Source organism: Chiloscyllium punctatum, chromosome 5 (assembly GCF_047496795.1).
Source record: "Chiloscyllium punctatum isolate Juve2018m chromosome 5, sChiPun1.3, whole genome shotgun sequence".
NCBI lineage: Eukaryota > Metazoa > Chordata > Chondrichthyes > Orectolobiformes > Hemiscylliidae > Chiloscyllium > Chiloscyllium punctatum.
In genome coordinates, this window is record NC_092743.1 from 83,554,146 (window position 1) to 83,842,503 (window position 288,358).

A 288,358-nucleotide genomic window follows, 5' to 3' on the forward strand; every position below is an offset into this window, starting at 1 on the left:
AGGTATTATCATTATTGAATCCCTTGTTTTCATTCTTTGGTTAAAATATCCTCCAGAATGTCTGAACCTAACCTTTCGCAAACCAGGCACAAACGGTATTCCAGGGTGTTAATTCCAGCTCTTTAAAACATGAATGGCTCCACAAAAAGGCAAGTCATTGTATTAAATTATTTACTCTGTGGAACACCTTCACTCATTCCTTCCTCTCTCATTCAACAATTTCCTCACACTAATTGGTGAGGCTACACTTGGAGTATTGTGTGCAGACTCCTTATCTGAGGAAGGATGTTCTACTTATGGAGGGAGTGCAACAAAGCTTTAGCAGACTGATTTCTGTAATGATAGAACTGGCAAAAAGAGAGAGACTGAATCAGTTAACAGTATATTTACTGTAGTTTAGAAGATTAAGGTTATCTCATAGAAACCTGGACAATTCTAACAGGACTAAACAGGCCAAACAAAGGATCAGGGAATCAAGAACCAAGAAATAATGTTTAAAGAAATAAGGTAGGCAATTTAAGACTGTGGAAAGGAGAAACTTCTTCACCCAGAAAATGGTGATCCTATAGGATTCTCTGCCACAGAACGTGGTTGAGGCTAAAATATTGAATGCTTTCAAGGAGTTAGATGTTCGTAGGACTACAGGCATCAAAAGGTATGGGGAGAAACTGAAAACAGAAACTGAAAATTGGATGATCAGGCATGATCATGTTGAATGGTGGAGCAGGGCAAAGGGCTGAATGGCTTATTCCTACTTCTAGTTTCAAGGTTGCTATGTTTCTAAGCTTCTAATGCTCTCTCATTGACTTCCGAAGGGCTTGACTTCTTAGTGTGTATAAGTTTACCTCAATCAGATGTCCTTCTGTATTTTGTCAAACAATGATGAAAGCAAAACTCTAGCAAGCTTCAAGTAAAAAGCTTTTCATGACCAGTGGATGGCTCAAAGCACTTTACAGCCAATAGAGTTTTTTAAAAGTTTTCTCATGGTTGTAATGTAGAAACCACATCTGCTAAATTGCAGTTGGCAAACTCTCAAAAACAGCAATGTGATAATGTCTAGTTAGTCTCTTATTTATGTTCTTGATTAAGAATTATAACATCTCCACTTTGCATTTTAGTTCTCTGATAAGTTTTTTTTAAAGTACATGAATTTCCAACTAACTTCTCCTAATCACATCCATAATACTATTCAAACACCTGTGGAAACCCCTAAAAAATGCTGTCAACGCAATCTCCCAGTGGTTTTGATGAATGGTTTCAAAGGTAAAGCAATTTGGGTTTATATAGCAATTCTAATATAGAAGACAAATACATAAGCAGTTATGGAATGATCAGATAAACACTGAGCCAGTGCAGAGATATGAAATTGCTGACAAAAGGCAAGTTAAAGAGGTCTGGTTTAAGAAAATTTGAGGGAAGGCAAAATGAAGGTTAAAGAGTTTCAGGAAATATATTGCAGAGCATAGGCCCAATCCGATAACAATAATAACATATCCTCATAACAACCTTGACATAGTAAGGTATGTAAAGTTGCTTTATGAGGCCCACGTGACACTAAGACTAATAAGGAGCTATCCGGCAGGTCATAGAATCATAGAGATGTACAGCACGGAAACAGACCCTTCAGTTCAACTCGCCCATGCTGACTAGATATCCTAATCTAATCTAGTCTCAAAGTTAAAAATCACACAACACCAGGTTATAGTTCAACAGGTTTAATTGGAAGCACACTAGCTTTCAGAGTGCTGCTCCCTCTTCAGGTGATTGTGACCAGGTGACCCCAGTCCAATACCGGCATCTCCAAATCATAATCTAGTCTCATTTGCCAGCACTTGGCCCACACCCCTCTTAAACCCTTCCTATTCTTATACCCATCCTGATGCTTTTTAAATTCTGTAATTATACCAGCCTCCACTGCTGCCTCTACCAGCTCATTCCATACATGTGCCACGCTCTGTGTGAAAAAGTTGCCCCTTAGCTCCCCAGGAAAACGACATATCCATGTCCCTCTTGCCTTTATAAACCAAACTGTGCAGATTCACTGTTTGGTCAGTTAGCAGTGTAGGTTTCTTTCTCTCTCTCCCTCCTGACCATGTGCTCGATGCCTCTGTCTATCTTCCTCCCTTTTAAAAGTGCAGTTGTTTTGATTATTTTTCCCTACAGTTCCAAAACAATGCAACAGTATATAAAACAGTAATTGCTGCTCCTAGAATTTGAGGAAGTCACTGCCATCCATCTAAAGTATCTCAAAAAAGGAGCAGTTCTTACAGCCACAATTTTTCCCCATCCTCTATCTTGATGATCAAGAACTTGGGTAACAAGATTCAAACCTTCAGATATTAAAATTTTTGAATATGATAGCAACTGGAAGAATAAGCAAGATCATGGCTATAGCATTAGGCAAAGTAGATCTTATGCTTCTGTCTGCATATTTTTAATATGTTTGTGAGATGTAGACTTACACATGGTACTGTGAGGAAAGAAGTTCCAGAAATTTGATCCAGTGATAATAAAGGAGCACCAATATAGTTCTAACTTAGGATGGTATGTGGCTTAGTGAGGACTTGAAGATAGTAGTGTTTTCTTGCATCAGTGGTCATTGTCATTTTAGATAATAGAGTTCATGGGTTGGAAAATATCTAAATTCCACATTGCCTATGTACTTAGCAGGCAGGAGGAGAAGAGGAGCTGAAAATGTGTTGCTGGGAAAGCGCAGCATGTCAGGCAGCATCCAAGGAACCGGAGAATCGACATGTCGGGCAAGAGCCCTTCTTCAGGAAGGAGGAGAAGAGGAGCAAAAGACACAATGTTTTCACCTTTTTTAGACTGTTGTAGAGATGTTGAATCATAAGATGTCGGAGACAGGCCATTTGGCCCATCAAGTCTGCTCTGCAATTTGATGAGATCACGGCTTGTCTGACAATCCTCAATTCAACTTTCTTGATTGTCCTTACTGATTAGAAATCTGCCTATCTCAGCCTGAATGTACTTAATGACCTTGCCTTTACAGACCACTCAAGAATTCCAGAGATTAGCTGCTCTTTAAGAGAAAAAAATCCTTCTTGTCTCTGACATAAGTACCCTTCTAACATGAACCCTGAGCTCCCCGAGGAACCGACGTATTCAAGTAAAATCTCCTTTCATTCTTCTAAACTCCAATAAGTATAAGCCCATTCTTACTAAACCTCTGCACATAAGGAAGTCCCTCCATACCCTGGATTAACCTATTGAACCTTCTCTCAACTGTTTTCCCTGCCAGTATATCTTTCTTTAGATATGGCAATAAAAAATGTCCACAGTATTCCAGCTATGTTCTGTGTAACGGCTGAATATTGTTTTAGCACAACTTCTCTATTTCAGAACTTCATTTCTTTTGAATTTTGGTCTATTATCTACTGAACTCAGATGCCACCTTCTTTGTGATTCATGGACAAGGACTTCCAAATCCCTCTCTGCTGCAACTTTCTGCAATCTTTCCCAATTTAAGTAGTTTTCAGTTCCCCTGTCCATCTTGCCAACATAAACAATCTCACATCTTCCAATATCACGTTCTATCTGCCAAAGCTTTGCCCACTCACTTAACGTATGTCTATATCTATGGAGATTCTTTGGACTGAACCTTATTTGAAGCCATACGTTATGCTTCTGCGCCTTAATGCTGCACTGTGGGATGCGCTGGCAATTATCATTGTAATGCTGCAGGCCGGATACTCTGCAGTCAGAGGCACACACCCAATACATAGACTGGACCCAGTTGTTTGATGCTGTTGCTCTCACTGTCTCTGAACCTACCTGGATACCCACAGTATCCTGCCTCACCTTGCTTTGCCTTGCCTTGCCTTTCTGTATTGCTGTGTCCTCTTCAGCCAGTCTGTTCTTCAGCCCTATCTCGGTCGCCCTCTAAATTCTTCACTTTCAGATATACAGCCAGCTGTCTTTTGAAACGTCCCTTGGAATCCACCTCTACCATTCACCCAGGCAGCACATTGCAAATCCTAACAACACTCTTGGTAAAGAAGTCACCCCCAGTCCTGAAGAAGGGTTCTTCTTGAAAGGTTGACTTCTCCACCTCCAGGCACTGCTGTCTGGCTTGCTGTACTCTTCCAGCCTCCTGTTTGTCTACTTCAGATTCAGCATCTTCAGTTTTTTTTGTCCCTTATCTCACTCCTAGCTCTCTTGTCAACAATCTTGAAATTTTAACTCCTATTTACTGACATATCAACTCATGAAAAAAGAAAATCCTTCTTTACTCGATCAAAATTGTTCATAATTTTGAGCACCTCAATAAGGTCACCTCTTAGTTTTCTAAGAGAATAAACCATTCCTCTCATTTTCCCTTGTATCTAAAATCCCTCATTCTTGGTATCATTCTAGTAAATCTCCTTACCACCCTCTCCAGGACTTCAACATCCCTTCTTAACATCCAGAACGGAACACAATAATCCAACTGTGGTCTAAGCAATGGATTGGTAGAGGTGTAGCAACAGTTCCTTATTTTTATGTTGTATGCCTCTATTTATAAGCCCAATGATCTTATAAGCCTACTGTTTCAACTTGATGAGGAACTCAATTGTGAAAAATCCTGATGGGTCAGCACACCATGCATTGGATGCATTGACTCATGTGCTAGTGCAGCACTGTCTGCTTTTCCAGTATTTGTCTTCCTTTATACTCCAACCGCTGCCCCCATCAACCCCAATCATCTTCAACCTTTATGTAGACCATATCACCAATTCCTTTGACCTTCCCTGTCTTCAGGATGCCACAAATCTCTGGTAAATCCATGATTTCACCAAAAAACCTCCAAACATCATCAGGGACATTTCCAGACACTTTGCAAAAGAGAAAATAGGCAAAAGAACATCTGAGCTGCAAGTTGCAAGCCTGGTCACCTCTTATAACCCTCTTGCAATGTCATATTTGCTACTTCCAGAACGCAGCTGCTGCCCTGCACATTATTGAACAATCTGCAAACTGGATGTCATATCAGTCGATTGGTCTACATGTTAGTGCGAGCTATTGTTCAAAGTCTTCCAGCCCTCTTCTATGTTTTCTTGTACAGCAGTGTGGCATATATTGTGCAGAGAGAGAACAAAAGCCTTCATAGCAGAGCAACAAACAATTTTAATGGAAACCATTTGTTGCCACAATATGTCCATTTTGGAATTAGAGTTGGAAGCAAGTAATAATTTTCCGAAGGTTGAAACCAAAATAACTTACAAAAAAAATACATTTGCAACTGCATTGTCTTAGGGAAAGATCATTAAAACAAAGGTCAGTCATATTTGGAGATTAATGTACTGGATGTACTCATTATTTCCACTTTTTTTCATTCTTTACATGTTGGGGAACTGCTGCCAATATTTTTTGTCCTTGTTGGCAATTTAAGCTTTGTCCTACCAATATGGCTATGCCTACATCAAGCCTGGCCACCAGACATAACCCCTCGTCAACATCTTCAGTTTGGAGACCCCTGGATGGACCTGCTGGTGGAGTTCAGCCAGAATTTGACGACAACTTTTGCTCGGGACAATAACTCTTGCTCCCCAGAACAATATGCTGTTCTCTACCGTAAGCTGGTCACTCTGGGTCCAAAAAGGTTTCAATTCTAATTATGATGGCCTTTTGGCTTCCCCCATCACCACCAGTTATATCAGTTTTGAAAGGGTTGGGTCATTCTGTGTCCAAAGTCTGATATTGTCAGCTGCAAATGGCGTGAGTCAAGAAAACTTTATATCATTACATCCTCTTCCATTGGGGGCACCAGTGGTACATATGCTAAAGGGAGGCAGCAGGTTCAACACTCACTACCTGGCCACCTAGATAGTGCACTAACGTATCAGTGTAAGTACTTTGCATTAGAGGCCATTTGGACCATGTGGTCCAAAGCTATGGGCAGCACTGACTTGTGCTTTTTAAGTGGATCAAGTAGGTGTTTATTGTCCATAATTATTAGAAATTTCCTTCCATAATGGTATTGATGGAACTTCTTGACTCCATCTTTTTTTACCTGGACAGACGTAGGAGCCTAGTCAGCAATCCCGATATGGATTTCCCTCCTTCTCTAATTGCGAAGTAAAATAATAGTGTCTCAGAATGAGAGGCTTGGAATCTTAATATTCTTTAACTATGTCCATCAATTCTTGAAAGGTTTTTCCCTGGTGCCTCAGGGAAAGTTAGGCTTCTGGTAACAGAAAAAGCTGCAGATCCACGAGCTGTCAGGAGAATTACTCATTGATTCTCATCTGCTGCAACATTGTTTGCTGGAAACGAATGATACATTTTTTTCCACATGTTGGGCCAAGTCCTTGATAGCTAGATCAAAAGAGTCAAGCTTCCCAAACAAATGCTTGTTCCAACTCAAAGGCAACTGTTGCAAGCAGGTTTCTTCAGGATCATGCATAACTTCTGTTGCCCTGAAATAATTCCACAGAGGCTGGTATTCATCACCAAGTCACCCTTTATTTATACATGAACCATCCTTGACTATAGTACTGCCTCATACAGTGTCAGGTACCAGAGTGTCAATATCCCTGAAACTCATCCTTTTATAGGTGAAAGTGAGGACTGCAGGTACTGGGGATTAGAGTCGAGAGTGTGGTGCTGGAAAAGCACAGCAGGTCAGGCAGTATCCGAGGAGCAGGAGACTCGCCGTTTCAGGAAAAAGCCCTTCATCAGAAATGTGGCTGTGAGTTGAAGGCGTGATGAAATAAATGGGAGGGGAGGTGGGTCTGTGGGGAATGTAGCTGAGAGTGCAATTGGTAGATGGAGGTGGGGAAAATGGTGATAGATCAGAGAGCAGGTTGGAAGCAAGATGGACAGGTCAGGAGGGCATTACCAGGTTGGGAGGTTGGAACTGGGATAAGGTAGGGTAGGGCAAATGAAGAAACTGGTGAAATCTGCATTGATGCCATGGAGTTTGAGGGTCCCAAGGTGAAAGATGAGGCATTCTTCCTCCAGGCATTGGGTGGGTTGGGAGTTGGGATGGTGGAGGCTAAGGACCTGCATCTCATTGGTAGAGTGGGAGGGGGAGTTGAAGTGTTTAGCCACAGGGCGGTGTGGTTGGTGGGTGTGGGTGTCTCAGAGATGCTCTCTGAAGCGTTATGCAAATAGGCATCCTCTTGACTTATCCTTTTATATGTCAGCCAGGGCTCCCTGATTAGACCAGGTTAACAGCCCAATTAGGGAACTCCTATTCTATGAGGTCCAGCTGGCTGACCTCATTACAATCACTACAATATGGACCTCCAAACTCTGTGTACAGCAGTGAATTCAGAATCACAAGTCAATACTGTGAACGATATCAACTGCACAGCTTAAAGTGAATGTTGGTCAAACTGGATCTCCATTTCGATGTATACAAAATGAGTTAGACCAGGATGAATCTTTTTCAAGTTTTAGTGGTTTCTCTTTCTGAGTTCTTAAAGGACCACTTGTTTTGGTATTCAGTATTTGAAAATTTTGGATCAACATTTCCCTCAGAAGTTCACTTATTCTCTGGTATCTTAGATTTAAACTCTTCTAAATGAAGAGAACCAGCCAGATAGCGAACCTTATATAATCTGTCTCTTCTTGTCATTCACTGTATGTCTTTAGAATAAGCAGTTGGAGCTACTTGCTTTGTGTAATTGCCAAGAATTCTGGATATTCACATAGAATACTAGAACCAGCCACCCCCATGTCCTGTTTGCATACCTCAACCCACTCCTCAGCAAAGAAAAGAGGTTGAATGAAATAAAATACTTTCAAATAAATCTGATAGTATTTTATCTATTAAAACAAAAATAAAGGCATGAACTTCTGAATTACACGTGAGGTTATTACCAGCTTCAATCACAAGAACACACAAGTGCCTGGGCCACAGCTGAGAGAATAATTCTATTCCTGACCCTCAGAACTTTCCCCCAGAGATGTATAGCACTTTCCTCCATTCCATGAATCCCTTCATTTAGAGTCATAGAGATGTGCAGCACGGAAACAGACCCTTCAGTCCAACTCATCCATGCTAACCAGATATCCCAACCCAATCTAGTCCCACTTGCCAGTACCTGGCCCATATCCCTCCAAACCCTTCCTATTCATATACCCATCCTTTTAAATGTTGCAATTGTACCAGCCTTCAGCCCCTTCTCTGGCAGCTCAGTCCATACACATACCATCCTCTGCATGAAAAACTTGCCCCTTAGGTCTCTTTTAAATCTTTCCCATCTTGAAACTTATGCCCTCTAGTTCTGGACTCCCCACCCCAGGGAAAACACCTTGTCTATTTATACTATCCGTGCCCCTCATGATTTTATATACCTCAATAAGGTCACCCCTCAGCCTCCGATATTCCAGGGAAAACAGCCCCAGTCTATTCAACCTTTCCCTGTAGCTCAAATCCTCCAACCCTGGCAACATCCTTATAAATCCTTTCTGAACCATTTTAAGTTTCACAACATCCTTCCGATAGGAAAGATTTCTGGCTCCATTCCTTCGTAAACCTGCAATCTGATGTTCCCCTCGTCTTTTTTACCTAAATCTTGCTTCTTGTTATAGGTCATCAAGCATGAGTCTATCTTTGCTTGACTGCTTCACTCCTTGATGTACATAGAACAAGGAGTTAGTTGCTGTTCATATCGAGAGTCCATTGTCAGTGGTGCTAAATGACATGGAACTGGCAGATGAGGATAAAATCTATAAATGGAACCTAGTCGATAATGTCTTGTAAATAATATTAATATTAATAAACTTTTATTAGTAAGCACTCATAACAAGTCCAGCCCTGCATGCTAAAATCATTCAGAGTCCAGGTATGTTGTTTATGCAGTTATTGGGATAATCCATGATTGATTGATTTGCCCCTTTTTCTCTGTGAATCATTCAAATTGCGCTGGTTCTGCTGTAGTCCATGTTTCAGATTATTTACAAGTCATGTCCCAGGAGATCTACAAATAATACTAATGCATATGAAAAATATGACTAAGCTGAGACCAACCAGAGAAGATTTTGTCAGGTCAATAGATTACTTTATTGTATTATTATTTTTAAATGGTCATTGTTTTGTTTAGATATATACTTTAAATTGAAATCATAAGAAATGAATATTCTGACTCACCAGATGAATAAACAAACCCATGAATATTGGAAATCTAGACTAAATCTGGAGAACTCTAGGAGTCTCAGAGAAGTAGGTAGTTGCTTGAAGGAACAAGTTGCAACTTTTGAGTGTGACTAAACAAAAATATCTCTCCATATCCCTCAAACTATTAAACTTTCTGTGTCTTTTACAATACCAGTGTGAAGTCCCTATCAAGCCAATCCAGGTGTGATTCCTTTTGGGAAATTGCGATTGTAAAATATGTGGAGTGCAGCCTACTAACTGAGAACTTTGAAGACCAGAGTCTGTGATCTGACCAGTGCTCATTGCAGACATTACCTCTCATAGTGAGTCACCAACTGCAGAGGCACTTTGAGCTGTGTTTTTGCATGTATTAAGCGAATGCCTGTTAGTAACCTTCGCAGCCTATTATCATTTGAGCTATCTGTAAACTGACTGTAATAGACACCACTCAGTATCTTCTTTATGAAATCTGCTGGTAAATTTTCCACAGTGCTGCATTTTTATACCCACGTAGTCATCAATCATACTGAAAGCTGGATGATATTCTAGTCACTTCGCATTAAGTGAATTATTCTTTCAGAAAACTAACTTTGAGTTCACAGTGTGATAAAAGTAATGCAATTTTGCAACTCCTATTCAAATAAGTGGTGAATATATAATACTAATTACTACCTCTGATTATGCTACAAATGCTGCTTGCTGCATCTTTATTTATGAAATCTTACCAGATATCCCATTGAGGATTTTTAAGCATCCATAAATCGGCATATTTGTGCCTTGCTTACTTTATTTTAATCAGTACCTGTATGCATCATAAGAATCTCAAATAAGCTAACTGCATTGTTTTGCTCCTGAACCTCATTATTCTGAGACTTTATTGCTTCCTATTTTTACTTCGACACTGGCTTGGGTTGAAATCAGATTCTCATAAATGAGATCATTGTCTGTAGTCTATCTGTTCACATGGAATTTAAAAATGAGTCATAATGAATCCATCTTCCTCTTTACCTCTCTCTAACTGCTTATCATATAAACAAGTAGTTCTTATTGCTTGCAGGAGACCTTTGCAAGACAAATTATCATGCATTTTTGAAAACTAATTCTGCCATGACTAACACATTAACATGGTTTTGAATGGGCACTTTACACTGTAACATTATAAAACTTGTTGTCCACAGATGGAATGCCTATTCCTACAGGATACTTCATTGTGAGCTGAAGCAAAATGCTATAAAAGGACTTACCTGATAAACAAGTGACTGACGCTATCTGTGAGTCTCTAAAAATCAGTCACAGAGAGTTTCAGTATGATTCAGTTTATTTTTTGCTCTTTAGGCTAAGGTTGCTATTATTCAGTAAGTGGACATACAATGGAAAACAACAGCTATTCAACTATGAAATCCATTTTTTTTTTAACTCAGTCAATTAATCGAATTGCCTACTGATTAGATTAGATTACTTACAGTGTGGAAACAGGCCCTTCGGCCCAACAAGTCCACACCGCCCCGCCGAAGCGTAACCCACCCATATCCCTACATCTACATCTACCCCTTACCTAACACTACGGGCAATTTAGCATGGCCAATTCACCTGACCTGCACATCTTTGGACTGTGGGAGGAAACCGGAGCACCCGGAGGAAACCCACGCAGACACGGGGAGAACGTGCAAACTCCACACAGTCAGTCGCCTGAGGCGGGAAATGAACCCGGGTCTCTGACGCTGTGAGGCAGCAGTGCTAACCACTGTGCCACCGTGCCGCCCATAATACCTCCATGTTTTCCAAATACCTCCATATATCCACTGGTATTAGGTCATCAAATATATGAGCAGAATTAGGCTATTTGGCCCATCAAGGTTGCTCTACCATTCGATCTTAACTGGTATGTTTCTCAACCTCATTCTCCTGCCTTCTTCCTGTAACCCTTGATCCCCTTACTAATGAGACCCTCTCTGTCTCTGTCTTAAATACACTCAATGACTTGGTCTCCACAGCTCTGTCCAACAATCAATTTCACAGAGTCATCACCCTCTGCTTAAAGAAATTCTTCCAATCTAAAGGGTGGTCACTTTGAGGCTTGCTCTTGGGTCTGAATCTCTCCATGTCCACTATCACCATAACACCCCCCCTTCACAATAAGGGGTTCAGTAATTGATCCAACCAGTTCCACTAATGCTATTGTCAGTACTCATCACTCAATGAAGGGAAGCACAAGGGGAAATGATGGTCTAGTGGTATTGTCGCTAGATAATGTTCTGGGGAGCTAGTTTGAATACTGCTGTGACAGAAGCTGGAATTTCAATTTTCTTAAAAATCTTAAATTAAGAATCTTACGATAATCATGAAATGTTTGTTGGAAAAACATATTTGGCTCACTAATGTCCTTTAAGGAAAGAAATTACCATCCTTACCTGGTCTGGACTGCCTCAGACTCCAGAACTGCAGTAACATGGTTGACTTTTAACTGCCTACTGGGAAAGGCAATTACCTCCACCTGTGAATTTATATAAAATAAAGCCTCTACTTAACCCCAAAAAAGAAGCATGCACCAGGCATCATAAAATAAAAAGAAAAAGAATTTTTTGCAGAGATTCACTTTTAAAAAGCATGGTTGTCCAACAAGTCTTAGATCTTGAAGGCATACTAATTGACAGAATAAGGTTTGACAGGTTCAGATGGCTGTTGACCTGACACTTGTAAGCATAAAGGTGGGTTTTTGCTGAACATGTGACCGTCACCAGTGACAGCTACATATGCGCAGTTGTTCAAGAAATGTAAAGTCTTCTCGTGTGAAAATAGCTAGTCGAAAGATCCACGTAATACAAAAGTCTAAGAGAAGCAGGAGACCTGAGTTGGGAAGCTCGTTTCTTTCAGCAGTCTTCTCACCACCAAAAAATCCAAACAATCTAAGCCTGCAGAACATTATTCAAACAGAGATCCGCTGTAAAATATTGTCATTAGTACATACCAAAATTCATTACTCTTACAGGATAATCTGAAATTATAAAGGTACCTCCTGGCATTTTTGTTCTACTGAAAGCATTTCCTTACAGCAGTAGAAATAAGTAGGCCATTTTCAAAGTGGAAGGCAGTAGGAAAAGGGGTAATACAGGGATTGGTACTTGAGACCCAGCCATTCACAGCAAGAGAATCCCTACATTGCGGAATGAGGCCATTCACCTATCGAATCTGCACCTACCTTCCAAAGAGCATCCCCAGCACCCTCTGCTATGTTGTTTCCTTTTCTAACCTATGATGCAAATTATCTGTAATATTCCTCTGGCTTTAGCATCAAATTCTTATCAGTCTTTATGTTTTTGTGTCCCATCTCTCTCTCTCTTGCCTTCTTTGAGCTACTTTGTCCATGAGACGATTATTTTCAGAAATGTTGGTTAGCTCACAAGTATCATACTTGCAAAGAAAATTACATTTCTTTTTAAACTTTTGCTTTATCGCCTTTTCAGATAAGCCTCACACACATTACAAAGGAGCGGAAATTCATTTGAGGCTGGTGTCCCACCAGATCTGTGCAGGAAACGAGTAGAAATCATCCCTCTGCATCCCTCCCCTACAGTGAATTCTGGATCTAGATGCACCTATTTTGAGATCCTTTACCCACTCTTTACAAGGCAAATGTCTTCAGGTTGGGCAGACCTGGGGATTTCCAAAACTTACTGTTTGCCATTGGCTCAGTTGGAATCTGGCATGTCCTTGACAGCCAATACTGTGAGTGAGTTGAAATATATTGACCTTAAGATGGACAGATGGAGGAATAGCTGAAGAGATCAAGATTAGAAAAATGACCTGCAGCTCGGAAGGGAAAGGGAAAGCCAGGAAAGGAGATGGTGGCAATCTGGCAATTACCCTGTGCTAGTAATCCAGAGGGCTAGACTAGTGGATTAAGGGCATGGGTTCAAATCCTACTTTGGCAAGTGATTTAATTTAACTTCAATGAATTCAGTGAAACAAAATCCTGGAATTTAAAGGTAGTCTTAGCAACAGTGGCCATGACAGTTATCATTGGTTAATGAAAAAACCTACCTAGTTCTGTAATGTCCCCTGGGAAGGAGATCTGCTGCCCTTATCTAGTCATCCCAGCATGTGACTTCAGACCCACAGCAATGTAGTTAAATTCTAACTCCCCTTCGAAATAGTCAAACAAGTCATTCACTTCAAGGGCAATTTGAGATTTATCGACCATTCCAGTGACACACAAACACAGGAATTTTTTTTTTTGCTTATGAGGAATATGAGGAGAATAGCATCAGTTTGGGGTTGAAACCTGAGCAACCCCATCCTGAGAGCGAGTTGGTACTGGACTTCAGAGGTGTGTGGGGCCACCTTCTGTTCCCTCCAACAGGTATCCACTAAAATGCTGATCACCCAGCTTCCCTTCCTGAAATTCTATCATAGTGGAGTTTGCTAATAGTTCTACTTTCTCAGATATTTTCTTTCTCTGGTTCAGATCTGTCATCATTGTCCCCTTCTCAGAAGAATTCATTCTCGACTCTCCTGTCATTGTAAGTTATCAGTCTATCTGCAACTTCCCTTTCATTTCTTTGAATGTATTGTTACTGTAAACATCTTTGACATCTTTCCTGGAAATTTGTATCTGAACCATTCCACTTATTTTCTGTACCTGCCATGAGAACAATGCAGCTCTTATTAATGTAAATACTGCCTGCGACAAAGATCAAGTACCTGCCCTCATCCATTTTGACCTATCCACAGTCTCTGACACATGTGAACTATGTGCTGCATTATCTCACCACAGGGCTCCATTTGGATGGAACTGCACTTGCCTATCACCATAATCCCTCTATTTGTAGTCAGAGAATCATTTTCAATATAGCTTCTCATCCTGCTTCATCTGAAAATAAAATATGGCAGTTTTGGCACTCATGGCCAGTTTGATAGACAAAAGCAGCAGATCCATGTCTGCTGGACACTAGGACATTGAAGGGCAAATACATGTACAGCTATTTGCAAACTGAAGCTCCATTCAATTTACAACCATTTTATCATGTATTTGCAATGCATGCTGAGTGAGCGTGCTCAGCTTTCAAATGCTGGTTAAACGTGAGTTTAGTATGCCTTGCAAATTAAGCATTGACATCTCAATAATGCAGAAGTTAGTCATCATTATTTAAAAAGAGGTGAATTCTAGCTGCAATTAACTTGTGAAACTTGCAAGGTTGCTGTGGGAGACAGAGACAACTGCTTCATCATCTATCCTGTAAGTGTTACAATGGTCTGCACTAAATACAATGATAAGTTTCATTGCTAATGCAGCTTTGGAATGAGAAGGAGGTCACAGCACAGCAGCCACTTCCTTTTTAAAGCAACGTGTTAGTCACTAAGTTGGCACAGCTCCTTCAATAAGTTGGTGCCCATACTGAGGCTGAAACTGAATGAATGATGTAGACATGCTCCTCATTATCAGAGTGCAGCCAGTCTCCCTGTTTGGAGTGTTATGTGCAGGACGCATCTGCAGGGTATGCCACCACTAACTATTCTCAGACCTGTTTTGGTCCTTATATTCTCAGATAACAAGGAAAGGTTTAAGATGACCTGGAAAGCATATGCAGGTGTCCCAAATGTGCAGGATGATAGGGATTTTGAAGGCTGTAATGATGGCCCACTGAAGTCTGCTTTTGTGGCTGGACGTAAACCTGAGCTCATCAAACTAGAGGGGGCCCAGAGGGGGACTAATTATTATGAACTGGTGGACTGGGCCCAGCAGTTCGACAGAGATAAGGGTGTTAAATGGGGCAGACCCCAGTAAACCTAGAAAGACTCAAGTCAACCGCCCAGGGAAGTGCCACGTCTATGGGAAGGAAGACCACTGGGCCAGGGAGTGCTGGCAAAGGGGATAAAGGCGAAGTCACCCAATACGCAATAAGGAAAAGGAGACCCTGAAAACTGGGAGTAATACTAATCCCCTCAAACAGTTTAGAGAGCTCACTACCCAACAGCATCAGGAACTGCTGAAGATGACAAAAACCTGAGAGAGGTGCCCCTCAATGCTCCTAATGGCTTTATTCCAGCAGAGGGGAGACAGACTGTATGTGACCATGAGAGTGGACGACCTGAACATTGAGTGCCTTTTGGACACAGAGCAGAGCTGATGTGCCTACCTCAGAGGTATGGGACCAAACTCCCACTTGGATGGGACAGTGAGAACAGTTTATGGAGCAAGAGCTGACAGGATTAAAATTAAAAGGACCAAACCATACAAATTGCATTTGGCCATTGTGAGTTAGCAACCTTTATATAGGTAGGACCTGTAACCCAGTTGCTTCTCGAAATGGAGATCCTCACCCAACTAAATTCATTTTTACATTTCAATGATAGACAGATAACGTGGTCCATCAGAAGCCTACAAAGGAAAGAATTAAAAGATCAACCCATTTGGGCCAAAGACAAGGACAACTGTGGGTTACTCCAAATGGAACCTGCGAGTTTTACAGGAACACATCCACCTTGTTCCATACAGTACCTCATCAACCTGAAGTCTATTGCAGGGATCCTCCTGATAATTCAGAGGTTAAGGGAAAAGGGATTCTGATAAAAACTCACAGATATCTAATTCCCCAGTGTGGCCTGCTCAAAAGGCACTTGGGGAATTGAGATTAACTATCAATTACAGGAAAGCTAACCCATCTATTGATCAAATGGTCCTACTAATAGTTGACCCCTCTACTACATTAAGTGCTTTAACACCAGACCACAAGAGGTTCTCAGTCATAGATATTGCTAATGGCTTCTGGTCTGTACCCCTAACATCTGAATTACAGTAGTGGTTTGCCTCTAGTGTACAGCACCAACAGTACACATAGACCCAACTCCCAGTGCAGGTGCTGTCTCAGAGCAGTGCAAGCAACTTACATGACAGTGGAAGTTACTGTGAGTCTGGTGTTGGATCAGAGATTAATAGTTAAATGCCCACATGTTGTACACACACTTTGCTCTATATGGACAGAGAATCCCAGGTAAATGTTGCTCGGTGGACCTGATGGATAGCAGTCCTAGAAGCTCCTAATCTGCAAATAGTTCATATGAGCCTGGTCAATCCAGCCACTCTATTACCAGTGCTTGCAGAAGAGGAACAAGATGACCAGGATTGTATTGGAAACCTACAGGAATTGGAGGTCAATAACCAAACAATGAATGAGGTTTTGCAAAACCCAGTTCTCATCCTTTACACTGAAGGGTCCCCCTTCATGGAAAATAGTATAAGAAAAACTAGATTGGCCATTACAACTTGTCATGTTATCTGGAAACCTATCCCTGGAGCATCAAAACAGCCAGCAGAATTATAGGCTCTGACTGAAGCCTGCAGAATAGCAGAGGATCAGTCTGCTAATATTTACATGGAGTCCCCCAATGCTTTTGAATTTGCCTGACCACATGGTCTACGGTCATTTTCAATTATGGTTATTGTAACATTGTCATTTTAGCCGTGTATGTTGTCTTCTTTTTTATGAAATGCAGTTGCCAACAAACTATTAAAAATATGAACCATTCCCAACTGTGAGCCATGTTTCTGCAAGCCCCTTCAACGTCTGAAAGACCCAAGTGGGAGATTTCAGTTTTGATTAGAATTGAGGGATTCTCTTTCAAGGGTCTCATAGAATCAAAAGTGGGGACTGTGAGATATTATATGATAATTCTCTTTACTAACTCACTCACAAGCGTTCTAAGTTTACTATACTGCGTTTCCAATCACTCATTCATAACACCATGTTTTTGTAGTACATTTTAGTCTTCCAAGATAAACTAAATTAAACAACCCTTCCAACCCATTACTGTTTCTTTCCACCTTTCAATTCTTACTGGCCCCATGCTGTGATTTAGATTTGTTTCCGTATCGAAGGCAACCCTGAATAAGTTTTAATACGACTCAGAACAAGGCCAGCCCACCATCGTATCTCCATGACTCACTTGTAACTATGAAAAGATTGAAAAATATTAATTAGCCCTTAACGACCGTCTCTCAGGACCTGAATAGGTTGTAGGACATCAAACTGTTGCCTCTACTAGCATGTCCCTACAGTCTGCTGCTCTTTATCTCTTTGAAATTTCCTTGTACACTACCTATTTCTACAACACTGTACTTACTACCTGTTGCTAACTTGTATTTCGGACTACCATCTTGGTACTGACACATTAAGTAAGGCCACTACCTCATTTAAGAAACTTACTATCAAACTGAGCTTCTGCGAAACTGCATGAATGAATGTGTAAGAACTGTCAAACCGGTAATAGCAAGTGAAATGTCATTATCCACCTGCGGGAGATCAGTTTAATATCCTCTATACTTTTATTCAGTACATGTATAATTTCTCACTTATTTGGATCATACAGGTCTAGTATTTTTACTAATATTACTCATTTTAAGGACAAAAGGACTAACACCTCTTAATTATGCTAACTCAGACGCGACAGACATTCCAATCCCATCAGGAGTAACAGCCAGTATTTCGAAAATGTTTAAACCATCTCTTGCTTCCCCAGGATATATGAGCTGAAAATGTGTTGCTGGAAAAGCGCAGCAGGTCAGGCAGCATCCAAGGAGCAGGAGAATCGACGTTTCGGGCATCAGAAGAAGATTGTCCTGCTCCTTGGATGCTGCCTGACCTGCTGCGCTTTTCCAGCAACACATTTTCAGCTCTGATACTCCAGCATCTGCAGTCCTCACTTTCTTCAAACCAGGATATATGTCACGCAAACGTGTATTCATTAGAACACTATGTGTCACCATAGTGTTAAAATTTTAATGTATGTAAAAACTGTGTATAAAGAGGCCACTGGATTCCATCGCCACCTCGAATTGTGCTATTCAATGATGTGCTATTCAAATGTTCAATAAAGAGGCGACTTTCGCCACTCAACCGATCTCCATCGTTAGTGAACACAATCCAATAGGCTGCTACCAAATGCAATGGAAAAATGCATTGAGGAAGTTTATAAACAGGTGGCATTGTCTTGAAACCCTTTAGGACTGATATGAGGATGAAGTTCTTCACTCAGAGGGTGGTAAATCTTTGGAATTCTCTGCCCCACACAGTTTTGAAGGTTTGGGGATTGAGTATATTGAAGATAGAGATCAATAACTTTCTACATATTAAAAACATCGAGGAATATGGAGCAGGTACAGGAAAATGGTATTGACGCAAATCAGCCATGATCGCATTAAATGTTGGAACCAACTCGAGGGGTTGAATGACTTGTTCTTTTATCCCGTGTTTTTACATGATTTCCGAATGCAACACAGACCAGCAGTAATGCAATAACCAAATAATTTGTTCTTTGCCATTAATCATTTGTCATTAATCAGCAGATCAGTTGATCTACGGATGCAAATTGAGTGCAACAATGTAAGCCGAGGAAAATTGCTCTCATATTGATTGTTTCTGTATACAGTGTTTGCCTGTTAGGTGTTTTTGCGAGGCTGAATACAACCTGGCTGGGTGAAATTCTACTCAGAATGCCCAATTATAATAATACAAAATAGTGCCTGCAGGGTTGTAACTTTGCACAGAGGTATGTGTTATGCTTGTTGGTACTAAATAAGGGTTGCGACAGTTAATCCCTCAAACGCCACCTGATTTCCTGGTGTATCCAGCTCACTTAACCCTTGATGCTCCTCTGTCAATCTTACACGTATCCTAGGCCATGTCTTTCGATGACATCATAACAGTAAGCCACTCAACGCAGTGTCTAATTAGCATGTGAACGAAATACCATCTCAATGTCGCCCGAGGCGGTTGTCTCCTGAGCAGGGCTGTCGGACAGCTCTCGACTGCATTGAAGGTTGTCATAAGCTTATTAACTGACTTTATGCAAATAAAATGATCACCTATCCTCAAATCATTTTGGGGTGTTTCGAAAACAAAGGACAGATTGAAGAATTCATATTTGATACCCGATTTCAAAAAGGATAACCTGATCAATTTGGATTTTGAACTTCAAGTGGTTAACAGGAGCTGTGACTCACAAAGACGTGAGTATGAGCCATGTGCCAAGATGTGGAATGACATCTTCGAAGTTTCAGTGTGTGATTCTGAGTAATTCTTATAAACATTGAGAGAAGACTGACGCACCTGACGGCACATTTTCAAATTACTGAATTATTAAATTTGTTCCAGTAAAGCAGTTGAAAAATTCTTGCTGATCATTAACAAGAAAACACCGATATGCTGATAGCAAAGAGCAGGTTCCTGTCGTTTTCATTAGATTCACATTGTGAGTGTTATAGTGAAAAATCATATGTAATGGAGGGCTCATTTCATATTTTCTCTATCTGAAAATTCAAGGCACCCTGCCCTTTATTTGTCGTTAAATTGCCAGAACGTAATAGTGAAGGATCAGTAAAATGTGCATTGAATCCCTAATTCTGCCAATCTAACCCTATGCAATCTCTTTAAGGTAAAACATGACATTTTGGACTAGCGAGTGTCATTTGTCAGTGGATTTGCAGAAATGCTTAAAATGAAACAGGAAACAAAGATCAATTGATTTCAAACGTAGTTCACTTATTTATTGGTAAGTTTTAAACTGTGAAGGCAAGAATTCAGGCTTTTAGTTAAAAAAAAATCGCAAAAAAATTTGTATGTTACCCAAAATTCCACCTCATGTCTTGCCTTGCTGCTACTTCCTCTTTCATTCTGAGCAAAGAGCAAGCAGTGGGCTGGCAGCTAGAATAATGCAACCTTAGGATATCTCTGCATCTGTAATTAGTATGACTCTTCAGTTTCCTTTGTTACTTGCTGATGTATTTAATTAGTCCAGTCTCCCCACCCTAATAATGCACCATCAACCACCAATAGAACCACCATCTTCATCAACACCATTGATGTAATGTTAGGGATATCTACGATCTAGGAGTCAGTTCTTTATATACAGACATCACTGTGAGTAATTTGATCTGCCCTCACAATCTGCTTTTACCTTCAGCTGGGTATTCGTAATGAGGTGATACTTATTTTAGTCCTGTCACATAGGGATAAGGTTTTGAAAGATGTGTATTATAGTTCCTGGCATCTAAAAGTAAAGGTAAAAATTGCCATCCTCAACACACCTCAGGTGAGGGGAGAGGTTGAGAAGGAGACTCCTTCATGGGAACCTTAGCTGGTGCAGGAATTGCTATCGACATCACCCTACATTGCAAACCCGGCAGATATTATATTATAATTATAGACACATGCCATGTCTTGTCTAATCAATAACACACTCCCCTCAATGTATCATGCTGCAAGTGACAAAAGTAAAATGGAGGCTGCAATCTTTATATTATCAGATCACATGACATAATACACTGATGATATCATGAACATGTCTCCAAAAGGATCATTGCACACTAGGTAATGGGCTAATGGTCGGATACTTGGTAGTGTGGAAGAGCAGAGGGATCTTGGTATCCATGTACACAGATCTCTGAAAGTTGCCACCCAGGTAAATAGTGCAGTGAAGAAGGCATATGGCGTACTGGCTTTTATTGGTAGAGGAATTGAGTTCCGGAGTCCTGAGGTCATGCTGCAGTTGTATAAGACTCTGGTGCGGCTGCATCTGGAATATTGTGTGCAGTTTTGGTCGCCATACTATAGGAAGGATGTGGAGGCACTGGAACGGGTGCAGAGGAAGTTTACCAGGATGTTGCCTGGTATGGTAGGAAGATCCTATGAGGAAAGGCTGAGGCACTTGGGGTTGTTTTCATTGGAGAAAAGAAGGTTTAGGGGTGACTTGTTAGAGGTGTACAAGATGATTAGGGGGTTAGATAGGGTTGACAGTGAGAACCTTTTCCCACGTATGGAGTCAGCTATTACAAGGGGGCATAGCTTTAAATTAAGGGGGGGTAGATATAGGACTGATGTTAGGGGTAGGTTCTTCACTCAGCGAGTCGTAAGTTCATGGAATGCCCTGCCAGTAGCAGTAGTGGAGTCTCCCTCTTTATGGGTATTTAAGCGGGCATTGGATAGGTATATGGAGGATAGTGGGTTAGTGTAGGTTGGGTGGGCTTTGATCGGCGCAACATCGAGGGCCGAAGGACCTGTACTGCGCTGTAATGTTCTATGTTCTATGTTCTATGTTCTATAATACAACAACTGTTACTACTATCTCTATCACCACTAAGAAACTTATGACACAAAAAAGCAGCATTCAAGAAACACCTGGATGAATACATGAATGGGATAGGGACAGAGGGATATAGATTCTGTAAGTGAAGACAACTTTGGTGTGGAAGGGCAAAATGTGTCAATGCTGGCTTGGACGGCCAAAGGGCCTGTTCCTGCGCTGTATTGTTCTTTGTTCTTCTTTGTAAAACAATTTCAAACCTGACTCAGCTATCCTTAGTGTCCAGCAATATTGTCATTGCACTGGCTTAAGATTGATCAAGATAAATGTTGTAAATTAAAACCAGGGAATATTCCACATACAGTGATGGTATTCCAGCTGGAATGGCATATATAGCTTTACATAAACAAATAATTATGAAACACGTCAATGCTGGCGTTACATGGTGAATTCTCCAACTGAAAATGCAGCCTCTTGCACAATGGTCAGTGGGCTTGTTTAACTTTCCCCCACCTCCCAGCACTGAGAAAGTCTAATACATTCACCAACATTCCATTCCACATTTATTAAGCAGTCCCTTGGGGTCAAGGCTGACTTACTTCCACTCCAGTTTAATTAATTCTGGGATGACTGGGTCCAATGCACAATTTTCATCAAACTTAGTCTTATGCAGGTGGTTGAGGGTCAGTTTGATAAATGTTTGGAAATTTTGTATTCTCTTTGATGCCTTCCTTTTGCCTCTGTCTGTTGCCAACAACGTCTCTTGATGCTTAGTGCCTGCTTGAATGATCCCGCTCCATTTTGGTTGGTGATAGGCTAATGATTCCCATGAGGTATTGGTGATGTTTGTACTCTTTTGAGATGCTTTGAGGACATCTCTAAAGGGTTCCTTAACTGTCCTCCTGAGGGTCTCTCACTGCAATTGAAATCTAAGCAAAGGTGTATGCTTGGTTTTAGAGAAAACAAATTGTACGCCTACTTCATCAACAGCAGACTCCCAAAGATATAAGAAGTAGTCCACATTTTCTATGATCTCACCATTATTGTTTTAATTGACAGAGGAAGCAGGATGCTGTGGGTTGGAAGAAGACTTCAGTTTTCCAGACTTTTAGTGAAAGGTCTGTTTTGTCATATGCCTCAGATTTGAGAGAGAGCACATACATTAGGATTATCTATAAATTACACCACAATGAGATGAGATGAGATGAGATTAGATTAGATTCCATACAGTGCGGAAACAGGTCCTTCGGCCTAACCAGTCCACACCGACCCTCCGAAGAGGAACCCACCCAGACCCATTTCCCTCTGACTAATGCACCTAACACTATGGGCAATTTTTAGCATGGCCAGTTCACCTAACCTGCACATCTTTGGACTGTGGTAGGAAACTGGGGCACCCGAAGGAAACCCACGCAGACACGGGGAGAGTGTGCAAACTCCACACAGTCATAGAGTCATAGAGATATACAGCATGGAAACAGACCCTTCAGTCCAACCCTCCACGCCAATCAGATATCCCAACCCAATCTAGTCCCACCTGCCAGCACCCAACCCATATCCCTCCAAACCCTTCCTATTTATATATCCATCCAAATGCTTCTTAAATGTTGCAATTGTACCAGCCTCCACCACTTCCTCTGGCAGCTCATTCCATATACATACCACCCTTTGTGTGAAACAATTGCCCCTTAGGTCTCTTTTATATCTTTCCCTCTCACGCTAAACCAATGCCCTCTAATTCTGAACTCCCTGACCCCAGGGAAAAGACTTTGCCTATTTATCCTATCCATGCCCCTCATAATTTTGTAAACCTCTATAAGGTCACCCCTCAGCCTCCGACGCTCCAGGGAAAACAGCCCCAGTCTGTTCAGTCTCTCCCTGTAGCTCAAATCCTCCAACCCTGGCAACATCCTTGCAAATCTTTTCTGAACCGTTTCAAGTTTCACAACATCTTTCCGATAGGAAGGAGACCAGAATTGCATGCAATATTCCAACAGTGGCCTAACCAATGTCCTGTACAGCTGCAATATTACCTCCCAACTCATGTACTCAATACTCTGACTGATAAAGGAAAGCATACCAAACGCCTTCTTCACTATCCTCTCTACCTGCGACTCTACTTTCAGGGAGCTATGAACCTGCACTCCAAGGTCTCTTTGTTCAGCAACACTCCCTAGGACCTTACCATTAACTGTATAAGTCCTGCTAAGATTTGCTTTCCCAAAATGCAGCAACTCGCATTTATCTGAATTAAACTCCATCTGCCACCTCTCTGCCCATTGCCCCATCTGGTCAAAATCCTGTTGTAATCTGAGGTAACCCTCTTTGCTGTCCACTACACCTCCAATTTTGGTGTCATCTGCAAACTTATTAACTGTACCTCTTATGCTCGCATCCAAATCATTTATGTAAATGACAAAAAGTAGAGGACCTAGCGCTGATTCTTGTGGCACTCCACTGGTCACAGCCTCTAGTCTGAAAAACAACCCTCCATCACTACCCTCTGTCTTCTACCTTTGAGCCAGTTCTGTATCCAAATGGCTAGTTCTCCCTGTATTCCGTGAGATCTAACCTTGCTAATCTGTTTCCCATGGGGAACCTTGTCGAACGCCTTACTGCTCTGCCCTCATCAATCCTCTTTGTTACATCCTCAAGTTTGTGAGATATGATTTCCCATGCACAAAGCTATGTTGAATATCCTTAATCAGTCCTTGCCTTTCCAAATACATGTACATCCTGTCCCTCAGGATTCCCTCCAACAACTTGCCCACCACCGACATCAGGCTCACTGGTCTATAGTTTGCTGTCTTGTCCTTACCACCCTTCTTAAACAGTGGCACCATGTTAGCTAACCTCCAGTCTTCCAGCACCTTACCTGTGACTATCGATGATACAAGTATCTCAGCAAGAGGCCCAGCAGTCACTTCTCTAGTTTCCCACAGAGTTCTAGGGTATACCTGATCTGGTCCTGCGGATCTATCCACCTTTCTGCATTTCAAGACATCCAGCACTTCATCCTCTGTAATCTAGACATTTTGCAAGGTGTCACCATCTATTTCCCTACAGTCTATATCTTCCATATCCTTTTCCACAGTAAATACTGATGCAAAATACTTGTTTAGTATCTCCCATATTTTCTGCAGCTCCATACAAAGGCCGCCTTGCTGCTCATTGAGGGGCCCTATTTTCTCCCTAGTTACCCTTTTGTCCTTAATGCATTTGTAAAACCCTTTGGATTCTCCTTAATTCTATTTGCCAAAGCTATCTCATGTCCCCTTTTTGCCCTCCTGATTTCCCTCTTACGTACACTCCTACTGCCTTTATACTCTTCTAAGAATTCACTCGATCTATCCTGTCTATACCTGACATATGATTCCTTTTTTTTCTTAAACAAACGCTCAATTTCTTCAGTCATTCAGCGTTCCCTATGCCTAGCAGCCTTTCCTTTCACCCTAACAGAAATATACTTTCTCTGGATTCTCGTTATCTCATTTCTGAAGGCTTCCCAATTTCCAGCCATCCCTTTACCTGCAAACATCTTCCCCCAATCAGCTTTCAAACGTTCTTGCCTTATACCGTTAAAATTGGCCTTTCTCCAAGTTAGAACTTCAATTTTTAAACCTGGTTTATCCTTTTCCATCACTATTTTAAATCTAATCGAATTATGGTCGCTGGCTTCAAAGTGCTCCCCCACTGACACCTCAGTCACCTGCCCTGCCTTATTTCCCAAGAGTAAGTCAAGTTTTGCACCTTCTCTAGTGGGTACATCCACACACTGAATCAGAAAATTTTCTTGTACATGCTTAACAAATTCCTCTCCATCTAAACTCTTAACACTATGGCAGTCCCAGTCTATGTTTGGAGAGTTAAAATCCCCTACCATAACCACCCTATTATTCTTACAGGTAGCTGAGATCTCCTTACAAGTTTGTTTCTCAATTTCCCTCTGACTATTAGGGGTCTGTAATACAATTCCAATAAGGTGATCATCCCTTTCTTGTTTCTCAGTTCCACCTAAATAACTTCCCTGGATGTGTTTCCAGGAATATCCTCCCTCAGCACAGCTGTAATGCTATCCCTTATCATAAACACCACTCCCCCTCCTCTCTTGCCTCCCTTTCTGTTCTTCCTGTAGCATTTGTATCCTGGACCATTAAGCTGCCAGTCCTGTCCATCCCTGAGCCATGTTTCTGTAATTGCTATGATATCCCAGTCCCATGTTCCTTACCATGCCCTGAGTTCACCTACCATCTCTGTTTGGCCCCTTGCATTGAACTAAATGCAGTTTAATTTATTAGTCCTATCTTGTCCCTGTCTGCCCTGACTGCTTGAATGGAACCTGGGACCCTGGTGCTGTAAGGCAGCAGTGCTAACTACTGAGCCATCGTGCCTCCCAAATTAGTTTGGAGTTATTTTATTTTCAGATGAAAACTGTTGAAATTGAGCATTTTCCCATTCAGTTTGGGAAATTATTCCCACACCTGTGCATAGTTTACTGGAGGCAATTTGAAATATTGCAGCAAAGAATATGGAGAAAGGGTGAGAACAATGATACAACCTAGCTTAACCCAGTCCTCACTGAGACACGATGGGTGGTATTTCTCTTGCTGAAGAATACTGTTTCATCATGGAGAAGGCAGTGGTTAGTGACTAATTACTGAGGACAGACAGATTCGAGAAGGATACACCATGAATTTTCATGGTTGACTGAAGCAAAGACTTTCATGAGTTTGAAATTGTCCATGTACAGCAGTCAGTGCTATTCTTTGTATTTTTCTTCCATTTGCCGTGCAGTGAAAATTATTTCTGTCATGCCTCAAAATGAGAGAAAAACTGCATTTTAACTCTGGAATCAACTCTTCAAGGTAGAGAGTGTGTTGCTGGGAAAGCACAGCAGGTCAGGCAGCATCTGAGGAGCAGGAGAATCGGCATTGCGGGCACATACCCTTCATCAGGAATGAGGCTTGTGGGCCAGGGGCTGAGATATAAAAGAAAGGAGGGTGGGGCTGGGGGGAAGGTAGCTGAGAAAATGGTAGGTGTATGAAAGTGAGGAAGAAGGTGATAGGTCAGAGGGGGGAGTGAGGAACAGGTCAGGAGGGTGGTGCCGAGTTGGGACTGGGATGATGTGGGGGGTGGGGAAATGAGGAAGTTGTTGAAATCCACATTTATCCCGTGTGGTTGCAGGGTCCCAAAGTGGAATATGAGGCGTTCCTTGTCCAGGCGTCATGTGGTAATGGTTTGGCGGTGAAGGAGGTCCAGGATCTGCACATTCTTGATGAAGTGGGAGGGGGAGTTGAAGTCAGTGGTGAGGTTCGTGGGTATGGGTGTCCCAGATATATTCTCTGAAATGATCTGCAAGAAGCCGTCCTGTTTCCCTGATGTAGAGGAGACCACATTGAGTGCAACTGATGCAGTCGATGACGTTGGTAAAGGTACAGGTAAATTTCTGTTGGGTGTGGAAGGATCCCTTGGGGTCTTGGAAGGAGGTGAGGGGAGTGGTGTGGGCACAGGTTTTGCACTTCCTTTGGTGGCAGGGAAAGGTACCAGGAGTGGGGTGTGAGCTGGTGGGGGTGGGTGGGGGGAGGGGTGGCATGGACCTGATGAGGGAGTGGCGGAAGGAATGGTCTCTCCGTAATGCTGATAGGGGTGGGGAGGGAAATATATCTTTGGTGGTGGGGTTCACTTGGATGTAGCAGAAGTGGCGGAGGATGATGCATTGTATGCAAAGTTTGGTGGAGTAGAAGTGAAGACCGGGGGGTTCTGTCCTTGTTGCATTGGGAGGGGTGGGGTTCAAGGGTGGTGGTATGTGAAGTGGAGGAGATACGCTAAAGGGCATCGTCAACCACATGGGAAGGGAAGTAGCGATCTTGGAAGAAGGAGGCCATCTGGGAATTTCTGAGGTGGAATTGATCATCCTGGGAACAGACGTGGTTGAGGCAGAGGATTTGGGAATAAGGGTTGGCATTTTTACAGGAGGTAGGGTGGGAGGAGATGTAGGTAAAAACAATGACTGCAGATGCTGGAAACCAGATTCTGGATTAGTGGTGCTGGAAGAGCACAGCAGATCAGGCAGCATCCGAGGAGCAGTAAAATCAACGTTTCGGGCAAAAGCCCTTCAGGAGGAGATGTAGTCTAAATAGCTGTGGGAGTCGATGGGCTTGTAATAGATGTCAGTGGTTAGTTGGTCACCGGAGACAGCGTTGGAGAGGTCCAAGAAGGGGAAAGAGGTGTCCAGGATAGTCCAGGTGAGTTTGAGGTTGGGGTGGAAGGTGTTGGTAAAGTTGTTCAACTCCTCGTGGGAGCACGAGGTGTCGCTGATACAGTCATCGATATAGTGGAGGAACAGGTGGAGGGATGGTGCTGGTGTAACTGTGGAAGGTGGACTGTTCCACGTATCTGACAAACAGGCAGGCATAGCTGGGTCTCATGCAAGTGCTCATGGCTACCCCTTTTGTTTGGATGAAGTGGGAGGATTGGAAGCAGAAGTTGTTGAGGGTGATGCTAGGAGTCAGTTGAGTAAAATCCCTGAAATGATCTTCTTCTGCAAACATGTAAAGAAATCTTTCTGTAGCTACCATAATCAGAAGTAACTCTGCACTTGAATATAGTCATTGCATAGCATCCCTGAAGCATGCACCCCCCCCCCCCCCCTTAACATGATTTTGGTTCCCAAAATATTAGGAAAATTTCAGCCATTAATCTACTGAAGCAAGATTGTGGCCTTTGTCATGTCCACCAGGTCATGGGCAGTGTTGGTCCTCAACCTCTCTCTCCATTAAGCAAGTTTTCAGCTCGCAAACTCTCAACAAGATAACAACCTGATGTCCCTGTGCCACGTGCAACAAGGTGCTGACCACCACCATGCCCCCAATACAGTCAAGTGGATGCGACTCCACCATGCCTTCTGTAAAACTTCACCTTTCCATCTTTTTGCTGACTGCGTTTGTGTCCCAAATTATCTGCTAACTAATCATCCCACAATTGACAAATTGATGAGAAAATCCTGTAGGCCTTTAGTTTATTCCTATTTTGTTCCAATTTCCCATTTTTAGCAATTTACCACCCTACACTTCCCCCCCCCCCCCCCCCCCCCCCCCCCGGTACTGATTGCATATCTCATCTGTAAGGCTTTACTACATCTACTTGCTCTTACCACCTGCACACAGACACTTCTCCTCCCTCGATGGCTTAATGTTCCATGACTTAATCCCCTTCCAGAAATAAATTTTATTTTCTCAACTGTTTTCCATTTCTCTCCCCACCCTACTTCCTCCCTCTTTTGCATCCACTTCCTCTCCTCTTTAGTACTACAGCCCTCCACCTTCCCACCCAGCCTGTGCTAATGAACCTGCAACCACTTGAATGTGCACTAGAATGGGAGGATGGCCAGGAATATATTCATTTTTATGTATCAGTGCTCAAGCTGTACACTTGAGTTTGTTTAAAAATTCAGCTCACACTATGATGTTCCAAGCATCTGTTTTTCATTCTGGGATAGACTGATATCTAAACAGAGTCTGACCCAAGGGATCACACTACAATACCGGTTAGCATAGTCTCAATGGAAAATCTAAGTACTGTGTGGCAAAAAAATATTCATCAAAATATTATCACTCAGTCCCTATGATGTGCAAAAAACAACCTTTGAGACCAATTAACGTTTTCTACAGACTCAATGCTTGTAGGGCAGAGTTTGCTCTGCTAGGCCAGCAATTGTCTGGAACTACACTTGAGATTTGTGCACTTTTCATTGCAGCATAGCTTTGTACTCAATATTTGCATAAATGGATAATTTTCAACACCTAACAAAACCACTTCGGGACAATGTCTATAACTTAACAACATTTTTAAAAAGTAGAATGAGATCTGCTGGATCTGAAGCATAAATGTTTTTCCTTTTATTTGGGAGACGTGGATTGGTCGAAGGCACAGCAAAAATACAAATCATGCTACAGAATCTGTTGCCTAAGGAATGCTGTTTGGATTGAATTATTATTAAAATTAAGACCATTGACCAATTTTTCATTCACCTTTTGCCTTCAATCTTTCCATTATTGTTGTAGATTTTCCTTCATTATCTTTATTCTATTGATGCCTCTACAGCACTTGATTCTCTGAAACTTCCACTGGAACATAAGAACTAGGAGCAGGAATAAGCAATTCAGTTCCTCAAACTTGCTTCATCATTCAATACGATCATGGCTCGTCTCATCTCGGCCTCCACTTTCCTGCCCGTTCTCCATACCCCTTTAACCCATCACTAATTACAAATTTACCTTTCTCCTTAAACTCACTCAATGTCCCAGCTTCCAACATTCTTTGGGATAGTGAATTCCACAGATTCATGATCTTTGTGAGATGTAATTTCTCCTTAACTGTGCTTTATATCAGCAACCCCTTATCCTAATGCCATGCTCTCTCATCCGAGAAACTTGGTTTTTTTTTCTTGAATTTTGAATGTGCAGCTGTTCTATTTATCTTTCCACCTTTATCTTCATTTCATCAACTCCAGGTTAGTTGCACCATCCAGTGCTTATTGCTTCCTGGATTCTCAGAAATAGCATGGGAATATGGCATTGGATACTTATGATTTAGAATGCTGGAGTAGGCTCACCTGGCTAAATGGACTGTTCCAGCCTTGGAATCCCTTGATCCGTGTATTTGTGAGTCTCCTTATTTTCCATGGATCTACATTTTCCTCTAATATTCAAATGATATTAGTGATGGGAAATTCCAGTTGGCTTGGTGGCAGGTTGTATCTGTTTAATAGATGCAGCAGCCCATTCCAGATACATAGCTTAAATCTTCCACCAATGTAGGCTAAAGATTAATGTAAATTGAATGTGTTGAGCATTCCTGCACAGTGACAGTGTCATTACAAAATTCAGGCTTTTCAAAGCTGCACTTGATGTCACCTAGCCATTACCTCTTGATGGATCCAACCTTCTCCCTTTGATACTTCCAGTAAGCCCTTTTCTTTGACTTCCTTCATTGAAAACTATTGATCATATGTAATATACTATGAACACAATTTATAGTCAGTGGCCATCAGGCCATCTTGCAATTTCTTTTGGCACCCTATTCAGCATCCCGTCATACAGAAGTCTGGTCTGTTCATATGTACTCACATGTATTCTAGGAGAAAATGAGTTGATCATTATTGAATATTTTTTTTAAAAATGCCACTCAGATCTGAAGAACATTCCTTCAGAAACAATTGATGTCTGCAGGTGTGATGTGTTCTTTGGCTTTTTCTTTCATACTTACTCTGGTAACATATATTCCGAGTCTGGGTTCTCACTGAGCAGATTTCTTTATTGAGCAGCTAAGTACACTACAACTCTATGTATGAAGACATTGTAATGTCTGGTCTCAAATTGGTTGACTATCTGACTTTCCTGATGAATTTAAAAAAAATCACATGCCATGATGTGATACTGATGCAGTCGCTTAATTCTCTTAAAGTTACAGATTAGAGGAGAAAGTGATGACTGCAGATGCTGGAGACCAGAGTCGAGAGTGTGGTGCTGGAAAAGCACAGCAAGTCAGGCAGCATCCGAGGAGCAGGAGAATCAAAGTTTCGGGCATAAGCCCTTCATCATTGATTCTCCTGCTCCTCAGATGCTGCCTGGCCTGCTGTGTTTTTCCAGCACCACACTCTACAGAGTGGTATTACAACAAGTGAGGAAAGCTATATAGCATTCATCTGGCTCACACAGCAGAGCTAGTAGATTCTTCTCATTTCCACTTCTAGTAATGAACAGTGGAATGCCTTCCAGAATTATAATACTGGCATCTATAGTTGGGGTCGGATATTACATAAGCCTTTCAGGTGTGTCATTAAATTGGGTCGGTTACTCAAATTACCACTCCAAGTTCACCTTGATAATATGGAAGATGGTGACCTGGGAATCTGCTTATCATATGGAAATAAATAACTAAGAGTTAAATGAAATTCAAGAGCTCAATTGACCCAATATTAATCTACACAGGCCACCATATGATTGGCATAGGCAGTTCGTCGGGAGTGCACAGCATGTTTAGTTTTAGAAGTTTTTAAAATGGCAGGAAGGGAAGGTTAAACTATCTTTGAGAGGTTCCCTCGTGTATCAGGGGCATTTCCACCCCACCCCCCCCCCCCCCCACAGAAAGAAACCCTTCCTTCTTTCCTCTCCAATCTCCCTCCACCCCCATTTCCTGAGCTAGCCAAACATTCCTCACCCAACAGCCCCAACTTGCCTTGTTTGATGTTCCATGGCTGAGTTCCTTATAGGTCCTGCCTATGGTGCCAGCACAGTGCTTTACCAAGCTCTAACACTTCTGGAGGAGTTGCTAAGATCGTCTTCAGGAATGAATTCTTCACCAACGGAGCTCATCCCAGTCAGATCTACTGAGAAGAGAAGGGAAGGTTTGATCTGCCACGTGGTGAAGACATGTTGAAGAACATGAGTCACCAAAACAGTAGTAGGCTTGCCTGTACCAATACACAACGAGTCTGCAGGAGACAGCAAATCTGACTCTTCACAGACACCTTCTCATTCTCCATTTTACTGTTGACATCACCAGACTTGCAATCTGCTCGGTAAATTATCACTGTAAATTGAGCTGTGAGGCATAATGTAATTGTACTCTGCAGAAGAGGTAAAGAATCACAATAGTCGGAGGCATTTGGTGCACAATCAACTGTTGAGACCTCATCGTTCAGGTCAGGAAGTGAATCAGTGGGTATAACCTTTAACATTGATACTTTTTCTTGATCTGTCAACATCCAATTAAAGCAATAATACGGATTTTGTGGCAGTGCAGAAGGTTGTGGCAGGACCAGTACAACTATATCTTAGAGTGAGACACCACCTAGCTGCACTACAGCATAAGTTACCTGTATGTTTAACATAAAGAAACACATGTTGCAAATGCAGTTTAAGCAGTCGCTCAACTAAAGAATCAGGGCAAAGCCTCATCCCATTCAGACAAGAGTAATGGAGGAAAATCAAAGTAATTAAAGAGAGAGAGTGGGTTCTTAGTTGTTGCTTTACTGTATCCTGGTGGAGCTCTGTATGCATGAAATGTGACTGAAGTATTCAACCAAATTTCCTGTCTGTTCCAATAGCGCTGCTGCACTGACAATTTACACTATTTCAAATTTGCATTAAGCGGTAGATTTTATTCACTCCTAATCCCATTTGGAAAGAAACAGATGGATTAATAGTATGATGTGGGATTAGAAAATATTCTTGATGCATTCCCATCCATCTAATCACACAGTCATAGAGTCATAGAGATGTACAGCATGGAAACACACCCTTCGGTCCAACCCGTCCATGCCAACCAGATATCTCAACACAATCTAGTCCCTCCTGCCAGCACCTGGCCCATATCCCTCCAATCCCTTCTTATTCATATACCCATCCAAATACCTCTTAAGTATTGCAATTGTACTAGCCTCCACCACATCCTCTGGCAGCTCATTTCATACCCATACCACCCTCTGTGTGAAAAAGTTGCCCCATAGGTCTCTTTTATATTTTTCCCCTCTCACCCTAAACCTATGCCCTCTAGTTCTGGTCTCCCCGACCCCAGGGAAAAGACTTTGCCTATTTACCCTATCCATGCCCCTCATAATTTTATAAACCTCTATAAGGTCATCCCTCAGCCCCCGATGTTCCAGGGAAAACAGCCCCAGCTTGCTTAGCCTCTCCCTTTAGCTCAAATCCTCCAACCCTGGCAACATTCTTGTAGATATTTTCTGAACCCTTTCAAGTTTCACAACATCTTTCCAATAGGAAGGAGACCAGAATTGTATGCAATATTCCAACAGTGGCTTAACCAATGTCCTGTACAGCCTCAACATGACTTCCCAACTCCTGTACACAATACTCTGACCGATAAAGGAAAGCATACCAAACGCCTTCTTCACTATCCTATCTACCTGCGACTCCACTTTCAGGGAGCTATGAATCTGCACTCCAAGGTCTCTTTGTTCAGCAACACTCCCTAGGACCTTACCATTAAGTGTATACATCCTGCGATGATTTGCTTTCCCAAAATGCAGCGCCTCACATTTATCTGAATTAAACTCCATCTGCCACTTCTCAGCCCATTGGCCCATCTGGTCCAGATCCTGTTGTAATCTGACGTAACCCTCTTCACTGTCCACTACACCTCCAATTTTGGTGTCATCTGCAAACTTACTAACTGTACCTCTAATGCTCGCATCCAAATCATTTATATAAATGACAAAAAGTAGAGGACGCAGCACCGATCCTTGTGGCACTCCACTGGTCACAGGCCTCCAGTCTGAAAAACAACCCTCCACCACCACCCTCTCTCTTCTACCTTTGAGCCACTTCTCTATCCAAATGGCTAGTTCTCCCTGTATTCCATGAGATCTAACCTTGCTAATCAGTCTCCCATGGGGAACCTTGTTGAACGTCTTACTGAAGTCCATATAGATAACATCTACTGCTCTGCCCTCATCAATCCTCTTTGTTACATCCTCAAAATACTCAATCAAGTTTGTGAGACATGATTTCCCATGCACAAAGCCATGTTGACTATCCTTAATCAGTCCTTGCCTTTCCAAATACTTGTACATCCTGACCCTTAGGATTCCCTCCAACAACTTGCCCACCACCAACGTCAGGCTCACTGGTCTATAGTTTGCTGGCTTGTCCTTACCACCCTTCTTAAACAGTGGCACCATGTTAGCCAACCTCCAGTCTTCCGGCACCTTACCTGTGACTATCGATGATACAAATATCTCAGCAAGATGTAAGTAGGCTATATCTTAACCATCCCTGCTATGTGGGAGCCTACTTTGCATTGAAAAGTCCACAGCCATCTGACATCTTTGGCACTGCAGTGTCATTTTACCTTCCTGATTCAGAGGGCCTGCAAGGAGCTTACTATGTCAACTTATCTGTGACGGTATTCCGCAGAATAGCTAAGTTAAAACAACGTTCCTGCTTCATCACTAAACTTATGCCGGAGATTCTCTTCCCCTTTATAACACTGGTATTCTCAGATCCCAACTCAAGTTTTGTTCCTGCCTGCTATCCCTCTTCTGTGTTTCACAGTAGACAATACTGGAATTAAGTTGGCATATTTACCACCTGCGCTTTTCTGCACTAAATACAATTACAATTAAATTGTATCTTTGTGGTGGCACTCTGCCTTAATTCATCTGCTGAAACCATCAGCTATAGGGTGTAGGTTTGCTCGCTGAGCTGTAGGTTTGATATCCAGACGTTTCATTACCTGGCTACGTAACATCATCAGTGGTGACCTCCAAGTGAAGCGAAGCTGTTGTCTCCTGCTTTCTATTTATATCTTTCTCCTGGATGGGGTTCCTGGGGTTTGTGATGATATCACTTCCTGTTTGTTTTCTGAGGGGTTGATAGATGGCATCTAGATCTATGCGCTTGTTTATGGTGTTGTGGCTGGAGTGCCAGGCCTCTAGGAATTCTCTGGCATGTCTTTGCTTAGCCTGTCCCAGGATAGATGTGTTGTCCCAGTCGAAATGGTGGGTTTTTTCATGCCTGTGTAGGGCTATGCGGGAGAGAGGGTCGTGTCTTTTTGTGGCTAGCTGGTGTTCGTGTACCCTGGTGGCTAACTTTCTTCCTATTTGTCCTACGTAGTGTTTGTGGCAGTCCTTGCATGGAAATTTGTAGATGACGTTGGTTTTGTCCAAGGGTTGTACTGGGTCTTTTAAGTTTGTTAGTTTTTGTTTGAGAGTGTTGGTGAGTTTGTGTGCAACTAGGCTTCCGAGGGGTCTTAGTAGTCTGGCTGTCATTTCTGAAACCATCTAAATGCAACTATTCACTCCGAGCTGGTCCCCCACATTCATGCCTTTACAAACTTGAGGCAATCCAAAATTCTGCTGTTAATACCCTAACTCACACCAAGTCTTGCTCACCTATCAGCCAGGGCTTTACTGAACTAAACTGGCAATATCTTGATTTTAATTTGCTCATACTTGTTTAAAATCCTTCCATTGTCCCATCATTCCTTATCTCTGTAATTTGTGCCAGTCCAAAATCCTTCAAAGCCTTCATTGTCTAACATCCTCAAATTTAATTGACCTCCTCTTGGTTGCCAAGGCCCAAAGATATGGAATTTCAGCCCAACGTCTTTCTCCCTCATTTTCCTAATTTAATATGTTTTTTATAACAATACACTGTCTTCCTCCCTTTAGCCACTTCGTGTGACTGTGGAAAGTCTCTGCTCCACCCTTTTGATGCCTTGACTGTACCTGAAGAGTTTATAACACATGCAGAGTTTACAGCACAACTCAGTACAAGTATCATTGCTCCAAGAGTAACAGACCAGAAACTTTACACAGTTTCTGTCAGATCTGCTGAATAATTCCTGCATTTTCTGTTTAGATTTTAGTCCTACTTCTTTGATCAAACATTTGAACATCTCTTCTGATATCTCCTTATATGCCTTGGTGCCATATCTTGTATGATGTTCCAGTAATGTACTTTGGGAAGTGTTACTATATTAACGACATAATGTAAACATAAGTTTTCATTAGTGATAAAGATAAATTCAACAGAGCTAGCTACTGCATTAACCATGCGATTCAGTGCAGTTAATTTCTCTTGGCCAGTTTGAATTGGTGCTTTGTAATATTTGAAAACATTGGATGAATTTTTCTCAAGAGTGTACTTCCCAAAGTCGTAATCAGAACAATGTAACTCCTTTCACTTTCCCTCTTTTCCCACACAATTATACTTTAAATTCTCAGTGCCAACTGTGTGCAGTGCTCTCTCCCCTATTATTAAAAAAAAAGAAACAGTTTGAGCAGGCAGGAAATCACTGGAGGGGGTAAGGGTGATGAAAGACAGAGACAGGAGGCAAGGAATGCCTCCATAGGGCAATATTCTGTCACATATATATCCGGAGGGATGGAGCTGGGGACACGTTATCCAAGCTACAGGTGCATTATCAGCTCAGTTCCACCTCCCCTCCACTCCAACACTACCAACTACCACCACTCTGCATCACTGGGTACTACTTCCAGGTGTTAAACTGGCCCCCTTGAAAATCCCAGTTGGCATCATGGAAACTGCAAACTGAAAAGTTCCTGGTCACCACTCTCAAGACAAAGGTTCTTGTGACGTAAGTGTTGGTGGGTTCCACCAACAACCTAGTCTAACTGGCAGAACTTTTCCCTCTGCCACAGACCTCCAGCTAGACTTTAGCTATGTAATCAAGATTGAAGTTTGAGTGCATTATTGATGTTTCGAGCATTCCAAGCAGAGATTAAACTGAGAATCTTTTTATATTGTCCATTAATGCTGCCTCAGTATATTTCGAAGAGCAGTACATTTGTCCTTGATCACCTGGTTACTATGTATCTATCAACCAATATACCTAAAACAGATTACCTGGTAATTATCTTGTGGCTTTTACTGAGTCCTTGCTATATTCAAACTTGCTCCTGTGTTTCCATCATTTGCAACATTTCAGGAATATTTAATTGGCTGCAAACACCTTGGGACATCCTATGGTGATAAAGGCTGCAATAGAAAGGCATTTCCTCTTCTTTACGATCCCTGTGTGATTTCAGGTCAATGCCAGAGGAATGTTATAAAGAAACCATTAAAAATTCCTTCATTAATATCACAAACAGTAATAGTATGCCTGCGTCAAAGCTGTAAAGTGCCTGTATTTTTCTTCACAATGCATAAAGTTATGTTTGCTCTACATTTTAATGAGAAAAAAGTGAGGACTGCAGATGCTGGAGATCAGAGTCAAGAGCATAGTGCTGGAAAAGCACAGCAGGTCAGGCAGCATCCAAGGAGCAGGAGAATCGATGTTTCAGAAAAAAGCCCTTCATCAGGAAGTCATGGCGAAGGGCATTTGCCCAAAATATTGACTCTCCTGCTCCTCGGATGCTGCCTGACCTTCTGTGCTTTTCCAGCGTTACACTTTTGACTACATTTTAATGACTTTGCCAATTTGAGGTTTGCTAAAATTTGCACAACACCAGATTATAGTCCAACAGGTTTATTTGAAAGTACAAGCTTTTGGAATGCTTCTCCTTCGAGTGGGGCAAGATCATAGGACATGGAATTTGTAACAAAAGATCAGAAGTCATACAACTGATGCAATGTATTGAACATACCTAGAGTGCTATTAAGTTTTTAATCAGGGTTGCAGGTTTCAATTAATTAATATATAAACACCAGAATTTCTGTCAAGTCACATTCCCAAGATAACTTAAGGTTTTAAAATAAAGTTGACATTTCAGCTCAGACAATGTATTAAATGGGTAAGGTTAGAATCTGCCTGCATTCCAACCTTGAGTCAGACCGCTTCCATTTCCAAAGTAGGAATTTATAAAATGTCATGTGGACTGACTGCCTCCAGATTGTGTGCTTTTTGAACAAAACAGAATGCATCTACAAATGCAAATTCACACCATCGACTTATATATATGTGTGTGTGTGTGTGTGTGTGTGTGTGTGATCGAGAGTGTGTGTTTGTGTGTGAGAGAGATTGTGTGTGTGTATAGTGTAATGGGTTCATGTCACATGATCACCTGTTGTGTGACATGAACCCAAGATCCCGGTTGAGGCCATCCTCATGGGTACCGAACGTCGCTATCTACATCTGCCCGGCAACACTGTGTTGTTGCGTATCCCAAAGTCCACCTTGGAGGACAGTCACCCAAAGGTCTGAGGCTGAATGTACTTGACCACAGAAGTGTCATGCACACGTCGAGCATGGAAACAGACCCGTCCATGCCGACCAGATATCCCAACCCAATCTAGTCCCAACTGCCAGCACCTGGCCCATATCCCTCCAAACCCTTCCTATTTATATACCCATCCAAATGCCTCTTAAATGTTGCAGTTGTAACAGCCTCCACCACTTCCTCTGACAGCTCATTCCATACATGTACCACCCTCTGTGTGAAAAAGTTGTCTCTTAGGTCTCTTTTATATGTTTCCCCTCTCACCCTATACCTATGCCCTCCAGTTCTGGACTCCCCAACCCCAGGGAAAAGACCTTGTCTATTTATCCTATCCATGCCACTCATGAATTTGTAAACCTCTATATAGTCACCCCTCAACCTCCGACGCTCCAGGGAAAAAAGCCTCAGCCTGTTCAGCCTCTCTCTATAGCTCAAATCCTCCAACCCTAGCAACATCCTTGTAAATCTTTTCTGAGCCATTTCAAGTTTCACAGCATCTTTCTGATAGTAAGGAGACCAGAATTGCACACAATATTCCAACAGTGGCCTAACCAATTTCCTGTACAGTTGCAACATGACCTCCCAACTCCTGTACGCAATACTCTGAACAATAAAAAAACATACCGAATTCCTTCTTCACTTGAATAATTCCTTGAATTATAAATCTTTAATAAAAAGTACTCTTTCCTCAACCATGCATGACATTCATTAGCTTAATAAGCAGTTTAACTGAGGCAAAAGCCTGGGGGAGCGTAAATTGGTCATGTCACTGACCAATATCATGTCATCGTGGTGCTACCTCTACATGATGCAAGTATCGTAATTTTGTCAGGCTTTGTCTGCTAAAAAAAAAGCAGAATAGATTTACAATTTATTGTACACTGAATTCTGTGCCTCTGGTTCTTCTTTCTCTGTAATATCTGTCTGTATTATTAAAAAGATTGCACCCACATAATATTCACAGTGTGGATTCTTCGGCTGTGGGACAGTGTGCAAAGTGATCATAGGAAAATAGAAATTAGAGTCACAGAATTTTTAACTGGACTGAAAACGACCCTTTCATCCAACATCTCTGTGCCAGTCCATCTATTACAATCCTACTTTCCAGAGCTTGGCCTGTAGCCTTGTATGCATTGGCATTCCAAGTGTTCATCGAAATAATTCTGAAATGAATTGATGGTTCCTGCTCCCACCATCATTTTAAGGTAGTGAGTTTCACATACCCCTGATCCCCTGGGTGAAAGGTTTTTCTCAAATCTCCTCTAAACCTCCTACACCTTACCTTAAAATTGTACCTCTGGTTCTTTGCACCTGTAACAAAGGGAACAGTTTATCTGTATCTACCCGATCTATGCCCCTCAGAATTTGTGCACCTCAATTAGATTCCTCTTCAGCCTTTACTGGTCTAATGAAAACAATCCCAACCTATCTAGTCTGTCTTCATAGCTGAATCCCTCCACCTCAGGCAATATCCTGGTGAAACTTTTCTGTACCATCTATACTTCAATCGCAGTCTTCCTATAGTGTGTCAAACAGAACTGCTGTGGCCTAACTAACGTGATATGTAACTTCATCATAATCTTCCGAGTCTTGTATTCAATATCTTGACTAACAAAGTTAAAAATCACACAATACCAAATTATAGTCCAACAGGTTTAATTGGAAGCACTAGTTTTCTGAGTGCTGCTACAACCATCTGATGAAGGAGTAGCACTTCGAAAGCTAGTGCTTCCAATTAAACCTGTTGGACTATAAACTGATGTTATGTGATTTCTAACTTTGTACAACACCAGTCCAACACCGGCATCTCCAAATCTTGACTAACAAAAGCAAGTATCCCATATGCCATCTTAATGACATTAAATACCTGTCCTGCCGAATTCAAGGATTAATAGACATGCACATGAAAGTCCCTCTGATTCCTGGGATTCAACCATTCAACATGTACTCCCTTACTTACTAACTCACTCTTTTGAGGATTAAATTCCATTTATCATAGTCATAGAGTGATAACAATGTATAGCATGGAAACAGACCCTTCAGTCCAACTCGTCCATGCCGACCGGATATTCTAAACTAATCAAGTCTCATTTGCTCACACTTGGCCCATATCTAACTAAACCCTTTCAATACATGTACCCTTTCAGAAGCCTTTTAAATGTAATAATTGTACCAGCCTCCATCAATTCCTCTGGCAGCTCATTCCTTAAACACACCACCATTTGTGTGAAAAAATTGTCCCTTAGGTCCATTTAAATTCTTCCCTCTCATCTTAAACTTTTGCCTTCTCGTTCTGGACTCCCCCAGCCCAAGGAAAAGACATTGTCTATTTACCCTATCCATGTCCCTCATAATTTTATAAATCGCTTTAAGCCTCTGATCTTCCAGGGAAAACAACTCCAGCCTGTTCAGCCTCTCTCAATAGCTCAAACTCTCCAACCTTGACAACATCCTTGTAAATCTTTTCTGAACCCTTTTAAGTTTCACAACATCCTTCCTACGGGAGAGAGACCAGAATCGCACACAATTTTCCAAAAGTAGCCTAACCAATGTCCTGTATGGCTGCAAAATGACCTCCCAACTTGTATACTCAATAACTAACCAATAAAGGGAAAGCAATATCAAACACCTTCTTCACTATCCTACCTACCTGCTACTCCACTTTCAAGGAACTATGAACCTGCACTTAAAGGTCCCTTTGTTCAGCAATACTCTCCAGCATCTTACTATTACGTGTATAAGTCATGTCCTGATTTGCCTTTCCGAAACGCAGCACCTCATATTCATCTAAATTAAACTTGCATCTGCCATTCCTCAGCCCATTAGCCCATCTGATCAAGATTCTGTTTTACTCTGAGGTAACCTTGTTCACTGTCCACTGTACCTCCAATTTTGGTGTCATCTGCAAACTTACTAACTATATCTCCGCCATTCACATCCAAATCATTTATATAAATGACAAAAAGCAGTGGACCCAGCACCGATTCTTGTGGCACTTTATTGGTCACAGACCACCAGTCTGAAAAACAACCCTCTACCAGCACCCTCTGACTTCTACCTTTGAGCCAGTTCTGTATCCAAATGGCTAATTTTCCCCGTATTCCATGCAGTGCTTCCAATTAGACCTGTTGGACTATAACCTGGTGCTGTGTGATTTTTAACTTTGTACACCCCAGTCCAACACCGGCATCTCCAAATCAGGATTCCCTAGGTACAGCTGTAATCTTTTGTCAAAACTCCATACCCTCCTCCTCGCTTGCCTGCCTTTCTATCCTTCCTATAGCATTTGTATCCTGGAACATTAAGTTGCCAGTCCTGTCCATCCCTGAGCCAGATTTCTGTAATTGCTATGATATCCCAGCCCCATGTTCCTAACCATGCCCTGAGTTCATCTGCCTTCCCTGTTAGGCCTCCTGCATTGAAATAAATGCAGTTTATCAGTCCTGCCTCATTCTTTGCTTTGTCCCTGCCAGTCCTGAATGTTGACTTGCTTCTATTTTCAACTGTGCCAATCTCAGATTGATTTCTTTCCTCACTACCTCCCTGGGTCCCACCCCCCTCAACTTATTAGTCTGAATCCTCCCGAGCATCTCCAACATATTTCCCTGCCCGTATATTAGCCCCCTTCCAATTTGGGTGCAACCTGTCTTTCTTATACAGGTCAATTCTACCCCAGAAGAGCTTCCACTGATCTGAAAATGTGAATCTTCTTCCCTGCACCAGCTCCTCAGCCATGCATTCATCTGCTCTATCCTCCTATTCTTGCCCTCACTAGTTCATAGCATCTGAAGTACTCCAGATATTACTACTCAGGATCTCCTTTTTAAATTCTTGCCTAACTTTCTATATTCTTCCTTTAGAATCTCATCCTTTTCCCTTCCTATATTATTAGTTCCAATGTGTACAATGATCTCCTGTTGGTCCCTCTCCCCTTTGAGAATATTCTGCATTCTCTCTGAGATATCCTTGATTCTGGCACAAGGGAAGCAACACACCATTCTGATTTTTCGCTGTTGGCTGCAGAAACATTTGTCTGTGCCTCTGACTAGAGAGTCCCCTTTCACAATTGATCGCTTGGAACCTGATATACCCCTCATTACATTAGAGCCTGTGTTGGTACCAGAAACTTGGCTGTTCATTCTACATTCCCCTGAGAGTCCATCATCCCCTACATTTTCCAAAGCAGCATATTTGTTTGAGATGGAGATAACCTCAGGGAGACTCCTACACTACCTTTCCTGGAGGTAACCCATCTGCCTGACTGTATCTGTGGTTTATCTCCCTACCTATAGCTTCCATCCATCGCATCCCCTAGTTCCTTTAAATTCCTCATTGCATTTAACTGCCGTTCCAACTGACCTATGCAGTCTGTTAGGATTTGCAACCGAACACACTGCCTGCAAAATAATCATCAGTAACACGGAAACTCTCTCAAATCTCCTACATCCAACAGAATGAACGCATCATTCTATTAAAGGCCATCTTTGCACTTTAACAATTTACAAACTGTTTACATACAATTTACAATTGGCAAAGCACAGCTTGTCAGGCAGCATCTGAGGAGCAGTAGAATTGTTGTTTCAAGCACAAGCTCTTCATCAGTGGCATTCCTGATGAAGAACTTATGTTCAAAACATCGACTATCCTACTCCTCAGATGCTGCCTGACCAGCTGTGTTTTTCCAGCACCACACTTTTTGACTCTGATCTCAAGCATCTGCAGTCCTCACTTTCTCCTAGCTAATTTTAACCTTACTGCGAAGCCTTTTGCAAAGATGCTCACCTTGTGGAAGTCCTCCTCCCTCGACAAGGATCTCAGTGAGTCGCTCTCTCTCACTCACCCCCCACCGCCCGCAGGTTGTGTTTTCTCATACCTGCTTCACTCTCCTAATTTCTGCAAATTATGCACTTCCTATACTTTTTATACTTCACTACATTTCTTGGGCATTTTTGGTATAAACCTTACTATGAGCTTTCTATTTTTCCATATACAATCCTATACATTCAATGATATCCACAGTTCTCTGCACTTGTTGGTTCCACCTTCACCTTTATGTAAATATGTCACTCTACACTCCCAGAATATTAAGCTTTTGAATGTTTTCAACCTTGCTAATGAAGTGCTTTCTGCAAATAGCTGCTCCCAATCTACTTTTTCCAGATCCTGTCTTAACTTATTAAATTTGGGTTTCCATCAATTTTGGGCCTTAATCTTGGTCCAGCTTTATTGTTTTTAACTGAAACCTTGCTGAATTATTTCACTATCATCAAATTGCTCTCCTAATACCCAATTTTGTTCCCAAACATTAGATAAACACCATCCCCGCCTCTTGTAGAACTTCTGTGTTCTGACTTAAAAATGTATCCTGGACATATTTTAAGAATTCTATTCCCTCTAAGTTTTTCACAAGTTCTGATTCCTAGTTAATATTGGGGAAGTTTAGATAAGATTACTTACAGTGTGCAAACAGGCTCTTCAGCCCAACTAGTCCATACCGAACCACTGAATCGCAACCTACCCAGGTCATTCCCCTACCTTTACCCCTGCCCCTAACACTACGGGAAATTTAGCATGGCCAATTCACCTAACCTGCACATTTTTCGACAGTGGGGGGAAACTGGAGCACACGGAGGAAACCCACACAGACACTGGGAGAATGTGCAAACTTCACACAGTCAGTCACCTGAAGCGGGAATTGAAGCCGGGTCTCCGACGCTGTGAGGCAGCAGTGCTAACCACTGTGCCGCCCTCGAAGTTGAATTGCCCCACACTATTACTCTATCATTTTTCTACTTCTCTGAGACTTGTTCACAAGTCTGTCTTTGTCTTTCTCTCTGACTATTTGGGGGTCTATATTACATCTTCAGCAAAATGATTATTCACTTTTTACTTTAAGTTATAACAATATGACCTCATTTTGGAGGTGAACCCTATAAGATACTAACCCTCTCTACTGTTGTAGTTGATTCTTTGATCAACAGTGCAATACTACAATCCTCTTTTACATAACCTCTTTCTTACTTGAAGGTTTTGTGTCCTGGAATACTGAGTTGCCAGTCCTGTTCATCTCATCACCATGAAAGGCTTTTGCCTGAAATATCGATTTTCCTGCTCCTTGGATGCTGCCTGACCTGCTGTGCTTTTCCAGCACTACTCTAATCTTGATTCCCATCACCACACATTAATCCACACCCTCAATTCATCTGTCTTGGAACACTAAGTGCTGTCAGTTAGGAACAAGGTTTCATCCCTCGTGCCTGCAGCCATTCAGTACAATCATGGCTGAAATATTTGTAATCTCAACTCCACTTCCTTTAGACATAACAATAGGAACAGGAGGGGCTGTTCAGCCCCTTGAACCTACTCTGTCACTCAATAGTATTATGGATGATCTGACATCTCAACATCCACTTTCCACCTTTTCCCTATAATTCTTGATTCCTTACAGCTATCTCAGTCTTAAGTATACACAAAGATTCTGTGCCTACCCATCACCAGCCCCCCCTGGCCAAAAGAGTCAAGATGGGTGGTAAGCTGCCTGACATTACATAGAGAGAATCCTGACCTTGGTCACCTCATGAGGCTGACTGATTTGTCCAAGCTCCTGGAGTGGTATTGAGGCTGCCTTTGACTTACTATGCCAAGATCTCCTGAACAAACTTGATCCCCCTTGACCTGACTGAGGACTGCTGATAACTATAACAAGCTTTATTTTTGCTCTTAACTGTGATGGCAATACAGCAGTGCTGTGCACTTGGTGCTTGTGTCTTGGGGGGCAAAGGTAAAAAGGCAAAGCAGAACAATGCAATTCAGAGACACTGTGAGTACCCTCATAGCCTCAGAATGAGTGACTGCCATGAGAACAAACAAAAAGGCAAGAGATGCAGCCTGGTCCAATTCGTGAGCTGGATGTGTGTACATGGATCACAGATGTGCCATGAGGGTTATTAGATGCTGGCACGTATTGGATGCCTAACTCTGTGGACATGGGGTACACTAGACTGGTGCAGGTGGAATATGCCCAGAGATGTTAGTTCATCATGGAGGCCCTTTGGAGCGGTTGGTGAGTGAAATTGGTCTGATTTCCATGTTGAGATCTCTTGATATCTAGCTTGTTTGACAGGTTTAGTAAGATAGAAGGCCGAATATTGGAGAGGCAGGGTGGGCCATCAACAAGGTATTTAACAAGCAATACTCCTTTGAGTTGGCCACTTATTGTTGCCAAGTGAGTAACTCACGTTGCCACTTTATGAAAGTATAAAAGAGGAAGCGAGATGCTATCAGTGTGTGGTGGGCCTAGCTGAACTTCTTGTGCAATTCTACCACAAGTCATTCTCACCATAACCCACATGGAGTTATAGAGTCATAAAGATGTACAGCATGGAAACACTCCCTTCAGTCCAACTCATCCATGTCAACCAGATATCCTAATCTAGTCCCATTTGCCAGCACTTGGCCCATATCCCTCTAAATATTTCCTATTCATATACCCATCTAGGTGTCTTTTAAATGTTGTACCAGCTTCCACCACTTCCTTTGGGAGTTCATTCAATACACACGCCACCCTCTGCAATGGGCCAATGGGCTACAGAGTGGCAGATGGAGTTTAACTTAGATAAATGTGAGATGCTGCATTTTGGAAAAGCAAATCAGAGCAGGACTTATACACTTAATGGTAAGGTCCTGGGGAGTGTTGCTGAATAAAGAGACCTTGGAGTGCTTAGACTTACCCAACCTACCTATCTCTATTTTAAGGTGGACATAATTGATCTTATAGGAGAAAGTGAGGACTGCAGATGCTGGAGATCAGAGCTGAAAATGTGTTGCTAGAAAAACGCAGCAGGTCAGGCAGCATCCAAGGAACAGGAGAATCGACGTTTCGGGCATAAGCCCTTCTTCAGGAATGAGGAAAGTGTGTCCAGGAGGGGAGGGGAAATGAGGAATATTCCCAATTCCTTTGTCTCCGCTGCTCCCAGGAGGACCAGTTCCAAAACCGTACAACCCAGATGGCCTCCTTCTTCAAAGACTGCAATTTCCCCCCAGACGTGGTCGACGATGCCCTCCACCGCATCTCTTCCACTTCCCGCTCCTCCGCCCTTGAGCCCCGCCCCTCCAACTGCCACCAGGACAGAACCCCACTGGTCCTCACCTACCACCCCACCAACCTCCATGTACAGCGTATCATCCGCCGTCACTTCCGCCACCTCCAAACGGACCCCACCACCAGGGATATATTTCCCTCCCCTCCTCTATCAGTGTTCTGAAAAGACCACTCCCTCTGTGACTCCCTCGTCAGGTCCATACCCCCCACCAACCCAATTCCACTCCTGGCACCTTCCCCTGCAACCGCAAGAAATGCAAAACTTGCACCCACACCTCCCCCCTTACTTCCCTCCAAAGGCCCCAAGGGATACTTCCATATCTGCCACAAATTCACCTGCACCTCCACACACATCATCTATTGCATCCGCTGCACCCGCTGTGGCCTCCTCTATATTGGGGAGACAGGCTGCCTACTTGCGGAACGTTTCAGAGAACACCTCTGGGACACCCGGACCAACCAACCCAACCACCCCGTGGCTCAACACTTCAACTTCCCCTCCCACTCCACCAAGGACATGCAGGTCCTTGGATTCCTCCATCACCAGACCATATCCACACGACGGTTGGAGGAAGAGCGCCTCATCTTCCGCCCAGGAACCCTCCAACCACAAGGGATGAACTCAGATTTCTCCAGTTTCCTCATTTCCCCTCCCCCCACCTTGTCTCAGTCAAATCCCTCAAACTCAGCACCACCTTCCTAACTGCAATCTTCTTTCTGACCTCTTCGCCCCCACCCCACTCCGGCCTATCACCCTCACCTCGACCTCCTTCCACCTATCACATTTCCAACGCCCCTCCCCCAAGTCCCTCCTCCCTACCTTTTACCTTAGCCTGCTGGACACACTTTCCTCATTCCTGAAGAAGGGCTGATGCCCGAAACGTCGATTCTCCTGTTCCTTGGATGCTGCCTGACCTGCTGCGCTTTTCCAGCAACACATTTTCAGCCATAATTGATCTTATAGCACTTTTCAAAGTGTCCCCCTTTCTGGTCGATATTTACCACCAGCTACAGGACTGGAAGAGACAATTCTGATTTGTTGCTGTTTGTGCAGCTTTACTGCCTGCAAATTTTCTTTCTGATTTATTTTATCACAACAATGACTGCAGTTAAAAGCATTTCATTGGCTACAACATCTGTGAAATGCCTTAAGATTGTGAAACGCAATATATAATTACAGGTTTTTTTTGGTAATTAATATAGACTTTGAAAATCCTAAAATAGGGTAGTGAGATGCACCCGGAAATCTAAAGTTGGCTGGAAATATTTTTCACCTGTAATTGGATGCTGCTCTGTTATTTACCTGTGTGTAGTGTAGGTTTGAGTGTGGGCCTACCCTGTTGTCTCAGCAGGTGGGTGAGCAATCTCTGTAGGTAGCATGTGGTATTGTCAACCTGTTCATATTTAAGGCAGCTTGTCCCTCTTAAACAGAAAATGTATTGAATCAAGAGGCTGCTGCTGAATGCAATGGCTAGACTTTTAAAAATGGAAGTTAGAATATTAATTGGAGACTTTTGTGGAGCTGTATAATCGGGTAAATAAAGGAGAAGCGGTAGATGGAATGTACCTGGATTTCCAAAAGGCATTCCATAAGGCATCACACAAAGAGTAAAATGGCAGAATAACAGCTCAAAAAGTTAGAATAATTTATCAGCTTTGACAGATGATTGCTTAACATGCAGGGAATAAAGAGGTATTTTCAAGCTGGTGTTTTGTGATTTGTTAGCGTCCTTATAAAAGGACTCCCTGCATGTAACTGGGAGTCTAGTCTGGAATTCACATCTGCATGCAATAAGCTACTCAGCACATGTAGTCTGTAGCCAGGCCAGATGGAAAGGATAGTTTGTGTGCCTGCTCCCTGGATACTGAGATTAGAGGCAGGTTCTGCTGTAGGGGAAGTGGGATGACAACTTAGATGTGGTAACATGCAGGATAACGCTGATGAGAATACACATAAAGATACTGTGCATTGATTTTTCTGCTATACAGCCTAACATCACTGTCAAGGGATATAGAATAGGCTGGTCTGAACGTGATATTGACTATCACTCAGAGCTTCCCTTTCTGCAGCCTTTGTTCCATTTCTCTGGAAAGTTGCCGTTCAAAGTCAATATAGCTCAGTCTCGAAATCTGCTCAAGGCTCTATGCGGACAGATCAACAAAGCGTTGGTTTTGGTGCCACTGGTGAAGATGTAATAAATCTAACCTGTCAAACTCATGAACTCACCACAAAATACAAAGAAAACAAAAACATCACAGTACATCCAGCAACTTCGTATTAACGAAAGTGAGTGTAAATCAACTTTATCGATGTCAAGTGCCTGGTCATTCACTTAACATGTGGTTAGTCCCTTTTTTATGTTATTATTTTTGAGCATTATGTTATGTGATGAAGTAGAGGACAAGAAGGGTATTTAATTAGACAAGAGGGTGGTGTGTTGATTTTCTGCCACTTGCTTGTTTCCAGGAAAATTAAATTCTGAATGGGAAGGCTCATTTCCACTGACCTTCCTATCCTAGCAACATTGTTGTAAATTCACCCATCACTAAATGAAATGTGCTACTAATTAAATAGTTAATAAGCACAGCTGTAAGGTGTAACCATAGCAAGACAGAATGTAGGTTGAGAGGGAAATGATTAATTACTTTTTGTTCATTTGTGGGATGTGGGTGTCACTGGCTAGCCAGTGTTTATTGCCCATCCCTAGTTGCCCTTGAGCAGGTTGTGGTGTGCTGCCTTCTTGAACCGCTAAATTTCTGCAGTGAATCTTGTAGATAGTACACATTGCTGTTACTAACCATCAATGGAGGAGGGAGTGGATGCTTGTGGATGTAGTACCAATCAAACAGGCTACTTCATTCTGGATGGTGTTGAGCTTCTTGAATGTTTTTAGAGCTGCACTCATCCCTGCAAGTGGACATTAACCATTACACTCCTGCTTAGTGCCTTGTAGATGGTGGATAAGCTTTGGGGAATCAGGAGGTAAGTTACTAGCCACTGTATTACATAGCCTCTGACCTACTATTGTAGTCTCTGTATTTATGTGGTGAGTCCAGTTGAGTTTCTGGTCAATGATAACCCCACAGGATGTTGATCATGGGGGATTTAGTGATGGTAACACCATTGAGGCATTGTTAGATTGACTGCTAATTGGTGATGGTCAGAGCTTGGCTTTGTGAGGCACTAATGTTACTATCCATTTATCAGCCCAAGCCTAGATATTGTCCAGATCTTGTTACATTCAGATATGGACTGCTTCAGTGTTTGAAGAGTAGCGAATGGTGCTGAATGTTATGCAATCATTAGCGAACGTCCCTAATTCTGATCTTATGATGGAAGGAAGGTCATTGATGAAGCAGCTGATGATGTTTGGACCTATGATACTGTACTGAGGAATTCCTTAGAGATGTCCTGGAGCTAAAATGACTCATCTCCAACAACCACAACCATCTTCCCATCTGTCAGGTATGATTCCAACCACTGGAGAGTTTGCCCCCAATACCCATTGATACCAGTTTTGCTGAGGTTACTTGATGTCACATCAGTCAAATGCAGCCTTCATGTCAAGTGCTGTCACTCTCACCTACCCTCTGGAATTCAACTTTTTGTCCATGTTTAAACCAAGGCTGTATTGAGGCCCTGGCAGAATCCAAACCAGGCATCACTGAACAAGTGCTGCTTAATAGCACTGTTGGTGACACCTTCCATGATGTTATTGATAACCACAAGTAGACTGATAGGCAGTAATTGGCCGGGTTGGATTTGTCCTGCTTTTTCATATTGTCAGGTGGATGCCAGTGTTATAACTGTACTGGAAGAGCTTGGTTATGGGAGAGGCAAGTTCTGGAGCAGAAACCATCATCATTATTGCTGGAATGTTGTCAAGGCCCATAGCCTTTGCAGTATCCATTCTCTCCAACTGTTTCTTGATATCACGTTGAGTGAATCAAATTGGCTGATAACTGGTATCTGTAATGTTGAGGACCACTGAAGGAGGCCGAGATGCATAATTCATTCAACACTTTCAGCTGAAGGTTGCTGTGAAAGCTTCAGCACTATCTTTTGCACTGATATGCTGGGCTCTTCCATCATTGAGATTGTGGAGTTGGAGGGGAAATAAAACACTGCAACCCATGTGGCACCCACCTCTTTCTATAAACAAAGAGACTCATTGCATGCTCCCCCTCAAGGACACCTGGGCATGAACGTAGCCGCCGAAGAAGGACAGGCAGTTGAAATGATAACCTCTCCACGGCCTGTTGGTTGGACTGTTGATTTCCACTTTGGCCAAGCTGAGGAGCAGGCACATGAAGAGGTCCTCTTACCTGTCCAACGTCTCGTATAACTGAAGCTTAACTTTCCTACTCTTGCATTCAATTGCGTCACAATAAAACATAACATTCCAAAACTTTCTTGATTACTTGCTCTGTCTGCATATTAACTTTCTGCAATTTATGCACGAGGACACCCAGTCCTCTCTTTATCTCAGTGCCCTGTGATGTCTCACCATTTAGATAATATACTTCTTTTGTATTCTGTTTCCCAAGATTTCTCTCATATTTTTATGTACATCAATTATCTTAATGATTGAAGTGTGATGATTTTGACATGAAGTTCGGGAAAGGCAGAATTACAATCAGCTGCTGTGTCCTAAAATGAGTAGCAAAACATTCAAGTGCTGATTTTAGAGAATCTCTGGTTTCATATGGGACCCATTATCTAAGATTTTTTGAAGTAGTCAGCTAGTTTAAAGAAATGCACCACCTTTTTGGTACTCTTAAATTTCACTTACAATTTCTGTTGTTAAATCTTTTATCGAACACCATGTCTTTATTTATAAGTGAGGTTGGTCCCCACTTGATGAATTGTAAAGATTCTGAGGCATGGGTGTTCACTGAGCATTATATGTTGATATTAATACACTTCACTTTTTGAGGCATTACATTTTAGAGAACTAAATAGCTATTTCAGTTCGAATATCAACCTCTTTCTTTTAAAGTTTCTATTTACACAAATAGAATCAATACTTTATGATTTAAAAAATATTCCTGAAATAAATTGTCAGTAAATGCACTCCTGTTAATCTTCAAGAAACAAATCTTGCAGGGGGTTTAATTTCAACCTTGCATAACAGCGTAAAGTATGTAATAATGAGCTGACAACTCATTTTACATCCTCCTAAATTTTCTCCAAATAATAATATAGATGAATGTAAATTTAGGATCACCTGCTTCACACAATTATGCACAAAGATCTGAGATCCACTGACAATGTCTAACTCAAAGTTACCAATTGAACCACTTGTGTAACACATTTTACCAACGTTGGATATTCAACTTATAACTTATTAAATATCTTGCTAGATCGTGAAGCAGAATCGATGAATTGCAGTTCTTACTGGTTAATGCAAAAATCCCATGATGTTTCTTACAGATAATCAAGAGTGTAGAGTTGATTATTTATATTACTGACTGAGATTGAAGATAAATGGGATTGGTGTATCTCACAGGGAAACTGTGAAGGGCACTATTTAACACTTCTTCTTTATTGCCCTCCTATGATTTCAGCCCATTCCCTTCACTTCAATCTCAGTCAGTCACTTCTTGGTACCATTTAAATTGGTTTCTTTCACTGGAAATCTGACCTCCTCCTCAATCTCTTGTGTTAGACTACATTTGGCAATCTTTGAACAATGCTGAAGTTTTCTGTTTGCAAATACATCGATGTATTACTGATGATTTACCATGACATATCTATGACAATTACTCATATAATTACTTTTTCAAGAAGAACAATGTTTGCATTTATAGTAGATAAGTGCCTGGAAACTTCTTTATCCATCTGAAGGCTGAAGGAGGATCAATACCAATCCAAACTAAGCTACATCTGCTCAGAAAATAATTGGATTTCCTGCTTTGGGTCACATCATAACAAGCCTGATGCAGTCCCATCTCCTCACAGAGATTCACATCAGTGGTAGGGGCTATAATACTCAGGCTTCCAGCTGCCTCTGCAGGCTCAGAGATCAGAGCTTTTTGGCTGTCAATGGGGAGAGCTAGCAAGACAATCTTGAATCTACCTTAATTCTTGGAGGGAAGGAAACATTTGATGTTGCATTAAACTGTATTTTGTTTTGCTCAGCTCCCAGTTCCACCTCAGCCCCTTTAAAGGAATTCTAGCCTCAATGTCCATCATCTTTTTTCACAAAAATGTGAGATAGGAAGTTTGGTGCATGTAATCCTATTATTTGATTTGCATGGCCAGCTCTCCCCTAGATAAAGTGAGAGGAATTCCAATTATGTGCTAATGAGATGGAGGGTTAAGCATCTGACTCTTGACCTCTTTTTCTAGTCCTTCCATTTAGAAAATGCTGTCCTTGCATGCAAGAGTTGTGAAAATTGATTTTTAGAGGGCAAAGGTTTAGGGCGAGAGAGGAAAGATATAAAAGGGACCTAAGGGGCAATGTTTTCATGCAGAGGGTGGTACGTGTATGGAATGAGCTGCCAGAAGAAGTGGTGGAGGCTGGTACAATTACATTTAAAAGACGTTGAGATGGGCATATGAATAGGAAAGGTTTGGAGGGATATGCTGGCAAGTGGGACTAGATTCGGTTGGGATATCTTGGCATGGATGAATTGGACCGAAGGGTCTGTTTCTGTGCTGGACATCTCTATGACTCTATATTAGTTTCCAGCATTATATCCCACCATAATCTCAACTTCAATTTTTTTTATTTTATAAAACTGACCACAAAAATAGCTTCTGAAGGATCATGTGACAATTTTTGTGGATTTGAATCATTCCTCATCTCAAGAGAAAACAAAAAGGAACCTTCACGTGTGATGTTGACTCGATATTCCTTTTCTGAAATTGGCTCAAAATAACATTATCAATTGAATGGGTCTTTCAAATACAAAAGTACTAGCTGTTTCAAACTTCTCAAGATGTGAAATTTGCAACTCTCAATGAAAAATTGATGTAATCAGACCCCTTGTTTGGAAAAGGATTTTGAATTTTGGGAACACACATGATTAGAAAGCCATTTTGCTGACTGCTTATTGCAAAACGCTAATCCACAGCATGGATTCCATCAAACACACTGCAAGTCATCTAAATATTTCCAGTAAGACACCTTGAAATACTTTGAAATTGAGAGAATGATTTTCTCCTACCTATTCCAATGCCAAGTTCAGATGAGAACCAACCTTCTTAAACTAAAGAGGCATCACAGTTTATTGGAAATCCTCTGCTTTGCAAGGCCCTCACTTCAACAGGAGAATCAGTACATCTAAAAAGGTACAGGCCTAAATGCGGCTTAGATAATCATGTGGTAATTGTACTGATTTGTCTAGATATCTATCTTCTCTCTGGGCAGGATTCTTACCAGGTTATAGGTGATATGCACTATGGCAGGATGATTGGTAGAATCAGATGAGATTTTCACTGAGGCCTATCTCAACCCTGAGATCATCTCAGCATATTTTGCTTACTTTATTCCAGCAACGAGGCAGCAGTGAATTCTGAATTGATGCTCACTATTGCTTTTTAAATATTTTGTAAACAGCCCAGTTCACCATGGTGTTGCAATCTGACCAAACTCACCATACTGACTCGCTGGCAAAAAAACTCAGCATGGAAACCAGAGTGCGTTATTGGCAAGTTCAACTCACCGTTTACTTGAGGAGATCTATGCTGGCAATGGACATACTGCAATGCAAGGCATGATTCACCACCACAAGGCCCACACACCCTTCCACCACAAATACTGGCACTTCACTTTCGAGGAGGGAATCACCATCGTCCAGTAACTCTAGCAGGATGACCTGCAAGAGCTGACTTGTCTAGAGGGACACATTGACAGTCAATAGTGTATGGCTGCATCAGGTACAGGTACTGCACAGGAAAATAAACTCATTACTCAGTCTGGACCAGGCTGTATAACAGGCCTACACTCTTACTTTCTCAGCATGCATTTATTTGGTACTTACTGCCATGCCCTCAGTATGCCTAACCCTGCCTTGTCATGCTTTGACTTAGCAATTGACACAGTCAAATAAACAGGCGGGTGGCTGTGCTGTCAGTCTCTAGTCAAGGGCATGTACATCTTGTTCTATGTCAGTGTGAGACACATCAATCTAGAACCTGCACTATGTGGCCTCGATATTCCCACCAACAAATAAGCAGTGGAACATGTCTGGAAGTCTTGGGTTGGCACTCTGCAGTCTGCAATCTGCAGTGAACTCCACGAGAGCACTCATCAGTTGTGGGGGTGGTGGGGGCAGCACAGAAGATCAAAGGCGGTCTCCCATTCTAATCCTGGGCTTCAGCCACAGTCAGAGGTCCGCTCATGGTGATGTTACACAGAGGGGGACTTGCTGTGGTGCTCCAGGAGTGACACATGGTCAATCCTTTGTCTCAGTTGGAGTCAGGCTGGGGTGAGGGCAGGAGTTTGGGGGCACTGACACAGTCAGGGACATCTGAGGGAATCTGATTGAGACGTATAAGATTATTAAAGGATTGGACCCTCTGGAGGCAGGAAACAAGTTTCCGCTGATGGGTGAGTCCTGAACCAGAGGACACAGTTTAAAAATAAGGGGTAGGCCACTTAGAACAGAATTGAGGAGAAACTTCTTCACCCGAGAGTGGGTGGGTGTATGGAATACTCTGCCCCAGAAGGCTGTGGAGGCCAAGTCTCTGGATAATTTCAAGAAAGAGTTGGATAGAGCTCTTAAGGATAGTGGAATCAAGGGTTAGGGGGATAAGGCAGGAACAGGATACTGATTCAGCCATGATCATAATGAATGGTGGTGCTGGCTTAAGGGCAGAATGGCCTACTCCTGCACCTATTATCTATTATCTATTATCTGCCATCCAGGAGTTTGGCTGGATGAGAGCTAGAGCTGACAGGTCAGGTCATTCGAGAGGGTGGGCCATTGCCTCTATTCAAAGACATTAATGGGACTAAAGGAGACAGGGCAAGTGAGATGTGTGGAGAGGAAGGGGAGGACAGGTAGACAGTTTTACTCAGATGTACATGACTTAGTTATGACCTGGGATGTGTGAAACCTCGCAGATCTAGTCACCTAGTAAAGAGAGGGTGATTTTGGGGCTTTCAATGGCATGATAACACTGAGGTTGAAATCCATTAACAGAAGATCACTCGCTGTCATCTCAGAAATGAAACATGTGAATGATGCAAAATATTCAGGAGAATGACTGTGAAGGGACTCACATTGGATGGGCTAAGTGAGCCAATGTGTGAGGAAAGGTCTGCATTTGAGTCTTCAAAGGGGACCAGCATATGCTCCTTCCCATGACACATTGTTCACAGGCATGTGAGGTGTCTACTCCTTGGCCAACTGTGTGTTAAACTTTTCCATCACCATCACTGTTGGGGAACTCACAGCAGCCCAACAGGAGGCAATGATGGAGGGTGGAGGTGGGAGGAAGGAAACAAGGTGTGAGAGTGAGCTGATCCCATGAGCATGCATTATGACCCTGGTCCCACAGGATGGAGTTGGTGCTCATTGCATACTCACAACCTCTGACCCTCATTAATAACCAACGTGAGCTGCTGGTGAATGCATTTCCAGCTGTGACAGAGACTGGAACAGTGACATAAACAGTGAAACACTATGGTTTATGAAATGTTGTAACTATTTACATTCCATTGATTGTGAAAGAAACCTTAAAATGAAATGGCTTTCTAGATTAACTATGGACAGAACAGAGTACAGTAAACAAACTATTTATTTCAAATTTAACAATCCAAACTGTGCAGATGGCTTCTAGCCATCATCCCTAAGTAACGTTAGTACCTTTTACTTTTTCACTCCTTTCCACTATAACAATTGATCCTTCCTGCTCCGCACATGGAATTGAAGGAGCCTGCTCCATCGTGGAGCCTTTTGGCTTTACAACTTTGGCTGGATGATCTTGGGAGTGTTTGGATCTGGTTAATGATCTTTTCTTATCAGAGGCAAGTTGATTATCCTTGGTCATAGGGCAATTGGCAGGGTGGAGGTGGAGGGCTCAGCCACCTTTGCAGTCTCCTGCCTCTGTGGAGCTCCACCATCAACTGCATGCCTCCTGACACTGTCCTGTCTCCATGTGAGAATGAGGTACCTGGACTAAGCCTAAGGCTCCCCATCCCACCCATTCTCTGCCTTTGGTCCTGAGGACTAAGGCATGGGGCAATGGAATGCAAGTGAGTGTGCCTTTCCAGCAGACCCTGAGGCATGGCAGCTGCCAACCTGTCTATGGAGGCAGACAGACAGTCACAAGACTGGCTGCACTGCTTCAGCACCTGGACAATAACGGTAGTGACTCAATGAACTGGTTGCATCATTTCAGCTTCTATGGTCTGAGGTAACTGGATGCCTATCTACTCTGCTCTGTGCATCTCCACGTAGTTCTTCATCACCAAGATCACAGCATCATCTTTTGCCAGGGACTCAGAAGGTGTCTAGTCTCTGACAGTGCTGTGACTGCTGTTGGCCCAGGGTGTTTCTCCCTCACCCATGTGTGGGGCTGTTGATGTGTGAAACTCAATTGGTGACCTCACAGTGCCCAGCAATATGTCTTTGTCTATGTTGCTAAGGGTTCAGAAGGCAGTGCAGATGATGATCCCTCCAATTCTTCCCCACAATGATCCACAGATTTCGAGGAACAGTCCTCTGTGGGAGATAGACTGGTCATTGGGAAGATGGGTCCATCTTGAACACAGAGCATTGCAGCGTTTTTTTTCATTCATTTTAATCGGATGTGGGAGATGCTGGCTGGCCAGCATTTATTTCCCAAGCCTAGTTGCCCTTGAGAAGGTGGAGGTGGACTGAAGCGGTTCACAAAGCAGCTCACCACAACCTTCTCAAAGGCAAGAGGGACAGGCAATAAATGCTGACCAGCCAGTGATGTCTACATCCCACTAAAATGAATAAAAAGGAAGCAACTGGTTTCTAGTGCGTAGCATTTGTGACTGTTGCATTGGGATGACAAGTGTTACTTAATGAGGTGTCAGGGCATAGATGTCTCTGAATCCTACAGCAGCAGTCCCTGTTTTCTCCTGCCACGGTTAGAGCCCCTTCCTTGAAGGAGGTGAGGACACAGCTGACTGGTACCACCCCCACACCACTTCACCTGTGTGCAGTCACTCAGCCATGTTATAGGATGTATTCTCCTGTAATAACATAAAGAGGATGAATGATTAAGGCACAAGTGAATGATATAGCTGTTTGTTATGGAAATGTGTTGAGATGTTCTGTCAGAGGGAAGTGACACTGCAGAGGTCATGTGGAGTTAATGTTATGGGAAGATGGGGAGGTTTAAGACGGCAAGTGGGGGAAGGTGTTGCATGCAGCAGAGGTGGTATGATGGCATAATTGTGAAGTGAGATGGGTGCAGTAGCACAAGTACGTGTGTGGCAGCAGAGAATAGAGTATTGAACTTAGACTGGCAATGCGGAGAATATTGACCTTTTTCTTGCACTGCTGCCCAGTTCTATTCAACCTGGAGACAGCACTGTCTAGGATAGTCATCTTCAACCAGTATGTGATGCAACGATCTCCTCTGCTGATCAGGGAGGTTGACAACCTCTTCACCACCTCATCCATAAGGACATCCACATCCCTCTCAGAGAAGCTTCCTCTTTTCTGCCATCTCCCCTGACACCTAACACAGACAATCAGAGCAAGTTTGAGGTGGCAGCATTCCTGCAGGTGCCCACCAGGTTTTGAAATTTGGCCTGGCCCCAAGGGATGCTGGTTTTACGGAGGACCTTAACCAAGTTTCTCCATGAACAGCGCGTGGTAAGGTCGAGGAAGTGATTCTCACTACAAGGTCTCAAACAGCAACTAATGTGGTGAGATTGGTTGGATACCAATCTTGGGTTCAAAATCACTCCATCAAACTCAACACGACTTGCACTTTACCAAAAAATGGCAAGCGTCAGCCATCTGTGAGGGATTGTGGAACGAGTAAGTGAGATGTATTTTAATCATTCAGGGTGCGTGATAATAAATAATCTTCTTTACTTTAAAGCTCACAAAAACAAAACTTTCTGATGGGATTCTTTAATTGTGGCAATCATGCTGAATAAGATACACTCCTTACCTTAAAGTATGTTCATGCTGGACAGTGAATGGAAATGTACACATTTCTGTCTTTGACACTGTAGGCAACTATTAAGGCTGTTTATTTCTTATTTACCTGAAACATAAGCAAACCTCTCATTAGAAAAGAAGATACTTAATATGTTCTGAATTTGTGACATGGTGATTGAAGTGTTAAAATTTACTAAAGGGGGCTGAACAGAGAATCAAAACAGCTGCGCAAGAAATTATTACTACCCAAGAAACTGAGATTTGTAACTTGAAAGCCAGCAGAAGAATGGAAAGAAATATGACTAAAAGTGGGTGTTATTTTTTAAGTGGGTGCTATTCTTTGAGTTAGTGGGTGCAGTGAAAGAAAGAGACCCTAAAACTGATTCCATAATGAGTTATGAGGTTCTTGATCTGTGTCATATGTTTACTTGGGAGAAAGAAGTGTAAAGATGTTTTGAGAGTATTGCAAGCCAAAGAAAAATATGATACATGAGAGTTATGTGTTCAATTCAATAATTGAAGAAGATGTGGAATGAATGAATCGACTTAATGCCATTGATTTGTGGTTGCCATGGACCAGACATGTCACTGACATAACGAAATTGTGGTTGGATTGAGAAGCACCATGTGATGGACAGATGTTAACAATGCCAGGACTCAACCTTGGAAATATTTGTATGGATTAACTGCCTCAAATTAATAAGCTCAGCAATGATGTCTACAATAATTAGTTGGTATGTAGAGAACAGAAGCAGGGGATAAATTAGGGAAAATTACTTCCAGGGTAGATACTAGACTATCAGGCAATTTTAGGGCCTTAGAAATTAGAAATGTAAAGGGTCAACTGGCAGTGGTGCTCAAATTGTACTTCAGTTTTAATTGCTGCCTCTTACTGTTTTAATTTCAAACAACATAATGCCTCAGTTAACTAGAACATAGACACAATGAACCGGGCTGAAACTTTGTGGAGACTCCTAACTCGCTTTGCATTCCCCATACACATTGGAATTACTACAGACTTCAGGTCTTCATGCCACAGGAATTAATGCAATTAGTCCACATAATTGAATCAATGATGAATATAAAGAACAGTCCCAAATTGTATTTGTAATGAAAAGGTTTAATGCCAATTCAAATGCTAAATTTCAACAAGATGATAATGCTATATTTAATTTACATCATCCAGAGGGAGGGAGTGCAGCAAAGGTGAACAAACTGATTCCTGGGATGGCAGGATTGACGCTTGAAGAGAAACTGGATCCATTAGCACAATAATCACTGTCATTTGGAAGAAAAAGGATGATCTTATTGAAACCTATAAAATTCTAACAGAACTAGACAGGGTACACAGGAACCTGGGGTTACAGTCTAAGGATACATGATAGGCCATTCAGGACTGAGATTAGGAGACATTTCCTTACCCAGAGAGTAATTAACCTGTAGAATTTTCTGCCACAGAAAGCAGCTGAGGTCAAGGCATTGAATGTTTTTAAGAAAGAATTAGATATAGCTGTCAGGGCTAAAAGGTATGGAGAGGAAGCATGAACAGGTTACTGAGTTCAATGATCAGACATGGCAATATTAAATGGTGCAGCAGGTTGAAAGGGCCAAATGGCTCCTGTTTTCTATATTTGTATGAGTTTATATGCAGCCTGACATTGTTTGCCTTTCTTGCACTATTTGTGATATTGCATTGGCCTCTGCATCTCAAAAAACTCCCACAGTTTATTCATTGCTATCCCTTCAGAATGTCAGCAGTTCTGTGCAGGAAATGACTTGTGGCCCTATAATCAGTTGCACCTTCAAAATTAGCAGTTCACGGCTTCCCTTGTTTAGTAGTGCTAAGCCAATTAGCAGCAACTTTTCCACTGCCATCTAATTTGATTACATACTAATCCAGAGTTCACTCACAGTGTTCAATAAACTGTAACATTCATTGCACTTTTACATTTCACAAACTTGCAGTTAGCTTTTGCATGAGACCTTTAGGTTGAGCCAAAGTTGTGTCCCCAGTGCTGCAGCATCTGACGGAGACTTGAATCCAGCATGAGCAGGTTAAACACTGTGAAACACCTTAAACTGACAGAATGAATAATTATTAATGTAGTCTGTAAATATCAACAAAGGAAATGTAAATTATGTCAGTTTATTAAATACCAAAGCATTGTATTCAAAGCAAAGTCAAGGGTAGGATAGAATGATGGAAATAGGCAAAGAGCGGTTTGAAAAGTATGCAAAAGCAAAGAGGGAAAAATACATTTTTAAAATCTCCAACACTAACTAAATCCTGAAGGAATATGACTCTGCACTTACATGAAGAAAAAAAATCTGTGCTAGAAAATCTCTAAGGCAGCAATAGACACATATCAGCCCATTGAAAGTTGGCTTACAATGGAATAGGCGAACACTAACTTTTTATGTAAAACTAAGAAACCCATTCTGAAGCAGAGTCACTGGACCTGAAACGTTAATTATGTGTCCTCTCCACAGATACTGTCAGACGTGCTGAGTTTTTCCAACAACTTCTACTTGTGTACTAACTTTTAATGGTGATTTTTAACTTCAGAGCATTCATATATTTCAGTGGTGAGTTTCTTGGTGAAACATGTTTGAATGTTACTGCCAGAGGGTCAGGGCAAAACAGACTGCAACTTTCTGAAAAGGAAGCAGAAATGGTTGGAGCGACTCAGTGGGTAGAGAAAAAGCCGAGTTAATGTTTTGAATCCGATAGCCCTTCTTCAGAATTGATAGTAGCTAGGAAATGGTCATATGTAAGCTTAAAACAGGAATGGGAAGTGGTGGAAAAGGAATGAGTGAAAGGGCAGAGATAAACCAAGAGAGAGAATGACAATTGGGAGACAAAGGGAGGGATGATAGTAAGCCAGGTAGGAAGAAAGTTGATAATGGGGTCCATTAGAAAGTAAAAATGGGCTAACTGTGCTGAAGGCAACTTTCTGACATTTGTGTATGATTGACCATGTGAAATGGCTTTCTGATTCAATTTTTAACAAGCAAGTGCCAATGATCTAATTTATAATCTTATTGCAAAATCTGAGCCAACTGGACCTTTCTTAGTAATTGTCTGGTGGTTACTGTCAGGATTACATGGGTGGGAGAGATTATATCCCTTGCCTAAACTAGCAAAGTAAACTCCAGTCCAAAGTATTTAATTTAATGCAATAATATCAATTGTTTAAAGTAACCTGCAACACTGCCAGTTTATTTATTTACTCTGCAATGAATAATAAAGAGAATGTTGTGACAAAACTCAATTATCCAGATTCACAGGAACAGATCCCTCTATAGCTTGGTGTGGAAAGGGAGATAAAAGTCTACATGTGATGGTGCAAGCAAAAGCCCTCCATCTGTGCCTGCATATGTTGTGCACTGTGTGGAGATACATTGCCTTCAACATTGAAACTGAGCCGAACTCAATCACATTTTCTATTTTCCCGAGAAAATGTTGGCACTTTTAATTGCCAAATTACCTAGATAGTAATTGCAAACATTTTTATTTGATATTCGTATTTGATTATTCTGTGCTACTGCAACATTGTATAGAATCCACGGCTGAGAAACAGCTGATGAGTTCCCTTGAGTAGGCCTCCAGTGCAGCCATATGCTGTTATGTTTCTGGAGACCCTTAGAATATGTAAAAGATTGATAAGGTTGCTAATTTGTTGTTTGCTGTCCAGAGATATGCCTCATCCTTCATGGTGATGCACATTATATTATGATAAATTATAAATCTATTTTACAGGAGATTAGTTAACTTGAATCATTAACCTATCACCTAGAGAAAAAGCAAAAATAGTCAATGTGGAAAAGCAAGGCATTATAATGCAATTTATGATATTTATAAATTTCCATTTTTCATGTCGAATGTTGTAAAATTTGAAACCTGGTCGAATTATTCAAATACTGCAGAGTTGGAGGAGGAGTTTTGAGGTGTAAATCCAAGTTTAAGTAGAGAGATTCAGATTTAAATAGCTGTTCACAAGTGAAATGAATTTAGCTGGAGGATCCATTAAGTTATATCTAATGCCTCGAGTACAAATGTGTGTCCAAGAATTAAATACAATACTTCTATATTCTAAAACCTGGAGTTAGTACAAAAGAGAATGGGTCAGATTTTCCAGGGAGTGGCAATCCCATGCATAGTGTCACTCTAACCTCTCCTGGGACTAGGTTATCTCTGCATTTCCAAGAGGAGTTTCCGCTCAGGTCTCATTTCAGAAACACAAAGGTGTACATCTGTTCTGACAATTCTTTCAGAATTCAGAACTGCCAGAGAAAGGTAAATCATTCCCTTTTTATGCAGGCAGTCCTTTGACAGCTGCTGTCAGAAGTTAAGTACATAAGGCAAGTGTGATTTTAGGGAACTGGGAGGGTCGGATGCCAAATGGATTGAGGGAAGGGTGCCAAATAATTAGGTTGCCAGTTGTGGAGATAGGATGATAGATGTTAGGAAGTTAGGTGGCAATGTAAAGATAGGATGACAGATGTTAGAAAGCCAGGTGGCAGGTAAAGTAGGGTGCCGGTTAAGTAATCTGCTAGCTGGGGTGGAGTTAGTGTGACAGCTGGGTAGGATAGGAACATAGAAACAGGGATAAGCCATTCTGCCCCCTAAGCCTGTTCCACCAATCAATGAGATTAATTCAGATTGGTGGCCGAACTCCATATATCTGCCTTTGGTCCATATCTCTTAATAGCTTTGTTTAACAAAGATTTGTTTATCTCAGATTTAAAATTAACAACTGATCCTGCATCCACTGCCATTTGTGAAAGAGCGTTCCAAACACTTTGTATGTAGCAATGTTTTCCAACATCTCTCTTGAACGCCTCATCTTCTGCCTCAGGACCCTTCAACCCCATGGCATCAATGTGGACTTCACTAGTTTCCTCATATCCCCTCCTCCCCACCTTACCCCAGTTCCAACCTTCCAGCTCAGTACTGTCCTCATGACCTGTCCCACCTGTAAATCTTCCTTCCCACCTATCTGCTCCACCTTCCTCTCCAACCTATCATCTTCACCTCACCTCCATCCACCTACTGCACTCTCAGCTACCTTCTCCCCAGCTCCACCCCCGTCCCATTTATCTCTCCACCCCTGAGGCTCCCAGCCTCATTCCTGATGAAGGGCTTTTGCCCGAACCATCGATTTTTCTGCTTTTTGGATGTTGCTTGATCTGATGTGCTTTTCCAGCACCACTCTAATTTTGACTCATATCTCTTGAGCGATCTGGCTCTAATTCTCAGACTATGTCCCCTAGTTATAGAATTCTCAACCAGTGGAAATAATTTATCTTTATCCACCCTACCATTCTTTTTAATACTTTGAAGACTTCAATCAGGTCAACCTTTAACCTTCTAAATTTTAGAGAAAACAACATTCATCTGTATAATTCTCCTCATTGCATAACCGCTGAAGTCCAAGTATCATTCTTGTAAATCTACATCGCTCCAAGGCTATTCTTCCGAAGATGTGGTCCACACATCTGACAGTGGGGTCTGATCAATGTGCTGGACATCTGCAGCATAATGTCTGCATCTCTGTACTGCAGTCAGGACATCAGCTGGTGTGGCAGTAGAGTGCCTGTTGATTAAAGTGCCAGGGAAAGGTGTAGGCTGCAACTGGGTGGTATTCCTAATGAGGTGGTAGCTAAGGTACAATGTGGCAAGAATGACCGGTAAATGTCTTGGGTAGGTTGGGGTGGGCTGAAGAAATTGCAGCTGGTTGGAGGGTGAGGAAGGCAGGTGTCTTGACTGGGACATTCAGGTCTAGCTAGGACAGGGCCAGTGGGCAGAGGGGAATTGATGTTAGAGTCTGGCTGCTAGTCCCTCAACTGATACAGGAAAAACAACTGATAGTAGCTCTCCATTGCAACTGCAATGGTTGGTGCCTGCCAGGCACTAGTAGAAGATCAGGAAGAGCATGAAGATAAAGTCACAATGTGATGCAGATGTTCACTCCCAGCCAGATATAAGCATTTAGTATGGATGATGGCACAGTGGTGGAATCTGAAGCACAGGGGAAAATACTCTGTCACCACGAAGTGCCAAGGTTGGCGGGGGTGGGGGAGGTGGGGGGGGTTGCCCACCTGCCAAATCTTGAGATCATAATGCCAGTTTTAAAACAATCACAGTAAACTGAAAGTCTACATTATAGACATGGAAAACACATGGCTATATTTATTCAGAAGCATGCATGTAAAGGGAATACCTTCCCAGAGGTTACAGTGCTTTAGATAATACAGTGCTGGCATATGGACAATTCCTTAGGTTGAATTTTCATTTGTGAGCCCTGATCCTGAAATCTTGAGGAAACGTGTATCAGGAATTCACACATATTGCACTGGAGTACTTTTCTAAAGTTCATAAAAATTTGAAATGATATTCTTCTGATAATAAACAGATTAAAAATTGCATTGTAGTATTTTGACATTTGCCATCTAGAGCTGGAAATATTTCATTCCTGTCTGAAGTAATATTAAAGAGAACTGGAACAAACATGTTTGCAAACATCACCCAAGTCTTTCTTGTCTGTGGTCTGAGTTTCTAGGCTTAATTATCTTCTGTTGCTTTATCAATGACCTTTTCTCCATCTAAAGGTCAGAAGCGGGATGTTCTTTGATGACTAAACAATGTTCAGTTCCATTTTCAACTTGTCAGATACTGAAGCAATCCATATCTAAATGCAGCAAGACCTGGCCACTATCCAGGTCTGGGCTGATAAGTGGTAAGTAACATCTATGTCCCATAAATACAACACAATTGCCATGAAAGACAAGGAAGAATTCATCAATGTCCCTTGATATTCAATGCCAATACCATGGTTGAATCCCTACCATTGACCAAAACCTTAATAGGACAATTATCTAAGTGTTGTGGCTACAGGAGCAGATTAGAAGCTCGGAATTCTGCCACAAATAAGTCATCTTCTGACTCCCCAGGCCATTTAGAAGGCACAAATCAGGAAAGTGATTCAAAACTCTCCACTTGCCTGGATTTGTTAGATTCCAACAACACTCAATAAACTTGACGCCATTTAGATCAAATAATCTCACATGTTAGCACCACATTGACAAAGATTTATTCACTTCACCCCCACATTTCAGTAACAGCAGTGCATACCATCAACAAAGTACATTGTCACAATTGACAGCTCTTTCTGAATGTGTAATCTCTCTAGCCAGAGGGATAAGAGCAGCAGATACATGGGAGTACCATGACTGGCCAGTTCCCTTCCAATTCAAATGTCTTCCTGACTTGGAATTGTACTGCTGTTCCTTCAGTGTTGCGGAACCAATAGTAGTCATAGAGTCATACAGCATCAAAACAGACCCATTGGTCCAAATCTTCCATGCTAATCAAGTTTCCCCAAATGAAACCAGTTTCACTTGCCTGCATTTAGCCCATATCACTCTAAACTTTTCCTATTGATGTTACCTATCCAAATATCTTTTAAGTGTTGTAACTGTACCTGCATCTATAATTTCCTCTGGTAGTACATTCGACTTATGAACCACTCTGTGTGAAAAAGTTGCCCCTTAGATCCCTTTAAATCTTTCTCCTCTCACCTTAAAAGTATGCTTCCTAGTTTTGAACTCACCCACTCTAGGGCAAAGACTTTTGCTATTCACCTTATCTATGCCCTTATGATTTAATAAACCTCTATAAAGTCACCCCTTAACATCCTATGCTCTGGTGAAAAAAGTCCCAGCCTATCCTCACAATTCAAACTATCCAGTCCCAGCAACATCTTAGTAAATCTTTTCTGAATCCTCTCCAATTTAATAATATCCTTCCTATATCAGGGCGACCAGAATGGTACACACAACTCCAAAAGTAATCTCATCATTGTCCTGTACTACTACAACATGACGTTCCAAGTCTTATACTCAATAGTCAAGAGTGTGGTGCTTGAAAAGTACAGATTCCTGATGAAGGGCTTATGCCTGAAATGTTGATTTTCCTGTTTCTTGGATGCTGCCTGACCTGCTGTGCTTTTCCAGCATGACACTCTTGACACTGATCTCCAGCATCTGCAGTCCTCATTTTCTCCTCCTACACTGAATAGTCTGAGCAATGAAGGCAAGTGAACTAAAAGCCTTCTGAACCACCCTATCTACCTGTGATTCAACTTTCAAAGAACTACATACCTGAACCTTTCTGTCTCTCTGTTCTACAATACTACTAAGGGCCCTACCATTGACTGTATAAGTCCCGCCTTTTTTTTTGTTTCACCAAAATGCAATACTTCACCTAAAATCCATCTGCCAGCCTCAGTCCATTGGCCCAACTGATCAAGATCCCTTTGTAATCTTAAATAACCTTCTTCACTATCAAATATATGACCAATTTTGGTGTCATCCGCAAAAATACTAAACATGCCTCTTAAATTCTTATTCAAATTGTTTATATAAATGACAAACAAAAGGGGACCCAGATCTCTGCAGAACATCACTGGTCACAGACCTGTAGTCTCCTACCATTAAGCCAAATAGTGCACAAGGTGACTAACAGCTATCTTCTTAAGGGGAAGTAGAGTTGAGAAATTAATGCTGGCCTACCTAGTGATGCCCACACCCCATCAAAGAATAAATAAAAATTCCCACCTGATGTCCTGCAGATGCGATGACATTATGACTTTAAGAGGTCTATTTTGTCCTTTTTTTAATGAAGAGAGTTTGAGACAGAGGTTTTGAGCAGTATGTTCAAAGCCAATAAAGGAAACTGCTTGGAGACCTTGGTTCATTTTTAAAGTTGCAGCAATACAAGCAGTGTGAAGAGGTGGGGTCAAGCTCTCACTGAACCAGATGTTGGTAGCTACTGGGGTATTGAAGCTGGATGTGGAAGCTGTTGTTCCTCTCGTTCTAATCAACTAAAATCTGGAGCTGTCTCTGTTGCAAGAATTGCATGTGAGACAATTTAATTTACTGAATTTGCCTTTGTCAAGGGTGTGTCGATGAAATGTTACTACATTCCAATAGTTGCTGTTTAGTAGTTAAATAATCTACTACTCTGTTTTTTTTTCCCAATAGAGCTTGAGTTATTCCAATTATTCTTTCTTTTGCTTATATTTCAGCTATAATGTAAGAATAAAGAGTGTGTTGCTTCAAGGCCGGGCATTTGATCAATCAAATTGCATCCAGAACACCTTATGCTTGCCTTTAAATAATAAGAAAAAGTTCAGGTCTGGGCCATCTTCTTAATATATTTTGATGGTGTTTGGTCTGATCTATAACACAGGCAATGATTCATGTGAAGCAGTGGATACTTTCCAAATGCAGATGGACATTCATCAGATTGGAGATGGGGTCAAGTAATGTACACAATTGTGAATGGTATTACAGCCATCTATATGACATCCATTTGGAAATGGCATGGTCCAAAAGGGATAGGAATTTCAAGATTGCTTCCATTCTCTGCTCACAAATTCATAAAATGGTGAAGGCAAGCACCCAAGCTAGGCAATTTTTACTTGTCACGCACCCAGTGTCGCATGTTAATTTCTTCAGGCTACCTTAAATTATCTGTCTTCTACAATACCTGATAAGCAGCTGAAACAATGGGTGGCTGTAGCAGTACACCATTTCAGAGGGCATAAAGAGTCAACTACATTGTGATGGGTCTGGAATCACACATAGGCCAGTGCAGTTAAAGATGGCACATTTCCTTTCATAAAGACTATGACTGAAATTAGCTTTCAATTCCAGAGTTATTAACTGAAGTCAAATTCAGATTTGAATGTCCCCCACAGCATTTGGCTGATCCTCTGGCTTCTTGGTCAAATGATAACACAGTTTACACAGCAACTTGCTTAAATATTGATGACATTGTGGCTGCAGCTGAACTGGACCTAAAGGTTGTATACAAATGGACCTTTGGTTGGTACAAGTAGCTAATTGGTCTGCGGACTGGTGACCAGTTATTAATGACAAAGGCTTTATACTTATCAACAACTATGTGATTGGGTCTCAGGGAGCTGAACAACGTCTGGCTGTGAACATGATACAGAGAAGTGTTCAGACTAGCATTATCTCAGGACCTCTCCTGGCTTTCTGCAGAAAAGTGAGTTTAAGCCTGAAGAGAATGAGTTTATTTGCCTTCAGCCATTACTGTAAGCTGCTACTTTCAACTCATAAGTCAGAAAACCTTTGTCAATGAGCCAGCCAGCCTATGCCTCTTGCAAACCAATGGAAATGTCCTGAGAAGGATGACTGAAAAATCACATTCTGACTTGTAAAAGCATCATAAGAATCATCTCAGGAACCAATGAACTGTCTTCCCAATCTTTCCCTCCAACCATGGCACTCATACTTTGTTTTTTGATGTCTGTGTCTATGTGGGTGCAAGGGGAAGATAAGAATGGGATTAGAGTTTTAATTCTTAGAGCATCATATCAATGATTCATAACTATTTATAACTAGACTTTAATTACTTTCACTATATTAACTTACTTGTAACAAATACTTGCATAAAAACAGTCATTTTCTTAAGTACAGAAATATATATAGATATTTGGACCATTGTTGAAATTTGTCTTAGCACATGCTTTGCCCACTTTGGATATTAGGTCAATTAGGGAAATGTAAGGTAAATAGTAGGGCGACATAGTTAACACTCATTTGACAAAGGGACTCTGGGAAACCATAGTGATGAGTGCCAGGCTCTCATTGGTATGAAGTGTATACGTTGTCATTGATATGATTGATGTGGCAGGCATGTGGGCCTGAGGAGGAATGAGGAGTGAAAGCTAGGATGTCACCGTTTATGAAAAGAACTGTAAAGCACAGATTAGAACAGTGTAATTCAGGAGAGGGGTTTGGGTATGGTCAGGAGCACCCTGGGTTTAATGGAGGAGGGGGACCTTGGGGGGAACAAGGTACAATTGGTATTTTCACATTAGATGCCAGGGAATGGGGTGGGAAGGTGAACAGGTGCAGACTCAGAAAGACAGATTGGTTGCGTCATGAGGAGACGCAAAAGCTAAAGGAATCATGGGAGTGTCTATCAGGAGGCTGATTTGGATATTTGGGGTCTCACTGACATGTAAAGGCAGATGCTGGAAACCTCTGCCAAAATGAGCTTACTGTTACCTTCCATCATGCTGGAAATCAAAAGCATGTAATAGGAAAGAAAATAGCTGTCACCCCACTTTATTGGGGTAAATATCTCGACTTATAAGGGTAGAGGCTGCAGAACCTCAGGTTCATTATACAAGTTATCCAATGGATTGATTACACTTATCCTCATATGTTTTCTCTATCTCGGTAAAAACAAATTCTTAAATAATTCATAACCAATTTCAAGACATATTCCATAAAATGGTGGACGTACTTTTTTCTTAAATTAAAGATGACATTTCTTTGAAAAAAGGTTCTGCATTGCATGTCCGTTTCAGGATTATTTTTGAAAGTAAAATTGAGTATGTTACATAAAAATATCTACTTTTAGACAATAATGCACTAAAAGTACTGTATCATTTACTTCAAAAGTGACTATTTGTAACTTCTAGATTGATAAAACAGGGTTGCATGATTTAGCTGGAATTTTAATGTTATATGCTCAATATCAGCATTTGAGTGAAAATTAAATCATGATGAGCATACAGTGAATTTTCTGCCAGTCTCATCATTCCACAATGGAAAGGTTTTAAAGTTGCATTATTTGTTTCAAACAAAGCAATTTAGGTATCCGGCTATTTTGTTAAAATTAACCATCCAGCTAATAATTTTTACTGGACAGTATAATCTGCAAAACGTAGTTCTAATAATCAATCTGAAGATGTCCTTTTACATGTTGATTGCCATTGTGAGATAAACCTTTATGAAATAACATGCTATGTTAACGAAATAGCCATTGCTCTAGCCTATTAATGCTATACATGTGCTATTATTAGTAAGCATGTACCATTTTACTTTTGCAAAGCAATTTCTCCATCTTAGTGCCTTAAAAAAAGCCATAGAACAGAGGAAAAGAAAATGAGTATTGCTTGCAGGAAGTTAAATGACCTTATTTACTATGTTCCAGTATATTCCCAGAATTAGCCAGGTTACTGATGGTTATTGGAAAATATTTTGAAAGCAAAAGAAAATATATGTAGTGGCAATTCTGAGCATAGGCTCCAGAACTGGGTCACCTGTTTATTACTGTGAAAAACCTCCTCCTGATTTGTGATAACTGGTGCTAGACAGCTAAACTTTTAAAGATTTCTTTTATGCAGCAGTACTGGCAGCAAATAATCAGTGTTGCAGAATTGGTTAGAAATACAATGGGACTGTTCTCTTTTTTTACATTTGACAGTATATAGATTGAATTTTTTTCCATTTTTAAATCATATTGCTGCAAATATAGTCTGGATATGGACACTGCTGCCAATCATGCTCAGTGGCATCAGGCTACATTAATAACATCATTTTTCCTAAACTCATTTTCAGCTACTTCATCAATAACCAAGTTTCCAAAGTCAGGCGTAGGGATGTTCACTAATGATTGCATAATGTTCAGTACCATTTATGACTCCTCTGATACTGAAGCAACCCCTGTTCAAATACAACAAGATCTGGACAGTATCCAGACTTGGGCTGACAAGTGACAATTAACATTTGCACTACACAAATGCCAGACAATGAGCATCTCCAGTCAGAAACAACCTAATCTCTTCTCTTTGACATTCAATGGTGTTACCATCACTGAATATCCCAATATCAACATCCTGGGGATTACCACTGAGCAGAAACTCAACTGGACTCACCATACAAATGCATTGGCTATAAGAGCAAGTCAGGAGTTGTGAATTTTGCAGCAGGTAACTCACCATCTGACTCTTCAAAGCCTGTCCACCATTGATTGGGCAAAACTCAGGAGTGTATTGGGATATTTCTTACTTGTCTGAATGAGCACAGCTCCAATAACGTTCAAGAAGCTTGACACCATCCAAGGCAAAGCAGCTTACTTGAATGGCACCACAAGCATCCACTCCTTCCACCACCGATGCTCAATTGCACTAGTGTGAATGACTAGAAGGGAAGGGGCAGCAGGTATATGGGAACACCAACCCCAACATTCTCTTTCAAGTCACTCACTATTCTGACTTGAAAATATATCACTGCTCCTTCACTGTCACTAGGTCAAAATCTTGGAATTCCCTCCCAAACAGCAAAATGGATCAACCTACAGCACGTGTACTACAGCTCACTGCCACCTTCTCAAGGGCAACTACAGGCAATAATTGCTGGCCAACTGGCAAAGCCCATGTCCCATAAGTGAATTTTAAAAATACCACACAAAGTCTGTAGCACCAGATTAGCTCAGTCTTGTTAAACAGAACATATATTTCATACTACTTAATAACTAGTTACATTACATCTGAAATAAATTAAAGTCCTTTTCATTTTGCATTTAAGAAGTTACAGACATCGCAGGCCAGTCTGGCATGTATTGCCCATCCCAAATTGTGTCTGAGGCTGAGAAAATTGTGGTGAGCCGTTTTCTTCAACTATAAGACATAGGAGTGGAAGTAAGGCCATTCGGCCCATCGAGTCGACTCCGTCATTCAATCATGGCTGATGGGCACTTCAACTCCACTTACCCGCATTCTCCCCTGTTGCAGTCCATGTGCTACAGGTAGACCATTAATGCTTTTAGGGTAGGAATTCTAGGATTTTGACTCAACGACACTGAAGGAATAACAATATATTTCCAAGTCAGGTTGATGAGTGGCTTAGAGGGGAACTTGCAGGTGGTGGTCTTCCTAAGCATCTGCTGCATTTGCAAGCTAAAATCAACAGAAGATGCCTACATATTATCAATACCCTGAAAACATATGTTCATGTCATCACCACTGCATCATAACATGTGATCTGAGGATATAAAGATCTTATTCTCCATGCTAACTCAGATCATGTGAAATAGAACTTGCTGCTCTGTGTAATTTAATAGCTTAATATCAGAGCTGAAGATGTGTTGCTGGAAAAGCGCAGCAGGTCAGGCAGCATCCAAGGAGCAGGAGAATCGACGTTTCGGGCTCATGAGCCCGAAACGTCGATTCTCCTGCTCCTTGGATACTGCCTGACCTGCTGCGCTTTTCCAGCAACACATTTTCAGCTCTGATCTCCAGCATCTGCAGTCCTCACTTTCTCCGAGCTTAATATCAGCTCAGACTGAATGTAATATAAATGTAATGTTTGATATAATATTTAGTTGTAGTAAATAACTTTGAATTCTTTAATACTACAATAATCTGTGTCCAGTTTCTTATTTTACAGAGGATAATATAAGTTCTGCCACCTCAGATATAATACCCTGTTGGAGGCAAAGTCATGACAACACTGTGCAGAGGCTCTGTTCTTGCTGGCAGAAACCCTGGTTGCCAGAACGGCAGTTTATGAAGCTGCCAGAAGTTCTGAGTAGAAAAGCTCATGATTAACATTACTGCAAGGGCCTCAGCCTCACAACCTCTGAGATTACCCCAGCTCTAAATTGGCCTGTTGCCATGTGGCAACAACTCTAGCTGCATGACCAGCTTGCCACCTCTGACAGGACACAGTGTCTGATTGAAGGACCGGACATTGAGATGTGGGGACTGCTGAGAACCATGCTCCCCTCCACCCTTGCTACCAACCCCCTGAACTATTCTTTTTACAAATCTCATTGCATGATACCCCACCCCAACCTATTGTAGCAAGTACCTGCAGCCTTGCTTCTGGGTTGCTCAATGTTCCTTAGCCTCCAAGAATTGTATCACCTGCAGCAGCTACCATCTCATCTGTGGCACTATTGAACATTAGAGCTGCTGGCTTCTGATTAGCCAGCACCTTTCTGTGACTTTGAGCGCCACAAGTAGGAGTGATTCCAGTGAAAGGCACAAACAGTGGCCTCACCACTTCTCAGTTTCCTGCACAACAATATCTTTGCGAGAGAACCAGATATTTTAATTAAACCTCATCAGTTCACCATCAAAAATTAATGAACATTGTCATATTTCCAGTAGGAGATAAACTGTTCGATCGGTGGGTGGTTTGGGGTGTCACCTATTCCAGATGGGAGCTCAATATTTCTGTAACAGTTTTGGCTTTAAATACAAAGTAAAACAATCACTCAATATTTCTGTAACAGTTTTGGCTTTAAATACAAAGTAAAACAATCTCCAACAAACAAGAATTGAACCATGTCCCCTTGATACTAAATGGCAAATTATTACTGAACCCCAAGTATCAACATGATAGGGAGTAGTATTGAGTAGAAACTTAAACGGACCAGCCAGGTAAATACTTTAGTTAGAAGAGCAGGTCAAGGCCTGGGAATTCAATTCATGACTCGCCAAAAAACTATCCACCATCTACAAGGCATAAGTCAGGAGAGAGCAGAAATAGTTTATGTATGTCTGGCTGAGTGCAGCTCAAACAACGCTAAGTTCACCACTATCCAGAACAAAGCAGCCAGCTCGACTGGTGCTGCATTTGCTGACTTACTCAAGTAATCAGTGATGCACAGTAGCAGTAGCATCAAGCACAACATACACAGTGCAATTGACCGAAACTTCAACAGCACTTTCCAAAGTAGCAACATCTATTGGGCAGAAGGACGAGGACAGTAAGTGCCTGGGAGCATGTAAACCGCAGCCCCCATCACCTGCACAAACACACACACACATATCCACCATCCTAATTGTAGTTCCTCTACTGTTGCTGGGTAAAATTCCTCACATCTCCAACCCTCACATCACTGTGGGTGTACCTAAATTGGCCCTTTGGCCCAACAATCCACACCGACCCTCTGAAGAGTAACCCAATCAGACCCGTTCCCCTACATTTAACCCCTGACTAATGCACCCAACCTATGCATCCCTGAACACTATGGACAATTTAGCACAACCAATTCACCCAGCCTGCATGTCTTTGAATTGTGGCAGAACCAGAGCACCCAGAAGAAACGCCCACAGACACAGGAAGAATATGCAAACTCCACACAGACAGTCACCCGAGGCTAGAATCAAACCTGGGTCCCAAGCGCTGTGAGGCTGTAGTGCTAAACACTGAGCCACCATGCTGCCTTCTTGAGAAGGGAAATTAGGAGTGGACCACAAAGCAGTGGGCTTTTGACTTTGAGTGTCTTTGCTTTTGATCATGACGACATCGTAGTCTAACATCTGTATTCTGTGATTGATTTTACACATGAAACAACAATGTGATAAACAAATAATCTGTTTTTTATCATAATGATTGAGGAACATTGTTCCAGAATGGGGCACCTCCTTTTCTCTCTTTTGAATTGGTGTCATGAAATCTTTTATATCCAACTGTGCAAGTAGATGGGATCTCAATTTAACTTGTCCGAAAGACAGAAATTCCCTGTACTTCACTGAAGTGCCAACCTTAATTTCTGTACTCAAGACCTGGAGTAGAACTTGAACCCACACCCACATTCCATGAAAGAATTTAGAAAAGGTACATTCAGGAAGACATAATTTGTTGTCCATTGGCATCTTCTCTCAGAAACAAGAGTTCAAATGCATTCTTTAGTTTGAAGAATGAAGACTTTCTCTCTCTCTGTTGGTCACACGTGAACCTAATTTTAGCAGTCTCATTTCAGTTCCTGTCAGTTAAAGGGCTACAATGCAAAAAAGGTCTCACATTGTGATATTCCAATATCACTCACTGCAGATCTAAGAATTGTTGCTATGGTAAAAGGGAAAATATGCCTCTGACTGCATATGATTGAGAGCAAGGTAATGAGACATATTATCCTTCATCCAGCAAGATGACATGATCCGGGGTGCTTGTCGCACCTTGCTCACTCATGCATAGAAGGTATGTTTGAGTGCATCAAGTCCAAGAGGAGGAAGTTGTCTGATCTCCCAGTATGCCTAATCTCGCCATCATAAGAGGTTTGTGAAGACTCCAAATTTGTCTTTGGAGGTCGCAGACATCTTCCAGACCTGGACTTCTAAAGTGGACCCCTGTCCCCCATTGGTTGATCTGTTACTCCTAATCTCACTTGGAGCATTAAATCACTGATTCCATTTCATCTAACTAGAGCTGTGGGACTATTACACTAAAAATACGACACTCATATAAGGGAAGTAAACTTTAAATCATTGAATGAATTGAACAAGACTACATAGGAATGATAGGCTCCATTGTTGCAGCAGAAGCAGGAGCGGTGAGAGGGAGGACCAGTTGCTGGGAAGGGAAAGTTACTCTTTTTTTCAATTGTCTGTTTGGGAATTCAGAACAGTGGGAATGAATGTTAGGGCACTTGCATGCTCCTCCTGTAGGATGTGGGAGGTAAAAGTCACCGCTACTGTCCCCACTGACTTCATCTGGAGGAAGTGCACCCAACTCTAGCTCCCTGGAAACCACATTAAGGACCTGGAGCTGGATGAATGTTAAATAATCCAGGAGGTGTTGGAGGTAATAGAAAGGAGTTACAGGGAGGGAGTCTCACTTCAGGTACTGGAAAAAGGTAGATGGGTTACAGTCAGTGGATGGAAAGGGAACGGCCAGACAGTATAGGGATTCCCGTCAATAGTAAGTATACTGTTTTGGATAGATTGGAGGGGGGGGGGGGGGGGGTGTGGTGGTTGACCTGCCAGGGAAAGCCATAGTGGCCACATCTTTTTTTTTTAGATTACCTACAGTGCGGAAACAGACCCTTCGGCCCAACAAGTCCACACCAACCGGCCGAAGCGCAACCCACCCATACCCCTACACCTAACACTATGGGCAATTTAGCATGGCCAATTCACCTGACCTGCACATCTTTGGACTGTGGGAGGAAACCGGAGCACCCAGAGGAAACCCATGCAGACACGGGGAGAATGTGCAAACTCCACACAGTCAGTCACCTGAGGCTGGAATTGAACCCGGGTCCCTGGCGCTGTGAGGCAGCAGTGCTAACCACTGTGCCACCGTGCCACCCAGTGGCACAGTGGTTCTAGAACTAGATCTCTGGCATTGAGCCTGGCCCTGTGAATGAGAAGGGAAGGACGGAAAAATAGAAAAGCACTATGGTAGGAGACTCAATAGAAGAATGGACAGGAGGTTCTGTGGTGGCAAACAGGACTCCTGGGAGGTATGTTGTCTCCGAGGTGCCAAGGTCTGGGATGTCTCTGATCGAGTCTACAAGATTCTGAAGGGGGAGGGTGAGCAACCAAAAGTTGTGATGCACATTGGCTCCAATGACAAAGCCAGGAAAAGGGATGAAGATCTAAAAAGTGATTTCAGGGAGTTAGGTTGGAAACTAAAAATCAGGACGAGCAGAGTATTAATTTCAAAATTACTACCGTGCTCATGCTAGTGAGGCGAGGCATAGGGAGTGAATGCTGTTAAACATGTGGCTACGGGGCTGGTGCAGGAGGGAGGGCTTCAGATACATAGATCATTGGGGTATCTTCTGGGGAAGGTGGGATCTGTACATGAAGGATGGTTTGCACGTAAATTGGAGGGGCACCAATATCCTGCCGTGAGATTTGTTAAAGCACTTTGGGAAGGCTTAAACTAATTTGGCAGGGGGGTGGGAACTAGAACTACAGATCAGAGGAGAGGGTAGTTGTTGAACAGGCAGAAATTGAATGCAGAGAGTCTGTCAGGAAGGATACACAGTAGAAATGGCAAAGGAATGGGTTCAAGTGTATCTGTTTCAATGCAAGGAGTGTCAGGAATAAGAGTGATGAACTTGGAATATGGATCAGTACTTGGAACTATGACATTGTGACCATATTGAAGACATGGATGTCACAAGGGTAGGAATAGTTGCTGGTTGATCCAAGTATAAAGAAGAGGGTGGGGAATAAAATAGGAAGGAGAGTAGAATGTTTATTAGAGAGTGCACCACAGCTGCAGAAAAGAAGTTGTAGAGGGTTTGTACAACCAGTCAGTATGAGTGGAAGTCTATAACGGGAAAGGAGCAGTCACTTTACTGTTTTTGAAAAAGACGTCCCCACCAACCCCACCACCCCCCCAATAGCAGTAGGGGGATGGAAGAACAGATTGGACAGCAGATCTTGGAAAGGTGCAGATATAACAGAGTTATGGGCGATTTCAACTTTCCCAATATTGATTGGAACCTCCGTAGTGCAGATGGTCTGTATGGAGCTGTTTTAGTCAGGTATGTTCAGGAGTGTTTCATGACTCAATATATAGATAGGTCAACTAGGGGGAAGGCCAAATTGGATTTGGTGCTAGGCAACGAGCGGTGTGGGAACATTTTGGTGACAGTGACCACAACTGCCTCACCTTTACTATAGCCATGGAGAGGGATAGGAGCACACAGTATAGAGAGGTATTTAATTGGGGGAGGGGAAATTATACTGTGATTAGACAGGAACTGTGGAGTATAAATTGTGAACAATTGTTCTCCGGGAAATACAACAGAAATGTGGAGGCCCACTTGATGCGCGTGTTGGATAACTTTGTCCCACTGAGACAGGCAAGGAATGGAAAGGTGAAGTTGCCTTGGATGACAAGAGAAGAGGAGCTTCTCATCAAGAAGAAGAAGGAATCTTACTTAAGGTTGAGGAACCAAGGATCTGGCACAGCTTTAGAGAACTACAGGGTAGCTAGGAAAGAACTCAAAAATGGACTGAGGAGAGCTAGGAAGGGGCATAAAAATGCCTTGGTGGGAAGGATTAGGAAAAACCCAAAAGCGTTCTACAATTATATGAGGAATAAACCCACCCAGTTCACTAATTTCTTTTTAGTAAAGGACATAAGCCATCCCACTTGGCCTGGTCGACAAGTGACTCCAGACCCACAGCAATGTGGTTGACTTTTAATTACCCCTGAAATAGTCCAACAATCTCAAAAAGGAATGAAACCACTTGCATCAACTAAGCCAGTAAATAACAACAACAAACTTACTACAATTGGGAGAAAGAGCTGATCAGGGATAGTGGAGGAAATTTGTGTCTGGAGTCTGAAGGGGTAGGGGAGATCCTAAATGAGGCTTTTGCTTCAGTAGTCACTGGAGAGGGGGATCTTGTTGATAATGAGAGTACAATGGCCCAGGCAAAATAGGCTTGAACAGATTGATATTAAGGAAGTGGATGTGCCGGAAATTCTGGGAAGCATCAAGATAGAGAAGTCCCCAGGGCCAGGCCAGATAAACCCAAGGTTACTATGAGAAGCAAGGAATGTGATTGCTGCACTTCTGGCGATGATCGTTGCATCCTCACTCTCCACAGGAGTAGTACCAGATGACTGGAGGGAGATGAATGTTTTTACTCTGTGCAAGAAAGGGCATAGGGCAATTCCTGGGAATTACAGACCAGTCAGTCTGTGGTAAGCAAGGTACTGGAAAGGATTCTGAGAGATAGGATTGATGACTATTTGGAAAAAATATAGTTTAATTAAAGATAGTCAGCATGGCTTTGTGAGGGGTAGGTTATGCCTCACAAGCCTTATTGAGTTCTTTGAGGATATAATGAGAAACGTTGACAAAGGTAAAGCAGTGGATGTGGTGTAAATGGATTTTAGTAAGGCACTTGATACGGCCACGAAAATTAGAAGGTATGGGATACAAGAAAACTTGACTGTCTGGATACAAAATTGGCTGTCCGAAAGAAAACAGTGAGAGGTAGTGGATGGAAAGTATTCTGCCTGGAGGTCAGTGATCAGTGGGTGTCCCACAGGTATCTGTTCTTGGGCCTCTGTTCTTTGTAGTTTTAAAAAAGACTTGGATGAAGAAATGAAGGGTGGGTTAGTAAGTTTGCTGAAACCATAAAGGTCGGTGGTGTTGTAGATAGTTCGAGGGCTGTTGCGGGCTGAGAAGAGGCAGATGGAATTCAACTTTGATACATGCGAAGTGATTAACTTTAGAAGGTTGAATTTGAATGCTGAATAAGGAACAATGGGATACTGGGGTCCACATACCTAGACCCCTCAAAGTTGCCACCCAAGTTGATGGGGCTGTCAAGAATGTATATGGTGTTTTGGCTTTCATGAACAGGGGGATTGAGTTTAAGAGCCATGAGATTTTGCTGCAGCTCTATAAAAGCCTGGTTAGACCACACTTGGAATATTGTGTCCAGTTCTGGTTGCCTAATTATAGGAAGGATGTAGATGCTTTAGAGAGGGTGCAGAGGAGATTTTTTTTAGATTAGATTAGATTAGATTAGATTAGATTACTTACAGTGTGGAAACAGGCCCTTCGGCCCAACAAGTCCACACCGCCCCGCCGAAGCGCAACCCACCCATACCCCTACATCTACCCCTTACCTAACACTACAGGCAACTTAGCATGGCCAATTCACCTGACCTGCACATCTTTTGGACTGTGGGAGGAAACCGGAGCACCCGGAGGAAACCCACGCAGACATGGGGAGAGTGTTCAAACTCCACACAGAGAGTTGCCTGAGGCGGGAATTGAACCCGGGTCTCTGGCGCTGTGAGGCAGCAGTGCTAACCACTGTGCCACCGTGCCACCCTAAGATGTTAAGATGTAGCCTGGATTAGAGGGCGTGCCTTATGAAGAGATGTTGAGTGAGCTAGGGCTTTTCACACTGAAGAGAAGAAAGAAGAGAGGTGACTTGACAGAGGTGAATAAAGTAATGAGAGGCATAGATAGAGTAGATAGTCAGGCTTTTCACCAGGGCAGATATGGCTGTCACATGAGGTAATAATTTTAAGGTGATTGGATGAAGGTATAGGGGAGATGTCAGAATAAGGTTCTTTACGCAGAGAGTGGTGGGCGCGTGGAATGCACTGCCAGCAGTGATAGAAAGGTCAGAGAATTTAGGGACATTTAAACAACTGCTGGACAATCACATGGACGGCAGTAAATTGAGGGCTGTGTAGGTTAGGTTGATCTTAGATTAAGATAAATACTCGGCACAACATTGTGGGCCAAAGGGCTTGTACTGTGCTGTAATGTTCTATGTTCTATGTTCTATGTTCTATATTCTACATTCATAAAGTACTCCTCAACTGAAACATCTGGTAGTTTGTGAAGTTCCGGGACAACCATATCTAAGCTCATTGTCTGTGTGCAAAGGAACATTAGCTCAGAGTCACTGAGCTGGTGTCTGAAGTACATATGTTTTGGAGCATCAGTGGAGGGGGAGAATTACTTGGACATTTCACCCATGTAGGTACTCATGTCACTTGGGTTATGTAATGTGTTTCAGGTCTGGTCAGCGATCAAGGTCAGAAATCTGTAACTGCAAGGCAATAAAGTTTGGGATGCAGTGGCCTAGTGGTATTGTCACTGGAATAATAATCCACAGACTGGAAGCCTGGGTTTAAATCACACTAAGATAAATAATGAAACTTGAATTCAATAAAAATCTGGAATTGAAAGTCTAATGCAACTGTTGCCATGAAAACCCACTCAGTTCACTAATTTCTTTTTAGTAAAGGACATAAGCCATCCCACTCGGCCTGGTCAACAAGTGACTCCAGACCCACAGCAATGCGGTTGACTTTTAATTACCCCTGAAATAGTCCAACAATCTCAAAAAGGAATGAAACCACTTGCATCAACTAAGCCAGTAAATAACAACAACAAACTTACTACAATTGGGAGAATTGTCTCACAGCGAAGTAGTCAAGGAACAGCCTGACAAAGTCATGCTCATGAAATCATATCTTACGATATCTAAGAAACCACCATCATTATCCCTCTTTATGTCCTGTCCAAAGATGGTGACACAGTGTTAGACAGTTGCCCTGGGAATTCTCAACATTGATTTCAAATTCTATGAAGTCTCATGGTATCAGGTCAAATATGGCAAGGAAACCTTCTGCTGATTACTCTGCCCCTATCCAAAACTCTCAGCTAATGAAACAGAACTCATTAATGCTGAACATCATTTGGAAGAAACACTGATGGCGACAAAAGTGCAAAGCATACCCTGGGTGAGAGATATCGATGTCCATCACCAAAAATGGCTTGGCATCACCATTACTGGTTGAGTCCTAAAAGGCATAGATACCAGACTGAGTCTGTGATATGTGGTGAGGGAACCATCAAATGTAAACTTGACCTTATCTTCACTAATCTGACTGCTGCAGATGTTTCTGTTCATGACTAGCAGTAAGTGTGACCATCGCATAGTCCTTATGGAGACAAAGTCCTAGCTTTACAATGAGGAAACTTTCCATTATGTTATGTAGCTTTTTCACAGTTAAATGGGACAGATTTCAAACATTTCTAGCAACTCAAGGCTAGACACCCATAAGGTATTGTAAGGCAACAACAGCATTGTAATTCAATCCAAAGCTTCATGGCTGAGCTTATTGCCCATTACCATTACCATTACCATTAAGGTCAGGGTCAACATTTGTTCAATGAAGAGTGCAAGAGGGCATGATCGGAGCAGCACCAGTCATATCTAAATATTAGGTTTCAAGCTGATGTAGCGATATAACAAGACTGCTTATATGTAGAACTGCATTGCCAGTAAATGATACAGAGCTAAGTGATTCTACAATGAGCAAATCAGATCGAAGATCTGCTATCACATCTGATTGTGAAAGGTGATGAACAATTAAACAACTCAATGGAGAAGGGAAGCCTACAAATATCCTAACCCTCAATGATAGAATTGATATTCAACTCCATTTCAAACATCAAAAACCGTTTAATACAACAAACTTTTATCCACCCACCTCCATAACCAGCGCTCCTCAAACATTCCAGAAGCTTCCCCTGGCCTCGGAAACGCCATTAGCCATGCGGCTGATGCAGCTACCACCTCCACGCTGAGTGATGATGTCACTTCCGCCCCCATCATGGCCACTCCTACAGCCACTTCCGGCCCTCACATCATCACTGATGCCACACGCTCAGTGACTTCCGCCACCCCTACTGCCATGATCACCAGCACTTCCGCCCCCACCAGTGCCACTCACCTGCATTCTGCTGACATGCCCCCCACAGACCCCACTGTCACTATCCCCACCCCCCAGAACCCCAAGGGGAACATTACCCCTGCTCATGCCTCCAACCCCATTCCCCCCACCATCACACCCACTCCAGGTACTGTCTCCGACCTCACTCCCAGCTCCACACCCACACCAGATCCCAGCTCCCGGCCCTGCCACGTTTTCACCATCCCCCCAGACCTCCCACTCACTGAGGACGAACGATCAGTCCTCAGCAAAGGATTCACCTTCATTCCCCCTCCGTCCACGCATCAATGAATTTAATACACACCGTGACATCGAACAATTCTTCCGTCGCCTCCACCTCCGAGCTTACTTTCACAATCAGGACTCCCGCCCACCTTCCGAGGACCCCTTCGCCCACCTCCAACACACTGCATCCACCTGGACACCCCGCGCTGGCCAATTACCTGCCCTCGACCTCTTCATTTCCAACTGCCGCCGTGACATTAACCGCCTCAACCTGTCGACCCCCCTCCCCCACTCCAAACTCTTACCCTCACAACGCGCAGCCCTCCAATCCCTCTGCTCCAATCCCAACCTCACCATTAAGCCAGCGGATAAAGGGGGCGCAGTGGTAGTCTGGCGCACTGACCTCTACACCGCTGAAGCCAAACGCCAACTCGAGGACACCTCTTCCTACTGCCCCCTCGACCATGACCCCACCCCCCCATCACCAAACCATCATCTCCCAGACCATACAGAACCTCATCACCTCAGGAGATCTGCCACCCACAGCTTCCAACCTCATAGTCCGGGAACCCCACACTGCCCGGTTCTACCTCCTTCCCAAGATCCACAAGCCTGACCACCCTGGCCGACCCATTGTCTCAGCATGCTCCTGCCCCACCGAACTCATCTCTACCTACCTCGACACTGTCCTATCCCCCCCTAGTCCAGAAACTCCCCACATACGTTCGAGACACCACCCATGCCCTCCACCTCCTCCAAGACTTCTGTTTCCCCGGCCCCCAATGCCTCATCTTCACCATGGATATCCAATCCCTCTACACCTCCATCCGCCATGACCAGGGCCTCCAAGCCCTCTGTTTTTTCCCTCTCTAGACGTCCCCAACAGTACCCTTCCACTGACACTCTCATTCGTTTGGCCGAACTGGTCCTCACCATTAACAATTTCACCTTTGAATCCTCCCACTTCCCCCAGACCAAAGGCGTAGCCATGGGCACACATATGGGCCCCAGCTATGCCTGTCTCTTTGTTGGCTATGCAGAACAGTTGATCTTCCGTAATTACACCGGCACCACTCCCCACCTCTTCCTCCGCTACATTGATGACTGCATTGGCGCCATCTCGTGCTCCCGCAAGGAGGTTGAGCAATTCATCAACTTCACCAACACATTCCACCCTGACCTTAAATTTACCTGGACCATCTCTGACACCTCGCTCCCCTTCCTGGACCTCTCCATCTCCATTAGTGATGACCGACTTGACACTGACATTTTTTACAAACCCACCGACTCCCACAGCTACCTGGATTACACCTCTTCCCACCCGATCACTTGCAAAAATGCCATCCCGTATTCCCAATTTCTCCGCTTCCGCCGTATCTGCTCCCAGGAGGACCAGTTCCACCACAGGACACACCAGATGGCCTCCTTCTTTAGAGACCGCAATTTCCCTTCCCACGTGGTTAAAGATGCCCTCCAATGCATCTCGTCCACATCCCGCACCTCTGCCCTCAAACCCCACCCCTCCAACCGTAACAAGGACAGAACGCTCACCTTCCACCCTACAAACCTTCGCATAAACCAAATCATCCGCCGACATTTCCACCACCTCCAAAAAGACCCCACCACCAGAGACATATTTCCCTCCCCACCCTTTTCCGCCTTCCGCAAAGACCGTTCCCTCCGCGACTATCTGGTCAGATCTGCACCTCCCTACGACCCACCCTCCCATTCTGGCACTTTCCCCTGCCACCGCAGGAACTGTAAAACCTGTGCCCACACCTCCTCCCCCACCTCTATCCAAGGCCCAAAAGGAGCCTTCCACATCCATCAAAGTTTTACCTGCACATCCACTAATATCATTTATTGTATTCGTTGCTCTCGATGTGGTCTCCTCTACATTGGGGAGACTGGGCGCCTCCTAGCAGAGCGCTTTAGGGAACATCTCCGAGACACCCGCCCCAATCAACCAAACCGCCCTGTGGCCCAACATTTCAACTCCCCCTCCCACTCTGCCGAGGACATGGAGGTCCTGGGCCTCCTTCACCGCTGCTCCCTCACCACCAGACGCCTGGAGGAAGAACGCCTCATCTTCCGTCTCGGAACACTTCAACTCCAGGGCATCAATGTGGACTTCAACAGCTTCCTCATTTCCCCTTCCCCCACCTCATCCTAGTTTCAAACTTCCAGCTCAGCACTGTCTCCTTGACTTGTCCGGACTTGTCCGACCTGCTTATCTCCTTTTCCACCTATCCACTCCACCCTCTCTTCCTTGACCTATCACCTTCATCTCCTCCCCCACTCACCCATTGTATTCTATGCTACTCTCTCCCCACCCCCACCCTCCTCTAGCTTATCTCTCCATGCTTCAGGCTCACTGCCTTTATTCCTGATGAAGGGCTTTTGCCCAAAACGTCAATTTCGCTGTTCGTTGGATGCTGCCTGAACTGCTATGCTCTTCCAGCACCACTAATCCAGTATTTGCTTTCCAGCATCTGCAGTCATTGTTTTTACTTGATAGAATTGCCCAGCACATCAATGCAAAAGAAAAGACTGAAACATTTATCTCAATCTACAACCTTATGTGGTGAATGAATGATCCATCGCAACCTCCTCCAGGTGTTTCCAGGATCACAGATGCCAACTCACAATATCAGGATTTTGATGGAGGAATTAAATACTACTAAAACCATGTGTTCCTGAATATGCCATGTCTTTAGCCAATACTGTCACATCACTGGCATCTACCTGGCAATGTGGAAAACTGCCCAGCTATACCCTATACACAATGTCCTGTACACAAAAACCAACAAACCCAGCCCAGCTAATTAAAACTCATCAGTCTACTCTAAATCATTAGAGTAAATTGACAGAAGGTGTCATCAACAGTCCTACTAAGCACCATCTCCTCAGCGATAACCTGCTCACTGATGCTTAGGTCCAGGATCACTCAGCTCCTGACCACATTACAGCCTTAGTTCAAATGTAGGCAAAAGAGTTGGATTCCAGATGATAGGTGAGCACACAATTGACATCAAGGCCAAATTTGACAAAACGAGAAATGAAGATGCTCTGGAAAAACTCAAATCAATGGGGAAAACTCTCTGCAGTCATATTTAGGATAAACAAAGATGGTTTGTTACCTCTGCTCCAGTTCAAACCTGTTCCTTTAGGTAGTGTTGTATGACCTACAATTTTCAGATGGCTTGCCAATACAATTCCCTCATTTTTAAGGTCAGAATTGGGAATGTTGGCTGATTATTATATGATGTGCAAATCCATTCACAACTCATCAAATAAAGAAACAGCCCAGACCTTAACACAACAAGACTTGGAAAATATTCAGGTTTGGACTATCAAGTGACAAGTAACAATTGTCCCACATAAGTCCCAGTCAATGACTATCTCTGAAAATGGCCAACCTAACTCTCAACCCTTGACATTAAATTGCATTTTCATAATTAAACCATACACTATCAACATTTGGGGGTGGGGGTGCACGTGCATTGACCAGAAACAACATAGAACTAGGTGTATAAATTCTGTGTCTACAAGAACAAATCAAAAAGCTAGGAATTCTGCAGTGAGTAACCCACTTCTTAACTCCCCAAAGCGCATTCGCTATCTACAAGGCACAATCAGGATATGATGAAACATTGTCCACTTGTCTGGATGAGGGGAATTTTAACAAAACTCAAGAAGCTTAACATCATCCGGGACAAAGCAACTGCTTGAATGACACTACATCCACAAAGATCCAGTCCCTTCAGCACTGATGCTCAGTAACAGCAGTGTATGAGATCTACAAGATGCACTACAGAAATTCACCAATGATCCTCCTCCAAGTACAGTCACTTCAATTTAGAAGGACAAAGACTGCAGGTACTTTGGAAAACCACCACTTACAAGTTTCCCTCTAAATCAATCACCAGCCTGACTTGAAAATATGTCACCATTCCTTCAGCATTGCTGTGTCAAAATTGTGAAACTCCCTCTGTAATGGTGTTGTGTGTGATCCTACAGTAAATGGACTGCAGTGGTTCAAGAAGAAAACTCACCAACAGTCTCTTTACGGCAACTAGAAGGGCAAAACTGCTGGGTAACAGTGATGCCCATAATTCATGAATAGATCAAAGAATTAAATAGATTCTTGAAAATGTTGTAAGTCTCAACCTGTGCACCTATCCAACAGGTACCCTGTTCCTGCTGCTTATGTTGGTGACAACAAAGTTGGATGAGCAAACTGATGATCACATGATACAGTATGTCATTCACATGTAAGGGAGAGAAAAAGAATGTGGTAGTTTTAAAGGACAACAGAATCAGGAATTCGATATTGCTCTCTGCAGTCAACACAAAGAGTTTGTGTTGCCTGTTTGGTGTGAAGGTTCAGGACATCTCTCTGGAATGAGAGAAGAACTTGAGTTAGCAGAAAATAAACAACATATTAGAACTCGGAATGAGGGTCTGTCGAGAGGATTTGAGGAGTTAGGATCAAATCTGAAAATCAAAACTTCACAGGTAATAACTTTGAATTTTTATCTGACCCATTCATAATTGCAATAGGGATAAACTGTTTAGAAAATTAAATGTGTGATTGAGCATTAATATGGGAGACACATGTTTCATTTCATGGAGCACTCCAGAATAGTTAATTGCGCCATTAGGATGAGTTGCAGGCTAGGACTAATGAGTTGGTGAATTAAGTAGCTTGAAGGGGAAGATAGGGATAAATTAATGAAAATGATATATGAAGACTCAGGAAAGGGCAATTCTAAAGCCCTAAGTGAAATGTCAATAAGTGCATCTGCAAAGGAGACTGAACTCAATTAGTTTCATTTGAGACCAACGTAATATCAGGGAAAAAATATAAAAAACTAGCTGAAATGAAAAAGACCAAATCTGGTTGTGCACAGCATTTCTAACATAGATTAATAAACAGAACACATGGAAATAAATGGATCTAATGTTGTAACCATTTTAGAGGCACTTGCTAAGTGACCAAGGTTGAGAATGAAATATTCCATCAAATTTGACCTTTAGAAGTGCAAATCAAGAAGCAAAAGAAGCAGTGTGGCTCTGATGATATTCTGTTGGCGATAAAAAAGGAAATAGAATCTTAACTCAGAAAATTAAAATCAAAGATCATTTAGGTTGAGATAAGGAATAAAAAGGAACAAAAATTTGGTCTGTTTTCTTTCTTGGGCATGGTACCCCTCCCTCATTGTGAGGGAACTCAGTGAGGTATAAAGCCCGTTTTGGAGTGCAGTGAAGAGTCAACCACAATGTTGCAGGTCTAGAGTCGCAAATAGGCCCAACCAGGTAAGAATGACAGATTTCCTTCCAGAAAAGGCAGTAGTAAACAAGATGGTATTTTCAGGATCACTGTCACTGGGGCTAACTTTATTTTCCAGGTTTTCTAATTACATATAAGTCTATCACCTGCCATTGAGAACTTGAACCTGTTTCCCCAGACCATTAATCTGGATATCTGGTTTACAATTCCAGTGACTATGCTACTACTTCCTCTCCATGGAATCCGAGTGGTTTAGAATCACCTTACAGGAACTATAATGTAGAGCAGAAATTCATTCAGGATCCTTCAATCGCGTCTTCCAAACTTATGACCACTACCATCTAGAAAGACAAGAGCAGGAGATGCAAGGGAACATAACATACTGCAAGTTCCCCTCCAAACCATTCATCAATATGACTTGGAAAGTATCATTATTATTTCATTGTGACTAAATGACAAAATTCTGGAACTCCCTTCCGAACAGCATTGTGGCTCTACCTGCACCAAGTGGACTGTGGCATCTCGCTCCTCAAGGGCTGTAGGAATGGGCAACAAATGCTGACTAAACCAATGCATCGGTCTCCTGTGAATGAATTAACAAATATATAAATCAGGAAATTAGAGGTATAGGTACCAAGAGAAACACAATAATCAAGAATGTCTTTAATCTCCACATATATTGGACAAACAAAATGGTGAATAATAGTGTGGAGGATAGGTTTAAAGGATGCATTCAAAGTTGTTTTCCAGATCAATGAGCCAATGAACCAACCAGGAAACAAATATTTTACATCTAGAATCATGTAATGAAAATGTTTACTTCATTAACTTGTGGTGAATATATCTCTTGGGAAGAGCAATCATAACATTATAGAATTTTGTATTGAGTTTTATGACTCAAGTGGAAAACAAGATCTTAGAAATGAACAGAACAAATTTAACAGGTATGAGGGTTGAATTGACTGATGCAGATTGTGGAATGGCAGCAATGCCATGGTAAACATTTAAGTGATTCATTCAGAATTCACATATACATTCCCTGAATGAATTAATTCCAAACATGAAAAATGGCTTGACTGAGGCTATCAAGAGAATTTAAAGATAATGTCAATTTAAATAGAGTGATGTTACCAAAAATGTGATGTCTTGTAAGTCTAAGAATTAGGATGATTTTGAATTCTGCAAAGGATGGACAAGAAATTGACAAAGGAGAATAATTGAATATATGAACAAATTATATAAGGACATAAAAATATAATATGAACGTTTTTATAACTATGCAAATAGCAAGAGATCAGAGAAAGTAAACTTGGCCCCTCAGCTGGATAGACAGGAGAAATTATGATGACGAATACAGAAATGTCAGAGATAATTAAAGAAATACTTTTTATCTGTAGAAGGCACAAAAAAATTTCAGTCATAATAGGAAATTGAAGCCCATTGAGAATAAGGAAATAAAGAAATAGCTATTCATAAACACGTACTGGAAAAATTACTCAGACTAAAACTTGTCAAAATTTTCCTGACCTTCATGATCTCCATTCTGAGGTTTAAGAACTAAATATTGGGAATTATAATTATACTGGTTTTCATTTCCCAGAATTCTCTAGATTTGGTCTGAGAAGGTTCAAAGCTAGTAATTAAGTATCTGCTATTCAGGAAAAGGAGAGTTGAAGTATATGGAACATAGGGAACTAAAAGCCAATGAATCTGATATCAGTTGGAGGAAAAAATACAGGAATCTCTCATAAGGGATATAATAGCAAAAAAAATCATTATTGTATTTGGTGAGTTAACATAATTTGCAAAAGGAAATCAAATTTGACAAGTCTCTTAGTGACTTTGAGGTTGTAACTCTCAGGATCCTCTGGCCAGGATCGAGAATCCTGAAGGCTGTTTTGCCTCCCTAGTGCCTGGATTCAGGACGTCACATCTGGGCTGCAGAAGAACGTGGAGTGGCAGAGAAATAGCTCCAAGTAGGTACCAATAAAATAGCTAGAAAATATGAGGGAATATGAGCAGATAGAGCCTAAATTAGAAAGCAGAATGAAAAAGGTAATAATCGCTATATTATTACCTAAGCCATGAGCTAATTGGCACAGGGTCAACAAGATGATGGATCGCTTGGTAGTTCAGGTTTGGCACTGAGACCTCACAGGGCCAGGGACATGGATTCAATTCCAGCCTTGCATGATAGTCTGTGTGGAGTTTGCACATTTTCCCTGTGTTTATGTATGCTTCCTTATTGTGCTCTGGCTTCCTCCCGCAACCCAAAGATGTGTAGATGAGGTGAATTGGTTTTGGTAAATTGCCCATGGTGTCCAGGATGTCCAGGCTAGGTGGGTTAGCTATGGTAAATCCAGGGTTAAGGGGAGGGTCTGGGTAGAATGCTTTTCAGAGGGTTGATGCAGATCTGATGGGCTGAACAGCCTCTTTCTGCACTGTAGAGATTTTATGATTCCATCAAAGAGATAAATGTGTAGCTCAAAGATTAGTGTGGGAGAGTTGGGTTGGAATGCATTAGATGTTAGCATCAATGATGGGGAAGGAGGGAGCTGTTCCAATACAATAGGCTCTACCTGAGTCATGCTGCAACACGATCCTGGTGAATCACATAACTAAGGGTGTGGATTGGGCATTAAACTAAATGGGGGGACATGGGGAGAGTTCAGTGCATAGAAATTATGTAATCAAAGGTAGGATTTCTGGTTAGTGATGGAGTTGGTTATTACCAGAAAATAAAAGGAAAGGACAGAATGGCATATTAGATTACTTACAGTATAGAAACAGGCCCTTCGGCCCAACAAGTTCACACTGGCCCTCCGAAAAGCAACCCACCAGACCCATTCCCCTACACCTAACACTATGGGCAGTTCACCTAACCTGCACATTTTTGGACTGTGGGAGGAAACCCACACAGACACAGGGGGAATGTACAAACTCCACACAGACAGTTGCCTAAGGTAGGAATTGAACTCAGGTCTCTGGCACTGTGAGGCAGCAGCGCTAACCACTGTGCCACCGTGCTGCTTGTACCAAAGAATCAGAAAAGTGTGGGAAATCTGATAATTTGAACAAATTACAGAATTAGGTAGATGAACTGAATTGAGCTACATCAAGGTTGCAAGGACTTTATCCTAGTTAAAGTTGGGGGAGGATTTGGAGAAATTATTAAAGTTTCAAAAACAAGTGATAAAACAGTGAATGTGGAAATTAACTGCAGGCGCTGCAGATAAAGGGACAGTTCTGAAAGTGTTGGTGGTCAATGCAGGACTGAAAAAGTTATGCTTTACTGCATGCAGTGTACAAAATAAAGTAAATGATCTTGTAGCACAGATTGAGATTGGCAGGTACAATGTTGTGGGTATCACAGAAATATGGTTGCAAGAGGATCAAGGCTAAACATCCAAAGATATATGTCTAATTGAAAGGATGGGCAGGTAAACAAAGGGGGTGGAGTTGCCTTGTTCCTAAGAAATAAAATTAAATCGATTGCAAGAAGCGATATGGAGTCAGAAGGCAGAGACTCTGTGTGGCTAGAGTTGAGTAAAAAAAGAAAGATCTTAATGGGAGTCATGTACAGGTCTTTTAGAAGTAGATTAGATTACTGACAGTGTGGAAACACCCCTTCGGCCCAACAATTCCACACTGACCTGCCAAAGCGCAACCCACCCAGACACATTCCCTTACATTTACCCCTTCACCTAACACTACGGGCACTTTAGCATGGCCAATTCACCTAACCTGCACATTTTTGGATTGAGGAGGAAACCCACGCAAACACGGGGAGAATGTGCAAACTCCACACAGTCAGTCGCCTGAGGTGGGAATTGAACGCGGGTCTCTGGTGCTGTGAGGCAGCAGTGCTAACCACTGTGCCGCCGTGCCACCCGTAGCCAGGATGTAGGGAAGAAAATAAGTCAGGAGATAGAAAGGGGCTTTATTATAATCATGGGGACTTCAATATGCAGGTGGGCTGGGAAAATTAGGTTGGTAGTGAATACCAAGATAAGGAATTCATGGACTGTCTACAAAATGTTTTTCTTGGAGTAGCTGCTTTTCTTGATAGAACCCACAAGGGAACAGACAATTCTGGATTTGGTGACGTGCAATAAAGTAGACTTGATTAGGGAGCTTAAGGTGAAGGAATTCCTTTGGGCAGTGAGAATAATATTATAGAATTCACCCTGCAGTTTGAGATGGAGAAGCTCAAATCAGATGTAGTGGTATTACAACTGGTAACTGTAAAGACACGTGAGAGGAGCTGGTCAGAGTTGATTGAAAAGAGAACCTAGCAGGGAAGATGGTGGAGCAACAAAGGCAGGAGTTTCTGGGGGTAATTTGGGAGGCACAGCATGAATTCATCCCAAGGAAGAAGAAACACACTAAAGGGAGGACAAAAAGTAATCATGTCTGACAAGGGAATACATGGATAGCATAAAAGCAGAAGAAAAAACATGTAATGTGGTGAAGATTATTATATAATGTGGGGAAGGCAGAGAGTGGGGAGAAAGGGGTCTTTGTTTAGAATGGCAGTTGGTAACTAGTGGAGTTCTGCAAAGATCAGTGTTGAGCTAACTACTCATGTTATACATTAATGATCTGGATGAAGAACTGAGGGCATTGTTGCAAAGTTTACAAATGGGACAATGATAGTTGGAGGGGCAGGTAGCGTTGAGGAGACAGGAAGCTTGCAGAAGCACTTGGATAGGCTAAGGGAGTGAAAAAAGAAGTGACAGATGGAATACAATGTGAGAAAGTTTGGAGTTATGCACTTTGGGGAAAGCTGAAAGATTGATTGAAAGATTTGGAAATCTGAAACAAAGGACTTCAGAGTCCTAGTTCAGGATTTTGTTAAGGTTAACCTGCAGATTCAGTCAGCTGTTAGGAAGGCAAATGCAATTTTAAAAATCACTTCAGGAGGAATAAAATATATGAGTAGGGATATACTGCTGAGGCTGTATCAGACACTGGTCAGATAAGATTCAGAATATTGTGAGCAGTTTTGAGCCTATATCTAAGGAAGCATGTGTTGTCCTTGGAGGGAGTCTGCAGCAGATTAGCAAGAATGATCCCTGGGGATGAAGGGCTTGTCATTTGAGAAGCAGTTGAGGACTCTGTGTTTGTATTCAGTAGAGCTTACAAGAATGAACGGAGATCTCTTTGAAACTTACAGCATACTGAGAGACCTAGATAGAGTGAACATGAAGAAGACATTTCCATTGGTTGAAGAAATTAGGATGCAAGGGCACAGCCTCAGAGTGAAGGGATGACTGTGTATAACTGAGTTGAGGAGGTATTTCTTTAGCCAGAAGGTGGTGAATGTGTGGAACCCATTGCCACTGGAGGCTGTGGAGACCAAGTCAATGAGTGTCCTTAAGACAGAGATAGATAGGTTCTTGATCAGCAGGGAGATCAAAGGTTACAGGGAAGAGGCAGGTAATAAAGTTGAGAAACATATTAGTCATGATCGAATGGTGGATCAGACTCGATATACTGAATGGCTTAATTCCACCCTAATTCTATGGTCTTGTAAAGAGGGACTAGTGGGATGTAGGGTATTTGGATACTTAAAATACACAATAAGCTAGTTATATAAAAGCAGAGCTCATAGAATAGTGGATGCAATATACTAGAATAAAGTAATTATTTGACTATGCCTTCCAGCCCCATAACCTGTAGGAGGACAAGGACAACAGGCGCATTGAAATACAACCACTTGCAAGCTCCTCAAAGAGCTGTGCATTATCTTGACTTGGAGCTACTGCACTATTCTTCCATTGCCGCTAGATCAAAATCCTAAAATGCCCTGTTGAACAGCACTGTGTGAGTATCTACACCACACCGACTGCAATGGTCTAAGAAGGTGGTTCACCAGAATCTTCTCAAGGACAATTATAAGTGAACAATAAATTCAGACGCTGCCAAAGATAACCACATCCCATCAACAGAACATTTTAAAATCGAGCTGGTTACTGTGTATAAACCGAGAGAAGGAATAAACAGGTAATCATTGAATTGGCAAGCTGTAGCAGGGGAGCACAAGTGTCAGTGGTTGGGCCTGGGCAATTTAAAATATGTATCCATTATTTAGATGAGAGGGCAAGTGTTCTATATTCAGGTTTGCTGATGATTCAGAAGGTGGAAAATTAAACTGTGCAAAGGATTCATAGAGACTGTGAAGTGTCTTTCAAATGTCACGAAATAAGATTGAGACTCTATCTTAAAAGTGATTACGTAGAAACATTGAAAGTAGGAGCAGGGGACTAAACCATTCATCTCTTCGAACCTGCTGTGTCTTTCTTTATGATTATTGACAATCATCCAAATCAGTAGATTGTTCTTGCTTTTCCAACCTTTCTTGTCAAAATAACAATAATCTGCCTTTCTGTTTTAGTTACCAAAGTGGATACTTTCACATTTATCTGCATTATACTTCATCTGCCATGCATTTGCTGACTCACTCAATTTGTCCAAATCACACTAGAACATTGTTGTATCCTTCTCACAGCTCACCCTCCCAGCTGTATTTAGTCAGCTGTTTTATGCCTGTCCCTTCCATTTGTTGTAATATCTTGTAATTATTATGTCTCTATTGCTCCTGTGCTTTCGGATTGGTGAGCAAAACCCATATTTGACAATATGACAAATGAAAGAGGACCCAGAACTCATCTCTGTGGAACACCTGGAATATTGTGTTCAGTTCTGGTTGCCTCATTATGGGAAGGATGTGGAAGCTTTAGAGAGAGTGCAGAGAAGATATACCAGAATGCTGCTTGGACTGGAGGGCATGTCTTATGAAGTAAGGTTCGGGGAGGTAGGGCTTGTCTCATTGAAAAGAAGAAGATGAGAGGTGACTTGATAGAGGTGTGCAATATGATGATAGGCATAGCTCGAGTAAATAGCCAGAGACTTTTTCTCATGATGAAATGGCTATCATGAGTGAGCAAAATGTAATGGTGATTGTGGCGGGTTTAGGGGAGATATCAGCGGAAGGTTCTTTACATAGAGGGTGGTTGGTATGTGGCCCCATTTGGAGTACTGTGTCCAGTTTTGGTCTCCACACCTCAGGAAGGACATACTGGCACTGGAACGTGTCCAGCGGAGATTCACACGGATGATCCCTGGAATGATAGGTCTAACATATGAGGAACGGCTGAGGATCCTGGGATTGTATTCATTGGAGTTTAGAAGATTAAGGGGAGACTTAATAGAGACGTACAAGATAATACATGGCTTGGAAAGGGTGGATGCTAGGAAATTGTTTCCGTTAGGTGAGGAGACTAGGACCCGTGGACACAGCCTTAGAATTAGAGGAGGTAAATTCAGAACAGAAATGTGGAGACATTAGATTAGATTACTTACAGTGTGGAAACAGGCCCTTCGGCCCAACAAGTCCACACTGCCCCGCCGAAGCGCAACCCACCCATACCCCTACATTTACCCCCTACCTAACACTACGGCAATTTAGCATGGCCAATTCACCTGACCTGCACATCTTTGGACTGTGGGAGGAAACCGAGCACCCGGAGGAAACCCACGCAGACACGGGGAGGACGTGCAAACTCCACACAGTCAGTCACCTGAGGCGGGAATTGAACCCGGGTCTCTGGCGCTGTGAGGCAGCAGTGCTAACCACTGTGCCACCGTGCCACATTTCTTCAGCCAGAGAGTGGTGGGCCTGTGGAATTCATTGCCGCAGAGTGCAGTGGAGGCCGGGACGCTAAATGTCTTCAAGGCAGAGATTGATAGATTCTTGTCTCGGGGAATTAAGGGCTACGGGGAGAATGCGGGTAAGTAGAGTTGAAGTGCCCAGCAGCCATGATTGAATGGCGGAGTGGACTCGATGGGCTGAATGGCCTTACTTCCACTCCTATGTCTTATGGTCTTATGGAATGCACTACCAGCAGTGGTAGTAGAGTCAGATACATTAGGGACATTTAAGCAACACTTGGATAGGCAGATGGAAGTTAGTAGAATGAAGGGTATGTAGGTTAGTCTGACCTTAAAGTACGATAGAAGGCCAGTACAACATTGAGGGCCAAAGGGCCTGTAGTGTGCTGTACTGCTTTATGTTGATTTATATTTATGCAAAGAAGCACAGATGATCAAAGGACAAGATCATGGCAGATCGATTGTTATATGGAGAGTGTAATTCACATTAGTAGGAAAAATAGAACAGCAGACTGAGACTGATGGTCAGCAAGAACAGGGTGCTCTTTTAGACATGTCATGGAAAGTTAATACTAGGAGGCAAATACTATGGCAATCCTTATCACAATGAAGTTGGAGTATAAGAATAAAGAAGTGAAACACTGTAGATAATTTGGTCTCCTTCTCAAGTGGAGTCTATACTAGCCTTGGAGTTAATAAGTTTAGAAGAATGAGAGGCAACTTAATTGAAATATTAAGAAAAATCTGAGCTCAAGTGTCAAGGTTGACCCTGGAGGATGTTTCCTTGGTGAGGGACTGAGAACTGGGAGCTCAAAGCCTCACAATTATGGGTTGACCATTTGGGATTGAAATGAAGAAAAATCTCTTCAGTTAAGACCACTGGGAAACCTTGGCATTTTCTGCTTGGAAAATTGCAGTTGTTCAGTGACCGAATATATTCAAGATAGCACTTGATAGTTTGGAAACTAATGAAAAGAAGGGACAATGGATAGTCCAAGAAGGTCAAATTAAACTTGGAGATCAGAGATCACTTTTTGGAATTATGGAGGAGGCTCAAAGGGCAGAATGTCCTATTCCTGTGCTGGTTTCATAACATTCTCAAAATGATCAGCTTAAATCTAGTCAGTAGGGCCCAGAGTATTCCACTATTTTACAAAATATAATAATTAAACAACTTACATAAAGTAGTCTTGACTTTCAGAATGAAATGCTGCAAATTTCACCATCATATTCAACTGTCGTTAAGCAAATCAAAATATTATGTTAGTATCCCAGTAATGTTCTCCATTATAGAATACAAATGCACTCCCCAATATCTACCTATCTGCAATTTAACTTAAAATGTTTTAAATACAGATTAAAAGTTTGTTTGGGTAACAACATGTCAATGTTTCATTATTGAATGCATTTTGGCAAAAATAACAAATGATTAAAGAAAAGCCAACAAAATAAGTGATCAAAATATAGATGATCCGATCTGACAACCTGAATTAATCATATGATTTATCCTCATAATCAGCAGAGTGTAGCATCAACATACATCTCAAAGTGATTTATTTTTCTTGTTATTAGTAAGTTTGGAAAAGTTATAATGAGTAAAATGGATATACCTCTCTGTGGCCAGATACAAACCACATTTAGAAGGAACTCTTCATGTATTTAGGATACTGAAAGGATTGTCATTTCTTTAAAATAACATAGTGTGTATGTTTTATTTGATGTGGAGATGCCAGTGTTGAACTGGGGTAGATAAAGCCAGAAGTCACACAACATCAGGTTATAGTCCAACAGTTTCATTTGAAATCACAAGCTTTCTTTATTAGCTTGTGATTTCAAATAAACATATCGGACTGTAACCTGGTGTTGTGTGCCTTCTGACTATGTTATATTTGATGCTAAAGACCTGGATCAATTACATGTTACGTTTGTAATGATAATAGAAGAAGCAGTTTCTTTAAGCATTTTTCCAGAACAGAACCTGATGCCAAGAGGACAGGGTGATAATACATTACACAGCTTTATTCATACTTACAGATGCTAATGTACTGTCTTAGGTGGAGAAATCAAATGACACACTATACATGTGGTTTTAAATCAGATAAAATATTTGGTTGTTTAGTCTGAAAATTGACCAGGTAAGTATGATAAATTTTAGAAATTAAACATTCTATTCATAAAACACTGCATTTTTATAAATTGATTGTTTACATCATATATTGTAAGCACACAGACTAAAATACCACACAGTGAAGAAAAGAATACATGAAACCCATGTGGACTGCATAATTTTCCAAATAAGAGCTGTGCCAATATTGTTTGCTGGAAACCAACTGCTAATTACATAAAAAGAAATTGCAGCCGAGGTGATGAGTAAGAGTGCTATTACAGTACTGACATTTTACTTCAACTCACATCAGTTGACATTCTGCCTTTGTTCACCACACAATAACCCACTGATCCAAATTGTTTTCTTTGCCTTTGCAATTTGCACCTTACTATCTGAGCTTCAACATAGCTGAATAATTTGATGAGTCAACAAGCAGTCTTTGCCAACAAAATAACATATTTTTCCATAGAATCCCTGCAGTGTGGAAACAGGCCCTTTGGCTCAACACGTCCACACCAATCCTCTGAAGAGTAACCCACCAAAACCATGCCCCTTCTGCACCTAACCTGTACATCCCACCTATACATCCACAACCACCTGATGAAGAAGGGCGCTCTGAAAGCTAGTGTGCTTCCAATTAAATCTGTTGGACTATAACCTGGTGTTGTGTGATTTTTAACTTTGTACACACCAGTCCAACACCGGCATCTCCAAATCATGTATACATCCCTGAACACTGTTGGCAATTTTAGCATGACTATTTCACTTAACCTGCACATCTTTGGATTGTGGGAGGAAACCAGAGCAAGCCACACAGACACAGGGAAAATGAGCAAACTTCACACAGACAGACACCTAAGGACAGAATCGAACCTAGATCCCTGGCACTGTAAGGCAGCAGTACTAACCACTGTGCCACCTAACTGACAACAGATGAAATTATGAAGACTGATGTGCACACTATAGTTTATGGAAGCTAGTGTAAGTAGCCCTCATTAATGACTCTTTTAAATGTGATTCGAGGTCGGAGATGATTTCAGTTTTCTTTTGTGTCAGTTTGGTTGGAAAACGTTTGTTTCAGTTATTGATGCAATTAGTAGTGCATATAGATACATAATGAAAATGTTTACTTCATTACATTTCTCTTTACAAAAAAAATGCTTAGGAATCTTCATTAAAAGCCAAACTTTTCTTTACTTAAGTGAACGATAACATATATTGATTAATGAAAAATCAATATGACAACTTATTCTCAGCACATAATATGTGTGAATATGTTGCCCATGCCAAGATTTACACACACACGTACATTATATTTATATAAAACATGACTCACCCCAATTTTGGTGGATCAATAATAACAACACGCTGTTTTGTTATCCAAGCTTGCATGATGAGAATGATTGCCCTCAACTTCAAGCCATTTTCAAATAAAACCATAAAATGTAGGAGCAAAAGTTAGATAACATTATTGGTTTTCCTTGGTCTAACCTGCTCATTACTTCCTCAAAGAAACCTAACAGGCTATTCAGGCATGAGCTCCCTTGATGAGACCATGCTGACTTTGCCCTGTTTCACTACGCACTTCCAAGTATTCAGAAATGTCATCCTTCACATTGGCCTGTAACTTCTTGTCTTTTGCCTTAATCCCTTCTTAAATGGAAGGGGTACATTAGTAATTTTCTAGCCTTCTGGGATCCTCCCTGGCTCTGGTGTTTCCTGAAAGATCACCATGAACACTTGCACTCTCTTCAACTATCTCCCTTAGAACTCTGGGTTGTAGTCCGTCTGGTCCAGGTGGTTTATCCACTTTCAGGCCATTCAGTTTTTCTAGCAACTTCTCCTTGGTGATAACCATCATACTTATCTCTGCCCACCCAACCATCTTCTACTTTTAGGATGTTACTCGTGTCTCTAACCATGTAGACTGACGCAAAGTACTCTTCACCAGTGTCATTTTCTAGTGGTCCAATGTCCATTTTTGCCTCTCTTTTGCCCTTTACATGTCAAAAGAAATTCTTGCAATTTTCTTTTATATTATTGGCATATCACCCTCATATTTAATCTTCTCCCTCCTATGTGATTGTGTTCAAATAATGACTGAAATCAGTGACTGGAAAAAGTAGCCTCCTTCATTTAGCAACCAGAAGTGGCACAAGTTCAAGGCAGTAATAGAATCCTGAGATTCAGTTCTTACAAGAGTCCCTTTACACACCATTCTTATCTATGGCTGCTATACCTGATAGGAGTAAGAGTGTCTGTCCTTTTTGCTTGCATAATGAAGAAGTGTTAGTTCTTTTGTCTTTAAAGTTAGTAAATACTAGTTAAAAAAATGCTTGGCCTATATTCTCTAAATAAGTTAGAAACTGTACCTGTACTTAGTAAAAGAATAAAGGATTACTGATTACTACAGCTGGGTGGTGAGATTTGTTACTGTTTGCCGGTGTGAGTTTAATTCATTCATGCAATTTCATTTTAGCACTGTTTTGACAGTTAGTTCTTTAAAGGGATAACGGCCTAGTAAAAAAGGTATTGAAAAAGTGCAAACTAATTGGGGAAAACACTTGGTATTCTGTAATCTATTTACATCTGAGGGATGGTTGGCAAAGGCTGATTAATATTATAATGTTTCGTGGAGACTTGATGGGGTTCACGATATTGACACCTATTCAGAGTTAGCTTTTGAGGTGGAAACAGGTCTGATAATGGTTTAAGGTGAAAGGAATGTTTTAATTTTAGTCTATACTGTAATAATAACATATACTGCAAAACATGATTTTGCAAGTGAATGAATGAAACCGTGTTATAGTAAACAGCGGATCAGTAAAAGGTTATGAATGAATGAATGGGAACCAGGTATTAATGAATATAGCAAACTGGTGAGTGTGTTGGTAAAAATAATCTAAAACACAATATCTCACATTCCTTATTTCTTTCTTAGTTGTCCTTTGTTGGTCTTTGTAGGCTTCCCAATCCTCTGGCTTCCCACTGCCCTTTGCCACATTATATGCTTTTGCTTTTATGCTGTCCCTGACTTTCCTTATCAGCCATGGTTGCTATTCCTCCCTGTGTCATACTTCTTTTTCCAGTGATGAATTTTTGCTGTATCTTCCAAATTACTCCCAGAAACTCCTGCCATTGTTTCACTGCCTTTACCGTGAGACACCTCTCGTGGCCATTTCCGGTCAGCTCCTCCTTCATGCCTCTGTAGCTTACCAATCTCAAATTGCAGAGTAAGTTCAATCATGTTAAGATCACTGCCTCCGAGGGGTTCCTTCACCTTAAGCTCCCTTATCAAGTCTGATTCATTGCACACTAAATCCAGTATTGCCTGTTCCCTTGTTGGCTCCGTCACAAGCTCCTCCAAAAAGCATCTCGTTGACATTCCATAAATTCCTTTTCTGGCAATCCATTTCCGACCTGATTTTTCCAGTCAACCTGCATATTGAAATCCTCCATGATCTCTGTAACTTTGCCTTTCCTATACATCTTTTTTATCTCCTGATGTGTCTTGAGCCCCACTCTTGATTACTGTTTGGAGACCAATATGTAACTCCAACTTTTTTTTTACTTTTGCTGTTCTTCAATTCTACCCACACAGATTCTACACCATCTGACCCTACTTTAGTTCCTGCTACTGATTTAATTTCATTTCTTACTAATATTGTAACCCCGCCCCTCTACCCACCTGCTTGTCTTTTTAATAGGATGCATTTAGAGTCATAGAGATGTACAGCATGGAAACAGACCCTTTGGTCCAACCTGTCCATGTCAACCAGATATCCCAACCCAAACTAGTCCCACCTATCAGCACCTGGGCCATATCCCTCCAAACCCTTCCTATTCATATACCCATCCAAATGCCTCTTAAATGTTGTAATTGTGCCAGCCTCCACATCCTCTGGCAGCTCACTCCATATACATACCAGCCTCTGCATGAAAAAGTGGCCTCTTAGGTCTCTTTTATATCTTTCCCCTCTCACCTTAAACCTATGCCCTCTCGTTCTGGACTCCCCGACCCCAGGGAAAAGACTTTGTCTATTTATCCTATCCATGCACCTCATAATTTTGTAAACCTCTATAAGTTCACCCCTCAGCCCCCGACGCTCCAGGGAAAACAGCTCCAGCCTGTTCAGCCTCTCCCTATAGCTCAAATCCTCCAACCTTGTAAATCTGTTCTGAACACTTTCAAGTTTCACAACATCTTTCTGATAGGAAGGAGACCAGAATTGCATGCAATATTCCAACAGTGGCTTAACCAATGTCCTGTAAAGCTGCAACATGACCTCCCAACTCCTGTACTCAATACTCTGACCAATAAAGGAAAGCATATCAAACGCCTTCTTCACTATCCTATCTACCTGCGACTCCACTTTTAAGGAGCTATGAACCTGCACTCCAAGGTCTCTTTGTTCAGTGCTCTTGTGGCACTCCACTGGTCACAGGCCTCCAGTCTGAAAAACAACCCTCCACCACCACCCTCTGTCTTCTACCTTATCTTTGGATATTTAGCTTCCCTTGCAGCCACATGATGCCTACCATATTTTACGTGTCAATTTCGACCTGTGCCATATGCTAATTTATATTATATCGTGTACTGCATGCATTCAGATACAGCAATGTGCAAAGCAACACCAATAAATAAGTAAATAACAAATAGATCAAAAAAAAGAAAGAAAAGCAAAAAAAAAGCAAAAAAAAACCCACAGAATACAGAACAGCTATGCTCGGCACAAAGCTCCCAAACAAAACAATGGGAGCATTGTATATATACCTGTATTAACTCAGGAGACCCCGTCTAGGGACCGGGGCTTGTCAAACCTAACCATCCTGGTTAAACAAATACCCTAGTTAAGGTAACTGTCAAATCCATATCCAAATATCCCTATCTGTCTTGCCACGGCACTCCAATAAGCACGGAGCCTGTGGCATGTCCAGAAGCAATGGGAAAGAGTACCTACACTTATTTTACATTTGGAGCACACTGAAGATGACCCTTTTTAAAACTTCGCCAGATGGTCTGGTGCCAGATGAACCCTGTGCAGAACTTTTAAACTGCATAGCACATGTCCAATTACAAATTGAGATCTTTCAAGCAGTCTCCCATATGTTCTCCCATGTTTCAGAAGAGATCTCTACTCCTAGCTCTTGCTCCCAGACCTCACATAACTGGTTAACATCCTGCCAGGCCCTGCTACCCAGCAGGTGATAGAGGGCACTAACCGAAAGGGTGCTTATGGAACATAGCAACAACCTCTCTGTATTTGACTGATAGGGCTTAGTGAGAAGCATAGTCTTCTTCTGGGTGAAATCCCTAACCTGAAAAAAATAGAAAAGATCTCTGCTGAGCAACCCATATTTGTGGCTCAGTTGCTCAAAAGACATCATAGCCTCCCCCTCAAACTAGAAAATTCTCCTGCCCATAGTTTGAACCCTGAGTCCAACACCTCTGGTCGGAACCCTGGCATGCCAACTGTAGGCATAAATGGCAAAGTCTTGGATACGCATTGCCCTCCATACCTTGACTGTACTAATGACAATGGGGTTCCAGCAGTGGTCCATAACTGTCCTAATCTTATCCATGCACAACAGGTTAATAAGACAACATTTTGCCTTGGAGGCTTCAATATCCAGCCATATTGAGTTCAGATCATTACCTACCCAATTGCAGACAAAGGACAGCAGGGATCTCAGTTGATACCTCCTGATGGCTGGGAAATCAACTCCTCCCACTCCTTGAGGCAACAGCAATTTAGTAAGTTTGATCGGGGCCATCCACAATGCCAGACAAAGGAACCAAACCATCCCATAAGCTTCTGCAGCTTTGGCCTGGGAAACATTATAGGGAGCATATGCATGGGATACAGCAAATGAGGAAGAACATTCATCTTAATGACAGATATTCGGCCCAGCCATGAAATTGGAAGAGCGTCCATCTCTGGAGGTCTCACCTAATATTGTCGAGCAAATGAGCAAAGTTAGTCTGAAATAACAGATCAAACTTGGGGGCAATAAAAGTGCCTAGGTATTGGAACTCTGCCTATAACCACTTAAAAGGGAACTCAGGGCCACCTTCAACTTCTGGCACATCCTTAAGGTCCCTCAAAGGCATAGCCTCCGATTTTGTAAAGTTAATCTTATATCCTGAAATAGTCCCAAATGAATTGATACATTGTATCAAATGGGGTACGGAGGTCATCGGGTTTGATAAAAACAGAAGGACAGTGGGCGGCACGGTGGCACAATGGTTAGCACTGCTGCCTCACAGCGCCAGAGACCCGGGTTCAATTCCCGCCTCAGGCGACTGACTGTGTGGAGTTTGCACATTCTCCCCGTGTCTGCGTGGGTTTCCTCCGGGTGCTCCGGTTTCCTCCTACAGTCCAAAGATGTGCAGGTCAGGTGAATTGGCCATGCTAAATTGCCCAATGGGTGGGTATGGGTGGGTTGCGCTTCGGCGGGGCGATGTGGACTTGTTGGGCCGAAGGGCCTGTTTCCACACTGTAAGTAATCTAATCATCTGCATACAGTGTAATCTTGTGTGCCCTCAATCTCATGTCAAGGGCAGTTATGTGAACATTCTGATGAATGGCCTCTGCCAGCGGCTATATCACCAACGTAAACAACAACAGTGAGAGGGGGCAGCCTTGCTGATTACCCCTACCAATCCTAAAATTCCCAGACTTCACCCCGTTGGTGATGACCACGGCCAGAGGGTGGCGATATAAAACCTCCACCACCAAGGAAAGACCCCACCCAACCCAAACTTTTCTAAGACATGAAAATGATATGGCCATTCCACCTGGTCAAATGCTTTCTCTGCATCTAAGGAAATCACCAACCCCTGAATTGATCATTGCTGACAAACTTGGACCATATTCAGCAACCTTCTAATATTATTAGAGGACCTACAGGCCCTTGTAAAGCCTGTCTGGTCCTCTTTAACAATATGGGGCAACATCTTTTCCAATCTCAGCCCCAGGATCTTGGACAGAATCTTGAAAACTGAATTTAACAGAGAGATGGGCCTGTATGAGGCATAATCCTCCATTCCCTTCCCCTTCTTAAGAATTAAGGAAATATTAGCTTCTGTCAAAGATGTGTTTCCTGAACTGTCAAGGGGGCATTAAGGCCTCCATTTTAGCCTTTCTGTCCTCGCAACCTTCAGACCGATACAATTCAGAGTAAAACCTCCAAAAAGCCTCATTAATTTTTTTAGCATCTTATGTAAGGACCGCAGAGCTGTGTCTGATTGCAGTAATGGATTGGGGAGCACGCTTTTTCCTAGCCAGGTACACTAAATACTTCTATGGCCTATCCCCATATTTAAACAACCTTTGACTTGCAAAAGCAAGTTCTTTCTTTGCATTTTGTGTCAGTATTGAATTCAAGACAGCCCAGAGGGCCATGATCCGCTGTAGCTTAGTCACCAAAGGCCGTGCAAAATGTGCCGCCTCAGCAGCTTTCAACCACATCACAAGTAGACATTGCTGTTCCTCCTTCTGTCATTTCTGGCTAGCCGAATAGGAAGTAGCTAATCCCCTAGCAAAGGCCTTAGCGGTCTCCCATAGCATAGACGGACTACTAGCTGTGCCTGAGTTGATAGTCAGGAATTCCTGAAACTCCTTCAAAACGTATTCCACAAATTTGGAATCCTTAAGGAGAAAAGGGTCCAAATGCCAGTGCCGCAAACCTAGCCCCTCAATTTTGGCCTTAGCCTCCAAATATACCGCCGCATGATCAGAGATAGCTATATTCCCAATTTTACAACTCATAATCGAATCTAGAAGGGCCAAGGGAGCCATAAAAAGATCAATCCTCATGTGACAGTTATGTGGGTTTGAAAAAAGATGAAGTCCCTGCCGGTAGGGTGAAGACATCTCCAAATATCCACCAGCCCCAACTACTTGGATAAATCAACCACCTGCATGGCCTTCAATGGAATAGTTGGTAGCCCACAAGGCATCCTGTCCACTGTAGGATCCAAAAGACATTTAAAATCCCCCCCCTATAATAATGTGCCGTGTTCCAAAAGCACTCAGTTTAGGGAAAGCACTAATCAAAACTTTGAGGAGATGTGCCGGAGGACAGCAGACATTTAAAATGCCATATTTCGCCCTATGTATCAGGGCTTTAAGTATCACAAACCGTCCCTGTTCATCTTTCACCTGCTCTAATAATGTGAACGGAAGATTTTTCTGGATAAGTACTACCACTCCCCTACATTTAGTAGTAAAGGATGAAAAGAATACCCAGTCATAAACCCCCTGTTGTAATTTCAGGTGGTTCCCAACATCAAGATGGGTTACCTGCAACAAAGCAATATCAACCCTTTCCCTCTTAAGGCTTAAAAGTACTTTTTTTCCTTTTAACAGACAAATTACTTCCCTTGATGCTCCAGGTGCATCATTTAAAAAGACACTTAGCCATATCCCCTTTCAGACACCCTTGAACTCCTGGATGGGAGAGCCATGCTTACAAAGTGCAGAGCACAAGTAAATAAAGACTCACAGAGTCGAAGAATTATGTATACAAAAACTACTCTATCATAAATATAAACAACCATTTCTACCAAAAAACTACAAGGACAACCAACTATAAAACCTTGAATGGAAGAATCTGCCACTTGCCCCTAGGGGGCACTCACCCTACCCATCCCCTCCTTCACAGCTCCTTCAAACCCAGACTATGCCTCAGCCTTAGGACAGAAAAAAAACAGGGAGATGATCCTTAAATCAACAGAAAGAAGACAGAGTCAGGATGAGCACTCCACCCATCCCTGACTTCATGTCACCCCTACTTGTGACTAAAAGAGAAACAGAACAAACGAAAAAGAGGGGAGACAACAAAGAACATCCACAACATTTCCCATCAGAAAATCCAGTTATTAAAAAAAGGAACAACTTATTCCAAGGTTTTTTTTCTCTCCCTTTCCAAAAAATGAAATTATTAGGGAGAAAGAAAGGAATAAAAAAAGGAAGGGAAAACATGGGGAAAGAAGGAAAAGAGAACAAACATTAACTGTATTTTTCAGGCCAATCTGTCTATTTTAAAGTGTCTACAAAGTATTTAGCTTTATCCGCTGAGTCAATTGTATAAACTGAGTCCTCGTGGCTGAAACTCATGGGGTATCTCATGGAGTACTGGATGCCCAGGTTCCTCAGCCTCTTTTTAACTTCATCGAAGGACTTCCTCTTTTGAATTAATGCTGCCGAGAAATCCCGGAAAAACATGATTTTTGACCCCTTGTACAGCATCATTTCCCAGTAATCTAGAGGCTTCTAAGACTTTTTGCTTGTCTTTGTATATGTTGAAGTGCACTAGGATCAGGTGTGGGTGCTGCACCGGCCCTGACCTGTGCATTGTAACCCGATAAGCCCTTTCAACTCGCTGAACTCGATGTGAAGGCCCAAAAACTTCGGCAGCCAGCTTTCGAAGAAGCTGACTGGCTGCTCATCTTCCTCACCTTCAGGGAGCCTGACAATTCGGAGATTTATCCTTCGACCTCGACTTTTGAGGTCGTCGATATGGTCTTGCAAGGCCTGCACCTCTCGCTCCAGCACCTGGATCCAACTGGATGAGGACTCCATTGCAGCTTCCGAGACCTTAGTTCAACCTTCCACCTCCTCCAGCTGCTCCCCTAGGCCCTTGTTCTCCTGCTCATGCTTCTGCAGCATGGACGCGATAGGTTAGACCTGGGCACGAATCTCCCCATGGATCTCCTCAATCGCAGCCCCAACTTTCAAGGTAAGTCTCTCCATCGCCGCAGCTAATTCCTGTGAGGGGGGGGGGGGGGGGGGTGTTTCAGGAAAAGCTGCTGTTGCTGTTGTCTCTGTTATGCCTGGTGCTGCAGGGGAGTGTCTTCCCTGCTACTGTTTGCTTGTTCCTTTTCCCTTTGGCATCCTTCCCACTTCCAAATATTAACAAATATGTGTTCTGGAAGGTTTAAAACTAATAATTCCACCACATAAGTTGGCCAGGATGGCAAAAAAACACCAGTATGCCTTGGTGGTTAGGAAGAGCTGTCCACAACAGTTCTACAGAATTGCCGCCATCTTGCTGAGACTCAACTGCCAAACCTTAAATAGACCATTGTTCACAGCAAACTGCCCAGCCTTCAGGACAACATCAATCACCATACCATACAACCCTGTCATTGTCAACTACTGCAAGACATGTCAGAGTGTCGACATGGATACCACCATTACACATGGGGACAGCACTCACCATGTACACAGCAGATACTCCCGTGAGTTGGCCGACATTGTCTATCTGATACACTGTGGGCAAGGATGCCCCGAGGCATGATACATTGGTGAGATCAAGCAGATGCTACTACAATGGATGAATGGACACTGTACAACAATCAGCAGACAGGAATGTTCCCTCACAGTACGGGAATACTTCAGCAGTCAGGGACATTCAGCCTCGGATCTTCGGGTGACCATCCTCCAAGGTGGACTTCAGGATACAAAACAAGGCAAAGTGGCCGAGCAGAGGCTGTTAGACAAGTTCGGTGCCCATGAGGATTGCCTCAACTGGGACCTTGGGTTCATGTGAAAGTACAGGTGAGCCCACTACACTATACATTCTCTCACACATACACTCATGCACAAGTACACATACACTCAAACTCTTACACACTCTCACACACACACACACACACACCCTTTCTCATGCATACACTGTCTCTCAGGCACTCACTCACACACACACGGAGACACAAATGCAGACACACACACACACTCATGCTCTCTCTTTTTCTCTCTCACTCACGTGCACATACACACACATACAAGTCTATGGGGTGAATTTGTATTTGCAGATACATTCTATTTTGTTCAAAAAGCACACAATCTGTAGGCAGATAATATTTTTTATAATCCATTTGACATTTTCTAAATTTCTACTTTGGAAATAGAACCAATCTGACTCAAGATTGGAATGCATACAGACTCTAACCTTACACCTTTAATGTATTGTCTGAGCTGAGATGTCACCGTGTTTTCTAAAACCTTAAGTTATCTAGGGAATGTGACTTAGAATCTTAGAATCCCTACAGTGTGGAAACTGGCCATTTGGCCCAACAAGTCCACACCAATCCTCCAAAGAGTAACCCACCCTGACCCATTCTCCTACCCTATTATCCTATATTCACCTCTGACTAATGCACCTAACCTTCACATCCCTGAACACTATGGGGCAATTTAGCATGACCAATCCACCACTAACCGAAATATCCCTGAACACTTGAAAGAAGTTCTGGGATTTACATATTAATGAATCGAAACCTGCAGCCTACTCTACAAGATGAAAGACCTAACAGTAATCTAGGTTTGTTCAATATATTGCATCAGTATATGCCACATTGATCTTTTGCTACAAATTCTGTGTCCTATAATCCCACTCCAAAAGCTACCTAACAAAGGAACAGCGCTCCGAAAGCTTGTACTTCCAAATAAACCATTGAACTATAACCTGGTGTTGTGTGATTTTAACTTAAATCAAGGAAAAAAGGTCTCTGCTGGTTGGAGTCTTTTCTGGCACATGGTTGTGATTGTTAGAGGTCAGTTATCTCAACTTCAGGCTGTCTTTGCAGGAGGTCCTCATGGTAGTCCCTAGGTCCAACATCTTCAGCTACATCTCTCCATCACAAGTTCAGAAGTGGGGATACTTGCTGATGACTGCACAATGTTCAGTGCTATTCACAACATCTCAAATGCTGAAGCAGTACATGTCCAAATGCAGCAAGACCTGGACAAAAACCAGACTTGAACTGACAAGTGTCAAGTAACATTCATGCCATGCATGTGCTAGGCAATAACCATGTCCAACAAGAGAAATCTAACCAGCGGGCTATAACATTCACAATCACTATTACCATCACTAATTCCCCCACTAAAAAGCTTCTTGGGGGTTACATTGAAGAGAAACAGAACTAGACTCTCCATATAAGTACTGTTGCTATAAAAATTGGTCAGAGGCTAGGAATCTTGCAGAAAATAGCTAATTTCCTGACTCCCCAAAGCCACTCCACCATCTACAATGTACAAGTCAGGAATGTGATGGAACACTGTCCACTTGCCTGGATGATGGGAGCTCCAACAATATTCAATAAGCTTCAAAAGACATGGGAGAAAGCAGTCTGCTTGATTGGCACCACATCCATAAACATTTACTTCTTCCACCATCAGTGTTCAGTAGCAGCATTGAGTATCATCTACAAGATGCAGTGCAGAAATTTAAAGTTCCTTACACAGCATCTTCCAAACCAGCAACCACTTCCATCTAAAAGGAGCAGAGCAGCAAATACACAGGAACACCACTATCTGCAAGATCCCCCTCCAAGCTACTACCATCCTGATTTGGAAATATATTGCAATTCCTTCAGTGTTACTGAGTCAAAATCATAGATCTGCCTCTCTCATAGCATTATAGGTCTACCTTCAACAAATGAAATAAAGCACCTCAAGGAGGCAGCTGAACGTCACCTTCTAAAGGGCAACTAAGGATGCCTAATAAATCTTGGCCACACCAGTGACACCCACATCCCACAAACGAATTTTAAAAAATGGGTCCAGAGGCATCGACATAAGTGGGCAACACTGCAATTGCACCAAATAGAAATGAATCAGAAAAGCACAAAATGAATCTGCAAAAGGCAGAATAGTTTTATTAGCATTTACATCTGTTCAATATAATAGTAAGGAAAACAGTGAGGATTGCTTTATTGTTGGTATGTAGAGGACGGGAAGGATCAATGGTGTGAATCAATTTTTTTTCTCTCTACAAATTCTCTGAACAGCAAGTAGTCAGTGTAGATCCTGCTCTTTCTAATATTCATGCTACTCCTATTTCGTCTCCTGCATTTTTACCCTCTGGTAGTTAAAGATTCATCCTGCATTAAGGTAGAGTTGAGCATGATGCAATGGATAACTACAGTCAAAGCTGAACTGCAGACTACCTCTTGAACAATCCAGGTAGCAAAAACATTTTCTCAGTGTGCCAAGCTACTGCTCCATCCCAGTGGGCGGCACAATGGCACAGTGGTTAGCACTGCTGCCTCACAGCGCCAGAGACCCGGGTTCAATTCCCGCCTCAGGCAACTGACTGTGTGGAGTTTGCACGTTCTCCCTGTCTCTGCGTGGGTTTCCTCCCACAGTCCAAAGATGTGCAGGTCAGGTGAATTGGCCATGCTAAATTGCCTGTAGTGTTAGGTAAGGGGTAGATGTAGATGTAGCTGTAGGGGTATGGATGGGTTACGCTTCGGCGAGGAGGTGTGGACTTGTTGGGCCGAAGGGCCTGTTTCCACACTGTAAGTAATCTAATCTAATCTAAAAAAATTTCAATGGTGGAATATCTCTTGTTCCTGACAAGAGCCATGTATCAAATTTGAAGTGGAGTGAACTTGTCTTCAAGGAGTCAATTTTGTGATTTGAGAGACGAGTTAGAATAAGGATAGTCTAGAAGAATGATGCAGAATGAATGAACTAAAGCTACTACAAAATCACCCTGGCACAAGAGCCCAGCTTGTTGCAAACAATTTGGATGTTCAATGAACATATTTGTCATGTTATTGTCACTAGGCAATTCAGAGGTGCACACAAAAGCTCCACACACATGGGTTCAAATCCCACCATAGTAGCAGATGGAATTTTAATTTAATGAAAACATCTGGAATTGAACAATAAATGCACAAATTGTGGCTGTGAAACTATCAATCATTGCATGAGATTCATTCATCTCATTAGTTATTATACTTCAGGAATAGAAATCTGCCATCTTACTTTACTTACATGTGAGTCCAGACCCACACACTGGTTGCCTGTTAACTGCCCTCTGAACTGGTCTAACAAGTTAATCAATTCCAGCGCAGTTGGGAATCGACAACAATTGCTGCCCTATTTAGCAATGTACATTAGCTAACTCATCAAAGCACCTGAAAAAAGTTTTTTTTTAAATTACTAACTTTTACTCAAATCAATGCCTTTACCTTAACAATGGGAAATGAAAAGGCTATTTTGCTGTCTATTACACCTTCAACAGAATCTCCCATCCATACCTACAACATTTATTTACTAGCATGAACAGAGCAGCAGAGGCAATGGGAACACCATCACCTCCAAGTTCCCCTCCACACTACACACCATTCTGATTTGGAACAATGTCATCTTCATTGTTGCTGATTGAAAAATTTTGAATTATTTTCTTAACAGCATCACGGACTATGTGAACTGCTATAGTTCATTGTCGAAAAGTGTGGCACTGAAAATCACAGCCGGTCAGGCAGCATCCGAGGAGCAGGAGAGTCGACAATTCGAGCATAAGCTCTTCAACAGGAATGAGGGGGTGATCCAAGGGGGCTGAGAGATAAATGGGAGTGGGTGGGGCAAGGGGGAAGGTAGCAGGGATGAAGGTAGGGTAGGGTGATAGGTCGAAGAGGAAGGTGGCGACTTGGGTCACTCCAACACATGGGATCAATGTGGATTTCACCAATTTCTTCATTTCCCTTCCCCCCACCTTATGCCAGATCCAACCTTGCAACTTGGCACTGCCCTCTTGAACTGTCCTAGTTGTCCATCTTCCTTCCCAGCTATCCAGTATACTCTTCTCTCCAATCAATCACCATTACCCCTACTTTGATTTACCTATCACATTCCCACCTACCTCCCCCTCAGCCCCACCCATCCTCCCATTTATCTCTCAGCATCTTTGGACACCCCCTCATTCCTGACGAAGAGCTTATGATCGAAACATCAACTCTTCTCCTGAGATGCTGCCTGACCAGGTGTACTTTACCACCACCTCACTTTTCGACTCTGATCTCCAGCATCTGCAGGCCCCACTTTCTCTTGCTATAGTTCATTGGAGAGGATTTTGAGAAACAGGATTTATGATTATTTGGAAAAGCATAGTTTAATTAGTGATAATCACCAGGTTTTGTGAGGGGCAGGTCATGTCTTACAAGTCTTATTGTATTCTTTGAGGATGTCACAAAATACATTGATGGAGGTAGAGCAGTGGATGTGGCGTATATGAATTTTAGCAAGGCGTTTGATCAGTTTCCCCATGATAGGTTCAAAGTAAGGAGGCATGGGATACAGGAAGACTTGTCTGTCTGGATGTAGAATTGGCTGGCCCATAGAAGACAGGGGTGGTAAGAAATGGAAAATATTCAGCCTGTGGCTCAGTAACCAATGGTGTTCTGCAGCAATCTGTTCTGGGACCTCTGCTCTTTGTGATTTTTATAAATGATTTGGATGAGGAAGTGTAAGGATGGCTTAGTAAGTTTGCCAATGATACAAAGGTTTGGTGGAGTTGTGGATAGTGTGGAGGGCTGTTGTAGGTTGCAAAGGACATTGACAGGATGCAGAGCTGTGTTGAGAAGTGGCAGATCGAGTTCAACCTGGAAAAGTGTGAAGTGGTTCATTTCAGAAGGTTGAATTTGAATGCAGATTACAGGCAGCATTCTTGGCAGTGTGGAGGAAGAGAGGGATCATGGAGTCAATGTCCATAGATCCCTCAAGGTTACCAGCCAATTTGATCGGGTTGTTAAGAATGTGTAGGGTGTGTTGGTTTTTATTAGTGGGGGATTGAGTTTAAGAGCTGTGTGGTTATGCTGCAGTTCTACAAAGGCCTGGTTAGACACACTTGGAATATTGTGTTCAGTTCTGGTTGCCTCATTATAGGAAGGATGTGATCGTATTACAGAGGGTGCAGAGAGGATTTACCAAGATGCTGCCTGGACTGGAGGGCATGTCTTGTGAAGAAAGCTTGAGAGGGCTAGGGCTTTTCTCATTAGAGCAAAGGAGGATGAGAGGTGACTTGATAGAGGTGTACAAGATGATGAGAGGCAGAGTGGATAGCCAGAGACTTTTTCCCAGGTGGAAGTGGCTATCATGAGCAGACATAATTTTAAGGTGATTGCAGGAAGGTTTAGGGGAGATGTCAGAGGTCGGTTCTTTACACAGGAGAGTGGTGGATGTGTGGAATGTACTGCCAGTGGTGGTGGTAGAGTCAGATACATTATAGTCAGTTAAGCGACTCTTGGATAGGCACATGGATGATAGTAAAATGAAGGGTATGTAGGTTAGTTTGATCTTAAAGTCGGATAAAAGGGCCTGTGCTGTGCTGTACTGATCTATGTTTTATGTTCTATATTCTATGTTCAAGCAAGGAACTCACACCACTTTCTCCAGGGCAGTTAGGGATAGGAAATAAATGCTGGCCATTAATCCACACACTAAACAATTTTGAAAAAAACCTTGCACAACATTGCAAACCTGCTTGTGGGTAAAGCCCATTGCTTTTTCATCCATCAAGCATATGACAAGGCTTAAAGATTCTCAAGCCTGAGACTGAAAGCATTTCGTGAACAATGGAACAAATTTGAACATTTCACTCTTGAATTACCAACACAATTATCAGAGCAAAAATGTATATCCCACCTGTAGTGAAGCCAAGCTTGATTCATGCATGAATATTAACAGGGATAAATAAACATTGTACAGAATACCAGAGAAAGTAAGAGAGAGCTTTTCTGAGACACTATGCTCTCAGGTCCAGGTTCCATCTTGTTCTGATATAACCCATTCAGTATCATAACATGTACTAACCCCATCATATTGTTTGTGGATTTTTATTCTTACCTGAAAATGTGTTGCTGGAAAAACGCAGCAGGTCAGGCAGCATCCAAGGAGCAGGAGAATCGACGTTTCGGGCATGAGCCCTTCTTCAGGAATGAGGAAAGTGTGCCAAGCAGGCTAAAATAAAAGGTAGGGAGGAGGGACTTGGGGGAGGGGCGTTGGAAATGCGATAGGTGGAAGGAGGTTAAGGTGAGAGTGATAGGCCAGAGTGGAAGTGGGGGCGGAGAGATCAGGAAGAAGATTGCAGGTTAGGAAGGTGGTGCTGAGTTCGAGGGTTGGGACTGAGACAAGGTGGGGGGAGGGGAAATGAGGAAAGTGGAGAAATCCGAGTTCATCCTTTGTGGTTGGAGGGTTCCTAGGCGGAAGATGAGGTGCTCTTCCTTCAGCTGTCATGTTGCCAAGGTCTGGCGATGGAGGAATCCAAGGACCTGCATGTCCTTGGTGGAGTGGGAGGGGGAGTTGAAGTGTTGAGCCACGGGGTGGTTGGGTTGGTTGGTCCGGGTGTCCTAAAGGTGTTCTCTGAAACGTTCCGCAAGTAGGCGGCCTGTCTCCCCAATATAGAGGAGGCCACATTGGGTGCAGTAAATGACGTGTGTGGAGGTGCAGGTGAATTTGTGGTGGATATGGAAGGATCCCTTGGGGCCTAGGAGGGAAGTAAGGGGGGAGGTGTGGGTGCAAGTTTTGCATTTCTTGCGGTTGCAGGGGAAGGTGCCTGGACTGGAGGTTGGGTTGATGGGGGTGTGTGGACTTGATGAGAGAGTCACAGAGGGAGTGGTCTTTTTGGAACGCTGATAGGGGAGGGGAGGGAAATATATCCCTGGTGGTGGGGTCTGTTTGGAGGTGGCGGAAAAGACTACGGACGATATGATGTATATGGAGGTTGGTGGGGTGGTAGATGACAACCAGTGGGGCTCTGTCCTGGTGGTGATTGGAGGGGCGGGGCTCAAGGGCGGAGGAGCGGGAAGTGGAGGAGATGCGGTGGAGAGCATCGTCGATCACGTCTGGGAGGAAATTGCGGTCTTCGAAGAAGGAGGCCATCTGGGTTGTTCGGTATTGGAACTGGTCCTCCTGGGAGCAGATGCGGCGGAGATGAAGGAATTGGGAATATGGGATGGCATTTTTACAGGGGGCAGGGTGGGAGGAGGTGTAGTCTAGGTAGCTGTGGGAGTCGGTCATTTATAGTAAATATTCGTGTTGATTCGGTCGCCCAAGATAGAAATGGAGAGGTCTAGGAAGGGGAAGGAGGAGTCTGAGATGGTCCAGGTAAATTTGACGTCAGGGTGGAAGGTGTTGGTAAAGTGAATGACCTCCTCGCGGGAGCACAAGGCAGCGCCGATACAGTCATCGATGTAGCGGAGGAAAAGGTGGGGGGTGGTGCCAGTGTAGCTGCGGAAGATGGACTGTTCCACATATCCTACGAAGAGGCAGGCATAGCTGGGGCCCATGCGGGTGCCCATGGCTACTCCTTTGGTTTGGAGGAAGTGGGAGGATTGGAAAGAGAAGTTGTTCAGAGTGAGGACCAGTTCAGTCAAAGGAGGGTGTCAGTGGAAGGGTACTGGTTGGTACAGTGGGAAAGGAAGAAGCGAAGTCCTTCGTGATGGGGGATGGAGGTGTACAGGGACTGGATGTCCATGGTGAAGATCAGGCGTTGGGGACCGTGGAAGCAAAAATCATGGAGGAGGTGGAGGGCGTGGGTGGTGTCCCGAACGTAGGTTAATCCGAGAGCGTCGGGGAATGAAGATGAGTCCTCTGCTGAGGCCCCTTGACCATGACCCCACCTCCCACCACCAAACCGTCATCGCCCAGACCATCCATAACCTCATCACCTCAGAGGATCCCCCATCCACCGCCTCCAACCTCATCGTCCCACAACCCCGCACCGCCCGTTTCTACCTCCTGCCCAAAATCCACAAACCTGACTGCCCCGGCCGACCCATTGTCTCAGCCTGCTACTGCCCCACCGAACTCATCTCTGCATACCTCAACACGGTTCTGTCCCCCTTCCAAACCAACCCCCACCCCCACCAACCCACCCCCCGCCATAGTGCTATCCCTGTAATCCTGCATTTCCTCCAGCTAATTGACCTAGCTTGCACAGCATTGACTACTATGGGTAATTTAGCATAGTCAATCTACCTAACTTGCACATTTTTGGACTGTAGGAGGAAACTGTAACATCCAGAGGAAACCCATACAGACGTAGGGAGAATGTGCAAACTCTGCGGTCGAGGCTAGAATAGAATCTGCATCCTTGGTATTGTGAGCCAGCAGTGTTAACCACTGATCCACTGTGTTGTCCATGTAAATACCCTGTGTAATTAAACATTGACACTATTCAGTCTTCAGCAATTGATCATTTTGATCACTGGAATGTATCACAACTGTGTCATACATCAGGGTCAGTTTGACTTTTCACCTATTAGGATATCTGCTTGTTTTCTGTGAAAGGAGGATTTATCTCTCGATGTTAATGAACCTTAATCTCAGGTCAACATGCTCACAGCTGCTCATAGAGGCTATATTGTTGCAGCTTTTGTGCTATCCAGTCGACTGTATGATAAATGTGGCCAATCACATTTTGTTTTACTGTTGAATGCCACATCACACATCTAGAGCACTGCGGCAGTATTCAATCAGAATTTAAGATAGATAATTGTCTCATCAGTTCAGTTCATCACTTACTGAATTGCATGTATGCCAAATTGTGTGGGGGACTTATGGCTTCCATACAAAATCAAATCTTTAATTTTCATTTTAATGCTTAAAAACAGGGAGTTGACCTCTTTGACATAACTTCACTTCCAGTCCCCAGCATCTGTATTATAATGAATTTCCACTGTACACCTGAGGGAGGCTAGTATTCAGCACACTTAATCCTTGGCTTTGAAAGGAATCAGGAGGGAGACAATTTGAAAAATCTTGAAGAATGACATCATTATTTTAAATGAGATTGTTTGGAGGTATACATGGAAGATGTATAATGTGAGTAACTGGCCCATTAGGAATGAAATGTTACTCATGGAGTAGCAGCTCTCTCATCACCAAGAGCCCTTTTCAAATGTAAGTGACATTTAATGAACTCCCATGGTCAGCCATGGTAAGAACAATGGCTGTAAGCTATTGTTTATGTGATCATTGCATTTTGCACCAGTAAACCCACATTTAGCTTGAAAATGCATCCACAAATCTACAGTTAGCAGTCTGTGTACTGGGTAATCTGTACTGACATGAAAACATTAAAGACTTCAATTTAACTGAATGGAACATCTTTCTGCCAACCATAAATGCTCATTTGATACCCCATTACCTCAGTGGGAGTTCCATCAGAGGAATGAATTCTCAAATACTTGTCAAAATCAGCCAACTGAGTCTGAGGATAACAAACTTTCTTTTGTCATGCAGAAAAGGATTCCTCACAAACAAACACACAACACTGGAGAAACTCAGCAGGTCTGGCAGCATCTGTGAAGAAAGAAACAGGGTTAACATTTCAAGTCAGGTATGACCTTTCTTCAGAACGAGGTAGGAGGTGCTGAAATCTTTTGTCTAAATCCAACATGCTGTCCATTAATATCTTAGTCCCCCTACATGATCTCTACGTGGTGTCCAAACCTAAACAACATCTTCTCTTCAGGATTCCCACATGACAACCATCTCTGCTCCCCCACAACCACCCACCGTCAACATGTCAATTGCCACTGGATCTGGCCTGTGGGCAGTTGATAACTCACAGTTAAGACACCCCCAACAGTTGCAACCCACCTCTTTCCAGCCAACCTACCCCTTTCAACTGGGGCCTCTCATAAAAACCATCTCTTTCCTCCACTGGACATCCCTGCTCTACCCATGGCCTTGTGCTCCAGACTTTTTCACCTAATACACCTCTAGCCTACATCTCGCTATTTATAGGCAGATAAGACCATCATAACTCATCTGTTTATGAAAAAACTCCAGCTCATGAGGGCTTTTCACAAGAGGAAATTTTCACAGCTCAATATCACAAGGGAGCTTCTTGAGATTTTGTTTTAAATACCTCACTTTTAAAAAACAACTCACTTTGGGGCTTTATTATTTACATCTTTTTAAACTAATCATTACTTTTATGTTTGAAAAGGTGGTCAAACTGGGATAGATAAAATGATTCATTTCATATTACCCTAGTTTCACAAAGAATCATGAAACTATTTTATACTCATATTCACTGCTAACTAAATAAGTATTAATCACATACCACATTACTTGTTACAAAATCCCTGTGCAGTTCAGTTTCATTCTACAGAATCTATGGAACTGGTACTTACGTTGGTCTGGAGTTGGGTCTTGAGTGGTGTTTGCAAATATGATAATTCATGTCATTGCTAATTATGTCCTTTAAGCAAGCAACAATTTCTAAAGAGCAATAAGTAGATCTGCTACCGCACAGATCTACACTAATAGTAACATAGCACATCATTTGGTTATATTTTTAGCAGCTTACAGATGGCTTTGCATACATTTTGAGTTTGGTGTTATCCAAGATAAACCTTCTTATCCCAGCAATATGCACAAAATTATGGTAAATGAATGAGAAAAATTAATATTTAGATGCACTAGGGTCAATTCACGATTGGATGATATTGTAAAACAGTGATGTTAAATTAGACATCATTGTACTTTTCTCTCAGTTTCCATTTCTATTGGCTTTGGGTTGCTGAACCCCTACTGTATAGTTCAGATGTTTAATCAATCTCAAAATGACACCATTCTATTCTATTGAGGTGCTGGTAAATTAGGATTGTGAGGTAGATTTTGTGCATTAACCTGAGAATTTAGTCAGGGATGTGGACACAAGACTTCCCTCTTCCATATTGATAGCAAGTGTTTCCAATTATACAGGGTCATTTACAATTTCAGCCATCCAAATGTGCTCCTCAGCTGACAAAGTTGTTTTGAAGGTTAGTTATTGTTATAATACATGTAAGACCACAGTAAATCAGTACATAGCAAAATTCCACAAGCTGCACTTAGATGTATGAGCAGATGATTTGTTTTATTGGTAAGCACTGAGTGTTTATTACATTATAACAATTCTTACAACTTCACTGGCTGTGAAGCAATTTAGGAAGGTCCTAAGATTGTGAAGGGCATTATATAAATGCATTCTTTTTTTCTTTTCTATAAATGTGTAGTCAGGACACCCCCACTTTGAAGTGTACTATAGCATCTTTTCAGGGCCAGTGGAATGAATCACAGGCCATAGTGTTTCTCCTGTTTCTGGATCCTTTACCTTCACCCACCTTCCCACTCCTACAGTGTCCAGAATGGGAAATTGGTGCCTTGTTTGTGGGCAGGATCCTGGAGCCTTTGCTGAATGGGGTGGTATCGACTCAACAGCTCCTCTGCTCATACAACCAGAAGTGGAGGCAAAGACACCGGACCATGCCAGTCTGGTCCCAGGTGACTATTCAGGTTGGAGCAATCTTTGTTATCTGGAAGATTGCCTAGCACTGTAGGAAGAGGCCAATGATGTTATTCAATCCCCTTATGCAAGAGCAACCACTTCCTCTCTAATATGTCACATTGATTTTATTTCTGCTAATGTATCCACCTCCAACCAAGGTTCATGCTCTACCACTCTCACTACTGCCTGCAACGTCTCCCTCACTCACTGTCACCCACCACAACTCCCAACACCATTAACCCTGCAGGCCTTCTGCATTGCCTACTCACTCACTCGGGACACATCGCCACCTGCACCAACATTAACAGCTGTGCCATCCATTAACTGTCTTTTTCTCATTTCAGGAGGAAAACGACCTACAAAAGGGCAGAAAGAAACAAGATGGGTGCTACCCTTTATTGGGCTACTCACCCCTGATGAGGAAAGGCTCCTGACTCTGACTGCCCTGAGCAGAGCCTACACCTCTAATAAGGGCTGTCCTCCACTTACTGTACCAGAATTCCCTGAGTGAAAGCTATTCCCCATGATTCGACTGAGGCCTGCTGACAGCCATAACTTTGTGTCTGCACTAAAAAGCATGGAAGACTGCAGAAACATGAGCATGCCGTGTGGGGCAAAGCAAATAAAGGCAAGGTAAGGTATTGCAAGGCAGAGATGCTGTCAGCATCCAGGAAAGCTCAGAGTGAGCGAGCGTGATGTCAATGAGTAAAGATCCGAGAGATGCAGGCTGGGACTTTATTCCCTGGAGCATCGGAGGCTGAGGAGTGACCTTATAGAGGTTTATAAAATCATGGAGAGGGGCATAGATAGGGTAAATAGACAATTTTCTTTTCCTTAGGTGGGAATTCCAAAACTAGAGGGCATAGGTTTAAGGTGAGATGGGGAAAGATGTAAAAGGGACCTGATAGGCAACATTTTCACGCAGAGGGTGGTGTGCGTATGGAATAAACTGCCAGAGGAATCGTTGGAGTCTGGTACAATTGCAGCAGTACATCTAGATAGGTACATGAATAGGAAGGGTTTAAAAAGATATGAGTCAATTGCTGGCAAATGGGACTAGATCAGTTGAGGATATCTGGTTGGTATGGACAAGTTGACCAAAGGCTCTCTTTCTGTGCTGAATAATTCTATGGTTCAGTCCATGAGCTGGGAGTGTGTCCCTGAGCAAACAATGTCCTTGTTGCAGCATTACAATGATAGTTGCTGGTACAGCCCAAGCTACAAGCATTGAAGTATACAAGCATCTTGTAAGTGGATCGGAGAGGTAACAAGAGAGTTCTTAGAGGCTGGCACAAGTCAGAGGGCAGTGTCCATGCATGTGGGCTGCATGTGGCCAATGCCCATGAAGTGTGCCCTGAGATATTACTCTCCAATGTCCAACACGGAGCTCGTTTGGAGCAAGTGGTGAGCTCAACCCCCTAAGAACTCACTTTGATTTCCATGTCAGATTTTCTTGACAGGTAGACTGTTGGCTGAGTTTGGTAAGATCACAACTAGGATATTAATGAGGCAAGTTGGGATGTCAATAAGAACCTGAAAAATTGTAAACTTCCATCAATTGGCAAGTCACGATATCCATCAAGAATCCAGTCATAATGCTTGTGAAGAGCACAAAAGATGGACCGAGATGATTTTGAAGTTGAGATTGGCCTTATTGGAATTCTCAGCTGATTCTATCACACATCTCGGCGTGGCCCATGTCACTATAGGATTCTCCCTTGGTAACAGAAAAACTGCACTTTGCATTGAGTGAGAAATGTTTTCTTTATTTTAAATTGAAACTAACCACTTTTGCAAATGACTAGCTTGGAGAAAATAATTGGAGTGAAGTGCTGCAACTATTGTAAATATGAAACATATATAGAGAATGCTGAAACTATTCAGCAGACTAAACATAATCTGTCGAGAGAGAGTCAATGCTTCAGCACCACAATCTGTACTAGTTCTAATGATTGACATCTGCCTCTCTTTGTGCAGATGTGCCAGGTTTTGCTGAACATTTCAAAGCATTCTCTTTCTATTAGAACAAAAGTGACCCTTTTTTTGCCAGCTCTCCAAACAGCAATCATATTTTTCGTGAGCCCCTCACTCCCCTTCAGCAAGAAAACCAGCAGCAATTAACTAAAATGTAGCTTGGCACAATGTAATTTTTTTTAAGAAGTCTGAGGTACAACCAAGTATATAAATAACTTTGCAAGCAAAACACCAACCTTAATATCAAAACATACATTGATAATTTCCAAACAAAAACCACACTTGAAAAAAAATAACCATTACAAAGTGCCAACCATTAGAAATAACTTGTTTCGCCATTATTATTTCGAAGTGTAGCCGGAGAGTCAATCGAGGTTCAAAATCCTGGTTGGCAAGGAAGGAGTGGATCAAGGTGAAATAATTGAATTGGGTTTAATTTGTCTTCATCTCTGGTGGTGCACACTACAAGCTGGCCTCAGAAACTCTGAGCCTAGATTAGAGTGGTGCTGGAAAAGCACAGCCGGTCAGGCAGCATCCGGGGAGCAGGAAAATTGACGTTTCGGGCAAAAGCCCTTCATCCGGAATTAAGGCAGGGAGCCTCCGGGATGGAGAGATTAAATGGGAGTGGGTGGGGCTGGGAGAAGGTAGCAAAGAGTACAATAGGTCTATGGGCGTGGGGATGAAGATGATAAGGTCAGAGAGGAGGGTGGAGTGGATAGGTGGGAAGGAATATTGGCAGGGAGGACAGGTCATGAGGATGGTGCTGAGCTGGAAGGTTGGAACTGGGGTAAGGTAGGGGGAGGATAAATGAGGAAACTGGTGAAGTCCACATTAATGCCCTGGAGTTGAAGTGCTCCAAGGTGAAAGATGAGGCGTTCTTCCTCCAGGCGTCGGGTGGTGAGGGAGTGGCGGTGGAGAAGGCCCAGGACCTACATATCCTCTGCAGAGTGGGAGGGCGAGTTGAAATATTGGACCACAGAGGGGTGGGGTTGATGGGTGGGGGTGTCCTGGAGATGATCCCTAAAGTGCTCTGCAAGAAGGCGTCCAGTCTCCCTAGGGTAGAGGACACTGCATCGGGAGCAACAGATACAATAAATTACATTGGTAGATGTCAGGTGAAACATTGATGGATGTTGAAGGCACCTTTAGGGCTTTGGATGGAGGTGATGGAGGAGGTGTGGGCACAGGTTTTGCAATTCCTGCAGTGGCAGGGGAAGGTGCAGGAGGGTAGGGTGGGTTGTTAGGGGTGTGGACCTGACCAGGTAGTCAGGGAGGGAACGTTCTTTGCAGAAAGTGGAAATGGGTGAGGATGGAAATATATCCCTGGTGATGGGGTCTGTTTGGAGGTGGCGGAAATGTCGGCAGATGATGCGGTTTCTGCGAAGGTTGGTAGGGTGGAAGGTGAGGATGGGGGTTTCTGTCCTTGTTACAATTGGAGGGGTGGGGTTTGAGGGCGGAGGTACGGGATGTGGATGAGATGCGTTGGAGGGCGTCTTCAACCACATAGTGTCATAGAGACATAGAGATGTACAGCATGGAAACAGACCCTTCGGTCCAGCTTGTCCATGCCAACCAGATATCCCAATCCAATCTAGTCCCACCTGCCAGCACCCGGCCCATATCCCTCCAAACCCCTCACATTCATATACCCATCCAAATGCCTCGTAAATGTTGCAATTGTACCAGCCTCCACCACTTCCACTGGCACCTCATTCCATACACGTACCACCCTCTGTTTGAAACAGTTGCCCCGTGGGTCTCTTTTATGTCTTTCCCTTCTCACTCTAAACCTATGCCCTCTAGTTCTGGACTCCCTGACACCAGAGAAAAGACTTTGCCTATTTACCCTATCCATGCCCCTCATAATTTTGTAAACCTCTATAAGGTCACCCCTCAGCCTCCGAAGCTCCAGGAAAAACAGCCCCAGCCTGTTCAGCCTCTCCCTATAGCTCAAATCCTCCAACCCTGGCAACATCCTTGTAAATCTTTTCTGAATACTTTCAAGTTTCACAACATCTTTCCGATAGGAAGGAGATCAGAATTGCATGCAATATTCAACAGTGGCCTAACCAATGTCCTGCACAGCTGCAACATGACCACCCAACTCCTATACTCAATACTCTGACCAATAAAGGAAAGCATATCAAACGCCTTTTTCACTATCCTATCTACCTGTGACTCCACTTTCGAGGAGCTATGAACCTGCACTCCAAGGTCTCTTTGTTCAGCAACACTCCCTAGGACTTTACCATTAAGTGTGTAAGTCCTGCGAAGATTTGCTTTCCCAAAATGCAGCACTTCACATTTATCTGATTTAAACTCCATCTGCCACTTCTCAGCCCATTGGCCCATCTGGTCAAGTCCTGTTGTAATCTGAGGTAATTCTCTTTGCTGTTCACTGCACCTCCAATTTTGGTGTCATCTGCAAACTTACTAACTGTACTGCTTATGCTTGCATCCAAATCATTTATGTAAATGACAAAAAGTAGAGGGCCCAGCACCGATCCTTGTGGCACTCCACTGGTCACAGGCTTTCAGTCTGAAAACAACCCTCCACCACCACCCTCTGTCTTCTACCTTATCTTTGAGCCAGTTCTGTATCCAAATGGCTAATTCTCCCTGTATTCCATGAGATCTAACCTTAATACTCAGTGTCCCATGGGGAACTTTGTTGAATGCCTTACCAAAGTCCATATAGACCAGCGAGGAGAGAAGGAGGAGTGAAGCAAGGGCTGCCAGCAAGATAAGTTTTCCAGCATAAAAAGGGACTTGACTCGGGAGGCGGGCCTCCATTTTGCCAGAGTGGTGAAGAGAGAAGGAGGAGTGAAGAAAGGGCTGCCGGGAAGGTAAGGGCTTAATTTATATTTGGGCAGCGGCTAAACCCGAGATACTACACGTGTAGTATTTCCCCCCCCCACCACCCCCAACCCTTCTAACCGGAGGAAAAAGATCCTGTAAGGTAAGGCTTTTATTTTTTATCTTTCGTTTTCATTTATTTAAGTGCATTGTTTGGTTTTAGTTAGTTCATATAAAGCTAAGCTTACAATGGCAGGGGCCCTCAGACCCGTAGCATGTGCCTCCTGCTTGATGTGGGAGCTTAGGAACACGTCTGACATTCCTGACTCTTACACTTGCAAGAAGTGTGTCCAGCTGCAGCTGTTGTTTGACCGCATGACGGCTCTGGAGCTGCGGACGGACTCACTGTGGAGCATCCGCAATGCTGAGGAGATTGTGGATAGCATGTTCACTGGTCACACCGCAGGTTAGAATTGCTGAGGGAGACAGTGAATGGGTGACTAAAAGACAGAAAAAGAGTAGGAAGGCAGTGCAGGTGTCCCCTGCGGTCATCTCCCTCCAAAACAGGTAGACTGTTTTGGATACTGTTGGGGGAGATGGCTCACCGGGGAGGGCGGTAGTTGTCAAGATCATGGCACCGTGGCGGGCACTGCTGTTCAGAAGGGCGGGAAAAAGACTCGTAGGGCCATAGTCATAGGGGATTCTATTGTGAGGGGAGTAGATAGGCGGTTCTGTGGCCAAAAACGGGACTTCCGGATGGTATGTTGCCTTCCAGGTGCTCGGGTCAGGGATGTCACTTGATCAGCTGCAGAGCATTCTAAAAGGGGAGGGTGAACAGCCAGTTGTCTTTATAGACACCAACGATACAAGTAGAAAGTGAGATGAGGTCCTGAAAGAAGAATTCAGGGAGCTAGGGGAGAAGGTAAAGGGAAGGACCTCAAAGGTAGTGATCTCAGGATTACTACCAGTGCCACGTGCTAGCCAGTGTAGTAATAAAAAAATAAGCAGGATGAACATGTGGCTTGAGAGATGGTGTAGGAGAGAAGGGTTCAGATTTGTTGGACAGAGGGACCGGTTCTGGGGAAGGTGGGACTATTACAAAAGGGATGGTCTACATCTGAACCAGACCAAAACCAATGTCCTTGGGGGAGTTTTTGCAAATGCTGTTGGGGAGATTTTAAACTAATGTGGCAGGGGCTGGGAACCAGAAGAGAAAACAAGTAGGCAGCGAGGTGGAGACTGGAGACTGTAAGAATTATGAAGATAGCATTAATAACGGGAAGAATAGGCAGACAGCAGGTGAGCACAAAAGAATTGGTGGCCTGAAATGCATCTACTTTAATGCAAGGAGTATAGTGTGTAAGGCAGATGAACTTAGGGCTTGGATTGGTGCCTGGGAGTATGACATTATTGCCATCACAGAGACTTGGTTGAAGGAAGGGCATAATGATTGGCATCTAAATGTTCCAGGATATAGATGCTTCAGACAGGACAGCAAGAGAAGTAAAAGAGGGGGTGGAGTTGCATTGCTGGTCAGGGATGATATCACGGCTGTGCTAAAGGAGGACACTATGGCGGTCTTGGGTAGTGAGGCATTATGGGTAGAGCTGACAAATAAGAAGGGTGCAGTTACATTGTTGGGGCTGTATTACAGACCTCCCAACAGTGAGCGTGAGGTAGAAGAACAAATAGGTAAACAGATTATGAATAGATGGGAAACATTTCTGGCTGTAAGAGCTGCTCCTTTTTTTGAAGTATTTTAGGTGCTGGAGGTGATTTCCTCGAATTCCAGGAGCAGCAATTACTGTTTCATAATCTGTTGCATTGTTTTGGAACGTTGGGAAAAAAAGTCAAAACAACAGCAGTTTTAAAAGGGAGAAGTACAGACAAAGGAAGCACATGGTGAGGACAGTGCAGGAGAGAGAGAGAGAGAATCTGCACAGTTACTGCCTTTGCTGTTTTTGAATTCATGTGTCGCTGGATTTCGGAGTGCATCTAGGAAAATTAACAAACAGTGAATTTCACAACTAATCTTGGAGGAACCGGGTTCAGGCGAAGTTCACAGCACAGAATCAGATAAGTTAATTTTTGTTTTAAGTCTGTCCAAGAGAAAAGCTGTATTAGTGAGTACAGTGGGTTCTTTCTTGATTATATGTTTTTGGAGATAAGCCTCTTGATTATACTTAAAATATAAGCCGTAGCTATTAATTTAACCCGGTGCAGTGTTTTGTAGAGGAATAAGATGGTGTTATTTTCTGGGTCTGTAGATTGTGAAGGAGCAAAAATGGCCTTTGCAGTGATATGTACTTCTTGTCAGATGTGGGAGTTTAAAGAGAGTTTAAGGGTAACTGCGGATTATATCTGCCATAAATGCTGTTGGATGCATCAGATCAAGTGGATCGGTTGGAGAGACAGATAGAAGCGATGAGGAATTTGCAACAGCAACAGTATGTGATGGATGGCAGTTATAGGAAGGGGGGCAAGTCTCAGATACAATCACATAGATGGGTTAACTCCAGGAAGGGTAAGAGAGGTAGGCACCTAGGGCAGGAGTCTTTTGTGGATATACCATTTCATATAGATTTGCTGTTTTGGAAAATGTAGGGGTGATGGATTCTCAGGGGAACGTAGCATGAAGAGCCAAGTTTGTGGTATTGCGACTGGCTCTAATGCAACGAGGGGTACGTTGGCTTCCAAGAGATCAAATGTGTTAGGGGATTCTGTAGTCAGAGGTACAGACAGATGTTTCTGTGGCCAGCAGAGAAAAAGCAGAATGGTGTGTTGTTTCCCTGGTGCCAGGATCAATGATGTCTCAGAGAGGGTGCAGAATGTTCTCACAGGGGAGAGGGGCCAGCAGGAGGTCATTGTCCACATTGGAGCCAAAGACATTGGAAGGGATAAGGTTGAGACTCTGAAGGGAGATTACAGAGAGTTATGCAGAAATTTAAAAAGGAGGTCCTCAAGGGTAGTAATATCTGGATTACTCACTTTGCTACGAACTCGTGATGGCAGGAATAGGAGGATAAAGCAGATGAATGCATGACTGAGGAGCTGGTGTATGGGAGAAGGATTCACATTTTTGGATCATTGGAATCTCTTTTGGGGTAGAAGTGAACTGTACAAGAAGGACGGACAGCACCTAAATTGGAAGGGGACTAACATACTGGCAGGGAAATTTGCTAGAACTGCTTAGGAGGATTAAAACTAGTAAAGTGGGGGAGATAGTGAGAAAAGAGATCAATCTGAGACAGGTACAGTTGAGAACAGAAGTGAGTCAAACAGTCAGGGCAGGCAGGGACAAGGTAGGACTGATAAATTTATTTAAATGCAAGGAGTCTAACAGGGAAGGCAGATGAACTCAGGGCATTGGTAGGAACATGGGACTGGGATATCATAGCAATTACGGAAACATGGCTCAGGGATGGGCAGGACTGGCAGCTAAATGTTCCAGGATACAAATGCTACAGGAAGGATAGAAAGGGAGGCAAGAGAGGAGGGGGAGTGGCATTTTTGATAATGGATAGCATTACAGCTGTGCTGAGGGAGGATATTCCCAGAAATACATCCAGGGAAGTTATTTGGGTGGAACTGAGAAATAAGATAGGGATGATCACCTTATTGGGATTGTATTATAGACCCCCAAATAGTCAGAGGGAAATTGAGAAACAAACTCATAAGGAGATCTCAGCCACCTGTAAGAAAAATAGGGTAGTTATGGTAGAGGATTTTAACTTTCCAAACATCGACTGGGACTGCCATAGTGTTAAAGGTTTAGATAGAGAGGAATTTCTTAACTGCGACTTTCTGATTCAGTATGTGGATGTACCTACTAGAGAAGGTGCAAAACTTGACTTACTCTTGGAAAATAAGGCAAGGCAGTTGACTGAGGTGTCAGTGGGGGAGCACTTTGGAGCCAGCGAACATAATTCGATTTGTTTTAATATAGTGATGGAAAAGGATAGACCAGATCTAAAAGTTGAAGTCCGAAATTGGAGAAAGGCCAATTTTGACGGTATTAGGCAAGAACTTTCAAAAGCTGATTGGAGGCAGGTGTTCACAGGTAAAGGGACGGCTGGAAAATGGGAAGCCTTCAGAAATGAGATAACAAGAGTCCAGAGAAAGTATATTCCTGTCAGGGTAAAAGGGAAGGCTGGTAGGTATAGGGAATGCTGGATGACTAAAGAAATTGAGGATTTGGTTAAGAAAAAGAAGGAAGCATATGTCAGGTATAGACAGGGTAGATTGAGTGAATCCTTAGAAGAGTACAAAGTACAAAGAAATCAGGAGGACAAAAAGGGGACATGAGATAGCTTTGGCAAATAGAATTAAGGAGAATCCAAAGGGTTTTTACAAACGTATTAAGGACAAAAGGGTAACTAGGGAGAGAATAGGGCCCCACAAAGATCAGCAAGGCGGCTATGTGTTGAGTCACAGAAAATGGGGGAGATACGAAATAAATATTTTGCATCAGTATTTACTGTGGAAAACGATATGGAAGATATAGACTGTAGGGAAATAGATGGTGACATCTTGCAAAATGTCCAGATTATAGAGGAGAAAGTGCTGGATGTCTTGAAACAGTTGAAGGTGGATCAATCCCCTGGACCTGATCAGGTGTACCCGAGAACTCTGTGGGAAGCTAGAGAAGTGATTGCTAGGCCTCTTGCTGAGATATTTGTATCATCGATAGTCACAGGTGAGGTGCCAGAAGACTGGAAGTTGGCAAACGTGGTGCCACTGTTTAAGAAGGGCAGTAAAGACAAGGCAGGGAACTATAGACCGGTGAGCCTGAACTCGGTGGTGGGCAAGTTGTTAGAGGGAATCCTGAGGGACAGGATGTACATGTATTTGAAAAGGCAAGAACTGATTAGAGATAGTCAACATGGCTTTGTGCGTGGGAAATCATATCTCACAAACTTGATTGAGTTTTTTGAAGAAGTAACAAAGAAGATTGATGAGGCAGAGCAGGAGATGTGATCTATATGGACTTCAATAAGGCATTCGACAAGGTTCCCCATGGGAGACTGATTAGCAAGGTTAGATGTCATGAAATACAGGGAGAACTAGCCATTTGGATACAGAACTGGCTCAAAGGTAGAAGACAGAGGGTGGTGGTGGAGGATTGTTTTTCAGACTGTAGGCCTGTGACCAGTGGAGTGCCACAAGGATCAGTGCTGGGTCCTCTATTCTTGGTCATTTACATAAATAATTTGGATGCGAGCATAAGAGGAAGAGTTATTAAGTTTGCAGATGACACCGAAATTGGAGATGTAGTGGACAGCGAAGAGGGTTACCTCAGATTACAACAGGATCTGGACCAGATGGACCAATGGGCTGAGAAGTGGCAGATGGAGTTTAATTCAGATAAATGCGAAGTGCTGCATTTTAGGAAAGCAAATCTTAGCAGGACTTATACACTTAATGGTAAGGTCCGAGGGAGTGTTGCTGAACAAAGGGACCTTGGAGTGCAGGTTCATAGCTCCTTGAAAGTGGAGTCGCAGGTAGATAGGATAGTGAAGACAGCATTTGGTATGCTTTCCTTTATTGGTGAGAGTATTGAGTATAGGAGTTGGGAGGTCATGTTGCAGCTATACAGGACATTGGTTAGGCCACTGTTGAAATATTGCGTGCAATCCCGTCTCCTTCCTATCGGAAAGATGTTGTGAAACTTGAAAGTGTTCAGAAAAGATTTACAAGAATGTTGCCAGGGTTGGAGGATTTGAGCTATAGGGAGAGGCTGAACAGGCTGGGGCTGTTTTCCCTGGAGTGTCAGAGGCTGAGGGGTGACCTTATAGAGGTTTATAAAACTATGAGGGGCATGGATAGGATAAATAGACAATGTCTTTTCCCTGGTGTCGGGGAGTCCAGAACTAGAGGGCATAGGTTTAGGGTGAGAGGGGAAAGATATGAAAGAGACCTAAGGGGCAACGTTTTCACACAAAGGGTGGTACGTGTGTGGAATGAGCTGCCAGAGGATGTGGTGGAGGCTGGTGCAATTGCAACATATAAGAGGCATTTGGATGGGTATATGAATAGGAAGGGTTTGGAGGGATGCTGGCAGGTGGGACTAGATTGGGTTGGGATATCTGGTCAGCATGGACAGGTTGGACCGAAGGGTCTGTTTCCATGCTGTACATCTCTATGACTCTATGTAGAGGCATGAGGGTCGTGGTGAATGTAGATTTTAATTTTCCAAACATTGACTGGGATACACCTCGCGTCAGAGGTCTGGATGGTGTAGAATTTGTATGAAGCATCCAGGTGAGTTTTCTAGAGCAGTATGCCAATAATCCAACAAGTGAATGGGCCATATTGGACCTGGTACTGGAGAACGAGCCAGGACAAGTGATAGAAGTTGCGGTGGGGGATTTCCTTGGGAACAGTGACCACAATTCTGTAAGTTTTAGAATACTCGCAGATAAAGAAGAGAGTGGTCCTCAGGGAAGACTACTAAACTGGGCCAAGGCCAATTATATCAAAATTAGACAGGAGCTTAGAAATGTGGATTGGACACAGCTATTTGAAGGGAAGTCCACATTTGAGACGTGGGAGACTTTCAAAGATATGTTTAACGGTAGTGCAGGATAAGCATGTCTCGTTGAAGGCAAAGGACAGGAAGTGCAAAATTCGTGAACCGTGGATGACACGAGAAATTATATGACTAGCCAAAAGGAAAAAGGAAGCACACATAAGGTCTAGGCAGCTAAGAACAGAATGGGCCCTGGAGGAATATCGGAAGAGTAGGACAAGTCTTAAACAAGGAAACAAGCGGGCGAAAAGGTTTCATGAAATAGCTTTAGTGAGCAGACTTAAGGAAAATCCCAAAGCTTTTTATTCTTATATAATAAGCAAGTGGGTAACTAGAGAAAGGATTGGTCAACTAAAAGATAATGAAGTAAGGCTGTGTGCCGAAACTGAGAGAATGGGTGAGATTCTGAATGATTACTTTGCATCAGTGTTCACTGAGGAGAGGAGCATGATAAATCTTGAGATTAGAGATAGAGGTTTGATTAGTCTGGATCACGTTGGCATAAGTAGGGAAGATGTGTTGGGTATTCTAGAGGTTATTAAGATGGATAAATCCCCAGGATTGGATAGGATTTATCCCCCAGGTTGCTGAGGGAGGTGAGAGAGGAAATAGCTGGGGCCCTGACAGATATCTTTGTGACATACTTAAATACAGGTGAGGTGCCTGAGAACTGGAAGGTTGCTCATGTTGTCCCCCTGTACAAGAAGGGGAGTAAGGATATTCCGGGTAACTGCAGACCAGTGAGCCTGACGTTGGTGGTGGGGAAGTTGCTGGAGAGGTTACTGCAAGATAGGATCTATTTATATTTAGAAAAAAATGAGTTTATCAGTGATAGGCAACATGGTTTTGTGCGGGGGAGATTGTGCCTTACCAACTTAATAGAGTTCTTTGAGGAAGTGACCAAGTTGTTAGATGAAGGAAGGTCTGTTGATGTCATATAAATGGACTTTAGCAAGGTGTTTGATAAGGTTCCCCATTATAGACTAATGGAGAAAGTGAAGTCACATGGTGTGCAGGGCGTTCTAGCTAGGTGGATAAAGAACTGGTTGAGCAATAGGAGACAGAGAGTAGTAGTTGAAGGGAGTTTCTCAAAATGGAGAAAGGTGACCAGTGGTGTTCCACAGGGGTCAGTATTGGGGCCACTGTTGTTAGTAATATACATAAATGATCTAGAAGAGTGCACTGTTGGTATGATCAGCAAGTTTGCAGATGACACAAAGCTTGGTGGAGTTGCAGAAAGCACAAGGGACTATCAGACAATACAGGAGGATATAGATAGACTGGAGAGTTTGGTGGAAAAGTGGCAGATGACTTTCAATCGAGACAAATGTGAGGTGATGCATTTAGGCAAGTCTACTTCTAGAGCGAATTATACAATGAATGGAAGAGCCTTGGGAAAAGTTGATGGGCAGAGAGATCTGGGAGTGCAGGCCCATTGTACCCTGAAGGTTGCTGCACAGGTGGATAGAGTGGTGAAGAAGGCATATAGTATGCTTGCCTTCATTGGACGGGGTATTGAGTGTAAGAGCTGGCAAGTTATGTTAAAATTGTCCAAGACTTTGGTTCAGCCGCATTTAGAATACTGTGTACAGTTCTGGTCACCACATTACCAAAAGGATGTGGACACTTTGGGGAGTGTGCAGAGAAGGTTTACGAGGATGTTGCCTGGTATGAAAGGTGCTAGCTATGAAGAAAGGTTGAGTAGGTTAGGTTTATTTTCACGAAAAAAAAGGAGATTGAGGGGGGGGGCCTGATTGAGGTTTACAAAATCATGAAGGGTATAGACAGGGTGGATAGAGACAAGCTTTTTCCCGGGGTGAAGGATTCAATAACAAGACGTCATGCTTTCCAGGTGAGAGGTGGAAAGTTTAAGGGGAATGCACGCAGCAAGTACTTCACACAGAAGGTGGTGGGCATTTGGAACGTGTTGCCAGCAGAGTGGTAGAGGCAGACATGGTAGATTCATTTAAGATGCGTCTGGACAAGAGCATGAGTAGGTGGGGAGCGGAGGGAAACAAATGCTTAGGAATTGACTGACAGGTTTAGACAGGACATTTGGATCGGCTCAGGCTTGGAGGGCCGAAGGGCCTGTTCCTGGGCTGTAAATTTTCTTTGTTCTTTGTTCTTTGTTTACATCTACCACTCTGTCTTCATCAAACCTCTTTGTTACTTCCTCAAAAAACCTAATCAAGTTTGTGAGACATGATTTCCCATGCACAAAGTCATGTTGACTATCCCTAATTAGTCCTTGCCTTTCCAAATACATGTACATCCTGTCCCTCAGGATTCCCTCCAGCAACTTGCCCACCACCGATGTCAGGCTCACTGGTCTATACTTCCCATGGGAAGGGAAATTGCAGTCTTTAAAGAAGGAGGCCAACTGGTATGTTCTGTGGTGGAACTGGTCCTCCTGGGTGCAGATACAGCGGAGGCGGAGGAATTGAGAATAAAGGATAGCATTTTTGCAGGAGGTAGGCAGGGAAGAGGTGTAATCCAGGTAGCTGTGGGAATCGCTGTGTTTGTAAAAAATGTCAGTGTCAAGTCGGTCGTCATTGATGGAGATGGAGAGGTCCAGGAAGGGGGGGGAATGTATCTGAGGTGGAATGTGTTGGTGAAGTTGATGAACTGCTCAAACTCCTCACGGGAGCATGAGGTGACGCTGATGCAGTCGTCAATGTAATGGAGGAAGAGATGGGGAGTGGTGCCGGTGTAACTACAGAAGATGGACTGTTCTACGTAGCCAACAAAGAGACAGACATAGCTGGGGTCCACGCGGGTGCCCATGGCTATCCCTTCCATTTGGAGGAAGTGGGAGAATTCAAAGGAGAAATTGTTCAGAAATTTTTTGAAAGATGGCTCGGAAGCTGATTGTCTTTCAGCCTTGATCTCCCTCTTCTCCTGACCCTGTGTGGGCACAGATCTTGAGGATGCTGAAGAAGGAGTACATATGCATGTCTGGTTATATATGGCCCACTCTTTCACACACATTCTCACATTCAAACACTCAAAATCACAAATTAACTTTGATACTCACAATAGACAGAATATAACAATTCCCACAATTACTGATCAGATTTAAATTCTGCAGTCCTGCCATATCCAACCAGAAATGGGGTGGAAAATTAAACAACATTTTGGAAAATGGGGTTGCTCCACAAATATCAATGTTCTCAACGATGGGAGAGCCCAGTGGGCAAAATGTAAGGAAGACCCATTTTCATCAAGAAATGGTGATTGGATGGATCCACTTCGGCATCCTTCAGAGATTCCAAGCAGCAGAGATGCCAGCCATCAGCAAACTTGATTCACTTCACATGATGTTAAGAAATGTCTGTAGGCACTGGATACTATAAAGGCTCTGGACCTTGGTAACATTCTATAAATAATATTAAAGATTTGTGCTCCAGAACTTGACTAGATTTTCCAGTACAGTTATAACAATGGCATAAAGGACAACAACATCGACAATGTGGATAATTCTCCAGTGGTAATCTATACACAAAAAGGGATAGATCGAACCTAGCTATTTCCTGCCCCATCAATCTAATCTCTAAGAGGCTACTGTCAATCATCAGTAAATTGATGAAAAGTGTGATTAATAATGCTATCGGTCAGTACCTGCTCAGCAAAAGCCTACTCACTGAATCACCAGGACCATTTGACTCGTGACCTCGTTACAATCTTAGTTCAAACATGGAAAAAAGAGCCGAATTTCAGAGGTGAGGTGAGAGTGACAGGCCTTGACATCAGGGCAATATTTGACATTAAGGCATCAAGGAGCCCAAACAAAATTGTAGTCAAGGCAATCAGGTGAAAACCTCTCTGCTGGCAAAAAGGAAGAGAGTTGCAGATGTTCGAAGTCAGTCATCTCAACTCCAGGATATCTCTGCAGGTGATCTTCAATGCAATGTACTTGATTCAACCATTTTCAGCTGCTTCATCAATGACCTTTCCTTCATCATAAGGCCAGAAGAGTGAAGATGTTCGTACATGATTGCATAATGTTCAGCACTATTCATGACTCTTCAGCTACTGAAGCAGTCCACATCCAAATACAGTAAGACCTAGATAAAGTTCAGACTTGGGCTGACAGTTTTCACGCAGAGGGTGGTACGTGTATGGAATGAGCTGTCAGAGGATGTGGTGGAGGCTGGTACAATTGCAACATTTAAGAGGCATTTGGATGGGTATATGAATAGGAAGGGTTTAGAGGGATGTGGGCTGGGTGCTGGCAGGTGGGACTAGATTGGGTTGGATATCTGGTCGGCATGGACAGGTTGGACCGAAGGATCTGTTTCCATGCTGTACATCTCTATGACTCTATGACTCTAAGTAACATTCATGCCACACAAGTGCCAGATAATGACCATTTACAACAAGAGATAATCTAACCACCTCCCCATAACATTCAATGGCATTACCATCACTGACTCAACAAACTGAGGGTTACCATTGGTGAGAAACTGAATTGGGCTCACCATATTAATACATTGGCAACAAGAGCAGGTCAGCAGTTAGGAATCTCTCAGTGAGTAACTCACTCCCCAAATCCTGTCCACCATTGACAGGGTATGAGTTGGGAGTGTGGTAAAATATTCTCCATCTGTTTGAATAAGTGCAGCTCCAACAAAACTTAAGAAGCGTGACACCATCCAGGATAAAACAGCCCATTTGATTCACACCACTTCCTCCACCACCAAGGCAGTGTGTTACATTTACAATATGCCCTGCAGAAACTCATCAAGGCTCTTTTAACATCACCTTCTAAACCCATAACCATGAGCAACAAATACATGGGAACACCATCGCCAACAAGTTCCTCACACGCCTCAGATATGTATTAACCTTCCTTCAGTGTTTACTGGATCAAACTCCTAACACTCACTCTCTAGTAGCAGTGTGGGTCTAATTACAGCACACGGACTGCAGCAATTCAAGAAGGCAGCTCACTTTCACTCCCATCTTTTCAAGGACAACTATGGATAGGTCATAAATATTGGCCCAGCCATCAAAACCGTCCTCCTTGGAATGAACATAAAAGAACTCCTACACTTACATTCACAGATGCACACTCAGTCTCACATGTTCATACGCTCATACCTGCACACTTACATTCCAAACACATTCCCCATACTTTCTCTCTCATGCACACTCAAATCCTCATACTATCACATTCTCACACTTACACTTTCACAGTCTCATGTACAAGTACTCACACTTTCACACACACTCCCTTTCACATTCAAACTTTCAGTCATTCTTGCACACTCTCTCACACACTTGCTCTCTCACTTTCGCATTCATTTACATATGCTTTCATGTCCACTGTGTCACCCACTCTCGCCCAATGTCTCACTTATTCTGACCCTTCACTCTTTCACACATTCTCTCAAACATTTGCATACACCTTCACACACTTCCTAACCCATTCATTTACACATTTATATATCTTCACTCCCATTCTCTGACCCACGTTTTACGATCATCCAGAAAAAAAGAGATGACATGGTAAAGTAGAGCTTAGAGATGGACTATGGAGAGGCAGTGGAAAAGATTCAGCTGTCATCTGCCATCATAAAGTGTTATTGACAGCAAAGGGAGGGAAGAGGTTTAGTTGTATCCATTGTAGGCCAGGGTTACACACGATGTCATTGAGGATGGAGGTTAAGAACAGATTCTAAGGTAGAAGGTAGGTACTTTCATTTATGTCACTTTACTTTGTTCTGGAGCCTCCAGCCTGATTCAATAGAACAGACCACAAATTACCATGGAGGGTAAATAATACAGGAGGTCCTGGGGAATGTGCCATGTCCTCGCCTTGATGTGGAGGTGCCAGTGTTGGAAGTCACGTGGCACCAGTTTATAGTTCAACAGATTTCAAATAAATCTATTGGACTATAATCTAGTGTTGGGTGACTAGCCAATAACTTGTTGTTCAGCACAATGCCAATTATTGGCCAATTAGACTGACAATCAGAATGGCCTACATGCCACATTGGCTGCTTTGGGAACAGACTATCCTAATGAGCAGGTTACTCAGACAATGAGCTCAGCCTCCCCCCACTACAGACACATGGTCAGTGGCGTTTAGCGCTGGCTGCACCCACTTCTCCTGGAACTGGTCATTTTTACATTTGCGAGAAAGGATGAAAAGGATCTCCATTTAATATCTTGTCTGAAAAGCAGACTCTGGTGTGAGCTCGAAGATTACACAGTCAAAGCCTAGAATAAGCTAAAAATATTCAGACTCAATATGATAACGTTATCAATGAACCAAGACTGCCACCTTGAATGCAGAAGTGCAAGGAACAGGCTCTTAAGTCTTGTAGTGAAAGGAAAATCTGTAGCAAAGCACCATCAAATGCAGAAAAGCGATCAATTGGCAGCAAATGCCTTGAGTGGGAGTGGTGAACATTATGAGGCTCAGGTTCTAGCATATGGCTTCAATAGGTGTAAAAACCAATGAGGTAAAAACAATGACTGCAGATGCTGGAAAGCAAATACTGGATTAGTGATGCTGGAAGAGCACAGCAGTTCAGGCAGCATCCAACGAGCAGCAAAATCGACGTTTCGGGCAAAAGCCCTTCATCAGGAATAAAGGCAGTGAGCCTGAAGCATGGAGCGATAAGCTAGAGGAGGGTGGGGGTGGGGAGAGAATAGCATAGAGTACAATGGGTGAGTGGGGGAGGAGATGAAGGTGATAGGTCAAGGAGGAGAGGGTGGAGTGGATAGGTGGAAAAGGAGATAGGCAGGTCGGACAAGTCCGGACAAGTCAAGGAGACAGTGCTAAGCTGGAAGTTTGAAACTAGGATGACGTGGAGGAAGGGGAAATGAGGAAGCTGTTGAAGTCCACATTGATGCCCTGGGGTTGAAGTGTTCCGAGGCGGAAGATGAGGCGTTCTTCCTCCAGGCGTCTGGTGGTGAGGGAGTGGCGGTGAAGGAGGCCCAGGACCTCCATGTCCTCGGCAGAGTGGGAGGGGGAGTTGAAATGTTGGGCCACGGGGCGGTTTGGTTGATTGCTGTGGGTGGCTCGGAGATGTTCCCTAAAGCGCTCTGCTAGGAGGCGCCCAGTCTCCCCAATGTAGAGGAGACCACATCGGGAGCAACGGATACAATAAATGATATTAGTGGATGTGCAGGTAAAACTTTGATGGATGTGGAAGGCTCCTTTAGGGCCTTGGATAGAGGTGAGGGAGGAGGTGTGGGCACAGGTTTTACAGTTCCTGCGGTGGCAGGGGAAAGTGCCAGAATGGGAGGGTGGGTCGTAGAGGGGTGTGGACCCGACCAGATAGTCACGGAGGGAACGGTCTTTGCAGAACGCGGAAAGGGGTGGGGAGGGAAATATATCCCTGGTGGTGGGGTCTTTTTGGAGGTGGCGGAAATGTCGGCGGATGATTTGGTTTATGCGAAAGTTTGTAGGGTGGAAGGAAACATGCTACTCTCTCCCCACCCCCACCCTCCTCTGGCTTAACTCTCCATGCTTCATGCTCACTGCCTTTATTCCTGATGAAGGGCTTTTGCCCGAAACGTCGATTTTGCTGCTCGTTGGATGCTGCCTGAACTGCTGTGCTCTTCCAGCACCACTAATCCAGTATTCAATAGGTGTAATCCTGGGTTCTAGGACTGACTCTGCGATAATTCAGCCCTGTCTCAAATCCACATGGACATCAACAGTTTAAGAAAATAACTCACAACCAATTTCCCAAGAACAGCTAGGGATCAACAATAAATATTGGCCTGTCAGCAACATCCACGTCCCATCGGAGAATTTTTGAAAAAGGAGCTCGCTAAAGCTTTATATCCGTAGCATAGCTTCTCAAATCTGTTACAATACACTTATTTCGTAATATTGCCGCAAAGACTTACAGTAGTCCCCATTTACTCAGTATTTAAATTTACAGGGACAGTATAAAGAGTGCACTAGATACACGCTACTTGAATGAGAAACTGAGTGGGCAGTGGGTATTATGAAGATGAGATAGTACATGTAAGAAGCTGCTGCTGTTAAAGCTCTGTTAATTTTCATTAAAATTGAATTTTCGGTTATCCACATCACACTTAAAAGTGAGGCAAACACCAAGGAACTGATTGAGACATCATTCAGCCTATTGAAGGAGCAACACCATAGCTGAGCTTGCCAAAAGCAAATGGTGAAACCAAACTTTGTGTTGGCGTATGACAGATGAATGGCACAATAATGAGAGACCACGACCCAATTTCCACTTGTGGGTGAATTCTTTCAAGAGTTGTCAACAAGTAGGGTATTCTCCAAATTAGACTTAAAATGAGGGTACCACCAATTGGAGCTTCATCATGAACCAGGAAGGTGAGAACTTTTGTCCCACATTTCGTCTTCACGAACATAAGAGATTGATCGTTAGCATCAGTTCAGCACGAATATTTATCAACAGGAAATCCATACAGTGATACATGTGATCTCAGGAATAAACATGATTAATTGTAGTGCCAAGAGAGGTGAACATGATGAGAGGCAGGTTAGTATTGGATAGATTGTAGAAAGCACAAGTTATGGTTAATGCAGACAAGTACTTGCTGAGAGTGACATAGCTAATGTTCATAGAGCACTGGAACATATCCCGCCAAAGAAAATACAGTCACAACAGTTGAAGTACATGAACCACAAAATGCCAGCAAAGTGCAAGAGGCTGCAGATTTTTACAAGAGAAGAAAGCAAAATTGTTTGTGCAATTTGTGGCAGTTCATACTCTATCCAGAACAACGTCCAACCCAGAGTCAGACAAAATCCAGAATCAGATGATAATAGTTAAGAGATCACTTGGGAGTGGTTGTCATGAAGCAAAATAATTAATTAAAGTATAGTGGATAATCATGGAGCAACTCCACACATTCTTATAGGGAAGAACCCAGCAGGCATTGCTATTTGCATGTAACCTATGGGCTGATACCAGAAATGAGGGATACCAGGAGGTTTGAGATCATGCTATTCAGAAAAGCAGTGCTGCAAAACTTTATGCAGACCACAGAAGAGGAGCTAAACTATCCAATAAGATGCCAAGTGAGGAAGCATTGCTGTGAATGGAAAGGCTGTTATACTCTTTCACCCCAAGAAGGGAAACAATGCAACTGTGCCCAAGCCATTGATACTAATGACAGGAAGACAGCTTGCTATCCAGACCAAGAAGCTTTGGTTCCAAGAACAATAAAAATTCCTAATCTGGATGAGCTGACCAGAGGTCATGAGCCAACAGGCAAACCACAGTGTGTGAAGAGAACACCAAAGTGACGTGAGGATTTTGGTTTGAGATTTCTATCAAATAAATAAAAGTGTAAACCAAATATGTTGAAAGAAATATGTTGAAGTACTGAATAAAAGATTGAAAGCAGACTTTAGTGTGATACAATGAACTTACATGAGATTCATAATTGAGGAAATTTATTTACTCAAGAGTGAGGCAAGCAATATTTTGTTAGGTTTGTTTACAAAATTTATCATGACGTGTTTGTAAATGTGCACATATACAATGCCACAAAATCACAGCCATATTTTTGGCCTGGAAACACAAAGGATGCCAGGGTGACATTTTGAGTATTTGATACCAAATAATACTTCATTAAGAGACTGAAAGTACATTGGACACTGGATAGAAAGTGAGATGGTACATATAAGAACAGTAAGAAGCAGGTTCCATTAAAGCTTTGTTAATTTTTGTTCAAATTAAATCTGTGCTTCTCTGTGGGTGTTCTTTTAGCCCGAAATATAACATAACTGGCACAGGATTTCTTTTGTATCTTGGTTTTGAAAAATTAACGATGTTGGCTCAGTTGGTAGCATATTCATTTCTGAATCAGAAGGTTCTGCGTTCAAGTCACCCTAAAATGCAAAAAAGTCAAAGCTGACAGTCTAGTACACCACTGTGGGAGCAGTAAAATATCAGGAGTGTTATTGTCTAGATGAGGTATTGAATTGAGATTCTATTTGTCTGTTCAGATGAATGTGAAGCATCCCAAAGCAATATCTTAAAAAATAACAGCAAAATTATCTGAACTATGCTGGTCAAAACTTCCCACCAATCAACATCACAAGAGACTGATTATTGTCACATTGCTGTTTGTTGAGAGTCAGAGTATGTTGAGTGCAAATTAGCTGCTATGTTTCAGTGATCACACTTTGGAAAATACTTCATTGGCTGAAAAACACATTAGAAAGACAGTTGATAATTACCATGAGAATATGAGTCTATCTCTCCCGAAAACAATTCCCTTGGTGTTTCTGCCATTTGAACTTTCTCACAATCTAGTCATTGAGTTCCAAGCATCTAATTTGCATATATTAAAATGCGAGGTAATGGTGTAATAACTGCAAGTTCCTAAGGATTTCACTACTAATACACTTTGATTAATTAATCTGATGTATATGGGCTGCTAAAGTTCCTGGGATCACCTGATCAAGGTGGAAATGATATGAGAAATTGAGAGTCTGAATAATTTCAGTACATGGACAGCACTGTTAAAGATGTTTCTGAGGGGAATTTATAATTATTGATATCTTTCATTTGTTTCCTATAGAACAAGCCTACTAACCAAATTTTGGAGTCCGATCCTCAGTAAGTCTGCTCATTGACAAGAAAAATCAGGTTTAACAATTAATAAACGTACAAGCTTCAAAAGACATGAGGAACACAGAGAGATTAACCCACTCGGTTTCATTTCAGTGACATATGGCAGTTATAAAAACACTTGTTGTGGCTGTTTCATTTTTATTTTATTTACCTTGGCCTAATGTTTCCTCTCTTTATTACCTGTGATAATAGAATATGGTGCACTTTTAACAAGGAAAAGAGAGAAGGGAGGCACAGGATGAAACTAAGTAGAATCCAACAGCATTGAAGGAGGATTTAATAAAAAAGGTATTATCCTTCACCACACAAATAAATTTATAGGCGCATCCTATGAGAATCTTTCTTTCGACAATAGTAGAGGGTTTTTCACCAAAAACAGAACCAGGCACAACATGCTTTGCCATGGGAACATTCCAAGTCATCAACTTAAACTGTCTTCATTGTGACTAAAGAAAGTGGCTACAGCTCTCAGTTTCCAACATGCAGGGACATTTCAGATTCCAAAGGAAATCTCTCTCCAACGTCAGCCAGAAGCAGTGCAGCCATGCATCATGATTTGGAGATGCCGGTGTTGGACTGGGGGGTACAAAGTTAAAAATCACACAACACCAGGTTGTAGTCCAACAGGTTTAATTGGAAGCAAACTACCTTTCGGAGTGACGCTGATGAAGGAGCGTCGCTCCGAAAGCTAGTGTGCTTCCAATTAAACCTGTTGGACTATAACCTGGTGTTGTGTGATTTTTAACTTTGTATAAGATCATTGGTGTTCTAGTATGGGTTCTTTAAATCTTCAGACAAGCTCAGACTAGACTTCTGAGTTACTTTTAAACAATGTTTATCAACAGTCAGCTCATGATGGTAAGGCTAAACAGCAGCATGCTCTCGACTATGCCAGTTCCAGCCTTCTAGTATACAAGATATTGATAAGATATTGTAAATGGTTATAAAAGATTAATGGAATCAGTCTGCTGTGATTTGGGGATTAAAGAATTAAATATAGGTTCATACATGTATAAATATACACTGACACCTTCTGTACAATGGAAAAAATATCAACATTCTGTGCCAACAAAAGGAAAAAAAAGGGCCAATGACACACACATCACATATTCATTCTTTAATACAATATTTAGAAAACCAGGAAGATGGATTCTGCAATTTTCTGATAAAAAAAGGCAAAAATTTGCTTTTGGCTACATCGCCTCAGTAAGATCGATCTTTTTACACATACAGAGGATATCAAAATTGATACTGCAGGAACTGCTCAATCAACATGTTGAACTGCATCTGGAAAACTGAATTCTAGTCAATTGTCTCACAAGAATATCACCAACGTTTATTGTGCTGAAGGATAGCTACTGAGATGGAGGATTCTTTAACTTGCCTGTGTGGTCTTCAAGCTTCCTGCTGGAAACAACTCTTTCAAGGGCATGAAAATGGGAAAGTTCAGTAAAATTTTAAATTTGTTGGATTCACACGAGCATTTCTCACAACAAAGATACTTCTACTGGTGTAGCAATGATATTTCTTTCTGCAATTGTTGTAGAACTATCTCTTTAGAGTGTGGAGCTTTCTATTTGTGGATTTATGGTAAATGCTGCTTGAAAGATTGATGGATATCTTCAATAATCTTCTGTAACATTAACAAGTCAGAAACAAAATCATACCTTCTCTTCCTAGAACTATCAATGCACAAATGACTATGCATCAATTGTTAGTTCCTTGTTCAGTTCTTTGATAAACATTTATATAATTTTTAAAAATGTATAAACTCAAGATCCAATTTCTGCACACTCTTCAGTAGTGGGGTTCATTACTAAGGAGATACGTACTTACCCTGATAGAATTCCTATAGTGTGGCCCAATAAATCCACACTGACCCTACAAAGAGTATCCTGCCCAGAGCCATTCCCCAAAGTAATGCACCTAGCCTACACATCCCTGAAAAATCATGGGCAATTTAGCATGGCCAATGCACCTAATCTGCACATCTTTGGACCGTGGGAAGAAACGCACTCAGACATGGGGAGAATGTGCATACTCCACACAGACAGTCAGCAGAGGCTGGAATTGAACCCAAGTTCCTGGCGCTGTGAGGCAGCAGTGTTAACCACAGAGCCACCATGGTATTATACAGGCTTGCATATAACTTGGCTAAAACTTGTTACAAAGACTATTGTGTAGATGGCAGTATTCTCTAGCTTCTTGTCTTCATAGAGAGTTAGATTCATTTATCTGGCCCATTCAAGTATCTGTATGAAACAAAAACAGAAATTACTGGAGAAACTCCACAGGGCTGGCAGTGGCAGAACTTGAATTCTGAAGAAGTGTCACTGGACCCAGAATGTTGGCTCTGTGTTCTCTCCACAGATGGAGAGATGGGCTTCTTCAGCAGTCTCTGCTTTTGTTTCAGATTTCCAGCATTTGTAATTTTTCGTTTTTTGTCAAGCATCTGAACGATCTGTCTTACTTAAACTTAAGAGAACAAGGTGTGTTCTGGAATAATCCCCCCAAAAAAGGGGACTAGGATATAATTTTAATCTACTTCACTAACAAAGTACTGGCACATTATACCAATGACAAAATTGCACCACATCATATCACAGAGGCTCATCTACACACTCACTAATTCTTCTCACTACATCTCTCTCCAAGTACTTTCTCAGTTTCAAGCAATTTTAATTCAAAGTATTTTCCTACTGGTTGAAACATTGAGCAGAAACGAATTTCCTTTAACTCCAAACCGACCACTTTCCCCCAAAATCCACTGTTCACAGAATCAAGAGCTATGGATATCTCACAAATCTCTCTGCTCTGATCATTTGATTATAGCAAAGGACAGCAATGGCCTGAAGTCTAGTCTTGTATTTTACTTTCAGCAGCTGAACTAAGAACATTAGGATTGGTAACATTATTCCAAGCTCATGGTCCTGAAAAGTTACCAGTTGGTGTCACATCAGGTTGAAGACAGATTGGTGCTCATTAGGACAGTACCACTTCCACTTGACCCGACACCAATTAGTCTAATTGTTTTTGGAATACCATCATGTGAAAAGAAGAATTAAGAAGAAAAGACTGTCTCATGGTGAAGTTGCACTGCCAAGAGATTAAAAGTATCAGCATTGTTATGATGACAGATCATAACCCCAGATCAGTCACAGACATGTGGAACTTTTAACTACAACTTAAAAAAAAAGCCAGAAGGTAACTGAATATAAATTCAGTGGCTGTCTGGAGAAAGAGAGCGAGATCCTGGAATGTTCCACAGAGGAGACACCAAGTGAAGTTTCAAAGGGACAGTCTTACAAGGGAGAAATGCAATACAAATTGAACTGTAATCTTCAGCAGGTTATCTTGTACTATGAACCTAATTGGAGAAAATACAATGGTCTGAGTCAGAAATACCTTCCCCTTTCAAGAAGGCACACAAACTGGAAAGCCAGTCCAATTCCGGCTTGTGTGTGCTAGGTGAAGCATGCGTGCTCGTGAATTGAGATACTTGTGTACTTGTTTGAGTTCGAGTGCTAATGAATTGTGAAGATCATGGTTGAATAACTACCCACCAGCCATCAGAGTGTTGCAGGTGAACAACATTTTTACTCGACATTCTAGAAGCCAATCAGTCAACAAAGTCATAGAGGTTCACAGCATGCAGAAAAGCAGGAGGTAACATCTGCTGTAATGGCTGCAATGCTTTACTGTCCACTCTTTATAGACAGGTCAGAGATTGATTGTATATCTTTTGTCAACTGTGATCTTTGATTGAACTCACTTCTTATTACTAACCCTATGTGTTGCATTATTATTGCTTCTTGTGTTTTGTAATTAATAAACTCATTCTTTTGTTAACTCAAGGAAGCTTGATTAAATCAGCTCCTTTTAAAACATAAGTTAATTTGAGTCTGGGAGAAATGTATCCACAAGGCAAGGGATCCTCTGTAAATTAACATTGTTGTGAACAATGTGGAAGGTGGTTAAATAAAGAAGGGGAGCCAGTGCATCTCTCTTTACATTGGAACTTGAAAATTTATGGTATCCTGTTTACAGCATTAATAACCTGGGACATGGCCTGGGATCTGGCCGTAACAGTATTCAACTACAGTAACAGCATAATAACATCTTACATTTTTTTCGTCTTTTTGCAAGTTGAGGATGAAAGAAGGAGTGAATCAATGGTATGACTGCAGAGTATAGATTCCTTTCTTCAGGAGATTCACCCAGAACTGTAAAGGATAAATGGAAATGTCTTCAGAGATTTTTAGCACTTTGGAAGATTTGTAGTCAGAATCCTTAAGACTGCATCTGAAGGTACTTCAAAACACTATGGACGAAAATATGAGATGAGATACACTTCAACATTGACTGTTGTCATTTCTAACTGTATATATGGAGCACCAGACAAAGATAAAGAGTTTGTTGTGTTTCTACACAGCAGCAGCACAGTGACCACGTATTTCAATATGAAGAATTTGTTGTAAGTGCAGAATTTCCTGTCCTCTGCAATCTCGATTAAGCTCATTAGCATTCTGCTTGCTGCTGGTTCTAAGATCATGTGACCACCTTGTGAAGCAGGAATATTTATCACAGTGACATTCGACATATGAAGTGCTTCTTTAACACTGTTTGTCACTGAAACTGGCCTCGCTACAGGACTAGTTGATGACTTCCACTGTCTCTGATCTGGAAGAGTATTTGGAGGATCTTGATATTCTGTATCAAAGACTGAAGAGTCAGATAGAAACCAGAGGATTTTATTCCTGAAGTGATGAAATTGGGACTGATAGTAACAGGGAATCCTGTTCATCTCTCCAAACACAATTGGAGAGAGGTAATAAAGCTTATTGAACTTATGACTTCAGCCAGTCTAGGAATTGAACCGTCACTCCAACACAAACCAGCCATCCAAACAGCTGAACTGCAGGAGATCAAGCAGGCCATAAACTTGCAATCTCAAAAAATATCTGTCCTGACTCAGTAAAACCTGACTAGGCTCCTTAATAATTTTACCAGTGTAAGCAGGTGTTTCTCAAAAATACTGACAGGGCATGGTTTCCCAGAATCATGGCAATTAACATACCTAAATGTCAATTATTTTCTGCATTGGGTCAGTGTTTTGATATTCTGACAGTGCACCAGGTAAAATGGCAGTGATAGAGCAGGAGCAGCTCCAAGGAAATTCCTGACCATAACTTAGATTAGATTACATTCCCTACAGTGTGGAAACAGGCCCATTGGCCCAACAGGTCCACCCTCAGAAGACTAACCCACCCAGACCCATTTCTTTCTGACTAATGTACCTAGTACTATGGACAATTTTAGCTAGGCCAATAATTTTAATCTTTCTTCTTAAATCTGTATTAGTAAGTATGTTGTCATAGAGTCAAACAGTAATAGAGATGTACAGCATGGAAACAGACCCTTTGGTCCAACCCGTCCATGCCGACCAGATATCCCAACCTAATCAAGTCCCACCTGCCAGCACCTGACCCATATCCCTCCAAACCCTTCCTATTCATATACCCATCCAAATGCCTCTTAAATGTTGCAATTGTACCAGCCTCCACCACTTCCTCTTGCGACTCATTCCATACACGTACCACCCTCTGTGTGAAAAAATTGCCGCTTTGGTCTCTTTTATATCTTTCCCCTCTCACCCTAAATGTATGCCCTCTAGTTCTGGACTCCCCAACCCCAGGGAAAAGACATTGTCTATTTACCCTATCCATACCCTTCATAATTTTGTAAACCTTTATAAGGTCACCCCTCAACCTCCGATGTTTCAGGGAAAACAGCCCCAGCCTGTTCAGCCTCTCCCTATAGCTCAATTCCTCTAACCCTGGCAACATTCTTGTAAATATTTTCTGAACACTTTCAAGTTTCACAACATCTTTTCGATAGGAAGGAGACCAGAACTGCACGCAATATTGCAACAGTGGCCTAACCAATGTCCTGAATAGCCGCAACATGACCTCCCAACTCCTGTATTCAATACTCTGACCAATAAAAGAAAGCATACCAAATGCCTTCTTCACTATATTATCTACCTGCGACTCCACTTTCAAGGAGCTATGAACCTGTACTCCAAGGTCTCTTTGTTCAGCAACACTCCCGAGGACCTTACCATTAAGTTTATAAGTCCTATTAAGATTTACTTTCCCAAAATGTAGCACCTCACATTTATCTGAATTAAACTCCATCTGCCACCTCTCAGCCCATTGGTCCATCTGGTCAAGACCCTGTTGTAATCTGAGGTAACCTTCTTTGCTGTCCACTACACCTCCAATTTTGGTGTCATCTGCAAATTTACTAACTATACCTCTTATGCTCACATCCAAATCATTTATGTAAATGACAAAAAGTAGTGGAACCAGCACCTATCCTTGTGGCTCTTCTGATCATAGCTCCATAATCTGTTTATTTTTTGCATTTAAAAAGATTTATCATGCTCAATTGGTTGTCAATTTTAACACTAATCTATATCGGTAAAAAACTTATCATACCCTTCAAAAGAAAGGATAATGCATTGTGATGGATTGTGATGTATCATCACATTTGTTGCAGCAGCATGGTCCCTAATCCCACCTCTGTTGTGTCAGCTGAATTTTCCATTGATGTTATAGAAGTTGAAAACTGATTCTGCATAAGAAACCCTTTAAGTGTTTCCTTTTTTTAATGTTAGTAATTCTAGCTCCATTTAGTAATCTTGCATTGTTTCGAAGTAGTGATACTACTCCTGAGAGATTTGCAGTGACTTAATCCAGATAATAGATCATACTGAGGTGTCTGGGCATATCTTTATTACAATGTGAGCATGTTATCCACTTGATAGCTGAAGCTTTCATGTTGTCAAGCTTAATGCCTTTATTGGGGAGGATATCATCAACAAATGTCTGTTCAGTGACTCCAGATTTACATTTATCTTTATTACATTTCCATTTGGCACTTTTAGTCACTTCAAATAGTATCTGAAGTCTAATGCCACATTCTTCTTTTGTTCCCAACCCACACCACCATGTCATCCATCGATTTGTCAAGACAGCTAATTTATTCAGATATCATGTAGCTGGCATTGAGATATACTTCGAGAGCAGATAGAAAGACAGACAGTAATATATTATTGAAAGCGCATGCTTTTTTTTTATCAGAGCACCTATCTAACATTATGCTATTAGGTGAGGGCTCTGCCAATCAACAGAACAGCCTTGGAAAAATCATGGAGAGCACACACTAATATTTCTTATCAGTTTGTTCAGCTGTATTAACGCCAGCCATGATTTTGAAATCAAAACATTTAAGTTCTTCCATCATTCAGATCAATCTATATGAATATTAATAAGCAAGTAACTCAATCAATTTTTTTGATAGATAAGAAGATACTGCTATTAACGTAGAGTTACTGGATTAGTAATCTAGAAACCCAGGCTAAAACCTGATGCAATTTGAATTCAGGTCATAAATGTTGAATATAAAGCTGGCATCAGTGTTGTTGACCATAGCAACTATCATTGTTTCTTTTTGTGGTTAAAACTCCATCAGTGTCAGTAATTCTTTGGAGAAGGACAGCTCCCTCCCCTACCTGGTTTAATCTACATGTGACTCCAGGCCCGCAGTAACATGGATGACTTCTAACTGCGCTCAGCAGAAATTGCCCAGCCACTCAGTTCAAGGGAAACTAGGTGCGGAGAACAAATGCTGGTCTTGGCAGCAGCACACACATCTCAGTCAATAATAAAGAAAAGTGAAATTGGAAATTGGAAATTTCTGTACCGGCATGCTGTTTTGTTGCATTAGAATGTAACTGGAATTTGGTGCAATGACGGGTTTGGTGAAAGAGAGAAGTGATGATCAATTCCTCCTTTTCTGAAGCTTGAAGCCTACACACTTATCCAGATAGGGAGGAAGAGAGGGAAAAAAAGAGAGGAACCAGTGAGGGAAGAGATTCAAGGATCAGAAGCAGTAACATTACAGGAAATGCTGTGAATTAATTGATTTGTAAGTAATTGCTAACTTGATTTCCTATTCTAAATTACTTTCAGATTCAAGGTAAATCAGATAAATACTTTATACATTAAAAATTAAATAACAATAGAAAAATTAAAAGTACATATTAAAAACAAGGTAAATAATTTAGAGTTGCAGGCCCAATCAATGTGTTTTATCTGCTGGTGGACCCCATTGTGGCTCATAGTGACCACATCTGTGGCAACCTTTGGTTGTTTGAGGAATTCCAACAGAGGGAGGATCCCAATGGTACAAACTGGGAACCTCCAATGTTGGAGCTGGTGGACCCCATTGTGGCTCATAGTGACCACATCTGTGGCAACCTTTGGTTGTTTGAGGAATTCCAACAGAGGGAGGATCCCATTGGTACAAACAGGGACCAACAACAAAGGCAAGAGTAGGCAAGAGGTCCTGTTTGGAGAATATCAGGAATTAGGAACAAAAGTAAAGAATAGGACCTCAAGTATGATAATCAATGGATTAATAGCCTAACTATATGCAAAATTGACTTAGGACCATAAGAAATAGCAACAGGAGTAGGCCGCTTGGTCCCTTGAGCCTTCACTGCCATTCAACAGGATCATGACTGATCCAATATTCCTAATGTCCAATTTCCCACCCTTTCCTCACACACATAAGAAAATTATTGAAATAATCATCTAATTGAAGGAATGGGATAAAGCTACAGAAGAAAGTGGTTGTATTTCGTGGGGCACTGGCATCAGTATTGGGACAGACAAGAATTGTACCACTGGGACAGGTCCCACCATTCTGGACTAGTGTCCAAGTGAAAAGGCTAAATAGGATGGACACAATCCTTTAACTAGTAAGTGAATGGGAGGGACTGGGAACATAAGTACAGTATCAAAATCAAGTAACAGGCGTCCTATTTCAGATATGTAGGTGATGGTAAAACTATTGATATATTGACTAAATTAGAAGAGAATACTAAACAGAGGAATAAAGCATCATCATTGAGGGACAGTGTATTGCCCAAGTAATAGTTCTATAAACAAATGCATGGAGCATAAGGAACAAAACAAATAAGCTGTGGTTACAAATTCAAATTATATTATGATGTAGTGGCCATTACTGAGACATGGCTGCAAGATGGTCAGGATTGGCAACTAAATATATCAGGTTGTAAGGTTTATAGGACAGTCAGGGAAAATGGCAGAGGAGGTTGAGATTAGAAACAAAATAACTTCAGTGTTGAGAGAGGTTATAATAGGAGGGTAGGGGTAAATATTCAATAGACTGTAGAAAAACAGAATAGTCTGCCAAAAGCTCTGAGGAAATTAATAACGGACTGAGTCAGTGACTAAATAAAATTAATGTTAATAAAACATCAGTTTTGGGGAAATTTATGGAATTAAAGAGTAAAAATATTCCCAGAAAGTGAAGGTTTCCATCTGAGGGTGTTAAATGAAGTGTGGGGAGTACATTATTGATGACTTCACTATAATCTTTCAGAGTTCTCAAGATACAAGAGTTATCCCTCTGGATTGGAAAATTGCACATTACTCCACTTCTAAGAGGGGTAAAAGATAAAAAGATTACAGACCAGTGAGCCTAACATCTCTGGTGGGGAAATTGTAGCAGACTATATTCAAGGATAAACACTTTGAAAGTTTTCAGCTAGTTGGGGATAGGCAGCATGGATTTATGACCTGTAGGTAATGTATGACAAACCTCAATGAAAGTTTTGAAGAGTTGACTAAGGATAGTGGATAGAGGAATGGCAATGGATGTTGTTTATGTGGATTTCCAGAAGGCATTTGATAAGAGATTGTTAACTAAGGTAGAAGCCCATGCAAATTGCTGATGTTGCTGGCAAATTGATTGACTGGCAGATGACAGAAAATAGGGATAATGGAATTATCAGGATGTGACCAGTGGTCAAGGATCTGTGCGAGGGCCTCAGTTATTTACATTATTTATAATCAAAATGGATCATGGCACAGAAAGTCATATATTCAAATTTGCTGATGTCACAAAGTCAGGAAGCACTATAGACAGTATAGATGATAGCATAATATTACAAAGGTATATTGATAGACTAAGTGAATGGGTAAAACTGTAGCAGATGGAGTTCAATCCAAACAAGTGTGAGATTATCTGTTTTGGACCAAAAAAGGATAGATCTGGGTACTTTCTAAATAGTATGAAGTTAAAAACAGTGACTACCAAAGAGAATTGGGGGTTCATGTGAAAAGATATTATATTTGTCATGAACAAGTGCTAAAAATAATCAAGAAGGCTAATGGAATTCTGACCATTATTGAGAGGACTGGAGTACAAGGATACAGAAGTTATGCTGCAGTTGTACAAAAACCTGGTGGCACCCCATTTGGAGTACTGTGAGCAAATCTGGGGACCAGGACTTTGGCAGGATCTTTTGGCTTTGGAAGGAACATAACTATGTTTACAAGAATGATACTTTGACTTCAGTGCTTAAGTTATGATGAAAGATTTTACAGACAGGGCCTGTTTTCTCTATAATTTAGAATGCTAAATGGTGAATTGATCAAGGGTTTCAAGAGATTAACAGGAAAAGACAGGGTAAACAAAGATAAACTATTTCCACTTGTTGGGAATTCTAGACTAGGAGTATAGTCAAAGAATTAGGACCAGATCATCAGGAGAAATGTTAGGAAGCACTTTTACTTACAGAGTGTGGTAGAGTTTTGGAATTCTCTTCCAGAAATGGCACTGGATGGTGGATCAGTTGTTAATTTTAAATCTGAGGTAGTTTTTTTTTGTTTATAAGTAAAGGTATTATGGGAAATGGGCCAAGGCAGGTTTATAGTTTAGGCCACAAATCAGCCATGATCTCATTGAATGATGGAATAGGCTCCAAGGACTGAATACCTACTCCTGTTTCTCTGGTCCTATGAAATGTTCTCAATCACTCCCTGGGGTTTTGAATTAAAATGTTGCTTTTTGATCAGTTTGAGTAAAGAAAAACTGTAACGTTGATGTTCCTTTAACCAAACAAGACCAAGGGAGCTGATCCAGCCTGTTGATTCATTTATCTACTTTATGACCGCAGAGTCTTGCTGAAAGATTGGAGTGGACTCAGTACTGCAAAGTCAAAGGGAGAACAAAGACAATGTTAAAATAACCTTTTATTTAATTTTTCCCATGGGCAAACAAGTCCTTTCACATGGCTAGATTACCTGAGTATGTTCAGTATACATCACAATCTAATGCTTCACAGGCAAATAACCCAATTTTTCAGATGGATTCTCCCCTTTAATTTGAGCCTGGATGGAGACGGTTTCTTTAAAGAAAAGACAAAGTATTCAGAAATGGACAGAATCAAGATTTTCCATTAAAATGGCAAGCAGGCATTTTTTTATAACAGGGACCTATCTACAAAATTTGTTTTATACCTGGAAGGGAAATTTAAAATTGCCTCAACCATTGTTCTGTTGCAAATAGAAACACATATTTGTGTTCTAACATGCAGTCCTTACAGCTCACCCTCCATTTACTTCTACATGTCCTCCCCATGCCATTGACATTTTATCTTCTAAAGTATTCCACTATTTACAATTTAGCTTGCCACAATTTAGGTACATTGTTCTATCAGATTCAATTACACTCCGATGTCTAATTTCAATTGTAAGACGACCTTATTCACCATTAGCAACATCTGCCTTCATCTTTCCTATTTGCATGATTTGTTCCAGCTTTTGGTCAGGATAACATTGGAGTAAGTAGCACAGTGTTCAGGCTGCTGAGCCCAGAAGCCCGTGGCTCATGTGCTCTGTCCACTTTTCCCTGTTTTTCTCTTTTCCTTCTTCTCTGTTTGCCTGCTTGGGGAAAGCTCAGATGGCACCAGTGACAGTGGTGTACGATGTGTTGGAGGCAAGTTTGTGTTCCTGGCAGCAACGGCTTTCAGAGGTGAGTTTGGGCCCAGGGCCTGGTGCGGGAGCCAGCAGCGTCGGCAGTGGCTGCTTCGATGTGGTGGGTCCAGTGTCAAGTTTGGGCCAAGTTCAGGACCTGGCAGCTTCAGCCAGTGGCTGCAGGACTCATGGTGGCAAACAACATCAGTGGAAACAATATGGCAACAAAGAACGGCGATCCAATTCTAACAACAGTGGCACAGCGAAGGGCTTTGAGACTAGACGACTGCTTCCTGCTGGTGTTGAGATCAGTGTTGGTGGAAAGGGCCCTGATCCCTATCTGTAGCTAAGACACTTAAGAAGAACTGTAATGTTGAACACTTTACTTTATTTCTTTATTTTTTACCTTTACGTTCTTTGTCCTAATTATTTTCTGTGTTTTTTAAGATGGTACTGGATAGTGGTGCCACTATACAACACTTTTTGCTATATTTGTAACGATGCAACAAGTACACATGACAATAAATAAATCAATTATTGTCAATTATCAATTAATATATTTACATAAAATTCTTCAGATAGCCATTTTCTACCATTGTTCACACTTCTCTAATTTTGACTTTATATGCAATTATGGAGATGTATTCAGATGCCTCTGTGACACAACTAGTGCCATTGAGTCATTGTCAAATGTGCATGAGGTTCACAATGTTTTCAACTCTCACCAATGCTCCCAAGTAGCTGGTAATGTACACATTTACGCATTATGCCTTGCTACCTCACCTCAGCTGATGCACAAAACTCATTGAAGGTATCATCATCTTTGTCTGGTGTCATGGATCATGGAGATGACCCCTCTGGGGAATGAAATGAAGAGCAACAGTGGGGGCAGCTGTCATAGTGAGAGGAGAATAGTTCTGCACCAGATAGTAAGAAGACATGTGAAAACAGGATCACAGTCAATTGTGCTAACAATCATTATATTCTACTATTTCGAAATTAGAGGATCAACAAACTGTGTAAGGTCATAAAACATTCTTTAGGGAAACCTAAAAGTGATTTTCGGGACACAGGAGAGATAGGAAGTGAACACTTTATGTCAGTTTTTTTTCAATTAGTTCTCCCATTCTTTCTTTTGGACCAGCCTGACCAATCCTTGGTGTCATAATCTTGACTCTTTTGCTTTACTCACAGGAATCATCATTCTCTTTGGAGCTTGCAGGTCTCAGCGATGACTTCTTCATCTTCCTTCAACCATCAAATAGAGCGTGGTCTGGTGTTGGATAGTCAATGGACTCACTTGAGACACAGCACATGGCCTGTCAAACAGCAGAGGTGGGCAACAAATCAACAGTGGTGGCAGCTGAATCAAAGGCAAGTCTTAGCACCTTGGAGTCAGTTGCCTCCCAAACATTGTGGATGTATTCCATGTTATGGTCAGCAAAGTTGTGCAAAGAATTCTGAGGGATAGGATTTATGACAATTTGGTAAAGCATAGTGTAATTAAAGGCAGTCAGCATGGCTTTGTGAGGAGCAGGTCATGCTTCACAGATCTAATTGAGTTCTTTGAGGAGGTGTCAAGACAGTTCGACGACGTTCAAGTAGTGGATGTGGTGTATATCAATTTCAGAAAGGCATTTGATAGGATTCCCTATGGTAGGCTCATTCATAAAGTCAGGAAGTAAGGGATATAGGGAGATTTGGCTATCTGGATTCAGAATTGGCTGGCTGACTGAAGGAAGAGAGTGGTTGTAGATGAAAAGTATTCTGCCTGGAAGACCGTGTTGAGTGGGGTCCCGCAGGGTTCTGTTCTTGGGTCTCTGCTCTTTGTAGTTTTTATAAATGACTTGGATGAGGAGGTTGAGGGGTTGGTTAGTCAATAGTATAGAGGGCTACTGTGGGCTGCAGCGCGACATAGACAGGATGCAGAGTTGGGCTGAGAAATGGCAGATGGAGTTCAACCTGGATAAATGTGAAGTGATGCATTTTGGAAGGTCGAACTAAAATGCTGAATATAGGAGTAAAGACAGGATTCTTGGCACTGTGGAGGAACAGAGGAATCTGGGTGTGCAAGTACATAGATCCCTCAAAGTTGCCACCCAAGTGGATAAGGTTGTTAAGAAAGCATATGGTGTTTTGGCTTTCATTAACAGGGGTATCGTGTTTAACAACTGCAAGGTTTTGCTGCAGCTCTACAAGTCCTTGGTGAAACTGCACTTGGAATATTGTGTCCAGTTCTGTTCGCCCTACCATAGGAAAGATACAGAGGCTTTGGAGAGGGTGCAAAGAAAGTTTACCAGGGTGCTGCCTGGACGGAGGGCTTACCTTATGAAGAAAGGTTGAATAAGCCCAGACTTTTCTCTCTGGAGAGAAGGAGGAAGAGAGGAGACCTGGTCGAGTTGTACAAAATAATGAGTGGAATAGATTATATTTAGATTTCTTATAGTATGGAAACAGACCCTTCGGCCCAACAAGTCCACACCAACCCTCCAAAGAGTAACCTACCCAGACCCATTCCCCTAACTAATGTACCTAACACTATGGGCAATTTAACATGGCCAATTCACCTAATCTGCACATCTTTGGATTGTGGGAGGAAGCCCATGCAGACACAGGGAGAATGTGAAAACTGCAGACATTCACCCAAGGCCGGAATTGAACCCAGATCCCTGGTGCTGTGAGGCAGCAGTGCTAACCACTGAGCCACCGTGCAGCCCCAAATAGATAGAGTCAATAGCCAGAGATTTTTCCCTAGGGCAGGATTGATTGGTATGAGAAGTCAAAGTTTGAAGATACTAGGAGGAACGTATAAAGGAGACATCAGAGGAGGTTCTTCACACAGAGAGTTGTGAATGCATGGAATCCGTTGCCAGATGTGGTGGTGGAAGCGAAGTCATTGGGGACATTTAAGTGACTGCTGGACATGCACATAGATAACAGTGAGTTGAGGGGTGCGTAGGTTAAGTTACTGTATTTTACATTAGGATTAAGTCTCGGCACAACATCGTGGGCTTAAGATCCTCTTCTGTCCTTACTTTTCTATATTATATGTTCTATGAGCAGCATAGAAGACTCCAAAGATATTGCTTGGGAGCTTTCTCAAGATGTGGCATGTGTAAAGGCATCTTTAACACAGCAGCTTAGTGATGCCTCCCTCTATGTTCTCCTCTAAGCTGCAAGGACATGACAAGGTCTCCACTTTCCCAACAGACAGGTCAAAGAGACTGGCCTGACAGACCAATAAAGCTGGAATAAGATTGCCAAGGAGATCAGCAGTCTTTGGTTCACAGTCACCCCTCACTCTCCATCCCCTCTCACTATGAACATTGCAGACAATAAGATGAAGAGTTTTAAGTGTGAAAAGGGGCTTTGCAACCTGCCTGTGGAAGCATGGATTAATGACTTGTTACGAAAATGTAGGTCGCAGACAGAACAAAATAGATTAAATAATGGCATTAATAGAGCTGAATGGGTATGTTCTTACTTGACATTATAGAGATGTGGTTACAAGAAGATCAAATCTGGGAACTAAATATTCAGAGGTATATGATTTTATTTTGAAAGGACAAGCAAGGAGGAAAGGATGATGTGGTGGCTTTGTCAGTATGGGATGTAATAAGCGTGATAGTAAGAAATGATCTTGGATATGAACATGGTGGAGATAAGAAATTACAAAGGAAAGGAAAAGCTGGTGGGAGTAAGCTATATGTCTCCCTACAGGGTAATGGTACTGTAGGTTAAAGAATAGATCATGAGTAAATCAGGACATGGAAAAGAGACAGCATGAATGGCTTTAATCTTCATTTAAGCTGAGAAAATCAAATTGGTAGAGGTAGTCACAAAGAAGAATTCATAAAGTGTATTCTGGACAATTTCCTGGACAATATTTTGTGGATCCAGCCATAGATCAGGCTATTTTGGATCTGATTGTGTGTCATGAAGCAGCTTTGAAAGTAATCTCAGAGTAAAAGGTCCCCTAGGGAATAGTGACCAAAGCATGGTAGAATTTAGCATTCAGTGTGAGAGAGAGAAAAGCTCAAATGGAAATATCTATGTAAATTTAAATAAGATTAATTCTAAATGAATGAGGACAAAGTTGACTGGAGTGGACTGGGAAAGGAACTTAACAGGAAAGATGGTTGACGGGCAATGGCAAATATTTAAGAAAATAGGTCATAACTCACAACTATGGTAAACGAGAGTGAAGATGTAGAATTTTAGGAATGGGATAAAATCACGATGGTTAACTAGGCAGTTGAGAAAATTCAAATTGAAAGAAAATGCATACAATATAACAAAGAATAATGGTAAAGCAGATGAATGAGGAAATTTTAAAAGCCAATGCAGGTGATAAAAAATTGGGGGAAAAATAAATTAAGAGGGTGAAGTAGCAAGTAATATAAAAACAGACAGTAAGATATTATTTAAACCTATAGAAAGGAAGAGAGAGGTCAAAGTTAACTCAGGTCACTTAGAGAATGTGGCTGGGGAAAAAATGATGGGGAATCAGGGAGATGGCAGAGGACTTAAATAACTACTTTTGCATTAGTAGAAAACAGTAATAGCATTTCAAAAATACTAAATCAAGGGACAAAGGTTGGGGAGAAAATAAGTACCTAAATTATTACTGGGAGAAAACGTGCTTACAGAAGAGATGGCGGCTGAACAACAAGTAGTGTTTGGTCTTGTCAGAGCCCATCTGCTCTAGACTGGAGGCATCCTTTTCTCTATGTACATTTCACCCTTTTTATTTTCTTCTTCCTTTCTTTTTCCTCTTTGAGCAGTGTCATTGGGACAGTGGTTATGGTGTCAGTGGCACAGACTGGGAGTCCTGGCAGCAGTACATAGAGCCTGGATTTCTGGCAGGGGTAGGTTTGGAGCCTGGACTCCCAGTGGCGGTAGGCCCAGTACTTGGACTCCATGCAGCAGTAGGCCTGGAGCCTGGATTCCCAGCAGTGATTGCCTAGAACCTGGCTTCAAGGCAGCGGTTGGCCCAGAGCATAGACTTTGGCAGTAGCAGTGCCCAGAACGGCATTCCTGGCAGCAGTAGGTGCAGAACTTGGTCTCTTGACGGTGGTCGTGTCTGGAGCGGGGACTGTTGGCAGTGTCGATGAGGCACTGGGGATTTGGCTTTGTCATTGCTGTTCCCAGCGCAGGACTCCATGAAGACTGGAATACCTTGCAGAAGACCTGAAGCTGTGCTAGAGGTTGTAATTTGAACAGAAGATGAACTCTTATTTAAGTATTTTCCTTTTATCCTTATTGTACCGAAAATGGTGCTGAATTGTGGCAACAAAACACTTTTCACTGTGTCTTCAAGATCTATGTGACAATAAATAAACAATTCATTCAATCATTCAAGTCATACTAAAGACTGACCAGTCCCTTGGGACTAATGGCTTGCATTCTGGAATACTAAAGAAGTTGCTATAGAGATAGCACATAATATATTCTGGATTAGTGGTGCTGGAAGAGCACAGCAATTCAAGCAACATCTGAGGAGCAGTAAAATCGAAAGCTTTTGCCCGAATCATCGATTTTACTGTTCCTCGGATGCTGCCTGAACTGCTGTGCTCTTCCAGCACCACTAATCCAGAATCTGGTTTCCAGCATCTGCAGTCATTGTTTTTACCCATATAGCACATAATATCGTCAGAGGAATTATAATGTATAGCATAAATACAATCAGAGTTAGGGGAAATCATGCTTGACAAATTTAATAGAATTCTGTAAAACTTGCCCCTTCTCATTTGTTAAGGAGCTAGCAAGCAGGATCGATGAAGAGAAAGCCCTTAATGTGCTAGAATTTCCAAAAGGTATTTGATAAGGTACCATTTATAAGATTACATAATAAGATAAGAGTCCATAGTGTTGAAAGTAGTACATTAGCATGGTAAGAAGATAGGCTAACTAATAGAAGACAGGACAATGGGAAGAGGGGCAATTTTCAGGATGGCAACTTTTAACTAATGGAGTGACACAGAGATCAGTGCTGGGACCATAATTAATTTCAATACATATTAATGACTTGGATGTGTGAAGGGAATGTACTATCGCCAAGATTATAGATGTCACAAAGTAGTGTGAAGCCAAGTAGATGACATAATGAGTTTACAGAATAAATAGTTTAAGTTAGTGGGTATAACATGACAGATGGAATATAATGTGAGAAAATGTGGAGTTATGCATGTTGGCAGGAAAAAAAAATACAGAAGACAAGTATTATGTAATGGGAGCGAGACTGAAGAAAGCTACAGAACAGAGGGTTTTGGAACCCTCTGTTAGCATCCAAGCTCAACGGAATTTTAGTATTTATTTTAAAGACACTGGAGTGTAAATGTAGAGAAGTTTTGATACACAAGATTACAAGTCAGACCAGAAGTGGATTACGGTTTCAATCTCATTATGTATGATATGATGGATTGGAGCATTTGAGGCTTTTCAAAGAAGGTTCCCTAGATTAATCAGAGGAATGGAAGGGTTTTCTGATGAGAAGAGGTCAAGTAAGTTAGGCTTATACTCATTGGACTTTAAAAGAATGAGACGAGACCTTATTGAAATATTCTTAAGGGGTATTACAGGCTAGATGCTGAGAATTTGCTTCCCCTTCTAAATCTAAGACCAGAGTGTATAATCTCAGAGCAAGGAATTGTCCATTTAAGACAGAGATGAGAAGGATTTTCATCTTTCACAGGGTAGTGAATTTGTGGATGTGTTTACCACTGTTACCAACATGCCAACAGTCCATGCTCCAGGCATGGCTGCCGCCAAGAGACCAAGTTCTGGGCCTACTGCTGCCAACAATACCATTCTGGAGGTCGTATTATCTAGGCTGAGATGGGTTTTTAATCAGTAACAGAATCAAGAGAAATGGTGAAAAGGCAAGACAAGAAGTGAAGGATTATCAGATCAGAATTTTATTTTTAAGACAGAATGGACTCAATGGGCCAAATGGCCTACTTCTGCTCCTATGTCTTATGGCCATAGGATAATGTCCCAGGTGAAGAGAGAACAACCACCCAATTTCTGGTAAGCGAGTGATGAGTAGAAATAAATTCAGTCAGGGACACAGCTGCATCTTACCATGTGGTGTCTTTGTGTAACTCCAGCAAAGTTTCTAGAGTGTGGAGAAATGGAGGAGGCATTTTTGATTCCCCATCATTGGTTAAAGGGCCGTTACCAGCATATGTGTTGAGCTTGCCTTTTTTGGGGGCAAGAAGAGTGTTTCCTTTCGCCTTGCAGGAGAAACGGTCTCCTCTCTCAAGTGCACTGTCACATCTTCCCCCACAAGCGTGGCAGCGAGTACACATCTGGAACATGAATATTGATTGCAACCTGGTAGGAGTGCACCACAGTTGAATCTGAGCAGCTAATGAGAGCTGACTTTTGATGCCACTGATGGCCAGAGGACTGTGCAAGGACAAGCTCAGGCAGAGAACAGACATCTGTATAGCAATTATTGCAGATCCAGTGAGGGGTGAGGGGATAGTGAGGGAAGCCTTGCATAGAAAGTGAAGGAGTCCACTGTGAGTGCTGCCATGTCCCAGCTGGGCAGGGAGGTGCAAGTATGGGAGGAGGAGGAGTGGCCCAACTCAACATCTGCCCGAGATTGCCTGCCAAGATCATCCTGTGCCACAAGCCATTCAAATCAATAGCCTGTTTCTGCATCAGCTATTTCACCTCAACTTCAGGAGAAGGTGCACACATGGCAAGAAGAGCAATGAGATTTAAAATGTCACATCAATCAACAAATGCTAGACTCACTGTTGCTTGTCATCCTTTCAATGCCTACTGCCTTTTCAAGGCCTTGGGGGAGTCAGTTTGAGCATTAGAACTATTAGGACTAAGGCAAAAAGGAAGCCTGCCTCCAGGATCAAGAATGGTTTCAGATTTATTCCAAAAGGTGAAATATCCAGTTCACTTTGTAAAATATAACTTTGGAGAGGGATTTGCAGTTGTGTTTAGAATTATTTGGGATATCTTTTCTGTATAAGTTGTCAACTGAACATTGTTCAGACACTTGTTTTTATTGTGTTTATTAGGAGTTTTTATACATTAAATCTATGTGATCTTTTCAGACACTCACTAGAAGTCTTTTTGTTATTGATCTCTGCAGGTATTACACAATGTGATGGTGGGTGTATTAAATAGATTCATTGCATTTAAATTATATCTTCAGCAGCTCAATAGCCTGCTCAATGGTGGGTTGGGTGAATCTTTAGCAGATGTTATACTTTTCTCCTGCTGCATTATGAGGGTGCCTTACTGACATGAAGTAGTCAAATCTTCAATGAATGGCCCCTGTGCTAAGAATTCAATCCAGCATGCTCACAGGGAGCTGGAACAGATCTGGCACGTGACACTGCCTGATGTCAACACTGCTTCCCAGGAATCAGATGTACAACTGAAGAATACACTTCTGCTGGTTGCACATCAATTGGATAATGATGGAGTGGAAACTATTCTTTTTAATAAAGGTAGTCGCACGCATACAGTGGATCTCAGCCTCCAAAGGCCACTACCTCTTAATGTCTCTTCTGAAATATGGAAAATATTAGACTTCTACAGGTTTATATGAGATCCCGCTCATTCATAGAATCCCCACAATGCAGAAAGAAGCCATTTGGTCCCTCCAAAACTGCACCATTCATCTGAAGAGCATCTCACCCATACCTAACCTCCCCCACTCTATCCCCCAGCCTACCACAGGGCACTACAGCACAATTTCCCATGGCTAATCCACCTATCCTGCACATCTTTGGGATGTGGGAGGAAAACAGAGCACCTGGAGCAAACCCACACAGACAGAGGGAAAACATGCAAACATCACACAGACAGCCACCCAAGGCTGGAATCAAACCTGGGTTCCTTGTGGTGTGAGGCAGCAGTCCTAACCACTGAGTTATTGCACCATCATTTCAACCTCCAATGAATATGGTTCTAACTAAGCCAGTCGCTCCTCATACATCAATCCTGCCATCCCAGGAATCAATCTGGTCAACTTCATTGCACTCCCTCCATAGCCAGAACTTCTCTTCTCAAATAGTGAGAAATGGACCTCAACCCACAATCTTAGTTTGTGCTGTTGCTTTTACAGGCTTGCTATCACTCCCTACAATCCCCATCAAAGGTGCAGCCGTAGTCACAGTTTCACCGCGATGAACACCCCTCCCCAACTTTACATTAGTGCTGCTATCTAAAAATACTTTCTGTCACTATTGGGCAATGCCCTCCATTGATCACCCTCCCTCCTACCAAAAGTGGGTTCTGAATATGTTGGGATGACAGAACCATAACTCAACTCTTGTCACCTGGCTGTCCATTTTAACCCCTGAAGACCTTCATACATTTTGAGTGTTGAACAACATTCAATTTAATTGGCATCTAAGTCATTTTAATCTTGCCACTGCAAGAAGTCCACCATCTTCAGACCTGCCAAAGCTTGCAACCAATGTCATGATAGAGTCATAGAGTCTTAGAGATGTACAGCACGGAAACAGACCCTTCGGTCCAACCTGTCCATGCCGACCAGATATCCCAACCCAATCTAGTCCCACCTGCCAGCACCTGGCCTATATCCCTCCAAACCCTTCTTATTCATATACCCATCCAAATGCCTCTTAGATGTTGCAATTGCACCAGCCTCCACCACATCCTCTGGCAGCTCATTCCATGCACGTACCACCCTCTGTGTGAAAAAGTTGCCCCTTAGGTCTCTTTCATATCTTTCCCCTCTCACCCTAACCTATGCCCTCTAGTTCTGGATTCCCCGACCCCAGGGAAAAGACATTGTCTATTTATCCTAAACATGCCCCTCATAATTTTGTAAACCTCTATAAGGTCACCCCTCAGCCTCCAACATAGCTTTGTGCATGGGAAATCATGTCTCACAAACTTGATTGAATTTTTTGACCAAGTAACAAAGAGGATTGATGGAGGCAGAGTAGTTGAGGTGACCTATATGGACTTCATTAAGGCATGCAACAAGGTTTCCCATGGGAGACTAATTAGTAAGGTTAGATCTCATGGAATACAGGGAGAACTGGCTCGAAGGTAGAAAACAGAAGGTGGTACTTTAGGTTGTTTTTCAGATTGGAGGCCTGTGACCAGTGGAGTGCCACAAGGATCAGTGCTGGGTCCACTACCTTCAGTCATTTATATAAATGATTTGGAAATGAGCATAGAAGGGATAGTTAGTAGGTTTGCAGATGACAACAAAATCGGAGGTGTAGTGGACAGTGAAGAAGATTAGCTCAGATTACAATGGGATGTTGATCAGGTATGCCAATGGGCTGAGGAGTGGCAGATAGAGTTTAATTTAGATAAAGGCTAGGTAATGCATTTTGGGAAAGCAAATCAGAGCAGTACTTATACATTTAACGATAAGGTTTTAGAGAGTGTTGCTGAACAAAGAGAGCTTGGAGTGCAGGTTCATAGCTCCTTGAAAGTAGAGTCGCAAGTAGACTGGATAGTGAAGAAAGTGTTTGGTGTGTTTTCATTTATTGGTTAGAGTATTGAGGAGTCAGGACTTGGAAGGTCATGTTGCAGCTGTATAGGACACTGGTTAGGCCATTTTTGGAATATTGTGTGGAATTCTAGTCTCGTTCCTATCAGAAGGATATTGTGAAACTTGAAAGAATTCAGAAAAGATTTACAAGAACATTGCCAGGGTTGGAGGATTTGAGTTATAGGGAGAGGTTGAATAGTTTGGGGCTGTTTTCGCTGGAGCATCGGAGGCTAAGGGATGATCTTATAGAGGTTTATAAGATCCCACACTGTAGGGAATCTAATCTAATCTAATCAAATCAAATCATGAGGGGCATGGATAGGATAAATAGGCAAAGTCTTTTCCCTGAGGTGGGAGAGTCCAGTGCTAGAGGGCATAGTTTTAAGGTGAGAGGGAAAAGATATAAAAGAGACCTAAGGGCAACATTTTCACTCAGAGGGTGGTACGTGTATGGAATGAGCTGCCACAGGAAGTGGTGGGGGCTAGTACAATTGCAACATTTAAAAGGTATTTGGATAGGTATATGAATAGGACAGGTTTGGAGGGATATGGGCCAGGTGCTGGGATTAGCTTGGGTTGGGATATCTGGTCGGCATGGATGAGTCTGTTTCTGTGCTGTACGTCTCTCTGACTCCATGACTCGAAATGAACATCCCCTTTAACTATCAACAGCAACTCTCCAAAACCAATGGTAAACAGGATTGGAAGTTTGATTCATATAATTAGACTCACCATGACAAATGATATGGAATTGGTCCTGTAGTCTTTACTCAAACAGTTCTGTTTTGGAATTGGACCTAGAAATTTGCCTTACAATTTGAATTTTGGTTGCCAGTTATTCAATGGTTACTGCATAGTTAAATTATTTTATCATTGAAAATAATTGTTTTCTTGCCCTTTGGTTAATTTAGAAGAATTTATACAACTAAATTTTAAAAATCTAACTGTGATGGTTGTAATTTTGAAGCCCCTGAAAGAAAACTGCAGGGTGGCCTTTTAGGAAAGTAATTCATGTTCATTAATATAGCTCTTAATGGGTCTCATTGGAAGATTGCCTGGAGGGATAGCTCTTTAGCAAGTACAAATGCCACATTAGACAATAAGATCATAAGACATAGGAGCAGAAATTAAGCCATTTATCCATCGAGTCTGCACCTCCATTCAATCATGGCTGATAAGTTTTTCAAAATCATTCTCCATCTTCCCCACCCTCCCTCCCCACCTCTATTACCTTTGATCCTCTTGACAATCAAGAACCTATCTATCTCTATCTTAAATATACTCAGTGACTGGCCTTCACAGCCTTCTGTAGCAATGAATTCTACAAACTCACCAGACATTGGCTGAAGGAGTTTCTCTTTATCTCTGTTTTAAATGGTCTTCCATTGACTCTAAGGCTGTGCCCTCAGCCACTAGTCTCTCCTGCCAATAGAAACAATTCCACTCTGTCTAGTTCAGTATTTTACAAGTTTCACCTAGATCCCCCTTCATCCTGCTAAACTCCATCGAGTAGAGAACCAGAGTCATCAAATGTTCCTTATGTGTTAAGCTTTTCATTCCTGAGATCATTCTCGTGAACCTCCTCTGGATCTGCTCCAGGATCAGTACTTCCTTTCTGAGGTTTGAAGCCCAAAATTGCCACAATACTCTCAATGGGACCTGACCAGAGCTTGATAAAGCCTCAAAAGTACACCCCTGCTTTTATATTCTCATCCTCTCGAAATAAATGTCAACATTGCATTTGCCTACCGAGCTACTGACTCACTCTGCAAGTTTACCTTAAGGGAATCCTGGACTAGCATCCCAAGTCCCTTTGCACTTCAGATTTCTGAATTTTCTCCCCATTTAGAAAATAGCCCCACCTCTATTCTTCCTAACAAGGTGCATGACCTCACATTTTCCCAGGTTGTATTCCATCTGCCACTTCTTTTCCCACTCTCCTAACCTGTCTAAATCCTTCTGCAGCCTTCCTGTCTCCTCAATGCCACCTGCCCCTCCAATTATCTTTGTATCATCTTCAAACTTAGCCACACTGCCCTCAATTCTTTCATCCAGATCATTAATATAAAGTGAAAAGTTGGGTCCCAAACACTGACCCTTGTGGAACATCACTAGTCACCAGCTGCCACCTTGAGAAGGACCCTTTTATCACACTCTCTGCATTCTGCTGAACAGCAAGGCTTCTATCCATGTTAGTACCTTGCCTCTAACACCATTGACCCTTATCTTACTCAGCAGCCTCTTGTGTGGCACCTTGTCAATAGCCTTCTGGAAGTGCAGGTAGATAATATCCATTGGCTCTCCTTGGTCTAACCTGCTCATTACTTCCTCAAAGCAGTCTTACAGATTTGCCAGGCATGATCTCCCCCTAATGAAACCATGCGGACTTTGCCCTATTTTACCATACACTTTCAAGTATTCAGAAATATGATGCTGGATACAATGGACTGCAAAATCTTACTAACCACTTAGATCAGGCTAATTGACTTGTAATTTTCTGGATTAGTGGTGCTGGAAGAGCACAGCAGTTCAGGCAACATCCAAAGAGCAGCAAAATCAATGTTTTGGGCAAAAGCCCTTCATCAGGAATAAAGGCAGTGAGCCTGAAGCGCAGAGAGATAAGCGAGAGGAGGGTGGGGGTGGGGAGAAAGTAGCATAGAGTACAATGGGTGAGTGGGGGAGGGGATGAAGGTGATAGGTCAGGGAGCAGAGGGTGGATTGGATAGGTGGAAAAGGAGATAGGCAGGTAGGACAAGTCCGGACAAGTCATGGGGACAGTGCTGAGCTGGAAGTTTGGAACTAGGGTGAGGTGGGGGAAGGGGAAATGAGGAAACTGTTGAAGTCCACATTGATGCCCTGGGGTTGAAGTGTTCCAAGGCGGAAGATGAGGGCATTCTTCCTCCAGGCGTCTGGTGGTGAGGGAGCGGCAGTGAAGGAGGCCCAGGACCTCCATGTCCTCAGCAGAGTGGGAGGGGGAGTTGAAATGTTGGGTTACAGGGCGGTGTGGTTGATTGGTGCGGGTGTCTCGGAGATGTTCCCTAAAGCGCTCTGCTAGGAGGCGCCCAGTCTCCCCAATGTAGAGGAGACCGCATTGGGATCAACGGATACAATAAATGATATTAGTGGATATGCAAGTAAAACTTTGATGGATGTGGAAGGCTCCTTTACGGCCTTGGATAGAGGTGAGGGAGGAGGTGTGGGCGCAGGTTTTACAGTTCCTGCGGTGGCAGAGGAAATTGCCAGGATGGGAGGATGGGTTGTAGAGGGGCGTGGACCTGACCAGGTAGTCACGGAGGGAACGGTCTTTGCGGAAGGCGGAAAGGGGTGGGGAGGGAAATATATCCCTGGTGGTGGGGTCTTTTTGGAGGTGGCGGAAATGTTGGCGGATGATTTGGTTTATGCGAAGGTTGGTGGGTGGAAGGTGAGCACCAGGGGCATTTTGTCCTTGTTACGGTTGGGGGGGTGGGGTCTGAGGGCGGAGGTGTGGGATGTGGACGAGATGCATTGGAGGGCATCTTTAACCACGTGGGAAAGGAAATTGCGGTCTCTAAAGAAGGAGGCCATCTGGTGTGTTCTGTGGTGGAACTGATCCTCCTGGGAGCAGCTATGGTGGAGGCGGAGGAATTGGGAATATGGGATGGCATTTTTTCAAGAGGTAGGGTGGGAAGAGGTGTAATCCAGGTAGCTGTGGGAGTCGGTGGGTTTGTAAAACATGTCAGTGTCAAGTCAGTCATCATTAATGGAGCTGGAGAGGTCCAGGAAGGGGATGGAGGTGTCAGAGAAGGTCCAGGTAAATTTAAGGTCAGGGTGGAATGTGTTGGTGAAGTTGATGAATTGCTCAACCTCCTCGCGGGAGTCATCAATGTAGCGGAGGAAGAGGTGGGGAGTGGTGCCGGTGTAATTACGGAAGATCAACTGTTCTACGTAGCCAACAAAGAGACAGGCATAGCTGGGGCCCATACGCGTGCCCATGGCTACCCCTTTGGTCTGGAGGAAGTGGGAGGATTCAAAGGAGAAATTGTTAAGGGTGAGGACCTGTTCAGTCAAATGAATGAGAGTGTCGGTGGAAGGGTACTGTTGGGAACGTCTGGAGAGGAAAAGTCTCGCTCCCCTCTTAAACAGGGGGTTGTATTACCAATTTCCAGTCCTCTTTGACCCTTCCTGACTCCAGTGATTCCCGCAAGATCACCACTAATATCTCCATATTCTCTTCAGCCATCTCCTTCAGAATTCTGGCATGTAGCCCATTGGCCCAGATGATTTATCCACCTCCAGACCTTTCTGTTTATCTAGCACCTTCTCCTTGGTGATGGCCATTATATTCACCTCTGCCCCTCCCGACTATCTTGAATTTTTGAGATATTACTCGTACCTTCCACCATGAAGACTGGTGCAAAGTATTTATTCAGTTCCTCGGTCACTTTTTTGTTCCCCATTACTACTCCATGTCATTTTCCAGCAGTCCAATGCCTACATTTACCTCTCTTTTACCCTTTATAAATATAAAGAAACTCTTGCAATTTTTTTTTAACATTACTAGCTAGCTTTTCCTCATACTTAACCTTCTCCCTCCTTATTTCTTTTTCCGTGGTCCTCCATTCATCTTTGTAGGCTTCCCAATCCTCTGGTCCCACTGCTCTTCACCACATTATATGCTTTCTCTTTCGTTCTTATGCTGTCCCTGACTTTCCTTGTCAGCCATGGTTGCTTCATCCTTTCTTTGGCATATCCTTTTCGCTAAGGGATGAATTTTTGCTGTGCCTCCTGAATTTCTCCCTATTTCTGAATTTCTTCCAGCTATTGCTATTCCATTGCATTTTCTGTTCAGCCACTCTCCCAGTCAATTTTGTCAGTTCCTCATTTGTGCCTCTGAAGTTCCTTTACTCAACTGTAATACTGTTCCATCTGATTCCACTTTCTCTATCTTAAATTTCAAAGTAAATTCTATCATATTGTGGTCACTTTTTCCTAAGGCTTCCTTCACCTTAAGCTCTCTTATCAAGTCTGCCTCACTGCACAACACTAAGTCCAGTATTGCCTGTTCCTAGTGGGTTCCACAATAAGCTGCTCTAGAAAGCCATCTCGTAGACATTCTACAAATTCCTTTTCTTGTGATTCACTACCAACCTGATTTTCCCAATCCACCTCCATATTTAAATCCCTCATGATCACTGTAATCTTACCTTTTTTACACACCTCTTCTATTTCTTAGTGTATCTTGTGTCCCAAATCCTGATTTCTGTTTGGAGGCCTATAGATAACTTCCATTTTGTTTTAACTTTGCGGTTCCTCAACTTCACCCACACAGCTTCTATACCATCTGAGCCTACTTTGTTTCTTGCTATTGATTTAATTCCATTTCTTACTGATAAGGCAACCCCACCCCCTCTGTCCACCTACCTGTCTTTTCCTTACAAATCCTTGGATATTTAGCTCCCAATGTGATCCTCTTGCAGTCACATCTCCATGATGCCCATCACATTATACTGCCAATGTTAATCTGAGCCACAAGCTCATTTACCTTATTTCTTATAATGCTTACATTCAGATACAATACCTTCAGTCCTGTTTAACCATCCCACTTCTTGTTGGCATTGACTTTCCCAGTGTGTTTGAAGTTTGATTTTTAACCCTGTCCAAAATGTCTGTCCTATTTTGTGCACTGGAGACTTTAATAACCTCTCGTGAGTTTTCCTTTCTTTTCACTTTTTTCATACTGTTCCATGCAGTTGAATCCATCCTGACAGACTTTGTTTCCCATTGGCTATTATAATCTTGTTGTTTTACCTTTCCCTTCCCCCCAGCTTTCTAGTTTAAAGTCCTGTTGACCATCCTACTTACCCTTTTCACTAGGACATTGGTCCTAGCCTGATTCAGATGGACAATATCATGAAAGTACAGTTCCCTCCTGTTGCTATACTGATGCCATTTTCCCATGAAAGGTAACCCCTCTTTCCTGCACCGTTCTTTTAGTCACATGTTTACTTCCCTTATTCTTGTGTCATGTGACATTGCATAAAATTCTAAATAAAGTATAATTCAGAAAACAGACTGTTGGTATGGTGAAGGATTCCTCTCTTCTGATTGTCTGCTTATAATACTTGACATCTTGACAGTTTTTAATTCATTCACGTGGCAAGATTATTAGGACATATTTGAAAATTATGCACAGCAAGTTTAAGAGGACACAGAAAGAGGATAAAATTGCTCTCATATTGGAGCGAGCACGTCCATGTTCAGTTCTTGTTTTATTCTTAGTATAATTATGACAGTGATCCTTGGGGTGTGAATGGGTTCAGTGTATTTACTGAGGCTAATCTGGGATTAATGTTTACTTTTTAAATTGTTTAGGTCTTCTTAAGAAATAATTCATTTTCAGCCAAGATGGCTAGATTTTACAGGAAACTGTGTTCCCTCTCTACCCCAAGAAAAACATTGGTTTTCAACCAACCTATCTGAATCCTGGTTATCAAGTAGTGGTATCCTTAATTGCTTCTACCACTGTCTCAGGGATCAAATTATCTCTGTGGCCTCATCAGTATTTGTCCCCAAGGAAGACGATTGATGGAGCACGGTCTTAAAGGTAAGATTGGGATTTTAGACAGGTCTGACTGGGCAATGTCAGGACATGGAGGGGTGAGGCTGAATTTGAATGGTGGGGTATCTGACAAAGAATGAAAAGTGGAGGGTGGGGGCAAATTTTGGGAGGGGATGGGAACAGATGACAATAACCCCTCCACTTTCTGGCTGACATTAACCAGGTTGCAAATGCAATCACATTACCTACCTTGCCTCCACCTTGCCTTATTGCATATGAAATAGTGACAGAAGATCACTGTGGGAGGGGACTAAGCACCCTAAATATGCCACTGAAGGACTGTGTCATTGCCCATAGCTGGGTGATTCTCTATGTTTCCGTGTTTTCCCAGTAAAATGCAATTGAACCAGACTGGTGGATATGAAATGGTAATGAATAGATAATTAACTCAATGAACATCATTCTTACAGGAACATTATATCAAACACACTTATTGCATTTTATCCTATTTTAGAAAAAAATGCACTGCGTAATCGTGACCCTCATTTGTGCTAAAAAGCGATTTTTGAGTGTAATGAATGACATATGTTTGTTCTCTACTGACTGCAAAATCTAGATCATTTTTTAAATTTATTCCTTTATGGGACATGGGTGTCTCTGGAGAGGCCACCATTTATTCCTGATCTTGGTTCCATTGAGAATGTAATGGTGAGCCAACTTATTGGACCACTGCAATCCATAGGTAAAAACAATGACTGCAGATGCTGGAAACCAGATTCTGGATTAGTGGTGCTGGAAGAGCACAGCAGTTCAGGCAGCATCCGAGGAGCAATAAAATTGATGTTTTGGGCAAAAGCCCTTCATCAGGAATATGGGCAGAGAGCCTAAAGGGTGGAGTGATAAGTGAGAGGAGGGTGGGGGTGGGGAGAAAGTAGCATAGAGTACAGTTGGCGTAAGTACACTTACAGTGCTGTTAGGAAGGATGCCCCAGGAATTTGTCCCACCAATAGAAATATAGCGAACATGTCAAACTGATGTATTGACTTGGACTGAAACTTACAAGTGTTGGTGTTTCCAAAAATCTGCTTTGTCCTTCTCAGTGGCAGAGGTTATGAGTTTGGAAGGAGACTTGGTGAATTGTTACAGTGCATCTTGTAAATGATATATGCTGCTGTTAATGTGCATTAGTGGTGAATAGGACATCAATGAAGCAAGCTGCTTTGTTCTAGATATTTTAAAGCTTCTTGAATATTGTTGGAGCTGTACTCATCCAGATAATTGGAGAGTTTTCTATTACATTCTTGAATTATGCCTTGTAGATGGTAGACCAAGCTTTATGGAGTCATAGAGTCATATAGCCTGGAAACAGGCCCTTGTGCCTAATTTGCCTATGTTTCCAGTTCTTACGATTTAAACTAGTCCCAATTGCCTGCACTTGGTCCATATTCCTTCATACCTATCTCATCCATGTACCTGTCTACATGTTCCTTAAATAACGAAACTGTACTCGCTTCCACCATTACCTCTGGCAGCTCATTCCAGACACTCACCACACTCTGTTTGAAAACATTGTCCTTCTGGATCCTTTTGTATCCCTCCCCTCGCACCTTAAACCTATGCCCTCTAATCTTAGACTCCCCTACCATGGGAAAGCTGTTGGTTATCTATCTTATCTATGCCTCTCATGAATTTATAGACCACAATAAGATCACCCCATAGTTGTTAGTGAGGGCACAGCTGGAATGATGTTTGCAGTTCTGGAAACCACATTCTCAGAGGAATGTGATTGCAGTGGAGAAGGTGCAGAAGGTGCAGGGTGTTGCCTGAGCTGGAGAGTTCATTGATGAAGACAGATTGGACAGATGGAATGCTCCTTAGAGCAGAGTAGATTGAGGGGATAGGATTGAAATGTATAAAATTATGAGGGAAACAGATTGGGTAGACAGGAAGAAATGTTTCCCCTTGATGGAGGGATCAATGTTAAGAGGACACATGTTTAAGGGAAGGGGCAGAAGGTTTAGAGGAGATGTAAGGAAAACCTTTCTCACCCAGAGTGTGGTAGGAATCCGGAACACACTCTCTGGAAGAATGATAGATGTAGAAACCATTGTAACATTTAAGAACTATTTTGATGTGAACTTATGATGCCAAGGCATACAAGGCTATGGTGTGGAAAAATTGAATTGGAATAGATAGATTGGTGTTTTTGCCTGGCAGAGACACAATGGGCCGAAGGGCCTTTCTCTGTACTGTAGATTTCTATGATTCAGGAGACATGTTATTCAGCACAGGATTCTCGGCATCTGATCTGCTCTTGTAACTACTGTATTTATATGCCTGCACCCGTTCATTCCTAGTCAATAATAACCCTCAAAGATTTTGATTATGTGGACGTCACTGATGGTAATCACATAACGAAGGGTTCAGTGATGGCAAATTGCGTAAAACAGTTTTGTGTTTAAAAAATAACACAAGAAACTTGTGAAAATTAATTAATTTGCAGGAAGAAACCCCTGTAATAGCATTATTGGAAGTATGCATAGTAATCAACATCTTTACTGCAGCATTAGTATTTAATAGCATTGATTCCAGTAATAATGCATGGCTATGGTGCTACTTAGAATAGTGTACTGATAAACTCAAATAAATTGCACTGCAAATAAATTGTACCTAATGATTAAACTCACCATGTTTCAAATCATGGGAAGAGGGTTGTAGAAACCTTTAACCTGGAGAGAATGCAGTCAGTCCAATTCATTTTGATTTGTTATAATATAAAATCCCGGCCTTCACTTTATTTCCTAAGTACTGTTGAATTATTTGTTTTAGGATTTAAACTGTTAACTTTTAAAAAGTGCTAATGAATCTGGTTGAATCATCCTTACAAGCAATGCATTGCTTTGGATGTAGGTTTGCTCGCTGAGCTGAAAGGTTCATTTCCAGACGTTTCGTTACCTTACCAGGTAACATCTTTAATATTTCCCATTTTCAGGCCAACTTTAGCATTTTGTGCCCGTAGGTCTTAGCGAGTTTTGAGAAGATTTGTAGCTCAGGTTGAGGCTTTGGATATAGGTTTGCTTGCTAAGCTGGAAGGTTCATTTCCAGACATTTCATTATCTTACTAGGTAATGGTGATTACATGGTGATTAGAAATCGCAGCTTAAAAATATTTCTCCTCATATTTCATTTAATCATTTATTTTCAGTCCATGTTTATTGCTTCCAAACTCTGTCGAGAAAAATGTTTCTTCCTAACAACTCTCAAAACCACACATAATGCTGAAATTCATTAAATCTTCCTTCAGTACTCTTCTGCCAGGTTTTTAATCATTGCTGGGATCTTCCGCATTCATCAAGACAGGATCCTCTGGAAAATCCTGAGGAGGGTGAGGAACTGGAAGAAGACAATTCAGTAAGGGAAGAGTAGGAGGAATGCAAACAGGAGAAAGTGAAGGCAAAATTAACTTATGATCAATGGAAAAGTGCCCCTGTTGCGAGAAGAACTTGGTCTTCTTCCCCTATCGACTGGAAATACGCATCCCTCCTCTCTCACAGGGCCTGTAGCATTAGGTCTGTGCTGGCATTGATGAAGAAAGACAGTGAACAGAGCATCAAGATGCTTACTGATTGAGAGGATGTCAGGAATTAGCGAGAAGGAGGCATCAAGCTAATACAAGGACTTAGCATGGCAGGGCCAAAAATCAGGATTAGGAGGGAGATTTTCAGCACCAAGATGAGGAAGTAGTGACATGGGCTGAGGAGGGTCTGGTATTCAGACAGAAATGTGTGTCTTCCTATATTATGCTCACATTATTCCTTTCTATGTTAATTGCTTCGAATTTTACAAGCTAATACCTTTTCGGCTTGAAATTTCATAGGTGGTACAGTTTCCAGTTAAAAGAATCAGTGCCACAGCCACATGTTAACTGGCTCCATTTATTTCCAAAAGTTCTTACTTGTCTGCCATCTTGTTTCCGTAGAAGTCAACTGGTTCCAGTAAAATTGAAATGAAGTTGAAGTTAACTGGACATCAGAACCATTTCCTGTGGTAAGTGCCTGCTATCCCAGCTATTCTTGGCCTAACTAACTTCAACTGCTACATCAATGACTCTCCTCCATCATGAGGTCAGCAGGACATCTGTTTGCTGATGACTGTGCAATGTGCAATACCATTTGCAATATCTCTGATAATGAAACAGGCGATGCGCAAATACAGAAGAGTTAGATAACATTCAGGGTTGGGGCTTTTAAATTGCAAGTTACATTAGCATCAGGCAAGTGCCAATCAATGGCCAGTCAGACTGCATTAATTTGAGAAGACATATAAGGGCCTTTTGAAGGACAACCGAGGATACACAATCAATGTGATCTTGTCAGAGATGACTGAATTTTTAAAGAACAGTAACTCACAACTTTGGAATAAATGCTTTCAAAGGTTAAACGTTTCTTGCCTGGTATATAATTGTCACAAATGATTATAAATGCTCTGTACCTTTTGTACCAGATGATATTCAGAGGTTATTATTTACAAAGGTGTGCACATCAGATTTTATATCAGTGGGTTTCCTTTGTTTCAATATATTTGTTGTCTTGGTAACACTCTCTCACATGATATGCTCAAGACTTAGATTAATTCATAATTTCAATATTTGGACAATAATATTAATGTTTGCTATCACCACTGGCATACTTTCATTGTCTTAAATTGATGGTTATGTTAATGTTCCTTTGCATTCCTGTTGTTTGATGGTCCCTGAAATTTATCAGTTGACCATTACTCTGAGAAGAGATTACTTTTCAATAAATGTCTCTTTAATTTAATTTAATTCAACATGGGTTTGTAGCTATAATTTAGAAAGGAATGCAACCTGGTAAATAGTAATTATGTTAGTGGGAATTTTAGCATTGCACATCAATGTTCATCAAATTCCCTAACATACAGGTAACATTAATTATCTTATTCTATTATGTGATTATACTTACAATTTTACATTGCATTGGATAAGATGGGGGCATGGGTGAGAGGATTATGGGAATAACTTCTTGTTACATCGGTATACCACCAAAATACAGAATTTTAATGTTAACAGTGGACTCCATGTGTTTAACAAATGCTATTAATACAAATAAAATCATATTTTAAAAACAGCCAAATAAAAAATTCCAAGCATGAATGCCTAATAAATGAATATGATTTTCTTGGAATGTTAGTTATTATTATGAATTAATTGTGTTGTAACAAGGATTACAATTTATTTTCATAGGTGTATGCTATACTTCCTGCTTCCCTAATCTCAGCAGTCAAAGTGTGTCTTGATGAGACAGAATCCAAACAGCCTTTTGAGAAGAAGACTTTGACATTTTTCAATTCTTGGCAGCAGGGCCTCAGTGGAAATGAAGTTCTACTCACACATCTTGTTAACCTCTTCCATGCACCCTGTCTAAATATGGCTGAGAAGACATCAGAACATTTCTAATATAAGCTGAGATGTCAGTCAAATTTAATTACAGTTCCAGACACAAAGCTGGTGGCAGTGCTGTTAATTTCTCAGCAGGATGGTTTGCTAATTTGCATATGTACAATATCCCTAGATGTGATTTGCCTTTCATTATGAAGGTCATCACACATATTCCAAACAAACACACATCATAAATCATTATCTACATATCAATAACAGCATGAAATACCTAAGAATAAAATGTATCTAAATTTGGACTGTTCTTATGTGTTATAAACATAGACACATAGAAAATAGCAGCAGGAGTTTCACTGTTCGAGCTTGCTCTGCTGTTGAGTATGTTCATGGTTGATCACCATTTCTATTTTCTCTCATGTACTTTGATCCTTTTTGCCCGAACAGTTATGTCTAACAATATGTAACATTGTTATACAAAATATAAATTATAAAGGATACAACTCATGCAGTAATAGAGTTCTACAACATGAAACCTACCCTTTGGTCCAACTTGTTGACGCTGACCAGATATCCTAAACTGATCTCATCCCTTTTGCCAGTAGTTGACCCATATCCTTTTAACCCCTTCCTATTCATGTACCAATCCGGATGTCTTTTAAATGCTGTAATTGTACCTGCCTCTGAAAACTCATTCCATACATGCACCATGCTCTGTGCGAAAAAGTTGCCTCTAAGGTCCCTTTTAAATATTTCTCCTCTGATCTTAAATCTATGCTGACTACCTATTAGGATTGGATGACTAGCCATTATGTAGCTGCTTTCATATATTCAGATTGTTCCAAAATACTTCACAGCTATTGAGTTCCTTTCAACTTATAATTAATGTTGTTTTGAAAGCATCAAATTTGCACAGCAACACTACACGACAAACCAACACCTTCTTAGTTCTGTTCTGGTAGTGTTGGTAGGATAATGACAGAACAATAATCTCTTATGAGGAATCACAGGATCTTTTACATTCACATAAACTGGAAATGGCATTTCATTTTACCATCTTGCCATAAGGACCACATTTCCAACATGGTTATTCTCTCTCAGTACTAGATGGAAGTGTCAGCACAGGTGACATATTCATGAAGTGTGCATATTCATGAACCTATGATTGGCCGACTGAAAGGTAAGGGTGCAACATGATTGCTGCTTGATAAACCATCAGTTACTATGTAATAATTCTTAATTCTAATGATCATGCATAGGTGATATAGGCTTCCAGGCCATTACAATTAATTTTAAGTTGGAAAAGATAACCAAGGAGTACCTTACATTGATTTTAAGACAACATCTCAGTACTGTGATCAGAAATGGTTTATAAGCATTATTTTCTATGTGTTATAAAGATAGAAACATGAAACGAGAACCAGGAGTAGGCCATTTAGCACTTCATGCATTGTCTGCCACCACCACTAAAATCCTCTATGAGATTGCTGCCTGTAATCAATTCCAGATATTCACTTTATGTGTGACTTCTTGCTTGTATTTTCTTTGTACCATCTTGTTCTGTTGCATATGCCTGAAAATTGTTGTGTGTGAATAATTAGCAGTCTGCTCATTCACCATTACTGTCCAGTAATGGTTGGATGTTTAATGCAATAATGATGCAGGACTAATGCACTGAGTGGTCCATGGTGCAACATGATTTATTTCCAAATGAATCTGAATGCCTCATTGATGTGTAAACTACATTCAGTGCTATAGGAAGTATGAGAACTTTTCTATAACATAATTGCGTCGGGTAGAAATGTTGAGTCGCAGAACACAGTAAGCTCTTTTAATTGCACCAAAAACAGAAAGCACTCACTGAATGATCTATCCTCAATGGGTTGCAGCCAATATCTCAATTGACAAATTTGGGAAAATTTGTAACTTAAATTTAACCTGCTCTGAAAAATACTTGCTTGTGTCATCAAAAATACAGCTCAGATATTTAAACAAAGTCAGTTAGTACAACTTAAGATTTTTGCAGAAGGATATCAACACTTTCCTTGTAGGGTATGTGAAAATTAACATTCTACTGTTGCCTTACACCTTTGTGCTCCCTAACCTTCAAGAAATGAATTGATTTTAAATGTTTTTTCTTGCTTTCAAATCCTTCCATGGCTTCACTTCCTTCCTGTCTTAGTCACTTCCTCCGGACCCGCAACCTTCCAATTTATCTGGACTCTTTTAATTTTGACTGTGTGAACATTCCCGAGTTTTATTGGTCATTTGGCCATTGCACTTTTAAATTTGAATGAGAATACCATAATTTTGTGTGCTGTGCAACTGCTTGTCCAGATCAGTATTGGAAGGGGTATAGCACAGGGGTATACCAGAATGGCAATGAGGATAAATTAATCAAATTATTAGCAAAGATGACATACATTTGCCTTGCATTCCTTGAGATTATCAGGTGATCTAACCACAGTCTTTAAAATGGGAAAATGTTTTCTTTTGTGAAAGAATACAGAATAAAAGGGTATAATTTTAAAATTAGAACCAGATTATTCAAAATCAGGAGCACTTTTTCAAAATTTAAAACACATTTTCCTGAAAAGCCAAAAAGGCAGTATCATTTTAACTTTTCAAGACTGAGATCAATTGCGTTTTGCTAGGTTAAGGTTTGAAGCAGTGCCAGACAAGAGCAAGTATAATATGTACAGCAGGGTTCACATTAAGATTAATAATGATTCTAATTCCTAAAACTGATAATTTGCCATCTGGTTGTCTCCAATTTTGTGCCAATCTGTTCTGCTAGAGGTTAGAGTGCAAGAGGATTTGGCTCACAGCTGAAATTCATGTGCCTTTTGGTGTATAGAGATGAGCTAAGGAATGTGAAGAGGTTGGAGCTGATAAAGTGGAGAAAATAGTTTTAAGGTTTTAATTTAAGACTTTCTAACAGGGCAGTTGAATGGTTTAAGGTGTCAAGTTACAGCTGCCCTTATCCAGAAGTGATTTGATGAGACTATTGATATAAGAAAGTGAGGAATACGATGCCACCCAGGGTGAGGAAGGAAGGAACCAAAAGAATACTCAATTACCTTTCTAGCTCTAGCAATGTTGCATTCTTGAGAGTAAAGGAGTTGTATTCAAATCCTATATCACCTCTCTCCACTTAGGACTTTGTGATCTTGATCTAGAATTACATTACCTTGGGATGGGCTGAGAGCTAACAGAAAGAACATTGAGTGCAATGCCAGTGGTGGAAACTTGTATGCTGCCAAGCTGTGAGAAAACAGCAGATATGTGCATATGAAGGTAAGTACTGCCACTCCTCATGCTCAATACATCACTAACTCTTGTCATCTGTTGGAGCACAGATTGTGGATATGCTGTGAAATCCTATATGTACCTTTGAACATGTAAATCCCTCCATTATACTGGCAGCAGTCTGAGGTTACATGACACCAAGCTGGATGCCAAGGTTGTATCCCTGGAACTCAATCCAAGATCGCACTATGGCTGTCGGATATTGGCTGTGCTCCAATGGAAACTGGCAATCTGTCACCAGATTTTCCCTCATGGCCAGTCCACTCATGGAGTTGATCACGACTTCTGTGATGGATAAGATGTGTCCCAAGCTTGAAGCAAAATTATGTTGGACAGACAAACTCACTGACAATAACAATCAGCTTCGTGGTAGATTTGTCAATGCATTAACTACACATGATCATCAGTATCGTCTTGAATGTTGCCCCATCAAAATGCTTCACTAAGTTTTTTGCAGAGAAGCTTGTGAGCAACTTCACCCATCAAAGAGATGGCACCATCGCCACCCTTTTAATCAACCCACTTGTGCCTGGTGACTTACCATGTGCTGATCCTGACTTCACAGTACTCTCAAAAGTTTCTGTCGTGCATTAATCTTCATTTGATTATTCTTAAGTGATCTTTTTGTCAGGAGTGTGACACTGTTTTCTCTCTCTCTCTTTTGCTCCAATCAGTGGAGAACTAGGGGGCATTTATTGAAATTTGATTCACGTGTTTCAAACAGAAATGAGGAGTAGTTTTTGTCTCAGAAAATTGTGTGACTTCCAGTCTCAGAAAGTGGTGTAGGTGAGTCATTAAATATTTTTAAGGATGAGAATGGGGATTTCAGAACACAAACAGATCATTGATAACCTTATTCAATGGTACAACAACCTCAAGAAGCCAAATGGTCTATGCTTGCTCTTTTTCTGTATATTTATATGTTTATACTAATCTTGTATATGTGAAAGCAGAACTACAGACAAAGTTAAAAATCACACAACACCAGGTTATAGTCCAACAGGTTTAATCGGAAGCACACTCGCTTTCGGAGCGACGTTCCTTCATCAGGTGATAGTCAGCCCTGAAGGGCATGAGCCCTGAAGAAGGACTCATGCCCGAAAAGTCGATTCTCCTGCTCCTTGGATGCTGCCTGACCTGCTGCACTTTTCCAGCAACACATTTTCAGCTCTGGTCTCCAGCATCTGCAGTCCTCACTTTCTCCTATTATCTTCAATGCTCCCAACAATGTCAAAGCCACAGATTCAGTTACAGCTCATCACACAATATGGAACATTGTTTTCTCTAAAAGGTTCAGGAGTGTTCCTGTCTTTCATGGGTTCTGCTCTATTGCCTGAGATTGTATGCCTTTCATTCTACAGGGGCTGGGAAGAATGTTGCTAAGCACCCAATTTCATTGCATCTGGGGAGGTGCCTGCAAGAACTGAATAACTCTGGAGGTATGGATCAAAATAGAATTCCTACAGTGTAGAAACAGGCCCTATGGCCCATCAAGTCCATACCAACCCTCAGAGTATCCCAGCCCATTCCCCATTATTGTGCATTTAGCCCTAACTAATGCACTTAACCTACACATCCCTACATGGCCAATTCACCTAACCTGCACATCTTTGGATTGTGGGAGGAAACCATAGCACCCAGGAGGAAACACACACAGACATGGGGACAATGTGCAAACTCCACACAGACGCTCACCCAAGGCGAGAATCGAACCTGGATGCTGGCACTGTGAGGCAGGGGTGCTAACTACTGAGCCACCATGTCACCAAATTAACAATTTTCACTTGCAGATATGTATGTCCTTGCCTGACAATTATTTTTTAAAGCAAACTGAATTGGCTATTTTGGCCACCATCTAAATGTGTAAAAGTTTTCCTTACATTTGAAGTAATTAATATGTAAGACAGCATGGCAAAAATGCACTGAGCAATGGGTGTCAGACATAGAACATAGAACATAGAAAAGTACAGGACAGAACAGGCCCTTAGGCCCGCGATGTTGTGCCGAGGTTTAATCCTAATTTAAAATATAATAACTTAACCTACGCACCCCTCAACTCACTGCTATCCATGTGCATGTCCAGCAGTCACTTAAATGTCCCCAATGACTCTGCTTCCACCACCACAGCTGGCAACGCATTCCATGCATTCACAATTCTCTGCATAAAAAACCCAGCTCTGATGTCTCCTCCATACCTTTCTCCTAATATCTTAAAACTATGACCCCTTGTACTAGTCAATCCTGCCCTGGGGAAAAGTCTTTGGCTATTGACTTCCTCTTCCTCTCATTATCTTGTATACCTCAATCAGGTCTCCTCTCTTCCACCTTCTCTCCAAAGAGGAAAGTCCGATCTTATTCAACCTTTCTTCATAAGGCAAGCCCTTTAGTCCAGGCAGCAGCCTGGTAAGCCTTCTTTGCACCCTCTCGAAAGCCTCTGTATCTTTCCTATTGTAGGGTGACCAGAACTGGACACAATATTCCAAGTGTGGTCTCACCAGGGACTTGTAGAGCTATTGCAAAATCTTGTGGCTCTTATACTTGATCCCCCCGTTAATGAAAGCCAAAACACCATATGCTTTCTTAACAACCCTATCCACTTGGATAGAGAAGCTAAATGTTGCATATAGCAGTGATGCAATGAGCAGGTGAAGGGGGTGTGATGTAATTGGTAGGAGGTATTCATATGCAGATGCATTTACTGACATTTGGTAAGACAGCATTCCTCTTTAATTTCATTTTGTCACTTTAAACACTAGAATACATGACTATCAATTGTAAAGATGAAGTCAGGCCATTAAAAGATTAGGAGACTATAATTTGAAGTATTTGGTGTCATACCTAACATGTGGGAAAATGGCTATCAGTCATCTCAGTTCTAGGCCATCCCTGCAGGAGTTCTTTAGAAGTGTGGTAAAGGCCCAACCATCTTCAAATATCTGCCCCTCATCATAAGGTCAGAGTGGGAAGATTCACTAATAATTGTACAACATTCAGCACCATTTGAGACTCCTCAGATAGTGAAGTAGTCCATCTTGAACTGCAACAAGATCTCGTCAATATCCAGTCTTGGGCTGACAAGTGACAAATAGCATTTACACCACACAAATGCCAGGAAATGACCATCTCCAAGAAGAGAAAATATAATTATCATCCCTTGACATTCAACGGCATTTCCATTGTTGTTTTCCCCACTAATAACATTCTGGGGTTACCATAGTCCAGAAAGTGAACAGGATAAACCACATAAATACATTGGTTTCAAGAACATGTCAGAGGCTGGGAGTCCGACAGTGAGCCCCTTGGACTGTTCATCGATAAGGCACAATTTCAGAGTGTCTGCTTGCCTGGATGTGTGTAGCCCCATCAACACTCAAGAATCTCAACACTATCCAGGAAAAGTAACCTGCTTGACTGGCACCAAATTTAACAATCACTCCCTTCATCCCTAATACAGAGTAGCAGGACTATGTAGCATCTATAAAAGCTGCACTGCAGAAACTTACCAAAGTTCCTATGATCGAATCTTTCAAGTCCATGAGCTCTCTCACTAGAAAGACAAGGGAACCGTCTTCAAGTTTCCCTCCAAGCCACTCGCCATTCTGGCTTAGAAATCTATCATTTTTCTTTCAGTGTCCCTAGATCAAAATCCTGGGATTTCCTCCCGAAAGGGATTATGAGATACCTAAAGTAGACAGACTGCAGCAGTTCAAAAAGATAGCCCACCACCTTCTCAAACGCACATAAGGTGCATGATATTTCAATTATTTCCTAATTAATGACACAATTAATGACGTATGAGTGACAATTCTCAGACCAGAAGGATATATATGAATAAAGTTTATATATTCCTTCAGCCTGTTTTAAAGAGCATCCCCATTCACCAAAGCTGGCAATTATTTTAATTGTGTGTTGATGTTAGAAGTGCTCCAAGATATTAATTGCATAGATGATGTCACTCAACACTTCCATAATACTGACCACCTATATATAGTTACACAATCTCTTGTAGCTCTATCACCAGCTCTTGCAGCCTAGATTTAGGCAAGTGCCTTCCTTGGTCACCTGTTTCCACTCACTACAAATGCTGACACTTGAGGACCTTCTAGACTCTTGGGTGAACATGCTGTCTGTTCTCCTGTCTAGCTTTACCATCATTGTCTCTTGCTCAACAGTTGAGTTTTCTCTCTTGCTTGTGCTGGATTTATTATGCTCTTCTGCCCACCAATGCTTCCCAGAAATGATGCATCGACTCCAATTGCATGACAGCAGCTTCCATTTTTAAAAAGTGAGTTGCTTTTAAGAGGTGAAGACTCACTTAAACATGTGGTAAGCACACAAGTTGCTGGATATGCCACTGAGCAATCAGTGTTTGGATGAGACTGTGGTGCAGCAGTACTATCATTATAGTAGTAAGTGGGAAACCTGCGGTCAAATTCCGTCTTGGATCTGAAACACAATTAATGAAATCTGAAATCTTCTCAGTAATGGTGACCAAAAAGACATAACTGATTATTGCAGTAACTTGGTTGGTTTACTGCTGTGGTCTAAGGAATCTTGTCTGGCCTACATATGACGCTAAATCTGCAGCAATATCAGGGTTGACCCTACATAGCCTGCTGAAGTGACTGAAACTTCTCAGTTCAAGGGCTACATCCCACAAAAAAAACTTTTTAAAGATGGTGTTGAAATTGTTAAGAAAGAGATCAATTTGAGACTGGTACAGTTGAGAAAAGAAGTGAGGCAAACAGTCAGGGCAGACAGGGATAAAGCAGAGAACAAGGTAGGACTGATAAATTAAACTGCATTTATTTCAAAGTAAGGGGCCTGACAGGGAAGGCAGATGAACTCAGGGAATGGTTAAGAACATGGGACTGGGATATCATAGCAATTACAGAAACATGGCTCAGGGATGGACAGGACTGGCAGCTTAATGTTCCAGGATACAAATGCTACAGGAAGGACAGAAAGGAAGGCAAGAGAGGAGATGGAGTAGCGCTTTTGATAAGGGATAGCATTACAGCTGTACTGAGAGAGGGTATTCCTAAAACTTATTAGGGTTGAACTGAGAAATATGAAAGAGATGTTCACTTTGTTGGGATTGTATTATAGACTCGCTAATAGTCAGAGGGAAATTGAGTAACAAATTTGAAAGGAGATCTCAATGATCTGTAAGAATAATAAGGTGGTTATGGTAGGGGATATTAACTTTCCAAACATAGACTGGGACTGCCATTGTGTAAGGAGTTTAGATGGAGAGGAATTTGTTAAGTGTGTACAAGGAAAGTTTCTGATTCAGTATGTAGATGTATCTATGAGACAAGGTGCAAAACTTGACCTATTCTTGGGAAAAAAGGCAGGGCAGGTGACTGAGGTGTCAGTGGGGGAGCACTTTGGGGTCAGAGACCATAATTCTATTAGTTATAAAATAGTGATGGAAAAAGATAGACCAGATCTAAAAGTTGAAGTTCTAAATTGGAGAAAGGCCAATTTTGATGGTATTAGGCAAGAACTTTCAAAAACTGATTTGGGCAGATGTTTGCAGGTAAAGGGACACCTGGAAAATGGGAAGCCTTCAGAAATGAGATAATGAGAGTCCAGAGACAGGGTTAGGGTGAAAGAAAAGAAAATGCTGGATGACTAAAGAAATTGTGGGTTAAGAATTTAGTTAAGAAAAAGAAGGAAGCACATTTAAAGAGAGCTTAAGGGTCACTGGGGATTATATCTTCCAGAAATGCTGTTGGATGTGAATCTTATCAGATCGAGTGGATCGGTTGGAGAGACAGAGAGAACAGATGAGGAATTTGCAACAGCAACAGTATGTGATGGATGGCAGTTATAGGAAGGGGAGAGTGTCTCAGATACAGTCACATAGATGGGTTAACTTCAGGAAGGGTAAGAGAGGCAGGCTCCTAGGGCAGGAGTCTTTAGTGGATATACCCATTTCAAACAGGTATGCTGTTTTGGAAAATGTAGGGGTGATGGATGCTCAGGGGAACGTAGCATGAAGAGCCAGGTTTCTGGTATTTAGACTGGCTCTAATGCAACGAGGGGTATGTGGGCTTCCAAGAGATCAACTGTGTTCGTGGATTCTGTAGTCCGAGGTACAGACAGATGTTTTTGTGGCCAGAAGAGAAAAAGCAGAATGGTGTGTTACTTCCCTGGTGCCAGGATCAAGAATGTCTCAGAGAGGGTGCAGAATGTTCTCACGGGGGAGAGGGGCCAGCAAGAGGTCATTGTCCACATTGGAACCAATGATATAGGAAGGGAAAAGGTTGAGATTTTGAATGGAGATTACAGAGCGTTAGGCAGAAATTTTAAAAGGAGGTTCTCAAAGGTAGTAATATCTGGATTACTCCCAGTGCTATGAGCTAGTGAGGGCAGGAATAGGAGGATAGAACAGATGAATGCATGGCTGACGAGCTGGTGTATGGGAGAAGGATTCACATTTTTGGATCATTGGAATCTCTTTTGGGGTAGAAGTGACCTGTACAAGAAGGACAGATTGCACCTAAATTGGAATGGGACTAATATACTGGCAGGGAAATTTGCTAGAACTGCTTGAGAGGATTTAAACTAGTAAGGTGGGGGGGGGTGGTGGGGTGATGGGACCCAGGGAGATAGTGAAGAAAGAGATCAATCTGAGACAGGTACAGTTGAGAACAGACGTGAGTCAAACAGTCAGGGCAGGCAGGGACAAGGTAGGACTAATAAATTAAACTGCATTTATTTCAATGCAAGGGGCCTAACAGGGAAGGCAGATGAACGCAGGGTATGGGTAGGAACATGGGACTGGGATATCATAGCAATTACGGAAACATGGCTCAGGGATGGGCAGGACTGGCAGCTAAATGTTCCAGGGTACAAATGCTACAGGAAGGATAAAAAGGGAGGCAAGAGAGGAGGCTGAGTGGCATTTTTGATAAGAGATAGCACTACAGCTGCACTGAGGAGGATATTCCTGGAAATACATCCAGGGTGGAACTGAGAAATAAGAAAAAGATGACCATCTTATTGGGATTGAATTATAGACCCCCAAATAGTCAGAGGGAAATTGAGAAACAAACTTGTAAGGAGATCTCAGCTATCTGTAAGAATAATAGGGTAGTTATGGTAGGGGATTTTAACATTCCAAACATCAATTGGGACTGCCATAGTGTTAAGGGTTTAGATGGAGAGGAATTTCTTAAGTGTGTACAAGAGCATTTTCTGTTTCAGGATTTGGATGTACCTACTAGAGAAGGTGCAAACCTTGACCTACGCTTGGGAAATAAGGCAGGGCAGGTGACTGAGGTGTCAGTGGGGGAGCACTTTGGGGCCAGCGAACATGATTCTATTTGTTTTAAAATAGTGATGGAAAAGGATAGACCAGATCTAAAAGTTGAAGTTCTGAATTGGAGAAAGGCCAATTTTGATGATATTAGGCAAGAACTTTCAAAAGCTGATTGGAGGCGGATGTTCGCAGGTAAAGGGATGGCTGGAAAATGGGAAGCCTTCAGAAATGAGATAATAAGAATCCAGAGAAAATATATTCCTGTCAGGGTGGAAGGGAAGGCTGGTAGGTATAGGGAATGTTGGATGACTAAAGAAATTGAGGGTTTAGTTAAGAAAAAGAAGGAAGCAAATGTCAGGTATAGACAGGATAGATCGAGTGAATCCTTAGAAGAGTATAAAGGAAGTAAGAATATAAAGGGGACATGAGATAGCTTTGGCAAACAGAGTTAAGGAGAATCCAAAAGGTTTTTACAAATACGTTAAGGACAAACGAGTAACTAGGGAGAGAAAAGACCCCTCAAAGGTCAGCAAGGCGGCCATTGTGTGGCACGGCAGGAGATGGGGGAGATACTAAATTAGTATTTTGTATCAGTTTTTGCTGTGGAAAAGGACATGGAAAATATAGGAATGTCAGGAAATAGATGGTGACATCTTGAAAAACGTCCATATTACAAAGGAGGAAGTGCTGGATGTCTTGAAATGGGTAAAGGTGGATAAATCCCCAGAACCTGTTCAGGTGTACACTAGAACTCTATGGAAACTAGGAAAATGATTGCTGGGCCTCTTGCTGAGATATTTGTGTCATTGATAGTCACAGGTGCCGGAAGACCGGAGGTTTGCGAATGTGGTGCAACTATTTCAGAAGGGTGGTATGGACAAGCCAGAGAACTATAGACCAGTGAGCCTGACGTCGGTGGTGGTCAAGTTGTTGGAGGGAATCCTGAGGGACAGGTAGTACATGGATTTGGAAAGACAAGGACTGATTAGAGATAGGAGAAAGTGAGGACTGCAGATGCTGGAGATCAGAGCCGAAAATGTGTTGCTGGAAAAGTGCAGCAGGTCAGGCAGCATCCAAGGAGCAGGAGAATCGACATTTTGGGCATGAGCCCTTCTTCAGGAATGAGGAAAGTGTGCCAAGCAGGCTAAGATAAAAGGTATGGAGGAGGGACTTGGGGGAGGGGCGTTGGTAATGCGATAGGTGGAAGGAGGTTAAGGTGAGGGTGATAGGCCAGAGTGGGGGTGGAGCCGGAGAGGTCGGGAAGAAGATTGCAGGTTAGGAAGGTGGTGCTGAGTTCGAGGGATTTGACTGAGACATGGTGGGGGGAGGGGAAATGAGGAAACTGGAGAAATCTGAGTTCATCCCTTGTGGTTGGGGGGGTTCCTAGGCGGAAGATAAGGCGCGCTTCCTCAAGCCGTCGTGTTGCTATGGTCTGGCAATGGAGGAGTCCAAGGGCCTGCATGTCCTTGGTGGAGTGGGAGGGGGAGTTGAAGTGTTGAGCCACGGGGTGGTTGGGTTGGTTCGTTCGGGTGTCCCAGAGGTGTTCCCTGAAACGTTCCGCAAGTAGGCGACCTGTCTCCCCAATATAGAGTAGGCCACATCGGGTGCAGTGGATGCAGTAAATGATGTGTGTGGAGGTGCAGGTGAATTTGTGGTGGATGTGGAAGGATCCCTTGGGGCCTTGGAGGGAAGTAAGGGGGGAGGTGTGGGCGCAAGTTTTACATTTCTTGCAGTTGCAGGGGAAGGTGCCGGGAGTGGAGGTTGGGTTGGTGGAGGGTGTGGACCTGACGGGGGAATCACGGAGGGAGTGGTCTTTTCGGGACGCTGATAGGGGAGGGGAGGGAAATATATCCCTGGTGGTGGGGTCTGTTTGGAGGTGGTGAAAATGATGACGGATGATACGATATATATGGAGGTTGGTGGGGTGGTAGGTGAGGACCAGTGGGGCTCTGTCCTGGTGGCGATTAGAGGGACAGGGCTCAAGGGCAGAGTAGTGGGAAGTAGAGGAGATGCGGTGGAGAGCATCGTCGATCACGTCTGGGGGGAAATTGCGGTTTGAAGAAGGAGGCCTTCTGGGTTGTTCAGTATTGAAACTGGTCCTCCTGGGAGCAGATGTGGCGGAGATTAAGGAATTGGCAATATGGGATGGCGCTTTTAGAGGGGACAGTGTGGGAGGAGGTGTAGTAAAGGTAGCTGTGGAAGTCGGTCGGTTTATAGTAAATGTCCGTGTTGATTCGGTCACCCGAGATAGAAATGGAGAGGTCTAGGAAGGGGAGAGAGGAGTCTGAGACGGTCAAATATATTTGAGGTCGGGGTGGAAGGTGTTGGTAAAGTGGATGAACTGTTCAACCTCCTCGTGGGAACACGAGGCAGTGCCGATACAGGCATCGATGTAGCGGAGGAAAAGGTGGGGGGTGGTGCCAGTGCAGCTGCGGAAGACGGACTGTTCCACATATCCTACAAAGAGGCAGGCATAGCTGGGGCCCATGCGGGTGCCCACGGATACTCCTTTGGTTTGGAGGAAGTGGGAGGATTGGAAAGAGAAGTTGTTCAGAGTGAGGACCAGTTCAGTCAGTTGAAGGAGACCAGTTCAGTCAGTTGAAGGAGGGTGTCAGTGGAAGGGTACTGGTTGGTACGGCGGGAAAGGAAGAAGCGGAGGGCTTTGAGGCCTTCGTGATGGGGGTGGAGGTGTACAGGGACTGGATGTCCATGGTGAAGATAAGGCATTGGGGACTGGGGAAGTGAAAATCATGGAGGAGGTGGAGGGCATGGGTGGTGTCCCGAACGTAGGTGGGGAGTTCTTGGATTTCTCCAGTTTCCTCATTTCTCCTCCCCCCACCTTGTCTCAGTCCCAACCCTCAAACTCAGCACCACCTTCCTAACCTGCAATCTTCTTCCTGATCTCTCCACCCCCACCCCCATTCCGGCCTATCACCCAGACCTTATCACCCTCACCTTAACCTCCTTCAACCTATCACATTTCCAATGCCCCTCCCCCAAGTCCCTCCACCCTACCTTTTATCTTAGCCTGCTTGGCACACTCTCCTCATTCCTAAAGAAGGGCTCATGCCCGAAACGTCGATTCTCCTGCTCCTTGGATGCTGCCTGACCTGCTGCACTTTTCCAGCAACACATTTTCAGCACTGATTAAAGATAGTCAACATGGCTTTGTGCATGGGAAATCATGTCTCACAAGCTTGATTGAGTTTTTTAAAAGAAGTAACAAAGAGGATTGATGAGGGCAGAATGGTAGATGCGATCTATATGGACTTCAGTGAGGCATTCAACAAGGTTACCCATGAGAGACTGGTTACCAAGGTTAGATCTCATGGAATACAGGGAGAACTAGCCATTTGGATCCAGAACTGGCTCAAAGGTAGAAGACAGAGAGTGTTGGCAGGTGTTTGTTTTTCAGACTGTAGGCCTGTGACCAGTGGAGCGCCACAAGGATCAGTGATGGGTTCATTACTTTTCAAAATTTGTATAACTGATTTGGATGTGAGCTTAAGAGGTATAGTTAGTAATTTTGCAGATGACACCTAAATTGGAGGTGTAGTGGAGAGCAAAGAAGGTTACCTCAGATTACAATGGGATCTTGATCAGATGGGCGAATGGGCTGAGAAGTGGCAGATGGGATTTAATTCAGATAAATGCGAGGTGCTCATTTTAGGAAAGCAAATCTTAGCAGGACTTATACGTTCAATAATAAAGTCCTGGGGAATGTTGCTGAACAAAGAGACCTTGGAGTGCAGGTTCATAACTCCTTGAAATTGGAGTCGCAGTTTGATAAGATAGTGATAAAGGCATTTGGTATGCTTTCCTTTTTGATCAGAGTATTGAGTACAGGAGTTAGGAGATCATGTTGTGGCTGTACAGGACATTGGTTAGGCCACTTTTGGAATATTGTGTGCAATTCTGGTCTCATTCCTATTGGAAGAATGTTTTGAAACTTGAAAGGATTCAGAAAACATTTATATGGATGATGCCAAGGTTAGAGGATTTGGGTTTAGGGAGAGGTTGAATAGGCTAGGGCTGTTTTCCCTGGAGTGTCAGAGGCTGAGGAGTGAACTTATAGAGATTTATAAAATCATGAGGGGCAGGGATAGGGTAAATAGACAAAGTCTTTTCCCTGGGGTGGGGGAGTCCAGAACGAGAGGGCATAGGTTTAGGATGAGAGGGGAAATATATAAAAGTGATCTAAGCGGCAACGTTTTCATGCAGAGGGTGGTGCGTGTGTTGAATAGATTTCCAGACGAAGCGGTGGAGACTAGTACAATTGCAACATTTAAAAGGCATCTGGATGGGTATATGAATAGGAATGGTTTGGAGGGATATGGGCCGGGTGCTGGCAGGTGGGACTAGACTGGGTTGGGATATCTGGTTGGCATGGACGAGTCATACCAAAGGTTCTTTTCTATGCTGTACATTTCTATGACTCTATGATTCTATGTTCCACGTCTGAGACAATGTTATGTTTCAATGCTGTCTCTCTCATTGGGACTGGGCATGACTTGATCATTTATTGCAAACCCCAAACCCAATAACTTGCCTTGTGGAATTTTGGCCTTAGTGTCTTCTCAGATCTGTTCTACTGCCCAATGAAACAGTTAAGTTTATCCTCACCTTCAGAACTGTGACTGCAACAACATAAATTGCAGCTGTCAAACTGTCACACATTGAAAATATAATTATTAATAAATGCAAACATTGAGGTAAATGAGTCAGATGGTCAGAAGAATTATTTGGTTGTTGGTGTATTTTTGGGGCTTGAGTGGTCAGTTTGAGTTTTTGGGGTAGTCAGGTGGTCAAGAGTTTAGAGTGTGCTAGTCAGGTGGTCAACATGCAGCGTGTAACTCGGTGATCAGGTCAGCAGTGCAATCGATTGTTCAGGGTGTAGTTGGGGCCTGGTCAAGAGGCAGTCAGGTGGTCAGGGATGATCAGCAGGTTGGTGGGAAGTTTGATCTGGTCATGGGGTAGTTAAGAGGTGGGTCTAGTTGGCAGAAGAAGTGTGGTGTTTGGGATTTTGGGGGAATTGGTTGGTTACTGGTTAGTCAAATAATTAGAGTAGGTTCCAAGGTTATGGTGGTTAGTTGTGGTTAGTTGTGGTATTAAGATGTGTAATATTTATTTTGGTAAGTATGTAGGCAATCCCTACTAATTTGGCCCATCTTGTGAAGTTACGAAGAAGAATGATATTGGAGTTAAAATGTTGGTTAAAACTGACTTGGTTTCCCTCTTCACAGATTTTGGCAGTGTTGAGAGTTTCCAGCATTTTCTGCTTTTATTCCATCCATATCCATCCCATAACAATCAGACAAAGTCCTACAATGTCTCCCCAATTCTGTGTTGTTACCTCTGAAAGCCCATAAAATGTCCATTTTGCATTCTATCCTATCACTTGTTGGCATTTTCAGTTAAGTAATTGGAAGATAAAAGACATGCTTCTGTAGAGAGCCAGGCATGACTACAGAATGATCAAAAGTGTGTCACAACTAATTGAATACATTCCCTTTTGTCTCCCCCTCTCCTTTATTACCTAGCCATTGCTGGCATTCCTCAGACCTTACTATCTCCAGATTTAGTTATTTTAGCAATTTCTATCTTCCACCTTCCTTAAACCTGATGTCACCTAAAATATTGCTACCTGCATCTTAATTTGTAAAAGATTCATTTTTTAGAATTTAGAATTTATTGTGAAGTGTACTCAAGTACAATAAAAAGTTTACTTTTCACTAATTTAGGTACATTTTTAAAAATGAATTTAAATTCCACCATCTGCTATGACAGGATTTGAACCCAGGGTCTCTGAATTAACAGCCCTCTGAACTGAGGCCATTATCTCCCATTTGGACAGCAAGTGGCTCAGTGGTTAGCACTGCTGCCTCACAACATCAGGGACCCAGGTTTGACTCCACCCTCAGCTGACTGCATGATGCTTACACATTTTCCCCTTCTCTGCATGGGTTTTCACTGGGTGCTCTGGTTTCCTGCCACAGTCCAAAGATGTGCAGGTTAGATGCTAAATTTCCCATAGTGTCCAGGGATGCTTGTGGGGGTGGATTAGCCATGGGAATTTGCAGGGAGTTACAGGTGGGTATGAGTGGGATGCTCTTTGGAAGGTTTGTATGGACTCAATGGATCAAGTAGTCTGCTTCCACATTGTAAGGATTGAATATACAACTTTCTTAAATACAAAGCTCCCCATTCACCTATTCACAATTGACACAAGGTTGACAGAGTTCAGTAAAATGGAGACTGAGAGTTTGATACTGTTGGATCACATACCATGATATGGTGATCAAACATCATGAACATGTCCCTTCAAGGTAACTGACAGATCTGCGATGAGGCAGAACCCAGTAATAGTGCCAGGTCCAAATACTTATGTCTCTTTCTGGCCTGACCCCCTCCATATGTTTGTACCCTTCTTCAGCCCTACCAGTCTCTTGAAATACCAGTGTTCCTCTGATTATGGTCTCTTCACATTTCTAATTCATATGGCTTCATCTTTTGTGGTCATGTCTTTAAGTTAATTGGGCCTTAAGTTCTGGAATTGCTCCTTAAAGCAGCACTTCCTCTGTCTCTCATTTTCTTTCCTTCTTTACATTGCTCCTTTAGGGAAAACACCTCTTGGATCAATCTTTCAACCATCTATCCTTTGTATTTCTTGATCTGACTTGGTAAAAATGTTTGTTTGATGCTGCTCCCATGAAACTCAATGGGATATTTGTTGCTATGCAAACAAAAACTATATAAATACAGGTTCCTTGTTGCTGTATATTACTAGAATAAGGGGACACAATGGATGGGGGAGCAAATGAAAAGGGAGTTAGTAAAGACCACTTCTACCTTCTGCTAAAGTAGCTTTAATCGAAGGCTTCTTTTCCTCCTATACCACTCACAACCTTCTACCAAAAAAGAATTGAGAAAAAATGATCAGCATAGAAATAAACACAGAGAGAGAAAATAAAAAAGACAGGGAGAAGCAGCAATGCAGAGATATTAGAGATGAGTAAGTTTCTCTGACTTAAAGTGGAAAACACCAGAAATTAACTAATGAATATAAATGATAGACATAAGTTTATTTTTAAAGTTTGTGTTATAGTTGAAATTGTGAAGAAGCACATATTAACGACACGTGGGATTCTCTGCTCCTAGCTGTGTTACTTTATGCTTTATTTATGGTGTGACAATGTTATATCATTGCAGTTTTAAGTTCTTGGCCTGATGTCTTGTGTGGGCAGCGTGATATCTAGTGTGAATGGGTTGTCACCTTGACTGTTACTCAAGTCATCAGTAGCATTGGTGACACACTGCTGCTAATATGACACTGTACACGATAAAAATATCTTATTCAGGGCTCGCCATTCCTGAGAGTTAAAACCAGTTTAATCATGAAGAATTATTTATTGAATAAAATACAAAATATTATCTCTGATTTCATGTATTTAGGTATTATTAATATTGGGGGCATAAGCTGGCATGATTGGACCAACGCTGTGAGGCCATAATTATGAATGTATTAACCTATTTTCACGATTGCATAGTGATATTAATAAGGGGAGTCGGTGGATGTGGTACACTGCATTTGGTTTTTCAGAAAGCTTTGATAAAGACTCCCATGGGAGGTCAGTTAGTAAAATTAGAATTAATGTAGGAGATCTTAGATTAAGGATTGGCTAATAGACAGAAAACAGAGAATGGATAGAAGTAGATTATTCTCGCATTGGCAAACTTTGACTGGTGAGGTAACACAAGCATCAGTACTTCGGCCCAAGTTGTTCACAATATGTATCATTGGGACCAAATTGAATATTCCTAATTTCATGGGTGACACAAAGCTAAGTGTGCTGGAAGCAAGATGTAAAGTGACTTTAAGAGGATTTGGACAGACTTAGTAAATGGGCAAGAACATAGCAGATGGAATCCAATGAAAATATGAAATTATCCACTCTGATAGGAAGAATGGCTGTGTGGCATACTTCTCATATGTTAAGAGGTTAGAAAGTGTAGATGTACAAAGGAATTTGGGTGTCCTTGTTAATAAGGTCAACATGCAGTAGAACACAGGATTCGGAAGGCGACATCAGCTTTATTGCAAGAGAATTTGGATACAGCAGTTGTGAAATCTTTCTTCAATTAGTTAGATCCTTGATTAGACTGACCTGATCTCCTTATCTCAAGAAACATATTGTTGTCATACAGGGGCAATAATGGAGGTTCACCAGACTTAGTCTCAAGATTGTGTGATTGTCCCAAAGAGAAAATAGGGAAACTGGGACTGCAATCTCTAAAGTTTTGAAGAATGAGAGGTGATCTCATTGGACCTTTCAAAAAAACTAAGGATAGACAGGACAGATGTAGCCAGATGTTTCCTCTCATTGAGGAGTCTAGAACCAAGGGATACAATTTCAAAAAAGGAGGAAGCAACTTTGGGCCAAGATGTAGTAGATGTTGTTTTACACAGAGCATTGTGAATCTTTGGAATTCTCTACCCCAAAAAGTTACCGAAGCTCAGCCATTGATCATATTTAAAGCATGATGTGAAGGTGCCAGTGTTGGACTAGGGTGGACAAAGTCAGAAATCACACGACACCAGGTTGAAATCCAACACATTTATGTGAAATCACAAGCTTTCAGAGCATAACCCCTTTAACAGGTGAAGTGGGAGGGAAATACACAGAACACAGAATTTAAGGGTTGACAGACCAAGGGCAGAGAGATCAAAAGATCATACAAATGGTGTGAGTGGAGTGTCTCTGCAGGTGACCAAAAGTGTTGGACAATGCAAATAAAGTGTCAATAATTCCATACAACCAAAAAGATGACCTATAATCTGATTAAATGAGGCAGAGAGATAATGACAAAAAATAAGGTGTTGCTGGAGACAAACCAAATGACTGGAATAACATGGAACACAAACTGAAGCCACTGGAAAAGCCCAGCAGGTCCGGAAGCATCTGTGAAGAAAGACCAGAGGAAGGGTCACCAGACCCGAAACGTTGATTCTGATTTTTCTTCATAGATGCTGCCAGACTGACTAAGTACCCCCAGCACCCCCTGCTCCTGCTCCTGATTTACAGCATCTGCAGTTCTTTCAGTTTTTATTTGACTAGAATAACATGATAGGTGTGATGTAGGTATATGACATAGGTATAAGAGTTGCATACTGAGGGTCTAACCAAAGTAATAAGTAATCCCAAACTGTACAGACTAATTAAGGTAGAGAAATCATAACAATTTATCAAGGTGACAGTGTAACATCAGGACAGTGAGGATGATTTTACAAATACAGAACAGTGTGGTGGGATCACATGTAGAGCGACATGAACCGAAAATCATGGTTGAGGCCATCTTCATGGATGAGGAACTTGGCTATTACTTTCTGCTCGGTGATTCTGCATTGTTGTGTATCTCAAAAGCTACTTTGGAGGATGCTTACCATCCATTGTCATATCATCCGCATGTTCTTGCTAATATACCATGCCTCAGGGCATCATTGCCCGCAGCATATGAGATAGACAACATTGGCTGAGTCACATAATATCTACTGTGCATGTGGTGGGTGGTGTTCCCATGTGTAATGATAGTATCCATGTTGATGATCTGACATGACTTGCAAAGGTTACAATGGCAGGGTTGTGTGGTGTGCTCGATGTTGTCCTGAAGTCTGGGTAGTTTTCTGCAAGCAATAGTCTGTTTATGTTTTGGCAGTTGTATGAAGGCAAAAAAGTGGAGGCTTTGAGATTATATTGGCTAGATGCTCATCATCATCAATGACAAGTTAAAGGCTGGGAAGAACATAGCGTAGATTCTCTGCTCTGGGTAAGTATTGAACGACAAAGGGTACCCTTCATGTTCCTTCTCATCTGAACAGATCCTGTGTTTGCGCAGGGCTTGTCCCTAGGGAATAACTTCTTTAATATGTCTACGATGGAAGCTACAGAAGTACAGCTATGTGAAGTTATCTGTGGTCTTGTGGTAGATCGAAGTATTGAGGTGCCTTGATGGACGTACGTGTGTCCATAAGTGAGACTGATTCTGAAGAGTAGTCCATGGTAAGTCTGATAGTGTGATGAAACTTGTTAAAATCGCTGTGTAGTCATTTCAGTAATTCCTCACCATGAATCCAAAGGAAGAAATGTCAGCTATATATTTGGTTTATTGCATTGGTCAGAGGTCCAGCACCATGAAGACATCTTGTTCAATCTTGTGCATGAAAATATTGGCATATTGGTGTGTAAATTTGGTCCCCATGGTTGTATCATGTGTCTGGATAAAGAACTGGTTGTCAAAGATGAAGATGTTGTGATCGAGGATGAAAGGAATGAGATGTAGGATGGTGCCTGGAAATTGGAAGTTGATGGTGCTGGGTACTGTGTCTGTTGTAATGATACCATTGTCAGGGAGATGTTGGTGTAGAGAAACGAAATGTCCATTGTGATGAGGATGTTCTAATTCAACTGGTCCGTGGGTGCTGAGGAACTGTAAGAAGTCTGGGTGTTCCTTGCACAATGGGTTTCAAGATGTCCTCAACATACCCAGAGAGGTTGCCTAATATGATCAGACATTTAAGTGTATCGCCTTTGTGTATCATTGGAAGGCAATAGAAGTCTCCCTATGGGAGAAGTACGGGAGATGAGAGTGTATCAGATACTCTGAAGGTCTGGATCAAAGTTCTTGATCAGTCTGTTCAGTTGATGGCAGTATTCTTTGGTTCAGCAGGTAGCTGTCTGTGGTATTCCTGGTTGTTCAGTTGTTGGCATGCTTCTTTGCAGTAGTTTGTTCTGTTGTGTAAGACAATGGCTCCTCCTTTGTCTGCTGGTTTGATGACAATGTTGCGATTGGTCTTGAGAGCGTAGATGGTGTTGTATTGTACTTGAATGACATTCTGCACTATGTTAGGAGTGCAGCTGATGAGTCTCACATTAATGCATTTCCTGATGGCTTAAGCATGCATGTCGAGCCTGGGGCAGCGGCATTCTAGAGGCAGAGCTGAAAAATGTGTTGCTGGAAAAGCGCAGCAGGTCAGGCAGCATCCAAGGAGCAGGAGAATCGATGTTTCGGGCATAGACCCTTCTTCAGGCTTATGCCCGAAATGTCGATTCTCCTGCTCCTTGGATGCTGCCTGACCTGCTGCACTTTTCCAGCAACACATTTTTCAGCTCTGATCTCCAGCATCTGCAATCTTCACTTTCTCCCAGCATTTGAGAGGCATCCAATTCAACTCTTTCTTCTTTGGTTGCTGCACCATAGATCTCTCTGTTGACTGTTCTGGTTCATTGATTGTCTCTTTGGGCTCACTGCTGACATCTTGGTGTTTGTGGAAGCATTCCTAGAGCCTTGTTTACCTGATGACTTCCTCTGCATTTGCTGTGAGACCAATAGGGTCCATTTTGGTAGTGGGGCAGAAATTGAGCCCTTGGCTGACAACTTTGATTTTGTCCAGTTGAAGGGTGTGGTCAGACAAGTTGATGATGGATTTTCCTGTGATTGTAAAGGTTTCAACAGTGTTACCAGGGGAGGCTTAGTTACTGCTGGTGGTGATGCCAAATTTCTCCAGTTTCTTATTCTTGGTGTCCATGTAGTTGGTGTAGTTGCGTCACCTCATATGTTTGGCATGGACTCGTAGCTGCTTCACTGTATCCTGAGCACAAACTGAGAATATGGACTCTATCTCAATTTCAAGGTTGTGGGCATCTGCTGTAGAGTTGGTGGACAAGATAATTGAGAACTGTGCAAGACGTGTGACGGCAGAGTCTATCAACACACTGTGCTGTAGGTTGACTTGTATGGGTTTGTGATCTGTCATCCTTTTGGTATTTTCTCTGCTTTATTGTGTCTTTGCAGAAACTTGATGTCTGTGTCGATATGCACGATCTTCTTGGAGATCCTCTCTACCCTGAACTGACAGTTTGTTGTGTCGATGGTAGCCATGACATGAAGGTTCCAGTGTTGGCATCTATGAAGAAAAATCAGAATTGATGTTTTGGGTCCGGTGACCCTTCCTCTGGTTTTTCTTCACAGATGCTGCTGGACCTCCTGGGCTTTTCCAGTGGCTTCTGTTTATGTTCCATGTTATTCCAGTCATTTGGGTTGTCTCCTGCACCACCTTATTTTTAATATTTTGTCATTATCTCTCTGCCTTATTTAATCAGGTTATAGATCATCCCTTCAGTTGTTCAGCTACTGACACTTTACTCACGTCGTCCAAGACCCTTGTTCACTTGCAGAGACTTATAATTCAATACTCAATCACACTATTTGTATGATCCTTTGATCTCTCTGCCCTTGATGTGTCTGCCCATAAATTCTATGTTGTGTATACGTCCCTCTCACTTCACCTGACGAAGGTGCTATGCTCTAAAAGCTTATGATTCCAAACAAACCTGTTGGACTATAATCTGGTGTTGTCTGATTTCTGACTTTGTCTATCCCAGTCCAACACTAGCATCTCCTACCCCCCATATCCACTTTCCTCCCACACAAAAGCATGTCAACAAAAATATCAGCTCCGCTCATAAAACAGATGATCAGACAAACCAATTTCCAGAGCATCATATGTTGGTTCATTTGAGTTGAAGACAAGGATAGGATCCAGCACTGCCCTTTAGTGACTTTTATCCTGCCAAAATCTGCCCAAAAGCCAGATTGATGCACAGAAATAAATGTTAAAAAAACTTGTGAATGATGCATACTGATCTGACTCATCTTGTGTACCTCAAAATGGACCTCCAGTATGTCTTGCATGTTCATTTCCAAGTTCTCGCTGGTGTCCCCCATTGGGTAGTAAAAGAAGTATATGGCCATTCTGACATCAAAGACTATGAGGTGTTGTTTTAAATATGTCTCAAAAGTCTCACAGTCTTTAAAGGAATCCAAAATTTCTTTCTTCACCCCAATTTGTTCCCTTCCCATGACATGCACAACTATTTAAGTTAGGGATACATTATTGGATCCAAGAGAATTCAAAACCCAACAATATGGTAACTGAAAATTTTGAGGTTTAAGCTAATTAATAATAGCAATAGCAGCAATGGAAAATCAGGAAAATGGATTGTGTGTGAAAAGCTTAGATTATATAGAACAACTGCAGACTAAGGTACAATTATGGACCAATACCTTCCAGACTCTGGATAATCAGTTTAAAACTGAGATGCACGTCAGGATCTTAGGGAAGTCCTGATGTTCTGAGCTCTGTGAGATTGCCTGGGAAGTTTTATGTTCTGAAGGGTAATTGTTCTGAAACCTGGGATGTTCTGCAAATGTTTCTGATCTTTTAATTCTGAAATGCTAATTTCTTTGTTAAGCGAAAGTACTAACAGATATAGGCTAAAGAAAAGTAAGTATATGAAATTGGGCAACACAATGGCTCAGTAGCTGGCATTGCTGCTTCACAGCACTGGGAATCCAGGTTTGATTCCAGTCCTTGAGTGACTGTCTATGTGGAGTTGGCACATTTCCCCTGTGCTAGGTTTCCACTGGATGCTTCAGTTTTCTCCCACAGTCAGGTCAGGTGGACAGCACATCCCAAATTGTCGAGAAGGTTCAGGGATGTGAAACAGCTCGGTGGATTAGCTACAGTAAATGCATGGTTATAGGGATAAGGAAGGGAGTGGTGATCTGGATGGGGAGCTCTTTGGAGGGTTGATGCAGACTCTATGGCCTAAATGCTCTCTTTCCACAGTGTAGGGATTCCATGATCCTCTCTTAAAAAAAAAGGTTAGGCCACAGAGATCAGTGTGATTTTGATGAATAGTGGAACAAGCTTGAGGGACTGACTGACCTGCTCCTGTTCATATGTTCATCTATAGTCAGAGTTATCAGAACTTACTTAGAAAGGAAACCAAGAAAGGTTATAAACAGATAAAAACCTAGCCTAACTCCAAGATAATTACACAATCCCCGTTTCTGAACCCCATACCTGACTAATTCTCTGACTCACCCCTGAACCCCTCCATTAACTCCCTGACAACCTGAATACCTTCCTAAAGCAATCTGATGATCATTGCCACCACTTTGAATATTCAAACCTATAGATCTCTGGGCTTGGCAAAAGGGTTTATTCTGGGCCACAGAATGTGTTTTTTTTTCTGGTTTTGCTTCATGGAATACTCACTCGACGTTTTCTCTTAGTGTCACTGAAATGCTAAGCACTCAATGTATTCATGAGATGACACTTACTAGATGAAGCAATCATTTGAATTTATCCCTAAGGCTTTTTTAAAAAAACTTACTTTACAATAAAGACAATTTAACTCCTCAGGAAGCAAGATATCCATTCTCTTCTGTTCAAGAGCTTTGTATAATGGTTGACAGCACCAGACTGATTCAAGTGTGGGCAATACTTCACTTTAAGATGCTTAAACTGATAAATATGTATCATAATATTGTAATTTATATTTATTAAATTATTTAACTTATAACCACTGTACAGTTGATGAATCAGGCTAATATACGGGTTGACCAAAAGCAATTAGTATCATCAATGCCAGACTCCTGTCTTACACTCACATTGATTTCTGAGTCTAAGTCTGATTAATCAAGTGTCTGGACTATGCATGCATCTTATCTTTATGTTTTTGACCAGTCAGAGCTGGTTGTTATTTAGCTGTTCTCACCACCTCTGGACCAATGCTTCATCCCTTCTCAATGATTATGATTACTCCCTTTGCTCTATGTCACCATTGATATCTAATCTCTCACATTGTCACTTTCCATGCTTTCCCTTGTGTTCCACTTGCTATCCCTAATTTTCTCAACAGAATAAAACCCTTCACATTCTACTTGACTACAGTTCTGAAGAGCCATATTAGACTTGAATCATTATATAAATTGTTCTCTTTTCATAGAGGTTGCCTGTTGAGTCACTCAAGCACTTTCTGTACTTTTACTTCAGATCTCCATCATCTGCGGTAGTTATGATTTTATTTTTATGTTTTTATTTTGTGGAATTAAAAATTTAATGATTACCATGAAACCATTGTTGATTGTTGAAAATACCTATCCTGTTCACTAATGCACTTTAAAAAAGGAAACTGTCATCCTTACCTGGTCTGTCCTACATGTGACCCTAGAACCACAGAAATGTGGTTGACTCTTACCTGTTCTCTGTTGGGAATAGGATTAAATGCTGGTCTCATCTTGTGAAGGAATTGTTATGAACCAGGCCAGACCTGCTCAAACTATTTTAAGAAGGTAGCCTAATTCTTTCCTATTTTAAAGCCAGTTGTGAAGTGAATATTCCAGGCGTGATGCAACTGGTCAAACAACTCGGCTTTAAGCAAAACAGAATTTATTTAAACATGACAGTTGAATCACGAACAAAAGAAAATGGAATTTAAAATAACTTACCAATGGAAAACGTAAGCAACCCGATAGAGCAACTTAACTAAGAAACTGTTCCAATCCAGAAACATCCCATAAACCCACCCCTTAGCAAAACGGTAAATTGAAAAACAGGCAGGAGGGAACAACGTCTAAAGAGATTTCAGAGAGAAAATCAGTCAGGACCCAACTGGTGAAGCTTGCAATCTTTCCTGGACTCCAGCATCTTCTGACTGCCATAGCTAAATCGAGCTAGAGAAAACCTGAACTGGGAGAACTGGCCAATCTCCTGCCATTGTTAAACTAGGCTTTTCCAGGACCCCTCAGCACCTCAGCCTTTACAACCTCTCTGAAAAAATCCTAAGGACAAAATGATCTTGTTGAACTGACAGCATCGTCACAGAATAAAAAAAAACTATGTGATGGACTTGGATTTGAACATTTACTCAGAGAGTATTAATATAATCTCAAAGGTAATTCAATGAGATAAATTTGTATCTTGATGTTTTAGCATTAGCTTTGTTAAATGCTAATCTTTTTGGATTGTTGTATTAATTCTAACTATTGCCAAGTTCTGCAACATTAGCAATTAGCCAAAGGAAATATATGAAGTCAACATCTCTTTGTTCCCTAGAAGGTAAGTTCATGTGCAATGCACTTCTAGCCGACACAGGATGATCAGGAAATATTATTATTCAAAAGTAGAAGCAGAAGGTGAGAGTCTATAAATTGGACCAAAAACAGAGAGCAAAAGAAAAATCAGGATAAATAAATTATTGGCTCGATTAAGCGCTCATTCTGAAATATCATGTTATGTAGCAGTCTCATGTGACAGGAAAAATGAATCTCTATATGCCTGATGAAGTTATACCAGCAATACTGCAAATTCAATATGGGAATTTAAGGAATACAGAAGCTGAAATTCATTGTGATTTGCCCAAGTTATTACATATAGGTTCTTCCCTGATGTTCGCAGGTGAGCAATGCAGGCTGTGCAAACTGTCAGTGCTTCTAAACAAATAATAGTTTTGCACAAATAATGGCATATATATGAAACACAATGCTAACATTCATAGATGTGACTGTAAAATGTGCACTGAGCCTTAAGAATGCAATGAGATTGTAGTGAAGTGGAGATAGCTGATATGCCTCAGCGTCTCTAGCCAGTTAACTAAAACAAGAAAGTGCAATGTCCAATGCCTTTTGGTCCTATTTGAAAACAATATTGTTCTGGGATTTCACATGAATTATCCATCATGGAAAATAGCTGGAAAACAGCACAAGTATTAAAGTCCATAGTTCCTCAAAAATTCAGCTAAAGTCCCACTGAAATTACTACAGCATCTACAATCTTATTACTTATTGGTGACTGAGAGCCCAGATATCCAGTTGAAAACAGCTGGACCTCAGAGAAAACAGGATTTGCTTGATTGTTCTGCCTCCCTAGTCCATTATAAATATTACACATATAAATATGACAGAATCGTTTTTAATGTTTAGAATGTTTAATATCGATTTAATCTGATTGAAGCTTCTGACATTAGTAATTTAAACACTTTGGATGGTTGAGTCTTTCATTAATCTGTAGTGAAGGCAGGACTTGTTTTAAAGTGGAAAACTCTATATGGCTGGCCTTCGGTTGAAGCTTTAGTAAAATAAACATACAGCTGTCGCTCTAGGTTTGTGGACTGTATTCAGTTTGTACATGGACAGAATTGGAGAGTTTGAGGAGTGGGTACATGGTCAAAGGGTGGGGAGGCTTTGACTTGGCTTACATGTTGGACTGAGGGGATGTGAGGAATGAAGTTAAGAGGGCCTCACCAATTTCTTGTACTTGGGACTGCATCAAGGTAGGTCGATTAAACAGCTCACTTTAGAACCTGCAACCCTGTGGCCACCTCTGAACATTTTCTGGGTGATCAGTCAGCCTGGCTACAGCCTGCATCCATCATTCGGAAATTAAAAGTTTGTCTGCCCAGATACTTTTCCTGAAGTGACCAGGCAAAAATGGTTCCAACTCCTGCTATCAGCCCCAGGTGTTGTGTGGGGATTCACACTGCTGTCATTGAGCCTTCTCAATATCCCACTCATTAATTTAGACATTAAAAAATCAGGTTGGTTTCATGGCAAACATGCCATGACCACCTCCTCCAAACCCCCACCCTCTCCCACCTAATTTTACTCCAAGCAGCGAGAGCAAGTACAATAAATACAAAAGGTGTGTTTTGTTAAGTCTGGTTGAATTTGAGGAAACCTCGCTCATTCATCAATCCTTTGTTCTCCAGTAACATCACACAAAGATCAGACACTTTACTTTTGTTTTCGAGAAAATGATTTGTAGTATCTATGCAGTTCCCAAGAGCAGGAACAGTGGGAAGATTAATGTATTTAAACGGAGCACTTTGCTTCCACTAGATTTAATGTTTTTCAATTTCCTAAGGGTTTTATAAGTATAACAAGCATGCACCAAATGCTGACCAATTTTGTGGTGTTTCTTTGTTTCAGTGCAATGAATTTTACAGAGTAGTTTGCCATCAATGTTATACTAAAATGAGGTTTAAGTACCTATCAATCAATTATTCCCACTAGCATAATGCACTGAGTGACACGAGACAATCCCATAATTTCCCACGGGTCACTTTTTGTCATTAAGATGCCAGAGAATGAGAGCTCTTGCCTTTCCCTTGTAGTCTTTATGTGCCAGTTAATCCATAAACAATTATGATTGAGGAGATTAGCCCCCATTGCCAACCACTGCGGAGGTAAGTCTTCCATTCGTTACACCACACTGGGTGTGAATAAAATGGTAAAAATATTTCTGATAGGTTCACCAGCATTGTGAAGGAGGAAGTCTAGGATTTTGCATGCAAATTACAAGGGCCCTAATCTTTTGGTAGGAAAGTGTGAGTGAACAAGATTAGAATATTAAACCAGGGCTGGGGAGGGCTTCAGAGTTAATTGTGTCCTACCCTCTGCAGAAACAAAAGCCAAAAGAAAAGGGCTCCGAAAGACTGAGGGCTGAATGTTTCATATGAGCACAACACAGACTTGTCAAAGGAGGTGGCAGAGGCAGTGCAACCTCCACAACTCGCAAGACCCATCTCAGAGAGCAGGGTTATCAATGAGCAAAGGCCCACAATTGGACATTCTAAATGGACCCACAGCTGAGGAAAATAAGACAGACAGAAAATTAGCCAAACTAAATGAAAGTGCTGCCAACAGCTATCAGCTACACAGAACAGTGGAAACTAAGCTCAAAGGTATCACAAAAGTTCAGAGGATACAGTTACAACCAGTTCTAGAGTTGTATACTGGAGAAGTATTGATCAGACTTTCTGGCACTTTGACTTCCAGCCAAGGCCTGAGGATGCACGCTTTACATTTCCCCAGCATGGCAACAGTAAAGGAGTGATGGAGAGATGCTTTTGGATGCTTTTACCCCCTACTCATACCCCGATGGCCAAAAGCCACAGAACATTTGGGAAGGTCCAGGTGAGGGGAATAAAAGCACACTCCTGGACGCGGTCTCCCTCAGTGAAAACTCACAGAAAGACTTAAAGCAGTAGACTGCGCAACAACCCAGGAGAAGATATGCCCTGACTTGAAAAGATCCAGCCCTATGTTGGAGAGGATGAGATTTTAATGGCCCAACTCTAACACATTGCGAGTAATTTCCTTTCTCAGAAAGACAGAGCTGGGAATTTGGGAGATGGTGACATGATGTTTTCAATGAGGAATTTTTAAGAAAATCAAGTTGATCTGCAAACTAATTCTGTGTCCCTTTGTCTGCCTCACCGACAAGAACAATTGAATAAAGTGTTTTTAATGTACTAACTGGTTGAAGTGTCCAAAACACAGACACCAGCAGGAAGAGGTTAAATTATCTTGCGTTCTTCACTGAGATCAGTGAAATTACACAGTGTTTATTTGTGCAACCGAATTACATTGCTCCCAGGTTCTGTTGAAAACATTATTTGAATAAAAGGATCATTGATCTAATCATAAGGTTTCCCTGGAAGCAATAATTCACCATGTTATATCTAAATGACTATGAAAACTCACTAACAAAGGCCCACATTTTCTGATGGCCAGATAATACTCTTTGCAATATAGTGGAGAGTTATGTGTCTGGTCCCTGTGAAATCCCTAGTGTAGCAGACTGTGAGGGAATCGCCTGCAAAATTGAAGATTTTGCCTGGAACCCACCAAAAGTATCCATTTAAAGTGAAGACATTATCGGATTCCATTGCAGTTAAGCTAATAGTTCGCCAGGCAAAGTCAGAAGGTTAAAAGCCTCATCTACTTCCTTGCTAACCATTAAAGTTGTCCTTGGAACTGTCCTACCAAGTCCTCTCAACTACACAAATCCCCAGTGCCCATACCCCCATATACTCTCCATAAGTGTTCAGGCAATTCTCCCACAAAATTAATATACCCAAATAGCTGAAAAGCATCTCCATGCTTCCAGATACTATTTTCTCAATTCTGAAATGATGCGCTTTCCAGGTGAGCGGCAGGTAAATGCTACAAAGACATTTGGAAGTTCATCATCCTCAAATTGAAGGACAGCTGCAATGACATATACTAAACAAGAAAAATAAATTGAAAGTAATTGAAAATTTATAAATCTACCGGGAAAGGGTTGACATCATGTGCGCCAAGCTTGCTCTTCTGATTCTTGCTTATTTAAATAATGGTAATATGAAACCCACATGCATAGAACCAGCCACAAATAATGCACTTGATCTGCGAACAAGACATCCAGGAGGGAAGATTTAAAGCAGTAGCTACTCTATAAACTCTACTCCCACAACCTGACCTTGACACACCTCCCTCCCCCAGAACCCAACATCACCTCTCACCCCCAGACCTGACATACTCTCTTTCTTCTGACATCCTGCCATGATTTGACACCTTTGCCACAGAAGACTCATCATCCCAACCTCCACCCTCCCCAGGACCTGACACTCCATTTAATCTACCGAACCTGTCACTCCCCACCTCTCTTCCATTTCTCTTCATCTCCTCCCTTCTTTCTTTTTTGGATTTGGGGTGGAGGAGTGGGAGTTATAGTGGGATGGCCAACAATTCCAGCCATGGGGAAAGATGTTGCTGTAATATTTTCATCCTCTTCTTTACATCTAAACCTAGTGCCTGAGGGTCTTCAGAACTAGGCCAACGTAACAGAATGACAACAGGTGCAGCTTCACTGAAGAGAGAGGATATTTGTTCTGAAAGCCTCTTGAGATAGCTTTTTGCCTATTGACCTCTCAATCACATGTTACTCAAGAGATTTATCACAGAAATAGTGGATCAAGGGCTCTAACTACCCAACATCTGACTCTTAAGTAGCTACTGCTTTAAACCTTCCCTCTTGGATGTCTTGTCCACAGATCAAGTGCATTACTTGTGGCTGGTTCTATGTATGTGGGCTTCATATTACCATTATTTAAATAAGCAAGATTCACAAGGGCAAGCTTGACGCACATGATGTCAACCCTTTCCCAGTAGATTTATAAATTTTCTTTTACTTGCAATTTTATTTTCTTGTTTAGTATATGTCATTGCCATTGTCATTGTAGCTGTCCCTCAATTTGAGGATGATGAACTTTCAAATATCTTTGCAGCATTTACCTTCCACTTGCCTGAAAAGCACATCATTTCAGAATTGAGAAAATAGTATCTAGCAGCATGGAGATGCTTTTCAGCTGTTTGGGTATATTAATTTTGTGGGAGAATTGCCTGAACACTGGAGATTACTTCAAGAAGGACACTGGCCTTTGTTTGATACTTCTCCCATTTAATCTAAAAATGTAGCAGAGGACTGATGATGGAATTTCCTGCATACTCTAATGTGATGTTGATACATAGTCTAAGTCTCCCCGTAAAATCAGAAACATGGTATGAAAACAGTTGCACTTTCTATTAATATCTTTGTTGAGTTGCAGAAAACTTCTTTGTCACCCACTCACTGCCGTAGCTCATTGAAGGCTGAGCTGGTGCAGCAGGTCCAGTCCAGTATTTTCTCATCAATGGTGGACTTTTGTGACAGCTGGCTGCCAAGTTCTGGGAAGAACGCAATGTACTGCACGCTGTCTGCTTGAACATACAGGGAGGTAAATATTTGGTCAACCAGATGTGGGTCAATACGGGTTCTGTTTCAGTGACATTCATGACCCGTCAAGACTCTTGAAGCAAAATTGAACACATCGAGAGTTTCTTGTAAATCTGCAGTTTGAACAACAAACACAGCAGCCAGCTTCAAAATGTTGATCACATCTGTCAGTGATGGGCAGTTTAGTCTTACCTGGGTTTACTAATATCCTTTAGGAATGGAAAGCTGAGATTGTTACCTATCTGACTTACATGAAGCTCCATATGCACAGCAATGTGCTTGACATTTAACTACCCTCTGGGCAATTAACGAATGCTGGTTTAGTCAACAACGACCTTATCTGTTGAATGTAGGTGCACGGAGGTGGCTAAGGCTAAGGTATTTACCATTTATATAGTATTTTATACTCACTTCAGAATGTAAGGTTATTTGATGAGGTGAATGTCATAGACAGGTAGATTGCAAGTAAATACAGCTATTGTTGGTAAGCAGTTCGTATTTTGAAAGCTACTGTTTCAGTTCTGCCATTCAAGATCGAGAACTCCCAGATCTTCCATTCAAAAATTTTAAATTTTAAATTTTAAACAATCGAGGATCTAAACTGGGATGCTGGGGTGGTGCAGGAAATAAACATAATAATTAAAGACAGAGAAAAAATAGTACTGCACAAATGACTGGAACTTAAGTACCCTTTTCCTGATGGATGGCACCCAAGGATATTAAAGGAAATAGCTACAGAGATAGTAGGTGCATTGATAGTACTATTCCAAGAATTCTTACATTCTGAAAGTATCAGCGTTCAAAAAGGAAAACAAAATACAGGTCGTTGTAACCTAGTTAGCTTAGCATCTGTCATTGGGAAAATGTCAGCACCTATAATAAAGCATGTGATAAAAGATCATTTAAAAACTTCAAAGTTTGTGAGAAGATTTGTAGTTCGGGCACTCGTTGTTGTGGTTCTGTTCGCCGAGCTGGGAATTTGTGTTGCAGACGTTTCGTCCCCTGTCTAGGTGACATCCTCAGTGCTTGGGAGCCTCCTGTGAAGCACTTCTGTGATATTTCCACCGGCATTTGTACCACTACGCCACTCCACCTCTACAAATGCCGGAGGAAAGATCACAGAAGCGCTTCACAGGAGGCTCCCAAGCACTGAGGATGGCACCTAGACAGGAGACGAAACGTCTGCAACACTAATTCCCAGCTCGGCGAACAGAACCACAACATCATGTAAAAACATATAACAAAATCAATGTGACTTTATGAGTGAAAAATCATATGACAAATTTATTTCAGTTTTTTGAGGTGGTAACAAGCAGTATAGATAAAGGACAATGAGCAGGTATTAATTCAGATTTTCAAAAGACAGTTGAGACGTTATTACACAAAAGGCAACTTGATAAGGCAAGAGGCAATGGTGTTGGGGTAGTGTATTAGCACGGCTGGAGAATTGCCTCAGTGATAAAAGACAGGGAGTTGGGAAAAAGGGATATTTTCAGGACTATAAACTGTAACTAATGGAGTCCTAAGGATCAGCACTGATACCATAATTATTTATAATGTATACCAATGACTTGAATAATAGATGTGAATGTACTATCCTCAGTTTTTAATATCAAGGCATTAATCAGACCACAGCTGGAATACTGAGGACAGCTTTGGTCCTCTTATTTGAGGACTGATATATTGGTATTGAAGGCACTTCATTGAAGGTTCACTAGGTTGAATCTGGGTTTAGAGGGATTTTCTTATGAAGAGATGATGTGGAGGTGCCTAACTACTTGATGAAGGAGCAGAGCTCTGAAAATGTTGTACTTACAAATAAGCCTGTTGGACTACAAATTATTGTTTTGTGATTTTTGACCTTATGAAGAGAGGTTGAGTAGACTGGTATTATTTTCAAAAATTTGAATCTAAAAGCAGCTCCTATGACATTGTTATAATTGGCACAGCAGTAGCTAATGAAATTATTGATTCTAGCAATATCATTCTCTTGTCATCACCTCAAGCCATCTGACACAACTCAATGTCATTTAAAGACTAAAATCCTCCATTTGAAATTATTTTATTAGCTTTGTCAGCCAGTACTGTATCCAGTCCTAGTATGACTAGTCCATTGCCATTTAGCTGGTCAATGCTACCTGAATCAAATGCATACTGCTGACAAATTCAGTTTTCTGCTATCTATAAGATGTATCACTTAATTTATGATACTCCAAACGTCTACTTTGACCACCAATTCCCATGGAGCACATATCAGTTTTGCCTGTGGCTCTAACTCACAGTCTTTGTTACTGCCTGGAGCTCTATGCCTTGCTCCCAAAGTTCAAACAGAGTTGACAATCACCTACAGAATCACAGTTGCTGAAGCAAGCAGTACAGTTGGGAAAACTCTGTTTTCACCTAATGCAAATTCTCTAGATGTTTCATTTTTTTCTGCTGTTAGCAACTACCCATCGATTGTGTCAAACATATGTCTTAACCGTCATCCCTGTCTGTGCATCATTTGATCAGTCTGTCAAACCAACCACGAAAATAAAATCTAATCTACAGCAAATTTCTTATGCAAGGAGTGGTGATTAATGTTGAATAGTTTTATTAAAAGAAGCTGCAGATATGGGAAAACACAGTTGTCTAGGATTGCATCCTCGTGATCCCCAATCCTCTGCTAGACTTGCAAAATATTTCAATCTAATAATGAGTGACAACAATACTTATACAACAGATTAGATTTATGAAAAATGATTATATCTGGCAACTTCCATGAAGAGTAAGTTGCTATTCCAACAATGAATTCAATGTCCTCACGATACAATGCCTGACCCATGACACTAAATTTCCTAGTGCTAGAGGAGGTTCAGTTTTATCATTCTTGGGCAGCTTGGAACATGGGTCAGTACCTAAATTCATTAGCATTCATCTCCATTTAGACCCTGTAGTGGGGGCTGTCCCCATACATTCTCCATAGTCACTCTTCCCTTCATTTCACACTGTTCCTAGTATTCCTACTTTCCAGTCTCTTATGAGCACATAAAAGGAATGGTAGTGTAATAGCAATATTCCTGGATTAGTAATCCAGAAGCCTCGCTTAATGCTCTGAAGTCATAGGTTCAATTTCAGTGGAAATGAAATTCAATTTGCAAAATTTGGAATTGGGTGGAATTTTCCTTGAATGATATGGCACTGGCAAGTCATTTGGAATAATTGGGTGAGGTCAACAAAAATGAAATTCTTGATGTCAAGAGGAAAAGATTCAATTTTCCAACCAAGTGCTAAATGGTGAGATGAAGATCTTGCCAGTGAGTGGCAATCGGTCATTTGCCTGGGGTAGCATTTCACTACTACCTAATCTTGAATCATTGATTTCCTAATCTCCCACCCATGACATAGAAACAAAATGGCAAGAATGGAAGTCAAAACAGGAACCTGATGACTCCAGCTCACTGCTTCTACGGGTTCCCATCTTGAACAGAAATCATCACCATTTCAGGACGTGCTCCACAGGCAATAACTGTCCACACTCCTTGTCGATGGAGTTTAGCATTGCCATATACCAGCACATGCTAATGGTTTATTGTACAATATGGTTTTTCCATTTCAGTGCTGTACATTGCAGTGCAGCTGAGACAAGCACCAATTTCATGGATTGGACTAGGCTGCATCTCAGGGTTCCTTTGTGCCTACTTGGATGCTCATTGTATCTCATCCTTGTCTTGCCTTGACTCTTTTGTGCCTTGCTCCCTCAGCCAGCGATTAATAGTTCAAAATGCTTCTGTCTTCCTTTGCTGTTTAAAGCAAACACTATAGCAGCTTGTCTTGGTTGTCAGCAGTGATCAGTCAAAGGAATAGACTTTTCCTGAATGGCACCATATTATGTCAATCTCTCACCTGTGGCCTTTTTCAGCAGCTTACATTGCAAATGTACTGCATTGGCTCCAACCAAATGGAGATCAGTTTGGAGAAACAGAGTAAATCAGTCAAAGAGCTGCACACAGATCAGTCAGAGATACAGCCAGTCATCAATCAGGACAGCCCATCTCAATCTACTGGTGGTGGGCTGAGCCACTGTTGTTCCTGGGGACTCGCTCTATAAATGTCAAAGGATGTTATCTCGGTCACTGCCAGGGTAGGGAATTCTGGGAATTGCAGTCAGTATACTGGGATGCAGAGGGGGTGGCTTGTGTGTGGAATGAACTGCCTGAGAAAATTGTAAGTGCATGTACAGTTCCAACATTTAAAGACATTTGGATAGTTAAATGAATATGAAAAGTTTAGAGGGATGTGGTCAAATGCAGGCAAGTGGGATTAGTTTGGTTTGAGATCTGTATGACTCTATGACTCTATAATAATTGTGAAAGGGGGCTGAATTAATGTATACGGAGGGAGGAGATAATAGTGCATGGGCTACTGAAGTAGTGAAGACCATTTGCAGTCACAATCACCCTGGTTTCAGTGGATGATGGTGCAGGACCATAGTTGACATGATTAAGCTATTTATTACACTGAGCACGAGAAGAAGATTGCTACTCTCTTAACTGAAAATGTGTTGCTGGAAAAGCGCAGCAGGTCAGGCAGCATCCAAGGAAAAGGAGAATCGACGTTTCGGGCATCAGCCCTTCTTCAGGAATGAGGAAAGTGTGTCCAGCAGGCTAAGATAAAAGGTAGGGAGGAGGGACTTGGGGGAGGGGCGTTGGGAATGCGATAGGTGGAGGGAGGTCAAGGTGAGGGTGATAGGCCGGAGTGGAGTGGGGGCAGAGAGGTCAGGAAGAAGATTGCAAATTAGGAAGGCGGTGCTGAGTTTAAGGGATTTGGCTGAGACAAGGTGGGGGGAGGAGAAATGAGGAAACTGGAGAAATCTGAGTTCATATCCCTTCCCCCCACCTTGTCTCAATCAAATCCCTCGAACTCAGCACCGCCTTCCTAACCTGCAATCTTCTTCCTGACCTCTCTGCCCCCACTCCACTCCGGCCTATCACCCTCACCTTGACCTCCCTCCACCATTCCCAACGCCCCTCCCCCAAGTCCCTCCTCCCTACCTTTATCTTAGCCTGCTGGACATACTTTCCTCATTCCTGAAGAAGGGCTGATGCCCGAAACATCAATTCATCTTTTCCCTGGATGCTGCCTGACCTGCTGCGCTTATCCAGCAACACATTTTCAGCTCTGATCTCCAGCATCTGCAGTCCTCACTTACTACTCTCTTAAGTAGAGTTCTAAGATGGGATGAGGCTAAAGACAGGAACTCTTTGTAGTTTGTTTGTCAGTTAATCTATTTACATACGTGCACTTATTTAGATAAGAAGTGTCAATCTTACCATTTATGTACCTTGAGAAGCATTTCTTTTTGTTTTCTCTCTCACTACATGCTTAGTGAAGGGCTACTCCTGGCTGTCTATGCTTGACCTAGTGCAAGGCTGGGTTCTAAATTTGGTGCCAATGTCAGGAATCCTGAGAGGCCCCAGAAATGGAGACTACTTCCACCTTTGGAGTGAGCGGGAAAATTTAACAAATTTGCCACCATAGAAGTTGTGGCAATGGCAATGAGGCATATTTCAGGGCTAAGCATGAAAAATCTTTGTGAGGTTCATAGAGAGAAACCCTCCATAAAACTCCCAAAATTGAAACTGAACCAGTTTCTACTAAAGGTTAGCTCCTAATTTCACTAGTGGTGACCTTAAATCTATCTTCAATTGTTCTAAAAGCTCAGCTAATTCACTAATTCTCTTTACAAAAGGAAATCTGCCATTTTTACTCAGTCTGGCCTATACGTGACTCCAGACCACACAGCAATTTGGTTGACTCTGAACTGCCTTCTGAAATGGCCTAGTAAGCTACTCAATTAAAGGACATCGATAATGAACAACAAATGCTGGCTTTATCCGAGACACCATCATCCTATGAAATAATTTTTAAAGTTATCCCTGCTGCCAAACATCGATTGCTCTCTTTCTGTGCTGTCTTTTTTTTTCTCTGGTTGCAAACAGGCTCAAGCAAGGATTGTGTGGAGCTCCCATACTTTCATCACCTGGAGTCTAAATTCGGTAGAACAAAAGCAAATGAACTTGATGTCCTAAATATGAAAAAGGAATGTTCAGCTCAGCCCCAGACTCTGTTCTTGACCCAGGTAGTTAACATGCCCTTAGATAATGGACACTTTTCAAACATTGCCCCAACCTGAGAATAGCGAGTCAAATGAAGAATGTCAAACACAAGGAATGACTTTTTTAAACAAACAGTTTAGCCCTTCCATTGCAATAGCAGAGGGACAAATTTCAATAGTACTTTTTAGTATACACTTCAAAATGAAATTTCATGGTCGAATATAAATGGAACTTTTGGAAAAATTTCAAAGATAACTCAAAGCCTATCATTAAATCTACACCTTTGCTTCTGCACGATGGTAACATTTCCCTCAGAATGTGTAGCAGCGAGATCGAATGCCTTTTACATGTATCACTTGTTATGGGCACAAGATCATATAAGTTGGTACAATTAAGTTGAGGATCAGTGTTCTAACCTTATAAATGTTAAATTAACAATAAAACTCAACCCTTAAAGCATAAGTAAAGTATTAGCTTAAAACCACATTTCAAAATGACTAATGAAAAATATAATCTTGGTATTGACTTTTGCGATTCTCAATCATTTCTAATGCACACCAGAAGAAAGGATAAGATTTTAAGTACAAGAAAACAGTATTGCAGTAAAAAATGGAGAAAGATGTTATTTTTAGAATGCTGATGCAATGTCTGCATTGGCAAGTTAACCCCAGGTCAGTACAAAGTAAACATTGAATCAGACTAGGGTACGTTTGGTTTGAAATGCTTTCTAAATTTAACGTTCCCTCTTACAATAGAAATATAAGCTAGTTTGATGCAAAACTTCCTTAAATACAAACTGTTTTGTTGACATAAAGGAATGCCATGAAAACTCGTTATCTATTTGTTAGCTATCATGGTCAAAAGCAGGATTTTAGACACCATGATTTCAGGCCCTGGTTCGTAAACATAACTAAGCAAGATCTCTGCATGTCAATTCATGGACAGAGGGTAATTTGCATAATGGAAGAAGGCAATCTGTACCTGCAGAGGCACAATAGATTGTTTGCCACAATAACCAGGTAGGAGCTGGAATAACAGAGTGCCCAGAAACCCAAAGGAACAATATTTCATTATTTTTTCAGATGCTGCTAAAGAAACAAAAGACTATAACTTAGAAGGAAATTCCCTTCAAAATAAGATAGCTACCTAAAAGTTCTTTTTTTCTCAAGCTTGCAGCCTTTTCAAGGCCTGATACGGGACTCTCTATCAAAAGAGATATTGAGCCATGTAGCACAACTTCCAAGCACCTAAAGGGTGCACTAACTCTCTGCCAGGATTATGTAGATGGTGAGAAGACTCAAGAGCCCTCAGTATTCAAAATAAAGTGGTCACCTGAGAGTCACCTTCCCCACAAACAATCAGCTGTGATGTGACGGCTGTTTGGTACTGTCCTTATGAACAACAGCAGCCTTAACGAAGCCTGCACACAAAAATGACTTCAGTCACAACACGTGCATGTTTTGGAAAGATGATACAGTTGCTCTATCACATTTGTGCCAATTTGAGGTGGTTGTCAAAAAGAGTCCGACTGCTCTTAATAGCTGCTATCTTGAAAGTGTTCTAAAATTAATGACAGAGGCCATATAAAGGGCTTGACCTTAGCTCATATTTCCTTCAATCAATGACCAGTAAAAGGTTGGAAATCTGGGGTTTGTTCAATTCTTGAAGATAATGATACTTTGCTGCTCTTTTTTTTTCAGTCCTAACTATTTTGTTCCTTTTTGCTGAGACAGGATGACACGTGTATGATACTTTTTGACAGCAGTGAATGACACAGAGGGCATAGATGATTCTGCAGAGTTATTTAGTGCTCTAGAAAGTGGGAAGTTTGCAGTGAGAGGTGTGCATCTTGTGAGCCAGATGTGCTTACGCAGTTTGACCAAGCAAGCACATTTTGCAGACATTTTCATTTACCTCCCACTGATAAGGGAAATAGACATTCACCAAATTACACCAATGTCTGGCATTGGCTACATGGAACGCCATATTGTTTTGATTGGGTCAGTTGCATAAAATCCATGTGTCTAAGTGCCAAACTGTTTTTGTGGAAAAAAAGTGACTCAATTACAGGCAGATGTATTATAAGGATGTTTTCACCCTCACTGAACTGATTGAGGAAAAAGAAAAAAAAGATTACTATTGCTAACTAATTAATCAAAACAGAAAGACTGAGAAACAAATCCAAATTGAGTTTTACTCTTAAACCATATTTTGGAATGCTGGATTTCGACTTGTCTGTAGATTTAGGTAGCTAAGAGAAAATGAGCAGGTTGAACAAATCGTTTTTGTTTTTTGTTTGCAAAAAGGGCTGTTTCACATCCCCAGTGAGGGTAAGGATGTTTCTATTTATGGTAGAAAGCGGCACAGCCTCAAAGGTCCTTGTTTTGTGTTGGGTTGGGTGATCAGACAGAGGCAATCACAGCACAGTCAAAGTTGGCCACAAACTCTTTCAGCAGGTGAGTGGAAAAATAAAGCAGGGGCTTCGAAATACTTTCAGTCACCATCCATTGTTTTCTGTAAGAAAGGACTTTTGTCTGGATACCAGCCAAAGTCCTGATTAGACACCATACTAAAAACCCCACCATATCAATGATCCTTGTATTCCAACATGAAGACCATTTTGAGCTCAATATAAAAACTATGAAGGGCTCATTAAAAAGCACCCAGAAATCACAACTGAGATAAAGAGTATAGAAGGTGAAGATAACACTCTCAGTAGATCTAACCAAAAGGGTTTTATACACGCAGGATGCTTTCATAATTCAGTTAAATCACCAGTTTTCTCTAGAGTATGATAATAATAAAATTACTGCAAAAAAGAAACCCACTAACCTGATTATCAATGGCTTTGCTTACAGCAACGTTGCAAAATCAAACTCTCCTTGTAGGATAATAATCCAGCTGTCCCAAAGGAGCTCTGAAATGTTATAAATGTGGTCGGGGTGGTGCATTAAACAGATTGGAGGTGGACAGAAGGTACAAAGCTACTGGAAAATAGTCAAATCTCTCTCTTCACCATCTGGAATTTCCTGGTGTCTTCACCTTGATCCTTGTACTCCTGGGTTTTCACTGAAGGGCAGGATTGGTAGTTCAACATTCCAGGGATTGACAGAGTGTGATAGAGGCAGGAACTGGACAAATTAGATGGTGGTGGTGGTGGGGCAATGAGATAAGAGAGGGAGGGGGGTTGGTGTTTGACTATAAATTTGCATCTGACACAAGCAAGTATATTAAAGGCCAACTGATCAGGATTCAGGACCAGCGTGTTCCTGTGAGGATGAAAGATAAAGATGGCAGGTTTTGCTTGCCTTAGATGGCAAAGATATTCCAAGTTTAGTCAAAGACCTTTGAAGAATCTAAAGGAAGCAGAAAAGAACATAAACGAGGAATTAGGAGAGGTCAAAAGGCCATGAGATGTCCTTGGCAAGTAGGATTAAAGAGAATCTGAAGGCACTTACACATATATTTGAAGCAAAAAGGTAGCTAGGGAAAAGATAGGTTTACCTAAGGGCACGAGGTGGCATGGTGGCCCAGTGTTTAGCACTGCTGCCTCACAGCACCAGGGATCCAGGTTTGACTCCAGCCTCAGGCAACTGTCTGTGTGGAGTTTGCACATTTTCCTCATGCCTGTGTGGGTTTCCTCTGGGTGCTCTGCTTTCCTCCCACAGTCCAAAGATGTGCATGTTGCATTGATTGGCCATGCTAAATTGCCCATAGTGTCTAAGAATCTTCAGGCTAGATGGATTAGCCATGGGAAATATAGGGTAACAGGGATAAGATCGGGTTGGAGGAAGGTGGGTCTGTGTGGGATGCTCTCCAGAGGAGCAGTGTGGACTTGATGGTTCTAATGGCCTGCTTCCATATTGCAAGAATTCTATGATTCTATGAAAAGAGGGAATTTATGTGTGGAGCCAGAAGAAGTGAGTAAGACCCTGAATGAGTACTTCATATTGGTATTCAGCAAGTAGAAGGACATGGATGATAATAAGATTAAGGAGAAGAATGTTCATTTTCTAGAGCAAATTGATATTAAGAAGGAGGAGGTGTGTGTCTTGAAAATCATTAAGATAGATTTGTCCACAGGCCCAATAGGATCAATTCCAGGATACCAAGGAAGGCATGGGAGGAGATTATCAGGGTTTGACAAAGGTCTTTGTGTCCTCTTTAGCCACAAGCAAGGTGCCAGAAGAATGAAGAATAACCGATGTTGTTCCTTTGTTTATGAAGGGCAATAAGGATAATTCAAGAAATTAATACAATAGTGGTTGAGAAATTATTGGAGGAGATTCTTAGGGACAAGGTTCATTCACATTTGGAAAAGAATGGACTTATTGGAGATAGTCAGCTTGGTTTTATGTGGTCTTTTCTCACAAATTTCATTGAGTTTTTCAGGAGGTAATAACAGGCAGAGAATAGAGAGGTCCAGTCCATGTGAAGGCAAGTTGGATCAGTTTAGAATGACATCATGGTCAGCACAGATATAATGAGCCAAAGGGTCTGTTCCTCTGTTCCTAACCCTAATCCTAACTCAAATCCTATGCTGTACTTTTCTACATTCTATGTTCACTCTCCTGCTTGCGCAGTTACATCAAGGATATATCTTGAACAGAATTTTGGAAACACCATTATGCACTAAAACTAATGTTTTTCCCAGGGGTCTGCACAGGATAATTTGGGAAAAATGAACACTGAGTCATATATGGAGTATCAAGCCAGAACCTTAATAGCTTACACGAATCGCTAAACTTTAAGGAGTGACTTAAAGAGGGAAACAGAGGTGAAGGAATACAGAGCTGAATCATCTATTTGCAGATGAAGTACAGAGACAAGATCAGAAATACATGCTTATTTCACCAGAAAATGGGTGTGTTTTGTCTAGTGACAACATGCTGCTCAGCTCATTAGCTGCACTTGCGTGGATAAAATGTGTGTGGGTGCCACAGGAGAATATGCAGCCATAAATGTCCATAAATGTCACATGAACCATAATGAGATAGTATATCATATAACAGTGACATTAGCAGAGACAGTGAAAAACAGATGGCAGAGTAAGTAAATGTGAGAGATATACTTATAGAGAACAGTGCTATGTACCATTGTGCTATTAAAAGTGTCTGAACAATTTATTGGAGTCAAACAGAAGATACTCCAAAGAAAGAGGAAATAATTATAGGCTTTAGTGTCCTATCAGAGATAATAGTAACTACCTCTCCAGGTTGCAGACCAATGTCCCGATAATAAATATAATGACAAGACAAATCAAGAAACCTCTTATTGGCTTAAGCCCAGTGACGGAAGGTTGATTAGCTTAGAGGCCTGGCATATAGGTGGGAGTAATATGGATCTGATACCTTTTCTAATGGAGGTAAAAAATGTGGGACATACGTTCTCACCCTGCCTATGGAAGTGACAGGCAATGGCAAACCACACACTGACCAAAACTACTATAAATGGGGTTCATGATAAAATATTTGCAGACAATGAGCCAAGGATCTACCCTCAGGAAGAACACAGATAGATTAATGAAATGCAGTGCTACAGAATGCTGGATTGCTCCATACTGTCAACTCAGAAAGTCTGGAGAATTCCATCAGAGGATCATACATATGTATGGGATAGACAATAGACAATAGACAATAGATGCAGGAGTAGGCCATTCAGCCCTTCGAGCCTGCACCGCCATTCAATATGATCATGGCTGATCATTCCCAATCAGTATCCAGTTCCAGCCTTATCTCCATAACCCTTGACTCCACTATCTTTAAGAGCTCTATCCAATTCTTTCTTAAATGAATCCAGAGACTGGGCCTCCACTGCCCTCTGGGGCAGACCATTCCACACAGCCACCACTCTCTGGGTGAAGTAGTTTCTCCTCATCTCTGTCCTAAATGGTCTACCCCGTACTTTTAAGTTGTGTCCTCTGGTTCAGCACTCCCCCATCAGCGGAAATATGTTTCCTCCTGCCAGAGTGTCCAATCCTTTCATAATCCTATACGTTTCAATCAGATCCCCTCTCAGTCTTCTAAACTCAAGGGTATACAAGCCCAGTCGCTTCAGTCTTTCCGTGTAAGGCAATCCTGCCATTCCAGGAATTGACCTCGTGAACCTACGCTGCACTCCCTCAATAGCCAGAATGTCTTTCCTCAAATTTGGAGACCAGAACTGTACACAGTACTCCAGGTGTGGTCTCACCAGGGCCCTGTACAGCTGCAGAAGCACCTCTTTGCTTCTATACTCAATCCCTCTTGTTATGAAGGCCAGCATGCTATTAGCCTTCTTCACGACCTGCTGTACCTGCATGCTTGCCTTCATTGACATAGTGAGGTAGATAGAAAATAAACAGCATTATCTCTTGAGCTACGGAAAAGTTATACTGTATAATCTATATGTACAGTTTGTTACTTTCTCCAACTTCACTTTGCAAATTTTGCATTCAATTTTTTAAATAAATCTATGGAATACCATTTTTAAGCAGCTTTGGATCAAAGTGCCATGAACTTGATGAGAGTAGTGCATAATAACTACCAGTGGTAACCAAAATTATTGAATGTTGTCCTTAATAGTAAATTTAGCTTGAAGAAACACCAACATAAAATTAAGGAAGTAGTTTTATCAACTCAGTTTCAGAGCGCACAATTTCTATTTCTTTGAAACTAAATCCATATCTGTGAATTGCAAACTCTGCCACATTATTGAGTTTCTGAGGATTGTCTTGTACTCAAGATGCTTCAAGGACCTTAATTCTCACTGGTCACTGGCATATTTCTCAGTTTATGTGATTGATGACTGCACATCCTCTCCAAAGTTAATCACTGAGTCATTAAAGGAGACCTTTTAATGTGTTTTGCAATAAAGAATTGAAAACATATCAAATAATTATTAAAAAAATTGAGATCATTCATCATTACAGTGGTGACAACATCGATTCTATACATGTATAAAGATGCGTAGAGTTTTGTAGTACAATATGATCCATTTGGTCCATGAAGCTTATGCTGGCTCTTGTAAGAGTGATCTAAATATAGTACCATTTCCCCATATTCTGTAAACTTTCCACTTTCTAATTTGTATCAAATTCATTTTTGATAATCACTTTTTTATAAGGGTCTGAAAATGTTAATACCTGATTAAGTGCAGTAAGCATGACCCACTGTGATCATGTTACCCGGTCAGAGTGAAGTTAGCAATGAACTGATGTGCTCCGAAGAGTTTTTATAGTGATGCGCATCATCTTGATGTAATCTGTAAACAACTGTAGTGATTCAACTAATTTCTTATTGTTTAGTCAATAAACCGGTTACGATATCTTCATCCGCACTCGACCACTTTGGATTGAAGTAACCAATAGACAACAAATACAACTAAATCTGCTTCCTTCAGCTTTCTTGTTGGTGAATTCACTAATCAATTTCATGCAATTCCAAATTGTGCACTAAGTGCTGGTTGAGGTTAACTCACCATACATTGCTTTTCCATTCTATGGTAAATGAATAGAGATGATTGTTGGACATATTTTATAAGCATCTGGTTCTGCATATTACGCATTGTATGTTGCCATCTAAATACATTGTTAATCAATATATCTTTGAGTCAAAGCAAACAGGTCAATACAGCCCTGACAGCAATTCCATGAAGGAAAATATGTGTTAAAGTATTTTCCTATAGACATTTTTAATCTTGTTAGCAATAGAGTAAATTAAAAATGAAAATAAAGCATAGTTGCTATTTTAATTATGTCATTTTTTTTAGCTGTTTCTAAATGACCAGAGCAATCAGGTGTACGCACAGTCAAAAGAGGCTTCCCTTAGGTCTGGCACAAATTTCACTGAATGATTTGACATCTATTGCTTTTGTGAACTTATATTTAATAAGCAAATGTTTTGTGGTTTATGTGACGAGTTAAAAGAAAATTTAATGTGGTCAGCTAATATTAGATTTACCCCAGTATTATTGACTTTGAGATAATGTAAAACCAAAAAAAGTGAAACCATTTCTGGTCAGGTGGAAAAGTCAATATTGGAACTCAATTGCCAAAATGCCTTCTTTTTGTTCCTGTTAGTATTTGTTCAAGTAATTGGACTAACAATGTACTTTTTAAAATTCCTTCTCCATTCCTTTGACCATATACCTTGGACTAGACAAGAACATTTACTTAATATTTTATACTACTTAAAGCAAGTGAAAATTTAAATATCGGAAACTTTAATACATCAACTTTTCTGTTTGAATTTTTGCGTAAGTACAACAGATGTCCTGAGATTAATATTTTGCTGTTTACTGTATCATTAACTGAATAGAAAAATGTTCTCTTTCCTTTGATCTAATAAAGGCGTCCTAATCCCAACTCTCAGAAGAACACTCCCACATTTTCATCAAATGAAAATCCACAAAAGCAGTACGTGTCAAATCACTCAGTGAAATTAAATATGATACCACAAAATCAAAAGGGAACATCTTTTCTTTAAACCCTGTTTGCCTGCATTTCTGTCAGAGCTACATTAGCTTGCTTGCATCAACTCAACTTACATATAGATAGTCAGCAGAATATAATTCCTTATATACTTAGCCAAGTTCGTACAAAATACTTTCCACAAAGTTGCTGCCCACACTCATTATTGTGCTATTGTAACCTGTATCATGATAGTTGATCTCTCCAGCACTAACCCTAATAAACTTTGCAATTTAGAATCAGAATCCCTACAGTGTGGAAACAGGCCTCTTGGCCCAAGTCCACACTAACCCTCCAAAGAGTATCCCACCTGACCCATTCCTCTACCCTATTACTCTACATTTACCCCTGACTTAACCCACACCCCGTAACACTATGGGCAATTTAGCATGGCCAAAAAACTGAACCTGCACAGCTTTGGACTGTGAGAGGAAATTGGAGTACCCGAAGGAAACCCACGCAGACTCGGGGAGAACATGTAAATGCCACACAGATAGTCGCCCAAGGCTGGGATCAAACCTGGGTCCCTGGTGCTGTGAGGCAGCAGTGCTAACCACTGAGCCACCGTGTGTCCCACGTAGCTTGCAAGCAGCTCACTTTCATGGGACAGGTGATTTAAAATACTGTGTTGGGTGCAACCTGAAAATCACTCATCTGTTTCCTAACTGCAGAAATGCTTGCCTGGCACAATATTCAATTCAAGCCCGTGACTAAGGAGGTCAACCTTGAAACTATTAACTAAAAATCCTGGTGATGTTCAGATTTGGAAGCTGTTCCTGTTCCTATTTTTCATGTTCTTATGTAAGACTTGAATCATGCACTTTGTCATAACAGGCAACTCAACCATTTGAACAAAGTTCATGAAGGTTAGATGGTGAGATAGCATATCATATGGTGAGATGCTCAACTGAGCTGGCACACTATACAACACCATATTAAAACAATTTCAACAAGGTTGGCTCACTCCTTTAGCCAGAGTTTACAACTCTCACTTACAAAACCTAACATTCCATGAAAAATTAAACTCTAGGGTATAGAACATAGAACATTACAGCGCAGTACGGGCCCTTCGGCCCTCGCTGTTGCATCGACCTGTCATACCAATCTGAAGCCCATCCCACCTACACTATTCCATGTACGTCCATATGCTTGTCCAATGTCAACTTAACTGTACTTAAAGTTGGTGAATCAACTACCGTTGCAGGCAAAGCATTCCATACCCTTACTACTCTCTGAGTAAAGAAATCACCTCTGACATCTGTCCTATATCTATCACCCCTCAATTTAAAGCTATAACCCCTCATGCACACCATCACCATACTTGGAAAAAGGCTCTCCTTGTCCACCCTATCTAACCCTCTGATTATCTTATATGTCTCTATTAAGTCACCTCTCAACCTTTTCCTTTCTAACGAAAACAGCCTCAAGTCCCTCAGCCTTTCCTTGTAAGACCTTCCCTCCATACCAGGCAACATCATGGTAAATCTCCTCTGCACCCTTTCCAAAGCTTCCACATCCTTCTTATTATGCAGTGACCAGAACTGTACCCAATACTCCAAGTGCGGCCACACCAGAGTTTTGTTCAGCTGTAGAATAATCTCATGGTTCCGGAACTCGATCCCTCTATTAATAAAAACTAAAACACTGTATGCCTTCTTAACAACCCTGTCAACCTGGGTGGCAACTTTCAAGAATCTGTGTACCTGGACACTGAGATCTCTCTGCTCATCTACACTACCAAGAATCTTACCATTAGCCCAGTACTTAGCATTCCGGTTACTCCATCTAAAGTGAATCACCTCACACTTGTCACCTTCTCAAAGAACTCAATAAGGTTTGTGAGGCATGACTTACCCTTCACAAAACCATGCTGACTATCCCTAATCGAATTATTCTTTTCTAGATGATTATAAATCCTATCTCTTATAACCTTTACTAACACTATACCAACAACTGAAGTAAGGCTCACAGGTCTATAATTACCTGGGTTGTCTCTACTCCCCTTTTTGAACAGGGGAACCACATGTGCTATCCTCCAGTCTTCTGGCACTATTCCTGTAGACAATAATGATTTAAAGATCAATGCCAAAGGCTCAGTAATCTCCTCCCTGGCTTCCCAGAGGATCCTAGGATAAATCCCATCTGGCCCAGGGGACTTATCTATTTTCACACTTGCAGGATTTCTAATACCTCTTCCTTGTGAACCTCAATCACACCTAGTCTAGTAGCCTGTATCTCAGTATTCTCCTCGACAACATTGTCATTTTCTAGAGTGAATACTGTCGAAAAATATTCATTAAGTGCTTCCCCTATCTCCTTTTACTCCACACACAACTTCCCACTACTATCCTTGATTGGCCCTAATCCTACTCTTGTCATTCTTTTATTCCTTAAATACTTATAGAAAGCCTTAAGGTTTACCCTGATCCTATCTGCCAACAATTTCTCATGTCTCCTCCTGGCTCTTCTGAGCTCTCTCTTTAGGTCTTTCCTGGCTACCTTGTAACCCTCAAGCGCCCTAACTGAACCTTCACGTCTCATCCTAACATAAGCCTTCTTCTTCCTCTTGACCAGAGATTCCACTTCCTTCGTAAACCACGGCTCCCGCGCTCTACAGCTTCCTCCCTGCCTGACAGGTACATACTTATCGAGGACACACAGGAGCTTTTCCTTGAATAAGCTTCACATTTCTAATGTGTCCATCCCCTGCAGTTTCCTTCCCCATCCGATGCTTCCTAAATCTTGCCTAATCGCATTGTAATTGCCTTTCCCCCAGCTGTAACACTTACCCAGTGGTATACACCTATCCCTTTCTATCACCAAAGTAAACATAACAGAATTGTGATCGCTATCATCAAAGTGCTCACCTACTTTCAAGTCTAACACCTGGCTGGGCTCATTACCCAGTACCAAATCTAATGTGGCTTCGCCCCTTGTTGGCCTGTCTACATACTATATCAGGAAGTCCTCCTGCACACACTGAACAAAAACTGACCCATCTATAGTACTTGTACTATAGTGTTCCCAGTCAATGTTTGGAAAGTTGAAGATCCCATGACAACTGCCCTGTCTCTCTCACTCCTATCGAGAATCATCTTTGCTATCCTTTCCTCTACATCTCTGGAACTATTCAGAGGCCTATAGAAAACTCCTAACAGGGTGACCTCTTCTTTCCTGTTTCTAACCTCAGCCCATACTACCTCAGTTGATTAGTCCCCAAACATCCTTTTTGCAACTGTAATACTGTCCTTGACCAACAATGCCACCACCTCCCCCCCCCACCCACCTTCTTTTACCATCTTCTCTGTTCTTACTGAAACATCTAAATCCTGGAACCTGCAACAACCATTCCGGTCCCTGCTCTATCCATGTCTCCGAAATGGCCACAACATCGAAGTCCCAGGTACCAACCCATGCTGCAAGTTCACCCACCTTATTCCGGATGCTCCTGGCGTTGAGGTCAACATACTTCAAACCAATTTCTTGCTTGCCGGTGCCATCTTGCGTCCCTGAAACTTGATTTCAGACCTCCCTACTCTCAACCTTTTCTATACTTGAACTACAACTCCTTAAACTGCTGGATTAGTTTAAACCCACCCCAATAGCCTTAGCGAATGTCCCCCCCAGGATATTGGTACTCCTCTGGTTCAGATAACAACCATCCTTCTTATAAAGGTCCCACCTACCCCAGAAAAAGCCCCAATTATCCAAGAATCCAAAACCCTCCCTCCTCCACCATCCCTGTAGCCATGTGTTCAACTCCTCTCCCTCCCTTTTCCTTGCCTCACAAGGACGTGGCACGGGCAACAAACCAGAGACAACAACTTTGCTCATCCTATCTCTAAGCTTCCATCCTAGCTCCCTGAATTTCTGCCTTAAATCCTCATCTCTCTTCCTACCTATGTCGTTGGTGCCTATGTGGACCACGACTTGGGGCTGCTGCCCAAGTCTAAGGGTATGTTGTCATGGCACTCTAAGAACTGTAAAAAGGACACTCTGAAGGTTTGTTTTAGGAGTTTTGATGTCGATGTGTCCTGGGAGAAGTTCACCTATGCTTACTGCAGTTGGTGCAACCAAATAGAAAGTAGTGTAGTCTCCTTCAAATTCAAGCACATATCAGAGACAGCTGGCATAAAGATATTTGCTGCCTGGGATGCACTTCTGACCTTCGCACACACTTTAGAAAGTGATTTCACTCTTGGGTCACTGGGATTGTCGTCAAAAAGTGTGGTGCTGGAAAAGCACAGCTTGTCAGGCAGCATCTGAAGAGCAGGAGAATCGATGTATGAGCATAAGCTCTTCATCAACGTTCCAGATGAAGATCTCATACTCAAAATGGTGACTCTTTTGCTTCTTGGACCTGATCTCCAGCCTCTGCAGTCCTCACTTTCTCCCATTGTGATCGCTGCCTGTCTTTGCTCTGGTCTCAACATCCCACTGTTCCCACGGAGTCGCTCACTAGACCCACACCCACTCCACTCTCACAGTCCCTGTTAGAACTCACCTGCATCATGACCAGGATTAACCAGGATTTGGAGATGCCGGTGTTGGACTGGGGTGTACAAAGTTAAAAATCACACAACACCAGGCTATAGTCCAACAGGTTTAATTGGAAGCATACTAGCTTTCGGAGCGACGCTCCTCATTATCACCTGATGAAGGAGCGTCGCTCTTAAAGCTAGTGTGCTTCCAATTAAACTTGTTGGACTATAACCTGGTGTTGTGTGATTTTTAACTAGGATTAGCCAGGACCTTTTCAGCTTGTGGAAGATACGGAACTGGCATTTTTCAATCAGCTGACATCAGGCAGTCCCATTGCATGTGAATGGAGAGACAAACAGACGTCAAACAATAAAGGAACTTTCAAATTAATTTTCTTTGATATTTATAGATTCTAAACGATTATGATCCAATGTGTGAAAAAGTTTAAATGGCTCAGTGAGTTTTAAAACTCAAACAAAAAGAGAAATTGCTGATGATCTGGTAACATCTGTGAAGAGGAAGCACAGTTGATGTTTCCATTCTAGTGACCCTTCAGAGATGACAATAGCTCAGAAAGACGATTTTTGAATTAGAATCCTTACAATGTGGAAACAGACCCTTCGCCCCAACAAGTCCATACCGACCCTCCAAAGAGTAACCCAACCAGACCCTACTATCCGATATTTACCCTTGACTAATGCACCTAACCTACACGTCCCTGAACGCTATAGGTAATTTAGCACAACCTGCACATCTTTGAATTGTGGGAGGAAACCCACACAGACACAGGGTGAATGTGCAAACTCCATACAGACAGTAGCACGCGGCAGGAATGGAACCTGGGTCCCTGGTGCTGTGCAGCAGCAGTACTAACCACTGTGCCACGAAGACAGAAGATTCAGCCCAGAGAGAGAGAGAGCACAGTTACACAGGCAAAAGGATGTATGATAGTAAGCCAACGAAAAAGAAAAGTTGATAATGGGGACCATACGTAGGTGGAAATGGACTGGCTGAGCTGAAAACAGTATCATGTCATGACAGGACTTGGGGTGGATGAAGGAAATAGAAATGTTCAAGTTCTAAAGCTATTGAATTCAATATTGATTCCTAAACACTGCAGGGTCCACAAGCAGAAAATGAGATGCTGAGTTTTAAAACTTACTTGAAGTTAAAATTTGAGTGCTATTATTTTAAATTATGAGTGAAACGTTAATTTGAATTCATTTTACCTGGGTGACCAGGCAGAGGGGTGGCTGAAATTTGGTTTTGAGAGGCAGGGGGATGCAAATCCAGGTGTGAACTTCACCTACCTCCCTTCCCCACCTTTGGTATATTTTTCAAGCACAATTCCAATGACTTTAAACAGTAAATTTCTTTCTTAAAGTGTAATGTAATAAGATATTGATGTATAAGATGACAGAATGGTGTCAATAGCAGTCATGTGCTAAACTTGCAGAGCAAGACTCACTATTTAGACTTGGAAATATATCACTGTTCATTTAGTGTTGCTGGGTCAAAATCCTGAAACTCCCTCTTTCGTGATATTGTGGATCTAACTACAGCATATGGACTGCAGCAGTTTAACTCACCGCCAGCATCTCAAGAGCAACCAGGGGCAGGCAATCAATCTTGGCCCAGCAAGTCAGGCACAGATCCCATGAACAAATAAAAAAAAGTCTGCACCAGAAAGAGATGGACTTCCTCACAACAGATTATTTAGCACTGTATCAATCAGGGAGTTTTGCAGAAACTTACCAGAGTTCGTCTGCAGTCAATCTGAGGTAGAGGAAAGCTTACAAAAACATAGCAGCCACAAGATACCTAAGGGGACTTCTAAATAGGATCCAATGGTGGAACCAAAGTTATAGACCATGGTTGCTGCAATGATTGCACCAATTTAACAGAAAGTTGCTGCCGTTTGTAATCCACGAGACACAACAAAAAGAAAACCTATTAAAGAAAAGCATCCAAACACTTACCTTGGTAAGACACTTACTGAAAATCATAGCAATACTGTAACCCATAGCAATACTGAGACTTTGCAGGCATCAGTTAGTTAGATAGGCCTGAAAGTAGCACCCCATCAAATCAAGAACTCATGAAAACATAACAAAGAGCAGGGAACACTGCAGCAACATTTTTAAATGTTCATTTGTGGAGTCAGAAAGCAACACAGAAGTCAAGATTGCCCATCAGGAGATGCAAACTGCTTCCAAATCAGGAATACAGGGCACTGCAAATCTAAACACACAGGTAAAGGAAGAGAACAACTAAAGTCTTTGCAAACAAAAACATTTGGGAATTTGTAAATGACAAAACAGATGGGAATGCAGATTTCCTATGTGAGATTAACAACCAAGAACAAAAATGTTAATCAGCTATTTTAGTTATTAAATTAATCAAAAGAGAATTCAAACTTGACTCTGGCAGAGGTATTATGGTCTTTGCTGACCAGCAGCTATTAAGTCATCTCAAATTGAATTGCAAGGTCATGCTGGCAGAGTTCTTCAAGTAAAACATAACTTATTATCACATTTCGTCACAAGGATCCAGAGATTATCGAGACTCTGTATCCAAAGAACATCCAAAGAACATCGTTACTGAGCAGAAACGTAAATATGCAATTGGATCTTCTGGATGTAGAGAATGAAGTCTTCCTATAAACTAATAGGGCAGAATTGTGCCGAGAATCCCCCTGACTCAATCAACTAGCAGGAAAACTCAGATCACAGCAGACACGTTATTTAGAGCTATGGGTGGCCAAGCGGAAACTCTAGTTTTGCTTTTTGTTTGGAAGTGAAAGCATTTTGGATCAATCATAAATTCTCAACAGATTGTTTTGGATCAATCATAACTTCTCAACTCTGAGAAAAGGCTTTAAGAAAACAGAAAAAAAAAGATGTGGAGTACACCCTGATAGGGGAAATTTTTTTTAGATTAGATTCCCTACAGTGTGGAAACAGGCCCTTTGGCCCAACTAGTCCATGCCGACCCTCCAAAGAGTAACCCACCCCGACCCATTTCCCCCTAACTAATGCACCTAACTCTACAGGAAATTTAGCATGACCAATTCACTTGACCTGCACATCTTTGGACTGTGGGAGGAAACCGGAGCACCCGGAGGAAACCCACGCAGACACGAGGAGAATGTACAAACTCCACACAGTCAGTCACCCGGGGCTGGAATTGAACCCGGGTCCCTGGCGCTGTGAGGCAGCAGTGCTAACCACTGAGCCCCATTTTTGTAAGAAGTTGTTCAAGATACTTTGTTTAGCAAACTGAGTCAGGTATCAGGAGAAAGTTTATAGATATTGGGAATCTCGTGGAGTTCAGTGCCTATCAGATAATCAAAATGGAGATACATTAGTGGCAACGTGCAGCATAGCTTGTTGGTATGCGCTCCTATTCTTTTACATGTTTTTTTTAACCACTAAATTAGCATTCCACACTAATCTTGGAATCCATCTGCAAAATCAGGAACATTAAAGAAATGGATACAATGAGTTTCTGTACAAGATAAAACTAATTGCATTTCAAAGAATAGAACTGTAGATGACAGTCTTTAATTTATAACAACTTTAATATAAAATATTATGACACTTATAATCAGGATAAATAGCTAGGAATTGGGGATTATTTAATATAGCTACAGAAGGAAATGAGCATTGATTATTCATCGACCCCAGGATCAGCTTTTTCTTTCTTTGAAATCGTTCTTCTCTCCTGTTGGTTTGGTTCCAGCCACCTTAAAACTGTCAAAATGTAAGTGAAAACCTGCCTCCAGTCTGCATTCATTGAACTTTTCCAATATGTTTCAGAAGCTGTGACAGAACGAGTGACTCCTTCAAACACAAACACCAACACACCAAACCCAGAGAGACCGAATCTGTGATTGGAGGAGCAGCAGCAAAAGCTCTTCTAAGCTGATCTCTGCAGGTATTTCCCATTTTCAGTGACTGTCAGATACTGCTGCTGACATTTGAGCAACTGTATGTTTTTCAGATTTTTTTTAAACATTTCTGCCATCTTCCAGACATTGCCATTCTGGATGATTACCCCACCCACAGTTAGCAGAGCATTTGTGTTAGCTCTGGATGATCTTCAGATTAGATACATGTGATTTTCATGATAGTCACTGTTTGGTTTGAACTTTACTATTTATATCCTAAAATCACCAGCTGTACAAGACTAAGTGCTATGATCAAGGAATCTAAAGGAAAAAGGCCAAAAAGAACTTGTCAAACATCTGGGAACTTGCCTGTCAGGAGAAAAGCTAACAAGGATTATTTTATGCACTAATGTGAAGCCTGATGTACAGTTAAAGGTAGAGCACGGACTAGAGCTGCTGACTTTTGATTGAGTAACTCTCCATAGAAAGGTCATCGCATGATCACCTGTAGTGTCCAGAAAATTATTCAACAGCTGAGCATACCACTTAATGACTTGACATATGGTTTGAGGATTAGTGATGCTGGAAGAGCACAGCAGTTCAGGCAGCATCCAAGGAGCTTTGAAAACGGCGATTTCGAAGCTCCTTGGATGCTGCCTGAACTGCTGTGCTCTTCCAGTACCACTAATCCAGAATCTGGTTTCCAGCATCTGCAGTCATTGTTTTTACCTCTAAGGTTTGAGGAGACAATGAGGATCAAATATTGGACATAATAGTTTGACCATCATATGCACATAAAGAATGCATTTGTAATTAAAAGAAAAAACATGTTGAGATTACTCTTTTCTGGAAGATCTGCAAAGAAAATCCCATTACTATTTCAAAAAGAAAAATAAATCAGCTTCTGGAAAAAAAAATGCCTGATATACCTGGATGCCAAGTACATAATGCACATAATACACTAACCGACTGTTATTTTGTCACATATAATTTAATTGAAACAATTGCTGTTCTAGAATTTGTGCAGCAAACGCAGATAAATAATTTTCATCTACTAATGATGTCAATAGATTTGAAAGTAAGAGACACTAATTGGAAAACACTGAGCTTATTAAAAGTGAACAGTGCTTTATTATTAATAGCAATCAACAGTTTGTAATTGTGCCATTCGCTTCTCCATTGTAATGGAGCTTGTGAATTGTCAGCTGTCACCTTAATAAACAGGCAAGAAAAGAATTTAAATAAATCTCACTAAGTAAGATGCTGAATGGTTTGTCAAACACACTTCATAGACTTTATAAGCGTGACAGCACCAGTAAGGTTACTTTGAAAATATTTCCAAATTAAATGCCAACCTTTTCACTGTTATTCACTTAGAGGACAAGAATAGCAACTTATTGCATATCCAAATCAGGTTTAATACAGCTTGAAGACATTCTGTCTTGTTAGCATTTCATTCAATTAAACACAAAGAGTAAATTATGTTATGTGTGTTCAAGCAAATCACCACAGTTGTAAAAATCTTTTGAGAATAAGGTTCTTCGACTTAAGTCTGCTTGAATAGTGTGATATGTGCACGTATATTTCTGATTCTAGGGCACTAGAACCATGAAAATTAACTTCATATAAGTGGACATTGGTCTCTCTGATTTGCTAATAGACAGTAGGATTGCATAAGCCAAATACTAGTCCGTAAGGAGAGTCACAGCCATGGTAGCTGTGAGTACATACATTTTATTTCGAGAACCTAACAACAAAAATGGGCAACGTTGTATAAGGGTTCTGAAGGGATTAATGTCTTGTTATATTGGCTCCACCTACTAAACTGATGTAACACACAATATATAGGTGGAACTGCAGAGCCCTATTCTACCTTTCAGAGGGAGAAAATGTATGTGTATTGGTTCGCTAAAGTCCTAATAATTATGTCTGATCAAATGTAGTTGTAGTTATTGCTATCATACAATGAACCTTCCTGTTATCCAAATATAGTAGTTCTTCTGTATGTCATCCAAAATTATGTTTCCTCTACTTCAAATCATTAAATAAGCCTAAGACAAAGCAAACACAAAGTAGGATTCTGGCAGAAAAGCACTTCAAATAATCCTTACCCAGTATCACATACTGACAGAAGTAACAAATACCACAAGGTGTGGGGGAAGTTATCTGGGAAAATACCACATTGTTACAGTGGTGTGGTTTTGACCCCCCAGAATGAAAAGAGGAAATCCAGAAGATTAAGAAAGATAAAATTAGTATTGTTACCACACTAAGACAATTACTGGTTTAAGAAGACACAGAAAGTTGGAAGAAACTGCAACATCTGTGGAAGTAGCAAAAACACAAGCTCAGCATGCCAAAAGCAAAACTTCATTCAGAAGCCATTAAGGGTATGAAACATGAAAAGACAGAGAAGTCAGCTACCGTGATGAGTGCTTGTTGTTGTAGATGTTATAAATGTAATTGCATCATGAATGCTTGACTGACTTACAAACCCTTTAATGTGGCAGAGGTTACAGAGAGGTACCAGTGGGCTTGCCAGTAAAGCTCCCTGAATGTTCATCCCACCCTGTACCCATTTGTCCCAACCTTTCTGAAAGTTTATAGGAAGTGGGAAAGGCCTAGAGTGGCTCACTGGGATTCTTCACAAATAGATTCTTCACGTCTAGGGAATGATTTGTGTTTAGCTGAAAGTTTGAGGTCTCTGGAGGAAATCAAAATGGTGTTGGGAGTGAGCCCAAGTACTTACCCTGGCTCAGGCCTCTGGTGGGAAACTGGGAGGGACTGTTTGCTGCACACACGACTGACTCCATTTCTCAACAGGGGATTTCCAAGCTATGCTTATTTGGTATCCCTTCTCCCCTGCCTTTCCACTTTGTTCCTCATTTCCATCTTCATAACCTGTAGATCTTGTCACAATTAGCTTCATCCTTGCTTCCTGCAGTTTGATCCTAGGATGGCTTGTAGTTTCATATGTGGCCACTGCTCCGAATTACACCGCTAATAATCAACTACACTGGATAGCAGCTCTCTGAATTGGAACTTAAACTCCTCGCTCAATGATGACAAGGTTTTTGATATTAGTCGGTCTGCATTTCCCATCTTTGTCTTCATTAGTAGGATGGACTCCGTTGAGCAGTGTCTATTGAGACAAGGGAAAACAAGCTCATTTATTTCACAGCATAATGAGATACTTTCTAAATTATTTATTCTTGGGATACAGACATTGTTGGTTTGGCTAGCTTTTATTGCCATTCCTAATTGCCCTTGAGAAGTTGGAGATGAGCTGTCTTCTCAGACCACTGCAGTCTTTGGAGAATAAATACATTCACAGTGCTGTTAGTAAATGAGGATTTTGGTCCCTGGACAATGTGACTTGGGGAAGGGTTGTGGTGGGGCACTTACAGGTGGTGGTGTTAAGAAAGATTATAATATTTAAACTGGGTATCAAGTAATGTTTGTTTATTTTGACAGACTTATGAGCTTGCTAATGACTTCCCAATGATATTATATGGTTCATGTTTTCTATTTATATTGGAAACAGGGTGAATATGCTGGTGGGAGCAAAGGATCAGAGTTAGAGGGTTTCCCACTCATCTTTTGAACCCCAGATTAATTTCTCAGAAAACAGAGACAGGCCTTTTAATCTGTCTGTTTTAGCATAGGCCTACATCCATCTTGAGTATTGGGCATACTGCTGTAATCTTGGTGCACACTGTTCACTAGGAAGTGAGATTGTGACAGTGGAAAATTTTGCAAATCGTGAGCTGTACCTCTAAGATGAAAACCCAGGCCCACAATCCGCTCTAAAGTGAAATCCTCTTACTTACAGTTCTGTAACATCGCCTGACTCTATTCCTGCCTTGATTGTTGACATCCTCATGCCTTGATTAATAGTAGACTTCATAATGCTAATAATCATTTGGCCAGCTTCCTAGCCTGAACAATCTGTAAATTCATTCAAATTTCTGCTCCCTAAAATCGCACAACATCATGTTCTTTTAGCACTCCTGAGTTTGCTAATCTATGTTGGTATCAGGCCAATGACACCTGATGGAATTTCAATTTGATTAATACCTCGAGAATTGAAAGCTAAATTCAATGATGGTGACCATGTAACTGTAAGTGGTCAGACTCATATAGTCATGGAGCTGTGCAGCACAGAAACAGACCTTTTGATCCAATTCATCCATGCTGACCAGATATCCTAAATTAATCTAGTCCCATTTGGCAGCATTTGGCCCATATCCCTCTAAACCCTTCCTATTCATATTCCCATCCAGATGCCTTTTGAATGTTGTAATTGTAAACCTCCAGCACTTCCTCTGGCCAATCATTCCATACATACACCACCTTCTGTGTGGAAAAAGTTGCCCTCAGGTCACTTTTAAATCTTTCCCCTCTCATCTTAAACCTATACCCTCTAGTTTGGATTCCCCTACCCTCAGGAAAAGACATTGTCTATTTATCTTATCCATGTCCCTCATGATTTTATAAACCTCTATAAGGTCACCCCTCAGCCTCCAACACTCCAAGGAAAATAGCCCCAGCCTATTCAGCCTCTCCCTATAGCCCAAACCCTCCAACTCTGGCAACATCCTCATAAAACTTTTCTGAACCTTTTCAAGTTTCACAACATCCTTCCGATAGTAGAGAGAACAGAATTGTACACAGTCTTCCAAAAGTGACCTAACCAATTATCCTGTACAGCCGCAACTTCACCTCCCAACTCCTGTACTCAATGCACTAACAAATAAAGGAAAGCATACCAAACGCCTTCTTCACTATCCTCTATACTTGCGATTCCACATTCAAGGAACTATGAACCTGTACTCCAAGATCTCTTTGTTCAGCAACAGTCTCTAGGATCTTACCATTAAGTGTATAAGTCCTGCTCCAATTTGCCTTTCCAAAATGCAGCATCTCACATTTATCTAAATTAAACTCCATCTGCCACTCCTCAGCCCATTGGCCCATCTGACCAAGATCTCGTTGTACTCTGAGGTAACCTTTTTAGTTGTCCACTGTATCTCCAATTTTAGTGTCCTCTGCAAACTTACAAACCATACCCTCTATGTTCACAGCCAAATCATTTATATAAATTACAGAAAAAAAGCAGTGGATCCAGCACCGATCCTTGTGGCACTCCACTGGTCACAGGCCTCCAGTCTGAAAAGCAACTATCCACTTTGGAAAATGCTATCGCTTCACCGAGAGAAACTGTTGTCTTTACTTGGTCTGGCTTACATGTGACTCCAGGGCCACAGTAATGTGCTTGACTTTTAAATACCCTCTGAAATGGCTCTAGCATGCCAGTGAGTTCAAAGACAATTAAGGATAGGCCTTGTCAGCAAAGCATACATCTCATGAGCAAATAAACTTATATAATCATATAACAGCTGAATAAAAAGGACAGAAGAGGTGAGAGAAGCAGATCTTGATATCCAGGTAAAGTTCAAGTGACTTATTCCAATTCAAAGTCAGGTTTTACTCTTACGTATTATAGTCAGATTATTATTTGTAATGGTCTCTCCTCTTGCTCCACAATATATCTGTACTGTTCCCAAAACCCTATTCCTTGATTCCCTCCTAATTCTTATTTCCAGGCTATCTCTTGGTAATGACATTCAATGATACAGCATCATGTTCATTGACGACACCCAATTCTACCTCATTATCTCCTGTCTTAGCTCCTCTACCATTGTCAAGTTACCTTATTATTTAATATCTAGTATTGGACATGTAGGAATTTCCTTTAATTAAATTCTGGAAGACTTGACAACATTGTCTCCACAACCTGTTTCAAACTCAATTCCCATCTTGGACTCTTCATGCAGACGTACTGGTTACAAAGGCACATCAACGTCTCTTCCTCAGGCAGCTGAGGAAATTTGGCCTGACAGTGAATACCCTTGCCAACTTTTATAGGTGCACCATTGAGAGCATTCTGTCTGGATGTATCAGTACCTGGTATGGCAACTGTACCATTCAAGATTGGAGACGGTTACAAAGAGTGGTGAACTTGGCCCTGACAATCACGAAGGCCAACCTCCCATCTATAGAATCCATCTGCCAGGCCCACTGTCAAGGAAAGGCTGCTAGCATTGTCAAAGATCCATCCCACCCTGGCAATATTTTTCTACAACTTCTACCAGAGGGGAGAAGGTACAGAAGCCTGAAAACACGCACCAGCTGGTTTCGAAACAATTTCTATCCTACTGTCGTTAGAATACTGAATGGACTCACAAACTCTTGGCATTCACCTGTATCTGTGTTTTTGTTTTTGCCACTGTTTACCTATTATTTACTTATCTATGCTACTTAACTCTGTGATCTGCCTTATTGCTTTCAAGACAAAGCTTTCCACTGTGCCTTGGCACACATGACAATAAGTTCAATTCAGTTCATCTGGATAAATCTCATGCTGCCATTTGGAGCTGGCCACATAGCATTCAGACATTGTTTATGTAACAATCTTCTTATTCTGGTACACCAAGAGATTAGTGGTTACCACTTAAATGGCTGCCCAAGTCCGTAATTGTCTTTGATGAAATTCAATGCTGAAGCTGAATGTACTTGTGCATGTTGTGAGTCAAAGACATCATCAATGCAGCTGTGGTCAGAGGACCAGTTAACATGTCCGTTCAGAAATATTGAATTTTTCCATAGAATGGAAGATAATGTTCCAACTGCATGAATCCACTCAATTTCAACTACCACGAGTGATCCTTGACAAATGGTTGCTTGACTGTGCAGTTTGGGTTATATGATTGCACATCACAGTTGCCTCCATTTTTTTTGTGAACATGTCCTTTCGTCAGGACCCTCACTTAGCTCAATAAGCTTCCTGTCTCCTGATAGACTGGTTTTCTGTCAAAGTTTATGTACACTATGCTTTTGTTTAACAAAATTAATCTTGCAGAGTTTTTAGCCACTGCTGTTGATATTACCCACAAAGGATAGTCTGAAAGAAGCACTTGGTCCATTTTCAGAAACATCAGGGATGTTTCCATAATGCGATTGTACATGTTCATTTGTTGTTAAAATACCTCCAGGTCTGGTCAGTAGTATCTCAACCAGTTGAAACATTCACCATTTTTTTCCTGATGTGGCACCTGATAAACATGCTACTGACTAAAATAGCCAGATATTTACCTTCTAATTCCTAATTTGCACTCAGTGGTGAAATTGTCCAAAGATTCCAAGTAGTATTCCAATTGCCCACATGCTCTGAATTAACAAAACAAAAAGCAGCCACAATAACTTACTTTCATTTGCATCTTCATTTTAAACACAACTCCTTTGCACCCTGACCTTTTTTTGTGTGTTGTTTGCTGCATCCTCTTTTATCCTACTTTTTATCATTGGCAAACTTGGCAACTTTTGCATTAATCATGGTTCTCACTGGTAGCTCTTTCATCAGAAGGTAGAAGGCTATGGGCTCAACTCCATTCGCTTGATCACAAAATCTTGGCTTATGCTTCAGTGCAGGATTGAGAGAACACTACAATCAGAGTGCTCTTTTTTAAGATGCAACATTAAACCAAGGTCTCTGTCAGCCAATTCAGATTCATCTTGAGCTAAGTGAGCTATCTCCCCAGTAACAGATTTAGTTTGCTGTTCTCCATTAGTGATTGAGGGTCAGTGTTAATTAACCATTATGCTCAAGCAGACTATGTAGCAGTGAGGCTAACTTAGACATAGTGAGAAGCCTACCACGGAGGTTGACTTAGTTTCAATCTTCTATCGGCATGTTTCAACCCACAAAACCATTGCAATTATCTATCAACCATCCTCTTTCCTCTCCTCCAGCACATCCCAAGGAGGGAAAGCATCAATTTTCTGTGAGCGAATTGCTTGGCTGTTAATCATAGTATTTTAGGGCGAATTTGAAATTCCAAAAATGTGATGTCTTTTAAGATAAGCTGTTAAATTAAAGTCTATCTGTCTTGTCAGATAAATGTAAAAGATCATAAAGCAGGAGAAGGGCATCTAAGTACGTGCAAAGAAAAAGTGACTGTATCCAAGTCGTAAATGAAAGATAGAAAAATAAAATGCAGAAGTACAAGACAGGAGAGATAAGGGCTAGCAGCAAATAAGGCTGAAGAAAAACAACACAAAGACAATTCCAAAAGTATTGTATATGAATTGCACAGAGCATGCAAATATGTTAGATGAATTAACAGCCCAATCAGCAGCAAATACTTGTCAGTAGTTACAATATGATTGTGATTACATAGGCATGGTCACAAAGTGATCAGGGCTAACTGAAAATCCAATGATATTCAAATTTTAGAAAAGGCAGGCAAAATGAATAGGAGGTGGAGAGGTGCTGCTAGTATATTAGCGAGAAAGAAAACCTTGATATAAGTGCTGCAAACAATTCAGAAGCCAAATATTATGTTGGCCTTCTTTGCACAAATGTTTGAGTGCAAGAGCAAGGAAGTCTTAATGCAGCTGTGCACACCCTTGGTGAGACCACTTCTGGAGTATTGTGTGCAGTTTTGATCTCCTTACCAAAGAAAAGATATATTTGCCATTGAGAGACTGCTGTGACAGTTCACCAAATTGATTTCTGGGATGCCAGTTTTGTCACATGAGTACAGATTGGGTCAAAATGACACTGACTTCATTGAAACATAAAGTTCTGGCAGAACTGAATAGACTGAATGCAGGGATGACCTTGCTTAAGCTGTTGGGGTTCAGAACAAAAGATCATTGTCTCAGAATATGGGATAGACCATTTCAGACTGAGATTTCATTTAGAAGGAGGTGAACATGATGGCGCAGTGGTTAACATTGCTAACTCACAGTGCCAGTGACCTGGATTCAATTCCACTCTCAGATGAATGTGTGCACGTAGAGTTTGCACCTTCGCCCTGTGTCAGTGTGGGTTCCCTTCAAAGTGTTCCGGTTTCTTCCCACGCTCCAAAAATGTACGGTTAGGAGGATTGGCCATGCTAACTTGCCTATAATATCCAGTTATATGTAGTTTAGGCGGATTAGTTATGGGAAATGCAGGAAGAGATAAGGAAGGGAGGATTGGGAGCTGAATATTCAAGGGTATACATCGTATCAAAAGGTGGTCAGAGGGAGCAGGATTACCTTATTAATAAGAAATGAAATTAACTCAACATTAAGAAACAGTGTAGGGTCAGAAGAGGTAGAATCTGTGTGAGTAGAATCAAGGAACTGCAAAGGTGAAAAAAAAACATAGTATGAGCTATGTACAGGCCTCCAAACAGTAGTCAGGAGCCAGGGTGCAAGATACATCAGGAGACAGAAAACATGTGCAGGAAAGGCAAAGTTACAATGGTCAAGGAGGATCTCAAAACACAGGTGGACTGGGAAAATCAGATTGGCAGAAAAAGAATTTGTGGAATGTCTTTGAGATGGCATTTGGAACAGCTTGTAATGGAGCCCACTATGGAACAGGCAATACTGGGTTTAGTGTTGTGCAATGAGGCAGACTTGGTAAGGGAGCTTAAGGTGAAGGAACCCTTAGGAGACAGTGATCATAATGTGATTGAATTCACTCTGCAATTTGAGAGGGAGAAGAGAGAATTAGAGGCAATGTTATTACAGCTGAATAAAGGCAACTACAGAGGCAGAAGGGAGGCCCTGGGTAGAATTGACTGGGAGAGGAGCCTAACCAGGAAAGACAGTGGAACAGCAATGACGGGAGTTTCTGGGAGTACTTCAGGAGACACAGCAGAGATTCATCCCTAGTAAAAAGAAGCATGGTACAGGGAAGATGAGACAGCCATGGCTGATTAGGGAAAACGGGCAATGCATAAAAACTAAAGAAAAAACAAATAATATGGGGAAGGGCAGTGGGAAACCAAAGGATTGGAAAGCTGACAAAGACTAACAGAAGGCAACAAAAAAAGAAATAAGGAGGGAGAAGATTAAATATGAGGGTAAGCTAGCCACTAATATAAAAGAAGAGTGTAAGCATTTCTTTATATATATAAAGGGCAAAAGAGAGGCAAAAGTGGAGAATTGGCTGCTGGAAAATGACACTGGAAAGACAGCAGTGGGGAACAAGGAAATGACTGAGGAACTGAATAATTATTTTGTGCCAAGCTTCATGTTGGAAGACTCAAGTAATATCCCAAAAATTCAAGAGAGTGAGGGTCAGAGCTGAGTATGGTGGCCATCACCAAAGAGAAGATGCTAGAAAAACTGAATGACCTGAAGGTGGATAAACCACCTGGATCAGATAGACTACACTCCAGAGGTCTAAGGGAGATAGCTGAAGAGATATTGGAGGCGTTAGTAGTGATCTTTCAGGAATCACTAGAATCAGGTAAGATCACAGAGGACTCGAAAATTGCTAATGTGATACCCCTGCTTAAAAAAGGAGTAAGACAAAGGACAGAAAATTATAGACTAGTTAGCCTAACCATGGTGGTGGGTAAGATCCTGGATGAGATTTCTGTTGGAAGTATATGGTGAACTAGGGCAAAGTCAGCATGGTTTCATCAAGGGGAGGTCATGCCTGACCAATCCGTTATAACTCTTTGAGGAAGTCGCGAGCAGGTTAGACCAAGGACAGCCAATGGATGTTATTTATCTGAATGTCAAGAAGGCCTTTGACAAGGTGCCGCACAGGAGGCTACTGATTGAGATAAGGGCCCATAGTGTCAGAGGCAAGGTGCTAGCATGGTTGGAAGCTTGACTATCTGGCAGAAGGCAGAGAGTGGGGATAAAATGGTCCTTCTCAGGATGGCAGCTGGTAACAAGTAGTGTTCCGCAAAGCTCAGTGTTGGGAGAACAACTTTTCATTTTATACATTAACGATTTAATGCAGAAACTGAGGGCATTCTGGCTAAAGTTGCAGATAATACAAATTTAGGAAGGGGGACAGGTAGCATTGAGGAGGTGAGGAGGCTGCAGAAGGATTTGGACAGGTTATGAGATTGGATAAAGAAGTGGAAGATGGAGTACAATGTGGGAATGTGTGAGGTCATGCACTTTGGTAGGAAGTATAGAGGCATGGACTGTATTCTAAATGGGAAGAAAATTCAGAAGTCTGAAGTGCTAAGAAACTTCTAGTCCGGGATTGTCTCAAGATAAACTTGCAGGTTGAGTCAGTAGTTAGGAAGGCAAATGCAATGATGGCATTTATTTTAAGAGGATTCGAAAGTAAAAGCAGGGATATACTTCTGAGACTTTATAAGCTTCTAGTCAGACCCCATTTGGAGTATTGTGCGCAGGAAGGATGTACTGGCCCTGGAGTGAGTTCAGAGGAGGTTCATGAGAATGGTCCCAGGAATGAAGAGCTTAACATATGAGGAACATTTGAGGACTCTGGGTTTATACTCAATGGAATTTAGAAGGATGAAAAGGGGATCTAATTGAAACTTGCAGAATACTGAATGGCCTGGACAGAGTAGATGTTGGGAAGGTGTTTCCATTGGTAAGAGAGACTAGGACCTGAGGACATAGCCTTAGAGTAAAGGGCAGATTTTTAGAATGGGGATAAGGAGAAACCTCTTCAGCCAGAGAGTGGTGAACATATGGAATTCATTGCCACAGAAGGCTATGGAGGCCAGATCACTGAGTACATTTAAGACTGAGATAGATAGGTTTTTGAGTATCATGGGAATTAAGTGTTATGGGGAGAAAGTGGGAGAATGGGCCATGATTGGATGACGGAGCAGACTCAATGGGCTGAATGGTCTAATTTCTGCTCCTATGTCTTATGATCTTATGGTTGCAGGGGATAGGTCTGGGGAGAATGGTCTTTGGAGGGTTGGTGTAGACTCGATGAGCTGACTAGCCTACTTCCACACTGTAGGGCTTCTCTGATTCTATGCGGAAGTTTCTACCACAGAAACCTGTGGAGTTAAGTCATCAAGTATCTTTAAGGAAGAAATAGATACATTACTAGAATATAAATGTGATTTTAGGTATGCCGAGAAAGTAGGAGTAGTGGATCAGCCGTGATCATGTTGAATGGCAGAGTCAGCTTGATATGCTGACTAGCTGATTCCTACTTCTATTTTCTATGTTAAATGTTATGAAAATGAAAGCAGGGTGATCTCCCCCACTATCATAAATAATAACTATTCTCCAGTCAAAATTGCTAAAACAGCAAATTGTCTAATTACTATTAGATCAGTGCTTGTGGTGAAAATTGGTTGCAGAATTTCTTGCATGACAACAGTGGGTATATTGTTAAAATATTTAAACGACAATTTTTTGAGAGGTGCCGTGGTTGTGAAAGGTCTTACAAAGATAGAGATTTTTATTTTTTGCCAGTTTAACAATTGGCCTTGCTATTTGAATGCATCAGTAAAATAAAAACTAGTCTCAGTTGATAGTTTCCCATGAGGTGTTCTTCCAATGTACCGCCTAGCCTAAAGTCTGAAGGAAATGTTACAATTGATGGTCTTAGAGCTGCAACATTGCTTGGAATTCTAGTGCAGAAGTGACCTCCCTGACTCACAGCCGCATGCTTTTCCATCCAACTGAATGGATTGGAAAGCACAAGGGCTGTATATCCATACTGGAAGATCCAGTGTGTGACCTTGCCTTTAAAGAGACCGATAGTGAGTTACCTTTTGAAGACTTCTTAGCCTCTGGTGTGCTCATGTAGTCCTTCTATTAATATGACAAGCACAGTACAGTTTCTGGTTACCCTAAGATGTTGACAGTGGGGGATTCAGCAGTAGTAATGCCATTGGATATCAAATTATCTCTTGTTGGATTTAGTCATTGCTTGGCACTTCTATGATCCACGTTATTTTTCGCTAATAAGACGTAGACTGGATGTTTTCCAGATCATGCTTCATTTGGACATGACTGCTTAATATCTGTGGCTTTGCACATGGTGCTGAACATTGTGGAATCATCAGAGAATATCCATACTCTGATCTTAAGTTGGAAGGAAGGTCAGTGATGCAGCTGATGAAGCTAGATATGGCTAGGACACTATGCTGAGGTTCTCCTGTAGTGATATCCTGTAACTGATATGACTGATTTCCAACAACTATAATCAGCTTGCTTGTGCTAATTATGAGTTCAACCAACTCTTTGACACACAAATCATTCTGTCTTGTAGAACTATCAGCCTGACATCTCATTTTTAGATATGTCTGGTATAGCTCCAAAGAAGTCCATCTGTATGAGTCATTGAACAAGAGTCAATCACTTGGCTTAATTTGGGGGTTATGCCAGGCTGTAAAGTTACAGATTATGAATACAACACTGCTCTTGGTGGGCCACAGACCTCATGAACACCTAGCTTTGAATTGCTAGATTTGTTCAAAATCTGTCCCATTGAGCACATTGATCAGGCCAAATAACTCTATGTACAGCATTATTAATGCAAAGGCAGGACTTGGTCTTCACAATGACTGTGTAATGGTCACTTGCACTGACACCGTAATGACTCCATACATCTTGTTGTTTCTTCACTTTAAACATTTCAACTAGTTTGTGTATTAAAAATATTTTACCAAAGTGCTCTTGTCAGTGAGGTGCACAATGGAATACAGAATTTGGTGTGTGGTTCATCTCATTTTATTAACAAAATATTCCTTATCAAAGCATGATGTATGTCCCAATTCCCACAATATTTACTCTCTATCTGACTCTATCCACCTGAGAAAGTATTTGAACTAGGTCATTAGAAACTCCTTCCTCTCTGATGTTAAGGCTAGCTCACTTCCATGAAGGTAGATCTTACAAGTCAGCACGGGTCTTCTCCTGGGTCTTCTGCACAAGTCTTATGCAAGTTATCGCTGAGTCCTCATTAATGGGGTAGTTTCTAGGTGTGTGTCCTTATACTTCCTCACTGCTGACCTTGCAGAATGTTCTGTGGCTTTTGGCCAATTGGGTAATTAGCTGGTTTAAAATCTCCAATGGGATTGCATTTTCAGTGTTGCCATGCCAGGAGGTGTAAAGTGCATCTCCTCAGTTAAAATATCAGAATATCTGATTAACTCTTCTCTAATTCACAACCCTTGGATGGTTGCAACTGGTTTCCCTTGAGCCATTGTAATCTCTTTGACCCTGGTTTTCACAGTTTTCTGTTGCTTTGGTCAGTGGTTGATTGAACACAGTCCCTCCTGTTGATCCCTTTACTCATATCAATAACCTTAACAGTATGATTTATAGTAATCACATACATGAATTGAGAATTAGTCACCATTCTATACATTAGCTCACCATCAAGCCTTTTTGGTGGTTAGCAGCACGCAACTAAGCTCCATCATACCACACCATGATTTCCATAATCTTTTCATGATGTAGTCCATTCATTCATGCAGTTCATTCATTTCTTGGGTCTTGCAGTCAGAGTTTAGACTTCATGGTTATTTTCTAGATGTGTTACTTCTTCCAGCAGATGAATTTAATCCTTAGGACAGCGAGGTAAAGTACTCATACTCAGACACTTCTCCAATGCACAACACTCAGACTGGTTGTAATTGGCTGTCTTTGAACCTTGTGACCTTTTTGAGCTTAGTTTCCACTATTCTCTGTAGCTGATAACTGATGGCTATTGTTTAATTTAGTTTGGCTAATTTTCTGTTAGATCTGATTTCTCTAATTGTGGGTCAACCTAGAATGCTCAATTTTAGGCTTATGCTCACTTGACAATTGCCTTCACCAAGAAGGTTGGTGAGTACAAGCTCATTATAGAGGGCATAATTAATGTGAATAGCAAAGATCTTTTTCCTAGGATGGGGGAGTTCAAAATTATGGTGCATATTTTTAATCTGGAAGGAAAAGATTGTGTCCAGTTCTGGTTGCCCTACTCTTGGAAAGATACAGTGGCTTTGGAGAGAGTGCAAAGAAGGTTTACCAGGATGCTGCCTGGAATGGAGGGCTTGCCTTACGAAGAGAGGTTGACTAAGCTTCGACTTTGCTCTCTGGAGAGAAGGAGGAAGAGAGGCGAACTGATTGAGGTATACAAGATAATGAGAGGAATGGATAGAGTCAATAGCCAGAGATTTTTACCCAGGGCAGGATTGACTGGTACGAGGGGTCATAGTTTTAAGATATTAGGAGAAAGGTACAGAGGAGACATCAGTGGTAGGTTCTTTACACAGAGAGTTGTGAATGAATGGTGCCAGTGGTGGTGATGGAAGAAGAGTCATTAGGGACAGTTAAGTGAGTGCTGGACATGCACATGCATAGCAGTGAATTAAGGTGTGCGTAAGTTAAGTTATTTTATTTTACATTAGGATTAATGTTCAGCACAACATTGTGGGCCACAGGGCCTGTTCTGTGCTGCACTTTTCTATGTTCTATCTATGCTCTATTTAAAAGGACCTGAGGAGCAACCTTCACAAAGAAGGTGGTTCGTATGTGGAATGAACTGCCAGAGGAAGTGGAAGATGCAGGCACAGTGACAACACATAAAAGACTTTTGGATAGAGAAGTGAATAGGAGAAGTTTAGAGAGATAAAGCCAAATGCAGGAAATTTGGTCATCATGGACAAGTTGGACTGAGGAGTCTGTTTCTCTACTGTATGACTCTGTGACTCGACACAGATTTCCCCTTTTATTAGTTACAAATCCATCTGCTGCAGATCCAGTTCTCTCATATGGACAGTTTAGGATTTGGTCAGCTAAGCCAGTCATGTGCTCCATCTTGCTGATGGAGCTAATCTACTTAATTTGGACTCAGTCTAAGGCATCTCTAGTGCCAGAGACCTTTTCTACAAAGTATTGTTCTATGTCAGGCTGTTTTAGAACATAGAAAAGTACACCACAGAACAGGCCCTTCGTCCTACAATGTTATGCCGAGGATTAATCCCAATGTAATATAAAATAACCTAACTTCCCCACCCCTCAATTCACTGCTCTCCATGTGCATGTCCAGCAGTAGTTTAAATGTCCCTAATGACTCTGCTTCCACCACCGCCGCTGGCAATACGTTCCATGCATTCACAACTCTCTGTGTAAAGAACCTACCTCTGATGTCTCCTCTATACCTTTCTCCTAATATCGTAAAACTATCACTCCTTGTGCCAGTTAATCCTGCCCTGGGGAAAAGTCTCTGGCTATTGATTCTATCCATATCTCTCATTACCTTGTATACCTCGATCAGGTTACCTCTCTTCCTCCTTCTCGTCAGAGAAAACAATCCAAGCTCAGTCAACCTCTCTTCATAAGACAATCCCTCCAAGACAGGCAGCACCCTGGTAAACCTTCTTTGCACCCTTCTCTACAGGGTGTAGAGAAGGGTGTATCTTTCCTATAGTACAGCGGCCAGAATTGAACACAATATTCCAATTGTGGTCTCTCTAGGGACTTGCAAAGCTGTAGCAAAACTTCGCAGCTCTTAAACTCAATCCCTCTGTTAATGAAAGCCAAAACACTACATGCTTTCTTAACAACCTTGTCCACTTGGGTGGCAACTTTGAGGGATCTATGAATTTGAACGCCAAGATCCCTCTGTTCCTCCACTCTATCAAGAATCCTGTCTTCAATGCTATATTCAGCATTCAAGTTCGACCTTCCAAAATGCATCACTTCGCATTTATCCAGGTTGAATTCCATCTGCCATTTCTCAGCCCAGCTCTGCATCCTGTCTGTGTTGCGCTGCAGCCTGCAATCATCCTCAGTAGCATCAATGGCACCTCCAACCTTTGTGTTATCTACAAATTAACTAACCCACCCCTCAACCTCCCCATCCAAGTCATTTATAAAAACTACATACAGCAGAGGCCCAAGAACAGAGCCCTGTGGGACACCACTCAACACTGACCTCCGGGCAGAATGCTTTCCATCTGCAACTACTCTGCCTTCTGTCAGCCAACCAATTTTGAATCCAGATAGCCAAATCTCCCTGTATCCCATACCTCCTGACTTTATGAATGAGCTAGGATTCACTGCTCCAACTGCTCAACCTTCGTCAACCTGTCTTGTCACCGCCTCAAAAAATTTAATAAGATTAGTTAGGCATGACCTGCCCCTCACAAAGCCACACTGACTGTCTTTAATCACAAATAGTCATTAATCCTATCTCTCAGAATTTTTTCCAAAACCTTGCTGACCACAGATGTAAGACTGACTGGTCTGTAATTGCCAGGAATTTCCCTATTCCCCTTCTTGAAAAGAGGAACAACATTCGCCTCCTTCTAATCCTCCGGTATGACTCCGATGGAGAGTGAGGAAGCAAAGATCTTCACTAGCAGACTATCGTTCTCGCTTCCCGGAGCAGCCTGGGATAAATCTGGTCTGGCCCTGCGGCCATATCAATCTTAATATTTGCCAAATTTTCCAGTACATTAACTTCATCAATCTTGATCTGTTCAAGCTTGTATCCAACTCCTCAAAGTTCTCATTCACAACAAGATCCCTTTCCTTAGTGAAAACTGAAGCAAAAAACTCATTTAGGGCTTCCCCTATCTGCTCAGACTCCACGCACAAGTTCCCTATGCTATCCCTGATCGGCCCTACCTTCTCCCTGATCATTCTCTTATTCCTCATGTATGAGTAAAATGTCTTTGGGTTCTCCCTAATCCTTGCTGCCAAATCTTTCTTGTACCTCCTCCTGGCTCTCCTCCGTCCATTTCTGAGCTCCTCTCTAGCAAGCCTGTAATCCTCTAAAGCTGTGCTAGATCTTTGTTTCCTCCACCTTAAGTAAGTTGCCTTCTTCTTTTTGACTAGAAGCTCCTCTGTTCTCCTCTTCCAAGGTTCCTTAATCTTACCTCTTCTTACCTGTCTCAGAGGGACAAATTCATGCATCACTCACAACAACTGCTCCTTAAACAGTCTCCACATGTCTGCTGTGCCCTTCCTGTGGAACAATTGCTCCCAATCTGTATTTCCCAACTCCTGTCTGATAGCATTATAGTTTCCTTTTCCCCAATTAAATATCTTCCCTTGGTAACTGCTCCTTTTCCTCTACAAGGCTATGGTAAATGTGAGGCAGTTGTGGTCACTGTCACCAAAGTGTTCTCCCACCGCGAGATGTGACGTCTGTCCTGGCTCATTGCCGAGCACCAAATCCAAAATGACCTCTCCCCTCATCGGCCTGTCTACATACTGAGAAAGGAAACCCTCCTGAACACACCTGACAGAAACGGCTCCATCCAAACCATCTGCACTAAGGAGGTTCCAGTTGAAATTGGGAGAGTTGAAGTCACCTTTAACAACAACCCTGCTACATCTACATTTTTCCAAAATTTGCCAGCCTATCAGTTCTTCAGTCTCGCTACTGCTCTTAGGCAGTCTGTAGAAAACTCCTAATGAGGTGGCTGCTCCTTTGCTGTTCCGAACTTCTGCCCATACTGACCTCAGTAAACAAACTTTCCTCAACAACCTTTGTTTCTGTAGCTGTGATGCACTGTCTAATTACCAACGTTACACTCCCTCCTCTTTTTCAACCTTCACTCTTCTTTTTAAACATTCTAAACCCTGGAAGATCTAGAAACCATTCCTGCCCCTGTGAAACCCACGTCTCCGTTATGGCCACAAAATCATAGCCCCAAGTGCTCTAAGTTCATCACTGTTTTTTCTGATACTCCTAGCGTTAAAGCAGACACAATTTACCCGATCCCTTTGTTTCATCACGTGAGAAATTTTCCTGATCGATTCACTACATTCTGTCACTGCCCCATCTACAACTACCCCCCTCTCAGATGTGTAGCTCAGATTCCCACCCCCTTGTCAAACTAGTTTAAATCCTCCCAAACCACACCAGCAAATCTCCCACCTCGGACATTTGTGCCCCTCCAGTTCAGGTGCACCCCACCCTTCACGTACAGGTCCCACTTTCCCCAGAATGCATCCCAATGGTCGAGGTATCTGAAGCCCTCCCTCCTGCACCAGCCTTGTAGCCACGTGTTACGCTGCATTTGCTGACTGTTCCTCACCTCACTGTCTCGTGGCACTGGTAGCAAACCTGAGATCACTACTCTGCTCATCCTGCTCTTCAGCTTCCAACCTAGCTCTCTGTAGTCACTTCTCAGATCCTCAATCCCTATCCTGGCTATATCATTAGTGCCAATATGTACCACGATTTCTGGGTGCTCACTCTCCCCCTTCAGAATCCTGTAACCCTGATCGGCGACATACCAGATCCTGGTACGAGGGATGCATCATACCTTCCAGGAGTCCAGTTCCTGACCACAAAATTTCCTGTCAATCCATCTTAATATTGAGTTCCCTACCACAACGCCTTTCTATTCTCCCCCTTTCCCTTCTGAGCCACAGTGCCAAGCTTAGTGCCAGAGACTTGACCACTATGGCTTTCCCCTGGTAGGCCATCCCCATCAGCAGTATCCAAAATGGTGTACTTATTGCTGAGGGGAACGGCCACAGAGAATCCCTGCTCTATCTGTTGGTACCCTTTCCTCCCCCTGCCTGTAACCCAGCTGTCCTTATCCCATGTCTGAGGAGTGACCACCACCCTGTATATCCTTTCAATTTCTCCCTCAGCCTCCCAGATGATCTGCAGTTCATCCAGCTCCAGCTTCCGTTCCCTAACTCCGTTTTTGAGGAGCTGGAGTTGGGTGCACTTCCCGCAGATGTGGTCAGCAGAGACATGTATAGTGTCTCTCATCTGCCACATTCTGCAGGAGGAACATGCAACTGCTCTATCAGCCATTCCCCGCTAGTCTGAAAGCCTGCACAGGACAAAACAAAGGAAGAGAAGAAAAGAAAAAAAAATGAGAAAACCTGAAAACTTACCAAGTTTACAGACTCTTAGTGAGGTTAGAGGAAGTGGGTGGAAGGGAGGTCCTATGGTATAGGGTCTTGGGCTTAAATCTCACCTACCAATAAACTTCCCTGTAGCCCTCGTTTCTCTCTACACTCTCTCCTTGCCACTCTGTTAAAAAAATTTTGCTTTTTTACTCGCCTTCCCAGCAGTCTTCCACTCCTCCCCCATACCTTTTTGACAAATGGAGGCCTCGATTCCTGAGGTAAGCTTAAGTTTTGTGAAAAGTCTGTGAGCCAGTTCTCCCAGTTTTGTTACAAGCCCCTGATGTTGGTAAGAGAGCAGTGTTGTGTTTGTTGTTGTCTGGGTTGTTGCCAGGTGATCAGTCCAGTTTGATTCCTTTATTTAGCCTTTGTAGCTGCATGATAAACTGAATTGTTTATGAGGCCATTTCAGAAGTCATTAAGAGTCAATTTTTGTCGGGTGGAGTTACTCGTAATGCAAACCTAAAGGAAATTGCTGAACCAGGTGGCTTTTTAATAGTCTTTGACAATGTTTAGCTAGTTTCAATTGGGGCCAGTTTTTAATGTTAGGTTTTATTAAAATCAAATTTACTCCTCCACCATGAATCCAATGTCATGTCACCAGAATAGTAGCCGTGAGTTCTGGATTACTAGCCCAATGTCAGTAGCACTGTGCCATTGCCCGCCGCTCCTGACCCCTCTCCCCTTAATACATGCTAGCATCAGTTTGTTGCATTTCAGTTTGTAATAATGCACTGTGGAACTATTTCTACACATTTATGTTAAATAATGACAGTAAGAAGATTATTTAATTACACAATGATGATTCAGAGAATTTTAGAAAATGTACACTTGGAATGATAAGCAATGCAAAATCTTATTGTGATCAGTTCTGATTAGCCTCGGGATTTTCCTCAGAATTAATTATTTCAATTTTTCTCACTCATTGTCAAGGGTTAACCAGCAAAGTATCTTACCACTGAGGAAATGAAACAGTTTGCCATCCAGACCTTGTACAATATTTATATCTGTGCTCCACCCAGTAGTCTGTGCATCAGTTGGAAAGAAGAAGCTTGGGAATAGCAGCTGTAAACATATCTGAGAAAAGTGCTCCTGTTTCCTGTCAGGCAACATCTCATGCAGTAACAGAAGGATTTGCAGCAATTTACCATGGTGATGATTTTCATTACTGCATTGCAATGGACACTACTCTTGATCTGTAGAAAGGTGTCTTCACGTTAAGACTTCTTAAGGACTGATTTGACACAAAAGTTTCATGCTGCAAATATCTTTCTTTTAAACTTTAGCAGTATTTTCCACACATAAATAATAAAGTGTACTGTTTGTCAAGTCAAATGTCTAATAAACTTAAATCATTACTTGTGTATTGAGTGATCAGCTCTTCTTACAGTGTACATATTATAACCATTCATCTATGCATGCTCAGATGTTTATATCTTCTCAATGACCTAGCTAGACACTGCCCAGTTGTGACTTTTATTTGAGGTTAGGCTGCCTTGTATGACTTTCACATAAACTATTTTGATTTTTTGAAGCAGCACTCATAACTTACTCCTGGTATTCAAACGACAAACATGCATGAAAAATAATGCGTCCACATTGACTAGTGCTCTGTATTTGGCTCAGTGGGGAAAGTTGAGAGTTGTATCAACCATTTTAATAAATGGTGTTTCTGTCACCGTGAAGATCTTTTTTTTAGGCTTCAGTGGCAGATATCTAAACAAGGCATCAGGTGTCTTAAATATGCCCTTTACAAGGATCCATGTTAAGAAATAAATTGACAATAAACACAGTAGGAGTCTTCTACAGACTCAGGAGCCAGCAATGTCAGCTAAGCCAAAAATAAAGAATAAATCTATTCTGGGAATCCAACAGAACAAATATGTCAGACTCTACATCACAGGAGCTGTGATTGCTCTTCATTATCACAGTCTATCTTTTCATGCTGGGACATCACTGAAGGCCACTTCCACGATACCCACCAATCAAATGGTGGTGTCTTGGGCAGCCAGTGTTGACAGCTCATGAAAATAGGCTGCGGTGCCAATCTTATTGGTCCTCATAGTCAGTTCAAATTTGTGTCGTTTGGCTTGCTCCCATGTCCACTTTTTAGAATATTCAGAAAAGAAGCAAAAATATGGAGAAAGGTTAGGATAATCAAATTTATTTTATTAGTAAAATAATTAAGTCCAATACAACCTCCTTGAAATGTTCATGATTTGCAGGTGCTGGTGTTGGACTGGAGTGTACAAAGTTTAAATCACATAAGACCAGGTTATAGGCCAACAGGTTTATTTGGAAGCACTGGCTTTCGGAGCGCTGCTCCTTCATCAGGTGGTTGTGGAGAATAAGATCATAAGAAACAGAATTTATAGCAAAAGTTACAGTGTGATGCAATGAAATTATATAATGAAAAGGACATGGATTGTTTGTTAAGTCTCTCATTTTTTTAGAATGACAGTGTTGGTTTCAGTTCTTTCATATGTAAATCCTGGAATATTTTTTTAAAATAACATTCTCCAGTGAATTTTAACAATTTTAATAATACGTTGAAGGTGTGAGGTCCCTGCGTGAGGCTGTTTGTGCCCCTGTGTTCTATTTCTAAAATAAAGGGATTTACAGAATCTTACATGGATTCATGCAGTTTTTGAGCAAAGTAAAATGTAATTCTGCAACTACAAATTCACCCCACAAGCTTATATGTTTGTGTATGTGCATGTGGGTGTGTGTGGGGTGGGATATATGAGTGTCTGTGAAAGAATGTGTGTATGTGTACATATGTGAGTGTGGGTGTAAAGGATATACATCTGTGAGAGGGTACATGTGTGGGTGTGAGTGGGGGTGTGGATCTGTGAGCATATGAAATAGAGCTTGTATATGAGAGAGGATCTGCGTGAGTGTAGGTGTGTGTGTGTGTGTGTGTGTGTGGAAGTGAGTGTGTGCGTGTGTATGTGTGTTTAGTGCAGTGGGGTCACCTGTAGTGTGACATGAACCCAAGGTCCCGGTTGAGGTCATCCCCAGGGGTTCAGAACTTGACTATCAGCCTCTGCTCAACCACTTTTTTTTGTTGCTTGTCCCAAAGTCCACCTTGGAGGATGGTCACATAAAAGTCTGAGGTCAAAATTCACTGGTCTAGACATTCGACCTCGGACCTTCAGGTGACCATCCTCCAAGGCAGAGTTCGGGACAGGCAACAACGCAAAGTGGCCAAGCAGAGGCTGATAGCCAAGTACGGTACCCATGGGGATGGCCTCAATCAGGAACTTGGGTTGATGTCACACTACAGACGACCCCACTACACACACACGCACACCACACACACACACACACACACACACACACACACACACATCTGCTCCCCACCTACTCATGCATCATGCATCTGTCCAGACACATCTTAAATGAATCTACCGTGCCTGCCTCTACCACCTCTGCTGGCAACGTGTTCCAAATGCCCACCACCCTCTGTGTGAAGTACTTGCCACGTGTATCCCCCTTAAACTTTTCACCTCTCACCTTGAAAGCATGACCTCTGGTTATTGAGTCCTTCACCCTGGGAAAATGCTTGTCTCTAACCACCTTGTCTATACCCTTTATGATTTTGTAAACCTCAAACAGGTCCCCCCATCAATCTCCTTTTTTTCTCATGAAAATAAACCTAACCTACTCAACCTGTCTTCATAGCTAGCACCTTCCATGCTGGGCAACATCCTCATAAAACTTCTCTGCACCCTCTCCAAAGCATCCACATACTTTTGGTAATGTGGCGACCAGAACTGTACACAGTATTCTAAATGCAGCCAAACCAATGTCTTGTGTAATTTTAACATGACTTCTCAGCTCTTATACTCAATACCCAGTCCAATGAAGGCAAGCATACTATATGCCTTCTTCACCACTCTATCCACCTGTGCAGCAACCTTCAGGGTATAATGGACCTGCACTCCCAGATCTCTCTGCCCATCAACTTTTCCCAAGGTTCTTCCATTCATTGTATAATTCGCTCTAGAATTAGACTTGACTAAGTGCATCACCTCACATTTGTCTGGATTGAAAGCCATCTGCCACTTTTCTGCTCAACTCTCCAGTGTATCTTTATCCTCCTAAATTGTCTGATGGTCCCTTATGCTTTCTGCAACTCCACCAAGCTTTGTGTCATCTGCAAACTTGCTGACGATACCAACAGTGCCCTCTTCTCGATGATTCATGTAAATTATAAACAACAGTGGCCCCAATACTAACCACTGTGGAGCACCACTAGTCACTTTTCTCCATTTTGAGAAACTCCTTTCAACTACTACTCTCTGTCTCCTGTTGCTCAACCAGTTCTTTATCCACCTAGCTAGAACGCCCTGCACACCATGTGACTTCACTTTCTCCATTAGTCTATAATGGGGAACCTTATCAAACACCTTACTAAAGTCCATGTATATGACATCAATAGCCCTTCCTTCAGCTAACAATTTGGTCACTTCCTCGAAGAACTCTATTAAGTTGGTAATTTGTATTTGCAGAATTAGAATTTAGAATTCTTAAAAGTGTGGAAACAGGCCCTTTGGCTCAACGAGTCTATACCGAGCCTCCAAAGAGTAACCCACCCAGACCCATTCCCCTACTACTCAGAATTTACCCCTGACTAATGCGCCTTGCCTACACACCCTGAACACTATGGGCAATTTAGCATGGTCAATTCACCTAACCTGCACATCTGTGGATTGTTGGAGGGAACTGGAGCACCCGGAGGAAACCCATGCAGACACAGGGAGAATGTGCAAACTCCACACAGACAGTTACTCGAGTCAGGAATCAAACCCGGGTCCTGGCGCTGTGAGGCAGCAGTGCTAACCACTGAGCCACCCCGCCGCCCCCAAAATTACATTTTATTTTGCTCAAACACTGTATGAATCAATGTAAGATTTTGTTAATCCCTTTTATAGAAATAGAATCAGACTAAACATTGGGGCACAGACAGCCCACACAGGACACCTCACACTTTCAGTGCATTATCTGAGTTGATATGGCACCTATTGTTAAAGGTCACTTGAGAATGTTAGTTTAAAAAAACAGTTCTGGGAATTACATATGAAAGAACTGAAACCAAAATGGCCATTGTAAAAGATAAAAGACTTTACAAACAATCCATGTATATTTCAATATATAATTTCAGTTACATCACACATGTAATGTTTGCTATAAATTCTGTGTCCTATGATCTTACATTCCACAACCATCTGATGAAGGTGCAGCACTCCAAAAGCTAATACTTCCAAACAAACCTGGTGTTGTGTGATTTTTAACCTTGAAATGTTCAAGTATGTAAATAACTCAAGGTTGACCCAAACTAAACACTTCCAATAATAGGGACCACAACTTCGAAATAAAAACAAAAATTGACTGTAATAGTGTCCACACATACGTAGAAAGGAAACATGTGACTAAGAAAAATGAGGTTCCATTAAAAAAGTCAAACAAATTTATAATAGGGAATGGAGAGAAATGGAATGGAAATGAAGCAATTACTTTGTGCCTGTCAGATAATAAATCTTCCAGAATTAGAGATTCAAGTAACTCGGAGACCATGGGGAGTTGAAGGAAATCAATTTTAGTAAGAATGCTCCTCAGAAGAAATTTAATGGGGTTGAAAATTGCTGAGAATCTGGAACCTTATATTTACATCCCAAAGTATTGAAAGACATAGCTAGAGAGACAGTTGACGTATTGGTAAAGGTAAAGTCACCACAGATGATCGGGCTACTGTCTCATTAGAGAGAGATGACTGGTGGTGATTTAACTATACTTCGGGCAGAGCGATTAGGAAGGACAATCCTTCATGATAACATCAGCCAGTGCAGGAATTGAACTGTTGCCATCACTCTGTATCTCTAACCAGCCATTTAACCAACTTAGCTAAACTGACTTTCTAATCAACTTTTAAACTTCCGTAGATTTTGGAATAATTCTTTCAGATTTAAAGAGTGTTAATATTACCCGATTATTGAGAACGTTGTTGGAGATTCTTGAGGACATTACTAGGCAAAACAACCACAAATATTCATTCCCTTTTGCACTGATGCACAGTAGCAGCTGTGAGTGCCATCTACAAGATGTACTGCAAAGCTCTACCAAGTCTCTTTCAGCAGCACCTTTTCAATCATAGCCATTACCATCGAGAAGCGAAAAATGGGACCACCACACACTGAGGAAATCCCTTTCACTTTGGATAATGTTTAAAAATGAATGACATTAATTTGGCTTCCAGTTATAGATCTCATCCTTTTTTTTTAAAGGTAACTGTCTAATTCAATTAAATGTAAGTTGAGAGTCAAGGCAGGAACCGGCTATGAATTGAAGGGGAGACTATACGCATCTTAGCAGGATTCCAACTTCTCTTTCCTCAGATGTAAATTTGAATTTTACTATCAGATTCAGGTTACTGATATTGTAACAGAAAGTTGCTCCAAAGTAAAGCCTCTTTGCACCAGTACTGCAGTTATAATGTGAATGTACATTTAGATTCAAAAGAATGAAACCAGTTCATGAGTGAAGACAGTGGGGTGACAGATCAAATTTGTTCATATCAATTTGAGATTACAGAGGAAATAGCTTTGTATGAAAGACATTAAACACATTTTGAAGCTCTGTGTTTTCTAGTAATAGTACAAACAGCTGCCAAAGCACTTTGCCTTTGCTGAGCATTCTGTCTTCATCACGCAAAAGGAGATTAGAGAACCAAGTTCAATGAGAGGTTTAAAAAGATAATAAGGCACTGTTACCTGTGTGATTTTGAGTGTTCACTACCAGCTGCATGACTAGAATAAGTTCTACCTTACAATTTAGAGCAAAATGCTCTTCAATATTAGACAGTAGGCTTTTCCAAATAAGAGAAATGCCTGATATACAATATTGAAACCTTCTTGGAAATTATGCTCAGAGTTCTTCTGTTGTATGACTAAAAATGGTAAGTGCGGAGATTTCCTACTTTAAGGGTAAAACAATCTTACATCACATACAGGATGTCTTCAATTCTAGTCACATCAAGCAGCAGAAGTAAAAACAAGCTTTAGTTCGCTTGTTCAGAATAACTCTATAATACAACTGACATGACAACTATTGGGACACAAACACTTCCTTATCTTGACTTATTTACTGTAAAGGTGAATTTTGACTTCCAACTTGCTTGAAACATCTCCCTAGATGTTATTTCCCATGAGCAGAATTCTTCAACTGTAAGTTGAACTTGGCAGAAGCAGTGCCTGAATGTCCTTCATTATCCAATCTCTCTTGCGATCATCCTGGCAAAATACTCAACATAGCTTCATCATCTGACTATCTGCACATGGTCTCATGTGCTTTGTAAGGTTGTGACATATTACATATGAAATCTCTGGGAACCTTGCTGAATCCCTTATGTGTCACTTTTTGCTTGAAGATGATTCATTTGAAAAGGATGCAGCACTCCGTTACTGGAACAATTCCTTTGATATGTCTTTCACATCAAAGTTAGAATGTCTTATTCTGTGGTATAACTCCAACTTTGACTTCTTCAGCACTCATATGTGCTCCCTGAAAAGACACGCTGCTTCCTTTGCTAACTTGTAAGGGTGGAAATTTCTTGCTCTGAAATGGAATAAAACACAAAATATTTTTTCCTATACTTCACATTTCAGTTAGCAACTGATTTTCAGTTCTGTGGGGCGAGGTGCTTTCAATGTTATTATCTCAAAAATGCTGGTATTTTATTTTCCATTTTACAACGAGGCCATTCCATGACATAATGGGAACTGTTTTTTAGTTTCTGAAACAAATCAAAAAGGGGAGAAATTGGAACTCATTATGCCTTTTTATCAGTCACAAAACAAGAACAAAAGAATCCATTTTAATGGGACAATTTGCCATGTCTTAATGGTTCTTGATGTACGCCCAACAGTATTTTAGTTCAGGCTATTTGCAGGAGTCCCTTGTGGCAAACCTAAACTGTTGTTAGATCTTTTGGATGTATCAATGGGGAACTAGTGTTAATTTAAGGTTCCTTTTCAGAAACTGGTCTTCCTGGAATGGAGCTTGCTCTGTTGAAACTTTCCTGTACTTGCTGTGTTTTAAGCAGTGCACCTTAAAGTGACCACTGAAAGAACGCAACATAAAGCAAGTTTCTTCCTTTAACTAACTTTCATTTGGTATCAGATGGAAGAGTAGTGTTCCTTTCCATTAACACTTCACTTCTCCCACTCCTCCCCTGAGAATTGCTGCTGACACTGCAAACAGCTCAATTTGTCTCTGGAGAGGAAGATTGCCACCCAAAGCTTATTGGTTTAAAAGGTTCCCTCAGGTTTGCTATTTCTTGATGGTTCTCTGAACCTGGCCTTCTTTCAAGATTTGATATTGACACAATTACGGAAGGTGACATGGTGAGTATGCCATTAGACTCGTAATTCCAAGGTTGAGATTAAGGCTCTGGGGACACAGATTCAAATCCTGTTGAGGCAAATGGAGCTTAAATTCAACAAATAAATCTGGAATTGGAAGCTACTGTCAATAATGGTAACCACAAAACTATCATCAATTGTTTCTGAAAAGTATATGATTCACTAATGTTCTTTCAGGAAGGAAATCTGCCATCCTTCACCGGTTTTGTCTCCATGTAATGGGCTCTTAACTGCCCTCTGAAGTGGCCTAGCAAGGCACTCAATTTAAGGGCAGTTAGGGATGTGTAATAAATACTGATCGTGCCAAAGATCCCATATCTCATCAAAGAAAAACTAACATAATTCAGCATCTGCAGAGCGAAATAAACCAATTAAATTGAGTGCAAAGGTTTGATCTGAACCAATTGGAAGACTGAATACCTTGACTAAACAAAGAGTGTAAATAAGAGTTATTTAGAGTCAGGGAGTCACAAAGATGTACAGCACGGAAACAGACCATTCAATCCAACTCGTCCATGTTGACCAGATATCCTAACCTAATGTAGTCCCATTTGCTAGCTCAGGTCCATCATCCCTGTAAGCCCATCCTATTCATATACCCATCCAGATGCCTTTTAAATGCTGTAATTGTACTGGCTTCCACCACGTTCTCTAGCAGCTCATTCCACACACGCATCACCCTCTGCATGAAAAAGTTGCCCCTTAGGCCTTCTTTATACCTTTCCCCGCTCACCCTAAACCTATGCCCTCTCATTCTGGAGTCCCCACACCAGGGAAAAGACTTTGTCTATTTATCCTATCCATTCCTCTCATGATTTTATAAACCTCTATAAGGTCACCCCTTGGCCTCCGACGCCCCATAGAAAACAGCCCCAGCCTGTTCAGCCACTACCTATAGCTCAAATCCTCCAAGCCTGGCAACATCCTTGTAAATCTTTTCTGAATATTTTAGGTTTCACAACATCCTTCTGATAGGAAGGAGACTAGAATTGTATGCAAAATTCCAAAGGTGGTCTAACTAATGTCTTGTACAGCCGCAAAATGACCTCCCAACTCCTGTACTCAATGCTTTGACCAATAAAGGAAAGCATACCAAGTGCATACTTCACTATCCAATCTACCTGCAACACTACTTTCAAGGAACTGTCTGGCTGCACTCCAAGATCTCTTTGTTTAGCAACATTCCCTAGGACATTACCATTAAGTATATAATTCCTGCTCTGATTTTCTTTCCCAAAATGCAGCACCTCGTATTTATCTGAATTAAACTCTATCTGCCACTCTTCACCCCATTGGCCGATCTGATCAAGATCCCATTGAACTCTAAGGTAACCCTCTTCACTGTCCACTTCACCTCCAATTTTGGTGTCATCTGCAACTTAGTAATTATACCTCCTATGTTCACATCCAAATCATTTATATAAATGATGAAAAGAGGTGGGCCCAGCACCAATCCTTGTGGCATACCACTGGTCACAGGCCTCCAGTCTGAAAAACAACCCTTCCCTACCACCCTCTGTCTTCTACCTTCAAGCCAGTTCTGTATCCAAATGGCTAGTTCTCCCTGTATTCCATGAGACCTAGCATTGCTAGCCAGTCCCCCATGAGGAACTTTGTCGAACACCTTACTGAAGTCCATATAGATTATGTCTACCACTCTGCCCTCATCAATCCTCTTTGTTATTTCTTCAAAAAGCTCAATCAAGTTTGTGAGACATGATTTCCTATGTACAAAGCCATGCTGACTATCCCTAATCAGTCCTTGCCTTTCCAATACATGTAAATCCTGTCCCTTAGGATTCCCTCCAACAACTTGCCCACCACCAATATCAGGCTCACTGGTCTATAGTTCCCAGGTTTTTCCTTACTGCCTTTCTTAAATAGTTAAAATTTCAATAAAGCATATTAGCCATTTATGTTAGGAACAGAATGTTGAGTATAGTTAATTGAATAATTATTTACCTGAGTTCTATAGGTCTTAGAAAAAACAATAAAACAATTCAGAGTAAAACTGTACAATGTAAGTGGTTGGTTCAGTGCACAGTGATGACTGAAAAATCAGACAGGGGATCTTGTCAAGAAAACTACCAAATTTTTGTTCCAGTCTGCAGAAAATCTACCTTATATTTTAGATAGACGTTATCCAAGGTGATACAAAAACTTTGACTCTTACAAATCTGGGACTGTCCCCTAAAAAGGTAATAGATCCAGGATGAAAGAAATTTGTCACGAGTGAAGTCAATAGATTTTTGTTGCATAAGTATACTAAGGAACAAAGGTTCAAAAGCCAATAGTTGTGTTTGGGTACAGAGCAGTCATGATCTGCTTGAATGGAGGTGGAGCAAGTTTAAGAGATTGAATAGCATATACCTGATCCTACGCTGTTATCAAGAGACCATCTAACCAAATATAGTGAGAATTGCTGAGAGCTTTGAGGCTCAAATCACTACAGGTTAATGATTTAATTAAAATATCTCACACAGGAATTGAGAATGAGCATCCTAACTGTATTAAATTGGAGTATGGAGTGAAATTCAATTCCTGAGAACAAAAAGCTTAACTATTAATTTCACCTACTGATCTATAAGGGAAACTATTTGAATGTGAATACTTAGCAAGGTATATAACTGGGGATCTCTATTTCATGTGAGCTGTATTTGCACAAAAAAAGAAAAGCGCAGAACCACTTAGGGTGCATCTCAATGCTGGATTGATGCGGAATGGTTTCAATTCATACTTCTGAAAACAGATAGACTGCTAGCAACTTGCAAGGAATGGGGGCTTATCCATTGTCATGTAGGATCTTGGAAAATGTTGGCTATGCGTCAACAGATTTTGATATTACAAAATGATGTGGAGGAGCTGGTGTCGGACTGGGGTGGACAAAATTAAAAATCACTCAACACCAGGTTATAGTCCAACATGTTTACTTGGAAGCACTAGCTTTCAGAGTGCTACTCCTTCATTAGTTGTTGTGGAACAGGACCATAAGGCACAGAATTTATAGCAAAAGATTACAGTGTCATACAACTGAGTTGATATCTTGAACAAACCTTGATTGTTAAGTCTTTCATCTTTAAGAATGGGTTGCAGGTTTCAGTTCATTAATATGTAAATCTTAGAACTCCTTTTAAGTCACATTCTCAAGATAACATCAGGTTTTATGAAATAAAAGGTGACATTGCAACACAATGCATTAAAGGTGTGAGTTTATAGTCTGTCTGTATTCCAATCTTGAGTCAGACTGGTTCTATTTCCAAGGTGAAATCTATAAAATATTACATAGATTGACTGCTTGCATTGACTGCCTGCAGATTGTGCAGTTTTTGAGCAAAACAGAATGTATCAGATTTTCCCATTGCATCACACACCTCCGAAGCAGATGAAACTTTTACCTGGGCATCCTGTCGAAGAGACATATTGTACTACAAGGGCTGTCTATGTGCCATGTTGTAAGCTTTCCAATGTAACTGTTCGGTGTGCTGTTCCTTAAACAAACACTGTTCATTTCTTTGCAATTTGGGAATTTTTAAACATGCTGCTTTTGCACATTAAAGTGAGTGGGGAGGGGAAATGGGTGAGTTCATAAGTAGTCCATGGTAAGTCTGATGGTGGGATGACTGGAGAAATTGAAATTTTGGTCAAGAAAAAGAAAGAAGCAAATGTCAGATATAGACAGCAGAGATCGAATGAATTACACGGTGACATCAATGAGTTTCATCCCACGATCAGACTTACCATGGACTATTCTTTAGTAGCTTCCTCATTCTTGGACATGTGTATCTCCATCAAGGGTGAGCACCTCAGTACCTCACTCGACCACAAACCCATGGATTACCTCACAATGCTGCACTTCCCTAGCTTTCACCCCAAGCATATTAAAACAGCCATCCCCTATGGACAAGCCTTATGCATACACAGGATCTGTTCAGACGAGGAGGAATGTGACAGACACCTAAAGGTGCTCAAGGACGGCTTCATCAGAACAGGGTACGATGCTCAACTCATCGATCGCCAGTTCCAATGTGCCACAGTGAGAAATCGTAATGACCTCCTCAGGAGATTGACACGGGTTGTAACCGACAGGATGCCCTTCGTTGTCCAGTACTTCCCAGGAACCGAAAAACTATGCATATTCTTTGCAGCCTGCAACACATTATCGATAAGGATGAGCACCTTGCCAAGACCTTCCCTATGGCTCCACTTCTCACCTTTAAACAACTGTCAAATCTTAAACAGACCATTATTTGCAGCAAACTGCCCAGCCTTCAGGACAATATCGACCACAACACCGTACAACCCTATTATGGCAAGACATGTCAGAGTGTCGACATAGATACCACCATTATACGTGGGGACACCGCCCACTATATACGCGGCATGTACTCGTGTGACTCGGCCAACATTGTCTGTCTTGTATGCTGAAGGCAAGAAAGCCCTGAAAAATGGTACATTGGTGAGATCAAGCAGATGCTACAACAATGGATGAATGAACACCGTGTAACAATCACCAGGCAGAGGTGTTCCCTTCCAATCAGGGAACACTTCAGCGGTCAGGGACTTTTGACCTCGGGTCTTCGGGTGACCGTCCTCCAGGGCGGACTTCGGAATAGGCAAAGTGGCTGAGCAGAGGCTGGTAGAGAAGTTCAGCCCCCATGAGGATTGCCTCAACTCAGACCTTGGGTTCATGTCACAGTACAAGTGACCCCACTATACTATATACTCTCTGTCTCACATGCACACAAACACACAGACACAAGTGCACATACACACACTCTTTCATAATCACACACTCACTCAAGCAGACCCTCTCTCATACACATGCTCCCTCTCATACACACACACATACACTCCCCACACTCACACACATGCACACACCCTCTCACAGGCTTATACTCCATCACACTCACACACATACACTTTACCAAACTTGCACACATGCAAACACACACTCTCTTACGTGCACTCACACTCACACACACACTCACATGCACACACTCTCTCTCGTGCATGCACACAGACATATAAGTCTATGAAGTGAATTTATATTTGCAGAATTATATTTGCAGATAAGTTCTATTTTGCTCAAAAAGCACACAATCGGCAGGCAGTCAATGCTGGCAGTCAATCCATATAATATTTTGTTAATTCCACTTTGGAAATAGAAAAAGTCTGACACAAAATTGGGCAACAGACAAACTCTAACCTCACATCCTTAATACATTGTCTGAGCTGAGATGTCACCTTTTTTTATGAAACCTTATGTTATCTCAAGAATTTGATTTAAAAGAAGTTCTTGGATTTATATATTAATGAACTGAAACCTGCAAACTAATCAAAAAGATGAAAGACTTAACAGCAATCTAGGTTTGTTCAAAATATCATTTCAGTTACATGACACTAATCTTTTGCTATAAATTCTGTGTTGCATGGCCCTGCTCCACAACTGTCTGATGAAGGAGCAACACTCCAAGACCTAGTGCTTCCAACTAAATCCATTGGACTCTAACCTGATGTTTTTTGATATTTAATTTTGATGTTAGAGAAAAGAGTGCTGTAGAATTTGGCCCAACTCAGCTTCACTTCAGGATTAGATCAGGCCTTGAGCATTAATTTATTTTTGAGGGGGTGCCTTTGTATTTGGGCTCCTGAATAAAATTTGCAAAGCTGTATATTATATAATTCTCCCATATTTAGCTTCCATTGAATTAATAGACAAGAAAATTGAATATCTGATCCATTGCCAATGCATTTTATATTGGTAGCCTTGCCCCAAGACTACCAATGGGTATGAACATGAAGTTAAAATAAAACTAAAACCACATTTGATCTTTTTATTAAGATGACTTGGCATAAAGGAATGAATGGGACATCACAGCAACTAACCTTGGTTCTTTACCCACAACTTTGGTCCTATTGGTTTTTACTGTTTACCACAATGCAGCTTATCCAATATAACAAATTGAAGCAAAAGCACACTATGAGTTCTAAATCAAAATAAATGGTAAAGAAATAATGCAGCAATTGTGTTCTGAATCATGATATATCAGGTCAAAATTGCAGCAAACTGTTGAATATGGTAGGAATTTATGTCTTTATGAGACTGATCTTTGGCAAGATGTAAATTGAAGCTGGCAGTCATCAAACTGCTCCAGACAAAATGGTCACAATCTTTCTGTTGGAATGCTGAGTGCTGTGTGAATCTGTTAAATTACATTCTGTTAACATATCGTTATACAGTAAGGAAATTTTAATTTTTTTCCTATTTCCTTTGTTCCGATTTTCCCATTTACGACTCGCCTCTGAAGCAGATGAAACTTTTACCTGGGCATCCTGACTCAGAGATGGGGCACTACCTCAGCGCTACAAGAGCACTCAATGTGCCATGTTGTAAACTTCCCAATGTAACTGTTCGGTGTGCTCTTCCTTAAGCAAACACTGTCCATTACTTTGCAACATGGAAATTTTTAAATATGATGTGTTTGCACATTAAAGTGAGTGGGGAAGGGAAATGGATGAGTTCATAAGTGAGTAGGGTGGGTAAGTTAAGTGAAATGTGTAGGGTGGTGAGGATGGATAGATAATTGAGGTAAGTAATTAAGGTGAATAAGTAGGAGAGGTGGCTGAGGAGAATAAATAAGTGAGTTCATAAGTGGGTAAATGTGTGACGTGTGCAAGAGGTTAGATGGTAGTTAGCAGAGGTGAGTAGGTGGGTGAGTTGGTAAGTTGAACAAGAGGTAATTAGATTTAATCAGGTGGGTACTAGTTGGGTTCTGGAGGTGTCCGAGAATCCAAGGGAATAATGGATGTTCGATTATGAAGTTTTCACCTATATAACAATGTTTTAATCTATCTAACAAGGCTTTTACCTATCTAACACAGTCTGTGAACACATTCAGGTAAACACTGTGGAATAGCCCAAAGTCTGTAACTGTAGTTCAGAATCAGAGATTTCCACACCATGCCCTAGGCAACGGGGAAACTGCTGACTAAAAATTGAAACTCCTCCTACAATTTTCACCTAGGTGAGGGCTTCCACAAGTTCCCAAAGTGCACATTTGATCATACATTTCACCTCTGATAGTCTGGAGACTAGTAAACTTGGCCCATGGTCTTGTAAATTGGGTGCATTCACTCCCTGACTGTGCTTCTTGCTTGCATTTTGAGGTCTATTCAGTTTCCATTCAGATGCAAATCAAAGTAAATATTGCAATCATCCAAAAAAACAAAAAAGTATGGATTGTAGAAATCATAAACACAAATAGAAATTTCTGGAAAAATTCAGCAAGTTTGGCAGTATCAGTGGAGAGAAAACAGAGTTAACATTTCAGGTCCAGTAACCCTTCTTTAGTTTAGTTTCCAGCAATTTCTGTTTGTGTATTGTAATCATTCTTCTATAATTATTTTGTCTATTTGAACAGAGAGATATGCGGTTAATTTTAGCATCATGATTAACTCATCAGAGGCTTCCCTTGTGTGACATGTCAAAGTTAGCTTGTGATTTTTGTATAGACTTTAATGGCAGGAGAGGTGGGTGGGGAGGATAAATGAGTGAGTTCATAAGTGGGTAAATGGTTGATGTATGCGAGTAGTTAGATACACGCTTCACATACTTTACCCACCCTACTCACCAATTTCCCCTCCCCACCAATGCACCGTTCTACTTACCTCACAAACCAATCAAATGGCAGCAGAGTACAATGCTCCATCTGGAGCTCCTCTGCTCTGTCTGTTGGTTTTCTTAGTTTTTTCTTTATTTCTCTCTTTATAGCAGTCCCTGAGCAGCGCAAGGGAAACAAGTCCTGGAGCAGTGATGGAAAATGAGTCCCAGAGAAGCGAGGGAAAGCAAGTCCCTGAGCAGCGAGGGGAAGTGAGTCCCAGAGAAGCGAGGGGAAGCAAGTCCCAGAGCAGTGATGGGAAGCGAGTCCCAGAGAAGCAAGGTGAAATGAATCCTGGAGCAGTGTAACTTACCTTGGTGCACCTGAGTACCGAGGCAGAATGGACTGGAGGGTTGAAGAGGAGCAGGACAGTTGTTGGTCTGGGGCATAGCACAGGCGGTCAGACCATTTGCTCGCTTTGCTGCTGCAATGTAATGTCTATTTTAAATTCTTTACTGAACTGTAATGTCAATCCTTTAACAATGTTTTAACTACCTTATTTTTTACTTACTTTTCAGATACTATAAATAATGCTCCTACTTTTCTTTTTACTCCCCTTTTGTATCCAAGATTTAGACCTAGGTATTTATAACAAAGATAGGACCAGTAGAAGCACCCAGCGCAAGAACATTTTACTGTGTGCCTGTCCTTCTGTACTGGAGTGCGCGTGACTTTATAGCATATTCTATCAATCATAGCCAAACTATCCATTTACCGACCTTAGTCAAGTCACCTACCTACATGCCGTACCCACTTCACCTCATTCATCTCATTCATCCAGTTCAAACCAGATTTTTAAACTCATTACATGCCAGCTAGCACCACAAAAAGGATTCATGCTCTCTCTTCCCTCAACTGCACTCTGCTTAGACAGAGTTCCCTGATATCAAGTCATAGAGTCATAGAGATCTACAACATTAAAAAAGGCTTTTTGGCACATCATGTCCATGGCAATCAAAAGCAACCACCAAACTGCTCTAATCTCATTTTCCAGCTATTGGTCATAGCCTTGTATGTCTTGGCATCACAAATGCACATCTCAATGCTTTTACAGACTGTGAATTTCAGATTCACACCACTCTCAAAGTAAAAAAGCTTTTTCCTCACATCTCCTCTAAACCTTCTGCTTAACTTCCTTCAATATTATATGGATTAAGATATTCTTATAAATTCCCTTTCAATGCTTTGTTGATACAATTATATAGCACACGAAGTGATGAAAGGAATAAACACTGTGCTATCAGAGCACATTAATTATTATGCACTATTTGTTATGCACTTTTTTTTTCCTGAGAATGTAGGGCCAATGAAAGTGTTATGCTGACCCATTGATTTGTCACCTTAAAAGCAAAGAGTTAAGTTCTTAAACTGTAAAGTATCTGGATGGACACATACTGGGATCACATTCATATACACCTCTTAAGTTCTAAACTGGTGAAACAGATTACCTATCCTTGGGAAACTTGACTAATATTTAATTCCACTAAAATCCACAAATATTCTGCCCAAACTGTGAAACTAATCACTTCCTACATTACTTAGCTGAGTAGCAGATTATCTTTCTGCTCATTAATGACATAGAACCAAAAGAAAAACATATAGGGTTGAAAGTAGCTGGAAGTTTCACTCCCATTTATTGTTTATTATGGAATCTTCCCTTGTCTGGTACTGGCAAATTGCCAAAGTTATTGGAATGAATCTCAGATTAAAACTCTCCTTTCATCTCTTGACTCTCCTACACCAGATTTTGAGTTGACTGCAGTGATCAGAAAATATGAATAAATGTATGTATGTAAAGCTACAGCATACGAAGTAACATGAAAAGCTTTTCATATCTCTGTTGTACAAAAGACACGTAACACTACTTGCACTCTTGTGAACAATTGACTATTTCTCTTAAATGTGAGTGAACTTAAAAGAATGGAAGTTCGTGAAAGAGCTTTGTGTTCACCTTCATAGTGGGATAGATTGCATGGATTTACAGTCAAACTATTACTCTAAACTATGGAAACCAGTAAAGTATTTATTTTCCATTGTGTCCATTCTGCTGAGGTCTGCTATCCTTTGCTGACCATAACTAAACTGCAGGTGGGTTCAATAAAATGCTTACTGCTAACAACATTTAAGTCTTGAAGTTTGATTATACAGCTGAGACAACAGTATAGAGGTCCAATAAAGTTGCTGTGCTCTCATTGTGTAGTCTCACATTTCATTGTTTTAACTGTTATATTCACTGTTTCTAACCATGTACATAGTTTTATGCAAAATTACTGTGTTCTGTTCCTTTTTATAAACTAAATATTTTAGAATTTATTTTTCATAAAGGTTGTTTTGTTTTTAATCAACAGAAAGCGAATGCCTTGAAACATGATTTTAATCTTGTACATAAAAGCATATTTCACATAATATTGTTCTTCCCTTTTCCAGATATATTCAAACGTAATCCATTCAGAGATATTATTGTACATCTCTGGAGTAGTTAGGACTTGGATATGGACTTCCAGATCCAGAGGGATGAATATGATCATTGCACTACAAAAGCCCTCTGTTTTGTCGCTTTTTGATGATAATAGCCTCAAGGTTTCTAGCTCGTAAGATAAAAGAAAAATAGGTCAGTCTTTTTCCTTTTACCCAAGGCACTTGTTATTGAGGAGGAAAACCCTGGGGTGGATTCTCAATGACTTGCCTGATGTATATTAAGCTCTGTGAGGAATTCCATGAGGAGAACTGTGCAGGGAGGATTGAAGATCTATTACAGAGTTCATTAAATTTTCATTTTCATTTAGTTTAAATGGAATGCAAGTTTTCATCAGTGGCACACAAATTTTCCAGACTGACTTTCCTCCTTACAATATTTCTGATTTAGCCATTATAGACAGGTGGTAGACTTACCCCAATTATACTGAACCACGATGAACATCTCATCACCAAATATGAAACTTATACAAAAAGGATGACCAAAGGTGTTTGGAATAGAAGAATGAGACATCAGTAGAATGTATAGTGATGACATGTGATGAAGCTATCAGTGTCCCACGATAATGTAGGATAACTAGAAAGATGCAGAACTGTAATGGCCTTGAGAGAATACATAAGCTGCAGATAGAAACTTCTTATAAACAATAGCTTGGATGCAAGAAATGGTCCTTGGAAACTTAAAGTGAACCAGACCCCATACACATGATAATACCCTGACTTGAGATTAACTCTGGCACATAGTGTTGGCTTTAGCAGAGAAGAAATATTGAAAAAAATGTCAGGAAACAGAAGAAAATAAGCAAAACATTAAAAAGACAGCTTCCACATTACCATTCCATAACTCTCAGGTTACAAAGTTAAATTTAAACTTGAGAAAAGAATAATCATCCAAACCTGACAACTGTAGAGAAGACTCCTTTCTAACTTTCCATACAACATGATTTTCCAAACATTTAAATTAATATCTAGACATACGTTAACCATAGGTATGGCTTCAGCAACCATAATGCAACAACAGAAAGTAACTGTTCAGAAAGTAATGGAACAAGTTAACACTATTAACTACTGAATTTCAAGAAAGAGTTGATAGAGCTCTTAAAGATAGTGGAATCAAGGGTTATGGGGATAAGGCAGGAACAGGATACTGATTGAGGATGATCAGCCATGATCATAATGAAGGGTGGTGCTGGCTCAAAGGGCAGAATGGCCTAATCCTGCACCTATTGTCTATTGTCTATTGTCTGTTGAATTCTGACTTTACATGAGGAAAATGAGTTGATCGTGTGAGACAAGCTTCACGATATAATTTTGTTTGTATTGTCACAACCAGCGGGGGATTGTAGAATAATCTTACCTTGCATAAGTATTTCCTGTCACTCACTTGGCTATTAATTGCCCTTTGATAACAAATAATACTAGAGATTAAGAATTCCTCAAGATTCCAAAGCATCAGCAGTTGCTGACATTAGAGCAAAGCATCTGATATATTCAAGGTCTCTTGAAATATGAAATCCAATATATTTGTTTTGTTCAATTGAAAGGATAGGAAAGGATAATTACATTTTCATTCAAAATGTTGGTACTTATTAAAATGAAAGATGACAGCAAAATACTTATTGATCTGTTGAAAGGTCAGTACCTACATTAGAATGTTTTTTTCATATGGCATGGTTGCATTCTGAGTAGATTTCTGGAATGGAGCTGACAGTGATAAGAATTTTGTTTTTTTTCCATATGGGGCTCCCCTAGGCTAGATTATATCAATGTTGTTACAGAAAGTGAATGCATTCTATGATTCCTAACTTGAACTAAATATATCATAACAGGCACCCAACTTGATGGATACTGCATTTGACCAACTATAATCCTCAGGCCAACAAACAGTTCAATCCATCGTCTATATTAGATAGTTAGTTTTAGACACAATTGTCATATGGTGTGATAAATACTGGATATGATCCTGCAAGGAAACTGTGGCTACTTCAATCATAAATAAAATGGTGCTGACTTGATCCAAAAATTCTGCCACCTTTTGCTAATGACCAAATGGTTTGCCAAGTCAAAACTCATAACAATACTCATTTGGCAACAACACTGGCATATGAAAAGCTTATCAGTGAATTTGACTCACAGCGTGTTCAGCGAGGAAAAGGCTATCAAGGCAGAAGCTCTTAAAAAACTATGGCTTATTATTATCATGGAAAGAAAGTATCAGTAAAGATAGATCAGCTACCTAACAGATCGGCATTGGCAGAGGTAAGGCAGCGTGAAGCATTCTCAAGGGGCTGAATGGCCCACTTGTTTTATGGTCTTATGTGGGGAATGGGTTAAAGGACTGCAGCAGAACATCGATCAAAATAAATAAACTGGTTCTACTGGAGCCATATAGAATGAAGCTGCAGATAGGAATTTTGCCAACTTTTTATTGGGCTCCACAGTCATGGTACAAAATCAATTTGGGAATATTCCACAGGGTGGAAACGATTTCAGAAGTAGTGCAGAAGCTGCTTAATGCATTTCGCATGGGGATAGTCTAGATATCAGAAGAACTGAAAATTGCTTCCAGATCAAAGTAGCCTCTTATTGTTAGAGGCTGTCCAAGTAGGGTCAGTAACCATGGAATGAGAGAGTTGCCTTCTGCCCTGACGGCCAAACATCCCAAATATTTCTTCATATAATTTTGCAGATGTCATTGTTTCATAGCTCCTTATTTCATAGAAATGCCTAGTAATTAAAAAAAAAGATTTGGCATGTTATACGATCATTTACAATCTGAGAGAAATACAAAATAGTTTTCTGGCCCATTAAGAACTTTTGAAGTCACTGCGGCTAAGTAAAACATGGAAATGTAGAATTTAGGAGCCGGAGTTGGCCATTCAACCCTTCAGACCTGCTCTGCCATTCAATATGATCATGGCTGGTCATCCAACTCAATATCCTATTCCTGCTCAATCCTCTTACCCCTAGATCTCTTTATCCTTAAGAAATATATTTAACTCCTTCTTGAAAACATCCAATATTTCAGCCTCAACCTTTTTCTATGCCAGTGAATTCTACAGGCTTGCCATTCTCTGGGTGAAGAAAATGCTCCTCAACTTCAGTCTTAAATGGCTTACCCAGTGTCCCTAGACTGTAACCTCTGCTTCTGGATTCCTTGGTCAATAGGAACGTACTTTCCATATTTATTCTATCGACTTAGAATAATATGGGTTTCTATGAGATTCACACTCACTCTTGTAACGTACAGTGAATATAGTAGGTAAAGGAGCAAAAATAACATTACCAGCAATGAACACTACCATCCGTCTTTAAGCAACCTTTTAGAAGTGACCAAGTCTAGACTTTCTGTGTTCCAAATTTATACTGAAAAGTGCATATTGTTGACCCACTCTTACCTAATATCAGAAAATGCCCCATTGGAAAAAAATGGAAATGGCTGGAGAAACTGGGGAATTGTTTCCGTCAGGCATGGATAGTAGGACTCATGGCACAGCCTTAGAATTAGAGGGGGTCAATTTAAAATGGAAATGAGGGGACATTTCTTCAGCCAGAGAGTGGTGGGCCTGTGGAATTCACTGCCATGAAGCGCAGCGGAGGCCGGACATTAAATGTCTTCAAGGCAGAGATTGATAAATTCTTAATCTCGCAAGGAATTAAGGGATATGGGGAGAATGCGGATAAGTGGCATTGAAATGCCCATCAGCCATGATTGAACGGCAGAGTGGACTCGATGGGCTGATTGACCTTACTTTCACTCCTATTTCTTATGGTCTTATGGTCTAAACTCAGCAAGGTGTGGAAGCATCTGTGGGAAGAAAACAGAGTTAACATTTCAAGTTTGGTCGCCCTTCATCAACACTGTTAGCAGCTGGTATTTATGATGAAGTTGAAGTAGGGTTGGTGGCATTTGGGGCAGTGGGTGGGGTGGGATGGGGGAATTGTGGGAGTGTGGCTGTTGGTGACAGTGATTGGGGAGAGTTGTGATGGAATGGGAGAGACAGGTGAATAAGGATAGGAGGAGGGAGCAAGACAGAAATATGATTATGGATAGCAGGCTAGGACAGACCAGAAGCTCAAGAAGTGACAATGAGAGTTAAGGGTGAAAAAAAATGCATTAGCTGTGTTGAATGCAACTCATATAATATAATAACATGCCTTGGACTGCATGGGAATGGACAACTATGCTCAAAGCAACCCATGTCATCATATGACCAACTGTTGGTTGGATAAAAATCATAGAAGGATGGAATCAGGCTCTAAAGTTATTACACCCATTGTTGAACCTAGAGGCTGCAGAAAAATGGAAAATAAGATATTGTTCTTCATTAGAACGTTGCAGCAAGCCTACCACTGAGATGTTGGCCAGTAGTGTGTTGAAGTGACAGGCAACAGGAAACTCTGGGTGATTTTTCATGGACAAAGCACAGGTGTTCTACAAAGTGATCATTCAGCCTGCATTCTGTCTCCCCAGTGTAGAGGAGACCACATTGTGAACAGCAAATGCAGTAGATTAGATTGAATGAAGTGCAGGTAAATTGCTCCTCACCTGGAATGTGTGTCTGTGGCTTTGAATGGTTAGGAGAGAGAGGTAAATGGGCACGTATTACACTTTCTGCAATTGCATGAGAAGGTGTTATAGATGAGTGAGGAGATGTTGGGAGTGGAGGAGGAGTGTACAGTGTTTCCCAGAGAGAATAGAATGCTGGCAGAGGACGGGAGGCAAATATAGGCCTGGTCATGACATCCCTTTGGAGGTGACAGAATGGCAGCTTACTATCCTTTGGTTGAGGAGGCTGGTGTGGTAGGAGGTGAGGGCTGGGAGACACTATCATTGTTGCTAGAGGGAATGGAAGATCTCCATCCCACTTTTCTAGTTTCTCCATCTCCATTGTATCTGCCACAATGCCACAGAACCTAGAATGACTCATTATCTTCAGCAGAGAAAGGGAGAATAGATCTAGTTCAAAAGGTTTCTTGAGGTGGATGGCCAACACCGTGCAGAGGAATCTGTGGGGATCAGATAAAATGTAACAAAAGGCCTATGCAGACGGAATTATTGGCTAGGATTTTCTGCTTTAGTGCTCTTGATCTACAAAAGGAAAGTTTACATTGATGGGCTATGACTTACTGAACAGGTCTTTTAATGAAAAGTTCTTGTCTTTGTGTCCCTAGGTATGAAAGATATATTGTTGAAGAAAATATCAAATAAAGGGAAATAGAATTGCCCAAATTGGACTAAATTCAGAATTCAGATAGACACTGACAAGAAACTGTGGATTGGTGCTTTGTCATCTTTACTGATATATTACCCTGAATTCAATCATTTTCTTGACTCAAATACCAGGCGACATAGTACATCAGAAAATACAATCAAGAGGCATGTCATAGATTGTAATATTGCCTTTCTTAAGTGCTGACTTACTACAAAGTTATGATATGGTTGATAAGCAAGAATAGAAAGGTAAATCCAAAGACCTCATGATGCCTACCAGGGGCTGAGGAATGGAAGACGGAGTTAAATTTAGATAAATGTAAGGTATTGCATTTCAGTACAGCAAACTGGGACAGGACTCATAGAGTTAATGGTAGGCCCTGGGGAGTGCCGTTGAAAAGGAGACCTGGGGTGCACATGCATAGTGTCTAGTGCCTTGATAGACAGGATGGTGAAGAAGATGTTTGGCACACTTGCCTTCATTGTTCAGAATATTGAGTGTCGGAGTTGGGACATCATGTTGTACAGGACATTGGTGAGGCCACTTTTGGAATAGTGTGCACAATATTAGTTACCCTTATGTAGGAAGGATGTTTTTAAACTTGAGAGGGTGCAGAAAAGGTTTACAAGGAAATTGCCGGGACTGGAGGCTTTGAGTTACAGGAAGAGTCTGAATGGGCTGGTCCTTCTATCCCTGGAGTTTTGGAGGCTGAGGGGTGACCTTATTTATTATTATTATGCAATCATGAGGGGCATGGATGGGTGAAGAGTCAAGGTCTTTTTCCTAGGCTGGGGATTCAAAGTTACAGGGCATAGATTTAAAGTGAGAGGGGAAAGGTTTAAAAGGACCTGAGGGGTAACTTTTTCATGTAGAGGGTGGTGTGTGTATGAAACGAGCTGCCAAAGGCAGTGGAGGAGGTGAGTACAATAAAAATGGTTAAAAGGCATATGGATAGGTCTATGTATAGAAAAGGTTTAGAGGTATATGGGCCAAGTGCTGGGACTAGGTCAGATTGGGATGTCTAGTCAGCATGGATGAGTTGGACTAAAGGGTCTGTTTCCATGTCTTGTGACTCTGACAGAATTAGAAAGAGGGTGAAAATACTTTTGCAACAATTTTCTAAAGCACTCATCCCTTGAACTTGAGTGTCTTTGGGAATTCTAATGTTTTTTTAAAATATATCCAAGGATCCTTTTTGTATTACTAAGCAATTCAGAGAGCGATCTTTCAGTGCATATTTGATTCATATTTGAAATGATTTCTCTTCCATTTAAACAGCTGCAATAAAATTAAACTGTCTGCCATTATAAATTGTCCTCATTACATTTATTTAAAACAATTAAAAGACACTTTAGGCATTTTAAACATCAAAAATTCTGTTTTCTTAAAAGTTTTGATCTGTCTGACTCAATCTTGCTTTCTCATGTCCACAATTACAAATGCAAACTTAGTGCATTCAAATGACAATTCTCTGCAATTTTAAATCAAGCAATAACTCATTTATTAATAGCTCCATGAAGCAAGCAAATAAATGCTTGTGAATACATTGAGTATTTACCGACATCACCAACTTTTCGGTGCTACTGTCATTAAATATGAGTACCTCCATCAAAACCTGCATGGTAAATCTCTGTTGAACCATTGTAAATGTGATGATGCTGTCACTTTAAAAAGGTTATCTTGTCCTTGAGTTTTTTTTCAAGAGATGTTGTAAAGCCAGATTTGCCGAAACATCTACTTTAACAATGCAGGGGAGTGGCCAGTTCTCCCAGTTCAGGCTTTTTCTAGTTTTGTTTAGTTGTAACAATGAGAAGCTGCTGCAGTTCAGACAAAAGATTCTAAGATGACTCTTGACTGATTATTCTCTCTGAACTCTCTCCTGCCTGTAAGAACCTGTGTTTGAATTTACCTTTTTCTGAGGAGTGTGTTTATGGGCTGTTACAGAAATTGGAACAACTCCTTAGTTAAGTTGTTATGTCAGAACAGTTTTTCAATAGTCAAGTTATTCTAAATTCTGTTTTATTTTGTTCGTGTTTCAATTGTACTGCTTAAATTCTGTTTTGCTTAAAGCCAAGTGGTTTGATCAGCTGCATCACACCTAGAATATCCATTCAGCACTGATCACTGATGCATGCTAGCCATTACATCTTGCTAAACAGAAAATGACCCATTCATGCCTTATATCTGCTTCGTTTTTTAAGATTAGATTACATACAGTGTGGAAACAGGCCCTTCAGCCCAACAAGTCCACACCAACCCACAACCCACCCAGACCCATTCTCCTACATTTACCCCTTCACCTAACACTACGGGCAATTTAGCATGGCCAATTCACCTAATCTGCACATTTTTGGACTGTGGGAGGAAACTGGAGCAAACCCACGCAGACACAGGGAGAATGTGCAAACTCCACACAGAGAGTCACCTGAAGCAGGAATTGAACCCAGGTCTCTGGCACTATGAGTCAGCAGTGCTAATCACTGTGCCACCGTGCCGCCCTGCTTAACTAGTGAAACTATTTGATTATCCTTGTACCACGAGCTTTTACTTTTTTGGATTAACCTTTGATGTGACAACTCCTCAAATGTCTTCATACAGTCATAGAGTCACAGAGATGCACAGCACGCAAACATTTCTTTCAGTCCAACTCGTTCGTGTCAACTCGATATCCTGAATTAATCTAGTTCCATTTGCCAGCATTTGGCCGATATCTCTCTGAACCCTTCCAATTCATATACCCATCCAGATGCTTTTTAAATGTTGGAATTCTAATAGCCTCTACCACATCCTCTGGCAGCTCATTTCATACATGTACCACCCTCTGCATGAAAAAGTTGCCACAAAGGTCCCTTTTAAAACTTTCCCCTTTCACCTTAAACCTAAGCCCTCTCGGCTTGGACTCCTCCACTCCAGGTAAAAGACCTGGAGCTCCAGGAAAAATAGCCCAAGCCGATTTAACCTCTCCCTATAGCTCAAACCCTCCAAACCTGGCAACATCTTTGTAAATCTTTTCTGAACTCTTTTAAGTTTCATAACATTCTTCTTATAGTAGGGTGACCAGAATTGTGCGTAGTATTCCACAAGCAGCCTAACCAATGTCCTGTACATGACCTCCCAACTCCTATACTCAATACACTCACCAATAAGGTCAAGCATACCAAACACCTTCTTCACTATCCTATCTACTTGCAACTCTACTTTCAAGGAAGTAAGAACCTGCACTCCATGGTCTCTGTGTTCAGCAACACTCCCCAGGACCGTATAACTCTTACCCTGGCTTACCTTTTTAGCACTTCACATTTATCCAAATTAAACGTCATATGCCATTCCTAAGCCCATTGGCCCATCTGGTCAAGAGCCAGTTGTACTCTGAGGTAACCTTCTTCGCTGTCTTACACCTCCAATTTGATGTCATCTGCATCTTACAAACCATACCTCCTATGTTCGCATCCAAATCATTTATATAAATGATTTTTAAAAAGTAGTGAACCCAGCAGTGATCCTTGTGGCAAACCGCTGATCACAGGTCTCCAGTCTGAAAAGCAACCCTCCACCACCACCCTCTGTCTTCTACTTTCAAGCTAGTTTGGTATCCAAATGGGTTGCTCTCCCTGTATTTCAGGACATCTAACCTTGCTAACCTGTCTACCATGAGGAATCTTGTCGAATGCCTTACTGAAGTCCATGTACATCATGTCCATCACTCTGCCCTCATCAATCTTCTTTGTTACTTCCTCAAAAAACTCAATCAAGTTAGTGAGACACCATTTCCCTTGCACAAAGCCATGTTGACCATCCCCAATCAGCCCTTGTTTTTCCAAATACATGCAAATCCTGTTGCTCGGGGTTCCCCCAATAACCTGCCCACCACTGATGTCAGGGTCACTGGTCTATAGTTCCCTGGCGTGTCCTTACCACCTTTCTTAAATTGTCTTAGCCAACATCCAGTCTTCCAGCACCCAGGCTGTGGCTATCGATGATACAAATAATTCAGCAAAGTGCACAGCAATCACGTCCATAGTTTCCCAAAGCGTTCTAGGGTACCCCTGATCATGTCCCAGGGATTTATCCATCTATATGCATTTTAAGATGCCCAGCATCTCCTCCTCTATAATATGGACATTTTTCAAGATGTCGTTATTTATTTCCTCACATTCTATATCTTCTATATCCTTCACCACAGTAAACATGCTGCAAAATACTTGTTTTGTATCTCCCCCAACTCTTGCAGTTCCACACATAGATGGCCTTGCTGATCTTTAAGGGCCCTATTGCCTTCCTGGTTATCCTTTTGTCCTTAATGTATTTGTAAAATTGATTAGATTCCCTACAGTTTGGAAACAGGCCCTTTAGCCCAACAAGTCCACACTGACCCTCCAAAGGGAAACCCACCCAGACCCATTTCCCTCTGAATGATGCACCTAACACTACAGGCAATTCAGCATGGCCAATTCACCTGACCTGCACATCTTTGGACTGTGGGAGGAAACCCACGCAGGCACAGGGAGAATGTGCAAACTCCACTCAGAAAGGCTGCCCGAGGCTGAAATCAAACCTGGGACCCTGGTGCTGAGAGGCAGCAGTGCAAGCCACTGTGCCACTCCTTAAACCTCTCTGCTAAGGCTATGTCATGTCCACTTTTTTCCCTCATGATTTCCTTCTTAAGTATACTCCTACCGCCTTTATACTCTTCTGAGGATTCACTTGATCTTTCTGAAAATATAAGTAAAATGCATCCATTAATTTCAGTTTATCCACATCAGGCTACTTCATTAAAGAACTCTAATAAAATGGTTAAACATGATTTCCCGTTCACAAACCATGATAATCTGCTTGATTACCTTCAATTAATCCAAGTGATGTTTTATGATATTTTTAATAACAGCTTCTTTCACTGTCTCCGTCGGAGATTTTAAGCTCCATGGCCGATAACGTCCTACTTTCTATTTCCTGTCTGCTGCTTTCAGTTAGCATTTCCACAGATGCTGCCCAGTCTGCTGAGACTTTCCAGCAATTTCTGATTTCCAGGATCTGCAGTTCTCTGGGAGAGGATGTGAAAGATAGACTGGGTGACTGCTTCACAGAACAGCTATGTTCTGACTGCAAAAAAGACCTTGAGCTTCCAATTGCCTGTCATTTCAACACACCACCCTGGTCCCTGCCCAACATCTCTGTCTCAGGTTTTCTGCTGTGCTCCAGTGAAGGTCAGCACAGGTTGAAAGAATAGCACCTCATTTTCCACTTGAGAATTCTACAGCTTTCTGAACTCAGTACTGAGTAAACAATTTTAGTGCTTGAGGAATCATCTCCCATGTCCTTATTCCAACTCCCACACCCCTGGCCTTGTTATCACATGGTCCGCTATTACACATATTCATTGTTCACCTCGAATAGAAAAAAGGAGGAAGTGAGGACCGCAGATGCTGGAGATCAGAGTAGAAAATTATGACACTGTAAAAAACACAACAGATCAGGCAGAACCTGAGGAGCAGGAGAGTCGATGTTTTGGGCATAAGACCTAATGAAGGGCTTCTGCCCAAATTATTGATACTTCTGCTCCCTGGATACTTCCTGACCTGTTGTGCTTTTTCCAGCATGACGCTTTTCGACTCTAGCCACTAATAGACCGCATTAGCAGCCATTCATTCTCCTAGATGTCTGTTGTCCACTCCTTTGTCTGTATATCTGTTCAGCTCTGTCTTTCAGATCTATCCCCAGCTATTGTTTACTGCTTATCTCCTCCCCCACCCTGTCTTCTGCATAAAAAAACAACATTTTCCTGGTTACCACTCGTTCTAGAGAAAGATTGATGGACCCAAATGTCAACTTGATTTCTCTTCACAGATGCTGCCAGTCTTACTGAGATTTTCCAGCAATTTCTGTTTTTGTCTCTGTCTTGTCCCTGTTTGAACAATTCACTTTTTCAAGTCTAATAGAACCTTGCATGAAAATAGTGAATATTGAAAAGTTTAACTATCAACCATCAATTATCTGACTACTCACTTTTTCTCACACCGTATGATGAAAACCATTTGGTCTTGTCGACTTGCAGCTCCAAGAATTGCTCAGCATTAATTTTCTGGTCATTTTAATTTTCATGAGTTCCTCCTTTCTTTCCAATTCCTGAGTTATTTCTGGAAATTATCTGCATACTCCATAGTGAAGATGAATTCAAACTAATGGTCAAATTTATTTGACATCTGCTTATTTTCATTAATAATTCTATAGGCTAGTATTCTGTATGACAAATGAATATTTCATTAACTTTGTCTTTTTAAATACATGTCAAGAATCTTATTATCTGTCTTGATATTTCTAACGGGCTTTCATACTGTACTTTTTTCCTCTTCATGTATCTTTGAGTCAAGTTTTTTTTCGGAGAAAGTGAGGACTGCAGATTCTGGACACCAGGGTTGAAAAGTGTGGTGCTGGAAAAGCGCAGCAGGCCAGGCAGCATCCAAGGAGCAGGAGAATCAACGTTTCGGGCACAGGCCCTTCTTCAGGAATGAGGCGGGTGTGCCAAGCAGGCTGAGATAAAAGTAGGGGGAGGGGAATTTGAGGGATGGGTGCTGGGAATACAATAGGTGGAAGGAGGTGAGGGTGAGGGGAGGGTGATAAGGCCGGAGAGGGGGTGGGGGCGGAGAGGTTGGGAAGAAGATTGCAGGTCAAGAGGGCGGTGCTGAATCCGAGGTTTGGGACTGAGATAAGGTGGGAGGAAGGGAAATGAGGAAGCTGGAGAAATCTACATTCATCCCATGTGGTTGGAGGGTTCCTAGGCAGAAGATGAGGCACTCTTCCTCCAGGCGTCGTGTGGCCAGGGTCTGGTGATGGAGGAGGCCAAGGACCTGCATGTCCTTGGAGGAGTGGGAGGGGGAGTTAAAGTGTTCAGCCACGGGGCGGTTGGGTTGATTGGTGTGGGTGTCCCAGAGGTGTTTCCTGAAACGTTCCGCAAGTAGGCAGCCTGTCTCCCCAATGTAGAGGAGACCACATCAGGTGCAGTGGATACAATAAATGATGTGTGTAGAGGTGCAGGTGAATTTGCGATGGATATGGAAGGATCCATTGGGGTCTTGGAGGGAGATGAGGGGGGAGTTGTGGGCGCAAGTTTTGAACTTCTTGCGGTTGCAGGGGAAGGTGCCGGGAGTGGAGGTTGGGTTGGTGGGGGGTGTGGACCTGACGAGGGAGTCGCGGAGGGAGTGGTCTCTCCGGAACGCTGATAGGGGTGGGGAGGGAAATATATCACTGGTGGTGGGATCTGTTTGGAGGTGGCGGAAATGACGGAGGATGATACAATGTATCCGGAGGCTGGTGGGGTGGAAGGTGAGGACCAGTGGGGTTCTGTCCTGGTGGTGATTGGAGGGGTGGGGTTCAAGGGCGGAGGTGCGAGAAGTGGAGGAGATGTGGTGGAGAGCATTGTCGACCATGTCAGAGGGGATATTGTGGTCTATGAAGAAGGAGGCCATTTGGGCTGGTAGTGGAATTGGTCCTCCTGGGAGCAGATGCAGCAGAGGCAAAGGAATTGGGAATATGGGATGACATTTTTACAGGGGGCAGGGTGGGAGGAGGTGTAATCTAGGTAGCTGTGGGAGTCGGTCGGTTTGTAGTAAATGTCTGTGTTGAGTCGGTCACCCCGAGATAGAAATGGAGAGTTCTAGGAAGGGGAGGGAGGAGTCTGAGATGGTCCAGGTAAATTTGAGGTCAGGGTGGAAGGTGTTGGTAAAGTGGATGAACTGTTCAACCTCCTTATGGGAGCATGAGGTAGCACCGATACAGTCATCGATGTAGCAGAGGAAAGGGTGGGGGATGGTGCCAGTGTAGCTGCAGAAGATGGACTGTTCCACATATCCGACAAAGAGGCAGGCATAGCTGGGGCCCATGCGGGTGCCCATGGCTACTCCTTTGGTTTGGGGGAAGTGGGAGGATTGGAAGGAGAAGTTGTTAAGAGTGAGGACCAATTCAATTAGTCAAAGGAGGGTGTCAGTGGAAGGGTACTGGTTGGGTCGGCGGGAAAGGAAGAAGCGGAGGGCTTTGAGGCCTTCGTGATGGGGGATGGAGGTGTATAGGGACTGGATGTCCATGGTGAAGATAAGGCGTTGGAGGCCGGGGAAGTGAAAATCATGGAGGAGGTGGAGGGCGTGGGTGGTGTCCCGAACGTAGGTGGGGAATTCTTGGACTAAGGGGGACAGGACAGTGTCGAGGTATGCGGAAATGAGTTTGGTGGGGCAGGAGCAGGCTGAGACAATGGGTTGGCTGAGGCAGTCGGGCTTGTGGATTTTGGGCAGGAGGTAGAAACGGGCAATGCGGGGGTTGTGGGACTGAGGTTGGAGGCGGTGGATGGGAGATCCCCTGAGGTGATGAGGTTATGGATGGTCTGGGAGATGATGGTTTGGTGGTAGGAGGTGGGGTCATCGTCAAGGGGGCAGTAGGAGGAGGTGTCCGTGAGCTGGCGTCTAGCTTCAGTAACGTAAAGATTGGTGCGTCAAACTACCACCGCGCCTCCCTTGTCTGCGGTTTGATGGTGAGGTTGGGTTGGAGCGGAGGGAGTGGAGGGCTGCGCGTTGTGAGGATGAGATGTTGGAGGGGGTGAGAGGGGAGGACAGGTTGAGGCAGTCAATGTCTGGGCGGCTGTTGGACGTGAAGAGATTGAGGATGTAAGAGGCCACCACAGGGTGTCCAGGTGTCTGGGGTGTGTTGGAGGTGGGAGAAGGGGTCATCAGAGGGTGGGCGAGAGTCCTTGTTGAAGAAGTAGGCGCGGAGGTGAAGGCGGCGGAAGAATGCTCGATGTCCAGCCACGTGTGAAACTCATTGATCCAGGAGTGTAGGGGGATTAAGGCGAGGCCTCTGCTGAGGACATATCATTCATCCTCAGGGGGGGGAGGTCTGGAGAGATGGTGAAAATACGGCACGGCTGGGAGCTAGGACCTGGTGTGGGGCTGGAGCTGGGCGTGGGGGTGCAGTTAGACATGGAGGCGGAGTTAGTTGTGAGGGCGGAGTTAGTCATGGGGGTAGAGGTGGTCGTGGGGCGGAGTTAGTTGTGGGGGCGGAGAGTAACGTGGGGGCGGAGATTGACATGGGGGCGGAGATCGACATGGGAGTGGCGTAGCATGTGGTGTGGTCCTTGAGCAGGTGAGTGACGTCACTGGGGCGGAAGTTGTTGCGGCGACGGCAACTCCAGAGGCGGAAGTGGCTGCAGCGTTGGTAGCTCCGGGGGCAGAAGTTGCTGTGGCGACGGCAACTCCGGGGGCGGAATCGGCGCGCCGGACAGAAATGGCTCTGGTCCCGGTGGCCGTGGATCCCGCGGCGGCCGCATATCTGTCAGCAATGGTCTTCCTGGCGATCGTGGAGGCAGTTGTCTGGGCGGCAATCGCAGAGGCTGCATGGTCGGTGGTGGCTGTTGTCTGTGCGGCGGTGGGAGCGGAAGTGATGTAACCGTTCGCCACGGCAATGGTGGCTGCAGCAGCAGCGTGGGCAATGGTGCCCGAACGGTTCCGGAGGTCGCGAGAAGGTTCAGGAACAGTCGAGGAATCTGGAGTGTGGGGGTGAGTACATGAAAGTTTTTTGTACTTACTTTCTTTGATGTTCGATATGGCTAGGAAAAAACATTTGTTCAGTGTATGAATTCTTCTGAGGATGAAGAAGAGCAAAGGTCCTTTGCAGGTCTGGGAGAGTGTTGTCCTGAGCTGGGGTAGGGCTGACTGCAGGGAGTGTAGGTAGCGGCGCATGGCTGCGAGTGTGGAGCGGAGGATCCGGAGGGAGGTCTGTTGCTGGAGGCTTCGGATTTGTTGTAGGTATTGGTTGTCCTGGTTGGGTCCAAATTGTGTTGGTCTGAACGTAGTCCGGAGTCCGTGCGGGGTCAGTCGGTTTTTTTAACATATTTGAAATCTTCTGACTTGCCACCTGTTTTTGCACAATTACATGATTTTTCTTTAAGTACAGTATCATCTTTAATTTTTTTTAGTTCATCATGAATAGTGGACCCTCCCTTTGGAGTTTTTTGTTTGAATGTATCAATTTTGTTCATTATGAAATATAACCTTAAATGCCTCTGTTCTATTAATCATTTATCCCTAAATTTAAATTGCTAGTTTGTTTTTACTAGCTCTGCTTTCATATCTTGATAATTGTCCTTACCTAAGTGTAATGTATGAGTTTTAGACTGCATCTTCTCGCTCTCAAACCTGAAAGTAATATTTAAATCATATTATAATCACTGGTATCAAGGGTTACCTTCACTACAAGGAAAATAATTAATCCTATTTCATTATCAGCTCTATTGTGACCGACTCTCTGGTTGGCTCGAGAAAATGTTGTTCTAAGAAAATGTTCCAAAAACATTGTGATCTCCTCACCTAGACTGATTTGTCCATTTGGTTTTCCCAGTCTATATCTGAATTAACATCACCCATAGTAATTGCTATACCTTTTTGACAAACATCAATTATTTCTTCTTTGATACCCCTATGATCTGGTTACTGTTAGACTAAGTATCAGTCTTATGGTGTTTCTCTATGCACAATGTTTTAGGTATCATTTGGCCAGAGCATTCTATGGTTTACTTGTAACTTCCTTTAATTTTTTATTGTACAGTTTTGCTACATACTTGAACTTTGGCTTTACAGATTATTGCTTCACATTGGGTTCATTTGTAAGGGTGTCTGTAAGATTTGAGGTTTCTCCCTGAACTATTTCAACTTGTTTATAAAGCGTACATGCCACTTGTTTTTCTTCCAATCTCCAATACTTTTCCTTTGTCTCTATTACATTTGTACTGGCACTTACCTGTTAATTGGCATATTGACTCATTCATTAATTCATGATGTGTTTCTTCCTGTCCTACTGCCTCCTCTGAATTGGATAATATTTGCAAATTGACTACTTTGTATTAATCTGAATCCAGGTTGTTTAACAAAATTATGACACCATAAATCAGTTCTGGAGCTATGCAATGAAAGTAACTGTTGTTGTAGAGACCATTTTCCTTACTATAGTGAGTAAGAGAAATGACTGGTGGGGAGGCTAACCTGAGAGTCACCATGCCTTAAGTGAAGTTACAAAGATACCTTTATGACAATCACAGCAGGGACTGAATATGCATTGTTTGTGTCATTCTGCATTGCAAACCAGCCATTCAACCAATGGAGCTCACTGGATCTTTCAATAGTGCACCCACTGAGTAGATATTCCATCCAGACTTAATTGATTACACCTCAAATGCTTATGATTTTAACTCACGCTTTAATGGAGAACTTTAATTTTCAGAAGTGCACCATGGAGCAAAATTTCCTGCAATCTATTTGAATGGTTTCTTTCTTAACGACATCAAGTGAGTTAATCAAGGTGATTTCCTCTGAGCTGTCCTGTTACCCACATTGTCTCACTTTAGCGATGGGCATGAAGGCTAAGATTTTCCAGTGGTTACATAATTGTCTTTGAAGCATAGATGGGAGTTGGACTTGTGCAGTAGACTCCAAAGGACTTTAATTAGATTAGATTCCATACAGTGATTGTAACAGGCCCTTCAGCCCAACCAGTGCACACCGACCCTCTGAAGAGTTACCCACCCAGATCCATTTCCGTCTGACTAATGCACCTAACACTAGGGGCAATTTACCATGGCAAATTCACCTGGCCTGCACATCTTTGGACTGTGGAAGGAAACCCACACAGACACAGGGTGAATGTGCAAACTCCTCACAGTCAGTCGCCTGAGGCGGGAATTGAACCCAGGTCTCTGGTGCTGTGAGGCAGCAGTGCTAACCACAGTGCCACCGCACTGCCCTAAAGCCCCTCACCTTTCCATATGATTTTGTTTATCACATATGAATTTGACCCATAATAATTTAAGTTTACGAAGTGCTGGAACTTATTCAGACAATATTTAACTATAGTGAACCTTGCCAATCATTGTCTTTAAGGTTGAGTCGAGCCAAATAGATTTGTGAGAAACTTCTATCACAAACTCTTTGTTAACTGCAAAGAACTTCAGATGTGAATTAATAAACGGGTTTACTGTTGATTGACAAGGCTTTATTTCGTAGCTAATGTCACTAGAATACTCAATTTTGAATATCCAGAAACATTTTTCTGCCATATATGCTTTTATTCTTCTTGAAGAAATTAACATTTCTATATACCCTTTAAAAATACCAATTAATAGATTTGTTAAGATAGGATGCTGAGAGATTTAACAAGATCATATCACACTAAAAATAACACAGAGAGGAATTTGATAATGAAGGCATCATCTGATGAACCAGATATATTGCTTTGGGGGATTTAACACAAAGGCATTAATCAAGGCACTAAAATAGTACATAGAAGAATCTCAAATGCAAAGTTGTGAAAAGAAAGTCACATAACCAAAACAGCTTTCAATGAAGAAAAAAAAGTTTTAGAAGACTGATGATCCAGGTTTGAAATCATTTGTACTTATATATTAGAATATTTGTCGGCATAAAGTGTATAAGTGTAATATTAACCAGGCTTAAAGGAGATTTGGCATGGAAATAATTTGGTTAACCCATCCCAAACCACTGTTACAGATAAACTGATGGAAGATGCTGGAAATCTACATCAACATCAGCAGCAGAAATTAATGAAAAACTCAGCAGGTTTGGCTGCAATTGTGGAGAGAAAGCAGAGTTCATGTTTCGGCTCAAATAACCCTTCTTCAGAAGGTTAGGTGTACATTACCAGCCATGGATTTGTAACTGTTGGTATGACTTTTAATACCTGGAATGGCTGCTCCACATATATATTATTAACAGCATGCATCACTACCATACTGTTCTTTCCGCATAACAATTAGCCCATTGCTTCAACTATTTTCTTCACTCAATCAGCATAATACCTGATCAATATAACAACTGACTAAATCCTGCTAGAGGACAGCCAATAATCTGTGCTGTTGGCATTCAGGAAATGTCACATGATTGAACAAGCCTTTTTAATACATGGTACTGCAAATGGAGATCAACATTGTGAAGCTTTGCTCCAATATCTTTAGAGACCATAGAGAAATGGAGATAAATTAAAGGGGACAGAGATGGATGAGAAACTGTGCATGCTGGAATCTTGAAAAGAAACATTAGAGTCGTGAACAAGCAAGTGATGACAATAACAAATCTCAACATTTTGTGTAACCCTTTTGTACTCAGAACATTAGTTCATTTTTATCTTACTTATGCATTTTAGCATTTTCTTTATGAAATTAAGTGGTCTAGAATTCATAATAGCACTGTCTGTATAACTGCCTCAATGGTCACATGCTTGCCTCCAAGTCAAGTGGTTTGCGGGTTTATAAAAATGTATTTATTGTCACATGTATTTTGTTACAAAATATGGTGTAAAGTGTTGACACTCTTCAATGCCATCTTAAAACACAGAACAATAAACCAAAACAGTTTAGATGAATTGGCCATGCTAAATTGCCCATAGTGTTGGGTGAAGGGGGAAATGTAGGGGAATGGGTCTGGGTAGGTTGCGCTTCGGTGGGTCGGTGTGGACTTATTGGGCCGAAGGGCCTGTTTCTACACTGTAAGTAATCTAATCTAAACACAATGGTCGAAAAATAAAGTAAATAAATAGTGTTCAACTTTGCAGTCCTTCTTGTTAAGTGGTCCGCAATGAGACAGGAGCCTGGTGGTCAGCCATGAGTCCCCATTGCTGAGTTGTTGCCACTTCCTGCTTCCACCAACACTATTGCTGCTATGAGTCCTTGCTGACCCTCACCAATACAGCCACTGCCAATGTTGCTGAGTCTCGTACTGGGCCCAAACTCATCTTGGTCATTGCCTCCCTGAATCTGCAGGTGCCACCAGGAACCCAAAATCACCTCTGTCACAACAGGGATGGGTCAGTGTCAGGACCACCTCATCATTGCAGAGCTGCTGGGTTCACTTCATGTCCACATTAGACTCACTTGCCGTCACTGATGCTGTCACCATGACTGAGCTTTTCAACAAGAAGGAAGAAAAATAAAAAAACTAAATTAAAAAGCAAGAAAATAGAAAAAACAGGAAAGAAAAGCAGATGGAACACACAGGCCTTGGGCTCAGGAGTCCTACTCCATTGCCATATTACGTGATTAAGATTAATCATAGAATCGGTACAATGTGGAAACAGGTCATTTGGCCACACCGACCCTCTAAAAGGTATCCCACCCAGAACCATTCCCCTAAACTACACATCCCTGAACACGAGGAGCAAGTTAGCATGGCTAATTCACATAACCTGCATTGTTCTTTCTGCATAACAATTGGCCCATTGCTTCAACTATTTATTTCACTTAAACAAAATAATGCCTGGTCAAAATAACAGCTATTTCACCTAATCTTTGGACTATAGGAGGAAACTGGAGTACTCAGATGGAACCTATGCAGACATGTGGAAAATGTGCAAACGCCATACCAGTCACTTGAGGCTGGAATCAAACCCAGGTCC